The sequence below is a fragment of the Micropterus salmoides genome, unplaced genomic scaffold (genome assembly GCF_014851395.1).
Source record: "Micropterus salmoides isolate LMB-PRFRI ecotype aquatic unplaced genomic scaffold, ASM1485139v1 Ms_hic_scaffold_15, whole genome shotgun sequence".
In the NCBI taxonomy this organism is placed as follows: domain Eukaryota; kingdom Metazoa; phylum Chordata; class Actinopteri; order Centrarchiformes; family Centrarchidae; genus Micropterus; species Micropterus salmoides.
In genome coordinates this window covers 15,933,579-16,206,472 of record NW_024040596.1, presented here as the reverse complement: position 1 = coordinate 16,206,472, position 272,894 = coordinate 15,933,579, and the positions used below count along the sequence as shown (strand labels likewise).

The following is a 272,894-nucleotide window of genomic DNA, read 5'->3' as shown; positions in this document are numbered from 1 at the left end:
GCCATTACCGAGTGATGGTTTTATTTAGCAAAAGCTATTTCTTCTTCTTTTGATGTTGAGTTTGTTGTCTGTTGAGCGTGCCTGAGCGCGAGTAGGTGTGCATGCTTAGTTGTTTTTGGTGAGCTGAGCGAGGTTTTGTTCTGGGTGCAGCTCATCTGAGAACAGCCTCATTATCTGGAAACACATTCGCGTTGAAAGCATGTCACAACCCTTCCAAAGGTGGAATGGTGCTAGAACGACCACTTTATATAGCAATAGCTGACATACCCCACTGGTCAGTAAAAAAATATGATCAACAGTAGCCTATACATCTCACTTTTCAGCTTGTATGTAACAGCAAATGAATAAAGTGATACTACCTAAAGGAATTTTTCTCAAATTTGATATCAAGAGATTGTCAATATTTCCAGTCGCCTTTATCTTTCCAAATCATACATTTGTACACTCAATGCATTATGATAAGGATGAGCAATTTCATTTAACATGTACAATTTAACAAGAACTACAATATGGCCAAAACATGTACAGTACTTTTGTGCACCTTTAGTTTGGGGCTGCATCCCCTATATGCTCTAGATCCAGTTGAGGGACATCTTAACACTGCATACAATAATATTTAAGACAATAGTGTGCCTCCAACATTCTGCCAGGGACTTCCTGTTTCAATATGGCATCACCACTGAGCAGAAAGTAAAATCCATAAAGACATGGTTTTCAAAATTTGGTGTGGAAAAACTGACCTCAGTGGCTAAAAAGTTGGTGGACAACCTCACTAATGCTCTTGTGGCTGGATAGGCGCAAATCTCTGCAGCCATGTTCCAAAATCCTGTGGAAATTCTTCCCAGGAGAGCAGAGGGTGTTACGTTAACATTACATTACATTACTTCAGTTACACACAGGAAATATATAAACAGATATTCCTATATATATATAGGATATATATATATATATATTCATATAAACACATGTTCTTAAGCTGGATATAATACAACGTCATCACGATTTGTAGCCAAAAATTTCGACCACACCTCTGAGTCCATACTCCTTTGTCACATTTGACTATACTGCATTGGATTGCAACACTCCTGTTTTGTTGTGTTTGTATGGTGTTGGCACAGGTATTTGTCAATTGTTAAGTCAATATCCCAATTTATTTTTTAAACGTGATAGCTGAATAGTCTGTATAAACACCATTTAAGTAGTAATACTGAAAAGAAATCTGTTAATCTTCACGAAGGATCTGGTTAAGTTTCCACCAAAAATGTGTGCATGCCCATTCATTCTTTTTATGTTCTGTGCATCCTCTAACGGAGCTTATTAGATTTGATGGATTGAATTTTGTTCTCAAGTATAATTCTGTTTTTTGCACTTGTTTAAACATGTGGTTCTTGATGGAGGCACCTGCTGGTTTTCTCTGCTGTTGTGGAGACTACATATGATTAGTGAGAAACTCAGGGTATAACTGTTATACGACTAAGCATCTGGATAGAAGTGACTTGTTTGGGGCCTGTGCTCACAATTTATCTCTGTGACAGTTACTTTTAACTCCTCCATTTACTGTATATCTTAATGGGGCGTGGAGGAAAATGACAGCTTGTGTGTGTTTTTGTTTAGAACGATTCATTAGTCAGTCATACAGTCCACAGTGTGCTGTGGTTGAAGCACTAACAATAATCTGAAACAATAACGCTAACAATAGCAGTAATGATCTGAAACAATGTGAAAAGCCCACAGAGACACATTGAACGGGAAAAGGCTGCAGTAAACAACAAAGGTAGGTGGGCAATTTTACAACTAACGGAGAGAACCACTGTGACATATTGTATTTGTATATAGTATCCATCATATAATACAGAATTATTCAGTCTAAGGTAAGAACAAATTCAGTTACTGTTTCTTTATTGTGTTTCTGTGAAGGTCCCAATTCACACCTGGGTCCATGAAAATGTTTGTAGTTTTTGCGAGCAGTGACAAACCCACAGAAAATGATCCCCCGACTTTACCTCCATCAGCTTTAAGGAGCATTTTAGCATTTTTTAGCTCATTGTTTTGATGTTGTTTCCAGCAGCAGCAGGCAGCTGTTTAGAGCAAAAAACACCAAACAGCAGACAAATTAGTTAGTAACTAGCTGATGAGCATTGTGGCACATTTTGCATCTCAGGACTTGGCGAAGACCCAAAACAGAGCTAAAATGAAAGTGAATATTGGACTAGGATATTGATCAGATGGACACAAACATGAATCCAAATGAGGTCAATGTTGCTCCATATCCACTGGATGTGTAAGTAGGCAAGTGTTTGCCAAGACATTAGCCATATCAACATTGTATGGTGACAATATATCAGTATTTGTGTTGCTCTGTCCCAAATTGCCAAAAACAACAAATCCAAACTCAACTCTCCTATCATGGTTGAAGAACAGAGCAGAAAAGCTGTCTTACTCTTATCTTCATCAAAATATGAAAAGGACAGGCTGTCAGTTAGCTTAGCTTAACGCAAAGGCTGGAAACAGCAAAGTGGAGTGGAAACCATTGAGTATGGTTCATTAAACAGTTTGATAAACAGTTTTGTCTTCTTCTTCTTTTGTCTTCAGCTCAATTTAAAGTCACACCTTACATGGGCTGAGGTGGTCATATATTCAACGTGGGCAATTCTCTTTGGATTATATTAAACCAGGTGAAATGGCTGTGGTGATAGATGGATTATAATACTGCAATACAGCATTAGTTTGAACAAGGACCTGGAGGAGTTTATGTGAATTTATAATGGGTAAATTGTTGTTTATGTGAGAAAGGTTATTAAGCCGATGATTGTTTTCATAGTGGTGTGCAAATCCCACCATTTGTTGTAGCTTAATTCACAAATCACATTTAATTATATTGTTTGGTGATCGACAATACATGAATGAATGTGAATGTTTTTTCTGTGATAGATGTTCTGTTCATTATGACCTGTCAGAGATTAAAGATGGGTGGATGTCTGAGTTTCATATAAGCAGTGCTGTACAGTTAAAAATTATAATAACACAGAGAACAGAATTTGATTTCTAATAAAAAAAAAATACATTCTGATACATGAGCTCAAGGTCACATTCACAGGAAGACTTTATGCTGCATCCCAGGCTCTGAATTCAAGCTACATTTTACATGAAACTTTTATTTAATTGTTTTTGGTTCACAGTGAAAGCAACCAACTGTCAGAGTCATCAAGTGTTGACATGATGCTGATAGAAAATCACAATAGCATTTTCATGATTAATGTTATATGATTGTGTCCAGTATAGCTATTTCCATGAAAGTTACTGGCATATTATTCACAGCCTCAAACAGATTCAGCAAGGGAGTGAAGGAAGCAAGCAGCAAACGGAAAATGTATGATAGAAAAAAAATCTGTTGCAGGGAAAGATATTTCAAATTTACTGTTGGCCCACAGACACAATTCCATATTTAATGGGATTGTAAATGCATTCAGTTTCAAGGGATGCCTTTGCATTTTAAGTTCTCTAATCACTCTAGTCCATAATGTGCCTGAAGAAATGCCATGATAGTCTGCATTTGTGGAAGGCTCTTAACTTTGCATTCTTTTACAAAGATTAGAAATCAGAGGCAAATTATACTGTGGTGGAGCTCAGCGCAAGTGAATATCGCGCTGGTGGGATATCGCTTGCCTTAAAGAACCCAATATTCCATGTCTTTGAGACGCCAGACTCTCTCCTTTCTATCTTTATGTCTGTCTGTCTCTCACTCACTCGCACTCCAACTCTTTTATGTCAGTTATTCTGGCCATGTTCAGCTTGAAATATGACATTTGAGTTTAAGTGAGCCTTCTGACACATCAGCAAAGTACAGACTTGTATTATGTGTACTTAAATTTTATGTCACAGTTTGATCGAGTGTACTTTCTGCTCAGGAGGAATTGTTACACTTTGTCATTTTGGGAAATGTGTTTATTTCCTCTCTTGTCGAGAGGTAGATGAGAAGATTGATACCACTGTCATATTTGTATGCTAAATATGAAGCTACCACCAGCAGCTGGTTAGCTTAGCTTAGCACAAAGACGAGAGGAAACAGCTGCTCTGGCTCTGTCCAAAGGTAACAAAATCTGCTCAACAGCACCTCTAAAGCTAAATAATGAACACACTTTTGTACGAATTAAACAAACAAGATATAAAATGTTAATTAGTGAGCTTTAGAGGTTCCAATAGGTGGATTTTCTTACATTTGGACAGACCCAGGCTACCTGTGTCCCCCTGTTTCCAGTCTTTGGGCTAAGCTAACTGGCTGCAGTCGCTAGCTTCATATTTCCCCTATAGATCTGTGAGTTGTATTTATTTATTTTTTGTATAATTAATGGCAAGAAAGAGAGTATGTGTATTTCCCAAAATGTCAAACAATTCCTTTAACATTAAATAGTCAAGACATTTCACAGTTAAATTTACTATTTCTGCAGTAGATATAATAATAAGAACAAAGCCAGAGTATTGATGGCTTCTGTATTCGTGAAGCTGTTATTTAGAGTTGGGGCTGAAAGGATTTCTTCGACCTCTAAGATAGCATGGTAATGGGGTCACAGTACTTTCCCCTTTAGCTGTGTCCTTTGTCTTCCATTGGTATCTACATATGTTGACCTGGTCCGCATAATTGCCCCATTATATTGCCCTGTAAATGACACACTTCACAGGGGTTTAACCTTCACATGAAAGCTGTGTTTAAACATACTATGCAGTGAGGTTATTTTCACACTTTGAAGTAAATTTTACTCACCAAGTGATATACGAATATCAGGATATTAAAAATCTGTGGGCATATGAGGTGAAAAAAAATTGGCAGAGTTTTGTAGACCAGATTTAAGAGGCACTATGGATCGTCTTAGCTTATTATGGGCTGTTGAAATGCATTCTTCAAAACATGCTTTTAAATACAGGCTGTGAAATCTCAGATGGCCACAGATCCCACAGGCAACATCAGATCTTTTTGTTCTGAAGATGCTCTCCGCTGATTAATTCAAACATCAAAATAAAACTCTGGTGTTTTCATATGCGAGAGTTAAGCCTCCAAGGTCACATGGGGGTTTCAAACCCCATCGGAAGTCTTAAACTCAGAAAGAAGCCAGCGTTATGTTTTATTGATTCTTCTCCTGGAGTTTGGAGACAATCAGACGGGTGAATATTTCGTTTCTCTCTTTATGCTTGGACTGAGAGCTGTGTCCCAGTGTTCAAGGTGTCTCTCCAGACATGTCCCACAGCAGACATAAACAAAGTTATTGGATGAGCAAGACAAGATTCAGAGGGATATTCAGTGCTGGGAGCTTTGGAAGAGCCCTCTGACAGTACGTTCTGGTAATTCAGACTGTCATGCTTCATTGTTCTTTGGGGAAGATGGGTGTTGTTTGACTGTGAATGTTACCATAGAGCTTATAGACTCACCGGTGGTGAGTCTCGTTTTGCAATATTGGGCATGTAAATGAGAATTTATGCTTTGGAATGTGTTGTACACAGTGGGTTTTGCATATTGAGGGTAGATCAACTCAAATATGTACAGTAAGTGCAAAGCATTGTAGAAATTTAGGTCATCTTTCTCAGGCAGTGAAATATTCTCTCTTTGTGTGTATGTTTAATAAAAGGCGGTGTTATGTGTGTATGTGTGCACATATGGTGGGTTGGGGGGTCATATCTTTAATGCAGCGAGACCACCGTGCCTCATACAATGCAGATGGAGGAGGCGGCTTCAACATTTAGTGTTTTCTTGCCACAAGCGTTAATATGGCTGCTTCTCCTCATGCTGTTTTGCTGTGAGCAACATGGTGTTTGAGGCATGTGCTTCACAGGACTGACTGAGGTATAATTATGTAAATTGCATTCAAAGGAATCAGCAATAGCTCATGTGGAATGGATGTGTCAACAAGGTGTCCACATTCACTGCGAGAATTTGCTAATTAAACATGACACCGTTTTTCACATGGGCACAGAGAAACGCTGTGGGATTTAAAAATAATATTGTGGTGTATATTGTATTGCTGGCTGAAAAATAATCCTTTTAAAAAATAGGCTTTCATTTTCCTACTGGAAGTGTAAAATATTTGCCCCTGAGTTCAGAACAGGACCATTAAACTTTGTACATGTTGTTGACATGTGTGTAATGAAAGTGCCTAAACTTCAAGCAGCCTATCAACATAGCAGCCTCTGTGATTCCCTACTACATAAAAACGGATGATTTATTACACTGGTTATTTGTCTAGCCCACTAAATGCTTGATTTCTATTTGACAGCAACGTAGATAAAATACTGTGCCTGAATGTCTGAAAACCACTGTACCTGAAAAGCAAAGATTAATTCAGTCCATCAGGAAACGTAAACACATTTTTTCCCTTTTTGTGTGATGTCTTTCCCTTGATGGAACCTTCTGTGCAGACTGTTCCTTATCTATTGTGAACTTAGCAACACGGAGAACAAGACAGGGGAATAGCCGAGTTACGATATCCTCAGCTTCGGTTGTAGTCAAGGCACGTGACGTGGGCGAAGCAATGAGACAATTAATGAAGGAGAGACAAATGTGCTTAGGGAGCTTGTGAATGACACTTGAGCACTGGCAAGGAGGGGGAAAAAAAGAGTTTTGAAGTTTTTCTTTTACTCCCCCCCCTTTTGCGTTTGCCCAAGATGAATTGGCTTTTCAGATTTAAGAAAGTGCATGGCTGAAATACAAAGAGAGGCTCATCTATCAGCCCCTGAATAGTGAGAGAAAATCCTATGGCTGTGTGGAGGGAGGGGGGGAGTGGGGAGGGGTGTGTTGTTGGTCTCTGATTAGACCTTGGGCCAGTTCTACTCAGGGGCTTGCAGCGCAAACATCAATCCTCTCTTCTTCCACTTTAAATCCTTTGAACCACTTGAGACAATTTCTTCACTGTAAGCCTCCTTTTACAGAATTGCTTTATCAAATGCACCAGCATATGTGTCAATGAACACTTATTGCTTCTTGGTTGTTTATTATTTAAAATTCTAACTTGACAAACGCAAGCTCTGGGCATCAGTAATGGGAGTTAAAAAACAACATCCAGTCTGCACTTCCATCATTCAAATCCAGTGTGTGGCAGTAGGAAGAAAACACTAGAAATGGCTCAACAATATGTGGGGCGATGTCAGTCTAAAGACAGAATAGAGAAACACACTCAAAAAGAGCACCACCAGTTAGACACAGAGTTGCATTATAGAAAGCTTTTTTAATGTTTCCAGCGCGTCAAGATCTTAATTTTTGATGCCGCTTTATGTGCATCCAGAGCATAAATTGGCCTTCCCAGTTTTCTGAAGTGATAAGAGGTAAACACCAAAAACCAATAACTGTCAGCCGAACATTAAATCAAACTGACATGTCTCTTAAAAGGTACAGCCATGAAAAATTAACTGGCTGATTTTTGAGGAGACTTAAAATGTGGAGTATGTTTTTTCATCTATGTCAGCTGGTGTGATCTACATTTTTTTGCAGACTGTGACTGATTAACTCTGAGCTCGAATACAAACAATTTGGATGACAAAGCTTCATTCAATAGCAGCTCGAACAAGTGAATTCAAAAACTCTTTATTTCAGACAAGACATTAGGTTCATTTCTTTGTTATTTACTACATGGGAGTTGGATATTACCTCATGTCTTGTTTTCATATTCTGCAGAGGCAAGTCAGAGGAGATTCACTTGACATGAATAGACTGACTCAGGTCAAGATAGTCACCTTGACTTCCTGTTGTACAGCCCCTGAACATCCGGTCTCTGCACAGCTGATTCTGTGAACTGTGAGTAGAGACTTTAAAGATTTTATGGGCTCAGTCAGTCTCAGCCATGGCCTGGGTCCAGGAAAATTGAGAGAGAGTCAAGTCAAACCCCAACAGAGTACGAGTGACATTAAATCCTTAATAGTTATTGGTAAAATATTAAGGGATTACAGCACCATGGGAATGGAAAACTATCTGTCAAATATCCTCTCTCAGATTACCATGTTACATGCTGATGTGTCTAACAGCCATTCTGTGTGTACCATAAATCTCATCAAAATGTGCGTATATGGCAGTTCTGGAAATGCAGACTAAAATTAGAGAAGGGAGAACTTCATTGCCCTGACACATGTAGGTCTTGAGTCACTTGGCTTTGCATGGTTTCCTGAGAGCATCACACAAAGATTGAGCAAAGGTACAGCAAACTTAAACATGTCAGCCAATTTCAGATGTGTGAAGCAACAGAGTGCTTCAGTGGCGCTAGTGGCTCATGGCCTTGGGCCTTGGGCTGTCTGATTCTGAAATTCACAGTTCAGAGCACACCCGGAGATGGAGCAATAGAAATCCTTGATGCCCTGCACAATGAGGCCATTTCATAGCAGATCACGGTAGTCTCTTGCTGGTGTTGAAGGGAGAGGAAAAGCATTTTGACAGGCCAATGAAGAATTTATTTGAAATGTCTTGTGGTGTTGAGAAGATTTGTGTGCTCTTCAGAAAGCGACAAGAGAAAAGATTGGTGGGCAAACAGATAAGAGTTTATACAACCATTCCTCCAGCCTGGTTATAGTGCCTTATCAACACCTACACCAGCTAGTATTGAAGGTGATCAGTCCTTTATCCACAAAATCTTGGGGGTGTTTTTTGTATGTCTGAATTGTCAGTTTGATTCAACACATCACACTTGACAGTGTGTCCACAGAGCCTAAGCAAACCACACAGATTACATGGTATCTAGCTGTGCACAGCAGTTTTATGAAACCGTGCAACCGAGAGAGAGAGAGAGAGAGAGAGAGAGAGAGAGAGAGAGAGAGAGAGACCACATGAGGGAGCATCAGAGAAAGTGATTTGGGCTGACAAGAGATTTCTCTGCTTGATTTTTGTGGTGACAGGCTGTGACAGTGCTCAGAGTGTACAGGTAGGAATCAACAGTGGAGAAATTTGCTTAGAGTATTTGTACAAAGTAGACTTGTCGCTAAACAGAAACTGAAAGGCACTTTAAAGGGTTGGTTCACTCAAATTATGAATTAAAATGTTTTTCTCACTTACAGAATAAGGCTGGTGATTTTTTGTTATTGTCAACAAATCACATGAAAAGACCAAAACCAACAGTGGAACACAGTCTCTCAACTGTGTCTGTAGCTCTCATCCCCAGGCCCATTGGTTCCCAATAAAGACAAAAATCAGGACAAAATAATAATGTCCTAAAACAGCTGGGAACTATAGTTTTTAGCTAACTTTGTTAAAACTACAGTAAACAGTGGATCTATTGGTTAATATTTTCATCAGTTTCTTTGGTGCACTACCAAACATTTATGGCACCAGGATGGTTTATTTAGGACTGACTGACAATTTGTGTTCATGTTCATTGTAATAAGGACACGTGTCATCCAATACAAGGGTGTAGCTCACTGATGTGTTTTTAATAGTGTTTGGACATAAATAGAGGAATATAGCACAGATGAATGAGCTACAGCCCCCAACACTACACCTCCATCCTACTCACTTAATGGGATCAACATTAGCTAGCTAGCTTAATGTTGCCTTTTTTTAATTCTTATTATTCTTTGGTGTTTTATAGCGGTTGGCATTACTGCCACCTACTTAATTAAACAGTACAAAATATTTACAGTGTCCACCCAAACTGATTTTACATTTGTGCTCACAGCACTGACAAAAGTGACAAAAAGTGACATCTAAAAGTGTCTATGTTAATCTGGACAGTCAATACACGCATCTAAATTAAACCTAAAATGTATCTGCATGATAAAAATTTGCTAAATACACTGAATTTGAATTTGTTAGGAGGCTGTGAGCAACATATAGCAACAATTTGAAATCAGTTAAAAAGCTGAACAGGTCTGTATCTCTGAGTATTTTGTGGAGGCATGTCATGAAAGTGTTGTTAATATGTTACAAATGTAAAGCACTGCTTGGCTGATTGTTCGGTTGCTTGTGTAGTGATTTGTGAAGACCAGAGCTGTGCTGGGTGAATATCTGTGAAACAGACAGTATGTACAAGCCGGCGGGCATGTGAAATAATTTACTTTTATTCTGTACTCCTGTCTAACTGTCACTGCCTTTTATTTCCAGTCAAACACAGACTATTATCTGCTAGATTGTTTTTTAGCACTGTCGGTTTTTAATATTTCAGGACTAGTTCTTCTCTTGGATTTCCTGGTGGCAGACTGTGGGTGCACTGGGGACAGTTCCCATTTAGGTGTGGCACATGGCATTTACTCCGGAGAAGTGTTTGGTGGTGAATTTGGGTCACAGTGGATGAGTGTTTTTATTCATTGTGGTAAATCTCCTGTCAGTGTCTGTCTTCTCTTCTCCCTCGTCCTGCAGAACCTACAGATTTATCCTTTTCATCTAATCAATAAAACTGCTTGTAACATCACTTCAATTGGCCATTTAATTGCTGTATTCATTTATAAATGAATGTAGTAGATTAGAGGGTATTAAGCCCAGGCTACTGGTGTTTAAATCACTCCTCCTCTACCTCGGTTGACTCAATTGTTTTTAACTAAATGTTCCTCATGTGGGGTTAAGTCTAACATTTTGTAGCAGCAGCCTTGTGTACTGGCACATGTCCCTGGTTTGGTCCTCAGTCTTCTCGCCACTCCTACTCCATACACACAGACGCTGACACACAAAGGTTAATTAGGCACAGGTGTGCTTCTGTTGACCTGGATCGCTCGTGGCTCTTTCCGAAGCTTGGTGTGTGCCCTGCTGGCCATACAGCTTTAAACAGAGACTCCAGCTCCCAGCAAAGATTGAGGCAGCCAATGAAATCACTCTCTGCAAACATCAGATTTCCCCTAGAAATACAAACCAAGTCTTCCACCACAGCACTAGAGAATGAATTGTGCTCCAAAACATATGGTATACATTTATTCTTTTACTGGAGTAAAATCTACACTGTTCTGTTGCAGCGAAACTAGAAGAAAGGAATATTATACTATCATACAAGCATTTTATTTCAAGTCTGGATAATTGAAACAAAATTTCAATGCATTATGTATGGAAGTTGATAGTCTCTCTCATCTGCGCTTTATAATTCTGTGCAATTGATTGTCATATCATCATACCGTTCAACCTAGTGGGCACCATTGCTCTGTTAACACGAGGAGTACAAAGAGGAATTGACAAGTCGCACTGAGTGGTATACTGAAATCTCCAGACTGTAGAAAAGACAGTTTAAATATTAAACTAGAGTTCCGCCTGTACTCAAAACATAAAACAGATCTCCCTCTGTTCACTGTCTCTGTGTTGTTGAATATATTCATATGGGCTGACTGACTGTGCCGATAGCAGGTGCATTAAAATCTCAAGTTTATAAATGATAGATTGAAGAGCAGGGAACTGCTCAGATTTCCCTTTGCTAAGGTGAGGAGAATCAGCTTGTGCTCCGATTATTGTTCTCTCTCTTGAACTAATATCTTCAGGGCTCAGCTTATAACATTCTGAGATAGTCTATTCTTTGGCTTGAATTAAATATTTATTCTGTTTTGTGTGGAGGGTCATTTCAATTTTGGTCCTGCAGGCTCCTCTAGTCGTTCTATTACATAACTCACAATGGAAACGCTAACAATAGTTCATTTCCTGCTCCTGAAGCAGCCAAAATGTACTCCGCAACATGAAAGTTGATCTCATTCTTGCAGACTGACTGACCCCTGCACTTTGTCTACACTCTCTACTTCACTCCATACTAACTCCTATAACTCATACCCCAAAGGACGACAAGAGGCTTACATTACACATTCAGCTTCGGTATGGCAACGAAACTGATTGTGTGGATGGGGAAAATATTTGATGTTGCTGAAATGTACTGGACATTTCTATTGCCCTTATGCAGCAATGGTTTGCATTTCATATGTAAACATGTCCAACGCTTCAAATACATTTCAAAAAACAAATCATGAATGCACCTACATTTCCAGATTTGTTAAACAGTGTGTTTTTGGCTCAGGATTCAACATACTAATTAGCCCCTAGGAGATCCATCTAACAGTTTGTGATTTTTTTCCTGATTTTTAATCAGTCTAATTTCTCTCTCCAACACACAGGCACGTTCGGCGCCATACACACAAAGGCTCTGTTTGCATAATGTGCTCACTGTCTGCTCCTCTGAGACTAAGCACTGTTTGTGCATCCCTGCATCTATGTGTATCTAATGTGTGTGTGTGTGTGTGTGTGTCTGTGTGTGTGTGTGCAAGCATGAGATTGTTCAAGTTCATTTGTATGTGTTTTGGTAAAGAGGGCTCAACCCCCACTCCTTTTAGTGTGCTGCCCTGGTTGTGGCTCGATCATGATTGCTCTGACAATTCAACAGAAAAAAAAACACCTTCTGCCAGACTGTTTTTCCTGTTCTGTTATGGAAATTAGATTTTCCATCTCACTTCATCTTCTGTACTTAAATACATCTTTGCTTAGAATAGGACTGTCTAGCCTGTTAACACATTTCGCCCCATATAAGTGCTCTGTTGTTCTGCAGAGCTTAGTTGAATTTTAGCTGCATAAAGAAATTAGATTTTCTACAAATTGTGTGAAATGTGAACTGTCCTATTAGGCGTATGTTTATTGCTCTCTAAATCATACTTAGTGTACGTTGTCTTGATGGCAGACTGCTGAATCTCCTGTTTGTATTATTCCCAAAAGTCGCGTCTTATTGTCGTCTTCATTCACTTTTCTACTCAGACATGCCTACATTGTGAGTTGAATTGTGATTCATGGTAAATATTTTCAATACCAAAAGCACATTATGTAATTGTAGCTTCTATAATGCCCTTTTATTTATAGTGCACTCTTCAAATTGCATTTTAAAGTGCTTTACCAGATAAATGAGAAAGATAAAAAGACAAGAGCGAACATGAAAAAATGGGCAAACACAAATTAATAAAGGGGTAAAAGCAATAAAAGATTAGAAAGTCTGATGTATCATGTCTCTGTGCCATAGTCCAGCGGTTCAGTGGTTCTAACCCTCAGATGGTTAGTATAGAGGACATCAGGTACACTGTCATAAATCTGCAGGACCATCACACAAGCAGCAGCATTCACCAGCCTCCTAATCTAAAAGATTTACAGCTGAGTGTTTGAGTAGAGGTATGTCAGTGCCGTTATCAAGTAGGTGCCCCCCTTTACTGATGTTTTGTTGAGTTTGGCTCACAGCAGTGCTTTCCAGCATCCTAAAACCAAACATGACCATGTCCAATGACATTGCCAAACCTAATGTGTATGTGTGCATGTTTGTGTTATAGGGAACATGAATCCCTTTTAGGATTCATCGTAAGTTATCAACAAAGCTATTAATTGAGCTACTACAAGGCATAAAAAGAACAAATGCATAGCGTAACTCGTGAAAAATAAAAAATACCGGCGTAGCCATTAGCTAAAACAAAAGAAAGGCTAAAAAGCATGTTTAGCAATGTCTAGGTTTAATTAATAAGCAGAGGCTGATAACATACTGGCCATTTTGTGCAAGCATATGTCATTGGCTCACAATATGAAATTAGTTTAATACTACTTAAAAAATCAATTAAGTTAATCTGCCCTTTACAACAAACAAGGCAGACATGGGAAACATTGCTGTGAAGCTGGAAACAGAATTTCTTAATCTCAGATAATTAATAACTAGGCCCACGTAAAACACTCATTTGGTTTTTCTCTGGAGAATGTGGAATCTACACCAACACTATTCTTTATCAGGCCTTGTTCTGTAAAAGCAGGAGCCCAAATTCATTTTTACAAGAGCTTACAGTATTCTATTCATAGAGCCCTTTGGAAATAGCAAGCATTCATAATGGAGCTGGGATCTGATTAACCTCGTCGCTTGCCGGCACAATGGCAGGCTACCCTGAGACTCAGCCCCGTAATGGAGTCCGCTATCACCAAGCACACTCCAAACATTCTTCGCACCGCAGGACTCCACGACCAGATTGGAATCCCTTAACTCCCCTCTGCACTCGGCACACAGAGGGGAAACAAAACATCCTCTAAGCTTATACCCCTCAACATTAATCTATCTCTCTGCTCCACTCATGCACTTGTGCACACACACACAAACTATACACCATAGGCATCCTCTTCAGTGCCTTTGTTGCAATTTTGCATTCCTAATTGTAAACTCTTTTGAACAAAAGTAGAAAAATAAGGTAGTGTCATCTCTATTCTGCATCTTTTACCATTTTTGTTCTAAGAAGCTTTTGTCTATAAACATGTACCTTTATATACAGTAAACACAGCATGTGTTCTCCCATCATTAAATATAATGCAATTAAATGTAATAGCCTGCAACAGACTTCATTCTTTATTTGTGAAGATTATAAAGTGTCATGTTTACCTAATGTCTTTAATTTTGGAGTTGTATATGTGGTGTTATTGTATCACATTTTCTATTATATTGTCATTCCTGATATTTTCTTCTACTTGTGAACAAAATAACATCTGATACAATATAATAGAGAACCATTATTTGGAAATACTACATCTATTTTGTTTGGATTGGACTGGGTTATTTCAAATGTTTTTTTAATAAATTGTCCTGACTCTTTAATCGTTTACTCTCATATGATATGTGTGATGGTAAGTGTTTCAAATGTGTATCTCCCACCTCAATGTTGCCATCTCCTGGCCTAACAGGATTAAGCAAGACTCTCACACGCCTTTCTGTGGAGCAAATGGATAGCTTGTGCCAAATATGTCAGAGGGAGTGATTACACCCCTCAGTGGCCAGTTGGCCCAACAGTCCGCCCCCAGTGGCCAGCCCTGTGGGGGCTGTCAGGACCAGACAGACTGGAGCTTGGTAAGGAGCCAGTCTCACGTTCAACAGCCAGCTCCTGCCCAGCCCAAGTGTCATCTGCACCTGCCAATGGGAAGCAGTTCTCACCCATCAGATAATGGCTGAGAGGAAATTGCTTCGAGGAGGCGACATTCTAGGATGGCAATATGGAGATGTGAAATATATTCAAGGCAGAGGTGGAGAGGGACTTGGTCCTTGAAAAGGCACAAATTAGCATTGATATACACATACACACACATACACACACACACACACGGAGCTCATGCACACAATTTTTTACATGTGCACACACAAGCAAGGAGGCCATACTTAATCTTCCCTGCTTTGAATAACATAACCATCCAAGAGAGAATCAAATTTAATCACTGCCTGGGCTACCAAGCAAATTCCTATTTACCTCACCTGACATAGTAACAGCCGACACGCCATGGAAATATGGATTGCAAGTGTGTACATCATCGCTGCAGATGCACTGAAACAAGGACATTTTTTAACGCTGTAGTATCTACAATGACCAGTTCAACAGTGATGTGGAAAATGAAAATCAAAGTGAAAGTTGGATAAGGATGTGTCAAGTCAAATATGTGCCTGCAATCATCACACACAAAATATCACTAGAGGTTAATATGCAGGCCTGCTGATCTTTTGGGGCCCTCATCCATGTAGCTTAAGGCAGTGAAATTCAATATGAACCATGAAATGCGAAGTAGTCATCATAATTGGATTGGAACCCACAGTGGATCCTTTACCACCACAAAGTAAAAAGCCCACACCAAGCCCACACTTCACATTTAGGGGAGGGGGGCTGATTTCAAGTAGAATCCAATTGTTTGGTATACTACTTTGAGGTTGCTAGTCTCTGCTCTAATTAGCCTGTTCCATCCTCTGTCAGGACTGCATGTTCCCTCAAAAAGGTGTCATTGACTTATAATTTATTAGTGAGAGAGTTAATGATCTGTGTCTGTGTAAAAAAGTAGTTTGTGTGAAAGCGCTTATGCTTTCAGGATTTGTTATTGCTTGCAAGTCAATTGATGTGAAAATGGTAATGTTTCAACCTGTAGATGGCACTCTCATCCCTGGTTTTAATCCAAACCTTTAGGGTCGACTCCCCATTTTAAAATGACTGGTCTCAATTCCAAAAACCTGTTTTGCTTTGTTTGTCATTATGATTCTTTAGCAGGTATTTTGTTAACAGTGTTGAGACAGGATTTTGGATTTTTCACTCAGCGCTTAAATTATAATGACAAATATGCTTGTGTGCAACAACAGTCTACCTGTTTGTACATATGGTCAAAGCTTATTCAAAAATGCTTATGCATAATGAAGTGCAACTAGCAACTGTTGTTCCAATCATTCTGAGGCAGCAAGCATTAGTTACACAGTGGGGAATGGTTGGAGTTGAGTGGGGGTAGAGGAACCTCAGCCAAACATGGTTTGTCTCTGAATACTAATGCCTCTTTTGATCTGCCTCGGCTTTTAGGAGATTTAAACAACAAAATCTGTCTCTCCAAATTTCTTAATAGAGTCAGCCTTTTGTGGCCAACATGAAAAAATCCTAGAAACATGTTTACACGGCATCCATATTAATGTTCTGGATTTGTTTAAAACATGTATAGTCCACTGAGATCTTATTATAGGAAAACCCTGTATTATTCATGTTTGGCCCTAATAGACTAATTAATTTATCATAAAATAGTATGGCATTTTTATGACTTTCTTATGTTATGCATTTATTTCCATAATTGATCTTTGTTTTACAAATACTTCTTTTTAAGTTGCACCTCACATGTCCTAAATTCAGTAGCTGTGCAAAAGAGATTTCATCCCTCCTGAAATGATCTGAATGCATTAGTTACAGAGCTGAGGCAAAAAAGGAAACAGGAAGAAAAAACAATTAGACCTAATAACATCAAGGCTACAAGTACCTGTGTGATTTATATGGTCCTAAAAGCTGTTTAGGAGCATATTGTGACAGAATGTTAAGTGTGATTAGGGACAGTATGTTAAACATTTGGCCAGTGGTAATCAGTTGGAGAGCTGTGAGGATGAGCTGTGGTTGGGGGGTTATCTTTGCCTGTAACGCTGCAGGAGGTGCCAAAAGCAACAGGGACCACTAGCCAGTCTGAGTATTTGGCACCTCCACAGCTGCTGCTCACATGCTTCCATCCTCTCGTCTCACCAAGGGCCAATACCAAGCACAGGATAATCTTGTTTTATCTGCCTTTCAGACAGCCCAAATGGCCGAGATTAAACCCTCCACATGACCCTCATGGCCAGAGCAGTGACACGTATACCCCCAGTTTATTAGAGCACCCAAGGTTAAAGTGAGATGAGGAAACTGATAAGGGGCCAGCCTGAAAGTGGCTGGTGCCACTTTTTGCTGGCAGCCTTCTGTGCCTGTCTAAATGTAATAAACGCTGTGTCATGAAAACAAATCTACCTAGGCAACACCTATGGTCACAACTCTCATTTAAGTAGTTTGTGTAACATCTAACCAGGGGATTAGGGGCCTGCACACTCTTCAGAGATACTGGAATGAATGGTCGTGGATGTGGGTAGGGCTCCATTGAGAATGCCTATGTACAAGGTCCAGAATTTTGTGCCACGCCAAGCCTGTTTGTGCTTTATGCTCATTTTCTATTTTGTGTTTGGTCTACGTACACACTTGTATGGACTGTGTGTGGCTCAACCCTGCATCTGTGTACTCTGTATCTTTTGTGTAAATATTTGCATGTATATGATTTATATAGTTTTGTGACAGAATAAACTCAAAACAGAAAGACAGAACAAAATGATGTTCCCAGGTCACCTGTTGATCACTGTAGCTCAGTAAAAATTTTTAAAATTTTCCCCACAGTGTAACCTCGGTAAGACTGACAAAATTAGACTGGAAAGATACAAAATAGACAATAAACATATAAAAAATAGCATTCTCATAAAGCCTGTTTAGCATTTTACCATGTCTCAAAGAATTTTAATGAGAACTGGGAACCTGGAAACCATGAAAATGAAAAAAAAAAGAAAACCTGGCAGACAATTTTAAAGCACTGGGTGACATGGTGGCTGTTATCCAAAAGGTGGGCCTTTGAGACATTTGTTCCCAGTGGCATATGCCAGGATTACTGCTCCCAGTGTCACCAAATGCTTTTCCTGCCTTCCTACCTGGTGCCATGTGAGTTGGAGAAGACACAATCTTCAAATGGCCTTCAAATGTCAACGGCTGGATGAAATCAGACTAATTTCTGACCGTCATTGTGATTACTGTGATGTTGACTGCCAAGGCTAGATTAACAATATTCTTACCATTAATTAAAATCACCTCAGTGAGAGAACAGATGGCCAAACCCATTAATCTGCTGTAATGCTCTTACTGTCACCACACACGTCTTAATCAAGCCGTGATCTGCATTAATCACCTGACTTAAGTGACAAACAAGTATCACTCCTGTGTTAGCCAGGCTTTGTTGGTGGTCAGACCTCTGGTGACCTTGTAGTGATGTATTGATCAGAAAGAAAAAAAAAACACTTAAGATGTGAGTTGGTGATGTTTTTTACATTGAGGCTTATATCAGACACAACATAGGATACATAAAGAATATCACACATTAACAAGACATCAGTAACTGTGCAGCTGCTGTTTAAATCATTGTGTCTGTGTTTTCATTTTGGACTGAAATTTTTTCATCTACAGCTGTTCAGTTGTTACATTAAAACCATTGCAACACAAAGTGGTAAGTGCGCGAGACATTTGATAAGATTAAAGCGTAATCCTCTTAGTGGCAAACAACTAATTTGGCTAATAATTCTGCATTACCTTCTGACTCCTCACGGCCATAAAATCCTGGATTTCAACACCCAGCCAGCATGGGACTATTGTGCTGAAGGCGTTGTGTGTCTGGTAATGGCAGAAAAGTATCTACTTATGTTTGATCCCCCTCTGGCTCAGTGTTTATATGTTCAGTAGGATCTTGTTTTTAACAAAGGATGAAAATAGAGATAGAGCAAATAAAAATACTCAAGAAAGGAGTAGGTTATGAGAGAGAGAGGCAACATTTCATGTTTGCTCTCAACTCAACATCAGAATATTTATTATTTTAATAAGTGATGTTGCAATGCTGTTGCACTTCTAAGATTGACGATTTAAGTTAATTTCAGTTGATTTAATGACTTGTGGCATAATACAAGCTTCAGCATTTGGGAAAACCACTTGCTAGTTTGGTGCCTTGTGGATTTGAGAACGAATTCTTAACATCCACTTCTACTGTAATGTGATCCGACTGAAGCACCTTCCAAGTTCAATATGTAAATTCTGCAGCTTTCAATAGAATTCATTATAAATTGGCCTACTCTGCTAGAATGTGTTCTAACAGTTATTGTTTTTGGTTAACGCTGCCTTGTATGCTTACCAAGAATAGCAGGCAACATTATTTGAGTAAGAAAATTAGTTTTCACATTTAGTCTATGTGAAAATAGATTTTTACATATACTAAACATGGCCTGCCTGATCTGAAACTGAGTGTTGCTCTGTCATTGGACTTCTGTGCTAGTCATGGATTGGCCAAAACAAACACCATGTTTGAGCATAGGGTCAGTCATATGTGTACTTGGTACTGGAACATCTTAGGCCAAACACTGATGATCGACTTGGAGGTTGAGTTTGAATCTGGTCTCAGTGGGTCATATTCAAAGCCTACAGTTTTGGAGGTGGCAGCTTGGAGTTGTGGTCAGAAGGTCTTTGGTACCCGTTGTGGTGGCAACTGAAGAAGCTGGAGGCCTTTTGGTCTCGGTTGGCCTAGGGGCTTTGCTGAAGTAGCAGACAGGTAGAAAGAAGCCACAAGGGCTGTGGCTTTGGTGGTCGGTGACAGAAAAACCCAGGTTTGGCTGGCGGCATTTTGGAGTGCTGGAAAGAGAACTTTGAGTGACTCCTGAACCCACATAATCTGTGGAGGAGGCCGAGTTTGAAGACTCGGGGGAAGCCTGAGACATATCCCTGGCAGAGATCTCTGAGGTAGATAAGAAGCTTCTGGACAGCAAGGCACCAGGTGCAGATAAGATTTGAGATGCTGAAGACTCTGGACCTTGTTGGGCTATCTTGGCTGACACTTTGACACCTCTTCACTGGTCACCCAAATGCTCCCTCCTGGTTGGGAGTTGCTATCTTATCTGGCTTGTGAACAGCTCGGGATCCCCCAGGAGGAGCTGGAAAACACTGCTGGGGAGAGGGACATGTGGACTACCTTGCTTAGTCCAGACTGTGACACGGGCCAGGATAAGTGGCAGAAAATGGAAGGATGGATGGACATTTAGTACATAAGCAAAGTTGGGCTTATAACACTTTGAATGTGGCAGCACAGAGCTCCTTATCACCTCTCGCTGACACAGTATCACAAGTATCCCTGGTCTCTGTGGCTGTTTATTGCGCGCTTTTTAACACCTTCCTGTATGTGCCCTCTTGGGGGCTCAGACAGATTTAACCCAAACTTTTGTGAGGTGTCAAGAGCCCTTTGAAGAGCCATACGCACGTTTTAATCAGCAGAAGCTAATCACCCATATGGTTGACAAAGGTCTGGTTAACTCACACTCTTTTGTTATCACTATGGGAGCTGTTGCTGGTGTGTGTGTGTGTGTATGTATGTGTGTGTATTTGAGGTGGGAAGGGGATCAGACAAAGTAGTTTATTGTCCTGACTTCTTCATTTTCTGACTTCCAATGATCTTGTTTTAAAACTATTGATAAAAAGGGTTAATTAAGTGCATTTGAATGTTTATTAAAATACAGATTGTCTTGATTATACAGTCAGTTTTCTTTCCTCTAACACGGCTGTACACTGATATTCAATGTGTAATTAACATTGTGGGTGTCCAAAACACAACAGTAATCAAATGACACTTTTCTGGTTTGTGATTTTTTTAACACATTATATTGAAATTCCTCCTCCGCTATTTGAAAAGGCCATGTATACGGCTGCACAGCAGAAAGAGAGGTTTCTGCTTTTCCTTAATTATGCAGATTAATTATGGGCAATGTTTACAGGGATAGATATGATTGAGAGAAAAAAAGAGTATTAAAATAAATATGTATGGATTCAAAGTTTGGGTTTTATTAAGCCTAAATGTCAGGGTAAGGATTTTGATGAAACCTTGTGATTGTAAAACATAGGTGTATATGAATAACAATGAAAGTCATCAGGTTCTGGGATTCTCCTTTATTAGATGTTTTCTCCAGTTTCCTATTTGGCATTTCCTACTGCTTTTACCCAATGGTGGAAAGTAAATGTTTAATTAAACGCTGTGCTGAAGTATATTTTTATGTACTAGAACTTTACTTAAGTATTTTCTATTGTATGTCATGGGCTAATAGATGATAGACTTAAAATATGATGCATTTTTATAAAATTTAGACAAAGCAAAATATAACCTAGCTACACATTGTTCAGCTAAATTTCAATTCTGCTTACAGGTTAGTGCATCAATAAAAACAATTCAGTAATACAATATACATAATAGAGTGATTTGAAAGTGTTCATTTTGCATTGTATAGTGCTTTTACTATGATACTGTAATTAAATTTTGCTGATAGTAGGCCTACTACATTTTGTACTTTAACATGTTGATGATTCAACTTAAAGAGAAGATTCTCAGAAATTAGGTAAACCTTACATTGTGATAAAAACAAACAAACAGAAGTACAGCAAAGTAAATAGGATACCAATGGTGCTCATGCTAGTTTCTGATGTTCTGATGTTGTGAGCCCATGTTTATATTTGTAGCAATTATAATTTCATTGTGGGTTTTTCTCTTCATCTCTTTCCACCCTATAGCTTCTGCATAATGTCCTGTTACTGTCTGACCAAAACAACCAATCGTTCAGGCTTTCAACAGTTAGACTTCATCTTCCTCTGATGGCATGTCATCCTGTTAAATACAGTCTCTAAGTGATTTAGTTAGGTAATTAATTGCCATGTGCAGATTTATTGAATTAACACTGTTATCAGGCTGATTAAAGCTCCACAATCAGTTTATCTAATAACCATTTGCACCCACAAATGCGAACAGCAGTTTGCTGCAGAGACAAATGTCTCCCTGTTGGTGGACCACTGGAAGGCCATTGGTCGATGGGTCAGGCCATTTGCATAGACCGGGGCTTATAGTCCCACAGCAAAGTCAGAGTTTGACACAGTTGTGATTTGTCCTGACTTAGCACGAGCTGTGGATTGTTTGCATAATTTATGACTTTCTTGAGCCGCATTTTGTAACCCTTCAACATGGGATTTTGCAAGACTGCACGCATTGGACTGTGCATGGTGCTTGCTTTATTTGTATACACTATCCAGTGTACAACCACACGGTATTTAACCTACGAAGAGGATGCGCCCGGGACGGAGATAGGAAATTTGTCCCAAGATTTAAAGATTGATCCAGCTGATGACCCTGACACATCTTTCCGCTTCATGCAAGAAAACAATTCTTCTGTGATTCAAATGAGGGAGAGTGACGGACTTTTGAGTGTTGCAGAAATAATTGATCGAGAGCAGCTCTGCCCCAGGTCTCCGCGTTGCTTCATCACCTTCGACACTGTGGCCTTCTCCAGAGAAAAGTTTCAACTTATCCATGTGGAGATCGAGGTAAAAGACATCAACGACCACTCTCCCCACTTTCCGCGCAACGAGACCGTCATTGAGATAGTGGAGAATGTTCCCCTGGACTCGAGATTCCCACTGCAGATTGCTCTCGACCAGGACGTGGGTGAAAACTACATTCAGAGCTACAACATTTCTCCCTCTAGTCATTTTGCCATTGAAGTGCGCGATCGGGAGGATGGAGTGAAGTTTGCTGAACTGGTTCTGGTGAGGGCGCTCGACAGGGAGGTGGAGGACTCCTACACAATCGAAGTCACTGCAACTGACGGAGGAGTGCTTGCAAAGTCCGGATCAATGATTGTAAATATCAAAGTGCTGGATTTTAATGACAACACCCCGACGTTTGAACACAGCTCACTAAAGGTTGAGCTGAATGAAGACTCCCCGGTAGGTCACCGAGTTCTCAAAGTGCACGCTTTTGACCCCGACGACGGTATTAACGGCGAGGTGACGTACTCGTTTGCTGACGGGTTATCACCAGAAGCTGGGCGCATTTTCCACATCGACCCTTTTTCAGGGGACGTGACCTTGAAAGCGCTGGTTGATTTCGAGAAAAGGAGGTCATACGAGCTGAACATCAAAGCTTCTGATTCTGGCGCGAACTCTGTCCCATCCAGCTGCAAAGTTGTGATAGACATTGTGGACGTGAATGACAATGCACCTGAAATCAGCATTAAACCGATGACCTCCAGCAGCGACGGAGTCGCTTACATTACAGAAGCTGCAGCTGCGGAGAGTTTCGTGGCTCTGATCCGCACCTCGGACAGAGACTCTGGCTCCAACGGGTACGTGCGCATCAGCCTGCTCGGGCACGAGCATTTCACCCTCCAGCAGGCATATGGGGACTCTTTCATGATTATTACCAGCACTACATTAGACAGAGAGAAGATCCCAGAGTATAACCTGACTGTGGTTGCAGAAGACCTGGGAAGCCCACCATTCAAAACTGTCAGACAGTATACCATCCGTGTAACAGATGAGAATGACAACGCCCCTCTTTTCAGTAAGTCACTTTATGAAGTTTCAGTCCTGGAAAATAATATTCCAGGTTCGTATGTTACCACTGTTGTTGCCCGTGATCCAGATGTGGGAAAGAATGCCAAAGTGTCTTACAAACTCATAGATTCAGAGGTGCCAGGAGGATCTCCAGTGTCCACTTATGTGTCTGTGGATTCACTCTCAGGGTCTTTGTATACTTTGAGGTCTTTTGATCACGAGATTCTTCAGCAGATTGAGTTGGTCATCCAAGCTGAAGACAGAGGTTCCCCCTCACTTTCAAGCACATCAACAATCAGAATTAAAGTTGTGGATCAGAATGACAACTATCCATACTTCACCTACCCTGTACTTCTGAATGACTCTGCTGATATTCCTCTCCCTTTTAATGCACCCACTGGCTATCTTGCCCTTCGCGTCTCAGCTGAAGATGAGGACGAGGGAGTGAATGGCAAGCTCTGCTACCAAATTGTACAAGGTGACCCAAAGCATTTCACAATGAACAAAGACACAGGAGAGATTGCTTTAAAACAATGGCTGACAGCTGAAATTGGAGAAGTGCTGGAAGTGAAAATCGCCGTGAGTGACAATGGCAGGTCCCCGCTCTCTAGCAGTGCCACTATTAGGTTTGTCATCTCAGACACAGAGCCCTCTGAAGACCAAGTTGTCATTGTGTTGCGGTCAAGTGATGGAGAAGGCACCAACTTGGATGGCTCACTAATTGTCATTATTATGCTCAGTGGGGGTTGTGCACTATTGCTGATTGCAATAGTGGTTGTTGTTGTCACATGCAAACACAGCTGTGGGGGCAGAAACCACGGCCCCAAGAGAGAAGTATGTCACAGCCTGTTTGACAGCAGGCACATGCCCATGCTCGGCTCAACAGAACCGAACATATACACCGGCCAGCAAGGCTTCTTCCATGAGAGAACCTCTTCGTCTCTGGATGATTCCTGCCTGTACGAGGAGAGGAGTGGGGACTCAGAGACAAAGGTGAGTCAACTACAAGAGTATTTCCCCCATCTTTTATTTTCACATGCATATGATGTTCCCAAGTGCTGCCTTGATCTTGGTGCCAAAAATGGAAACTAAGCTCTCTGCTGTCATTTTGTTTGTTCTCTTAGATGTTCCTGCCCTCCAAGCATTTCCAAGCAACATCTGTGTGGCAAGGTGACAAATACTGCTTGCAAGTGAGGTAAGACAACTAAATGTAATTTATTTCCTCAGATATGCTTTTTTTCACAGTCAAATCTCACTGAATACAGAGGGTACTTAACATGCACCATGCGCACATTTTGTTGCTTGTGGCATTCCTTTGGAATGAGGTTAGATGGGTTAGATAGAGACAGGCCTTGGATGTGAAAAAAAATACATCAATAATCAAGCTAATGTTGTGCAGTGGTGGCTCATACTGTATCTGTTGATTTTATTTGCAGTGGCATTGGCAACACTGACCAGCTGAGCGTGAAGGACAGTGGCAAAGGGGACAGTGACTTTAACGACAGTGACTCTGATATCAGTGGTGACGGAGGCAAGAAGAACTTCAGTACCTTCCAGCCAAGGCTAAAAAGTGAGTTTTCCACTCTTATGTTTTGAAGTTTTAGACATCACACACTACTGAATTAAACATAAATATTCACCAGAGTGATATAAATGATAAATGATGGTAATGTAATATCTGCATCAACAATTTCTCATCCTTATTTTTTATTACTTTTATTCAGGTTCATCCAGTGCTGCTAACAGCTTGTCTGGAGATTGCCAAGGCACCTACTGTGCAATTCCACCACAGAACTTCAGAGCCCTCAGAGACAATGCATACACAATAGGCTTCTCCCCAGCACCAGTCTTCAACAATCCTCATGGCTATCACCACTCTTGGAAGGACTCTGGTTATGGCACAAATCGGCCAAAATCAAGGAACAGCATGCAGACCTTCTCCAGGACCGGGACCCTCCCATCTTACTTCCCTCAGCAACAACGTGAGGCTGATGTTGGAGCTGCTGAAATCCACAAGCAGAGTCCAAATATTGTAACTGTGGCTACTGCACTAGAGGTCGCAACTATCTTTTAAAAACTGTGTTGATAAGCTAATTGAGATGTATATGGTTAACAAGTGTACATATTTGGTTTCGTTCAAATTATTTATTGTAAGATATTTTATGTTTATTAATCTTACATTATTTGATTTTCAATATCCTGTATTATATGATGCACACTGGTGTTTCTTTTTCCAATAAAGTGTGATTAAAATAATGAAAAAAGTATTTTATTTAACACTTTTCACAAATTATATTATTAGTCCAGTTAGATCAGACAATAAATCAATTAAATGGAGAAATATTGTATTTTGAAGATGACATAGTATTCCCTTGGAAAATCAAGTCTGAATTTGTAAACATGTAGAGCTCTTCCCCCAGTTTGAATCTGCATGATCAAGACTCCAGTCAGTGATGATCAGATGTAAAATCTCAAGCTACTCCCTTACCTGAGAGACTGGCTTTGAAGACTCCTAGGCTGCTTGGTTGAGTTTCTTGCATGCAAATGAGAGAGTGGAGCTGGTACGCAAGTGGAAAATAAAGTATAAACCATTATTCCTACAAAATCAGGCTGGGTGCTGTCACACCGGCTTCAGCTCTTCTAAATAATTGACATCACTGTACACAACACAGTACAACAACTATTAGGCTGCTTGACAAATTTCTGCCTGTCATTTGTTGCTATGAGGGGCAAATTTTTAGCTCTTGTATAGAAACTTGGCTATCTTGGACAAAATATACTGGGGATGAAATACAGTTTCCTCATTTAACTGCTCCTTTGAATACTCTGACAGTGATAAAGCACTTGGTTGTCTGGCTTTACTGTCATATTTGCAGAGCTTGTCTCTATTATTAAGTTTAATTCAACCATGAACATATAGGGCAAGTGCAAACTGTTTCTGGTCCCGAATGATTTATTGATGAGACACTGATGAGGTTAAAAACCATAACCAACACTAACAAACATCACCCTACATACTGGTTTTCAGTTGTTGAGCTTGTATATATAGCTGGAACACATACATTCTACAACATTTGCATTATGTTCCCAATCTCTCAAAATAGAACAGCAACATATTTTTATGAAAGTAAATCCAGTACGAATCCAAATGCAAAGTCTGTAACTGAATTATGCAAGATAAAATCAATTAAATGCATCTCTCAATCAGGGGGAGATATCCATGGGGAAGTGGATGGGTTTTCATCAACAACTTAAAATGTAAAGGCCTGTTCTAATATGACTTTTCATCAACATTTTAGAATCCGATCTCAAGTTGAGTAACTTAAATGCTAACTGAAGATATGCATTTTCAACAATACGAAATACTTATTGGCTTTCATCCGCACATGCACACAAGTTTGTCTCAGTGTTCTGTCCTCATTATTTTTAAGGTCACTCCAAATGAGTCTGTGATGTATGAAAGCAAATGAGGCAAGAGTAAAGGGTTTTTTACAAACTACATAATAGCCATCTAAGGGCTAGTCCTGAAGAGAAAATAAATAGTTTCCAAAACTGCTGCCAAGGAAGAGCTATCAGTGGAAGCTGATGGCAGACTGAGCCATTATTTTTTTTCTGTTCATCTGCAGGAAAGGGGGGCTAGGAGCGGAGCTCATTTGCATAAACATAAATACCTGCTTTTTTACTTTTTGATAGCTGTGATAAAAGCTGGGATAGAGTGGATTAGATACCTTTTTACATAACTGTGAAACATTAAACAGAGTTCTCACACATTACCACAATATGCCTCTTGAATAGAGGATAATGGTCAAAAAATACATATTCCCTATTTAAGTTGTCCTGATCGCCATTTTTATTTAATACTTCTAGTCTGCAAAGTCACTACAGCTTGTAAATTGTAAGGTTATTAACTTTATTTTGGCATAGGGTCCACTGAGGATTCAAGGCCATGTAGTACAAAAGGCAAGCAATAAGAAAGAAGGTCATACTTATGCCCCCAGTGATATGCACTGGTCTGACAGATAGCCAATTGTACAGAGGGAAAATGCATTTATCAATCAATACAATATGATTCCCTTCATTATTGCTTTATGTGCTCCTTGTAGGTCAAATAGTTGTGCATTGACCTGACAATTTGTGCCACAAGGTAAATTCATCTGCACAGTTTGGTATAAAATGTGTATCTGTTTGAAAAGCCATTGCTGGCAGACACTGTGTTCATTCAAATCCAAATGGGCTTCACATTAATGTCCTGCAGCAGCTCTCACAGCACATTTGAAATCTCCCCAGGTAATAGAAAATGAGTGTTTTAGAGCTGGTTTTCAGCTCATCAGTAGTCCACTGACAAATGAGTCAGATCTGCACACGTCATTTCTAGCCTCCGCACCTGTTGGTGTTAGGTCTATGTTTGACAAATGGTTAACTGTATGTATGTGATTATGTTGTTATGGCCTCTTAGCAATTCAACTTTAAGATGCAAGTCCCCACCAACTGTGTAAAGATGAAGACTTTCTGAATCAATGCCATTTGTGAGCTTCAGGCCCATCCCACAATGCAATGTTTTGTACTACTGCACCTCATCTTCATCTTTGTCTCAAATGCCAAGTGTGGATATTGACTTTTGGATGCTTTGAATTGTGAGGCTGTTGTGTGAAAAAATAACATCATTTGTTTTCCACTTGACAGTTTGTCTGGAAGAAGAAGTTGTGTCTTAGGTTCACTTACCATTAAGATGTTGTCTGCTTCATTTATTAGGTTTTATCAAACCGAGTTCGTTCCCACTTCAATTTAGGATACTTTAGGATAGTTAAAACATGAGACAGTTTCTACTAAATGATGGTATGTTATCACTGGGGCTTTGTGCCATCCCTCTGTGATTACTGCCTAGACATATAGTATGTCGTACTTTAGTCTTTTGTGATCTCAACATATACATGTATTGAGAAAGAAAACTTACAAAAATTAAGTTAAGTTAAATGTTGGGTTCTATTTGATTACTGACAGACAGAAACCTTACCTTAATTGATAATTTTTCAGGCCAGTAGAGATGCTATTATTGTCATTCTCAATTGTATTGTTTTATCTGTACAATAGCAATAGCTACCATGTCACACATGTACTTTGGTATGTTAAAGACATGCTGTTGTAGATTATATTATTAGATTACAGTGGACCTTTACTTTAACTACTAAGTAAGACAGGATATTAAGACATATAGGCTACTCATATGGAGGCCAAATAAATTGCTGAAAACAATTCAAGACACCTAAACCTAAAACACAAACAACTGTAGTTCTATATCTTCTTGTTGGAATCCACTAATAGTAGTCCTCTGAGCATACAAAGATGTGAAAAATGATAAAGATTTTAGATAAAGATTTTTTTAAAGAACAATTAGGTGCTGTGTGACATCTTCTCTATTAGGAATTTGATTTGATTGATTTGATATATGTACTGCATATGATGTGCTTTTATTTGTATCTCAAAAGGCAGATAATGACAAAGAGAGAGAAGTAAAAATCAGTATTCAAGGTGATATAAAGGAAACCTGGTGATGTTGGAATAGCATATACGTTGTGCAACTATAATATCTAGCCTAAAATCAATTATTATTTGTTAGGTTTTGTTTCTATGCAGGATATTTTGTGAGGCAAACATAGATTCTTACAGGTAAAGTAAAGTTACATAGATCATAGATTGTTATTTAAGAAAATATAACTGCCTGATTAATGTAGCCTACAAAGCAGCATTAAACAACATTACCAGTGTCTGTGTTCTATTTTAGTTCTCATACCACTAGGGGGAAACATCAAGCTATGCAACCTCAAAAATTACAGGCTACCCAAACATCATTTATACTTTCGGGACAGTTGTAAAAAAAAAGCAGCCTGGCTAACATGTGAAAAGAACCATACGATTTAACAAGCTCAAAAGAATATTTGAGTAATATTGTTACTGCTATTGTTTATTGCTACTTGGAAATCTTTCTCTGCTGAAGCAGGGAAGTGTAATTCACAAGCTCTAACACTTTCCCCGCCAGACTATAATTTTTAAGTTGCATGCCACCACCAGTATTTTTGAGCCTATTCACTAATCTCTCAGAACATTTTGAAATTTTTGTTCTATGTACCATATGTATATGTAAGCAATAAATATGTACATTTTTATACACAAAAAATGTGTTATTCTAGCTGCATTCTGTGATTTTCATCAATACTTCAAAAACAACAACATTTCGGACAAAAAGCTAAGAAAACTGCATTTTTGTAACAACAGACTTAACAACAGACATGTAACTTGTTGCTTTTTTGTTTTTTCTTCTTCAGCTGTCTACAAAAATAAATAATAATATTCTGTTGAGTAGTAGTGCAACATTCCCCAAAACGTTAGGGGATACCACAACCTTTACAATACCGAGACATCTCCCTAAGCAAAGGCTTTCAAACAAACTTACAAAAATGTCAGTTTTTAATGGAGTTCTACTCGGTGTCACAGGAAGCCTGTGATCAACAGTAACATCACGTAACATAGCAATGATGTGCCAGTACTTTCTCACTGCTACTTCAGATGTGTTCTTTCATTATATGGCCTGTGCTTTCAGTGACAAGTTCACGAGACAGTAGTATTGTCCTCTTCCATAATTTCATTAAGGGCTATTTCTCATTTCACTTTCAGTCCAGGGTGGCATCATCTGGAGGGTCGAGGATATGTTGCATTCAAGTCTGGTGAACAAACAAAGGGTGAGTACACTTCGAGGGGCTTGGCAATCAGACCACTGAGTGCTCATTTTCAGCTGAGGCACATCTGCGAGTCATGAATAGCATATATTTTAATCTGTATCTTAAACAGAACTAAGAACCAAACCCACACACGGTATGGAAACTAATTATTATTCTAGATTTTGCCTTCACTGTAAAGCATATTCGTGATTCCATAGAAACACTGGGGATAACTAATTCACATTCCTATCGAGCATATTTACAATACTGTACAACAAAAGCCCAATCCCATTTGGGCTTGTATTTAGATGAGCTGTTATTATGTATCTATATAAATAATAAATGCCATTGCAAGCATGACTGAACAGAGGATTTTGAATGTTACCTCGGTGACAGAAGATGCAACAAAAAAATAACAATAAACATAAATGATCTCCCTTTGAGGTTCTTTGTTATATGGCATCTAAATAAACCAATTCAAAAACGAATTGCTTCATCTCATCAGGCTGACAACCATATGAATATTAATTTAGTTTATCACTGCATAAATGTACACACAGAGTGACTGCTGCTTTCGCACCTCAGTAACAGACTGGTTGACCTCTGTCTTAAGCAGGGATGGCAGTGCCTGCAGTTCTCTATCTGCAGAGTGTGTCAGCTCACACATAGAGCTTTGGTCCTGAGCTGATGATGATAAATCTGTGCCAGTTGTTCACCAGTTGATTGTGGTTTACTGCTGAGCCGGGAGAGTGTCTCATTGTGTCAGCGTGGGCCGTCATGGAGACAGCTGCCAAAGGAAATACAGCTTTTATGCTATTCTCTAGTATATGGAAGAGAAAATTAGGGAGAGACAGAGAGAAAGAGAGAGAGAGAGAGAGAGAGAAAGAATGACAGAAAGAAAGAAAGGGAGCAGAGAATAATATGTTGCATCAATCAGTCTAAATGACTTGCTTATGTAATTAGCTAACAATGTTTTGTTTCTCTGGTTCCCTGAAGTTATTAGCGGTTCACAGTTAACCTTGAAGTAATTGGAAAGGCTGTGTTGATGTTCCCCTATCTGTATGGGACTGACAGTTTATTTTTCTTATGTGGATGGCTTCCCTCCTCTTTCATGTTGCTACAGTATTTATGAATTAGTTTCCTGTCACTTTACAGTACAGCCTAATACTAATTGGTGGTGAGATATATGGGTTATTCACATCCCACTAGGTGGCACGCTATCTTCCTTCCTTCCCGACATTAACATGACTGAGGATTGTCAAAACTAATAACATGGTGTTGCTCTGGTAATACTGCTGCACAAATTACACCTTCCCTGAAAATGGCATAATCTCTAACATAAATTTAAACACTGACTCTGCAGCAACTGCTTCTCCAACTAGTCCCTGACATTTTAATTTGATGCTTCATCTGCAATTAGACATGCACTGCATGGCCATTGGCTTATTTTTATTTAGTAAGAATCAAACATTCACTTTGGACTCCTCTTAATTTGAAAGGAGACAGACTCAGTGCAGGGGTTTTACCCTCAGTTCTAATTAAGAATGAATAAGTTGGACAGTGTTTCACTGCAAAATGACTACCGTATCAGTGGCATGCTATAGGACACAATCACCAAACTGCCGGTTAGGTTGTCAATAGAAAGACTGAATGTGTTGTCAGAATGAGCACTGATTGTGAGAAAAGTCTGTTCCTCATTGTTTGAATATGTGAAAAGAAAAACATTCAAAGACAAAAAAAGCAATCTGTTAGGGAACATCTTGGAATGTTTGTGTAGCTGATGCTTTGCTCAGTTTTGTTCCATTTCTGTTTCACACAGAAAAATGTTATGTCCTTTTTAATTTTCTGATAGTCCCTTGCCTCTGCGGGCCACTTTGCTGGATAGATATCTGCCCGAGAAGTTAATTTAAATGACTTTTTTTCAGGATCGCGATTGATCCATTGCATACTAAATAACTTTCCCCGACTGAGATAAAGTGCCACTGCAGAAAGAATAAGGAAATGTCATGAGCTCTCCTAAATCACACTGCTATTGTATCTGTCTGTTATCACTGTTTCCATCTAATTATGCAAGAGCTGTTCGCTCCATGGCTCTCACCTTCTAGTAATCCCACACAGAATACAGGAATTTAGTCATTGTCAACATCACACGTCTAATAATGAAATTATCGCACTGTTGTACACTTAGTTTGATTATTTAATATCCTTAAATTTTAAAGGCATTCTTCAAGGCTATTCGACTCACGTCTAATCTTTAAAATACATAAAAACAAAAAGCACTTTGTTTATTGTTTTCTTTGGGATTGTCAAGGATCGTGGAGGCTGAGGCAGGTTTACTTTTGTTTACCCAGGAAGATCACAGCCTGGGTCATATTAGAGATGTTTACTCCTCCTGTCAAAGGATAAGTTGTAAATTTTAGCTCACAGGAAATGAAAGATGTAGTGGCACGCTGAGTATAGACACCAAAGTAATGTCACCTTGAGTGAGCGTTTCTCTTGTCTGGACTGGCAGGTGATATCAGAGGATAAACTCCATTTTGACCTTGTGTTCACTCATCACAACAAAAACACAAGAGAAGAACAGCTCACACACACACACACCCACAAAAAAAACAACCGTCACATTTCAAATATTATTGCTTCAGTCAGCTGATATCACCCGGCATGGCTGCAGATAACTGCACTTCATTCTGTCTGCAGCAATGGATGGCTAGGTTTGATGTTAACACTGTTATTAAAAATGCAAGGGAAAAAAAACAACTAAACATATCTTCATTAACATTCAGAGCCATGGAGGTGTGATTGATTCCATCATCAACCAAGTCATTTTCGTGGCTAGCATAGGAACATCAAACACCATGACCTCCATTATTTCCCCTTTGAAACTGCATTCACTTTACTCGCCTCTCTGGCTCTCCAATACCTTGAATCATTTCTCCTGGGAGGTGTTTTTCCTCTAACCTGCTGCTTCTCTGCCAGTCCTAAGAGCAGTGTAACCAGCAATTCTCTCACACTGTATGTGGGACACTTGAGCTAAGAGTGAGACAAGGCATCTGGCAAAACCTTCATGAGACTGTGCACTAGATTCAGCTCAGTGAAATTTAGACAGAGCCCACCGAAATAAACTGGCACACATATTATATTTATCTTGATAATATATGGATCTTTCGTGGCACAAATCAGACTCAGTGTTCGATACTGTGCAGAGTTTGAGAAAACAGATAAAAATTGATTTAAACATTTATATGTCTTGGTTAAGCTTATTCTGAAGTTGTGTGCTCCCAAAGTGCCATTAAATAAATACACAGGCTTTTCACTGCTTTATTTGATTCTTAAAGAAATAGTTTAACATTTTGGGAAGTGCATCAGTGGGTATAACAACACAGGATGAGCGCCAGAGCTTGCTGGTTAGCATGCTAACTTCAGGGGATATCTCTGCAACGCAATACATCCTTGTTCATTTTCAAGTCTGGCCAAATCTTACACATTGTACCTTTATAGTATCAAACATTAAAGTACTGTTTGGGCATAATGGTTGCTTTCAGAGTGAGATAATATCATATATGACATATATAATTATTATTATTATTATTATTACTGAAACAAAACCAGCATTGTACTGTTACAGCTGGTGGAGGAGGGGCCTACTTTATATGCAGTTGGATAGTTTAATCTGTAAAATAAGATATAAATTGATCATATGTTTTGTTTAGAAACTATTAATATGAAACTAACTAGTAACTCCAGATGTCAGATAAATGTAGAGAAGTAAATAAAGTAAAGCATTTCCTTCTGTAATGTAGTGAAGTAGAAGTATAAAGTAACAGAAAACAGAAATACTCAAGTAAAGAGTATTACCAGAAAATTGTACCATATTACAGTACTTGAGTAAATGTACTTAGTTATTTTCCACCCTTGGTTGCACAGTACTGCAGTCTAACAAGTAAGGACATGAGGTAATTACTGAAATGAATAATCAATGTATTTCTGGGAGGGTGATTCTTCCTGATGAATGCAATACTGAATTCTTTCCAGCTGAGGCTATTTACAATTAAGTGACTAATTTGTAATACAAAACCAGATTCCATATTCTTCATTAAATGGTAAATAGTATGGATTGGCAAAAATATTTGCAATGCATTTGTGTTTTATCGCTGTTACAATATTTTGATCATCTGCCATTTCCAACTTATCCAGACACTAATATTTGAGTGTAATTGATTGCATTTTTGTACTGATTAACAAAACCAGCAACCAAGACTAACAGACGCTTTGCAGCCTTACGATGATGTTTGACCTACTGACGTTTGTCTTGTTAGAAAACAATTTGAAACTTCCTTCTTGTAACTCTGACCTCTGAACATCGCTGTATGTAAGTCTGCCTTTCATTTATTGTCAATGCAGAAACTCAGTGGATTGCCTGTTAATTCGTTGCAGGTTATTGTGTTTGTTTTCCCATTTCCCATAATTATATTCATGATTCCAGTCTCAAATGTTTGATGTGAATTGAATGTGAATTCTTTTCCAGAAAGTACCCACTAGTTTTGCAATCCTAATGTGTTTGGATCACAGCAGTGTATTACACGCTTGTTTTCCAGACTGATTGATGAGCAGGTAATTTGAGAGTTTTTAGGTGCATATTTGCATAAACCCTTTAAAAGGCACATTCTCAACAGACAGTCACACTCTTAGCTCCTTCCTTCCCAAACGCAGATTAGGTTCAGAATTTATTAAACCTATCTTACCGACCACCAACCGAGACTCCACTGGAGGCTATAAAGAATCCAAAACGCTTTCAAGTCGGACTTTCAGTTTTGAGCCCCAGAGAGTTTCTCTAAAAATCTAATGCAAAAACATCAACTCTTGAACCCACACACTCTGGAGAGCAAGGCTTGACTCCTGAGTTTTGATTCAGAATTGAATTGTTGGAGAATTGGCACATTGACCCTTGAGGACTTGCATTCATGCAAATCCTCAAGGGTCAATGTGCCAATTCTGCTGGTCTGTCACAAAAATAACTTATACATGTATCATGATCACAGGACTTGTGAGATGAGGGATGCTCTTTTGAGTGAGGCCAGCAGACCCACATGACAAGTGTCAACGTACAGAAATGCAGGAATAATGGCCACTAGTGGAAGGCCGTGGTGGTCATACTATGTAAAGAAAACCAATGATGACAACAACAATGAAAAACACATATCTCTATCTTATGTATGCATATATATATATATATATATATATATATATATATATTTACAGTACAGACACCAACAAAATTTGGGGAGAAAGCAAGGTGAATGACAAGCAACAAAGGTCTCCAGCTCGTATCAAATGAGGGGTCATGTGATAAATTGTTATGCATCTTAGACCGCATCTTAGGCTATAGTGATGACCCAGCATATGAACAAGTGAAAACATTCTGCCAGTTGAGTGTGATTAGAACTTTTTACTACATGTCTGTACAGGTATTTTAAAAATGCCATTATGACAAATAAGAAATTCAAATTCGTCCAACAAGTTAGGATGTAAACTTAAACATATGTTAATAATAGTTTATGTTTTTGTTTCTTATTTTTATTATTATTTTATTAATTCTATCATTATTGATTGTTTAGCACAGCCTCAAGAGTATGCCACTTTGGATGTTACTGCATGTATTACATAAATGTGTAAAAAATAAAAATGTAAAGGTTTACTTAAAATACAGCTAAATATGTTGCTAAAACAGCTGGGTACTACAGTTTTTAGTGAACGTTATTCAAACAAGAGTAAACGGGACATTTGTTGGAGAATTTTTCTAGCTGAAAATGAATCCAGATTTGATACTCTGGTGATTTATCGCATCAGCATTGTGGGATTGAATGAAAATAAACACCCATGTTCATGTTAATGAAGGAACATGCCACAAAGTACGAGAGTGTCAATCTATGCCTCTCGTTTATACTAATTGGCGACAGCAAATTTATTTTGAAGGAAACATAATGCCAGCCTAGATTATGTTTTCTATTAACCTAATGAGTAAATGTTGTTAATTAACAGTATCTTGCAACTTGCAAAAAATGTTAATGCAGAATGTATCAGTAAAATGTTACTGGCAACAGATTGAATTTGTTTTCCTTCAAAATGTCCGATCTTGCAATATTCTATCCGCCAGTGACTACACCTAGGCTATATTAAACCTTTTTATGATTGTGTCCTCACTGCAGTCTTGGTTAGGGTTAAAAGAGCTGTATGAGACATTCACTGCCACTAAATGTGGCACTAGAGCACAGTGTCTCAGACCAAAACAAGACTACACCTTGCAGATCATCATAAAGCACACTTCATTCAAACTGTCAAAAGTTTTTTCCACAATCACCAACTCTGGTTTGGACAAAATGAATCCTTAATTCACCAAGTTAATTGAACAAAGAAACAGCTGTTGCATTGCTCTCCTCCCATATGAACAGTTCCATACCTAGGAACTCGCATGCATGCGCAGCCATGCTGGCTGTATATGAGACACAACATCTTTATTAACATTTAACAGAAACCATGATCTTTCCCATAACTTTAACCAAAGAGCTTTTCTTGCTTGAACCTAACCACAGATGTGAACCTGGTCTCTGGTATCACAGGTGTTCAAACGTAGCATATCTTTGTCACCGAGTGTAACTGTGAGAACAACATTGTACTATAAAAATGTTATTTCTCCTGGACAGGGTTTACATCTTGGCTCATTCACAAATTTTTAGTAGTTTATGGTCAGTAAATAGAGATGGCTCAGAGAAATAAGCTATTTCAATCTTTGATGATACAGGCCATACTTGTTAGTAGGATGTCTTCATTGTTGCTTTTCTCTTATTGTGGAATTTGTTGCCAAGAAAAAAATAGAATTTCACCACACATATTCTTTAATTTAAGAAACACACAGTTTGCACCACTAACAGTGACTAAATGAAAATAAGATATTGCTGGACACCTCACTACCAGAAATGGTCAGTTTACAATGTATACATTTTTCCCACTTGCCCCTAGTCATATTCAGCAATGCAGATAGTGTCAGTTTTATCTGTTGCACTTCCAAGATGTCCCATTCTGCTGCCACCCTGAAAGAATGGAAGAGAATTTATTTTGTTTTAGGTGTTCAGAGCAATGGTAAATTACATGCAACAGCAAAATGTATTTCTGGTAACAATATCCCAGTCATTCAACTGAATTACTTTCTAGGAAATACTCCCCATGAAAAGTATGGACAGAATGTTCTTCTGATTGTCTAAAGTAACAGGGAAACTGTGTCTCAGAAACACTGAATTTTTCATATATATTTTTCTTCAGTTTTCCATTTATATCCACTGTATTGGGCTGTGCTGCAGAGGTTTTAGAGGTGGATCTCTCAAACCTTTAACACATATGTGAACTGACCCTTTAAATTGGGTACTCTGTTGAGGAGTCATGACACATGGATTATGCAGGGATATGGCACATTATTTCAAAGTACATGATACTGGGCTATAACAAACTCTATAGAAATCTTTGTCAAATTAGTGTGGTAATGGTGGTGATAATACTAGTAGTTTTTAGTATATTTAATTAACTAACTTGTTTTTGTGTTTACTTTGACAATCCTAGGGAAGTTATGTTGTTGTTTAATCACTTTATTTTCTTCTCTGTGACTGAATAAGAGAACATTCTTAAAATCCTGTTTAACTATTTAAAAACCTTGCTGTAGATGTTTTTTCATGTGTAAAATTAACATGTTTACACATTGTCTCATGCAGAAATTTATTCCAAACAGAACTTGTTCTCTCATTTTATCATCATTCCCACTCACCACGATCAGTATTCCAGTGTGTTGCTTAAGGTGTGGTACAACCAGCAACGGGCTAAAAACAGAATGATAAACAACTTAATCTCACCTCTAATCATGCTTGTGCACGGTGGTAAGTGAGTCACATGAAAGAGATTCAAAGATATTGTGCATATTCTTAAATAAGTATAGCTACTCTTTTGTCATTTCAACCTCTGTGGAATTACAACAGGTGTGATTTTACACCAACAGAATAATGTGCTTTCAAGTAAAAATCAATTCGTCATGACACAACAGATGCATCCGTGTTTTTTATTTTATTGCCAACAAAGCAGCAGAGATTGCGGTTCATTCAATGGCAGGTGCAGGGGTCTCATTAGAGAAAGTTATCCATGACAAAGTCATCAGCTTCTGCAAAAACAAGGCAGTCATATATTAGGATGTGGCCTATTTATTATGGATATGAACCACCCTCTCATTCAGAGTTCAGATCATATTAAATGGTATGACTGTGACAATACAGACACAATTGTCAATAGCAGTCCTTTCCTGAGGTTTAACATAGACTGAATGATAATTAGTTTCCCTTTGTTGTCCTTATCTCTTACCTGCAGAAATGGCCAATTTATGCAGGCTGCACCCTGGCCAGGCAAAGTTGATGCTCCCTAGAGGAGGAAAGCAGCCATGTTTCAGACAAATGAAATGAACTCAGGGACAACTCAAGGTTGATTTAGATCCTGGGCAACATGGAATTAAATGAGGAACCAGGCCACACTGATCTTGCCCTAATGTTGACACAGCTTCCTCTCAGAATTACTGGTACCTGCATCGCCACTAAGGCCCATGCGTCACTGAGATGTGGTCAAGTGAGAATAAAAATGCAAATGTCATATTGTTGAAATGCTGAGTGAACTAAATGTCAGTCCATCTTTTCAAAATGAGATATGAGATTGATGCGGATAGGCTATTGAAGGCAAGTGTGATAGCTGCAGAAGGCAGGTTATACCAACAGCTGTGATATTTGAGCTGTGAAATAAGCCTTGTTTTTTCAGAAGCATAAGTAATTCTCTCATGTCCTTTACAGAGATTATCCTGAAAACACCCACAGTCTGTCTTTTATTTTATCTTGTGGCTAGATTTTTCTCCAAAGTAATGACTGTATGGTACAATACAGGAGACAAGTGGTATTGTTTTCAATTATTGATACGAATCTTTAATTCTGAATATCCAAAGAGCTTCACTGTTACTGAGAACATGCCACTCCGAGGGGAAGAAACACATTTCATCTTTAAACATTTTGTCATCTTTAATTTGACATTTTTCACACCAGGATGCCCATCTGATCCACTTTTCCGTAAAATGACCACTTGTCAAGTCTTTACTGCTTCTACTACATCCCAGCCAAACACATTTCATCGATCAATTCATAATCCCTAGTTCACATCCACATGTATTAAGGGCAACATCCACCAGCACGTTCTCCCTGTGATGCTGCTGCTCTGTGCGCGCACATCAGTAAATGAATCACGTAGCACTAGAACAGCCCTTCTTCATGCGATCTTGCCAGACCTATTGGAGAAACCCCCCCAAGGCAAGATCTGTCACTGTTCACTCATTTGCTGGAAGACGATCAGAAACTATGTTAAATGCACCAAGAATTACACTGGAGTCTGTTATAAAGGCGTCGAGAGGATTCCGGTCAGATCTCACTGCGAAGGGAGCAGGTTTCAACAGTTGACGCGGAGAGAACTGAGCGCAGGAAAAGCGATTAATTTTGATTATCTGAAATCTTCCAGCACCCTTTTTTCGCGTTTTTTCTGGCAACGCTCAGCGGGGCAGTGCAGATGAGCATTGTCCGAATGAAGGATGCAAGAGCACTGGGTCCAATTGGACTGGATTATGGGATTACTGGACTGATTATAGGACAATCATCGGACAAAAGTCGCAGCTGTAGCTATAGATGCTCTTGAATGACGGGAACACAAAAGGTTTGGACAGGATAAACAGCTCTACATCCTGCTTTTATAGTAGGCTACTTTCTGGCATGGGCAGGCTGTATATGCCACACGAGCAGAACCCATATGCAACAGTGTGCCGCACAGGAGAAAAAGTAAATGCATTGTGAATGGTTAACATCGGACAATGCTGCATTTTGAACGGGCATGTCAGTATTTGCTGTAGCCTAGGTGTAGATGTCGCATGAGGGCAATGCGCTTTTGTAAGCTACGGTCTAACCTTCACCACAGAGATTCAAACGCTTTAACCTTGGATGCAGTAGGGAATATTAATACTTTATAGTCATCGATTATTCATTAAGTCCCTCCCGTGAGGAAAAACAAAGCATTTCCTGTACAATGTTGAATTTGATCTTTAATTCATGCATTAGGTGTCGTCGGGCGGTCATCTTTGTTTACAGAAAGAGTTCATCATAGCCGAACGTCATGTAAAAGAGGTTAAAATACACATTAAAAGGCAATAACCATTCACAAATCGATTTGATACCCAATTAGTGTGGGATCGGCGTCAACCACATGCCTGGTTTCGGTTTAGTCCTCTAGGTTTGCCGTAATCAACAGGTTGAAAGTCAACGAGGATTTTTTTCTTTCTGCCACTACCGCATATCCAGTTGAAGGGATGCGTCTCTCTGTACCCATTTTCTTTCTGCTGTGGGTTAAAGCCCTGACACTGAAAAATCTCAATTATTCTGTCCCCGAGGAGCAAGGACCTGGCACGGTTATAGGTAATATAGCAAAAGATGCCGGATATGGGACCATGGAGAGAGGGAAAAAATCTAACTTCAGAGTACTGGAGAATTCTGCACCACATCTGGTGGATGTTGACCCGGAGAGTGGACTAATCTTCACCAAACAAAGGATTGACAGGGAAACGTTATGTAGGCGCAACCCAAAGTGCCAGCTCTCTATGGAGGTGTTTGCCAATGACAAGGAAATATGCATGGTCAAGATTGATATACAGGACATAAATGACAACTCGCCCAGTTTTCCTTCAGATCATGTCAATATTGATATTTCAGAAAACGCAGCTGCTGGAACACGCTTCCCTCTCACTATTGCGCATGACTCAGATTCTGGAGAAAATGGGATAAAGACCTATCAGGTCACAAGAGATGATTACAATACCTTTTCTTTGGATTTAAAAGTCAGGGGTGATGGGACTATATATCCAGAGCTGGTGGTTCAGAGACCTCTGGATAGGGAGGATCAGAGTCATCACACCCTTCTCCTCACAGCAATTGATGGTGGGGAGTATCCGAGATCAGGCTCCATGCAAATCAATGTCAGGGTGACTGATTCAAATGACAATAGCCCGGTCTTTGAAAAATCCTCCTATGTGATTGAGATCCCAGAGAATTCACCTCCTGGAAAAGTACTCATAGATTTAAATGCCACTGACCAAGATGAGGGAAGCAACGGGCAGGTTGTCTATTCCTTCACTGGATATGCATCTGAGAGAATCCAAGATTTGTTCTCCATTGACCCCAATAGTGGCGTCATCAAGGTCCAGGGAGAAATTGACTATGAAGAGAATCCAATCATAGAGTTTGATGTACAGGCAAAGGATCTTGGGCCCAACCCGATACCAGGCCACTGTAAAATTACTGTCAAAGTGCTTGACAAAAATGACAACTCGCCAATAATAAGTTTTGTTTCTGTCCGGCAGGGAGCCATCAGCGAAGCAGCACCTCCAGAATCTGTCATAGCGCTGGTGAGAGTGACAGATAAAGATTCTGGTCGAAACGGTCAACTTCAGTGCAGGGTGCTGGGAAATGTACCTTTCAGACTGCAGGAAAACAATGATAATTTTTATACGCTGCTCACAGACAGACCTCTGGACAGGGAAATGAAAGATGAATACAATGTAACAATAGTGGCGAGAGACAATGGGATCCCTTCATTGAACTACACTAAGTCGTTTACTGTGAAAATTTTGGATGAGAATGACAATGCACCACGCTTTACAAAGACAGTGTATGTGCTACAGGTGCCTGAGAACAACATCCCAGGTGAGTATTTGGGATCCGTTCTTGCCCACGACCCAGATGTAGGTCGAAATGGAACAGTGTCATACTCCATTCTGCCGTCACATATAGGAGATGTTTCCGTGTACACCTATGTGTCTGTTAATCCCACCAATGGAGCCATATATGCCTCACGGTCTTTCAATTATGAGCAAACAAAGTCCTTTGAGTTCAAAGTCCAAGCTAAAGATGGAGGATCCCCTCACATGGAGAGCACTTCTACAGTCAGGGTCAATGTCCTTGACGTCAACGACAATCTCCCAGTTATTATTTTACCCCTTCTGCTAAATGATACAGCTGAAATCCCAGTACCTAGAAATGTTGGTATTGGATACATCGTGGCCACAGTGAAAGCAGTGGACCATGACCACGGAGAAAGTGGACATTTGACCTATGAGATCACGGAGGGAAACGACGACCACCTGTTTGAGATGGATCCGGTGGGAGGAGAGGTCAGAACTGCCCATGCTCTTTGGGAAGAGGTTGCCCCAGTGGTTGAGCTGGTGGTGAAGGTAACTGACCATGGCAAGCCCCCCTTATCTGCCGTGGCTAAGCTGATCATTAAGGCGAACACAGAAACGGCAGCGGGAGGGGGTTCCAGCGCGAGTGGGGAACAGCAGCACTGGGATGTATCCCTGCCCCTCATAGTTACCCTCTGCATTATCTCTGTCATGCTCTTAGCAGTCATGACCGCCATCGCTGTCAAGTCCAAGCATCAAGATAAGGAGACTGGGAATTATAACTGCCGCATGGCTGAGTACTCCAATCCTCCAGTGGGGAAAGGCAAAAAGAAAAGGATCAACAAGAGTGACATCATGCTGGTGCAGAGTGAGATGGAGGAGAGAGATTCTGCGAGCCGGATGAATGTGGTGAGCAGCCCTTCTCTCATCACTTCACCAATATGTTTTGACTACCAGAGCCCTCTGCCACTCACACTGCCCAGGTCAGAGGTCATGTACCTGAAAACCACCCCAAACAGCCTGACAGTTCCCAGGGCAGGCTGCCACTCCAGCTTTGCCGGGCTTAGCACAGACACTCCAGCGAATAGGATGTCAGTGATACAGGTAAGGAGGATGCTGCACTGTATTCTTTATCTGCCCTTTCTTCTTGCTTATCTGTGCCCGCTGCTTTACCATACAAATCTGACAAAAGAAAAGTAATGGACTGAAAAAAGGAAACTGTCACTGTGAACAGACATCATTATTATCACTTTTTCTTTTGCTGTTATGACACTATGATATATTCTCTGCATGATATGGCCACTTAGTGTTGGTATGTATTCATGTGTTGTAAATGGCATTTCACTCAAGATCAAGAACTTTTTTCTATGCGTTTGTGGAGTCAGAATCATTTTAGAAACTGCTCCATTGTAAGTCTTCTCTTGCAAAATGGTACAGGTGGTGTGCATAATCAGAAAGTCCTCCCAGTTAGACATGCAAACAGTGTGAGTCTTGAACAAGGCTGCTGTGACCCTGCCAGATCCACTGCTATAGAGTGAAAACAAAACCCTGCCTGAAATGTGGGATTGGACAGGTGTTTGAGCAGATTGTCTGATCACATTACTGAACCAATGTGCACCAGACAGCTAGATGCACACAGCATAACCTTACAATCACATTTTTCGCTCCCCACAAATGTGGGCCAGATCCACCCATCCGCATCCAAAGTTGGCATGATAAGGCCATTAATAGGGTCCGGCCTTGCCTTGCAGAGATGGCGGGGTTGTATACATGAGCCAGCTAACATGCTAATTTGACAGCATGGGCTTGTAGTGCTGTTTAGCACAGCACAATTATCTGTTGTAAACGATGTAAATATCTAGGACAGTCTCACCGACAGTCTCATTTGGAGATGATAACACAGATGACAAGGCCTGGCACTGTCACCAGTCACTAGGGTATGTGGGTGTGATCAACACAAACACATTATTCTCAAGATAGGAGGAAAAGGATGCTGATGACAGTAGCTAATGCTTTACTCCTTTGCCTTGCCAAGGAGGCACATATGGTCACAATGGAGATTTGTCTTATCATGCCGTCATTACTGGCAAGTGCTCTATGGCTTTCATTGACATTGTTCAGGTGTTATAATGAAAATATAAGAATCTGACAACCAGACGAGAATATTCTCAATCTCATGTTACTCTATTACGCTATTGTTGAAAATTGCATGAAATTTTAACATGTCCAATGCAAAATATTATTTTCCTTTCATTTCAAGACGGAAAATTTCCCCTCAGAGCCCAATTATGCTGGCAGCAGGCAGCCATTTGTTCAAAGGTAAGAGCTCTATCCAAAAGCTTCCTGACCAGTGCATTTAGCTTCTTCATCTTTGTATCTAGCCTGACTATGGCTGAAATTGGAGCGCTCACGCAGAGGTAATGGCAAGTTATGTTTTTTTCTCTCTTTCTATTCTGCTGCAGCTCAACATTTAAGGATGCAGAACGAGCAAGCCTCCGAGACAGTGGCCATGGTGATAGTGACCAGGCTGATAGTGACCAGGATACTAATAAAGGCTCACACTGCGACACGTCTGCTAGGGAGGTCCTCAAGATGAAAGCAACAGCAGTTAATGGCCAGCCTTTTGAGCAGGGTGAGTGGATACACTCTGTTCCTGACATCTTGAAGATGCCTAACTGACTCTTCTACCAGACATTGTTTATACTCAATGCCCCGAGAACATACATTCAGCCCGCTGGTGTTTGCTGTTAGTGGAGGTCCACCAGCCTCTGGGTAAACCAATGCAAACAAATATTCAACAATATTCAAGAGGTAAATCCACACTGTTATTACATGCGGGTAATGCTACTTTGTACCGCTTTACATTGTAGACAGCCTGTGCTGTGCTCCAAAGATGACATGAAGGCACCAGGGTGGAAGGTAGATGGTAGTTTAAAAGGATAAAAGAGCCCATTGGCTGAAGGTAGAATGTTCAAACATCTCCTGTCTTATTTTGACATCAAACAAACTCATATGCATGGCAAAGTGTATCTCCGTCGGTGTCTCTTTTGATCACGTCATTATTTGAACACAGATTCGCTGCATGCATGTCTTCAATAACACGACAGAGACAAGAGAGCATGATAGACACTTGCAGCGCAAAATGACAGGTATTTCTGGTGCAACTTGACGGAGTGTTTCCACCTTTTGCTTGGAAAGATTTTCTCAGTTATTATCAGTTTTGCTGTGGTTACACAGTTTTGAGAGGAGCTTTGCTTAACAACTGAAAATAGAAATGTTAAATTTCATTTCAAAAATCTGAAACGATATGCACTGCCAGGAGTATAATCATAGATGATTGTCAATCTGTTGCAACCTGGCTGACCTGATAGCGACTGATATATTTAGCTATTGTGGATATAAACTGAAAATATGAAAGCAACTCTCACTGGTAAGATAAAATATATTGGGGGGCTTGACTGAGATGGCAATGTTTCTCATTTCCTTGTGTGAGCCTTGGAAGAGAATGGCTCTGGTCATCGGGTCCCTATGCAGTACTTTCCACACCATTTACATTGCTATGAACTGTTTGTTTGTGGCATGCTCAGGAGGGCAGAGATGGAAACACTCTTGCGGCTGCCAGAAGGATGTGTGAATCTCTCTCAATCTATCTATCTCACTTTTATGTGTATGTGTGTGTGTTTGTGTTTGCGTGTGCGTGTGTGTGTGTGTGTGTGTGTGTGTGTGTGTGTGTGTGTGTGTGCTATGAGGAATTATGGCAGACCAAACTTGACTCTGTGGGAGGTGTAAATTCAATCACTTTTTTTTTTTTTTGCAGCACATTTCTGAATCTGATTCAGAGTTCTAAGGCCAATCAAATGGACAGATATTGAAAGAGATGTTTTGTACATGCAAGACTGAATATTAACATGTGCAGTGGTGACGTTTGCTAGGCAGGAATGTCAGTCAATTTATAGACCAGCATTTCTAAGATAAGAGAAATACCAAAAAAAGCGGGGCAATGCATTTAATATTAATACGTTGTGCTAATGCATTTCCTGTTTCAATGTAAAAAAACTGTAGTTAAAAAGCAAAGCTAATGGTTGGATTAAATTGTGATCTCTCTTGAGGTTGGTCAGTTGAACATTAAATGGTGTCACTGTCTGCTGACTACAAAATGGAAGATCTACATTATGCACTGTGCCTTAGACCTGATCACACAAAAACATCACCCTCCAACCCACACACTCCTTCTGTCTCTCACTTACACACACACACACACACACACACACATACACACAAACACATACAGGTACATTTATTGAACAACAAAGCCACTGTTTTGCAGATTCTGACAAGATAGCGCTATTATCCAAAATGGAGACACCACAGAATTTTTGTTCCAAATGCACCAACACAAAAGCTTGTGGGTTAAGTAGTATTGCTTTTATGTCTTTACCTTTACCATCCCTCTAGTCTCCTGGCTGCTTTGATACAGGTAATATATGCACCTGTGCAGCTTCCACTATCATGCACTCTGAATATTTATTCACTCTCACAGCAACCAGATGCACAGTGGGTATGTTGCTCGGCTTTCTCTGATTCTATTTATAATGGGCAGGCGGTTTCTTTGTTTTTGAGAACATGTTATCGAGCCATTCACAGTCCCCTATAAGATCACAGCTACTTTGTCATGATTCTATTATGTGACTATGTAAATGCAGTGGACTATATAAAGCCATTGTATAACTCTGTAATTTTAGAGCTATTATTTAACAAATTTATATTCAGTGATGGAATGAAAAATGGAAATGGAAAGCCAATGACAGGCACAATAGATGAAAGCACCCTTACTTCCTCACCCTCTTCCCTCTGCATTTTTAAAAAATAATATAAATTATAAAGCAACTAACTGTACAGTGATCTTTTTCCCCCCCAAATTGTTATATGTACTTAATAGAATTTTTATACATTGTGTTATACAAAAGCTATAGCGTGCGATCATTAATGTGTGATTATGACAGTCTTCATCTCTTGTAAGCATTAAGAATTAAATGTTATGTAAACATGCAGACATGATCCTTAATTTGCTTCTGGTTATATAGGGAGCCAAATAGCACAATGGCAGAAAAAAAACGTACTGCATTTTTGCTGAACCTTCTAAGCACATACATCCCTTTGCATCAGCATCATCTGCTAGCTCCTCTGCAGTGGTGATAGGTACCATGGAAATGAATTCAGCATATCCCTGCTTCTCCTTGCTTATGCTTATTGTTCTGGCCTCGTGTATCTGTGCCTAAAAAATACTTTTTTCTACGGTGCCAGAAGAAAGACAGAGAAACACAAATGCACGGGGCACGCAACTGTAATCTGAGGTGTACATGCTTCAAAGCGTAGCACTTATAACATGCAGGATCTGTGTTGCGGTTTTGCCAAATCAAAGCCATCATTTAGTTCTTCCTTTTGATGTAAAATGCATTTTGAATTGAAATGCGTATTTTCTCTTGATCTTAGTCTTGACAAAGATAGCACCAGAATGGGTTATGCTGAGAGTGCGACAATGAAAGTTCACATAATAAGTAGAAAAAAAGTCACAGTATGCAGCCAAGAAATGAAATTTGTTTCAGAAATCTCTGAGTAAATATGGCTTGTCCAAACTTGTAGTTGTTTGTAAATAGGCACAGTTGTGGTTTTGCTGCACCACAAACAATGCATTATTAAAAATAGACTTTACTACTGCTTTCCTGCAGACTTTACTTTACATGCATGCTTCTCTGTGGGTTAGCTAGCACATGACCTGCTCAATTTAATTTATTAAAAAGCACAATATATGTAAATATGTATATTTATTGTGATTTAATTTTGTTTGTCACCCTTTAACCAACTTAATTTATACCACATACAAGACATTCTCACATTTATTTCATTTCAATCGCCTACATTTAACCAGTTTTTCAAGAGAGACCCGGCCAAGAAGGCAACATAAAAACATTGTTACAACAATAAACACAACATATAGCTGCAATGATCAGGGTCCAAACTGACTGGGAGCATTCGGGTGCTTGCTTTTTATTTATTGACAAGAAGCAGAACTCTTGATTTTCTTTAAAAATATATATCATGGTCTTCACAATATGCTGATGCTCTGTTGAGGTATATAAATCTACTTTTAGAAACATTCGATGTAGCTTACAACCTTCAGTGAAGATGTGTTTCATACAAAATTGATTGGCTTGTATAACTGAAACGGACTGACATATCGACATTTCTTTAACAACTTAAGATCAGTGACATCTGTAGATGATTCTGGCTTGGGACAATTGGCCCAGTGGCTTCTGACTAGGTGTTGGAAATAGGATGTTGAGAATATTTTTATAGTAGAAGATCAGATAAAGGTGACTTGAGACCTTAAAATAATGAAAGAATTTTGACTCTAGGTCAAACTGTTTTCGAGATAATTGTGAAAATGTAATCTTGATTATTACATCGTCACCTTGAGGTCAGTGAGTGTCATTATATGTGCCTGAGGAGTGGTTGGAATTTGCAGCCTACCATAGATCTGTGTTTCTAGGTCTTACATTTTCTGCTGCACAAACACTTTCAACTGAGTAAAATAATAATAAGAAGAAATAATCACGTGGTCCAAGCACAATATGCAATCTTCGACCTCATAACCTCAATGACCACTTGAAAACACACCACATGCATGAATTGCCACATTTTTGGCAATAAGACTCAGCCGCCTGGGGATTTCAACCATGGACCTTTGTATCCCCAGAGAAGGTGACTTACTGACTGCCCCACTGGGGAGATGTGGTTTCCACACACTTTCTCACAAACTGAGGCAATGATATCGCACGTGCAAAACAGGGGTCTTTTTGTCTGTTTAAACTTAAAATGCTTACAACAGTCGAAATGTTGGTGATAAAATTATGAAATAGAAAATGTTGTGCATGCATTACTTATTACAGTAAGACATTTAATGTCACTGCGGACTCATTGTTTGAGATATCTGAACACCGTTTGAAACATGTGATATCACGTATCCAACGAATGCCTGTGTCAATTTTTGTATCCTTTGATTCATTTTCATATTTTGAAAAAATATAGAGTGATGGACTCAGGAACTGGCCATCCGTTGCAGTGAGCAAACTTCTGTCACACATCAGTGGATGTGCTGAAAAAATGTCAGCTCTGTAGGACGTAAGGGTGATTTATTTTGATTTATTGAAGTCTGGAATGTGAAATGTCTAGAAAAACTTTGTTGTAATAAGCCATGCCCACTTTAGTCAATTTTATACATCAACTGAGTCATGACCCTAGATCATTCAAATCAAATTTCGTACAAATCCATGCAGCCGTTTTTGAGATAGAAACTTTTTTCCATTTGTGTCGCCCCCTAGAGGTGAAGTGCAATGCAATTCAAAATGTAAGCATTCATGAGTTATTGCAAATTTTATATATAGCCTATTTTGGTAAAAATTGACTTGCTAGTATAATTCAAATGGATTGACATATTGAAATTTATTTAACAATTTAAGATCATAGATTAGTCCGCAGATGTCCCCGATTAAGCTTAGAAAAAACTGTCCCAGCGGTTTTTGACTAGATGTCAAAAGAAGGATGTTAAGAAAATTGAGAAAATGTTGCATAATCTGATATAGTTTGAGCAAAGATACAATTACCTTGAAAGATTAAAAGGTTGGAAGAATTTTGACTCTAGGCCAAGCCATTTTTGAGATAATTGTAAAAATGTAAACTTGATTACTACAGCTCCACCTTTAGGTCAGTGATTGTCATTTTATGTGCGTTTCATGAGTAGTGGGTGGAATTTGCAACCATGCACCTGCCAATGTTTTGGTGTTTCTAGGTCTTATGGTTGTTGCTGCACTTACACTTTTAGCGGAGAAAAATAATGATAAGAAGAATGAGAACAAAAACAATAGGGCTCCAGCAGCGATGCTTCAGCAACAAAGACTAAGACTGTCACGCATTACAAAAGAGTATACACAAAGTATACGCAATATCCAGTCATGATACAGTAAAAGAGTATAGATTATATCCAGTTAAGATGTGTAAACAGATATGATTTTCCCAAACAATCTAAACTAACGTTAAAACTGTAAATACAGATTATTATTTCCAGATCCTTGAAATTGATTGAAATTTACTCAAATTCACCAATAGTAATATTAAGATTACTGAATGAATTGTTTATCTGTTTCATGTCATTGACATTTTGCCACTTTTATTTGAATAAATAAGCACAATTCATATATCATTTCTTTTTTTATTTAAAGACACTAAAAAAGGCTGGTCCGAGGTTTAGAACGGTATGTCAAATTAGTATCTGTTGTGTTATTGGTCACTGAGGGTGAAACCTTTGTGAACATTCTTTATGCATACCAAAAAAGGTGGATAGTGTGCACAGCGAACCAAAGTACGGTACAGGTGCAGAACAAAAATCAGCATACAAAGGAAAAAGAGAGGTTTTCCACACAAATTAGCAGTCTCTCCAAAATAATTATCAATGCAACTTTTAGACCGAAAAGATGAGAACTGTGAGAACGCTTTCTCAGGCAAACACCATCCACAAAAAATGATAGCTAGCTGTAATTAGTTCACATGAGAAAATGGTCAAAATGGTCAAATGACAACCATTAACCTAAAACAATTTACTACGCACATAAAAACACATAATGTACTAAAGAAATTACTGTAGCCAATAAAAGACAAAGGATACTTTTACAGATTTTTGCAAAAAAATTAATAAATTAGAAAACGCCTTTTCCTTTAACAATGCTAATGTATGCATTCTTTATTAAATCTCTAAAAAAGCTACGGTGTAAAATTAACAGCCCCATTTAACACGTAAAATCTCCATCTAGTCATAGCAGAATTAACAGTTCCATTTTGTTCTATGGCTGCAAATGTGTGCATGTGTGTGGGTGTGGGTGTTCATGGACTTGAGCAGCAGGATGCGATGGTGGTGGCATGTACTTTGCAAATGAGCTTGTGCTGCTTGTATGGCACATGGTGATGCTTTTCACATCTCTTTGAGGTTGTGGAGCAGGTATCTTTTTTTTGTGTGTGCTTGTTTGAACTTCCCCCTCGCATTTGTGCATCCTCCAGCAACCTGGCCGAGGCTGGTGTGCGAGGAAGGTACTGTTGCCTTTGAACAATAGGATCTCCCCACCTTTTCCACTGTAGGAAGAGCCTCGTCATGTGGTGCTTCCCCCTTGTTCTAGGCTGATATTCTCCTCACCAGGACCAGGACTAAAAATGAAATCAAGTTCCTTATTCACAGTTAGTCACTTGCTCATTGTCTTTGATATCACCAAATGGCATGTGAGCAAGCTAGAGAAGCCTTATTTATAGACCAAAGTTATGAGAGCTGATCAGTGTAGTGTCAGGCCATCTTGTGATTGGATGAAATATTAATAAAAAACAGGTTTCATGCTTTGGTTGAAACCTTTGGTTCCCTTGGGAGGAGAAGACAGATTTTTGAGATGCTAAGTGTTAATATGTGACTGTATCCAGACTTGATGCGACGTGTTAATGTGTGACTGTATCCAGATGTGAGAATGTTTTATAAAAGGAACATATGGTTTCTGTGAAGAGGGGGAGATTTTGCAGATGCAGTGCGAGTTGTCTGTATGTATTTGTCTTTGTGTGTTTGGCTGGCTCATTCATTAATTTCTTTCAGTCTGAGATCTTTGACAGAAAACACAATTTACAAAACCTAAATAAATAACCAAATTCTGATTGACTGTCTGATCTTTATTTTAATTTGATTGGATATCTGGCATGAAGGATGTCATTACAACATCATGGCGATTGCAGCAAAGAAATCACATTCATTAGAGTAAAGTTAAGTCAGTCATCACACCAACAGGAAGATTAAATTTACACTTTTACAAATTGTTGTTTCATTTTCATGTATAACAAATGAAAGAAAACTGTCAATTACTACCAATTTACAAAGATATGTTTGACATTTCGCTGTATGCCTCTACGTGCAAAATACCTCGATGCATCATTGTCAAATTTATTTGGATAGGGTAGTGTAATGGCTAAAGAAAAATGACACACACCATGAAAATTGTCTCATTCTATGATTCACTCTTGGTGCATATTTCATGTCTACCTGGGTTAGATGTGTTGTGAAATGTAAAAGACTTGAGTTGCGACACAAAGACAGAGTCTTACCCATAGATCCACCTTTTTACTACTACTACACTGGCCCTAGCTTCAGCTAATGCAGCTGCACCTATTACAGTCATGGAATAATCAGGGGACCACTTCACCAACATGAATGCATCAACATGCATCAAGTGACGACCACATTTCAATTTGAAATTCTACTGTTACTGCCACTGAGGTATACTTACAATGTAAACTATATTTAAAGATCATTGTTTTTCAGTGTTGCCAATTTTCACCAAAACTTATCCAGATTTTTAAAGAAGCATCATCTTAATTTTCACTTTCTCCACACAAAAAGAGTTGTGACCACCATTACCTATTGTGGCAAGGGCAGGTCATAATATGCATCCACTAATAACAAGTGAAATGAAAAATGGGAGGGAAATGCAAATGAGCTGCTGAGAGCACACCAGTCTCTCAAGGTAATTAGAAAAATTACTAAAGGTCAAACTAATGAGTGTTTGTGCTACAAATAGTATTTCCAAAATCCAATTTCGCCTTGGTTTTTAATTTTAGATATTGAACTGATTTTCACCCACTTTTTGAACATCCAAAATGAATATTGACTAAATTCCCATCTATAAATAGTTTTTTTTGGAAAAGCACAAAAATTAAAATAATGAGCCATAACAGTATTAAAACTAACAGTATTCAAACTACAGACTTTCTCACCACTTTCTGATCAGAAATGGCTACTATCACTGCTTATGCAAATTCCACAGTTGTTTTTCTGTTTAGTCCACACAAGCAGATTAAGATGGAAATGAAAAACACATCACTTCCTCTGCACCAGATGATATTTTCCTGGAAACACCCACATAGGTTGTTGAGAATAGCAGAAGGAAAAGGTTTTATGGATTAGCTGAATCACTATTTTGCAACATTAACCATCAAAAGAAAAACGGCAAAATTAACTTTTTGGGGTGGGTATGACATTGTTATTTTATGGATGAAGTGTGGGTGATTACTAGAATAGAAAACGCTGTACTAACATTGCTAAATTTGAACTAGTGTTGCAACAGGCGGCTGGTTCTTATTTTATTCTGGAAAAATCTAGTGATGCATACTAAATAACGTATCAGGCAAAGATACTATACTTAGTAAGAATAGTATTGGAATTTGTGTTTGTTGGAGTGTTTTATTGTTGCTGCTCATACTTCAGAATGTCATCTACATTTTCTTCTAGGTTGTTTTTTCTTACTCCAGCAGGGTCCAATAACAAATGTTTAACTGTTTTTGCAGAGCAAGACAAATCAGTCCACTGCACCGATGAATGTCGTGCACTGGGACATTCTGACAGATGCTGGATGCCAAAGTTACGGGTAGGAAGCCAAGCAGACAGCGCCGATAATCGCACCAACCTTTTCATCCCTGTGGGAATAGATGCCATGGTAGAGACAGAGATTTATGGCACCATCAGCTGCAGCAGCAGAAAAACCCTCAGCACGTTTGGAAAGGAACAGCGGGACAGTACAATCCTTGTGGCCAATGTCAAACCTTACTTCAAATCGCAGCATGCACTAAGCCCACCGCTACAGGAGAGTCCATCTGCGTCCAGTAGTCCCACCAAAAGTAGTATGCCCCTGGACTTGGCCAACCAAGAGTCCAAAGAAGAGAGAGAGGGGGGTTCAGACAGCAGTGCCTACGGCCCTCCAGATGGCCAGTGCTCCCCACTGCACACTGAATTGGAGGAGCCCTCCTACCTGACCTGCGAGCTCAGGTCTAAGTCCCTGTCAAGCAGTCTCATTCACAGCTCTGTCATCAGCCAGGAGTGTGGGGGATCAGATTGTGCTCTCGACCCGCGGGACTCTGGTAACTGACAGGTCAGATGATCCCACTTGCTCTCACCTGCCAGGGGTGTGATGATGATATCACAGATTAATGACCAAGAGGTGATTTATTTTGACCCACAGAGGTGTCCAGACACGCATTGTATAACCAAAAACCATCTGCTTTGTATGTTTTTTGAGTTTGTGACTTGTTGTGTTTAGGTGAAATATGTGTCCTTGACTGCTGTGAAGGTTTGGGGGGGGGATCAGCACTTACCTGACTTCAAGTGTTTTCATGGTGTACTGTACCTGTCAATTTAGATGTCTGTATTTTACACATTTCAAGCTCCAATTTTGTGAGGCTGTTGAGCAAATTGCTACTGTTAAGCTATTGAGTCCTGTCTGCTTTTGTACAGTGAAGCTTTCTGTCTCCATTTAGTGTATAAGGAACATCTCTTTGAATATTACAGGAAACTGAAATACATATCAGTGATAAAATACAAAAGTGAAGTGTCTTATGAACTGTTAATGGTGGTGCAACAGGGATCGTCCCTTTTCATAAAACCATTTGAGGTTCCTATAACAGTTTTTTAAGAATGTATTTGTAATTTTATTGTTGTCTTCTCTGCAGTTTATGTGAAAATAAGCTGAGCTTACACGTGAATGTGGGCCACTGTACTTGTTGTGTATTTTATTAAATTTGTATACACTGTGTGCATGGAAGGCAATTATTTTCGACTGGTGACACATTCTGAAGCTGTCGTGTTTTTATGTGAGAGAAGTGCATTTATGTCTACATGGTGCTTAATATGTGTTAATGACTAAAAAGCACTAGCGACTCTGCAAATGTGCCAAATTCAGCTATACACTGTATACCAGCACATGTTATCTAGCAGTAGTCTAGATCCTAGTAAGGACAGCTTCAAAAGAAAATCACAATCAACATTTTACACAGCTATTTACATTTAAAATCTCCAATAAAAACATGCACTGTGTATTAGTGCACCCAACAGAAGATGAGTTGACTTCCTATGCTCAATGCTTATATTAAAAGTATGCATCATAAGGTGGTGATGAAAACCCTGCTCATGTTTTTGTGCTCATACTCAAATTCAAAGTCATCAGAGCTGTTGTCAGTTAAAGTCTTCTTGTTATTATTGTTTTATTTATGAATGTGTCTGGCAAATGACGAGACATGAATCTAACAAAAATGTTAAGTTAACATTCAGCTGGAACTGGCAGTTACAAGAAACGAATTCTTTGATTAGATCAAAATAAATTTTTAATGATCCCTGTGGGGGAAAGTGGGTCATTGCATTAGCAAAGGATTGAACAAACAGTTCATTAAAGGTTAAGTAAAAAGTATACATATACAGCATCATCACTGAAGATATTTCAAGGTTAGGAGACATTGGAGTGGAGTTTAATATCTAAATTTTCAAAGTCTTTTCACTGAGAGCACAAAATGTCCATCCTTTTGTCTCCTCCTTTCACAAAAGAGTTACAAAAGCCTGTGCACAAATTTGCTGTTTATATGCATTGTGCGCTATTTACTATTCAGTGAAATGCAGATAGGGTAGGTGTAGTGACAGAAGGCCACGGTCCACAGACATATTAGAACAGCCTCAACCACTGCAATCCATCCATTTGCTCATTTCTTTCCAAACACAACCTGTTTTTTTAAACGTGGCTGCTCCTTATTCATTCAAGCAGAAGACAGTGACATAAATGCCACCGTGACCAGAGTAATACTATTTAGAAAACCTGGAGCATATCAACTACATCTGCTTGACATAGTCTGTATAGAAAGTATGGATGTATGTTTACCAAGATAGATCACTGAACTTAAGAATCCTGGAAATATAGAAATGTTTTCCATTCTTCATCTGCAAAACAATCACACAAAAGCCTCCTTTTTCTTTTTACTTAGTTTAGTTCAGTTTCTCCATCTGGAGACACTGACTTTTGTACCTCGGCTTGGTGAGCGGTTTGAGAATGCCTTGTTTTCCGTGAGCTCTGGATAACAGAATCCTGTCATCTACTGAGAGCTTACTATAAGTACGACTCAGTTTCTCCTCAGGGAAAACACATTAATTTGGATTTTGATTTGCATTTGTTTTGGTGCTGGTATTGACACAATTCCAGACCTAGATGTCTCATCTCAGCAGGCAGCTCTGATGAGCTCATCTGCATAAGTTGAAATACTCTTTGAGAGGAAGATTGCGTGGGTCACAGCAACTCATCCCATTGAAATACAGACAGAAACATCACATCATTTTATCTGTATCAGTCCCAGGGTTTCAGAACACGAGGGATGAAGACAGGTGAGCAGAATGTCAAGTAGAAAAGGGTTGAACCATTTGCTGCGACACTTACTCCTCAATTTTTAAAAAACTATATAATTGTTTTACATCGTAAGGATGTAAAACAGGTTAAACTTCCACTTTTACTGTAATTATGCAATATTAGCTCAGAAGCAAACCCTTTCTTAATTAACACTGTACTACACTACAGCTGTGTGACAAAAAAGTGCTATGTTTCTGAGGGGAACTGAATGCAGATTAAGGACTAGCATGCAGTGTTGGATGAATATGACTTGTCTCTCAGAATGATTACAGTCACAGTGAAAGGGAATTACAGACAATGAAACTGATCTGTGTAATACCTCCATTCTTCTACATTTTACATACACAAATGATCTATTCAGATGAAAATGGAATGAGCAGTGTACCATTCAGTTGTGAAAAATTGACATGCTCACCCTGAGTACTTAAGCTTTTAATTCAATAATTCAATAACACAGCCGATTAAGAGCTTGTCTACCACCTCCACCAAATGCTATGGGAGATGGTTCCACTTGGCTAAGAACTGTTGGTGGGGAAACAACAGTGAACACAACACATAAACAATATTGAGAGAGTAGTTTTCATTTTAACTGAGAGATGCCACTGAACACAGAGAGCATGCCTTGAGGGCAAAATTATTAAAATGCTGCTGCTCCTAGGTTTATTTGCATATTTGTTTTAAACGTACAAAACAAACTTCCATATAAATAGAGAACTGTACCCAATTAGATCATGTAAATGTGACGCCTCTGAATTTAATGCTAAGGAGGTGTTACTTTGAGAATCACTTTGTATAATACACACTAAATTCATTCATTCAGTAATTCATTAAGGCATGAATTCATTTTTAATGAATGAATGTAATGTGCGCTACAAACACTCACTGGTGTAAACGTTTGTCGCATTCCTCTTTCACCAAAATTGTCAAAATGCTTTGCTATAACATGATGCAAAAGATGAGACTACTATGTTTTATACGTATCAGTTTTTTGTCATTTTCATTTAAATTGGGATCAAATAAACTAAATTGTTCAAATATGCTTTTTCTTTTTCTTCCCAGGAGTCAGATGAGAAGATTGATACCACTCTTATATGAAGCTATAGCCACCAACTGGTTAGCTTAGCTCAGCATAAAGACTGGAAACATGGGAAAACAGCCGGTCTCCACCTTCCAGCAACTCTAAAATTTATAAAAACAGAGGTGTAAAAAAGTGGCTGTGATTTCACCAGTCTATGTGTAGACAGAGTCAGGCTAGCTGTTTCCTGTTTTTCTTTATGCTATTCCAAGCTAATCAGCCAGGCGTAACATCATGTGCACAGACATGAAAGTATCAATCTTCTCACACCTAAAAAACAGTTTTCCCAAAATATCAAACTATTCTTTTTGATATTAGACCCAGACCACAGTGCACAGAGTCACAACATTTATCAACAGATTTCATTAAGCGAATTGTGAGCTCAAACCTTATTAGATCACCATCAAAATTCCAGAGAAATATTGAGGATCATGTTGCTCTGTGATACTGAAATATAGCCTATGGACAGTCTGTTTAAGCTTCAGATCCTTGTGCATTGGTGGAAGCTTAGAAAAGCTTTCTTTAGAAAGAAAGAGATAGAGCTGTTACAATGACTAAACTAAGTGTACACCGGTCAAAGCAGGTGATTGTGAAAACCTCAGTAGTTAACCAAATTGATTAATGTGTTGATAAATTTTTACCGAGCATAGTGATATGGAAATAAATGTAAATGCCAGCTTTCACTATTCAGTAATGATTTCCTTCATTTGGATTCAAAGTAACACTGTAAAATATGCATGTGTGGAAGCAACTACACTTTCACAATTCATTTTCCCTTTGTGACTCTAGACAGACTTGACAGGGCAGTCTGGGAGGCTTTTGCAAAACACTGTCCTTTAAACATTGTTCTGCTCCCGTTCTTAGAGGAGTATGACACTGTTGACTGCATTTAGCTTTCATTCAGACCCACAGGAATTAACACCCCTTTTATTGACCCCGTCTGACAGAAAATTCCAGACTACACAGCCGTTTCATTTTTAGTGCTTCCTACAAAGGTGTTACTTATGGCATTCTCCTCTGGGAGGAGTTCAAATGCACGCCAATATGTCAATCATGATTAATGTTTAACGACAAGAAAGGATATAGCATGAGGGAGTGATCCGGCAGGACTTCATACAGGTTTCACTATGTGTTACTGGGTCATGACACACTTTCCTCACTTTGAATTGGGCAAAAATAGTCCTCTACACGCCTTTTAGTGACAAAGTGGGCCAATATCTGCATAAAGTGGAAAATCTAATGCGCTCTGTCATGTGCTCAAAAGTCCCGAGTCTAAAAAGCTTCACCCTTTAAGTGCTTTGTCTGCCATCACAAATAAGATGGAAATTTTAAAGGTGAGACCGAGAGAGAAAGGGCACACTATACAGACAGAGACACAGTATAGAAACATTCCCAGCCTTTTAGAATCGATAGACAGTTTATTGAATCAATACACAGTTTGATGTAGTGCGAAACCTGTCTGTCTGACAAAAATGGTAGATGTTGAATAGAATGGCCCAATTAAGTGTCATGCAGGCACCATACTTGAGGTTTTCAGGGACAGCAGGCCTGTACATTGTTTAGCTATTTGACTCTTAGAGGGTAATTGTAAAGGTGACCATGTTACAAATCTTCTGTATAGAGCTCATTGAATGATAAGTTTTACATTTTCTATAGCCTTCATAGCTGTTAAAGAGCAGAGTGCTAATAACATTTACTGTGAGTTAGCTCTGCAGTTAATGCAGCCACCTTGGTTAGAAGTTGTTAGTATGGCTTTTTTTAAGTTTGCATTCATAAGGACATTAACTACATAAGTATTTAGGTTCTAATTCCTATAGGTGAGCTGCACAGTGGTGCAGTGATTAGCACTGTTGCCTCACAGCAAGAAGGTCGTTCAAACCCCGGTTGCCCCGGCCTTTCTGTGTGGAGTTTGCATGTTCTCCCTGTGTCCGCGTGGGTTCTCTCCGGGTGCTCCGGCTTCCTCCCACCATCCAAGGACATGCAGGCTAGGTTAATTGGTGTCTCTAAATTGTCCTTAGGTGTGAATGTGAGTGTGAGTGGTTGTTTGTCTATGTGTGGCTCTGCAGTGTACCCCGCCTTTCGCCCAATGTCAGCTGGGATTGGCTCCAGCCCCCCGCAACCCTTCACGCAGGATAAGCGGTTGACAATGGATGGATGGATTCCTATAGGCAGCCAGTGATTTCTATCCATTTCAATGCATTTTCCATATCAACTTGCAGAGAGCTTTGACATAAGTGATATATAGTGTCACAATGCCCATTTATTTACTTTTTTGTCAGTTACTCATCATTGTGCTGTCCTGCTGTTGTGACTGTATAACGCCTCTTCAAAAACATTTATTGATAAGAGCCACCTCTCAAAAACATTGCATTTGTGATCAAACTCATAGGACAAAAAAATAAGCAAACATGGATGTTGTGAAAAGGATAATGTAAAGTTGTTTTTTCTTGCCGTTAAAAGGCTGCTGTTGTGCAGCAGTTCCACTGACATTAAAGCCCTGCATGGTCCACCCAGGTGTTTTTTTTCCCTTGATTTGGCTGACTAAACCTAGCCTGAGGACTGTGTGGGTGTGTAAAGATGAGTGCTCAACCAACATCTCCCTCACTCTACTGTGTTTAATTGCACCTGTTAGGGTCAGTGAATTTACACTTTTATGATTATTAGTACACAGAGTTTGGGGACCTCACATAATTCCCAGCAGAAGTCTGCCTGTACAGAGCCTTTAAGTCTGGTATGTCAGAGAAACATGTATATATTTATATATGTATGTTTTGTATGTATATACACACACAAAAACATACAGCATTTAAGTATAAGTAAAGTATAAGTTCACTTGAATGGATTATATGTCTCAGACAAGCTTCATATTTTATACAAAATATAGGCAAATTGTAGATGTGTCAGTACTGTTATGGGTAAATGAACAAACACTAATAATTTTTCATTTCAATAAATGTTTTGATATTAGGTTTTCAACCCCTCAAATAGCACTGAAATTCAAATTATTCCTGAGTTGCCTTTTCTTCCTTTGTCCTTTAGATTCTGCCCTGTAACACACAGGTTTCTGCAGTGCAGTGTTTGCAGTAACTGGCTATTTTGATTTGTTTATAGTCACTCTGTTTAAACATGCTACACATGGATTTTTTGTGGTGCATTATAATTCTTTAGGAGGAATGTTTATGTTGGATGAGTAAGCCACAGTTTCATCATTACACTACAGCTCAGTCAATAAAGCATTAAACATGTCACACTGTGACTAAAAGGAAGTTTTGTGGATCATCTGTTGGTTGCAAATTAGCAGTTTCTAACAGCAATAGACGTTGAAGGTTCAATGGCTGCAGCATCTAATAGACAGGGAAATCCCAAATGTAGTGACGGGGATCTCTCACACACCAGCACATTTTTGCACACAGATAATCTGGCTATTAGCCACACCCTGGTTAGGGTGCGTAGGTTAAGCTGTTTTCATGAAACTTTGATACCCCCCTCAAATGAGAAGCACTGTCATCATTACTAAAGAGCATATTTAAGAGAATATCCTTATCCACCTATCACCCAAAGATAGATCAGTCCGTTGGCATAAAAGTATGAAAAGCAGCTGCCAGCTACCCCCTCCCTCTTTGAATAAGCAAGTAGGTTAACCATAAGGCTGTGGAAGTTGGGTAAATATCACAGCAAGCCAAGCCTCTTAACCTCATAATGAGAGCATTTATCTATATGAATTATTATGGGCCAGTTATAGCAGCTCCATGCATTAAAAGTCTTGAGGAACGAGAATCAAGTGCATGTGGCCTCTGACACAACTCATGTACTGGTTTATCAACAGAGGCTAACACATGATAAGCATCTGTGTCATTGGAGAGGATGTGGTGTCCACGATTATGTGACCTGTTTAGTCATGACACACACTACACATTTGAATCAACTACAATGCAATTCTGAGACCCCCAGACTTGACCTGGGTTTCCTATGATGCTGTTGTTCCACAAACCCAGTGCATTAATAGATGTGTAATGGATTCATAATAAATGCCCAGTTAAGGTAAATTGGCACCCAAAGCAGTATTTTAAGAAGTAAGGCCAACTCTATTAATTTTGGCAGCTGCAGAAATGAATGTAAATAGTGTGACCTTACACCAGGATAAAAATATGATTTGTTTAAAGAAGTGCATGACAAGGTGCCATGGTACTTGAGTGGATTAGTACAACCCCCTGGGAAATCATCCATTTTCAGCTCTTGCATGGGTCTGAATCTAATTGCATGCTATGGTGTTATATCTCTCTTCTCAATCCTGTTCATCGTCACTATACCTTCAGGAAAGCAAACCAAAATGTTGAAGACACATAAGTTTTCTGTAAAGGCCTGTATTCCCTTGGAAGTATATAGTAATGGATAGTAAATACTCTTTCATCAAGGGTTTCTGCTGTATTGATTCTGCAATATCCTTTTCTTACGACTTTAAACCATGCAGACTGTCCAGTGAATGTAGATAACCGTGTGGTGTCCGAACGATAATGCTGCGATGATGTGTTGAGAAGAAATCCGCTTGACACTGTTCTTGATTATAAAAGTTTATTACATCAAAGAATTCAGCATCAATTACAAGCTCTGCAGCAGCTTGGAGAGTGACCCAGCCCGATAACCACTCTGTCTCTCTGTACATTGAACACAGCTTATATAAGACATGTTTAGGTCTCTGCTAAATACCATATAAGGGCACAGTGCTGTAGACTAAGTGTAACCATCTGTTAGACACCACTTCCCCTAACACTGGGTCCACTGTTCCTCTCACCAGCTGCAGAGCATTATATTAAACTGTAATGTCACAAGCATATGTTATACACCACAACCGTAAGATGTGGGTTTGAAAGATGGATTCCCCTTCATGCCTCTCTCTCTTCCTATATGCCGCTCGAACCTCATGAAGAACATTAGTCTAAGTTGAGAACAAAAAAAATAATTGTAAGGGTCAATTTGTAAAAGATTCAGTGACCTCTGTGTTCATCCCACAATGATAATAATAGTCCACAATAAAAGTCAGAAACCTCAGTGGTTGCATGCTGATTAGACGTTTAAAAGGTCTCAACGTTAACCTGAATCTTAAATCCGTGTCAGCAGGGGCACTGTATAAAAGCAATAAAACACAGTCAATGAACTAGATGACAGACAACCATGTGAAGTGCTAAGTCATCAATCATTTACCACATCTTTTAACAGCCTTCACACTGCGCAGGGCGAAGGCCTACTTTGTCTTTTCAGGCAACAACTTGAAGTGAATTTGGATAAGTAAATGTTTGGATCAGTGGGAGCACAAGGATCAAAACTGTTTGTGTTGGAGCCGAACCACTATTTGCTATATTGACCCTGGAGCTGTGACTACAGTGAGATCCAGCTCTGACAGTTCAGCTTCTTGTCCATCTGGCTGCTCTACTCTCAGAATTTGTCACTGTAAAATGCAGCATTCTTCAAATACGTTTTGCAAATAGTCCTACTGCAAAATAATTTCTCTGTCAAATGTCCAAAATCAGATTGTGTGAGGTCTGTTTACTGTTTACCTGAACAAAGCGGAAAACAGAGGCAGCTCAACTGACATGAACTGCATACTCATTTCAAACCTGAACACTTTAACTGGCACCGACTGTAGACTCCACATTAGACTGTGATGCAATACTTCCTGTCTAAATCCACTCTCATTTCAATTCTCATTGCGGCCTGTCTGCAACAAGGACACAGCATCTAAACCAGGGGGAAAAAAGGAAAAATACTACTCTAAAGATCTATTGTAACCTTGGTAATTAGACAACAACGTCCTCAAGGTCACTTATTATACTGCTGATAAAAAATTTTTAATGGCATCCACCAAAAGCTTCACTGACAGAATTTGTCTCTTCAAGCCCTGAGCATTTATCACCAAATCCTGTGCAGGATTTCATGCAATTTGTGAAGGCAAATGTGTTCTTTTCACTATCCTCTTTCCTGAAAACTCCACGTGTGGATGAAAATGGCGGCCAAAGTGAAGTTTCATTCTGGCTCAGATGAGGTGAGGGAGCATTTACATTCCCTTGATCCCTTATTTTTTCTCCCTTTAGTGAGGGATACAAAACATAACCATCCACCGTGACGTTCAAACCCCGCGATCCAGCAGCTCTATGAACCTTCCTGCTGATCTAAACAAATAAGTTATGTCACTGATTAAACTCACATTATTGAATTAATATACATGTAATACATGTGTTAATGTAAAATTTATGTAGATTAAATTAAATTGGAAAGCCTGTCCAAGGATTGGAAATTATGACAGCCATGGCAGAAGAAGAGAACCTTCTTTCCAGGTTATTTGATTGGCAGACATGCTACCACAGCGCTCCACTGGATATGCACCGAAGGGACAATACATGAGAAACTGAACACATTTTGAGCTGCCTTGAACAAATTGAATGTTTATGAGGAGTTTCCTTTGGGGATTTAGTTCTTGCACCAGAGGGTGGGGTGGTTGCGTGGGCTCTCGTCATCTTATTTTCCTATCCGTTATAAAGACTCTTCCGTCATATGTGATCCTTTTCCTCCGTCATCTTGAAAAAGCAGATTAGAGCTGGTTCTGAAAACTCTAAAGTGCTGTGTTGTTGTTGTTTTGTTTCTTTTCATAACCATTTCTCTTTGCCCTTGAAGGAAACAAACATGTCACGAGGTCAAGAAAATGTGGGGCAGAGAAACTGTAAGTTGGGAAGAAACAATCACAGTGTGGAAATAATCCAGCTAAAAGAAAACTTGGCATATAATGAAGTGACAATGGTTGGAACTGACTCCTGAATTGAGTGTCATCTTTAAATTATTGCTGGAGAAAGGACGTGGGGATGGCAATATCCTCTTCCTTTCAGGACAGTGCTGTTTTTTTCAGGCTGACAGAAAGGAGCACTGAAAAACCTTAAATAGGAGTTTTTCTATTGACTTCAGTGCAGCATCTGACAGCCACTTTAAGAACTTTATCTTAAGGCAGCTTTGCATAGAGTGCAGAAGTCTCACCCTTTTTCCAAGCTGGCCTTTGTTCTACTGGTCTCAGCTACACAGTACATTTTCTCACACAGTGTTTTTTATAGCCTTTCTGAAAAGCTGTAATATGATAACTGGGATTTTTTCTTTCCAGTATGCTAAACTAAATTTAGTATTGTAACTTGCAACTAAGACTTGCTCACCTCATCTCTCCAGCACTAAAATAAAACAGCAGTTATTTTGCCAGCAACTACTACTCCCATGAGGCTTTGATAGCACACTGATCCCTGAAACTTGATGATGTCCTCACCCTCCCCAGGCCAAAAACTGATAGGAGGCAGCAGCACCACAGTGCAGAGGGTAATTTGCCATTTCAGTGGAAGAAAATAACAACGTTGCATCTTCTGATAAACGAATAGTGCAAAACTGTGGATAATTCAAAAGCTAAGAAATTATTATCAAAAGTGGAAGTTTATTATAGCTTACAGCTACAAATTACCTTATAGTATAATATCTTTTTTTACGTCCAGCTTTTTATTATCTCTTTAGTATTTTTGTCATGTGTGTGCGCGTTTGTACGCAGCTAATCTCGCATACTACTGGATCCATCCGCCTTATATTTTTTGTAACATTTATGACTGTTTGCTCATGATCTCTCATGGTTGCGGTTCATCTTTTCAGCAGTATTTGCTTTTCAGCAGTAAATAATACGAAGGCTTACCTGGAGGCCACAGTTTGGCCTTTGTCGTGGCTCAGAAACTGAAATCCATAGAAAAGTTTGGTCTCATCTTGGAGTGGAGCATCTGCAGATTAATTACATTGCCGACATGTTCTACTCAAGGCAGGCACAATACAAGATAAATAAATCCCTGTTGTTGCTATCTTCACTGCCATCTTGACTGTAAAGGAGCTGGGAGGGACATTTGAGTGAAATTCATGTACTATGTTTGGGAGGGGAGAGGGAGGTGGGGAGGGGAGAGGGAGGTGGGGAGGGGTTTATTTTGTATGGTGTGTAACAAAAAATATTAGCAACAACATTTTTATATTCAGAAGTTTGGACAGTTAGGTGAACCCAAGATGCTCGGTTACAATACAAAACACTTTTCTGTGCATCCTAAAGGAAACTAAGACACTTCTACTATCAGAGACGGTGCATACACATATACATAAGAAAACGTACTCTATACTATACTATACCAAAAAAACAATCACCCCTTCATTCCATTATTCCCATGCACACAGTCTGTCTTGTACTCCCTGTTCCCCACCCACATGCACCCAGACACATCTGGCAGACATCTGCACACTACTGAGCGCACTCTTCTGGTTAGCTTTCCTTTCTATTCACACAGAATGGCACAAACACTGAAAGATAAAAAATGCAAAACAATATGCAAAACACCTTCTCCCACATCCAATTCACCCTCTCATCCACCCACAGCACCCAACTCATCCCTCTTGTCGTAAGGAACTTTAACGTCACGATTATACACACACAAGCAGTAAAAGTGTATAATTAACATACAATATACACATACTGATATTTCTGTCTGATAATGTTTTGTATTGTTGTGTGATGAATTAGCCCACACTTCACACATGTTTGCATTTCCTACCCCTTGCGGAGAGGAAGAAAAACAAGGAAACAAAAGGAGAATAAATTATCTGTTGTTTGAGACAACTTCTAACTGAATACCATTTTATTTATCTGTCATGCTTCGCGTGGGAATTTTGGAGATCCCCCCAGTCGATTCAAAGGAGGACAACATCCAGAGGAAAGTGTTTTACAGGAATGAAACACAGCATTACTGTCAGAGGCAGAGAGAGTAACTTATCATCAGAAAAATTGTTATGACCGTGAAAATCATGGCGACAAATTCTCAAGTGAAATAGATTAATTGTCTCCAGGCTGATGCTATGGAGGAGGTGTGTAATGTTTTGAAAAGTGTTTCAGTGCAGCCCTTATATATGTCAAAGTTATTGTGTTTGATAGTAGTTAATGGGCCAATGTACCGTATCAGTCAGGTTTTGTTTCCTGGACAACTTTATGCGCACTGGAAATTATTATGTATGGTCAAAATAATTAAAGGTTCAGGTTTGTACGGTGTGTGTGCAACTGCTGTCTGTCAATTGCCAAAATTATGCTTTAGCGAGTATACGCTATTGTTACTCAAAAAGTCAAGAAGTTAATGAGTGAAATCAAGACCAAATTTCATGTGGGTGACCTTGGTCTGTCAGATCAACCGTTGCTGACAAACCTGATACGACATTATGAGTGTCTTGGGTTATTCTGTGCATGAGAGTTCAATCATCACATCATTAATGGGTTTGGAGTGTGGCCAGTCATTCATGACACTGTGCTTTATAGCTTTGCCAGAAATCTCCGTGCCGTTATGAGAAGGTTGTAGATATTTTCTATGGAGCTATTTCCTGGCCAGAGGGCCCCTTTGATTAATGGCTTTTTCCGTGCAAAGCCATTTAGGTAATCCAAAAGAATAATCTGCCCATGTCTTTGAAACCTGTAACTGAGCAGGTTGACAAGGGCTGACCGTCCCCTCCTGGTCAATTACTAGGCTAATTAGTATTTATGGTTTTTGTCATCAAAGAAGTTTGAAGTCATTCTCTTTGTCTTTTTGCTCTTCATTTGTGTGCGAATTCGTTTCGTACATGAGTTTATCCCTGCTACTGCAACAATGGCCACATATATGAATAGATAACCAATAGCGCTAGAGAGGCTATTTTGCATGATTATATTTATTCATTTCCAGTGGAGCCTTATCCAACAAAAGCAATTTACAGGCATATTGATCATCGGCTCTGTTTTATTAGTCAACAAATTCAGTTTTTATCAGCTAAGGGTTCCTTTTGCTGAACCCCAGTGTTGACTGATCCTGATTTGTGTGTACTCAAGTTATTGTTTTCTGTTTTTATTTCTTCTGAACTTCACACCTCCCATCACTCTCCAGACTGTTGTAAGGCTTTATAAAAAATCCCCCCAAAATCCATCTCAGTAAGTAAATATAACTGCTTCCCTTCAAAGCCTGTTGAGTGCTTCTCTTGACTCGCATTGACTGGGCATTGCCTAGGAGACTCAGCCTGTGCTCTACACCACAAGTGTTAACGCCAATTAAACTCCTGGCACCACCCTGTCATTCTCCACATTCTGTGACATATGAGTGATAACACAGACCCTTACCTTCGGCTCTCATCTGACGCACATTAAATGGCTCTAGACCCTAGCGTTTCCTGACATTTTGCAGAAATCGATTGCAATTTAATCAGTGCGAGCATGCTGCTATCAGCCACGCTTGCACCAGCTGTTTTTTTGTGTTACCTGGGCTGAGCACTCCATGCTGGAAAAAAAAGATTTACAGCTATTTCAAAACTCTACGAAAAACAATATGAAAAAAACAAGGCATGCTCACAGCATCAAAGCTGATAATAATAATCACAGATTTGATGTTCCTGTGAAAGCATATTTCCATTCAATTTGCACACTATTAGATTTATTGTCTATTTTGAACACTCATTTCTCCCTCCCTCCCGCTCACTCTCTGTCTTTCTCAGTGTGTGTCTCCCTCTCTCCCTTTCTCTTTCCCTCTGGTGGTAAGTGCAGTAATTATCCCATTATTCTTTGAAGTCTTCGGCAAAATCCAAGGCCCCAAAACAATCCCCAAACATGTGAATACATGGTCCTTTTAAGTATTTAGGGTCCTACGAGGTAGCCCACAGCTGGAATATTCTCTCTTTGAAATTCCAACAGGTCAAAACGAAACCCCCAAAAGAACACTGTTTTAAGGAAAGCGTGGAGGCGTGGAGCGTGTCATTTCCAGGAGCTTAAACGATACACAAAGCTTTTCTTTGAGCAAAGGTGTACTGAGGCCAAAATTCAACTTCCAAAGATTATCTCAGAACTCATAGCACTGTGTGCCTTTTGAATCATCATAATAACGCCATTGCTCACTGAAGGGTTTTAAGAGGCGCACAAACACACACAGATGCCTCAAGGTAACCATAAATAAAGTCTATAGAGCTCAGTACTGATGAACAGACTGAGCTTTCAAGAGAGTGCTCTGTACCAATTTCCAAATGACTTAATAGGGTGATAATGTGTTAAACTGAAAATGTGTCGCTATTTTAAGAAGAGGTTGAGTTGTATTGCCGGCTGCAGATTCTCACACATTCACACATGTGCAAGCACACACTGAGGCAAGTTATTATCCCCTCAGCCTTTGAATTTGTAATTAAGTATGCAATGCAGACTGTCATCTTATACATAGAATTCAGGCAAAATGAATATTCCGACATACGCTCCTATTTCTATGCATAACCAGATAAAATATTGATTATGAATGGCAGCAAGAAACCTGGGCTATTAGGTGGAATAACATTTCACAAACATGCACTCTCACCTTAATTGAGTAGAGACATTAATACGTCAGTGATGTACAACTATCTGAGCCCTGCCTGCCACTAGGTATTACTCTGGGCTACTGCCTAAGGCTGTACAAATATGAGCTGAAAATGAAAGCAACTCCGTAACTGTTTGGATGGTGAATGGTCTGATGAACGTGATGGAAATACTCAAGCTGTTTATGTCATCTCGGCCAGTGCTCTTCCCTGCTTCATAAATAAATCCACATGGGGGCAGGGAGAAAGGTGATGGTCAGCTGAATGATCATCGCTGGTGCAGAACAGGAACATGACACCAAGCAACAGCAACACATGTTGATACATGCATGCAAACATGCACAAACTCTCAAGCACAGAGCGACACACTGTCAGACAACATGACAAAACATGCATGCAAACATGCACGCAGTGCACTAATTATCATGTGTAGACAAATGAATGACACAGTATGTTTCTCATTATGAAAATGCGTACTAAATAAGTAAAACATACATGCCACTCAATAACTTATTGATTACAGAGAATCAGTGTAGTGCAAGGTGGATACTATCATGGCTGCAAATGATGTGAGCAGAGGCTGTCATTAAAGGCACAATGTGTGTTACCGTGGCAACATCATAGAGGCCTCCATTTTTTTAATGCTGTGGTTGTGAACAATCAACATTGCACCCAATCCCCCTGTGAATTAAAGGCACATAGCTAAATAAAGCTCAAGTACCCTGCTGCCACACTTCTACAATCCACTGTTTGTCTCTTCTCTGTAGGGAATTCTGTAACAACCTGTTTCTGTGGGGAAAAGTAGGCAAAGCATCAGCACTCGACAATCAAAGTAGCTCCGTGTTAGCCAGAATTTAATTTTAAAACAATTACTTCAAAGACAAAATGACAAAACTGTCAAATTATGATTGTCACACATGTAGGTCACAGTAATTGAACAACAACACAACACTGCTGTGTCTCTGTTCACTCCTTTACTGATTTAACACCATCACACAGCTGCCTTATTCTTGCAATTTCATTTAGTGTCCTTGCTCCAGTTTGGTTAAATGTAACTAAGTTCAACTCCACCCCCCCCCCCCCCACCCCCAACAGTAACTTTTCCATTATGTTCCACGACGACCTCTGACCAAGGTAATTACCTCGGCTCTTGAGTCATCGGAGTCAAAGATAAAGCCCACAGAGATCTTTCTGAATCAGATTAGCAGTGTGAATTTTGCAGTCCTCTGAGAGCTACAGCACAGTTGTTCACTGCCGACTTGCATGGTGCTTTTTGCTTGTTTGTTTATTCATTAGCATTTGATCTGTCAGCCAAAGAAAAGGTGTCTTTAGTTTGCAGGAGAGTCTTGTCAGCATGAGGAACTGAGATAAGGTGAATGTAGTATTTAATTAAGAGGGTAGGGAGCCCTCCAGGTATCTGGGTACATACAGACACCACACAGCAATTGACCTTAGTGAACATGTCAGGACTTTATCTTGCTCCCATCAGCCCTGGGCAGGAGTTGTGAAGACAGTAAATAACTGTGCTTTCAGACAGCTCTCTGATTTCCACAGCCAGAACTTGTAGCATTTTGGAGTGGTGGTTTACATTTTCTATTTTTCAGCCAAGTGAGGCAACATTATTTTATGCTTCCTGACATGTTGTTTCTAAAATACTTAAACGCTAATTAACAAGTGTCGTGTTTTTTTTCTTCACAATCAAATTAACCTTTTGCTGTGTTTTACTTCAAAATATGTGTGACAGAATTAAATGAAATTAAATGAAATGCAGTGAATTTATTTAAAAAAATTGAGAAAGTTTCCCCCAAGCTGTGCGGCTAGTATGTGACAGACTTAAAGGGAGAACACAATCTAAACAGTTTACAATGTGCTGCTTTTGAACAATAATGGCATTAACTTCAAATAAAAACTGTCACCCTGAGCTGCAAATGAGAGCATCAAGATTTGCATTAAAAACTTTATCACGTGACAGTTTTTGGAGCAGGTCTACTGAATTAATTAATTTAGTTTGAAGGAATCTTTCAGTTTTTGTTTGACATATTCAGTCCAAATTAGTTGTATATTTATTCCAGCTGTGAATCACTGAATGTCCTCATATCACAGGATAAAAAAGGAAGAACAAAGGAAGAAAGAAATACAGAAGCTAAACTACCAAGATTCGTTCCTAAGTCAGCAGTGACACCCTGAGGTTTTAGATAAAATTACAAGTCATTGTCTGGATTGGTTGGTTTGGTTCAGGTATTGCCCAAACATGAGAGTAAGAAAGAGTAAAAAAAAAATAAGAATAAGACCAAAATATAAACATAAGAAAAGGAAAGACACAAACAAATAACAATAGACATGCATCTGATCAGTGGTGGAAAAAGTACTCAGATCTTTTACCTAACTAAAAGTAGCAATACTACAGTGTAAAAACACTATAAGCACAAGTCCTGCATTCAAAATCTAATTTAAGTAAAAGTACAAAAGTAAAGCATCATAATATACTTAAAATACCAAAAGTAAAAGTACTCATTACGCAGACTGACCCTTTCCATGTGTATCTGACAAGTAACTAAAGCCATCAGATAAATGTAGTAGAGTAAAAAGTGCATTTCCTTCTGAGATGTAGAGGAGAAGAAGTACAAACTAGCATGAAATGGAAATACTCAAGTAAGGGACAAGTATCTTACAAGTGCAGTAGTAGTTACATGCCACCACTGCATTTGATACATGTATTTTCTGTTGAAATACATTTTTTGAAATAACAAAAATGTTCTTCTGAGAGATAATACACTTGAAGTTATTGACAAGATGGTTGTTCTTGTCAGAGATCAAACTGAAGCAAATGGGAATAACTGGAGTGAAATAGCTTGCAGTTACATTTGCTCCAGTTTTATCTCTTACTGTGTCATAGAAATAAAACTCAAGGATGCCAGTAGCTTTTCCATTTTAACCATGACTTCTGGTAATAATTTTTTCCTAGCTCTTGTTGACCCTAGTACTTCAGATGTATACTCACCTCTTCTACAGGCAGTTCTTTTGTATGCTTTAGGTCACACTCCAACTATTACCATTACCGTTAAAGGAAATACATTTTTTCTGTTGTGTGTTTCTAATCTTCCAAACACATGAAGTGCAATTTCATTTGGCCTGACCTGTGATGAAAATAATAATTATTTAAAATGTTTTTTTTCTTCACTTTCTAACCAATTGTGCAGAGATACAGCACCAGTATAGGCTGACTTTTCATTGCAAATAGCCATATCGTTACCTATATGGATCACCTATAACTTATATAATACTTTGTATTTAGGGATCAAAATGTGATTTTTTTTTTTACATGTATGCCCCCCCTATAGTGTACAAAACTGTTTCTTTATAGCAGAGAAGGTAATGAGACAAACGGTGTCTACCAGTTTTATTCTGCGCATATGTATTGATACAATGTTAGGATCATCAATCACCAGTTACTCTCTGTTAAAATCCTCACTTTGTGTCACGACTTCATTCAGTTCAGTATATTCAGTCTGTTGTCTACTGGTTTCCCATCACCTGACCTTCCCTGCATACCTGTTCCTTATTTCCCTCATTAGTCTTGCTATACTGGCTACCAGCCCTTTGTCCACCTACTTTGCCAGACTCTCTAGTTTGCATCTGCCCTAGCTTTCCAGCCTTTGTTTTCCTGTGTTTGACCCTTTGCCTGCCTTTTGACTCTGTAAACGTGAACTTTTACTGTAGACTGCCTTTGTGTTGTGCATTTAGGTTCATGTGTGCTGTTTGTCTGAGCCATTACACTTTGTCTGTTATCTCTCCTTCTCCTTTTGTATTACCTAGATTTTACCAACAGGTGGTGCCATAGCAGCTGACAAAAAACAACAACAACAACAACAAACAAAGGCTCTGTTTCTTGTCATGAGCAATCATGGGTTCATGGACCACCAAGGCCCTTGAAGCATTTCCAGGAGGTCTCAGACAAAATGTGGGCGAGCTGTTATTTTCCCTTGACTGGAAAGAATGAAGGACTTCAAATACAGCACTGCCACTCCCTTCGTAAATAAATAGAATAACACAAAACTTCTTCTAGGCATAAATGGGCATCCACAGTTTGTATAGTAATGGGCCCTTCATATAAAAGTGTTATGATCTTGAGTGTGAAATGTGAAATTATTGCTGCTATGAAATAAGAAGAACTTATGAACACAAAAAAACAAAACTGAGAAATATTATAGTTATATATATAACAAAAATAACAAAACAGTGCTATAATATAACAAATAAAGCGAACAAGAAGCTGAATCAAGTGGCACTTGCCCGTTGTCATCAAGTTTATTTGTATTTAAATTGGCTTTATAGACTCAGCAACAATTCCTGACTCATGAGGTAAAAGAGTGTGCAGTTTGGTGGACTTGGGTGGCTAGTAGGTGAAGAGGGGTGCAGGTGTGGTTTAAAAGATGAAGAAGCCTGATACATTTCCAAACAACCAAGATGAAAAGAGCAGCTATCTTGGTTATAGAAAACAAAATAAGTAACAAAATTAAATTTCAAGGAATTTAGTGTCATACATACATTATATGCACAATATAAAGTCATACGATCACACAGTGTCACATGCGGTGTGCACTAAATAAATGGTAAATATGTTCTAGATTACATAAAGAAACAATATGAAATTATTAGAATTTACATGTAAATTTGCATTCGAAGGAGTAAACTGTAGCATTTACATTTGAGCACATAGTGTTGGATGATAATAAGGGTGGATACTCATATTAATAGCACTGAAACCGCTATTATGTAAAAAGACGTCTTATTGTCTGAAGATTCTTATGGTCTGCTGAGAACAGAGGACATTGCAGAGCCTTGTGGCAGCAGAGATGGAAAAAAAACATGCTGTAGTGTGTCTTTATTTATTGAGCTGCTTGCCAAAGAAGGACCTGCTCTGGGCGTTTAGGGATCCATGCAGGGGGTGAGAGGTGTCTTCTCTGATGGCTGATAATGTGGCCATCAACTTTTTTTCCCCACCTCCTCGAGGGAGACCCCAGGAGGCATGTTTTCAGACCGCCTGCTGTTAGATTTCTTGTATCCAAAGAATTTTTTCATGCCACAACAAACTTGCTTACATTCTTCTGCTGCAGTCTGTCCTCATTCTTCAGTTCTTCCGTAACAGTTTTTCCATACCTGATCTTCCTCTCCTGCTTCTTCTGTACCCACTGCAGTTCCCCTTTGTCCCTGACATAAAATACTTCTTTTTGTCATTCAGTAGAGGTTTCATCATGGAGGACCCAGGAGAAACATTGCACCTCCCTGATGGACACATTGTTTGATTAGATTATGCATGACACAGTGTGTCAGGCTGTCTGCAATGTCCTCCCCTTGCTGTCATCTATTCCCAGTCCCTTTCTTTGAAGCGGCCTCTTAAAGCCTCTTCTGACCATCTCTTCACTGTCACAGAATTGTTCAGGACCAGAGACTTCTACACAGGCCTGCAAATACAGTTTCAATTGTAAAAGTACAGGGAATGGTGAATAAAGGCATATTTTCTTCTTTCTTTTTCCATATTATACCAATTTATAAGTAGACCACTTGCAAATATTCATAGGGCCAAAAGCGTTAGAGCTTTGGAAATAGAGTACAAAATAAGTTCCTTGCATATTGTGTTGACATAATTATCTTAAAAAGCTCTGTGTTGTGTAGTTGTTTACCGTGTAACATCAACTCTGATGCAACAAAGGCTTGTGAGAGGCCTGACAGTAATGTTCCTGCCAGACATCAGCACACCAGTTCACTGCGATGCCGAGTGTTCTTGTCCTCTTCTCCAGCTGGACACAGTTGACAAAATGCGACGCACCATCTGTAAGGAACATATATCAGAAGCACTACCCATCATCAGCGGTGGCATAGCTCCAACTCCATTTGTGTATTTCTGACCTTGGAGCCCATAATTGTTAGTCATCATCATTTCTTTCCAGTCATTTGTAATGCTGATTCTTTTTGTGTGCATGCATGTGTGTGTGCGCGTGTGTGTGGGTGTGAACTGAATTGAAATAAAGGTCTTGAATTGAATTGTGTGTGCGCGGAGAGAGTGCCGTCTTCTGCTCCCAGTTGATGAAGATTATGTTCAGTGTCATGGAAGACTTGCAGATATATTCACTGAAGCCCGTATCATGCATCGGCTGTGTGTGCCTCGTGTTCCCCCCGCACAATTTGACCATAGATAAAGATGAATTATCATACTGCAGAGAGATGCAAACATGTGGGTGAAGAGGCAAAGACATTCACAAAACAAAATTTGGAAGATTTCATTAAAATGAAACCCAATTTCTCTCATTCAGATGTTTGTGATGACATATTTTAGTGCAATAAGATATGGTTATCGTATTGCAACAAACATGAATGCTAATATATGCAGAAATGGTGGTGTAATGATGGAGTTTAACTAATGTTAATGGTCTAGCCCAATATGCAGCGCAAATCTCTAAAGGCAGAGGAAACAGAAGCACAAATGAATTGCATGCAGGATGAATACAGCCTTCATACTCTTTAATATGAGCCACAGGCAGTGTCCCTGATGTGCCTGCTCTCCTCCCATGTGAGCAAGAGCCAAGTGGGGAGGATGATGGATATAGCTCTACGAGGACACAGCGATATACAATGATACCTGACATGTTTCCACGTGAGTGCTACCGCATCAGGTTCAGAAGGGAATGACAGGTCTTTTTTCTTTACCTTTTGCCCCGTCACTAAACGTACATGACAATTTGTATGCAACATGTGCCACCAGTTCAGATGGTGCCTCTGATAAATTAAAATGAGGGAAGTGAATAATTCACTCTAATTATACCTCTGTGAGAACTCATGCCAAAACTGTTTGATTTTCATTAAGATCAGGTGAGTCATACTCTGTGTGACTCATAGGTTTCATTTACACTGGGGACGCAGGGGACATGTACCCACCACTTTTTGAAATAGCTGATTTTGTCCCCACCACTTTTTTAGAGCATACTTTGTTAAAAAACGTTCTGAAATATAGCTTGCAGTTTAATAACAAATTGCCTTTAGAAAGGTTTATTTGCACATGTAAAACATGTAAAACCTTAAAATTAAATTAAATTAATTAAAATATAGAAGAAACAAATGTGCATTGTTCATAAAAGTAACTTAAGCTAAAAAAACAACTTTAACAACTTCTTGACACTTCTTGTTTCTTTTTGGCCAAGTTTTCCTTTCTCTCCCTTTGAACATGACAAAAGAGGAGGGAAGACTACATCACGCCTGCATATGTGTTGCCTCAGCAGGGATTATATTACAGAAAGGTTGATCTACAGGAGAAACAGATCTGAAAGCAATAAGAATGCCTGAGAGCTGCACTATATTCTATTATTTTTATATATTTTGAAATGTCACCTGCCACCTGAATTTTGTGTTTCCTTTTACATAGATAAAGTGCTTCCCTACTCAGGTCCCCCAGGAACCCCCACTCATATATCTTGGCATTGATGATATATTTAAAACACTGTTTAAGGATCTTTTGGTCTCATTCTCATGAACCTAATATCGCCTATTGTGATGTCTCGCGAGCTAAGTGTCTCTTCACACCACTAATCTGAGCCCCTAACCCTCCACCACTTTTCAACACAAAGTGATGCCCTTTGTGTGACTCATAGTTTACTATTTAATTCTAATAAAGCAAGGGGCAAAAACTGCACCATTTCAAGCTTTCTGCTGTTGATCAACAGGCCAACACATCCTACTAAGTCCTAGTGTGTTCATGCGTTATGCAGTGGATGACAAGATTGTTAAAGCTGTTCTGCGTACGCCATATAAGTACTTTATTACTGTTTTGATTAGTTGAAATAGCACCAGTGTGGCAGTTCATTCAAGGGTTTACTAGATCTTGAAAATATTTCTGACTGAACCATAAACCACTGAAGCTCAAAGTCATTTAAAAGCCTGATTAGCCTACTTGCAGGGTACCTTATGCAATGTGACTGGATCAACAGCGTTTTTTTTTTTCTTCAGGTGAAATGTCCAAAAATTGCAACTGGGATGTGGATAAATTACACTGACAGTGTGATGTTGGAAAGATGAATCAATCCTTGTCAGGTGAAAAATAAAGACTCACTGTGACCAATATTTTAGGATACCCCCCCTTCTCCCCAGCTACCTAACATTACAGGATTGACAGATTAAAAGCTGATGTAATTTAGCATTCCAGTGAAGGTCTTGTTCTCAGGATGAATAACGCGATAAGCGGTTTAACAACCCGTTAGCGCGCAGGAGCACGCCAGGCCGGGTGAATTATTGATTTTTTTGTGGATTTTTTTGTTTGTTTTGGGGACATCTTTTCTGTAGGTAGGTCAACATCTTTTGGGGGGATGTATCTCGGTATGATGCTCCAGTGAGCTGATTCTTTGTGCATGAAATGACTTGACATCCTCTCGACCGCCGAGCGTGCGTGCGTGAGCATCCACTGAGAGAGAGAGAGAGAGAGAGAGAGAGAGAGAGAAAGAGAGAATAAGCAACTTTGTTACCAGGCATAGCTGTGTCTCCTCCGGCACAGCGTGGTAAAAGAGAAGCATTTGGCAGTTATGGTTGATCAGCGTTTCTTTCATCCTCTCCGCTGCATTAGAGACGACGAACGTGCACGCATTGAATAGATCCTGTTTCCTATTTCGTTTTGGCGGATTAAAAATAAAAGATGCGCTGAAATACCTAACGAGCCTACATCTTCATCAATGTGCGTGAGGTAGGCTGTGTGTTTCTACCGGGAGTTTAGACAGAAATTATGCAGGACGTCTTATATCTGACAAGGCATGCAACTGTGATGCAGAATCTCAAGCTAAACCGTCGGTAATTTCTACAGCTTTTTATTCAAACCAGTATTTAATTGCATTTCCCATGTCTTAACAAGCAAATGCGAGATGGCTTCCCCTCGCGGCGGGTTTTAGACCATTGTTTTGTGCTTATATCTTGCTTTGACCTTGCTTTTTGTTATTTACATAGCTTGAAGGAGTTGCTTTCTACCCTGCTTTTGTTTGAGCCATTTTAAATCAGCAACCACACAGCCAGAAGTTACATCTGGGTAACAGCAAATGAAGCTTTGACTCAGGCAGGCTACATCTTTGTTGTGTGGAAGTTGCTTTCATTGCCATCTGCCCTGTTTTACATCACCATGTATGTCTTTTTATTTCTAGATGACAGTGAGGATATCTTAGCAGGACTGTGAGCTGGGCCATCATTTGCAGGAAAATGCATCTTTGGATTTCATTTTTTTTGCTAAGTGCAACGTCAGTGTGCACTGGTGAGATGTATGGCAGTTATGGAGAAATATGTCAAAGACTGTGTGCCTGTGAGGAGAGAGAGGGGATACTTACAGTGAGCTGTGAAAACAGAGGAATTGTAAGTCTCTCAGACATAAGCCCAGTGTACTTCTCCCAGTATCATCTGCTGCTTACAGGGAATCTTTTGAAAAAGCTGTCTGCCAATGATTTTGTTGAGTACAAAGGACTCATAATATTACATTTGGGAAATAATGACATATCTGAGGTTGAAGCAGGAGCTTTTAATGGACTTCAGGGATTAAAACGATTACATCTTAACAATAACAAAATTGATGCCTTGAAGGAAGAGTTTTTCTTTGGCCTTGAAAGTCTGGAGTATCTACAAATTGATTATAATTATATCACTCATGTGGCTCCAAATGCCTTCAGCAGGCTTCGACATCTGGAGGTCCTGATTCTAAATGACAACTTAATATCTACGCTGCCCGTGAACATTTTCCAGCATGTACCATTGACTCATTTGGACTTAAGGGGTAATCAGCTTAAAGTGCTTCCCTACTCAGGTCTGCTGGAGCACATGAACAGTGTTGTGGAGTTACAGCTGGAGGAGAATCCGTGGAACTGTTCCTGTGAGTTGATTGCTCTTAAAACCTGGCTCGAGAGCATTTCATACACGGCTTTAGTCGGCGATGTTGTTTGTGAGTTCCCTTTTCGGCTTCATGGGAGAGATCTTGATGAGGTTTCAAAACAAGAGTTGTGCCCGAGGAGAGCCATCGCTGAATACGAGATGCCCCCCCTGCCACATCTGAGCACCGATGCATACTATAGGACCACGCCAGCTCTAGTCACAGCCTTCAGCTCATCTGGGATTGCACGGTCCTCATCAAGACCCACTAAGGGACCTCGCCAGTCAGGCAAATTAAAATCAAGACCCACTGCTCGCGTCCCATCTAATAAACCACAGAATTATGGCCAAATTATTTCATATCAAACCAAATCCCCCGTGCCTTTAGATTGCCCAACTGCCTGTACCTGCAATCTTCAGATTTCAGACCTTGGCCTGAATGTGAACTGCCAGGAGCGAAAGATTGAGCATATCTCTGACTTAAATCCCAAACCTTACAATCCCAAAAAGATGTATCTAACAGGGAACTACATCCCTGTGGTGCGTCGATCAGATTTTATTGAGGCGACCGGATTAGATTTGCTTCATCTTGGTAACAATCGAATAGCTCGCATACATGACAGAGCTTTTGCCGATTTGATGAATCTAAGAAGACTATACCTTAACGGGAATTTGATAGACCATCTTGCATCTGATATGTTTTATGGATTGGAGAGCTTACAGTTCTTATATTTAGAATACAACGTAATTAAAGAAGTTGCTTCTGACACCTTTCTGCATGTACCCAGACTCCAGCTTCTTTTTCTGAACAATAATCTCTTGAAAACTTTACCAGTGGGAACATTTATCGGCCTGACATTAGCCAGACTAAATCTCCGCAACAACCATCTGCGATATCTGCCGGTTAGTGGTGTGCTAGATCAGCTTACAGCACTGGTGCAAGTCGATTTGTTTGAGAATCCCTGGGATTGCTCTTGTAGCATACTGGAGTTGAAGATGTGGCTGGAGCAGCTTAGCACAGGCACAGTTGTAAACAATGTCATCTGTGGCTCGCCTAAGAGGCTAGCTGGAGAGGATATGAGATACATTAAGACAACAAATTTCTGCCCTAATAACTCTGATATACTTGCCTCCATGATCCCACCCTCTGAGGAATCCTTTCCTGGCAGCACTATCACGATAGAGACATCACTGGACTCTGACACACAATACAGCGCCATTCCTTTATCTGTGATGATTCTTGCCCTTCTCCTCATGTTCATTGTGTCTGTGTTTGTGGCTGCAGGATTGTTTGTGGCAATGAAAAAGAGACGTCAAAAGAGTCAAAACGAGCAAAATAGCTCTATGAATGCTTGCATTAGCTCTCTCAACATGGAATATGGCCTTTACAAAAAGGGATCCATTCCCAAAGTCAGAACATCTGCAGGACATGTATATGAGTACATCCCACCTCCCACAGAGTCCTCATGCAGAACCACTGCCCACACCCCCACGGACAGCAAATCAGTGGATGGATTTAGAGACTTTGATGAGCTGAGTGGCGCTTTTCTGGGTAACTCAGATGAAGAGGCAGCGAGTAATGTAATAAGCTCAGAATACAGTGCCACCACTCCAGAGCCTCTTAACAAGCCCTCCACCCCTCACCAAGATGATCTGTGTTACTACAGAGATGTACTTGAGCGTGACAAGCACACGCGTTACAGCAATACGTTACCATGCAAGCATACAGCGCATTCATCAAGTCAGTATACCTCAGACTTGGATGCAAGGCATCAATATGTGCACCCAGAGAGAATACAACAGACAATACTCTATTGCACAGCACCAAGTACTGTTTATGTGGAGCCCAACCGGAGTGAGTACTGGGAACTAAAAGCAAAGCTTCACATTGATCCTGATTACCTTGAGGTTCTTGAAAAACGAACAACATTTACACAGTTTTAAGAGACTTGGACCGTGGTGGACATTCAGAGTGGATGCACTGATGCGATGTATCCATTTTAATCAGGAATCAGGCCATGTTAAAAAAGCAGGCATTACACTTTTATCACCTTTATTAGGACAATGCATTGTGAGCCACAGTATGCATTTCTGGGAATCATGTTTTACAGGACTGAATAATAAAGGGGAACATTTTACTTAACCCTTTATCCCTGTGGTGTTTGGTTTAAATGGGTAAATATGAACAAGCAATTAGATATTCAGGGCTCTTATGACTCATCCCATCATAAAATACATCCTGGAGCTGTCTCATTGACAATAATGTGAGCCTGAGCTTTTACTCTCAGATTAGCTGCATTTCATGAGTGTTAATGAACCGTGCAGATAATATTTTCTTATCCCAAAATAAACCAGGTTTTTGTTAGTTATATGTATGGCTCCCAGTTATGTCTTTTCAAATTTACTCAAAACTTAACTCATACATGAGACTAAATCCAATTTATTCTACAAATAAATGTATCTTTGACCGTGAATTTGGCCTGTGTGTAGTTGTGGAAAAAAGTCACACAGGCTACACATCTGTTAGGAAATTGTACTCCTGTGAAAAATGGAGTCAGATACATTTAGCTAGGTAGTTTGTCCTCCAGCATGTACAGCTCTGGGATGATAATATTAAATGCATGAGATCATAAAACAAATTCCAATGTAATATTTCAAATTAAAGATTATAAGGCCAGTAAATCTGCTCTCTTGTATGCAGATTTGGGAGAGAATAATTAATGTATCCTAAAAATATACTGAACTGACCTAGTGCATATGCTGTATCTGTGGTGTTCCTTCAGCACCTCCCCATCTCCAAACCAAATGCACTTGTGGATTACGGACACAAGTTGCGCTTGTATTCAGTTAAATATAAATGTGTTGTAACTGTACTCAGAAATGTTGTAACTAAAAGAGTATAATCACAACTGTAATCAGATGTATTGTAACTGAAAGAAAATGAGCTTTAACTGCAGGTCAATCAAATGTCACAAATATGTACAAATGTATTTTCTTGCATTTTACACAAACATACAGTTTGAAAACACACTAGTTGCAATTTGATGAATTGTAATAAGTGTCTTTATTTAGTTGCACCAGATCCAAAGCACTTCACAAAAAATCTGCTCATAATATATGCAAATTCTGACACTCAGAGGGGCACATCAAAGCACAATCCTGTGTTTTATTGCACCCTTACAACCTTTTTTTTCTTTATTATATGTCTGAATACCTACAAAAATTGTCTTCCAGTTGCAATACATTTGACTAGATCTGCAATACAATAAGAGTCCAGTGTATCTCTAAATACTTTTATTTGAAAGTCAGCTGAAAATCTTTGACATGTTTTAACTGACTATTTTTATACAAATAAATATTTATTTTGTTTCTTTTACAAAAAAAAAAAAACTGCACTATTGACTTCTCCAGGTCAGCAATGATGTCACTTTCTGAAATGCACAATATGGTAACATGAGCATATAGCCATAGAAGTAGGTTTGATAACTCCATAAGTAACATGTTTGAAGATCTTGCACTATGCATAGATATAGACTACTTAGACAATCTGTACTACATGCCTACAGCTCATCCCCTCAGTTACCAACTAACACTCACAAACATGATATTTAATAATATCATCACATAAATCCCATAAATGCTTATTAGAAATGTAATACACATCAATATTCAGAGGTACTTTTGTACCACTTTTTGGACAATTAAATTTTTTCTAAAACTTCATATATCTTTAATTATGTGTTTTTAGGGGAAAACAGTGTGGATGAAGAACATCTTTTTATTTCACATTGTTTAATTCATCTGTTGTGCGGGATCAAATGAAATCTGGCAATCTGACTGCTATTAGCAGTCGCTGTTTCTGTCTTTTTAACTTGGTATTGGTGGGTAGTGTAAAAAATGTATAAAGGTCTGCAAGAGCTTTAGCTAGTAGATTGAAAAGCACAACAAATGAATGCAGTAGTTGAATGGACACAGTCGTCTTTATGCATAAAAGTGTTCTATGCTCTAAAGCAAACTGAGAACATCATCCAGTTTTAAAGCAGTCTAACCAATTTCTGGGTCAATAGTATAAGCCCATGAATCTAACTTTCCCTGAGAGTTTAATACACAGAGTAATTTCACATCATATGCAGTATTATGCACTGAACATGTCATCTTAACTCAGCTAATTAGAGGACATGGTGTTTGCAGACCCTGTCTGCATGTCACCATGTGTTACACCGCAGCATTAGTCACGCTGTTTATCAAGTGTACAGTCTTGGTGTGTTGCCTTTCACATTTTATGATTATTTTGTCACTGTGTAAATGCTATTGGAAATTCATCTGAACAAATGAAATGGAATCTACACATTGAAGCATGATGTAAACCTGCACAGGTTTGTACTTTGTTACATGTAGATTTTTTATCTTGCTGTGAACTTATTGGAGAAAAACACTGTAAACATGCAAACATGCACAGACAGATACAGAAAATATTTTATTGTGAACAGTGGTCGACATCTAGTTAACTGGTCTAGTTCTGAAATGAACAATTCTTTTTTTATGTATGGTTTTGTACAATCAAACGAATGCAACAGATGAGAAAATAGCACATCATTAAAGAGGCAAATCATTTAGTTTGCCAGTGTATTTGGAAGAAAATCTGATACTTTTACCATTTTATTTGTCATTACATTTTTTTCAATTTGTAAGTATCTTGCAAAGGCAACTGTGTAATGGAACAGCATTGACTGTATATTACTGAAACTTGTAAGGTTGTTCTCTTTCAGCTTTTTGTAATCAATGACCAAATTCAGATTTTTGTCACATGTGAGACTACAAATACTGATAATCCAAAAATATGTTAAATTTAAATGTGACGGTCCTCTGTATATGTGCAAATGTTTAATTTGCAAAGAAAAATAGGTCCATTCAGTGTCTTATTCCTCCGTTTGCTTTTGTTTGTTTTGTTTGGGTTTCATATGATTTTCGGTGGTTTTCTATGTCAACCTCTGATTTGTAAATAGAACACTTCATCAGTGTTTCCATGCAAACTTGCACCGGCTCTGAAAAGCAAAGAACTGGTCTCTTATTGCAAAAATACAGTACAACTAGGAATATGTGGGGTAAATATATCTAAAATGTGCTGTTTCTTTAGTTGTTAGCTGATGAATAAAACATATGCATTCATTTCGTATACCCTTGTTTCTGTGTTCCCTCCACCCCTTAAAGCATGGTGTTTGCAGTGAATGTCATGATGCACAGGGAGGGCAGATATAAAAATGTTGCACAAAATGAAAATTTAAAATTACAATATCCAGTTCAAATGTTCAGATTAAGCCTTTGTCATGTTTCAGTTAGGCAAATGGGAAATAACAGGCTGTGTTGCATAATCAACATTGATATGGCATAATTTATGATGTCTTAATTTTACTCAGTATCACCCAAAGACATTTTGACTAAGAGCTTAAATGATCGATTCTCTCATGTATGAATATCTGATGCCCAAAGTGTTAAAACAGCTGCGCAGTAGCAGAACAGGCCTATAGGGCAGTTTTACAAAATGTACTTGAGTTTCTTGTACACGTTTGAATTCAAAATGTTTGCTCTTAAGCTTCTCATAGCAACAAAGGATGCTTTTGGTGTATCAACTGTGATGTGCATAAAGCTGGAATAAGGATATCTGACCTTACTGTAACTGTGCAATACGAACACATCTGCATGCACATGCTAGCAGACACTTGCAGAGAAACTTTATTCTTAGCAGGCATAGCTTTGTGGAAGCTCAGTATCCATGGAAACATCCAATTACCTGACACAGAAAAACAATTCTAAAGCAAGCAGAACTACACTGACACAAAAGTGTGAACTAATTTGTAATGCTGCTTTTTGACATTTATGTGATTACTGCATGTTATTGTACACATTTTATATGAAAGACTTAAAGACGACTTGCATAGAATACACCTCCCTGCATTGATTTTAGGCCTGACTGATAAACACAGGATCTGTGTCTGAAAATAATAATAATTTACTTTAATAAGTCAACTAACCACTTTGGATCACCTTTGACTCATCTGTTCGTCGGATTGATGGTGTTATGTTGCTTAGCTGCTTGAAGACCCCAGTTTTGCTAGGCAGAGGGAAATTAGGGCAGATCTACATTATGTAAGCTTCAAGAGATGTGTCAGGCAGTGTGAAGACAGCATATGAGTGTCTGAGTGTAAGCATTCACCAAAGGAAAAACCTTTACTATCTGCTTGCGTCAGGCAAGCAAACACAGTAGAAATACCACTGACTCAAACCTCCTTGATACATCTCTCTTTCTTTTATAGTGGACAGCAGAATAGCATCTCACATCTGGCGACATATGTATGGCTTCCAGTTGTTAGTCTCAGACTTTGTTTCTGTCTCTGAAGCTTTTTCAGTCTTCTGTTTGCCTGTGCAGCAATGCTCCGTTTTTCTCTTTCTCACTTTGTATGTGTGTGTGCGTTTGAATGTGTGTGTGTCTGGGCGCATAAATTATTGACTCAGAGTGTATTCATGCTTGCCTCAAGGACTTCAGCCAACCAGTGTAGCAATACCTTTATCATTTCTTTTTCGTCTTTCAATGCTTTTTTTGCTTCTAAAACCTTAACACAATTCACCAGCAAAGTCAAGGGTTTAGTAATAATTGATGCAGTACACTTTGAACATAAACTGCCATTTATCTGTGTCCAGTGTGCTTGTAAATGGTGTAGGTCAGCGTACTGTCCATTGTTTTAGTTTAATGTGAAGAGAAATTACATGCTGCTGGGGTAGAGTGGCATTTACAAACCCAGGGAGGGGGATTTGGATTCAGGATGTGCTAAACTTTGCCAGTATATTTGCAACAACTGAAAACAGTATGTGTGAGACACACTAATATTTATGACGGCTTATCCAGGCTTATGACTGCCAACCTGAGAAAAGTGACAAAATCCTTCTTCATCCTCCCATTTATAGTACTCTGTACTAAACATGAGAATGATATTTTTTTACATCAAGAAAAGAGAAAAGCTCTGGCAAAAGGCAAAATAAAATGTTGTGTTGTGAATCGATGTTTATAAGAGGCTTTCATAGTTCTTGAGTGCTCTGTATTACAATGCCAGAATGTTGGCTGTATGTATATCATTCTCAAAAATTTCCTGCCAGTATGCAGGCATATTAATAAAATCTCCCAATTCAAAATTATCCACTCTAAATATCATGTTTTCCCTCCTTCAGTCACTAGCATACTGTGCAGTTCTAATGCTAACCTCTATATTAACCTCTGTCCATGCCCGATTTCCACCCGCTTTTTATCATTCCCTTTTCCTCATGGCTCTTCAGCACATCAAGGGCATGTCTTTCTCTGTATCCTGGCCTTTAGTGTCACTATAACTGCTATAACATACTGGCATGCTTTGGCCTGTAATTTATAGCGACAACAAACAGGCCTCGATGGATAACATCCCCCATTTGTTTACATGTTGTAAAATTTCAATGTATGACGAAACATTAAATCTGTTTTTTGTCTCATGGTAGATTTATTTATAAATGCGGCACACCAGTGGTGCCTCTTCCTGATTTGAAAAAGATGTGACCTGAAAGGGCCCTGTTTGTGTTTCCTCATTCAGTTGAGAGATGGGAGAGACACAAACCTCACAATGAAAAAGCAGCCCTGCCTGAACAACAAAGGTATACTCAAGGCCAGAGACAGTTAGAAAGGGCATGATTTTCGACAGAAGTAAGTGGCAGCTGAAATCATAGGGCAACATTATACATTCAAGTTTAAAGTCTAGGATTACTTCAACACCATCCCAGTGTGATGAAGAAAACACATATTTTCACATCTACAGTAAAACAATGTATAGTCGTTTTTTTGCATAATTTCATACAACCTGTTCTTGTGTCATAATTTCATACAGCGAGATAAACCTGACTTTGCTGTGAAGCTTCCGAATCAAGTGCTGTGATGTGTGAGTGGGCTATTACAGATTGCCCATGTACTGTGGCAGCCTGAATTTAAATGCAGCCCCTGCCGCACTGTTGCACATTTCCTTCTTCTCTTTCCTGACCATCTCATAAAACCAAACTGACAGCTGGAGGAAGGTGGCTAACCACTTGCCTTTGTTCAAATGTTCTTTCGTTTTTTCTGACAAGTAGCAGTTAATCTCATCAAACCTTTCTATAGTGGGAGAGACTAATTATAATAATTATTCCCCAACATATTTCTGATACAAATTGTACTAAAAAGCCTATATGTATTAATGTAACATTACTTCAGTCCTGCATTCCATTAATAAGCTTACATCCAATGCATAATTATAAGTGGACCTTTCTATCAGTGAAAAGTACAGGTAGATGGAACACCTGCTAGACGTTGCTGCCGGTTGCACCTCCTCCTGTGCCCACGGGTCAGCTGCAGGGTCATCAGCCAGGAACCACCATTCACCAACGTTTCACTCCTTTAATCCTGGTACGTCTCCTGGTGGCGGAGCAGTGACAGGGACGTCTCCCTGTCACCCCCTGCAGCTGATAGGTATTACCCTCTGCGGCTGTTGTAGGGGTTAGTTGTTCTTTCCCCAGCTCTTGTCTTTCCTCCTCAGCCAGAGCCAAAAGCTCCCCTTCTCTGCCTCCTCCACTAGCTGATTAATGGTCAGTGAAAGTAATAAAAGTTAAGCATAGACAAAGGTGTAGATTGTGTAACCGTACACTAATCCAGAATTTCAAGAAATTGTTCCATTTGATGATTTTTGAGCCATTTTTCACTAGTTCAAGGTTGTCAAGATAGACATTTAATTCAATTTCTAAATCATTCTTTGTTGGACATTGTCATTACTGAAGTTCCTGTGGACACATTAGAAAATACCTGGGTGCTGTGCATTCGTATAGACTGTATAGATCTGAACAGACTGTATAGATCTGAATACAAAATCGTAACACTCTAAATGGAGTTGAAGCACATTGCAGCAAAATTCCAGGTGGCACCAAGGCTTCTTATTTCACTATTGTGCTCAGTACATGTAGTGTAGATGTGTGTTCAAAAGTGAAACAGATTTTTGAGTGTGGTGCACCTTTGCTGTGAGAGACTGAATTCCCTTTATGTCACCTTAATTTTGTGTCAATGTGTCCCTTTAAGGTTTGGGGCAAAATGTAGAATTTCTTGATTTCTTAACGGAGTCTTGTCGCATTTGAATATAACCAAAACACATTTCGGCAATGTGAGGGAAAACCACATAAATGTTAATCTTTTTTGGGGACGGCAATATTTTTGCCCTGGCACAGTGTCAGATAAATGATGCAACACCTTCTTAGCTGATAAGGATTTGGTAACTGCTCAAGGACACTGCAGTAGAATAGACACTTGGGGTGACAGGGGAACCTATGTGACCCTCATCACCACACATGCTTTCGGCATTGGCTTCAAAAAACTTCACAGCACAGGACATGGTTTATAAAACTGCAACATAAAGCATGACATGTCAGACACAGGCGACTGTCCACTTAAATCATTGTTATCTTTAAGCTGTCTCAAAAAAAATGTAAATACCTTCTAGTTGTCCTTCGGTTTGTGTATTTTTCATATCTTTTTTCTTATTGCTGTGTGGCCTTCCAATGACCATCATTACTTACAACTTTAGTTGTAGTTTCTGGGTATAATAGTAGGACTGTAAAATTTAAGTGCGAATGCAGTTTCGTAGGTCATCCTTTGTTTATTCCACGTTTCAGTGCATCTCAGAAAGGTATATTTATGTACACAGCATTGTCTACAAACAATTCCTCTGTGTTCAGTTAGTGGCAACTCAGTCACTATTATATTTAAACTTGATGATAACCTTTTGAGCAGTGTAGAGTTCAAGGCATAGCAAGACTTTCATGTCATACTCAACTCTCGTGACAGGCTAAGGGTGTGCTGTGTTTCCTAAAAGCACTTTTCCATGTTTCTGTCTCTCTTCACTGGGAGTATCCTTGCGGGATTTACAACAAGCTACAATGGATCCAGACAGATGGCAAGGTGGGGGTGTTGGGCAACCATCTTCTGAACCCCAGGGAGCACTGTCATATACAAGCTGTCAAACACATGTCTTCACCCAGAGTTTTACTTATTGTACTATAATGAGATCCTGACTTCATTTTCACAATTGTTCAGACGTCCAAAAGAAAATTGTGAATCCAGTGTTAATGCCAAATCTTTAGTTCTTGTTAAGAAGTGTATGCACACACTCCCTTATTAATTATATTGTTGTTGTACCAAGAGCATCTTCATATCCTCTATGAATGCATCAAGGCAACAACGCCATCAGGAATTTACATAAAGTGCAGTAGCAAATAGGTCATGAATATCATTAATATTCAAAAAGCAGCACTTCAAAGAGTGGTAACTCAATGCCTCAGCATTAACTACATTTGACCATTCATATCTTTCCTCATTAACTACACTGGGAAGCATTATTTGCTGAAGGCTGTGTACTGCGGGCTGGTGGCAAGTGCATCAAAACAGTTCTTTCAAGTTCCTCCTTGTGCTAAGTATTGCGCAGCTACACAACTCCTAACAAGCCAAAGGAGTGTGACGACCCTCTGCCAGTGTGTGTCAGCTCTGGTAATGCTGATGAAGCTCATAGCAATTTATGTAAGACACTACTTCAGTTGTTCACTGTTGACTGGATAATTGACAGGCTTTTGTTGGTGGACTGCCAAGATTTCCCAGATTTCCCAGAAGACATGTCAAATTTGTCCAGCCAACCACTTAAAGACTTCACCGATTTTGACAAGGATTGTTTCATCTTTCTATAAACAAAAACATATACCTTTTGAATAATTTGAAAGATGCCATAATAACATAAGAAAACCAACAAATAGCATCTTGTAAGTCTGCCAAGTTCTTTAAATTTCACTACCCTCTTGCAGTATATGCCTAACCTTAACCTTATCTTAGTAGTCTACCAACAGTCACATGATTGTGAATCTTGCATGACTACTTGAAAATCTATTTACATATGCCTGACCTAAACTAATTATTAGTTTAATATGTGATAACCGTCAGGTGAAAACATCTACCAGATAATCTGTTGATAAACATACAGTAGTTTAGACAGGTAATACACTTTAATATCTACTAATACCCCATTGAAATTCAACCTTTCTACACTGTCATGTTCCCTATTACATTCAAGGGTAAAGCAAAATACAGTATATTTAAATAATAGTGATTTTAATTTGAAGACTTCCAAGACAGTTAACAAATAAAATTTTTAGTCATGCTAGTTTTGTGGCTCTGTGGATGGCAGTATATGTCTGTTGGTCCACCACTTTGGTCTAACAGCTACTGGAAAGATTGCACATGACATTTTGTATAAATTACTGGCTTTGGTAATCCCTTGCCTTTACTTGGTGCGCCATCAGCTGGTCAAACTTTTCACTTATCCAGTGAACTATCTGTACATCTACTTGATTGATTGACACAATATCTTATACGGACCTTGATTGTCCACAGGCTAATGAATGATTTTTCCTCTAGCACAAACATAAGGTTGACACTTGTGGTTTGTGGATGAAATGGCCATTAGACATTCATGTTGCCTCGCAGCAAAAATTATAATCACTTTTGTGATCCATTAACTTTTGCACACTAGCAAATGTTAATATGATAAAACACTAAACTCAGATGGTGAAAATGATAAATGTACCTGCTAAACATCTGCATGTTAGCATTGTAATATTGTTGCCATGCTACCATTATTTAGCTTAAACCCAGCTGTGCCCAAGTACATCCTCACAAAGCCTCTAGCATGGCAGTAGACTCTTAGTCTTGTTCTAACATTCATTCCTCAAAGAACATGAATGCTTAATGATACTATTACCTGTGATCCAACAGACATTGTGTCATTGACATGCTAGAACACAGCAACACAAATGCAAACATGTGTGATTGTATTCAAATCTATTTCAATGATGTATCTCAAAAAATCAAATGCAAATATATTAAATAAACACAAAAACAGAAAAACAAGCAAAAAACAGTACTGTGCATTTACCAAACACAAAACCTTTCCCAAATAGCTGAGGTTAGCACTAAAATGGTTCAGAACACATCCAAAAAGAACACTGCCAATCCCTGATGAATCTTGAACACAGCTGCATCTGCTGCTACTGCAACATCAGCTACCGATTGTAGGCCATAGTCCATACATATCATTTAAGAAAGAATTCAGCCATGGCAACTTAAATAAAATCTATTTTATGTGTAGGCTAGCTGACACATTATTGCTGTGATAGCCTTAATTGATAGGTCAAATAAAAAATTAAACCCAAAGCCAGCTACTGACTTAACTGTGTGCATTATTCCTTTGTAATGACCTCCAAGCTGGTTCTGATTGCGTGTCTGTATTTCTGTTTATTGTGACAAGAATGTGAGCTTAACACCACAGGCAAAGACATGCTGCTCTACAAGAACCCTTGAAAATACAGTACATTCTTGCAGTGACACACTCAGGTGTAAACGAAGTGATCACCCTTCTGGAAAGCATGAAAAAAGATATTTACATCTACCTTGTAACACCAGAGGCACCTGCTGCAGCTGATCTCTCTGAGTGTGTGAAGAACCTCCTCAGAGCTGATCGGATGATGCTAAGTGCAGCTCCCCTGCTTAGCAAACTAATTAAAAGGTAATGGATTTAAAGTGATGTTAAAATGAATCAACAATGTGTGACAACAAATCAATCTCCACAGTGGTTTACAACATGAAACTCATAAGAATGTAAGATTAATTATTCAAAGACACTATTTTAGATTTCACAATGTCTGTTAATAATTCATCATATACCTGCATATTTGAACATACCTGAGTTTGTCTGGAGCTTTACATGCATATTTATAGTATCTTTTAAAATTCAGAAATTCAGAATTGAACACAGCATTCCTTTAAAAACAAAAGCCCAAGTTTAAAAAAACTACATTTCCTTTTATGTCAGAGTCCTTTTAAAAGTCATGCAATGAAATACTTTTACAAAGATGGCAGTTGATTCCTAGAAGATGAGGAACTCATATGAACAGATATCAACAGATTCCCTCCCCTTTAATCTAAGTGCTGATTGTGATCTTGATGGGTTCTTTTTCCCACAGGGATAATTCTCCCACTGGTTATAACACAGTTAAACTCCTCACCTAGCCACTGGCTACCAGATCAAAGCGACATCCACTCACAGGAAAAGAGTCAAGCTGGGAAAATGTTGGTTGCTATAGCAACATCTTGTATGGTCTTACGCTACAATTTTATTATTAGGACAGGAGCATATCAACTACATTAATCAACTTAAGCACTTGTTCATACAACAGCAACACTTTCTGTGACGACTGCAGATGGCAGCAGAAGGTTTTGTTACAGTGAACTGTATTAGTTATAAAAATATTTGTTTCATATTATAGCAAAAGATTTTTCATTAGACTGTATATGGTTCAGTTCAGATTATCAGTTTTTGAACAGGCGATTTTTTTCATGTACATATGTATAGATCACAAATACACTGCATATATGTCCCTCCCAGATAGCATTTCTATGGAATAGGAGGATGGCAACATCAAATATTCACTTGTGAATTTACGACCCTGGAATAAGAGTGTCCTTGTAAAGCTGACATCCCCTGTATAATTAAGTTGTCCGGATTAAAGCAGGAATGCAGCCTAATCAGCAGCAGGATACGTTGATAAGCATTAAGCCACGAAGACAGAAATTATTAAAGTTGATCAGAAAGTCCCATAATGCATCAATCCTCAAAAATGAGGTCAACCACTTTGGGTTTCCATACAGTCAAATCCATTAAAATGGGGGCTTTTGACAGCTGTAGAAATCTGCATTGGCTTAGAATGGTGTATATGAAGTATAGTCATGAAGAAACAATACAAAATGTCCTTCATTCCTACTGTGTTATTGTTATTGTTATTACTGTGATTTTAGTTTGGTATTTCTGGGAATGTAAAAAAATATGCCTGTGTAATTCAAGACAGCTTTGGAACTGCAGTATCTTCAAGACTTGATATTTCTGGATAACTTATAATAGCTCCTATTTTTCAATCTCTCTATTGAATGTGAAGCTTCTTTACTATGTTTTTGTTGTTGTGCCTTGACATTTGTCCTTTCCCTTTTGGTAGACCCTTTTATTTACTGTCCACTTTGGCCTTTAGATACCCGACTACCCATTTTAAATGTCCGTTTTAGTCTGATGGCAGCACTTTGGCACATAATGTAGAGCAGAAAAATGTCCTTGTTGTCCATCATTTCTATCAAAATGTCCATTAATCATTCTTTTTACACCCTATTTTAAGGTGGGCATGACTCACACAGGCAGTATTTCTGTTACATTTAACTTAGTCTACTCTTTTAATGAATACCACAGATGTCCCAATATGCCATCACTATTTCCATCTTCTTTTTTTCCAATTGCCACAGTCATGAAATGAAAATGTTCTACAATTCTGTGCAGCAGAGCACAATGTTTTGCAATGTCAAGGCAATGTGAATGTATTGTAAAATTCATAATTTATTTATAAAAGGAAGTTGGAACATTGGAAAGATTTTAAATTTCTCCAGCTCTTTCATCAACTGTCTTCCCCAGCATGCTGCCTGATGATGTAATATAGTAACGGCAGAATAAATTTACAAAGAGCACTGGGTATAGTGTTTTCAGACATGTGGGTGTATGTATGTCTGTCTCTGTATTTATCCTCCTTGCACATCTCAATAACCAATCCCTGAGTGCTCGAGATAATATAATTAATCATTACACAATCATTAACACATCACTTTAAATTTGTCTACTATAGTATTTAAATACAGACTTACATATGAATTACCATTAATCAGAAGATGTTTTCCGTTTGTTTAAAAGCATGGGATGTCAACCAGATTAATTTAGACCCAGGGGTTGACTGTGCAAAGGAAAATGCACTTATTCATTTTGTAACACAAAATTCTGTTTATACTCTTGCAGTATTTTGTAATTATATCTGGCAGTAAATGCAACTTTGAGAACAAAAAGCAGAAGCTCATTATATTTATAAGAAAGTGATATTACATCAGAGGCCTTTCATGGTTGGATGTTTCTTCCATTTTCTGATGTTGCAATTGCTGAATAACCTCTCTGTGGCATTTCTACTTCTAGTTCTGATAGCACTAAAAATTACACTCATATATAACATAAACCATATAACATAAATACACTATAAATTTGTCAAACAGACGAACTGCATGTCCTAAAGTCTATTTCAAATTAAATATAGTGACATACTGATATTAACCTGGAGGCTAAATGTCTGTGTGCTTGACGAGCTTCTAGTGTGGAAGACAGGCAGGGAGAAGAGCCTTTCAGGATATTTCATTTTCTACTGTGGGGACCCGTTATAATTTTCACCTTTAGTATTTTAGGACAGCACAAATCAGTGCAGAAATTCCCACAGCCAATTGACATTAAATTTCTTTGGCATACTGTATATTTGTTTTACAGCAGTTTATAATGTCAGCAATAGTGGTAAATTAGTTGGAGAGATGGTGCATTTGTGAATCTTCTACATGTCAAAATTGTATGAATCACTTTCAAATAACTGATTAAATGAAATTAAACATGAGGGTGAGGCCAAAATAATATTGCTCTTTATTTTACTATCCTCTTTAGAGTAGCGTACTAGTCAGATATCCACAAATTATCCACAAATTACAACATGAAATGTGAAACTTACAGGATGGTGGTTCATGAGGCATCTAACTAAAAGTTCTCTTGTGGATATTGTTTTTGATATAGGTATTATTTTGCCATGGTAACCTGATGATCCTTGCCAGCACATACAGCATTATTAATACATTGTCAAACAGTGTACTGTTTAATTAGGTCCTGAACACAACTTCAAGGACCATCATGCCAGGTGATGGTACCCTTCAAGTGCTCTGTTATATCAGCATCCGTGCACTGAATGACCAAAATAATGACATCATTGATCCATGCCAAAATTGCAACTCCTGGTCCGTCCGTTGCAGCTGTTTCTCATCTTCGCCCATGCTGCAGAGTAAGCATCCTGAATCCTAATAGGTGTCAGATTGAAGATTCAATGCAGTGACTCAGCTGTTGTTGAAAGTTTTTAACTCCCAGTAACTGAAAGAGAATATGTGAACCCATTAATATTCATGTAAAGAATAAATCAATCTATCCATCAGAAGCTCTCAAAATAAGCTTGCATGGCAAGGCAAGTTTATTTGTATATATATGGGGTATTTGAATTGTATGTCCTTTTTTTCTTTTTTGTATTTTAGCAGTGTAACTTCAATTCCAGCGTAGACTACAGAAACGTGCCCCCACTTGAACGATAAAGTTGCTCTGTATTGCTGGATGTGTAAATAAGCAACTGTTTGCTAACTTATTTGCCTACTCAACTTTAGAAAATTATTTTATATAATTGTTACAGCTTGTTGCACTTCCTTCAATTGGCCAAAAAAATAAATTAAAGTGATAGGAAGTGTAATCCAGTACAATTTTTTGTTAAAATTTAGTGAATATTTCCTCATTTTAACAGTTTTCTTATACAGCCCTGGCTATGTAAATGGAAAACAAAGAAAGTGGTGTGGACATTGCCACACAACATTGTTCCAGCCAATCAACAACAGCTAGTGCTATGTACACCGGCACATTCAAACGTGCTGGACTCCAGGCACTGTGAAGAAGGAGAGATGGCCGAGAAACAGCCAAAGATGAAGACAGAGAAGAAAGTAATGACTATGCAAGGGTGAAGGCGTTTCAACGCTGAAGAAGCCTCAGAGATTTGAAATTTGGGGGGCGAAGCATCTGACAGAGCTGAAGTTGAGTTCAAATATCAACAATGCTTCTGCAGAATCACTCACTCTCCCTTTAATGTAGGTTTAAAATTATAATTTTTAAGATTTCAGTCCTGGAGATTATTTATACAAGGTGCAACGGTATGGTTTGAAAAGACACATGCATCAACCACTGGGGGCAGCAAACACCTCGAGTGGCAACTCTGCCAGAAACGCAATGGAAGTTGCTTATTTTGTATACAGTGCAACTGTGGGCTGCTCCTCGCTGATTAAATAAACAAGACAATTAACAGTGTTGCGCGACACTAGTGTTTGTCTTCCACACCATGTAAAATGTATCTATCATTTCCTGTGAATCCTGTGCGCAAGGGTAGCAAATTTGAATCCAGCAGCGAGGCAGACTCCACCTGTAACAATGAAACTGCAATACAGAGAGGCAATTACAATGCTAAGATACACAAACAAATAAACAAAACTGCTTTTATTTTTTTTTAAATGGCAGCCATAAACAGTATAAAAAAATGGATTTGACAAACTAAAATATTATAACTTTAAGCTGTTGCAATAAACCAAAACTGACCTTGCAACGCCTTCCAATATGCCAGCCAAAATTTACATGATGATGGAGTTTTATAATGGCATGACCCCTCCGCAAATGCCATGGTGGAACTGTATTACTGTGACTCTGCTGTACACGTCCACTCTGTTTAGTGGGCTTACATCAATCCTGCTTTGAGCTGCAATGATCTGTGTGACCAAATGATGAGTGTAGTACAGGGACAGCAATGCGGTTATGCAACACAATGCTGCTTGCACTAGTGTCACCATGAACTTATCTCACACAGGGATGGTGACACATGATGATAATTAGCTTGAAAACACAGAACTGCTGCCCCCCCCCCCCCCCCCCCCAATACCTTCATCTTTCACAAGCTTACTGAAAATAGTCCCTGCAGTATGATCAAGGGGATCTTTTTAATTACAACAGCATATGCTTTAATTATTGAAATGTCTCCTTCGCAAATGTTTATTTCTGTTAAACTTTTGGACTGAGTAAGCTGCATGTAATGATTATTACTGTTGTTTGTGTTCAACCTTCTATCTTTAATGTGCCTTCTGGTCATGATGGATCTTTCCATGAGGCCAATTGCTGTGTGTTTCTATGAATAGCATGAATTAACTAAATCCATCATGAGAAGCAAGATTTGTACACAAATGGAAATCTTTAGCGTCCCACTGTTATGCCATGTCAAATGCTTCAACAGAATATCAGTGCCCCTGGTTATAGTAGTCAGATCATATATTTCTCTATCCATGGGAGACTATAGCTTGAGTAATACTGCATGACATTTTTCCAAAGCATTTAACAAGGACAAAAATGCAATACTATTAATCCAAATCCAGCCAAACCTGCTGTGGTCTTGGGTGAAAAGGCTTATCCCCTAATAAATGAGGAACCAAGCAGCAAATCTCGAACTTGGTTAAGTTAATAAAGATCTATCAATAGCAGCAAAGACAAGTGCTGAATGCAAACACTCCCTTTCAGTCGCATCCCTGCAGCAGTTGGTTTAGCAGAGTGTGTGTGTTTGGAATCTTAAAGGCAAGGATCCAGACACATTACTGAATGCCACCAGAGGGGTCAGAAAGGAAGTTGCACTCAGAGGGAGTGACACAGAAACATTCAAGTAAACTGCCAGTATTCGTGCCATCATCGTGCAAAACAGGGTAAATCATTTGTATCTTGGTTAATCTGCACCTGTTTCCCTAACTTGAGAAAATCAAAAGGATCCCACTCACTGAAAGTCGATTTTTTTCTGTGAAGTCAGTGGCAGTACGGGTGTTGCGTCAATGCTTGAAAAATATGTGACATTAGGATTTGTCTGTTTCATACAATAAGCTAAATTGTAGCAGACAGACAGTAGTATTTCTATGTTTACATAACTTAAGAAACGTTGATGTAAGTTTAGCCTACATTCAGACTGCGCTGGATTAGCTTCCAGGCTGAGAAAAGCAAAAGAATTGAAATGCAAATAAGACGGGGATTACTGAAAGAGCATTCACTCTACCAGAGCCTCCTCCATTAACGGGTGAAATACTGGTCACACTTGAAAATAGTGTCTACACCTAATGATTACCCTCTATTTACTTACTGTTGTTTATAGTAAGTTAATAACTCAACAAATGTCGTGTCTTCAGTGAGACATTAACAAATGAGAGAATGTTTGGCATTGCTTGGCAGATCACTCAGAACACAAATACAACCACAGTATAATGATCCAATCTAAGCTGATAATCATTCCCATTACTCCACACACTCTATAAAAGTAGTGCACTGTGGCAGGCAGTCCCTATTCCCTAAACATGTTTGCCCTTGTTAGCATCAACCAGACAGCATAATAGAGCTGACACAACATCAGTGGGAGAGGTAATGTTTTCTCTCTACGTGGATAAGGGATCTAGCTGGCTATCCAATGAGTTGCATTTTCAATCCAAAGAAAATGGTACTAAATGAGAAACTGAATCATCTCAACTTCAAAGCATGCTTCCTGCACACCCAGAAGTGTGAAATTCGTAGCTGCAGGGATGGCACTGACTTGAAAGTGCCCAAATCCACAATGAATTATTTTTTTTTCAGATCAGTGAAGAATAGGAGAGGCATTTACTCACTATTCTCTACTTTATTAAAATGTCCTTACTGGTCAAGAATGTGTTTCTGCCTCCTTTGTCTTGTCTGCAAATGAATTATATTATTGGAAACTTTACTACACTAACAAAATGTAGCATTACAAAATAAGTTATTCTAAGCTTTAAACTGTTTCCCGCTGTTTATCTGAAGGCAGTGATGCACACCTTGCATTAGATTAATGCCAGTTATATAAAATATCACATACAAAAACATCAAGGAGTCATGGGACTGATGATTTCATCATTGTCAGAAAGACATTATGTGCAGTTTCCTAAGTAGAGAGTGCCCTCTGCAGGCAAACTGCAAGCATAGCACAACATTCATTCTCTTCTCATTCATCCTGATCAGGGCGCAATGGCAACCAAAATATCCCTTTTCCCAGCAGCTTCCTCCAGCTCCTCCTTGGGGGTCATCAAGAGCTCCCACGCTTAGTGTTAATTGAATTTGTCTTTCCTGCTGCTCATTTCCTTTCCTCCCTTTATGCCACTCGTCTCCCATCGGGAAGTGACTTAAAGGAAGTGAGGGAAGGAGACAGAAGTGAAGAGAATTATAAGAGAGTTCTTTACTGATATTATCAAAAGTCCATGTCCATTACTGAAATAGTCCTGATGTAAATGTTCAGTCCAATAATCAATTATAAAATCAGCATGTTTTCTACTTACTGAGTCAACAAAGAGATATTAAGTGCATGAAGCATATAGTATATAGGCCGTACAATTGGCCATCTTTAGCCTTTAGGCTACGGGATTTTCTCTGTAATTCTCTAAGTGGCGAAATTCAGATGATCATATCAGATACTCAGCTTTTAAGAATGCTAGTTATGTCTTGGCATTAATGGGCATGCCATTAAAAGGCTCCCTATGGGCTATCTTTGCCTTTCCTTCAGACAATGTCTCCTAGTAGGAGACCTTGAAGTCTCCTACAGTATTAGGACAGATGGCATGGTGGAAGCACTAACATCAATTTCTGGGTCACAAAGGAAGGGGGGGATGCACAACACACCTGTAGTCTCATCCCAGCTTTTTCTTCAGGGAGTAACAAGGATATCCTGCTTACGGATGTTCCCAAACCTGGATATGTCAGCAAAACAAAACACTTCCATATACCATTTTCCAGCCAAATTTGTGTTCATTGTTATGCATTTGAAAGCCTAGAATAAAACTAAACTAAACATTTTTATATTACTTGTAGTTTGTACATTTCAGGCAACCACTGATTTTCTTTCATGTCAATACACCATGAAAATCAACTTCAATCAGAAATCAACTTGCAAAACTTGCAAGCTGGACATTTCATCACATTGAATACTATCTACTTTTAATTTTTGTCAAAGTTACTTTAACCTTGTGTGTATGTGGTAATGCATTTGAAATGGCCGGCTCCTTTGAAAAAATTGACTTATGGTGAGTTTTGATGTGAGGTATGTCAGACCTTGGGCTGTCAAACTGCAGTGCATTCATAAGTTATGTTGTTGGGAAAAAAACGTACAATAAACAAACATGATGTGAATTTTTTTTATTTATTTATCCTTTATTTAACCAGGAAAAAACCCATTGAGATTAAAAATCTCTTTTGCAAGGGAGACCTGGCCAAGATAGGCAGCAAAATTACATCACATCATTACATACGTACAAAGACACACAAATGAAAGCCAATTATGCACTTACAATGAAATCTCAATAAAAACATTGACATGTGAGGGAGTCCAACTCAAAGCATGTCATTCTCAACTTTGACAGCAAATTTGACAACACTTTAAAATAAAAACCCACCCACTTTTGTTGTTATACACTACTTCATGTTTATACAAGGTGAACAATGTCCTAACAATAACGTGTCAAAAAGTCTCACAATTTCAGACAAAAATACAGTGACATCTGTGAACAGCCCTAATCCTGCTGCAGGGGCTGGAATGAGGGTCATCTTATAACGGCGTGGAAGAGTCAAACAGAGAACATCCCAGGGTGAAAGGATTAATTTCCCAGAGTCAGCGGGGCTGTGACCAGTCTGTCACTACTTATGCTCGGACAAGTTTCAGAAGTGGTGTTTTTCATGATGTGCTATATAAATCATGTTTTGCATTAAGGGTTGTCACAAAAAGTGACAGTGGGATGTTTTTATTTTTGTGAAGAACGTGCAATCAATATCTTTTTAGCCTTTCAGGGAGGTGTTAACACCCAGGGTTTTCAAAGTGGGAGGTGGGCCTCCCCAGGGGGCCTCCAAACTCTTTCAAAGGAAGGCTCAGTGAATGGAAGTGAAAAAATATTACGTTAGTTATTACATTAGTTATCAGGAGATCACATAGAATAGCATACATATGCGTGATTTGGTTGAAGAGAAAGTTCAAAGACCCAGTAGTTTACGGTCTTTTCCACTTTCCCAGAGTCAGAAATTAATAAAGTTTTTATGCATTTGGTGTAGAAGATATGTCTAACAGCAATATTAGGCTATCTCAGCTCAGTTGTTGAGTGTTTATAGGATCAAATAACATAATGATGATCCAAAAGCTATTCAGGAATTGACTAAGCAAGTAAACCAAGTGTATGTGTGTGCTGGGGGGGGGTTCAGACTTTGAAAACCCCTGGTTAAAACACAAAACTAAAGTAATTTTGGGTTTGAATTTAGTGGTGGTAGTATTGGGTTTTATACTGAAAGAATATTTTGTCCACTCCAACCTTAAATTATCGAGAATACCGCTTTGATTATCCTTATTACATGTAGTAATAAAAACATATTTTAAAAAGTGGTAGCCTAATAAAGGCTACCACAGACAAAGTCACCAATTACAGCTCTCACAGGGCTTTGAAATAGGTCCAGCATAAAAAAAATAAAAAAATAAATAAAACACATATAATGGGAGCCATAATTGTTGAATTTTTTTCATGTGTTTGTAGTTAGAACATGAAAAGAATTCCTCAATACCTTGTTTCAGAAACACTATTGGAACAAACGAAAGAAAAAAAATCAACATAAAAAATACATTGTGGAACAAAATGTATTCGCCTCAACTGGGGAACTTAGCTCCAATCAAGTCTGCAAGAATAAAGCAGTTGGGTCTGCCCGAGCTTGGTAATAGACTAAATTTGTATTGGGTGCAGATGAAATTGTGACCATTTACTCTGCTGTCAATTATTTTTGCTCCCCTTTGGTATTAAATTGTGACGGATTTTAATCCTTTCTTCAAATTACATAACAGATTCTACTGTTCAGCAGCAGCTAAAAACAACATAGGAATCTGTATCATTCAACATCCTCATCAGTTATCAGGCTGACCTTGCAAAGTGCGCAGCAATCTAATAACAATGAAAATTAGAAAACGCATTGACCTCTGAGAAAACCATCATGCATGAGTGGATGTGATTAAATATGGTGCAAAATTTTTTTCTCTCTTTACTTTTCTCTCTTTACTTTTCTACAGATCCTGGAAGGCATAAGCAAATTCTTGCAGGAAGATTCAAATTTACGTAAATTTAGAAAAGAAAATACATTCAAAATATCTACTGTATGTTATGATATCACACCGCAACCTTGACCGGGACAGTGAGTATTTGAATACTGTTACATTATTTTCACAAGAAATGTCTTGAAATAACTCACATTTTTACAAAAAACCTTCATATTATGAATTACGTATTTTGAATTAAACATGTGGAAAATGTAAATGGTGGGTAGGGATAAGAAAACATCTGTCTATCTCATTACCAGACCTTTTTCTGTGTTTGGACATACTATTAATAAACTTGTTTGTATTGCAGTCTGAGTTTGCTGTGATTTATTTTGGCTCCTTGACATCTGAGAATCATTACAGCCCGCTGTAGACTTTGCAGTGCAGGTATGCCAGCTTCTCAGCCCTGCTTTTCCTTAGCATGGGAAACCACTCCTGATGGCTAATCTCCACAACCCTGTAGCCTGCCAACTTCAACTGCCTCCTCTTCATGGCATGCAGGCCCAACAATTGCTGTGACTGGTAGCAGTAGTGGTTCCTGCTGGAGACCTGGAGAGCAAGTTTGACTGTGTCTTTGGAATCCTGAAGATCTGAACCTAGACTACTGGGTTTGGTAAGAGCTTCAGTAAGGTCACTGGTCAGTTCCAGCCCTGGGTCAAACAGTCTCCCACCTTCATCAGGCTCTACTCTGTGAAGAGATGCAGGCTTAACTGCAGAAGATGGGGTTAAAGGTTCTGTAGTGTTTTTGGTATTTATTATCTGTGCTAAAAGTTCCTCAGTTATAGTTACTCCTATATTCATTCTCCCCCAACCCTGATGAGACGGAAATTTGGATGAAGTGCTCTCTGGAGATGATCTTGCTGTGTGGGATTCTGGGTTCACCGGTATAGGCTGTCCAGTGGAGTCAAGATGCACTTCTAGGTCGATGGAGCGAGTGTGGGGCAGAATCATTCTCTTGCACACAAATGTCTCTCCTCCAAGCAAGTCTTGCAGAGCAGATTCTGCCTCCTGAACCTCTGGCTTCTGGCACACATCTGATTGAGCAAACTTCCACAGCATTTCTGCTACCTCCTCCCTCAGTTCACAGCTTAGCCGCGGGCCAGTCCACTGAGGCAGCTCCAGAGCCACTGCTCCATCTAAAGTGAACAGGTCTTTTCTCAGCTCAAGCTGTGTGTATTTCAGTGCTAAGTTGACAAATTCTGGACTCAAAGCTAATGCAATTAGGTCCTCTGGGAACTGAGAGATAAAGGCCAGACCTAAAAGGCCAGTAAGCAGATGCTCTGGGTATCGCTGGAATTCAGCTTTCCTCTGTCTCAGAGCTTCTATAAGGCTCGGATAGTAGCTTGGGCTCTGAACTGGGAGAAATCCTAATGTGCCAAAGGCCCACAGCAGTTTGCATGAGTCTTTACTCCTGCAGTGCGGCACCAGCGAGGGAACTCTCTCAGCAATTGCCATTAGGATGTTATCATTGCGGTAATGCAGCGCTGAACAGGCAAGTGCCACATGCATCAGCCCCTTAACACCCATCCTGTGGGCCCTTTGAGGAACTTCCCGTGCCATTGCCTCCAGCCATGCACTGTGATACAGGTAGCTGAAGCGCAGGAATTTCAGCACATTCACCATGGCAAAGTCACTCATGTCCTCCACAAGAGAGTGTGCCTTGTCAACAATATGCGTCACTGCACGCTGAGATATTGAAGTCTGGGATTTAAAGAGCCCCAAACATACAGCACCAACCTCCTCGGGGTACAGTATATGTAAATTACGCACGAGAAGCTGCTCTACAAGATGGATCAAGTCTTTTGGGCACTGCCTACCCTCTCCCATTATATACAACAGCTGCACCAGCTCAGGGACCCCCATCACTCCCTGATACAGATGGACTGAATCATAGAGGTGCTGTAAGAACTGGGGGACCTGCCTCCCAATACAGCGCCACAAGTCAGCAACTAACAGCAACTGGTGTAAGCTCATCTGGTTGGCCCGGCAGCACAGCTCGGACTCGTACAGCCCGAGCACAGTGTGGGCTGAGGGCATGTCCAGCCACACAAACGACTGCAGCACCTCCAGCAGCTGAAGTTGAGTAAAGAGGCGAATGTGTTCCACAGAATATCGGAGGAGCATTATGAAGCGTTGGTCAGTCTTCACTAGAGACATCTTGTCTGGGTGCAAGCGGCTGAGCCCCACAAGAAACTGAGACACATCAGATGGTTTCATGCTGCCCTTTAAAACAGCCACTTTTTGGAGCAGCGGCAAGGCCTCCTCCCATTCGATTGGGCGAGGCCTCTGGGTGAGGTCAAGGGTCATGGAGGCATACCCTGGCCGGCATTTGTGGAAGGCACGTGTATCTACTTCTACATCTGGTAATATGGGTTTTCTGTGGTACTGCGACACTGATGGCATTTCGGGTTCAGGGCCTTTGTTGAAAGCTAAGTCAAGAAGTGTGTTTTTTGAGCTGGAGAGATGCCGCGAGCAACTGACACTGTAGCGATTGCTCTGTTGCCAGAAAGAAGGTGCAAGAGTGGGGAGACACTGTTCATCTTCATCATTATCTGTTTGGCACCGGGAGGAGTTCCACACAGAGTGATGATATGAGGAAGGGTTGTAATACAGCCTGTATTCTCCTTGGAGAGAGGCATCCTGGTGCTGCAATATTCCTTTCTTCCCCTCCTGATCATCAGTCTCATCCCCTTGTTTGAGACGCATGTGCTGAGCTTTGGTAAACTCCTTTCTCAAGCCTGGAAGGTAGCGTAGCCTGGGCAACCGTCGACAAAGCACACAGGCAGCCATCAACCTCCAAGACTAAACAGACAAAGGCATCATTTTAAAAGACAGCTAACAAACAGGAAAATAAAAGTGCTAAGTCAACCAAACACGCAATTCCTAATATGCTGTAATTTACTACAAAAGGATATATGTTTTGGGGGGAATGTCAGACGCCAAGAAAACAGTGCTTCTAAAAAGAGGATGAGTCCAGTTTTAAGCCTCTCAATTTTGATTTCAACAACAAAATAAATAGTGTATGTTTAAAATGTGTAAACCTGTATTGAATATGTTTATGTTTAGAGTGTGTGTAGGCATACACCATGTAAATGCAAATAACTTGGTGGTTGTACATTTTAGGTGACATCCGTGGAACATTACAGTCTAAAACCTTTAAACCAAAAGATGATAATTGTCACAAATACTTATTTAATTGTAAATTTCTCATGGAAAGCCATTTGCTCAGTATTTACTGAGTGTAAAACGCATTTCTTGTCAAGCACAGTATAAACTAAAAGTTAATCCTTCATTTCCCTTAATAAAAACCATGATTTAAAGACACTAAACATTAAGTTCAGCTTGCTACTTAGCCTATATAAATGTATATAACTCTGCTTGAACAACTAATGAATATCTGTTGTTTGAGTGGATGAAAACTTAAATACACACAAAATATTTACTAAATAATTTAACCAGGTTAAACGGGTAAAGAACATAACACCATTCACTGTTATCATTTTGCCTCTTCAATCTAGACCACGAACTATGATTTTTAAGCTCCTTACACTAATTGTTCAGTGTTTTGTTCTAACATGCAAGCTATAACACACAGGTGTAAGTTTGAAAGACACGAGGGGACAGCCACATTTTAGAATGGGAATGTCAGACAGCAGGTAGCGTTAACTTTAACGGTAATTTCGGCTTAAATTGCTAGGTGCCCGCACAATTCTCAAATAAATCACATTAAGTGTCCTTTAAGTATATCGTTCAACTCACCTGTAACTCTCCAGCATCAACGCGAATTTGTTATTAACAGTCTGAACATGTAAAAAAATAAAACTGATGGACTTATGGAGAGGAAGCGTTAACTCAACTGATATGCTACCATAGACATGCTGCAATTACTCCGGAACCCAAGTATTTCAAACTTCAAAATAAAACACCTAGATTGTTGCATCCATAGATGTACAACAAACAAATTAAGACATTGTGCTGTGATATACAGATTGTAATAATGTATGGGAGTACTCATTGTCACCATTCGATTCTATAATAAATTACTGTAAAGTATCGTGTCGGACTTGTAGTGTTACATTATTGTGGCAGGTTGGTGTGGCTTCCGTGGAGAGCAGCCATAACTGCTGAACATACTGTGACCTACGGCAACTGGGTAGGTTCAAACATAAGGACAATGAAACGCGATTTTAAATCGCGACCACATTAACAAAGTCAGAATAACACCAGTAATGTACCTTAATAAATTGATCCGCCTTATTATCGTGGCTAAATCTTTTTTTTTTCTTGTCAAGATACAGGTCACTGAAAAGGGTTATATGCTATATTGTTTTCCATAGCCTGAAAAGCACATAGAGAGTTGTTGTTGAGAGTTGAGATTCTTTTAATTAACAGGTAGGCCTTTTAAGACTAGGCCTCTACCAAAAACTTGTGAAAGAACTTAAATATATCATAACTTTATCATTTAAATTGTTTAATACATAATTATAACAACAAACCAGTACTGTTACATGCTACTTCATTAACAGCATGATTATTGGTTAAGTATTGTAATACACATTCTGTAATGGAGACATTTTTGACTTTTTTTGTTCTTTATTCCTTAGGTAGGCCAATCAACTGAAGCTGAAAAATAAACATAATATTGGAACATTTCAATTGAAGAAATTCCTTAAAGTTCATCCAACTGTGAAGCATATTTAAATGACTGTTTGTACAAAAATTTCTTTAAAATGTAAAGCTGAGTTATTACTTAAGATACTTAAGAGAAGGCATATGCATTTATTGTACTTATAATGTAAAAGTATGTCCTAACAATTAAATCAATAGGCCTGCACCTGAGATTCACTACCAGCTCTAACTGGATCAAGCTTAGGTGTAAATATTACAGTTAATAATGGCTGGATTCCATTTAGTTGCTTCAGTTTCTGTCCTGGTATTGTGCAGAACTACTCTCATAGTTTGCAGGAACACTTGTGACTTTGGCAATATATATTTATCAGTGAGCATTAATGAGCACATAATTGTTTTAATCCTCTCAACAAAAAACAAAAACATAATACACTTTCTTTAGTGTGTGTGCTGATACAATAAAATTTACAAACAGCATTGGGAAGCCATGGCCGAGGTTGGCCTGCACTGTTTTAAACATAAGTCTGTATCTGTTTGTACCGTTTGGAAATATTCACTTTGATGTTAAATTGAGCTATGTTTTACTTAAAAATCTTGCCAAATAATTGTTTCTGAATTCATAATTTCTCATCTGATATAATTTACCCTGCATTGCATTTTATAATTTTAAATGATGATGATAGGTCAGACAAGAGGACATTAAATACCTTTTGTTTAATTATATTGAGTATTACATCATCGCCACCTCTTCAGTATACCACTGTACTCAAACTAAAGTGAAGCAAAAGCATATGTCACAAAAATGCATCACAGTTGATTTAGGAAGTTCACTTCTTTGAAATAATGTGTTAAATCTTATATCCATATCTATTTACTGTTTCTTTTAATTTTGTAGTCACTTCACTTTGACTTTACACATGACTGAATCTAGAGGTGAAAGGTGAACTAGACAATTCCCAACATTTCTGCTTTAAGGAGGAGAACTCCTTATTCCCTTTCAGTGGGAGGAGCTTTAGCAACAGACACTTTAAACCATGTTGGTGGCAGTTACATTCATTTTTATTTATTTTAATAAGTCTTTGCTAACATCAATGAGATTTCCTTACTATGTGTATCAAGATGCTAACCGGAATAAGTTTCATACTGATGCTAACACAACTGCATATTGTTTGATGGCCATAAGACAAATTATGTGGCCTTGAGTTAGACAGTAATTTGTGGTTTCAATGTAACACAAAAGCTGGCCACAAACACCTTCCATTGGCTTTGTTACTCTATTTGATATTATTATACTGTAGAATAACTTTTATTGTGAAATGTTGATACAGATTACAATAATGATGATTCAAAACCACATTTTAATAAAGGAATATGTGTTTAAAGAGGATGTGGCAAATTGTTGGTGTGTGTTATTAATCTCATATTGTATACAATATAGGCAATTGATTTGCTGTAATGAACAGAGTATATGTATGGCAATTAATCAGTAATCAAATAACTTTATTGAAATATTGTCATAGTAACTTGTATTATCTTAAAATTTAATAATTTCAGTTGGCTGTCTGGACCAACAAACATTAATTACAGATAAGAGATATATGTTCACGATTTGTTTTTCTTTTGTAGGAAAGTTAGTGTTCGAGAAAATTTAATTTGGGTAAAGTAACATTTTTATTTGTTCCTATTATTAGTAGCCTATTATTTATTATGCTAGTGTTAGTATGTTTAGTTAGTTATAACCTAATGTTGTCCACAATACCAATTGTATTTTTTGTTTTCTATAAAAGTCTAACTAAATGCTATGATTATACCGCAGTAAATCATTTTGACTCAGCCACATCAAGCCAACAATTGTTTTATTTATGATCTCACCAAAAATACTCAAAATGTTGGAAATCAATTAGACAAATTGCATTTAGACAATATGACAATACAAAATGCTTGATGTGCAGCTTTACAATACATACATTCCTGCATACTTTGGGCGTGCATGTGCGAGAATGCACAGACACACAAGCACATATAGGCCACATTTATACACACCTCTTATGTTGTGTTGTTGTATTGTTAAATGTTTCTGGTCTCTGTTTTATATTGATCTCCACTTCCTGTTACGCCTGTATCTTATTGCATGTTCTTGATGCATTTAAATGGTTGTAATACTTTAAACTCAACATTGTAATTTATGTTTTAACTTTAAAAGCCAAACTAGGGACAGGGGTTGCAAATTAGTTGTGGCGAAAAAACTGTATGCATGGCATCTATTTTGTATACTCTATGAAGTAATGTCTTATTCATTTATCCCTGTCAAATAAACAAGAAATATAAAATAAATAAGCTACACTCAAACAAAATGTAATTAAAGAGAATTTTGCAGGATTAATGTTTTACATAGTAAACAGAATTATGTGCCAGAGAGGTGCCATAATGTTGGTAAGCTACATCACAAATAGATTTGAGTAGCCTACATGATTTTTCGTTAGAATAGTAGAGTTTATTTATTTCTAGCGTTTAACCATACTCATAATACATTTGTATCTTAGCATTACGTAGGAAAACATCAACAAAATCAGGTTATAAAACTTTATGGGCGTCGACTTCTGAAACACTTCTATTGATGTTATCTGTTATATTAGCCTATTTATTGTCTTGGTTTTTGTTTGTTGATTATTTTTCCTAATGAGGAATACGTTCGTAATGTATATATTGCATTACCTCTGCATGTTTATCAACAGTTCAAATCAAGTGGTGAAACCTGAGAGTCGCGCCTGGAGAGGAAGTAGTTGATTTATGCTAATGAAGGAGTTGGGGTTTAGCTACGCTGGCTGGGAGCCGCCCTTCATTCACCACATGGTTGATCCAAGACTCTACTCGCGCCACTTTCGCAATCTTACTACGATTCCCAAACTCCTTGCAAATCATAATAGTAGCACATGGTAGCCCTTTTTTGGATTATACCTCGTAGGTGCAACTCAATTTGACGAGTGTTTTTTATTTTCTCAGTTTTGCAGATACGGCTGAAACAGTGTGAGTAAACGGTAAGTCTGTACAAGTGAGTGAAGATGGTGGATTTTTAGGAGCTAACGTTAGTGTGTTATTATGCGCATGTTACTGGCAAGAAACCTGTTGTTAGCCTTGTCGGGAGATGCGGGAAACGTAAGGAAAGTGAAATGCTCGATACTGTACGCGACACTGGAGCCACACTTTGACGTTTACCTGAGAGAACAACGTTTTAATCGTCAGTTTCCGCATTTGAAAACAATGTTGTAAGGGGCGCATGGCAACCTCTCTCCTCCATAGTTGGAGAATGAGGGATTTTTGAAAAGCATGTGTTGCTGCTGCACCTCAAGTCCTCGGAAGTGATACTCAGTCGTGAAAATTTTGCGTTACACACTTAAGTAGTTGCTGCACGTTATAGCCTCATGTACTCCTGTTGTCGGCCCCATGTTGATAGGATTTTAGGTTTTCAGCCGATTTTTGCATCCGTGGTGTACACTTAAAAGTGCCTCCAGAACAAAGCAGCAGCAGCACATGGGAGTGCAGCAGGCCGCGCGCATTTGCTATCCCGCGACCTGCTGAGTTAGCTAAGAGCTAGCTGCTAACGCTAACATTCGGGCGAGAAGGTCTCGTAAAGTTACATTATTGGCGTTGGCTTGAATGGCCACGTTATGTGCACTTAAGTGGAAATGGTAGTGTTTACAAACAGCCGGGAACATGCACTCATATTTAACTGTTGATAGCCTGTATGAGTAAGGTGTACGACAGCGGCTAAGTTGGCTAGGATAAAGCAATGCTCTGAAGTGTATGGAGGATGTTAGCCAACCGTAGCCTGCTTACTTAGTGCATCTTGTAAGCTATTTGCCGAGATGCCATGTTTTAATACAACCGATATGTGGCATTAAACCTTCGTAGGAGAACAATCTTTGTGAAAGCTACACGTAGTCGCAGGTTAAAAGCGTGTTTGGCTCGCACATGCTGGCGTTGGACTGTTATGATGGAGCCCTCGGGTAGCCTAGCGTTACTACTAGCGTGTTGTGTGCTGTGTTCTGACTAGGCTATAAGTTTGCAGTAGCTCGCATCATACGCTTGGAGCGCACACTTTACATGCACCTGATTTCAGGGTTAAGTGCACATCAATTTAACGTCGTCAACTTAGTTAAATGTGTGTGGTGTTATGTAGTCGGTGGAAGTAGATTTATTAAACGCTGAAAATGCGGACTCCTGGGCGCCATGTTAGCGCGTGGGGGAGGGGTACAGCAATGTGACTGGAGCGCAAGTGTTGCTATCATTTCACACTCTGGTTTCCCATTGAACTTTTGTTGTTGAAGACATTTCGACATGTGGTCCTGAATGCGCCATTGTTTGACAATACACGTTTTTTTGGGTTCTCATATAGAACCCTACGCGCATCAAAATACATTAATAGGTCATTAAGCGTGTTGGAAGATACCTTAATCCTCGGAATATTAGGGCATTGTGCAAAGATTAATTTGCAAAGGATCTTTAATAAGTCGTGTCATCTAAATGTTGCAAATGTAATGTTCCAAATTTAGTGAAGACATTGAACGTTAAGATGTCAGAAAATGGCATATGGATGGATAAATAAGGCAAGAAAGTTATGTGTCTTGGTTGAGGGAACTATTAAATCATATGATGCACTCAATTTGAAATAGTGTTAAAATGACTGACTAGTTTAACAGATGACCGATCAACAATAATTTTCATGAATTTAATAATCTTTTATCAAACAAAATGCATGAATGCTCTGGTTCCCATCTGTCAAATTTGAGCATTTGTTGCTTGTCCCTGTTTTATGAGATTGTATGTATGGCCTTTTTTTATTATTCATTCAGTATCTTTCACTATTTCTTGACATTTTGTAAACCATACAACACATGATTTATCATATGTAATGTATTTTAGCCCTAAATTGAAGTTGCTGAGACACTCATGATGCTATGTCTAATTTATATTTGCAGACCCCTGTGGGCATCTGTATTGGAAAAGCCCCTCCTTCTGGATTTACAGGCATCCTAATTCATTCTGTGAATGAAAACTCTGCTTGAAGTCACTGTAGTGTCAAAGTGCTTACAGTGCAGGTAGTTTTATAAAAATCTACTGCAGTGAAGGCACTTTCAGCACTATTCTGATAATGGTAACGAAAGGAGCTGGCTTTGTCAAAGACGTCTTGTTTGTGTCCGTCCAGGATAGACTGAATCAACATACACATGTGAATACACATCTGGCAGGACATCACCATACTGCTGTGAGGTCCGGTGTCCTGCTTTTCCTGAACAAAGCAACTGTCTGGTGTGAGACCCCTCTTATTAAACATGCTTGATATTTGTGAGGCATCATGTATCCTGCCACTGTTAATGACATTTCATAATATTAGTTTGTCTTTTACAGACAAAATAATGAAGTCAATCTTGTTTTGTGAATGTTTTATGACAAATCATTGTTAAATGGGTATTCAGCATAGCTTCACGTTCACTTGCGTGCCTTCCACTAGTGCTTATGCTAAGGTGCATCTAGTGCAGATAGTGAAGTAGACTAGCACCTACTGCCCTAAGTGCTCCTTCTGGCATAAGGGACTAGGACTCTCTTCTTGTGTATATGCTGTGTGTGCGCGCGCATGTGTACACTTTAAATTGTGGCAGTTCTCTGTTAGTTTTGCGTAGTTGCGCTGCAAGAAGAAATAAGTTGTGCAAATCTATGCAAAACTGATGGTGGCCTGTGTTTCCATCTGACTCCCCTTTTTGAATATTGTCTTCCTCCATGGTGGTCAGTCAGGTTTCAGTAGTATTAAAGTGCTTATAGTGCAGGTAGTTTCTTGAAATTCTACTGCAGTGTGAGCACTTAAAGTACTCCTAGATGCATGTTTCTTCTTGGAAAACTGCAGCGGTAGCGTATGCACATGGGTCTCTGGTTAGTTTTGCTGGTTTGCTTTCAGCTTTTAACTGTATTGCTGTGCAAATCCATGCAAAACTGATCATAGAACTGAAAATAATCTATCAGAAGTGATCCCTTTCTGTGCAGGTTGGGAGAGGTAGCAATGCTCTGTATTTGTGTGGTATTGCACTTGTCCCGGCCTGTTGAGGATATGGGGAATTACACTGCACGAAGTAATGGCCCAAAAAGGCATCTAGGATACATTTGTATCAGACTATCCCGTCTCAATCTAGTCTGATGTGGTATTTTATTTGCATCAGAGTGAAGCCATCTCATATCTGACAATCAAATACAATGTAGACATCTAAGGAAATTTTGTCACGAAGTGTGTAAATACTGTAATGACACTGTTTGTGATGAGTATTAATTTTTGAAAATAAAATATTTCCATTGTCACACTGAAATAGTTGTTGCTTTTTGACCAGATATATAACCCATTGATCACCTGATTGAAAATCTGAGAGCAGATTTCAAGAACAAAGGATGCTCAACTGTAAATGGCAATGCATTTTTCCCATGGTAAATGGTGTTACTGGCATCAGATGTTAAGTTTACCAATTTACTTACCTTGCTGTCTTTTGTTGTTGTTGGTTGGTTTTTCCCTTAATATTCTCAGTATCTGCTGGGCACGTTGGCTGAATAAAATTATGGAAATGCATGCCAGTATATCTTTTGTCATACACTTTCAAAAATTGGAATATATTTTCATTTTTTAAAGGAGAGTCTTTATGGGATGACTTCAACAGATATGCCCAGGTAATAAGTATTTGTCAATGTTAGAAACATTGAACACTAAAGATAAACGCTATTTGCTGTAAAACAAAAGTATTGAAACTGATCTCAAGAACTGCCTGTGCATTGCAGCAGGGATTTTCCACATTGTGTACAACTGTAAAACCTTTAATAGCGCCAGGAGACAGTTTATGTAGCTGTTGGTGTGGTGGCACACTTCAATCCTCTGTTAGTGAGGATAGTCTTTTGTTTGGATTGTTCCTTTAAATTTTATTTCTGCTTGAGGAGTGCAGATACGCCTTCCTCCAGCAGAGGGAGGCATAGGTCTACTTAAACTAATGTCAAGGTAAGCGGTCAATGTATTGTATAAGGAATTATACTAAAGCAATATGAATAAAGCAGCGTGCAGCTTTTAATACGAAATCGGATACTTTTTTGTGCTTTGAGCACGTATTTGGTAAATAAGGGCAAAAACTGCGATGAACTGTAGGCTACCACCAAATGTTTACCTTAGTTTTTACAGAATCATGACTTGGTGGGTTTTTTGTCTTATTATTCTTAGTAGCATTGCTTCTGTGTTTTGAATTGTGTAAGAACTGGCAGAATGTTTTCTGTCGGTTTTTACCTATATTCTATTATCATAAATATGTGTTATAGATGAAACAAGATGAATGCTCCACCCATCCTACCCACACAGACACTTCAATGTAACACCCAGCCAACTCTGGCCAATGAACAGAGTTTTCAATTTTCTGTGTTGTGTGATAGGCTGGCAGAGAGATCCATTCAGTGGAGTGTTCACCTTTCATTATCATGTCCTCTTTACTTGACAGCCAAGATAAATGGGGAGCATCCAGAGAGGACATAAACTCAAAGATGCATTTCTGCTTGTCAGCCCATGACGATTGCTCTAGCAAGCTCTATTTACTTTGATATCTTGAAAATTGTAGGCTATGCCTTTATTAGACATAGAATGCGGCATTCTTCCATGTATGACACAAAATATTTAAACAAACAACTTTGGGGGAAGCTCATGGTAGACAAACTTAACCCATTTTCAGAGAAGGTGACCAAATTTCTGAAATGAAAATCGGGGACATTTTTGGTTTGGTGGTGAGTAGGCCTATATCATTAAAAAATATATTATGTATTATATATGAAATTAGAAAGGAGGGACAATTTCAGTTTTATAATGTGTCAAATATTATTCTTCAGAATCTACCTTTCAGTCAATAAGTAGAAGCTGCAATCACTTTCTGAAAAGTGTGCATTACATGGGCTGTATTAGCCATTTAAAGGTATTTCAACAAGTAGAAAAAGGACTGGATTGGTTGGAACACAGCAAGTTAAATAATGTAGAGTCATAAGGATAATTGCCCGGGCGATACATCTTTAACATGCTGCGTGAGCTCCCAAGGACGGCTATCACTTTTCGGCACCACACCTGTATGCTCTACTGTCCAGGCTTTCTGGCCACGTAAAATCTGATTTTAGGTCTGTTAATACCTTATATGATTAATACACAGTTAAAAACGGGGACATTTCTGGGGACAGCTCCAGACGGGGAAAGGCAACCAAAACCGGTGACTGTCCCTGGAAAACAGGGACATCATGGTCACCTTATTTTCAGAGTGCACATTAAAACTCTTTATGCTAGCAGCACAGGAATGATAATGTCTCAACAATTACAAAATGGATTGCATGAAACAGATATTCATGGTTCCCAGAGGATGAATCCTAATGATGTGGATCTCCTGACTTTTCCTATAGTGCTACTGTGAAGTTGATACTTGTGAGTTTGAATGAAATGGCATGAAATTTAGGATGTCTGTGAAGGTTCTCAGACATCCAGGTCATAGTCATCCAAGGAAGGTTAAAATCAAGGGCAACTGGACTTGTTTGAAGATAATTCGGAGACATTTCGCCCTTCACCCGGAGGCTTCTTTAGTTCTGAAACTCAGGATGAATTGTAATCACTTTGGACTCCCTGACATCTAACACCATCATCAGGTCATCAATCTAATTTGTCCAATATTTCACCAATATCTACAAAGCTGACATTCCCACTCAGCTCTAGGCTACTTTGTGTTTACTGATGAATAGCAAATGTTGGTAGGCTATGCTACATACTAAATAAGAAGGTGAATTTTGTAGGCTAACTGCTTAACATCAGCAGGTTAGCGTTGTCATTGTGAGAATGTTGATGTTAGCATTTAGCTCAAAGCACAACTTAGGCTTATATACAGCATAGTCTCAGCTGCTATAGCTGTAGACAGTCTTGTGTTATCAATACTATTGGTTTTCAATTTCAATAAATATTGCCTACAGTATAGTAAAATAAAATGATTTTTAGTAGTAATAATAATAGTCTCACTTGATTACCAAGATAGAAATCAAATGATTACTCAGCAAAGCACAACATCTGATGGCATGCTGAGGTTATTTAATATTTCAATATGTTGTTTCGATATTATGAGGTATTAGTTGTAGCCATGGAAAATTAATACCTGTCTCGTGGCAGATGCCAGTTGTCTGACGTTATTCAAAGGCAGACTCTAATGAAGACACAATCCTCTCAGCACAAAAGTGCTCTTTGCTAGATGTGTTGCCTTTCTGCTTGATTGTGTAGTTCATCTCCTGAACATTCCTCCATAATCTGTATTCAGAGTTCAGTCTCTCTTACTCTCTCTCTCTCTCCAACTCACTCACTCTCTAGCTCTCTCTCTTCAACCATGGTTGAAATTATAGACATTTTTACTAGACCCTTAACCCATGACTGATATTTTTCAGCTCAGGCAGGCTTATGCAAAACTGACCTTTTATTGTGAACAGTTCTTTCTCCCACTCTACCTCGATCAGAGGAGACGATATAAGACACAACGGCCAAATTAACCATACTGTTCATTCATTGACTGGATGCAATACTCCTCTGAGTAACAGCTTAAATCTAATATTAAAAAAAAGAAAATCAATATGCTGTGATTCCTTGATGATCAAACAGGTAGGTAAATTTGTTGTGCTCCCCTTTGCCCTTATTGTTGTGACTTTGTGAAGGTGTACAAAGAAAGAGAATGAATGAGTTTAAGTCATTCTTCATGGAGGTTTGGCTGTTGTAGGTTTTATCAGCATTGAATAGCCTCCAAAGTTGTGAACACAGACTCTTAGGGTGATAGTAATCACCCAACCATAACTGTGTCTGCTTACATCTACTGAGTAATATGTGGCTCTCATGAGGGTCACAATTAACACCTATCAAAATGTGGGTTTTTTTCTGCTTGAAGAGTCTTTTGCCTAGAGAGCTCTATACAAGTACTTTCATGGTTATCAGGGTGTGACTGATTTTAGAGAAACCTAGTTAGCTCCTCTTAGTACTTGTAGGGCTAATTGAATATTCAGAAGGGACCTTGTGTGTGTTGATGTTATGTCTCAGGGGATTGTTTAATTCTGCTAACAGACACAAAAAAGCCTGTGTCAGCCATGCTGCTGAGGCTGCAATTCACTGCTGGCATTCACTCTGACAGTGGTCTGTTCCTTCAGCTGACCTCTGTGAGTTAACCGTGGCTCTATCTCTATCGGTCGTGACCGACCGGGGAATGAACTCCAATTTTACGCATGCATATGGCATGCCGCAGCTGTCAATTTATGCTAATGCACTTTTGAATTAGCCATGAAAAACAATTAATTTTCTGAGCAGGTTGATGAGGAGTTTTCACAAGGAGCTTAATCACAATCTTTTGTGCTAGAACACTTGCTGACTGTGTGGCTTGCAAAGCAAAGCATGGACAGAATTCAAAGAATGTCCATTCAAGATTAAGAAACAATCTCTTGCCTGCTTAATATACTGTACACACACTTGATCTTTTGTGATGTCAAGTTGGACCCTCGTGATTTATTTGACTTAGTAATAATTCTATCAGTAATTCTAAGTAGCTAATTTGTGCTAGTAATCCGCATCTTCCAAAATAAAGCATCTCTCACTAGTTGCAATACACAGGTTTGAGAATATTTAACAGCAGTAACACATATTACACATATTAAAGAATCTAAAATGCTTTTAGACCTTGAAAGCTTATGTAAAATGCATGGTATAATATTTCCGTAAAACAGAGATATCAGACACAAATGTTGTCAAATGATTCCACCGATTTGGTTTTACCGACACTATTGTAAAATACTGCTTTAAAGATATTTTTACCATAAAAGAAGATATATGTAATTACTCCTGTATAATAGAGCGTGAATGTATGATTTGGGAAATGAACAATGGTTACAAGTTATATATGGATCATGATGAATAACTCTCAAAAAATGTCCTTGTGAGAAATAGGCCAGTTGATCATTGTGAAAAGCTGCAGTCTCAAGTAGGGCCCCAAAGGCAGTGTGTGCAAGAAAGAGCACTGCTGTGGTTATATACTGGGCTGCTAAATCACAAAATTTCTTCAACCACACTATTTCAGAGCTACCAATCTGTGTCCTATTTTTCACTCAACCCTACTGTCACCTGTCTTTCATTTCCTTTCCTTGGGGAGTCAAAGTTCCCTTTGGCTTGAAAACCTCTCCAATCTTTTTTTCATCTGCTCAGCTAATTTCCAGTAGGCCAGGGTGTAAGGTGGTACTAGCAGAAGTTTCAGCACTGCAGATGCTGAAGCACCAACTGCTCCACAATTTTCTGGCCCTACAGTCTGAGAGAAAATTTCAGGCTCATTTCTGTGGGGACGTTGGTATAGTCTGTACAAATACAGTATTTTATATTATTTGTGATTCTGTACTTTTATCAACCACATCATATTATGCTGTTCAAGATATACCTGTAATGTAGAAGATGTCTCCTTTTAGCTTTTTCTGTACAAATTGCAGTATGGAGGAATGGATTTAGAGCTTAGAAGCTGGATGGCAATGAAATTGGCTGCTATCTCTTGCGTTTGGGATGTCCAAAGACCAAACAGGGCAAATGGTGGTGAAACATCTGTGTGTATTCCATCAGTATTATACGGTGGGAACTATCCAAAATATACCATCTGGGCTTTTGGTCCCACTCATGAACAGTGGCACTAAAACACTATCTTGCGCTATTCCTAAGTTTGTGTTTTTCTGGTGTGCAATTATCTTTATCAGTCGAGTCTCAATTTCAGGTGTGTTATGTATATAAGAAATAACCTAATTATACATTAACATGTTGCTAACATACAGTATAGGCTGTAGTTTAGTATAAAGTGCAGTAGGTTTATTAAAACTTTTCAGTGAAAACAGCTGCCTGCTGCTGCTGGAGAAAGGTTGATGAGTGCAATGAGACTGAACCAAAACAGTAAAGTTGGCTGTAAAACTAAAACAGCAGTGAGCTGTAAGATGCTAAAATGCCCCATAGAGCTGAGGGGAACTGTAGAGTCAGGTGATAAATCTCTGTGCACAAAATCAAGTCACTTTTTCTTAACCTTAAACATGATATTTTCCTTAATTTAAGCAAGTAGTGTGTGGCTAACCTGAGCCAAAAGTTATCTATGGTAATAAGACAGAAAACAGTCATATGTGTTGTTTTAGAACAGTGGTTCCCAACCTGGGGTTCACACCCCCCTAAGGGGGAAACTGAAACTTAACGTTAGTGAGTGACATCTGCAGTGGTGCGTTCACTGTCGCTCTGTAATGTAACATTTCCTGCTTGTCCATTAACGTAATACCAGATGACCTCTTCCTCACCGTTTCTCTGCAAAATGCTAAAGTGGTTTACTAAATATAGGTGCAACTATACCTGTCCGGCCGCCCAAGTAAAGTATATGTTGAAAGCACTTAAGTTAGTGCAAGCTGTAGGCCTATATTTTGTAAATATTACACCTTATAACCCCCTTTTCTTGGTATTAAACAATACCAAGAAACAAAACACCAGGAGACTGTTGGTGAAGGCCAACCAAGAGCTGGCATTGATTTACACAGAGCCCTGGAGGTGTCATTTGACTCAATTTGTTTGCTATTAGTAAGTAATTAATTAATATTTTTCTGTGTGTCTGTTTTGTCGGCTCAGCTTTTCTTAGATAAAAGTTGGGGGGGCGCCAAGGAAAAAAGGTTTGGAACCACTGTTTTAGAAGGCAGTAACAAACACTGTAGCCTATTATGCCATTTAGTTTGGAGGACCTGTTGGATATATCTACATTGAGTGGGTAGAAGTTACCTAAATAGTGAATTTAAGTAGTCTTATAAGTTGATTTTTCACTCCATGACAAAGCAATAACACGAAGCACAGCTGGTGGTTCGAAAGTCACAAATCACTGTGAAATTCAGCTATACCTCACTACACAGTAAATTGCTTTATTAAACTCTTTTTAGTAGCCGTAACCTTGCAATGCATAGTATTTTAACCACAAGAAAATGGCCTTCACACACATAATTTGCCTTGTATTGTGTCACCAGACTGTTTTTTTGTGAGGGGAATCTGGTGGATTACTGTTTAACACTGAACAGGAACAAATACAGCAAATGTTTTCAGAAGGTTTCTGACTGGCAGATGGTGGATCAAGTGCAAGTCAATACAGAAATCCTTTCAATCAATGTTCAGTTTTGTCCTTAGAAAACAAGACGGGAAAAAGGGCAAATTACATTTGAGAGACTACTGCTGTGATAAAAATGAAGGCTACCATCTACTTCAAGTGAGTTGTGAAGCCAGGTTGCCGGAGGTAACATGCACTGACTGGTCTGATGATGGTTTTGTCATTGCATTGTCAATATAGGCTGCTCCTGATAGTCTGCCTTAGTGCACAGTAACAGATTTTGCACTGTGCAGGGTTGAGTCTGAGAAGACCTCAGTGATATTTAAAACCACTGTGCACATTTGTCAGCTTATAATTAAGCAACATTCTGATAATGGAACAATTCTCAGACTATTTCAGTCTTTAATGTAGTGATCAGAACTGATCTAAATATACATCTCTGCTCTGCATCTAAACATCCAGGCAATTATTGCCAGGCCAAGGAAATAATTGACAATTATGTAACTGTATTTAATCTTAAAATAACCAAACTTAAAATCTTAAAATAACTAAACTGTGCAATTTTACATATAAATGCATATTGCTGAAGATAGGTATGATCATTTGCAGAACATTTCCACCTCACTCACCATGAAAAGATACATTTAAAGTTCCACTGTGGCCAAAGAATCTTATAATTTGTCATCATAGTGTAATTCCCCTCTGAGCAACTATTACTTTGTCTCCTAATTACTCAGTCTGAATTACCATAATATTTCAGCCCCATCCTCTGAAAGTTTACAAAGGAAAGCTGCTAGCTATTATCTGTCACCATCTTCAGTCTGGAGAATTGATGGTTTGACCCCACTTGTCTGAAAATCACACTTGACACTCGTACTCCTGCAGGCAATGTCAAATGAGACAGCTGGGGCCAGCTCTGGATGACACACATCACTGACTGCTGCTAAAGATGTACCATTTGTGAGAAATAAACTTGTATTTCCTTTCAGCAACAGCTCTCTGTTCCGCTACATTTCATAATTGCTGTAAGGCAGTTCCGAATGTATGCTAGATTGGAGAGATCTCCTGTGGCACACACACAAGTTTGGTACTGGTATGCCCCTTTTCCTAGATGTGTGAAACAAGTCTTTCTGTGATCCAAAGAACGCTTATTGAGTCTGGTCGAGAATTGCTGTTCGTAGACAGTTTTGACAGGGAACCTGGCAATGTTGCCAAAGTGACTTGCCGGCCTGAGAGACAGGTATCACAGTGCATTGGGCCAGACATTGTGAAGACTACAGTAAAGTTTATCATGGCCTGCCTCGCTGGCACAATCCTGCACTCTTTTCACAACAGTCCAGAAGATATACTACACAGTAGACCACAAATGGCATGTAAATGTAGAGATTTGTACTTTATCCATGCAGTTCATTGTAAAAGAACAGAGGAAATCAAAGAAGAATAACATCCACTGAAATGCGTGGGATTACATGAGAACAGTAGGCTGAGGAGCTTATTGATGAATTAGTGGGTGGATTGTATTCAAGGCATATCTAAACTGCATGAGTGCATATATGATGTTTTATTTCACGGTGAGTGTGTTTTTCATTAGAACAAAAAGATTTCATTACATTAAAGGAGATTTCCACCACATGTAATAGCTGCTCATCAAAGAGAGAATCATTCATACATTCACCTATATGAATTGCACACAATAATGGAATCTACCATATGTACAGTATAGCATGGCATCTCTTACAAGGAATATCTGTTGTTCTGCAAATGAAGAACCTCCATCAACCCAGTGCAAGTAATACCGGCTTTGAATTAATGAGCTGTAACCTCCAAGGCAGCACCCCCTTAGTAATGGAGCGTGGACTGAGCAAGTTCACATCATCTCACTGTAACTGAGCAAAAAGCCCAGAGAAACAAGGTAAGGTTGTAAATGAAGACAAATAAAAAGCAAATGTTTTGGTAAGCCAGACTATATAACCAGACTTGTTACGTGAGCTTTTAAATCTTTTCTGGGATAGCAGGTTATTTAGATTGTGGTCTCAGTGGGGTATTGGTAACAATGAACATAGACCTGACTTTAACTTCATAGACAAATCTTTATTTTCAAAAGTAGTTTTCTAGTACACTTGTGGGGGTCTAGGTTTGTGAATAATAATATAATAATAATAATAATCTTTATTTGTAGAGCACTTTTCAAAAACAAGTTACAAAGTGCTTTAACAAGTGTAAAGACAATAATACCCAAGAGACAATAATACAAAAACAATACAAGATAAAAGCAAGAAAAACATCGAAAAGACTAAAATACACATTTAAGATCAATATAAAATTAGTAAAATACAATAAAATAAAAGGGATAAAATAAAGTCAAATAAGATCGGGAAAGGCTCTCCTATAAAAGTATGTTTTAAGAAGGGACTTAAAAGAGTTCACTGACTCAGCCGACCTGATTTCCTTGGGCAGGCCGTTCCAGAGCCTCGTGTATAGTTCTAAAACAGACATAACGCAGACATAAAACAAACACTGCATTAACAATAAAACTTGCTGTAACCGCCACATTACCAAACTCAAAGCAGGCTGAAAAGTTGAATGTAGTATATAGACACAAAGTATTGATAATATTACTGTACAATTTAATTACTAAATAGGTAATTTAAGACATTTGAAAAATGCCTCCAGTGTAATTCAGCTCTATTACCTTACTTCTCGTCTTCTTCTTCTTCCCTTGTACCTATATACTGTATAAGTCTCAGCATAGGTACCAAATACTGAATCCTACACAGCGAGTCAACAAATTAGTACTGGCCAGTTGTAGCTTTCATAAAAAGCACAAATAATCTCACAAAACCTATAAAATCCAGATGGAACTTGTGGTTACCTGAGGCTAGGAGAAGTGAAAGCCGGAAGACATCCACACACTAGTGCACTGACACCTAAATAACACACATACTCAAACACAGAGCAAACCAATGGGAGGCAAATGTGCACTCAATTACCAGGGAGGAAGAAAAACAAACAAATTTAAAAGGCACTCAGTAACATCCGCTAACAACACCCTATAATGAAAATTGCTATAAAAAAAGACTGCTCCTGGAGGTTGGTCGACACAGCTCTGAATGTTCTGTGAATTTTCATGTGGTTCAGAAGAGATAAATGTCACTTTGTGTGTCCACTATGTGGCTCTAGAGAACACCAACAAATTATACATTGTGTTTCAGTATATCAAGCATTTGCTGACTGCATCTGATGTGGATTTGGTTACTAGGCGTCATTTGTAAGAGTATCAGGTAAAGCTTCCTGTAGCCAGTAGGTGGCGCTATGACTGTGATTCATAATGGCCTGTAAACGTCTTTAGGCCAACATTCTTATCAACCATATGAAATCTGGAAAAGATCTAACAATGTGGAGTTACAACAGTTGCTTTTATCATGTCAAATCTGCCACGTCACCAACTGACTATGACTGAATGTATTCAGACCGGGATTATTATAAAACATGTGAAATTTGGGACAGATGTGACAGATGTACAGTCCAGTTACCATCTACTTCCTGTTTTATATAAATTTGAGGCCACACGACAACTCACATTTTTAACAACTGCAAAGTAAATTCAAAATGTCTGACTTCCTATTGGGTTTAGGGTAGCCTACTATGTTTCCACAAGGCTTTTTTTTAGGACAGAAATGGAATCTCCTTCCCAAACATTGTATATCTAGGTGAAACATAAAGCAAGGTCTAACTTATAGATATATGGTGGGGGAGTGATATCAAGCAATTTTGCTACACCCAAGATCCATAATGTAAATGTTCACTTCTTCTGATGCGTGTGCAATTACTTTTTTGTGAAAATATACTTGTCAATAAACTGAATTCTGATTCTGAAGATTCATGAGTTTTTGATCACCTTTAGCCCCTCAAGAATGGAATTAATTTGGATACGGAATAATAAATAAAATAATAATAATAATAAAGATACCAGTCATTTGTCATATCCAAATTGTTAGAGCTGCTTAAATAGGCAGAAATGTCACTAAAAGCTGAATTTGAATCATTTTGACTTGAATTTGAATTTCTCAACTTGAATAACTGCATTGAGAAACTGAATCTGAATAGCATCATTTGAAACTTAATTTATAAGTTTGGAACTGAATTCCAATGAACTTGAAACTGAATATTATGAAATTGAATATTCACTTGTGGTATTTGAATCTTCACTGAAAATTCAACTTTCTATATACCTTATCTTTCACATTCAATTCTCACAATTTAAATTCACATCGGGTTGTGGAAGAAGAGCAATCCAGTGCAGATTTGCAGTCTTTTTTGGCTAATCAGAACTTTATAAATTCCTAATAATTCCTTCTCTCCCGGAAAACTGTGTGTGCCCTAATCAATGACTTCAGACTGCTTTCTCAAAGAGGAGCAGTAACATTACAAACCAAGATTTTCAAGGATGGGTCAATACTGAGTTCATAGCTTTTCCTGTAGCTTACTAAATGCCAGAGCCGTTAAGCCGATCAGAAATTAATATTTGTTGTTTTCAGGAAATTTCGTGATCCCACTGCAAGCACGTTGTTGCTACAAAACATGGATGCGCGTGCACACATGGAGCGGAAGTTGGAAGCGCAAGACCCAAGTAACTGTAGGGTTGTTTTCTTTTAGCATTTTGATTTTACAATTCCTGGACTAAATCACTTGCCTGTGATCAAAGTTAGTGAGAGCAGCTGATGTTGGGGAGTACAGCCAAATGCATGCTAAAATATAGCCGCGAGCAGCAATGATTGGGATCCAAGCGAGTCCGCAGCATTTGACATTTTCAGAGGAGAAGAACAGACGCAGATGACAGATAGACAGATAGATAGATAGATAGATAGATAGATAGATAGATAGATAGATAGATAGATAGATAGATTTTACAGCATCACTTTGAGATCAGAGAGTGTCATTATATGTACCTGACTACTGGGTGAAATGTTCAACCCACCTGCAACATTTTGTTTTCCAAGATTTAAAGTTTAAGCTGCACGGGATCCAAATAAAATAGAGAACATAGACCCACTATGATCTGAACACCTCCATTGTCAGCAAGTCTGTCTCAGTCACCAGGAGGTTTGAACCCTGCATCTGCAGAGCTTTAGAGCAGGTGTCTTACTGACTGAGCTACTGGTGAGAGGCTGTTTCCACACACTTTCTCACAACTTGAGGTAGTGATGTCACATGTGCCAGACCTGGATATTTTTGTCAATTTAAACTTAAAATGCTTACAACTGTCAAGATGTTGGTGAGAAAATTCAGAAAAAAATCACGCATCATTCTGCCGGTTTTGGGTGTGTTGTGAATTATTTTGGTGCCATTTGATCCAAAACTGAGTTAAAAAGAAAATGTTGTGCATACTGTACAAGTTACAGCAAGATACTGAATATCACTGCAGACTCACCGTTTCACCAATCTGAAACACTTGATATTGGCCATCTGGAGAACGACTCTGTCGAGTTTGACTTGTGGAGATATAGATGTTAATTGAATTAGCGTATTCTGAAAAATATAGAGTGACTGACTTCTGAATTGACCATAGGTTGCAGTGTTAGTGCAAAGTTAGTCACATTTCAGTGGATGTGCTGAAAACTCTCTAGGACATACGGATTATTTTCCTTGAAGTTAGGAATGAGAAATGTCTAGAAATTTACATTTCTTGTAATAAGCCACGCCCACTTTGTGCAATCATTACCAATTTTTATACATCAACTGAGTAGTGACCCGAGATCGTACAAACCGAATTTCGTACGAATCCATCCAGCGAATTATGAGGTATAAACTTTTTTCAAGTGTAGCGCCCCCTAGTGGAAGAATATGCCAGGACTGCTCAGCAAAGCTCGGGCCGAGCATCTGAACAGACGCGTCAAGTTTGGTTACAATAGCTTAAGTCAATTTTGGAGAGGACTAGAGATGTTTTTCTATACAGGTGCTGGTCATATAATTAGAATATCATCAAAAAGTTGATTTATTTCAGTAATTACATTCAAAAAGTTAAACTTGTATAATGTATACATTCATTACACACAGACTGATATATTTCAAATGTTTATTTCATTTAATTGTGATGATTAAAACTGACAACTAATGAAAATCCCAAATTCAGTATCTCCGAAAATTAGAATATTAAAAGGATTTTTAGAAATGTTGGATAACTGAAAAGTATGAACATGAAAAGTATGAGCATGTATAGCACTCAATACTTAGTTAGGGCTCCTTTTGCCTGAATTACTGCAGCAATGCGGCGTGGCATGGAGTCGATCAGTCTGTGGCACTGCTCAGGTGCCCAGGTTGCTCTGATAGTGGCCTTCAGCTCTTCTGCATTGTTGGGTCTGGCGTATCGCATCTTCCTCTTCACAATACCCCATAGATTTTCTATAGGGTTAAGGTCAGGCGAGTTTCCTGGCCAATTAAGAACAGGGATACCATGGTCCTTAAACCAGGTACTGGTAGCTTTGGCACTGTGTGCAGGTGCCAAGTCCTGTTGGAAAATGAAATCTGCATCTCCATAAAGTTGGTCAGTAGCAGGAAGCATGAAGTGCTCTAAAACTTCCTGGTAGACGGCTGTGTTGACCTTGGACCACTCAGCAGCAGTCCAGTCCTTTTTGTCTTTAGCCCAGGCGAGACACTTCTGACGCTGTGTCTTGTTCAAGAGTGGCTTGACACAAGGAATGCGACAGCTGAAACCCATGTCTTGCATACGTCTCTGCGTGGTGGTTCTTGAAGCACTGACTCCAGCTGCAGTCCACTCTTTGTGAATCTCCTCCACATTTTTGAATGGGTTTTGTTTCACAATCCTCTCCAGGGTGCGGTTATCCCTATTGCTTGTACACTTTTTTCTACCACATCTTTTCCTTCCCTTCGCCTATTCCCTTCCCTTCCCTTCTATTAATGTGCTTGGACACAGAGCTCTGTGAACAGCCAGCCTCTTTAGTAATGACCTTTTGTGTCTTGCCCTCCTTGTGCAAGGTGTCAATGGTCATCTTTTGGACAGCTGTCAAGTCAGCAGTCTTCCCCATGATTGTGTAGCCTACAGAACTAGACTGAGATACTATTTAAAGGCCTTTGCAGGTGTTTTAAGTTAATTAGCTGATTAGAGTGTGGCACCAGGTGTCTTCAATATTGAACCTTTTCACAATATTTCAAAATATTACAAAATATTATAATTTTCTGAGGTACTGAATTTGGGGTTTTCATTAGTTGTCAGTTATAATCATCAAAATTAAAAGGAATGAACACTTGAAATATATCAGTCTGTGTGTAATGAATGTATACATTATACAAGTTTCACTTTTTGAATGGAATTACTGAAATAAATCAACTTTTTGATGATATTCTAATTATATGACCAGCACCTGTATTTTGGCTCTGGACGGAAAGCTATTATCCATCAAAATGGTGAAAATGGCTGGCCTTGAGCCACAGTGCTTTAAGTGGGAGCCCCTACCCCTGTCATCAAGGCATTAAAAGGTGCAACAAACAATTACAACACAAAAAACCATTCATAAGCTAAAATGTGTATCCTACTCTCACACACATCTTGGCATACATGCATAGGGCAAGATCTGCAATCTTACTGTAGGCCATAAACAATACAATAAACATTGAGCACTGCTGTTCAGTGGGCTCGTTTGGGGTCAAATTTCTTTTTATTTTTGATACATTTGTATTTTTGAAATTAAGTATATATATTTAAGTAGTCTTTAGTCAGATTTACCTATTGTTATAATTTCTATTTGTTCGGGTCAATTACCAACTACAGGTAAAACTGCTAGTAAAAATTTGAGAGAATTGGCTGGGGCCGAGGGTCAGTTCCAGTGTAAAATACATATAGGAATACTGTCAACAACCTTAAGCACATGTAGCCTTGCACGGCATTACAAACAACATTGACTCTCACTTGGAAAAGTTAACTTTTTTCTCTTCTCTTTTTCACTGGAAACATTTGGCATGTCACAACATAAGTTACGATCAAAGTCAAATGTTCTGTGTATCTACCTATTAAATCTATTTATTGAATCTAATGTTATCAATCTTTTTGTTCTTCACTTTTTGTAGTTGTTGCCATAATTACACATTTGAGATGACCAGACTGACCCATCACAGTGACAAACCATATGGACAGCAGAGGACCCCGATTGCTCTTCCTCAGCGACCCGATGTGTATCTCATCAAACTGAATTTGAATTGTTAAAACTGAATGTGAAAGTAGATAGTTGAATTTTCAGTATGGATCAAATACATTTTCAGAGCAACTGAATTAATTTTCATAATATTACATTCAGTTTCACATTAATTGGAATTCAGTTCAAAACTAATACATTCAATTTCAAATTGTGCTATTCAGATTCAGTCTTTCAATGTAATTACTCAAGTTGAGCAACTGAAATACAAATCTTCATTATTACAATTCACTGTGGCCAATGTCTGCTCTATTATATTCCCATCAATAGGCAGAACCATTACAGGTAAGGCACCACAGGGAGTAAGGAGAATGCAGCGCTGAGTGCAAGACCTTTCAGGACTAAGGTTTTATGCTTCAAGATGAAACATATATCGTTTATATGTGATCATTTATCTGACCAACCTGCCATCACAGCCTCAAGTTAAGGATGTGATATATAAGGTTATTCCTGCCTCATAGCACAAAATGACCTTAATAGGTGGCTTCAAAACTCACTTTCCAAAATGGCCATGTGTGATATTGTTGATGTACATGGCTTCCTCAATAGATCTCTGATCCACTGATACTCTTCTTTAATTACCTGGCTCACTGGCTGGCTTATTTATTTTAATTACATCCCACTGTAAACTCCTAGTAATATGTCCAATGCTGATTTCTTGAATTTCTTGGCTACAGATAGAAGTCGATTAATGTCCCATTTGCTTTTTAATTCCATTATCGTCTTGCCCTTGAGTTATAGCATTTTTTTTTGTCTTTGACTGCTCCATCATTGATTTGATCTACAGTATAGAGTGATCCCGACCCTTTCTGCTGCCACTTATGTTTATTTACATCTAATTTGCAATAGCAGTGGTTTCATATGAATGTCAGATAAAGTCACCTTTGACTTTTTTAAATATTTAACAAAAACCTGCTTATGATTGGCTAAACACAACACAACATCATACCTACAGTATGTCCACCTGTAGGGCAAACGAAACATTTACTCTTAAATATAAATGTCATGTTTGACAACTTGCTGAAACTTGCACTTAGATGTAACAGGATTTAGCCAAAGGAATTTACGTCATTTGAAAGAGTACCACAGAACACGATGACCAGCAATACTTTTCAGCTCAATCTCACCTTTTATTTTAATGCTTAAATGAACAATCTGACTATTAACTTTTTACTTTTTCTCAAAAGCTTGAATAAGTTTGTGACTTTCATATAAAACATCATCTAATTAAAATTTTGGACCATATATATGCCCAGAACATTGAGGCTGATAGTGTTTCAAACTCATCAAGTATAACAAGGATTCCTTAAGGTTTTCCCCCCACATCCAACTTTCATTCATTCAAAGGGTTCTTCATTTTTGTTTCAAGCAGTTTGATGTTTGGAATTGAATGTATTCTTGATGAGGGAAACTGGGAATTGGCTGGCTGTCAGATCAGCACTATTATCTGCCTTTTAGGTTTGAAGCAAATTAGACTTGGGGTCCCCAAGGTGCCTGGACCCTTGCACACTGGCGGTGTTGAATTCTCAGAGCGTGTCACTTCCTTGATGGAAATTCACTTTAATCAGAAGAAGATTCACAGCCCCTCTGGACCTGTTCACAGCTTTTTGATTTGTTTTCAGGGCATGTCAGATAGCACATGTTTCACCAGAAACTAAGAAATGTTCAAATGTATCAATTCAATACCCTTTGACATTTTTGATGAGTTATTAATCATCAACAAATCTGGTTATTATTTTCAATCAAGTATTCAGTGGTGGCTTTTATCGGGGTACAGAAAGGCAGACAACCAGGGCTGGTTTTAGCCCGCTAAACTAGGTAGAAATAATAAGTGGGCAATTTGGGTAATGGGTAGCCCAGAGGTTAAGAACTGGCAAAATGACAGCTGTCAACTGCAAGCTCCTGCCATTGTGCCCTCAGGCCTCTCCAGCTTGTGTTTGAGTTCAGATGGGTTAAATGTAGAAGATTCATTCCCCCATTTCCTCTCTTTTACAAATATCTTCAGCAGCTTGTCATATTGCACATATGTACTGCAGGGGATGGTGGTAATGCACAAATTCTGCATTTCTCTGAAAAAAAAAAAAAGCTGGTGATTCAGAGAAATAGACAACAATATTTATTCTGACAAGTCTCGCAAAGGGAAAGCTGTTGTCTGAGACAATACACTGTGGATATCCCTGTTGAGATGTCTTTGAAAATGTAAATATATCTTAGGAACTAAATTTTAATACTAAAGCAAATGCAGTAACTTGACTTAAAAATTTGCCTGTTGAGCTAACTCTGGTTCATTTACAGTTACTTTACTGTTCATTAATGAGCACTGTGCCTATCAAATAAACAAATAAATGATATGAAAATCAAATCAAATAAAAATAAAAAAACACAACATTGTGAAGCTGTGGAAAGTGTTTGTTTACATCATTTTTGTTGATCATTCAGAAAGATTCAGGAATCCGTTGCCATTAACAGAGAGCAGCAAATTTGTGATATGTGTCCTTGATTGTTGCTTTTGTGTAAAAAGCATGATTTTTAAATGCAGTGAAGAGATTTTTGCTTTGTTATGTGCCTCCTGGACCCCATGAACCCTAACCCCCTAAACACACACAAGCACACATGCTCACACAATAACATGCTCACATGCTATTTTCCACTTCTCCCCTACCTCTGCTTTTTTTTTAAAAATACCTGTGCACACAACAACAGAAGTGAAAAGACATGCCATCAGTGCGTTAACTTGGACATTTCAGTAACAGCATGGTTTGGATCTCAGTGCTCCTTCTCTGTTCCCATCCATCTTGTCTTATCTGTGTTTATAAGCCATCAGGTGTGTTGTGTCTAGCTGATTCCCACAGGTAATTTGACTTGCAATATATTTTCAGAATATCTTCCAGGTGCCCAGAATAGTCCAAATCATTATGGTTTCTGGCAGATGGAGCTAGCGAAGGATTAAACCAGAGAGGATCCGAGGAGTGTCAGGATTTGGTTTGTTTGTCTCAGCTGTGTTGTTTACAAACCCCTGTGCTATAGTCTGCTCTGGCCCAGCACAACAGGCGTCGGACTCCAGGAGCTTTGTCAAGCCTATCTCCCCTCACACTTATTTGCAGGCTCCGTGTGTCTGCCGTTGGGGAGTGATTGACCACAGGCATAAGATTGAAATTGATTGCATACGGGCTGTAACAATGAAAGACTGTTGATATTCTGGCAGCAGCAGTGGAGGAGAGTCAAAGGATGGGGTACTGCTGTCACTAGAACAACTGGGTTCTATATTAACGTATTGTCTAGTAGTCAGATTCCTAAGCTCAGAGTGGGCTTTTGATCCCAGAGATACTGTGTTTCTAATTGGGTTGTATTGATCCATCCTGCTCCTGTTCATGGCAGTACAGTCAAGATGAATGTCAGTCTGCTGTGCTGAATGAAAAACCAAAGTAACCAGCCAAATGTTGCCTCGAGTTCAGTTAGGTTGTCTGGGTGACTTTTGGAAAAGAATGAAACTTAAGAGGCAGAAAAGACATAATTTCCAGTCTGCTATTAATTTTTGCATCACTGTTGTTGGAAGATTTTAAACCATCTCAGGGTCAAGTATCAATTTGTTATTACTTTATTACTACCCTAATGAGAAAATAAATGTTTTTCATCATTAAAAAAAAAATAAGAAGAAGAAAACACAGTTAAATTAAATTAAAGAGTAAATATTTTGATGACTGCATTATCATGAGAAATGAGATTGCATCATACTTAACTGCTTACGGGCATACTGCACTGGATTTGAGCCAAAGTTTAGTGTTACAAAGGATAGGGCACATATAAACAAACTAATGCCACAAAAGACATACTGGGAAACTATTCCTCATCAATTTCCCACATCTATTGTATTGATCTGCCACTTTATCTGAAACATACAATTATCTGACAAAAGCAAACAAATTTTCTTATCACGTCAGTCAATATTTTGTAATAATATATGGTATTGAAACAAAAAGGTAGCATGGTTTGCTGGTCTGACAGAGTTTTTCAATTTACTGTAAAATATGAATATTTGGGGCCTAATAATGCCTAATAAAATATGAAATTGTTCTGTAAACAATGGGATAACCAAAACTTAGTCTAGATTGAGTGTATTTTTCCTTAAAGGGGCTAAATGTAGTTTTTCAATGAAATCACTTATCTAATAAATCAAATGTTTACTTCCTTTTTTGTCAATAGGCTCAAACCTCAATTAGAAATGCAGCACACTATGTTTTCTCTGTTGCCTGCATTAGCCACTATTCTGCTTCTTATGTGAGGACACTTTGTTGGGATCTAGCCCTGTGCGCGCTCCCAAGCCTCTCCCACTACAGCGGCAACACCACAGCTAATGAAATGCAGTCCACTAACACTATAAAACAACCGGCTCCCAGCACAACAGACTCCAACATAAACTCCACATAAGGTTACCAATCAACAATAAAGGTTTATGTGCTGGAGCCCATCAGACCAAACAAGATTCAGAGGTTGTCAAGTGAAAACAGTGAACATCAGAAAGGCTGTGTTACGGAGAGAGTCATGTTAGCTCGCTGGCTAACATTGAGCAGTTGCTAACGTTATATGGTGCAAAGTTGTATCGCTTTCCACATTGCTTCACCAACTAACGCGACCCAAATTGCTATCCTGTGTTATGTCGAGTGTTGACTTAGCATGCAAGAAAGATGTAACGTTAAAAAGCAAATGTGGAGCGATTGGTTCACTAGACTATTCAAGGCAGGGCAGCCAGCTAACACTACATTAGCTCGGACCTGCCGCTGTTCAGTTTAGATTTATTGACATTTTACACAGGTACACAGCTTCTCCACTTTCATTCGCTGTAACTTATGTGGCCCACATAATATACAATACTGCAACAAAACGGCAACAAAAACACAGAGGAAGTACAGTAACGTTACAGTAACGTTCCTTACTGCAGTCTAACTGTTTAAGAAAGTATAGCAACAATTTAATTTATAATATTCAGTCTAGCTAACCGTTTTGTTATCATCCAATACATTCAGCTTTGTTGAAAATATTAAAATAACTCACATATCTGTTATTGACATTATACTTCACAAGGTTTTAAATGCTTTTTAATATATAAATGTGGTAACGTTAATGTTATTTTGCAACACTAAAGTTAGATTTTGTTGAGACCAACGTTAACAGTTAACTTAACGATAACGTTAACTATGAATCAGTTATTAATTACCTTAAGTTTACTTAACATTACAGCTCAAACAAACAATTTCAAGCAAATCAATTTACATACCGTTGGTTACGAGCGGTTACGAATTTGGACATCACCTCAGTATGTTACTTGTAATAAACGTAATAAGCTAGCGGTAGAGTCCTCAGTTACATGATGGAAGCTGTATATCTTGTAAAACGTTAGCCATGGCTGCTATCACGTTAATTAATTCCCCACACCGCTATATTAAGTAACGCTGCTGCTGTCGGCAGGGCTGTGTGGGATTATTGTCTGGAATAGGACACTTGAGGGAGAAAGGTACTTTTTATATTTGTCACAAGATTGTTGTTGAGGTTCTGGTGCCTCCACATCTGCTACTCAAAGCTTAAACTTTGAGTCTAAAATAACGTTGCTAGTCTTGGCTACTGGACATTTGACAGCTGATATAAAATTGTCTGTCTTAAAAGGACAACACAAAAACATTTAAAGAGTCCGCCTTGTTCCATTTTCTCCCACTTATGTGACATAATAGTGCTGTCAACATTAAAACACTGAGGCATCTTTTAGAAGACCATCTCAAAAAATTTGAATACTGAGGAAAAGTTCATTGTGAGCATCCCAACCAGACTAAGAGAGTTAATTAGCTGATCAGAGAGCTCTTCTCCAGTGATTTCTGTATAATTTATAATACAGAAATGTATTTTTGAGATAGTGGAGTTTTTATTTCCATGAGCTGTAAACCGTAATCATCAAGATGAAAGCAAAAAGGGTTTGAAATGCTTCACATTGTGTAACAAATCTAGAATATATCAAAGATTCACTTTTTGAATTAAATTACATTAGAAAATTAACTTCACCACAATATTCTATTTATTAAAGAATCATCTGTATTTACTTTATATTTTTTATCACCTGAACAATTTATTACACATTTTCCTCCCAGAGTCAAACTGTGGATCAGATGTCCCACCTGGTGCCAGAGAGCTGCAGAGACCTGGAAGCCTTGTTATTGTCGTGGAAGTCTGTATCTGTTGGCGTGGACAGACGTGGAAAGGCGTTCTCTCCTTCTGTTTACTTTGAGTTTTAAATATTGTCCATATTTGTATCACAGATCCATTTAAAAAAAGACTAAAACTGAACTGGAAAAAGAAAATACTCCCAAGATGTTTCACATGAAATCATGAAAAGTAATTATGCAGTGTATTTCTGTGTGTGCAGGAGTATTTTTACTTTCTACCTTATACTTTAAGATAAATAAGGAGCCATACACCCAGTACCCATATACTGTATTACAGAGCCTGAAGTTTCTGAAGAGTGCCTTCTTTGCTGCTCTGATATAAGTCTAGTTTAAACACAGAAACAAAGAATGATCTGCAGAGTAATTAGGAATCCCACTAGGTTGACCTTGCAAACTGAGGTCTCAGAGCTGACCGAATGCACATGTAGTAAATAGGTGAGTCTATACAATGTAAACCACACAAGAGCTTCTCAGAGGTCGCAATAAATGACACCTACAGGGCTTCAAAACTATTCAGTGTGCAGATAATTCTTTGTTTTTCACTACAGAGTAACTTCTCAGTCAATGTCACATTTGTCTCTTAAAGAAATGTCAAAATAAAACAGTATATAACATCAACCTTTAATTTTTTTACTTTCTACTAAGATATATGCAAAATGTTAGCCTATAAATAACATCTTAATATTTTCATTTACAGCTGTTAACTATAATATTAAGTTTACATCAGACTATTTAAAATTAAAATATGAAACTGATGATGAATGAAGAATGATTTTATTATGTATAATTAGTCTGATACACTTTATAACAAAGTATTCCTAATACACAAGCAATAGTTTAATAAATTAAACTCTTGTCTTGCATTCATGAAAACATCAATATTAAAAGATTACAAATGTAAAAGTAGTTTTGTATGACTTGAAATGTGTTGAGAGTTATTCTAATGATAGAATCTGTTGATAAGAACCCAGTGTCATAATTTTACGTCAGTAGTGTTCAGGTGTTGTGAGTAAAAAGAAAAGCAGGAGCTGAAGAGCTGGAAGCTGGAACTGTTCTCTCCTGAAGAGCTGGACACAGCTAATCACATCTGGAGGGTTCTGCAATCAGCTCCTCTGGCACCTGTAAAGACAACAATGGGTAGACAGTTGAGCAGCTTCTTCCAAAGAGCCATAAAGCTACTGAACTCTGAGATCGCCTCAGCATGAAAACCTCTCTCGCATGTGACAGTAATTAGGGGTGGCAATGTGAAATACACCGTTTCCTAATATGTGCAATATACGGTTTTCTGCTGGACACTGTGCAACAATAACTACTCAAGTCAGATCTTATTGAACGTTTATTGTAAGGATCTTATTTTATATTTCTTATTGAACTGTACTGGCAAATTCTAACCCACCAAACAAACTCAGAGGTGGCTCACACACACCTAATTTCTCGCCTTAACTAAACCATCGCCCTAGTTACAGCCCAGCTACCTGTCTGCAGGCATAACACGCATTATATGCTGGTGAAAAAGGTGGATGCAAATCTCTGCAAGTAGCCTACAACAGCTGTTCTGACGAATTATGCATCCACTTCTTAAGCTCCTTATCAGAAACGTCGCTGATCAAACGCAGTTATCACCTCAGATTGTTTGCTGAATCTCAAGGAATGCTACATCTACTGAGTGTATTAACTTACTGATGACTCTAAACTGCCTTTAATATGTACTTCGAATCAATCATCCCCACTGATGAACCCCACAAAGAATAGTATAACGTTATCGTTTTTAAACAGTAACGTTACACTTGGAGGTGCACGGTGCTCCTCGGGAGAGACAGCTAGCTCAAATAGTGGCATCAGTGTTCCTCGGTGTGACAGTTTCAGGCAGAACTCTGCAGCAGCTGGCTCTCTGCCTTTAAGCCCTTCTTGTCCATCGGATCAGGTACAGCCACTTATAATAGTATCTGACTAGTATCTAACTGAACAGTGATTCCGTTACAGGACGCAGCGAAATGTCACATCGCCCGTTCGTAAAAGTTACCGTTAACATAACGTCAGCTAACTGAGAGCTGAGCCTTTACTTACACCTTCACACAGACGCTTTTTCTTCAAAGCATTATCACCCTAATGTCAAACACTAAAGTTAATCTAATGCATTTTGGCTTCTCCCTTCTTGCTTACTTGTCTTTGACTCATTAAAAGCTGCCAGAGGCTGCCGCTTGATCTGCCTCTGAGCCGGGAACATTGAAGTAACAGAGCCTGAACATGTCTAGAGAAAAGCCACAGTCGGTGTGCCAGTATTTCTGCGTTTATTGCGGGATCTCTGTATGAAAGAGGTTGTGTTTCGGATTATGCTCGCTCATGAGTTCAAGCAAGCACGTGAACGAGCACACACCTGATTGCAATCTTATAGAGGTGGTATTATGCTTTTTGGCTTTTCCCCTCTCCTTTATTGAGTTATATCTCTTTTTTGTGCATGTAACAGGTTTACAAAGTGAAAAAGCCCAAAGTCCAGCCCAAAGGGAGTTCCCATCTCCCACAGAAAGCTCTGCTCTGAACCGCTTGAAAACAGCTAGTTTGTAGTCCAGCCCTTCACTTCCTTTACTTGTGACATCACAATGAAAACACGTCATAAAGCTTGCCAAGCGGCTAGCAGGGGTCAGGCACGCCCTCAAACCAAGCTAGTCTGAGCGGAGGCCCTTTGGCTCGACTTGCCTTTGTTTGGTTTTCCATTGTAGAAATGTTGTACCTGTACCTGCTTCCAGGTACTTTTTTCATATCACCTTACCTTATCGAGGTTCCAAGCGAGCTGAGGGATACTAAATTGTAATGTGAAAACACGACAGACTGCTGATTGGTCAGAGAGAATCGTCACTATTCATTGCATCATCATTGCGTGCACCAGACAGAGGCCAGCAACATAATGTTTTATATTTTACAGTTTTCGTATGGAATTTCATCACTAAATCTACATCTGAGAAGTTTTGGGGTGAGAAATCAGCTGTGTAGATTTCGAATATTGACAGTTTTACGAAAAGTGATGGCGGAACAAAAATGTGCTTGAATATTTTTGGAGTTGAGGTGCTCCGCAAGTGGCTGCGGGGGAAGCCTGTACCAACCCGCGGGAGGAGTGTGTGAGGCCGGCCAGCCGCCCGCTCACAGAGCCCTCTGCTCCCGCCGTCACACAGACCGCTGCAGCAACAACGGCAGAGGAAAACACAGCTGGAAGGTTTTCATACCGCTTATCTGTCTTTACATTCTGAGGAATGTTGAAACGTTTTAACGGTAGACAGTATATATTTTAAAAGCTGTGTGGGTCGCTGGTGTGTGGCGTCGCTATTACGACAAGCTACGTACTATCCCTGGGTACTATCTGCAATGGAAAATGGAGCAGGGCTGAGTAGAGTCGAGTCTATCTATTTGCGCTATGGTAGCATTTTTGGGCAAGGCAGCATAGATCAGAACACCGGCAACAGTTCAACGTTTAGTCCTGATGGTAAGATGTGGAACAATGATGTTGTGTGGTTGTGGACTTGAGAGTAACTTATACCATCTGCTAGTTTGCGGTCGCAGTCTGAAGCGGCTTTGATTTGGATCACACTACCTTGTTTCTTACGACCCGCCCTTCTCTGCTTCTGACTGGCTAGTAGTCCTTACCTGGGAACTGCGTATGTGCAACTCCCAACAAAGATTTTGTACAAGTAAGATGCATCACTCTCTGGCTCAAGAGCGGAGCGTACAACACACATAGGGTGAAAAGAGGAGCTGCAGCAATGTGCAGTATGAGAAAAATATGGTGTTTTTTCAAAATTAAACCATGAAACCTGTTCTGGTACAACAACCAATTAAGATTTTGAACCTGAAAATGAGCATAATACTACCTCTTTAACACTGCACCGCTAGTGGCCGCTGAAAACTACATAATGCCCCTTTAAAATAGACACTCAGTGCTTTTCTGTTCCTCAGAATAACAATATAAGGGCAATTATGACCAGAAGAATACATGTAAAGTAGAACTCCTATTTTTTCTCCTAATTCTAAATGACTATAGAGTTATTATTTGTTGAAATGCTGCGTGGCATTTATTTAAGTTGCTCTGAGCAATTGACATTAATTAAGTAATTAGTCAGCACAGTGCATGTCTTAGAACATTTAGAACACAAACCACAGCAGTATACAAATGCACATGTTTGGATAGTTTCATAGATCCATACCATTGACATTGACACAGGCTTCATCTAAGAGTATCTGCCAGTGATTCATTATGCTACATTAGATGCCCTGGGAGGACCGAGGTGGCAAAGCTTGAAGGATTGCACAGCATATTAAATCTGTCTTGCTGAACATCAGTAGAATGAAGAAATCCCATGAAGATCCAAATGCAGATATGAAATATCAAGTCGCAGGTTGAAAATGAATTACTTTTAACTCACACGAAGTCCCAGCATATAAAGGGTAGTATAAATTGCAGGCAGTGATATAAAAGATATAAAAGATTTAAAAAAGCAAGTTGATGCAATACCACTTACTTTATGGATGGATTGTTTTATTGAGGAATATTTTTTGCTTTGTTGCCAGCAATGTTTTAAAATACCCGCCCATGTCCCTCTGCGGTGGTTAGTGTTCTGCATGTGAAAATAATTAGTAGTAGTAATTAGCAGTAATTGCAGCAACTCATATTTACTCATTATTAAATTAAATTGTGAACACATGTTTAATGTTCTAATAATTGCAAAATCTACAGCAACATAATGAAAAGTTCTTTGTTATGACCAGCTAAGTGTTTGTACTCACCACGGCCTTTAAACACCACTTCCATAAAAGAGCCCAGACTAGACTGGGGCAGCCAAGGCCATCAGACTAAAGATAAATCATTGAAATGGTCAGGTCTAATGACAGCACACTTATCTTTATGTGCTAATCTACCCATTTTATTGCTTTATCCTCGATGTTTGCTAATGTTTGCAGCTTCTGTCAGGTGGAATTCCTCTCCGCATGACAGTCCACATTCATATTAGACTGCAATCCAGTGTTACGAGAATTCAAATTCATTTTTAAGTCAGCAGTTCCCAGGAGACGATGGAGTTTGGGCTTTGCTGTGTACAAGATCAGAAAGGATAATGATTTAAAGTTGTGAATTCTATAAATGAATTAATTTCAAATGTTTCTTACAGACAGGATTTATCATGGAGAAAATGTGTTTTGCTGTATTTGCATACTGTAACTGTTGATCGTTCTTCATTATTTAATGGATTCATTTTTCACAGTCAGCCCAAGACATGCCCCAAAGACATGTTTGTTTCTAATACAATGAACAATTGCTGAGCTGATGAAGAATGAGCAATGAAAATACATTTAGAGTCTTCCCTTGCCTTGGGCTTCTAGAGAATGTGTGGGACCTCTTTGTCCATACTTTACAGAAGCTTCATTGGTGAACCATATCGGGAGAGGAGTGCTGTCGCTGTCAGCGATGCACACTATTATCACACGTCTTAATTTTCCTACTTTTGTATGTACCTGTAAGTGCTTAAGAAGTGTTATGTGTATTACAATGAGGAACAAGACTAAGATCTTGTACAGGATTTTCATCCCAGCCATAAAGGTAATAAAATATTTAGAAAAGATTGATAAATCTGCATTACTATAGACCTTAATTAAATATCTTTGCCAGGTTATTAGCTAATACTGCTGCAGATGCCTCTTTAATTTAGCACTGGTAAAGGCTTGAATGACGATAGCGTAACCCCTTACACCTTTCATTAATGATGGTGTAATGTGATTTTACCTTTCACATTAATAAGCAGTGAGGAGAAATAACCCCACTGCACAATGTTAAAACTATCATGCTTTAGAGTACTGTGATCTTGATATGCTGTGCTGTTTTTGTCATTTTTTAAGATAATGGATTTTAGAAGACTGTACATAGACTACGTAATTTTAACAAGACTAAAGTTTCACATTACAGCAATGCCCAAAAAAAGTAAGAGTACTATACATGACTTGACTTGACATAGTGTATTTGTAAGGTTTGTAGGTATTTTTAAGGTTCAGCCTGGTGTTTCAGCCTTGTACAACCGTCCATCATGGAGGAACAGCCTGAAACAATCATGGGTCTTGTGATCAGATTTCATCCGATTAACTGGGGTTATCATTTCTTTCCAGAGTATAATTAAGGTATGTAAATTAACTTAATTTCTTTGTTCTAATCTGAACCTTTTGGAAACACCACAATGTTAATGCATGACAATAACAGCTTATTACTCTTTCTTGAGTCTGCACAGTAAAATATGCAAATAGGAAGCCCTCAATGAAATTATTGCTCAGACTGATTTAATTAGAATCACTTGACTTGATTTCAGGTGATGGCAATTAGCTTTGTGTCTGTTATTGAATGTGATTGGTTTATTCTAAACATAATTCCTGCAATAATCTGCAGTTAAAAAACTGTGTATAAATGAGATGTTTTAATGAATCATGTCATCCCTACAGGAATACTGTTAAAACTGATATTGCAGTATAATATAACATCCCATTAAGATACCTTGCTATTGCAAGTCACCACTTAGAATTGAGAATCATGAGACATATATACATTTAAAAAGAAGCTGGAAAAGTTATAGATTATCGGGAATTTATAAGGGGACAGTGAAGATAATTCTGCTTAGTCTGGTATTCATTTTGTGGATGTCATTATGTGTTCAGTATAAGCTCCAGTGAACCTCCTCAGCTTCACAATACATTCAACTGTCTCATTAACTTAGACTTTAAATTAAATTTTAAATTGCACATTTTAATCACTCTGCCTCTTCAACTGCTTTCAACTCTTATGTGTCAAGTGACACTTGAACTGCTTTCAACTTTTGCTCTTCAAACAACACGTCAGCTGCTTTCAGTGGTTACACATCAACTGACATTTCAATTGCTTTCATCTCTTACTTTCAGATGCTTTCAGGACTTCACTTAGCCAGGGGCGTAGCACAAAATTTTGAACCCTGTACTAGACATTGTAGGTAGCCTCTCGCAGCATCAACGACCACCACATCTCTGTGCTCACATGAGGACCCCTGTGTACTCTGACCCCTACCCCCCACCCCCAAAGTCATACGCCCTTAAAATTAAAATTGATACTTCAACTATATGTACTGCTTACACTTTACTGAACTTGTTTAAGACGTCCATTTCAACTGCTGTTTCGGCTTCATTTAATATTTGTATTTTGACTGCAGTTTTATCTGTTTCAAATTTTTCCACAGCATAAGCACATGTAAGTTTTCTTCAGAAAATGCAAGCTGGTCAAGTTCTTCTGAGAAAAACATAATGTGCTATGTGTTATTGTGAATAATGAAGATGTTAAATACTTCATTTGCATGTATTTTTTTGTGTTTCAGACAAATGGGTGGATTAGAATAAGAATAAAATAGTTGGTTAAACAGATTTTATTTGTGTGGCATGTTCTATGTGAAATTGCAGACTTGTGTAATAATGGTGTAGGGGTTTGTGAGCCCCTTGTTTTGAGCCTCATGCTCCCAGTAAAGACAAGGGGCGAAGTGGTCGCAGCTGTAGGTCTAAGAAATAGCAAGTCAAGAAGCTCTACAAGTGATTTAATTAAACCGAGTGAACCTCACCTGAGTGAAAACACTGGTGCTCACTGCTGGTGCAGGCTTGGGATCGGTGTACACAGTCAGGGGTGTGGTTACTAAGTAAGCCCTTAGGCTCAAGAACTGTCTTATTATTTTGATTACTAATTTAGCATCGGTGAAGCCAGTGTTTGTTTATAATTCTCAGTGGGTCCTCTGCCTCCCTGCTCTGCTAAAACACAGAAGCTTTCACTGGGAGTGGGTTAAGAGTCCCTGTCCTGTGAGCATCTGTTGAGTGCAGCAGGAGATGTTATGCCTCCCCACAGCTCCAGAATACTCATTCAAAAGGCTTTTTTTGCATCTCAGAGAAACATAAATGGGGAGACAGTTGCCAAACATAAAGACTGATGCAGGTTATTTCTCTCAGGAAGCATTTAAATTTTTCAATGCCAGAAAATTCTAAAAAAAAAACTAAAATAGACATCAAATAAGATTTTTTTCAGGGACAAACACTAAAACTGTTTCATATGCACTTATTTACCCAGTTTGTAGATGTTCAGAGTCCCGCAGTGAGGAGTATGTTGGTTTGGAAGGTTTAGAGTTACTGTTGACTGCATAAAATAGTTGTAAGTGGATTTATAACTGACTGTTCAGAGTCTCTTAGTTTGAGGTAAGTTTGTGGTATGTTTCTTTCACTTGAAGTGCTTCAGAGTGAGAAAATAAAATAGATTTTTATTTTTAAAAGTATTTTTATTAAATATGTGCTGTTTATTATTCTCCAGAGATTATGTTTATGATGTTTGTGAAGTTATGCAATATTTAATAAATGTTGGTTGGAGATTATTCATGTATCATGGCTACAGTTATTTGGTGCTCTGATCTCCCATCTCCCGGTCTCTTTAAAAAATCATGTATGAATTCTCTCAAATAGGGCTGGGAATCTAATAATTGTTAATCAACAATAGGGAGGTGGTTGTATGGGGAGAGTTGTAGCAACACCAAAATCACCAATTAGAGAGGAGTTATGTGATCACATCAGTAATCACCTACTCCCTCCCCGAGGCATGGTGGTTGTCAAGGCTGGAAACAGGCACATTCAGAAGTGTACAGGCAGCTTGTGAGAAGTGCCGGTGCACAAGAAATGGTCCCATACAAAATGTAAAATGTAGAAGTGCTGGCACTGCGTACCGGTGAGTACTGGCCCACTTCCTGCACTGACTGTGACTCTGATTAAGAATATACACACATTGACACACACAGACACACACCTCCATTTTGTCAGACCTAAGGATGTACAAAGATGTTCTTTAATTAAGTACATTGTAGTAGTATTTATTAAGTATACTAATAAGTAAGATTATTATAGGCTGTTTAATATAGGCTATATAAATTTACATAAACATACATGTACAGTGAGAGAGAAACATTGTTCTTTTATATCACTACCTGTTTTTGAAGCATATCATACAGTGTGGCATCTATTTTTGCTTCTTTTGTCTTATTGTTACAACCTACCTTACTTAACTTTACTTAAAATTTTGAGAACTCTAGCAAAAAAATTCAGCAGTTATAGTTGCTGAAGCAAAACATGTTAGAACCAGAACTGGTATCCTCTACATTACTTTCACAATATTTTGTTTGCAATAAAGATTGATTTCGAAAGTGGTATTTGAATGCCTAATACAACAGCAGTTCTAAAAGAGGTTGATCATGAAGAATCTTTGATACCATAAGTCTCAAACACACCTATAGGGACATGCACAGATATTTTGATTGGCATTGGCTCAGTTACAGTCCTTAGTAGCCATCTGTCTCCTTAACATAAAGATATATTAACTCAGCTAACCACAGAAACAAGGTTAGTATTAAAGTGTTGTTATCAGTACCAAGCTATCTAAACAGTAATCACATACAATGAAAAATTCCTGCTTGCTTCCCACATAGTGTAGGCCTACATGACATCACATCCATATAGGCATGTGTGTTACCCTCTTCCATTCACGGACAATTTCAAACAAAAACAGGAGTTTTTAGTCTGGGTGGATTCACACCAACCTTGTTTAGTCTGGTAGAACCGAACCCTAGAGTGTTTACCACCTCGGTCAGCACCTTTTAATATATTACATATGGATTCTGTTTTCATGATCTTTACTAGTCATTTGCATAGGCCAGTTTATTGTGCATGTTGCTATTGTGGCCCAGTTACTACACTGGTCCACTTTGTATGACAAATACAAATAAGTCATGGTATGATCTATGATGAGACCTACAGATGTACGAGTTCTTCATTGAAATGCCTGCATTATTAAAATATTTAATACCCGTCTTATGAGACAGTCATATGTGACACAAGACGTTCATATGTGTGACGCTCTAAAGTCTGCTGATATGTGCTCCAGACCAACATGAACCTGACAGTATTCAATAGATAGAAGATATCCAGGTAGAAAATTTGGATATATAAATCTACACATAAACACAAACAGGATTTAATTATTTATAATTTAATAATTTAAATTATTTTTTATTCTTTCCAAGGGGACATTTGTCTTGCAGCCAGGTAAAACACCATGCACACACATGAATATAAAATACATCAAACATATCACAAAGGTATGTAAAACCCCAGTACACACTCACATAAAACAATCTGCATCCGCAGATAACCTGGTTTAAATCTGACCATTGTCATCCCAATCATTCATCAGTGGTTAAAACAGATCACCACCCATCAATATCACGTGGAAGATTGATCATCAGCTGACTCATCCTGCGCATTTAATAGTGGAGTCTCAACTGTAATGATTCATGCTGCATCATGTGTAGACAGCTTTATTTAATGTATTATCAAGGTTATGTCCCCACAGGCTTTGACCAAAAGACCAAAAGAATAATGCTGCAAATACAAGTAGCCAAACCAAATACAGTATTAGTTGGTGCTAGATGAGGTGATTCAGGTACCTGGAGGATGTGGCGCTCTCCAAGGTGCTCATGAAGCAGCTGCCAGTTGCACAGGAACTCTCCTGGGAACCTCTATGAACTTACTCCTGGGTCCTTGCCAGTGCTGGGTGTAATGGTAACTGCCAGGAGGAAGTTGCCAGACAATGACTGAAATCATTGAACTGTTAAATCTTCCTATTTATGTGATTACATGAGTTATAAGTCTTCAGTAACTATTCCTGGTGTGCCTTCACCTGATAATGTGTTCTTCACAGGCTAAAGTGTAACAGTTTGGAGTATAATTTTATCCTGTTTGTTGCTTCCTGCACTGCCAAGTGATAGCCAACATCATAATTTTGTAGCCTTGGTGGCTGCTGTATTTTGCCATGTTGTGTGTTTTTTTTTGCCAAGACAATAAAACTAATTTTTTTTGCATCCTCAGTCTCCTGCCTTTCAACTGCACTTGAGTTTGTAATTTACTTTTTTCACACTTTCCTTTGGAGGAGAACGGGGTATGACCAGCTGGGAGGAAATCCCAAGATAAACTAAGATCACACGGGGGTGACTACATCTCTACTGCAGCTGGTGAGGGAGTGGGAATCCTAAAAAAAGGGTTGGAGTAAGTTGCTGGAGAGAGACATGTTTTGGCAACCCAATATCTGAAATAGAAAATACATACATTATCACAAATGGCATGCCCAGCCAGCACTGAAGGCAGCCTATATGCCTGCACATACACATAGATACCCTTACTGCACTGCTTTACTGTCTATTGAGGCAACTTGACAGCTATCTTAGCTGAGAATTTCCCATGAAATAAATTTTTCATTGTATTAAAAATTTTCATTTGGATGAAAGTGTCCCCTGAGTTTCAAAGTTGGATACATTAATTTACTGTGACATGTCCAGGTCAAAAGTCTCACTATAAAAGTAGAGCAGAGAATTCATGAAGGGAGCTGGAAGGATGGCTCAGACTCACATGCTGACAGCAGTGAGTCTAAGCCATCCTACATTTGTACCTTAGATTACGTGAAAACATAGTATTCAACTAGCATATTTTTAGTATTTGCAAGGATACCATACACATGACCACATAGCCTACACGCCAATTATCTGAAAGACGCACCGGAGTCTAAATTTGGTTTAGGAATTGTGTGTTTACTGGTTTACTTTGTAAGTGCTGAAGACCAGTGGTTTCTGAATTTGTGACTAAAAAGTTTACAATGCCAAAAATGTTCTTGGCTCAGAGATACAAAACTGCTCCTGTTGCTCCTTTTGCACCTTCAACCATCTTGGAGATACATAAAGTCTTTAAAAAACATTTTTACAAAAATGACTGGCATTCCAAAAAGCAATGCAATATGACCTCATTAAGGGTGGGGTTAGCTATTCAAATTCAATACATGTCTTCCCTTCCACCCAACACTATTCTGGTGTGCTGGCTATGGGATCATCTTATCCTCTCTGCATTTTGGCATCACAGCAGGAACTGTAACGGCAGTTCACTAACCCACAATTTAGCTAATGTTAGTTAACTACTTGCTGTATTGTTGTTTGCTCCCTGTCATGGTATTTTTCATGGTGTTACTCCCCAACCCCCCAAACTTACACCTGTGGATTGTCACCCTTTCAAACAAGTCATTGTCACTTTAAAGTAGGCTTACCTTTTAAAATGTGGTATCCCATACCAATAGGAATCCTTTGCACATTGATGGGAGTCATGTTAATCCACTGTTGATCTACCCTAAGATCAAGCTGTTCCAAAATCAATAAAGCCATGAAAGCTTGCCTTCTGGTCCTCATCACATCCTTTACATCCTCTAGTTAATGCAGTTAGATACCGTGCTACTGGTGTTTCACTTTGCTGTCAGATGAATGCAATTCAGTAAAATCCCTGTCACTGGGCCATAACCAATATAGAGCAAGTAAACGATTATTAAGATTAAGTGTTTCGAAAAAGAAAAATAGAAGGCAAATACACCACATTTTACATTTCAAAAATATTCAAATGTGTTATTAAAAACACTCAAATATTATAAACAACTAAAATATACTTATAAGGATTTACAACAGTGATTAGTAGGCCTAGTGTCTAATTACCTTATTAAATCACTAATACTCCCAAATATTCACTCTAAAAAATAAAACATTGGATCAACAAAAAAAAAATATGTTAACGTTTTCCACTAGAATTTTTTATTTAAGACTGCTGGCAGAATTACATTAATTCAAATCAATGTTTTGAGTATGGTGAATTACCTTTTAGTCCACAATAAAACGCATTTCTAAGTAACATGAACTTAATAATTGTCAACATGAATGCAAGTATTTAAGTTGATCCAACATAATGTTTTAAGTTAGGTGAAGAAGCTTTTTGGCCACAATAAAACAGATTTCTAAGTACCATGAACTTAATTAATTAAGTTGATCTCTGCAAGTGGCTAACTGGCTCACATAGCTACTTGTAGTTTATAAACTTAGCTAGCCTACATGCTAACCGGAGCGGTGGCTAATGGGTAATCCCATATTAGCTTGTTAGCCTCATATTAGCATGTTAGCTTGCCAAGACGTTTTCCCTGGCTACCTAGCCACCTAATACTCCCGCATTTAAGCCTACTCAATCAGTGACAGGCTACAGCTACTAGCTAACTTTACCTCGGCACACAGACTGTACTATCAACACTGCTCAAATTTCAGAGTAAGGACTTCCAGATTTCGGTATTCGGTTACAGTACACTGTAAACCCGAATAAATAAGGAAAATTAAGGCAATCAGTTAAAGTCAAAAAAACAACATTTGAAAGAAAGAAAAACATCTAATTAAAAAGAAAAAACATACAAAAACAAATTAGCAATTGCAAAGACACACTTTGGGCCATCTTTTAACCTGCTATAAACCCGAATGCTCAGTAATTCTCAAAAATACAAGTACAACTCCATTATTACAAGTCAAGTTTTCTTTATTGAACAATCATTATCAAAACTTGTAACATCTCCTGCCATTTCTATATTTCACAGAAAAAAAACGTTTATGTACATGAGTACATTCAAACTTCTTTCAACAAGTACTTTTAGGTACAGCTTCAGTGGTTTGCTATCATCAAGACATTATTATTTTCTGATAAAAAGGTTAATGTGAAAATTAGTTTATTTGGATAGTCACTCACTCAACAGAAACGCTCTCAGGGTTGAAGTGGACCGCAGCAGGAGCGTCGTCAGTGACCACAGTGAGGACAGCCACAGGCGTGTCAGCAATATCTGGTTCATCTTTGCACTGCAAAATACAAATAATCCAATTATGAGGATAATTTTAAAAGACAGGTTGCAAGTCATGCACTGCTTCATCGGTGCCCCCCACAAACTGAAAGCACCAATAACTCTTTTATTGTACAAATCACATTTTAGCATTTTATTGAGATAGACTAAAAGGAAAAAATATCTATGAATTAGGGTTCGAGGTGATGACTGACAGACATCACGATGTTGTGCCGGCATCGTGATTGTAATCTTAGTCTTAATTTTTCACATTATACTACCCTGTGAAAGCAGTTTTTAACCCCCACAAATATATTATAATTTTTTAATATGCATGCTTTGCACCTACCTTGGACTTCTCCTCTCCCCACATTCACACACACCTACACCTCTGGTCTCTCACTGCAAACACACTGGCTTGTCCCGCCTCTCTCTGTCTCTCTCCCCCCGTCTACTCCACTTTCTCCATCAGCAGTATGTTTGATAAAGTTGCCTAAATGACACAGAACTTGTCTTTTTTCCGTATTTTTACACCCACGATCTGTTCTCACCGCAGCAGGTGAGCTGCGTGCCAGCTTGTTAATGACATAACCTTTCAAAATAACTGAAACCAACATCTGCACCCTGTGTGTTGACTGCTGCTTTACCTGGTCTTACCTAAAATTACTTAAAATACCTAAAATATCCACGGCGATTTGTATTGTAATAGGCTACCAAGTTTTTTACGGAGTGAAGTCTGTCAAATGCTGGAAGAGGCATTAAAGTTGGTTTGCCATAGTACATTTCATTGATATTGACATTGTGTGTGAGTATACTGAGGACTTACATTGCAGGTCTTGAAGAAATCAGTTATCCTCTTGCAGGTCCACTGGGAGGGCAGAATGCGTCTCACGTGTACATCATGTTGTTCCTAGATTGATAATCAAAATAATTATCATTATACAAATGTTTTTTCAGTACATTAAGGCATATAGTGTAACAGTTATACCAATGTAATTCTAAAAGAATAATAATACTATTATTAGCAACAACAGCAATAACAATAATAAATCAATCCAGCTGCAACTACCTATAAGACAAGACTTACAACATGACAAAAGATATTTGGAAGCCAGTGCAGTAAGGCTGGACCCCAGTATTCTAGTTCTAGTAGGTTTTTGGTTTTAGATTTGGTGATTTTGATATTCGCACAAGCACCCACACTTCAACCCTCAACCCTCAACCCTGCACACACACAACAGCTCACACCACCTCTTTCTGATTTTTTCTTGCTGTATCATACAGGGACTAAGACTTACGCATGGTTTGTCAGTAGTAAGTTTTATAGCCAAGAAAACACTGCCTGCGTTTGGAACCTCTTTAGCCCAGATTCCATGTTAACAACTTTTGGATGGATCTGCGTGTGGAGGAGGCCTACACTACATCTCTTTCTGTCTATTCCTCTGCACCTGTCTGTAGACCCTACAGGGATCAATCATCGATGGCATTGGTCTCTTGGACAAGTAAAAAATAAAGTGAGGATTCTCTGTTTTGTATTATGTGTTCAGTGCAGCCTAAGAATAGCCATTTAAAATAGGCTTGTAATAACTTTTAAAGTGATCATGTACTGGAAAATAAAGCAAAAAAAAAATGACACAACTGTGAAACATTGAAAGTAGATGTCATCATAATCATCACAAATTCAGAATAACTGTATTGCAGAGACATCCTAATCTGTAATGACGTGACATTATGTGATCTACATTGTGGCTATGGCAAAATTAATCTTACACTCACCTGGAGGTCATAAATCCTAGGATCTCCGCAGAGCCTCTGCTGTCTTGCCCATCTGTGAGGCCCTCCACCTGCACAGGACAATCAGCTCTGGTGTCAAGCTCAATTGAATTGGCTCTTTAGGTTCAACATTAGTCATGATGACAATGGAACTCAGCAAACACCTGCAGACATTCAAACACAAACACATAAATGTATGTATATTAATGTTGTTACCACTAAGGGAATTTTTGTTGAATAAGGAAGCATCCTGGTAAGTTCAAATGATACTGGTATGTTCCTTTAAATACCTTAACTCAAGTCTTTCAAATCTATGCAGTATAAAATGCATCTAGTCTACATAATCTTGAATAATTGAAACGAAACTCTTATGCAGAGATGTGCAAATTGAAAACATACCTTGGATAGCTGTAGTGTCACTCAATACTTAATCCTGCAGGAGCAGATAAAACAGGAAGAATTCCCATTAGTCCAGTTAACAAGAACATCATCAATTTCTGATTTTTTAAAATAATATATTTTATTATTATTTTATCATTTCACTTACTCACCAATACAAGAGCTGCTTTCGCAAGTCAGGTGATTATGGACATGATGAAATCCCTTCAGCAGCACTCTCTATAGTCCTTAATGGGCACACAATATATGAACACCAACTTTTTATTAGTTTACAAAATAATGGCCATGTAAACACTTCTCACAAACATGTGATACTGGAATAGTTTAATGTTGTGAGAAATGTATTTAGTCTGTAAGAGTAAGTTACCAGTTCAACAGTTACATCTAGCTAAAAAGTAATGCAGTAATACAACATTCTTGCCATAAATCCTCCATAACAATGATAATGTTCAGTTTTGGATGAAACTGTTTCGGGGGAGTTGTTGATTCGACTGTATAATCATTTTGGAAACTGCAGTTGTGCTGCTGGTAATTTGTAAAGTTATCACATGGACAGGTGCTTCTGTTACTTTGAACATCCCATTAATATCTGAGACGATGCTAAATAACACACTCTTTTGTGTAATAATGTCAACGTAATGTTACCACAAACATCTTCCAAAATGAACAAATGATAAAATAGTTTCAATGAAAACTGAGCATTCTTCACCAGTTAAAAGGTTTCATTACCACAGTGGAAAAATACCTCCTTTACAAATACATATTAACGTTACAGCTACTTCAGACGAGGCAACTAGTCTCTGCAACAGAAGGGCTGAGGAGAATCATTAGGTTTACAGCTAATAAAATTAAACTTTTAGCCATGCATCAACACTATTTCTGGAACAGCTTATAAACAAACGCAGAGGTTGACTGTCTCCACAATATAACGTTAACTAACGTGAGTTAACTGACAGTAACAGCAGTTCACAACAGTGCAAAGTTAACCTTAAGTTACCTCAATGTGAGCTAGCTTACTTCTAGCGTTAGCCTTTGTTGCGTTTTTTCAGATTTTGAGAAAGGAGAGGCTGGATCCGATGAAAATTAACAAGAAAATTTAATAAAAAATAGGTGAATAAAAGATGGCATTACAGAACAAACATGAAACAAAAACACTGCAGTGGACTGGAAAGTTGTTCCTCTTTTCAGATTTACAGCTTACAGTCCTGATTCTCACAAAATGAATTGTTAATATCCTCCAGGTATGTGGGCGGGTCTTTTCCTCCAAATGGCTCAGGACCATAGCCATTGGTCGTTTGGTTACTTATTCGTCACCCAATTAGGAAGGGTGTACCTTACTGCTCTATGTTACTTTTGGTCCAACAAAAGAGCGCCGATTCCCAGACGTGAAACCCCCTTCAATCTACAGGAATAAACAGTCTTTTGCTGTAAACTAATCATGGAGAACAACAGGGCTTGTCTACAAAATGGTTGACACCCTATCTTAGGTGTCAATGAAACAGTCAAAACAAAACTGTCCTTCTGGCACTAAACAAAGCGGTGTCAGTTTTCTTCACATTACAAAGAGGATACAAACAATGGTTTAATCAACATTCTGATGCAACCGTTTGGCCTAAAACCAGCAGGTTTACATTTGAAGAAAAACACTGAAACACTGGAGTACATTAAGTTTGTTGTAACTTTTTAGAACTCAACACCTTTCTGTAAACGTAACTGCGCCTGACAGCAGAGCCGAAATGTGATAAACTTTTTTACTCACCGGGCCAAAGTGCATTCTCTGCCGAATGTCAGGCGAAGGCTTCAGTCACAACGTCATGTTACTTAGGAGCTAATGTCCGTTAACGTTAGCATAAAAGTAACGCGCCAAACTGCTTCTAACGTTACATCCTGAAGCGGTCATTCCAGAGCAAACACGGTGGTAAAATAGAAGTTAAAGAACACAAAAACGTTTCTTTCACAGCGCTGCAAATAAACACTGGTTCTCTCGACTTTTGTTAAAAAGGTTATTAACAGTTTTGCTCCGTTACTTTCAAATTGTCTCCCTCGCATCGGGTAGCCATCTTGAATTGCACATAAAGGAGAGGGAAACTGTGGGCCGTTTACACTTCATCAAATTGTATTTTACATTAACAGAACTTAAAATTTTTTGATTAACTGAAAATGTTAAACTCTGAGAAGTCATGATAGTATATTGGATCAATAGGCATAATTTGTGTGTCATCCAAGCTCAATAAAATAACAACTAAAAGTAAAAAGTCTAACAGTATCTCAGAACTTGATTTTTTATTTCGCAACAATATATATATTTAAGTAATGACTAAAGGTCTCCTGAATTAGTTTTTAGAGTGTGCGTTCTTTCTTATTTATTTATTTCTGCTGCATCTCTGTTGATAGGTGTCGACCTGCAGCCCCCATTAAAATGGATGAGGCTGGAATCCACTCCATATTTTGTGTCCCGCTTTGCCTTGCCAGTATATCTGATCTGAGCACGGAGCGCTTCTCTCCACACAGCATTTCCACTTCAATGCAGCGACCAGCGGTTTCGCCTGCTGAGCGAAGTTGAGTGAACACGCCGGGAGACGCGCTGCCTGGATTCATGTGGCACCTCCATACTCGCGGTCCTCTTTTCTGCGGCGCCGGGGGACTTTTAATCATTGTCGGTTGCGATAGAAACCCGTTCTGCTTTGGGGAATGCATTTGTAGACACTAATAGTTGAGTTGCAACCATTAAACGCCCAGCTATTAAGTACCTGCGGATCCACTGCAGGGTTTGTTTTTTTTTTACCAGCAAGCGGGATACCGCAAGGATCTTTACAGAAGTGAACAATGCTTACACTAGAGACTATCATTTGCACTTTTTCTGTGCTGTCTGTTGCAGCAAGAGCAGATTTTAAGACACGGAATTGCAGCGAGGTGAGGGAGGCATGTGTCGGGAAAGGCTTCAGCTTCGCACACGTTCCTCTTCAGGAGATCCCAGGTAAGGTTGGGCTGATTGAGACTCGTCAATTAGGGTCACGACTTGCCAAACAGAACATTATAAATAGCCTCGGGAATAAACACGGCCTATATTTAATGTTAAGCTCTGGATGGAAAAGTTTTAAATATCCCCATCGCATTGATGCAAAGTCACTCCTTTTACTGTCGGCGTTTTAACGCGGGTTGTGCTGCAGGGGTATCCTGTGACTGCATCAGACTAATCGGTCAAACAGCACCTCAACCACCTGTCACTCACCAAGTTGCTGCAAGTGTAACTGGCGCAAAGTTTTATCCCGCACACAGAGGATAGCCAGCTAAACTACCAAAATAGTCCTAATTGATCTGACTGGATGAGCAGCCTCCTGCATCCCACAGCAGAAGTCAGTTAAGTGGCATGCCTGCTTTAAACAGGAAACCCCCTCATTTAAAACGCCTGAACACGCACCCGTCGGTTTATGTGAGCTGGTTTACTGATTTCATGCTGCGATAACATCCAGATCAGCCAGCATCCATAGGCTACTGAATGTGATAATAAAGACCGCCCATGCAGCTGTGGTCAGATCTGTCTGCGTGTAGGCTATCCAGCATAGGTCTCCCACTGCGCTAACCAAGCAGAGATAATGAAAAGTAAAGTCTACAGATTAACTCCTGTCCTGAGAAAATTAAGTGATAAGGTGTAGTAGAGCTGCTGACTCTTGCAGTGCTTCAGTAGCAGTCCATAAGCATGAGTCACTAATTCTACATGTCAAGCCATTATCCTTTTCAGCAGTTATTTCAAATAGCCTACCTTTTGGCCTGTTTGCATTTGGGTTCCTGTGATACTAAAGCCTATCAGTTTTTAAATACAAATATATGCTGTAAGTGGATATAAATAATACATTCCAGAACATCAAAAAACCAATGTTTTACTGCTATCATGTAAGTAGTACAGAATTTTTATTAAATGAAATTGATTTGTCACTTGCATCGGATAGTGTGATATGTGTGTGTATATGTGTGTGTGTGTGTGTGTATGTATATATATATATATATATATATATATGATTACCCCAGATGAGTTGTCTTTCCAGGTCGCCATTGTTATACTTCAGGGCCAATGACTCTCGCCATAAAGCAGGAAATCTGGCACAAGTAAAAGGCTGCATATTTGATAACAGGCACACCTGTTCAGAGACGAGTTGAATAACTAACTGATTAAATCCTTTGGATCTGTGTCCCTGACATCACAACTAATCTCCCAAATGAGGGAAAAATTCAGTCTCTCATCTCCAAATGATGTCACCCCGAATAAACATCTTTTGATCTGGTCTTTGAATGAGTCATAACCTTCCATGTCAGCTGGTGAGACAGCGCATTATCAACACCTCAGCAAATTCACACAGTGATAGGCTTAACATCTTCTGTTCCCCCCAAAAAAGTACCCACTGAAAATTGTTTCAAGTAGCCGATCTAAAGCAGAAATACATCTTTACAGTTTAAACTTTGGAGATTAATATAATTTTTAGCTGTGTTTAAATGTCATCTTGACTTTGGTGTACTGTTTCCACTGAAAATAGAGTAGTTGTGTTGGTTAGTAGTTAACTTTTTGGATACATTTAAATTATCATTGAAGTATGCGGTTTCTCTGGTCAAAATTCACATGTGTAAAAAATCAAAGTATAATTACTGTGTAGTTAATCTATGAAGGACAAACAGATGTTTTTGGGATTTGTATATTTTACTGATTATTACACAACATGAACACTGCACACACACATTTGTGTAGCCTTTAATATTAATTATTTCCAAGTTCATAGTGCCCATTTGGCAGACGGGGAGCATATTCAATGATGACATTACTTTGTAGTAAGAGATTCCAATAGTTTTTAGTTGGTCTTTGTGGGAATCTGTGTAGAGTGGCTCTTAAAGCGTTCTGTATAGCTTATTGTTTCTGTCAGCTTTACAGCTGCCATCGCACTCAATTATCTCACTGATGATATGAAAACGTCAACCTTCATGTTTCTTGTCCACCTCTGCAAATAATGCTTTCACTGCCTCTACATACTGTACATTTAAATTACTGCTCTTGGCCTTTCGATTTCTTGAAATCTCTGTCACTGCGAACATCAAATTGTAGTGACAGCACTTTTGATGTATGATGCCATTAGAGACCATGTTAGACATCAAATTAGACATAAAATACTAGATTTCTCTTATCAAGTTAGTCAACCTTTTTTTTTTACATTATCAGTTTAAAGTTAATCCCATTAGACTATACTGTTAAATTCTTAAACACATGTTAATGAATAATCTTTGTTTTCATTAAGAGCTATTTGCCTTGTTCAGATTGTATTCTTATTCAAATTAGTTGTTGACATTCAATATGAAGCCCTCATTACAACCATCACAAGTATAATGGCGAAATAAGGGCAGTGTGTTATTGCAGGAGTATTCTGCTCACCTCCACTTGTTGGAATGCCCAACCACTGCTACAGTATTTTTTTTTTTTTCATGGAGCTAATAATGAAAAGCCTAGAATCACATATTTTTGCTGTTGTGTCTGGTCAAAGTGAAGAAACCAGGTCAGGTGGAATGACAGCTGTGGAGTCAGTTTTATTGACAGAATTGTTGTTATGATCCAAAGCCTAAAAGCTCAGTTTGTACAGTAATTCCACAAGACTTAGGCAACGCTTCTGCCTGCTAACCAGGCCAGGCTGAAGGCAGTCAACAGCTATTTGGTGAAGGCATTTTAAAACACGGGAGCACAAACTTGTGGATTGGTCTAAAAGTTTTTGAGTGTTCACACTTTTAAAAACACCCAGAGCATTGTCTATTTAATTCAACTGTTAACAAATTCATAAAACTTCAGCCTCTTGGATTCACTTCTTCATTGCTCTGGTTAAGGATTAGTCCTGCACTCAGTTTTTCCCCTGCTGTCTTAGTTTCCTCTCAGTGAGTTACCCAACATCTGAGCAACATGGCAAGAAATGGAAAGTGAGTCATACAGCAGACTGCTGGATTCAATGGAACTTCTTTGCATGTCATATGTGCTATCATTTGACGTCCAGCTCTGTTTACTCCCAGCCAGGAGATGGAGATGGGACAGAAATAACGGTGCTGATATTTTATGTGATACTTGGCTGCCTGCACAACGAGGCAAATGATCTCTGCTGAAGCGTGTAATGTGCACAGGTTCTCTACTGTCATGTAATGAGATGGAGAGGATTAAAAAGGGCTAAATGGGAGTGCCTGCAAAGAGAACGGCCAGGTGACATTGTTAGCCCCCCACAGCATACGGCAGTATTGCTGTGATGTATTGTCAGATTATTGTGACCTTCCTGTCAGTCACACATGTGGAGATAGATCTGGGAGTAAAGTCCTGAGAGCTCTTGCTGAGTTTATGGTGTGTTTATGCTTTCACATTTCACTATGCAAAACATCAAACTATTTGTGATGAAATTGCAGATAATTGGACATTTGGGATTGGCAGTTAGTGTTTGAGTTTGGACACGGTGGCACCAGTATTTAAGGCTGCATTCCGCATTCACATTGCATACGTAATGCATTGTGAATGCGTCCTACTGAGAAGCAGAGGGGGGCGCTCTCAGGGGAGAAGAATCCAAACAATCATAATTTTCCCGCGGCAGAGGGGATTTCTCAAACACTGCCTCCATCTCAGCGTCATCAATCATGCTCATGAATGCCAAAATGGCCTCATGGTGGGCTCTCTCTGCAGGTGTTCCCTCACTGAGAGATGTAGGAAGCATTGTGTCTCGCAAGTTTTTTAGGGTTTCAGCAGAACAACAGAACACTCAAAGCAAATCAAAAAGCGTGAGGATAGGAATGTTTGATAGAGTCTATGAAGGACAAATTATAATGTGTATATATAAATCTGATCAAACCACACCCAGAAGGTCCTTATGAAGCATATTAATATTAACACATTATTTGAGTGCTAAATTCTAAATAATTGGGATTGTTTGCTTCCTTAACTTTAACGTACAGTATGCAGTCATGAATATAAATAATTGATAACTGGGAATTTCTGATTACTTAACTTTAACTTACAGTATGTAGTCATGAATATTTAATGTTACTGTAAAATCTGAAACCAAGTTATCAGGGGCTCTAAACCATATCACTATGAAGCTAATGTGCAGTTTTGTTGACCTTATGTCAGAGATGTGTCACATTGAGGCTGCATTGTACTCGACTTTTGTTGGTTGTTAAATGTTGGCTTTAATTCTGGCAATGTTCACAGTATTATATTATATTCATGTCTGTCACTGTCAGTTGTCCAACTTCCTGTTGCTCATACCCTGGGTTGCTGGAATGTTAATACAGTCTACACATTTTAAGTTATTAACAATACTCTTTGTTTTGCTAATTTATAGTGCATATGATATTTAAAATATTTTCAGTGGAATCTCATTAGTTTTAATATAGTAACAAATTTGTGTTTTTTTAGTATCATTCCTGAAAATTTAAGAATGGAAACAAAAACGCATGAACGAGATGCTGGGTTATTGAAGCTTGACCAAGTACTTTAAGCCTGACATGCGTTGCCTTGTTTATACTGCCGATCAGCAGCCATTGTCATATAGGTTACTGAAGGAATGATGCTGTGAACACAGCCATGAAGAATTAATGTTTGACAAACTCATTTGAGATAAATCGACTGTGGAAAACAAGGAAATGGATTGAAGTGGTTCTCCTGAGACTGCATGGCAATAGCTGTTTAATGGTTTAAGAATCATTTGAAATGTGAAAGAATGAGTGCTCCTGCTGTCAACAAGAGACTGAATAGATGTTGTTTTGATCCATTAGTTCCCGTCAACAGCTGTCCAATTAAATTATAACCTGGAGCCACTGAGAAAGAGCTTTTTAATTCTTCATTTAAGAAGCTGGCATAAACACATTTCCACTAGTCACTGATCCTATTTTTTTCCTTTCGTGCTTTAAAAAAAAAGCAAACAAAAAATATCTTTGACCAGTATACAATAGATGGTGAAACAGGAGTGGATTTTCACTCATGTCCCATCCCGCTCCGTCAAAAATACACCTGTCCTGTCCCAGTCCCATGACAGAGTAAAAAAGAAATCCTGTCCTGTCCCAATCCCTATAGAATGAACCCCATCATGTCCTGTTCCCAATGAAAAAATCATAAAACAGCATTCATTCATATTAGAACTGCATATTTACATATAAAAAGTGATCTATGATTCCTGTTCTGCCCGCTGACTTTTTGAAATTGACTCTCATCCCGCAGGAATCCCGTGAACCCACAGGATTCCCGACAAAATGTCAGGCTCTAGTATAGACTACACATTCTGCATGCTACATGCCTGGTTTGTTACAAAAATTACTCCTTCTGTTAGGTTACATCTTCTTATAGTCTCTTTTAACCAAATTTATTGATTGATTGATTTAATTTCACAATAAAAAGAAGTCTAGTATGTGTATTTCCATGGTGATCCTTGAAATTACATCCTAATATGTAAATCTGTAATATAACATTACAAAATTACAAAGACTACAGTCTAGATAAGATAACTTCTGTTATAAATTGGCACTATAGAAATTAAATTGAATTAAAATTTGAATTGATGGAAGGGGGGCAAAGATAGTCGCCTGCAAATGACAACTTTGACAGTTCACACATTTTAGTACACTAAATACAAAAGACACTTATATAACACAATAAAGGGAAAATTATATTAGGCAATAAATACTGCAAATGGGTGGATCCTGCCACAACACATCTCAGTAGTTAATGAGATAATAATTTAATCTAACCTGTCCCTACACCTCTTTTGTCTACAGTGGTTTTTAACCTGCTCACTTATCAATTTCCTTAATGACTTTGAGTAGCTTATTCTATACATCAGTATAAAAAATGTATAAAAAGGTTGTCTTGCCAGCAAGTGTTTTAAATCTATGGGGTACAAAGTCAGTCAAGCTCCTCCTGCTTCAGCTGAAGCAGTGGACATTGTTCTTTTCACATGCTACCGAGCTCAGAATGGACTTGTTCATTTCCTCAAATTGAAGTGGAAGGTAGTTGAGAGGTGTTACCTTGGATAAATTGTAATATTCAGTTTCATATTCTTTCTTGCCCGCAAATCCCAAATCATAAAACGCCACCAGAGCAATGCTCTGTATGCGTATTATCAGATGACTGGCTTAACTGGGTGGATGGCTTAACTGTTCAGACATTTTTGGCACATATCTTTCACTTGAGATCTGACTACCTTGTCTGATTTTATTTATTTATTTAGAATTATTTACACATTTTGCAGTAGTTGACAACATTTCACTGTTTCTTTTCAAGCCATCCACGGATCATCACTGACTTTCTGAAAACAATCCTCAGGATCAATGTGCATTTCTTCACTGACATGAGGATAAAATTTTGGCTTGTGGCTGTGATGTATAGCTGGTACTTTTCCCGACACCTCATCTGACTGTCAAAACCAAGCCATCGTGAAACAAAGCCTCCTCAAATGCCTGGTAGCTGTCGTTGGATCTATCTTTAGCCACACGTCTGCCACTCCTGTCTTGTTGACAACGTCTGACTAGACATGATGTGCAACTGGAGAGGATGTTCAGTGTGGTGTGTTTCAGCAAGCCGCCGTGGGGAGCTCTGTGTTATGTCCTCTCCCTCTCGGTTAAGCAGTCACTTGCACTGTAACAAGGTATCAGGGCTGTTAATGGCCAGTGTCTGTAAACTAAGCTGTAAATGCTGAGTGAAAGGTAATGATCACTGCAGGTCTCAAAGCCCTCCAGGTCTCCAAACAGCCACCAGCTGCTACCTGTAGTGCAGTCCTCTGCCATGCTCCACTTAGCAACTTGACGCAGGAGAGAGAGGCTTGCCTGCTCTTGTCTCATTCTCAGGGGCTTCTGGTCGTGCTGCCCATGTGGATCAAATATCCACACCGGCCTTCTCATGCCTCCACTAGGCTTTTTTTATTACATGCTCCTAAATAAATATCAAAGCCAGACATAGTGCTATGTATGCTGATTATGCGGTGCTTGTCGTTCCTAAATGTGCTGCACATGGTGTTAGGAAATCCATACATTAATCATAGCTGTAATGATATTAGTACACCTCGCAGAAGGGTACTGTATAGCACATGAATATTCCACTGCTATTACCCCCAAGGTCAAACATAATGCACTTTTTGCTTGTATATTTATCTTCTCAGGCAAGGGTGTATGTTTGGTCTGAACATTGGTAGGGACACAATACAATCTTTTTTGAATTAAATTTCTGTTTGTGATGCACAATCTGACCTGGGCTTTGGGTATCGGCCAATGCTGAGTATCAATCCAATACTAGTGTGAAATGTATAAGCTGTATTCCTCACTGTAAACATTGCTTCCTAACTTTGTACAACAAAATGTTTTGTTAGCTGTCCTAGTAAAATGGATCTGTGGGCGGCACGGTGGTCCAGTGGATAGCACTGTGGCCTCTCAGCAAGAAGTTTGTGGGTTCAAACCTGCCTTTCTGTGTGGAGTTTGCATGTTCTCCCCGTGTCTGAGTGGGTTACCTCTGGGTGCTCTGGTTTCCCCCACCATCAAAAACATGTTCTCCAGTCAGTGCTATTGACCAGACACTGGTAAAGATCTGGAGTTGGTTCCCAGGTGCTGCACATCAGCTGCCCACTGCTCCCTTGAGGGATGGGTTAAATGCAGAGAATGAATTTCGCTATGTGAAAGTATCTTCTTCTTCTTCTACCTGCTGACGCACTGCGTAGTACGCGCAGAATTGAATTGAATAGATAGAATAGGTATTGGTGACAAGGGGACAATCTACTTGAGAGAGAGGCTGATATCCAATATCAATATCAGGACTGTAATAAGCACGGCCAACCATTTCCTTCTGACCGAATGGCCTACCTACCTGCCCACCTGCCCACCTGCCTACCTGCATGCACTCTGCCAGTGCGCTCACTGCTCATGAAAATGTGTCAGGTGAGAAGTTTTTCAGTCAGATACTCTCAAAATCTATCTGTCTCTTGCTAGTTTCAGCAACTTTGAATACCCTAGCTTTAATGTTTGACCAATATACAAATAATCAATGAATCTGCTGATCATTTTCCTCAATTAATTGTTTTATCTTTTAAATGTCAGAAAAAAATGCATTTCACACTTTCCCAGAGCGAAAGCTCACATATTCATCTGACCAACAGTCCAAGTTTTTTCTATCATATATGACTGTAAGGAAAAAAGCAAATCCTGTGAAAAGCTGGAGGCAGAAAATGTTTGGCTGAATAAACAATTAAATATCAAAGTAATTACCCATTCATTTGGGGTAGATGGAATAAATGATTCATCTAAAAATGTGTTTAGATCTGGTGGAATTCAGTCACTTTTAACTTGTATGGGTGTCTCCGGTCTCCTCTGTACTATACCCAAGATTTCCGTCTTTAAACCCGAAGGAGCAGGCATTCACAGACAGTTTTGTTTTGAAATGTCACAGCGAAGCCCAGTTTTGGGAGTGATCAGCTTGAAAGGAAAATATATTGTCTAGAAAACCTATTTTTCTACAACAATTTCTTCAAAGCCTCCTTAAAATGTGTCTTCTGCAGTGACGGGGGGCAGTTATGCATTTATATTTCTCTCCTCAAAGAGATTTTTTTATTGTACATTTAAAAATATTTCAATATGAAACACCATACTGTTGAGTGAACACTTGGCTGTTTTATCATGCAGACAGCCTTGCACATGGCATGTTGCAGTGGAACATCTTGACATATTCAAAAAAGAAATACTAACACATTTGCTACGAGTATGAAACTGTTCTCCAACATCTTTATTCTTGTCCTTTTTCCCTTCACGCTGACTCTCCTGAGGATGAAGAATACCATCATACCATTGTACTATGCTGCTTTTATTGTAGACTGTTTTATGTCAGTGAGAATTCATTTCCTCTTGAACCTGTCCTCATTCACCCAAGGACATATACTCCTCAGTATCAGCATCCCCCAGTTATTTAAAACACGAGCATTCTTTTCATTATGACTTCTGACATGACCCAAAATGTGATAGGAATAATGTCATTCGATTTTGATTGATGTGAGTTCTAATTTGAGCGAGGAACTTGGCTATTCTGTACACAAAACCCTCTAGAGACTTTATTAAAAGTAAAAAGTAAAGAGTGTGGAAAACACGGACTTACAGATCCATGCTAGTGTTCATATGCATTGAATTGCCTCATCCTCATTTACTGTAGTTCCTGAGGATATGATCTTGTTTCTACATGTAGTTTTCTTGTCAAAGTCTGATTAGGCATCAGTCAGAGGGCATGATTCAGGATGCTATAGAGTGAGGGGTGAATGGTGAATGTCTAGTACATTCAAACAATGTACAATAATTGCCTTGGATACATATGCTTGGATAGAACAGTGATTTACAGCAACCTCTGGCTAACCTCTTGATTTATTTTCAACAAGGAGGTGAAACGAGTGAGGGATCTTGGTCTATTTCGGGTCAGATTATAATGAGATCCTCACAGTGTATCATTTCAAGATGTGATGCTCATGAAGCCAGAAAATAACTTGCATATTAATTTATTCATACAATATATCCACTCACATACTTTCTTGCAGTTAGACTAATTAATTAGGTCACGCATTTGTTCACGCTCTCAAAGTTAGTCTGTCGATGCATATGTCTCGAGACACCACTGTTGGCCAGCAGCATTAATTTGCTTCCTCTCTGCGATAGTGTTTAAAAGTGTGTGCTGCTTTGTATTTGCCTCCATGCTGTGGATTCAATCATTTGCTGTGGCTACAATAAACCTTTTCTTCAAACAACTGACTCTCTTTCCTAAAAAAGGTGACTATTATCAAGATGATTTGATGACAAAAATGCATTGAATTATATAAATCACATGTAAGGGTAATTAATTTTCATGTCACTTGGAGCACAAATTAAGCAGTGAATAGAAAGATCCTCAGAGCTTGGCTAACATGATGGGAGATAAAATGCATGATGGCAACAATAGGGTGTGTTAGGAAGAAATGGGCAGATACTTTACTTTTCTTTAAATATTCTGGAAAGTGAGGGTGTGTTGTTGTGTAAGGAGACAAGCAATTACTAATCGACTAAAAGTTTTTTTGGCTAATGTATTGATAGACGAAGTTTTTGTGGACTACAAATTGACCAAAATTATGAAGGAATTGTGTAGGACTATATCTTTAAAAAGGCTATAAAAATTCAATTGACTTTGCAGTTCATGGTGATGAAATAAAGTGTTAAGGAAGAAGAACTTGCACTGACATTATGAATGTTGATCTCATTAGGACTAAGTGCGGCTTCAAGTTTGAATCCATAAAAAAGTTTGTCAGGAGGGAACTATGGGACACAGCAGATGGCAGAGCACATATGCTGTGGGTCTCTTTGGCCAGGTACACTGATGAATACTTCTGAGAGTTGGCCTACCTTTGCTAGTATGTGCCCAGGAACTCAGACACTTAATCTTCAAGCTGACTAAGTTGAATTTGTAGTGAGATGTACCTGCCATAATGTCTTCACATAAACTGACAAAACAAGTGTGCTTGACAGAGCAAGTATTTCTAAATGTTATAAATAAGTTTACTGAAAGGGACATGAAAGTGTTAACTAATGGTGATTGCATCCTCCCTATAGTAGCCCTCCTCTTAAATATGTCACATTTCAGTTGCTTTACCTGTGCGTTTCTGCAAGAATACAATAGAATAAACTTAATCATCTAGCCGAGGAAGGAAAATTGTCCTTTGTCTCACCCACAAAAATTTAAACACATACATTTCCTCAAGATTAAAACATCCGTTTAGCAGGACAAAGACCTCTCAATTGTATAACAGTAAGTGCATTCATTCCTGTGGTGTTCAGCCTACAACCAGTGATGGAGACACAGGAGACATATAGCATAGATAGAATAGATAGAATAGCAATGATGTCAAGAAAAGTAAAAGTGAAAATTCTTGCATCCAAAGTTGACTTTGTCACTTTTTCTAAGGCTGACTCTTAGAGGACTAGGCTTAGGTGCAAGGCTGCAAGATTTTAAAGAAGGTAAATGGGAACAATTATGTGTAATATATTACAATATAATTCTGAAATGGTAATTTTTCCTATACCACTTATTCGTGGACGGGGGAGCACTGAAAACTTTGGAGTTTGGGTATGAACAACGAATGAGACAACTCTTTCTCTGTGACACAGAACTTACATGAGTGTGACTGGAGCAATTACCAAAATAGAGGGTTTTAAAAGGCACTGTTGGAGGTGTTCATTAAATGTTCTGAATAGTTAACAATGACAACAGATGCATGAAATACATCACTGGCTTCTTCAGAATGAATAAGTAAATGGACATAAAACGTAAAAGCAAGAGTATATCTGAGACATAGAAACTACTTCAACTCTATTATGTAGAATTATTACACACACAAATTCCCTCAGCTTGCCTCCAGCAGGCGAACATCGAGAAGCTTCCCATGTGAAAACTACTTAACCCTGGTGAAAAGGCTACCGATGCTTTCAACTAAAGAAATCCTATTAAACAATGCTCAAATACTACTATTAATTGGCAGGTATTGTAAAATGTGAGCACATCTCAGCAGGAAGAAGGTAGAATTTAAATATCTTTGCAGGACTTCATCAGCATTGATAATAAGGTGGCTGATCTGACTGACACTCCATTTGATTACAGACATAGGAGTGACATGAAGTAATTGCGACTTATGAAGACAGCTTTGTGTTGATGAATCGCTGAATGCATGCATAAGCCTCTCTCATTAACACTCTACATTTTCCACAGTGTCTGTGACATAACATTAGTATGTATTGAATCGGCTTCTTATGTTGTTATTAATGTTAATGCGAGTAGGATCTGCTGCTCTGTATGCAAGTTAAGCATGATCAGGTGCCGTGGCTCGATGCAAACTGAAGCTATGCATCCTCCTGTTAGCCCTGGACAAATAAAGGACAGGGAATAGCTTAGTACAGTGAGGTTAGGCTGGGACAAGTCTCATTGTTTTCTGAATTACTCGCCAAAGGCCAGCTTTGATACAAGGCTATTAGTGTGAAATTATTCCCCCCCTCAGTTGCTAAATTACTTGCTCAGTGTCATAGACAGCTTCAGGTGGAAATCATTCTTGGTAACATACCAGCAAAATAACAAACAAAAACCCCATCTGCATGAGACTTGGCTTTAAGAAACAAGACATTTACCTGAAGAGCATTTTTGTTTTCACAAGTGTTTCCGCAAACTCTTTGCAACTCTCATGGGTCACACTCACATCGTTCTATTTTTAGGCTTGAAAGGTGGGACATTGGGCGGTGGGAAAGCTGATAAAATCTTACAGCTTTAGTAAACTTCATCATAGAAAAAACATTTTACTGGAAATCTATGCAGAGTACTGTGAAGTTACAAAAAATGTCATCATCACAGAAGGATCGAGAGACAAAGAGAGAGAGGTTATAAAAGTAGATGTGTTTATGTTTCGAATTTGTACAGTACATTTAAATGGTAGAAAATATAGGACTGTATCAGAGCTAGTGTTCACAAGTGTTACCTTTGACTTATTATGGCTTCATTTTTGATTGTTAAGAACATACTGGGAATACGGATGGCGGGGAAGTACTTTGACGCAGGACTGGTTTGAGAAATTTCTGTTATTTACTTCGATTCTTTTGGTGAAACTAATATGTGAATACAGTGAGAAGCAAATGACATTTCAGTCACTCCAGAAATGTTGCACGAAAACAGCATTTCAAACTAGAGGAGACATTTTCTAAAGAAAATGTGGTGTTATCGCTTGGAGATCAACTGCTGGAGGAGCTGGCAAATAAACTGCATTGCTGGAAAAGGTGTGAGTGAAGAAGCTGAAGGAGTATTAACTAGGAAGGAAAGGAGTGGAATATGAGTGTTAGGAGTGTTATGTGTACTTTGAAATAAAGAAAAGGATGGAAGGATTAAAGAAAGGAATAGAACGTTATCAAATCAATTGATTGAAAAATAGAAATGAGCTGAAAGTGTAAGTACTGGAATGAGTGTAACAACGCTTACAACAACATGTATGTGAAAGTGTAATTAGTGAAAGCTGTTGCTGAATGCTGAATGCTGAATGCTGAATGTAAGCAGTTTTTGGTGAAATTTAAGGGGCAGTTTACTTAAAGAAGTCTGTGTCCATCAAATTGCATTAGCTGAGAGAGGTAGGTAGGCAGTATTAGACGTGTACTATAAATAGTTGATGAATTTTGAATGCTATATATTACTTTAATACAGAACATATGTGGTACAGTTTAGTATCTTATAAAATACCTTGAAATGCTTTACTACTTAACATACCACATTCTAGCATGCCACTTCTAATATCACTTTAAACAGAATAAACTGAACAGAGAGGCAAAATATTCATAAAACACTCACATCAGGAGACTGATGTTACTGACCTTAACTATTACTTTACTGCAGAGAAGCTAGAGGCTATCCAAGGCAATAATCCACACAGTAATCAACATCACTTTAGTATCAAGGAGTGCACACCACAGATCGGACTTGAGCAATTAACAATATTTTAAAATTAGCAAGAAAAATACCAATCTGACGAGTAAAAGCAGTCCCATCCTTTACAGCCACAAATCCACCACACTAAACTACTTTCTCTGTTGTCAAATATTTTATTATTTGCTCTGTGTGTTTCTTGAACATGTGGGCTGGTTCAACTCTGAGATAATGAATTACTCAGTTATTCAGTTAACAAAACAAACTAAATACAAGTTAGTATATCCACTATTAGATGTAAATCCTTCTCTTATTCATACCTGCTACTGACTCAGAATAAAGTACAACTTGTTACCAAGTCCACTGAAAGAGCAGAGCAAAGCAAAGGTCAGAGGCGCCGTTCAAGGAGCACCAGACAGACAGCACTGTAGGAATACCACAATGACACCAGACTAGAGAGGTAAACACAGCAGATGCACAGCCCACTGGTTTCCAAAGCCATTCAACCATCCGACAATGAGCATTAGAAATGTTCCATTTTGTCTAAGCAGGGTGGAGGGGCTTGTTGGTGTCTGTGTTTGATGACAGCAGCCTTGGCTCTGGTCCGAACACTTGTAGGAGAACTTGAGACAAAGTAAACAAACTTGCGTGACATCTGCTGACAGTGTTTATACAATAATGCTATATTAATACAATATAATTATGCTAGGTGTTTGTGTTGTTGTTAAATTGAGTCTATAGGTTCCACTGTAATTACCAAGTAACATATATATCTCTGTGATGATTATAGGGACATCACTTGGATTGAAAGACAGGGGGGCTTAGCCACCAGGGTATGCGGAACTTGTGCTTGCAAAATCTTTGCAATCACATCTTTTGTTACTGTATTAGAATTACAATTATGTCAACATAAAAGTGAAGAAGTCACGCCACCTTTCTGTATGGTCTGTTCTGCACATGCACATACTTATTACCACCCAATTTGTAACACGCATTTGTGAACATTGTAGTTGACAGAAGCCTGTGATTAAAAAAAAAAAAAGACTGAAAGAAGACTGAAATTAAAATTAAAGTCTCTTGCTTAATTTGCTCTTGTTTCCACAAACTAAATGTTAAAGTGATCTGGGAAAGTTTAATAAGCAATTCAGACATAGCCTCCTACTATAGACATGAAAAAAATATTATTATTGCAAATTTAATACTAAAAAAATGTCACACTGTCACAAAGGTCTTGAAACATTTTTAAACTTAAACTCTGATCTTGGTATGCATGTTTTCCACACCAGTGGAAGCTCATATTAAAGGCTAGCAGTATCAACAGTTAACAGTCCCATTGCATGTTGTCATAGTAAGCAGGCACACAGAAAACCAAAAACAATAATCCAACCAACATGATTGGTACATCTGTTTATTGAGGATGTCAACAAATGTTGCATATAAAATTAATAAAACAAAATAAAATACTACAACACAATAAAATGCTTATTTTTAAAGATTATAAAATTATTTTGATTAACAATGTTAAACAGCTGCAATGAATACTTTTATTTAAATAAATAGTGTGTTTTTGGTAAAAGTGCACGTTGTTTATTGTTGACAAGGTTTACAAACAGAACGGAAAAGGGCTGGTGGATAGTGCTTAAATCAAAGAACCAAATATAACTTAAAGATGTCTCTCCAACTGAGAGATAGCCACTTGCTACTCCGAAATCAAACAAAACTCTGACCTGCCCAGTAAGAAACAAAATGCAAAATGAGCAGCACCCTAGTGTATCTAACAAACTTAACTGCAGGTGTCTGGTCGATATCAGTAATCCCCCACTAACATACTTGCCCTGCTTCCTTAACACAATTCACAGTAAAGGTAGCACTCAGACACTAAGAACTAATACTTATCACTAGAACTAACGCTTCTACAGCAGTTAACACAATTACTACTGTAAAGCACAATACGAACGAGGCAAGTTGATCAAGGGAAAATCACAAGTTCACACAGGTAGGCAGCTATTTAAACAGGGGATGATCTGGAAGGCAGTAGATGACTGGAGGAGGTTGCAAGGCGCTGCACCAATCAGACCACTGGCCGGAACCAGGATGTAGGCAGGTCTCACGCCAGCCAATCCTCGGCAAGGGTTCGCACATCCTGCTTAACATAACACACAGCTGCACAACACAGATATATATACACAGATAACGGTGGAGGCCGTAACATACTTATGTGTCCAATAAGTTCAACTTTTGCTGCTCTGATTGCCTATGTGCTGCTTCTGCTGCGGCATTACTTGTCATTGTCTTCTTCTTCTTCAAATCCCACCTTCTTGTTTGATGAACTTTGACCTAGTTCCTCGCTCATGCCCCGCAACCTGCGCTACAGTCCGCAAAAGCGATAGACACATTCTCTTCTTCCATTTCTCCTCTGTTGAACAAAAGTAACTGTAATGTTATTTTTTAGACACATCAAAGCTGCATGGGTTGATTTACTTAGGCCAGACTGTGCTCCTGCTGAGTTCTTCTGTAGGCTATGACTTAAATGCTATCTGTCTACTCATGTAAATGGGTGATAATGTAATACAACCCAGACCCTAACCCTATTGTTGGGAAGAAAAAAAAGAAAACAGCCCTCATTTTGTCCCACATCTCTTCCCTTCCCAAAGCTGAGCTTTGACTAACAAAGTCTTTTCATTTTTGTCTGTCTCAGTGAACAAAGTAAACACAGGGTCTATTAATATTTATATGTAAATGTTACCCGCCTCCGCTAGCGTAATCTTTCAATGAAAAAAAAAATACATATAGGGGTACCTCATTTTAACATGAATTTCAGTCCTTTACACAAACTGAATTAAAAGACACACATTTAAACTTTTGGGTGGATGGTTAGCTGACTAGCTAGCTAGTTAATTCACTGAAACTGACAAGCCGGCATCATGATGGATGGCCACTGTTTAACGTAATGTGGCCGCACAGGAGCTATACATCAGATGATGTCTGGAGATGAATGGCATTGAACTACAAGCAGCCCACTAGTAAACATATCTAGAAAAACACTGTTGAGGTTTTGTAGTTGCCACAAGATCACACACTTGATGTTTAATCAGTTTGTTGTTGCTATGGGTTTGTAATAAATATGCAAAGTATCACTAAATAATATCAATCAAATAAGTTGATTTCCTATCAAATCTTTATATGATAGTACAATACATTCTGTCGGTTTTCCTTTGCTGAAAAGACCTGTCTGGTCCACACTTCATCCTGACTCTTGCTAATGTGAGGTCTGTGTTCCAGTAGATAGACTATCTGTGAGGCCATGCTGCTGTTTTAACCTTGGCAAGGAAGGTCGTGGCACTTTGCTGAGTGGTGAAGTCCCTTGAAAGCTCCTTCCCATATGTTGATGTACGACAGGCTTGTGATGTTTAGCTCTGTTGAGACTGCTGCAGCACACAGTAGGTTTGTCATGTCAAGATGGATTTTTTTTTTCTTGACATATCTGATAAAAAGGCTGCACTCAGAATGTGTATGCCAACGGGACCTGCCAGTAGACATCGTGTGATATTAATAAAGTTGCTAAAACCATGTTTTTTATAGCTTTATTTTGAAATAAATGTTTGATTTAAAATACACATTTCACCTGATTTTCAGTCAGTGTAGGTCTGATCAGTGGAGGAAGTGTATTAAGAGTGGGCCTATGATGCTGGAATTCTGAGCTTCATGGAGGTATAAGACTTATTCATCAAAACATCTGCAATGGGAGGTCCACCTGCATGCTCCAATGATATATTTATCGTCTAAGATCAAAGCCTTATTTGTGGAGGTGCTCGATTATACTGTGTATAAATTAAGGGTGTGAATCTTTGTGTATCTCACGATTCGTTTTAATTTTGATTCTTGGGGTCACGCTTAATAATGATTTTGTACTCAAAATTGATTCTCGGTTCAGTACATGGGGTGCTAGTTTTTGGATCTACTCCAGTCCGCTGTGTGCTAAAATAGGCAGTGTGGAAAATTATGGCATGAAAGTAGATCTGGGTGATGCCGTGTGCATTTGTAGTTTTCCCAAAGTACTTGATTTTTATTTTGCTTGAGGGGCAAAGTTACTGGGGGTATCAACTCTTTTTATAAATTCTCATGTAAAAACATTTCAGAGTTCCAGCTTGACAAATATGAAGATTTGCTGCTTTTCTTTTTAATCTTTTTAATTTATTGTTAATAATTTTGGGTTTGGCATCTTTCTGCATTGAGTACTTTTACTTTTAATACTTTATGTAAATTTTCCTGATAATACTGACAACGTTTTACTTAAGTAACATTTCCAATGCAGGACTTTTACTTATAACAAGATTATGTTTAGTATTTTTAGTAAGTAAACGATCTGAGTACTTCCTCCACCACTGCCCTCTCTGTCTATCAACGTGAATAAAAACTTTGTTATTTTTGAACCCGCTGAACCTCCCCCTTCAAGGAACGTAGCCTTTTGGGTAACCTGTGTGTATGGGACATAAACTAGCAGGTTATTTGTGTTATTTGTGTGTGTGAGAGAAGTACTAGCACATTGCCAAGTCACAGAAAGTGTATGTTTAGTTAAGTTACTTTAGTCAGCCGTAACATGGCTATTTAAGCATAACAGTTACTGAAAGTATTGTGTTTGCTGTCTCAGAAGATAAACAAAATATCCCTCTTCATACAATGTTACTATAGCGTCATCTGCATTCTGCATAGTGGAGTGCAACTTGGATAAATTACCAGCAGAAACACTGGGCTTGAGTGTGTATGACAAGTGTTATCAGAATTAAACTTTTTTTTACCACCTTCTCTTTCATTCTGTGCCCAACACAAAGAAATATGTTCCCTTGCTACAAGCCATTTTTAATCTGTCTGTTGAACAGTAAAATTTATTTTCAGTTTATGGAGAGAAAACTGCGCATTAACTGCACTGTTTTTATTTTACAGCCTGTGTTGATGTAGCCAACAACTAAAGCTCACACATGCATACAAACTTTGCTATACTTACTGAACATCTTTTAAATTAGCAGCATTGCACACAGTGTTTCTATTATGTTTTGTCATCAAATATTAAGATAAATAAAAGAAGCAAGTTCTTTTACTTGACATGCTTTGTCCACGGAAAGCTAGTGACTATGGAAAAGTGTTGGAACTTTTTCATCTCTCCATCTCTGTGTTTGGAAGGATGCTGGCTGGTGTAAACATGGCTGTGCTGGTTGCAGTTTGCTTATGACATATTACATAAATTCAGTAAAAAAAAAAAGGTTACCTCACGTCACCATTGTACTTGTATCACATTGTTGCTCACTTGTTATGGTACTCACTAAGTCTCTGGAGTCTCTGTTAACAGTGACAGAGAAATAGATCTGTGTTGTATCCTTATTGTGCTGCATTATTATCAGCTGAAATGGTCTTGGGTCACATATCTATCTCGTCCACGCAATGTCTCTCCCTCTTCATCTCCTTGCATTTCTCATGCAGTAGTTCCATGTTGACTGTGTAGTTGCTGTGACTACTTTGACTGTGTTGGTGTTCAGGATTGCTGTCTGCTGAGGTGTAAAATGTTCTCAAATTGTTGTAAATTAATTTTAACAACTATTAAATATAAGTTATCCTGGATATTCAAATTAATACAAAAACACAAACATCACACACCATTTAGAATGATGTCATAAAATAGACTGACCTTCTCTCAGCAACCGCAACTGTGTCTGACTTCCAGCGCCCCTGTGTTCTGCTGCTGTGCAATCTATCTGTTGCTGTGTGCGGGGGTAAATTTACCTGCCATCTGCTCACAGAGGTCTTCCCAGTTAGAGTTTATGTGGATTTTTTTGCCACTTTTTCTGACCTCTGGATGCTCGTTTGCCAGCATAAGTTCTGTGTAGAGGACTGTTTTAGGAAGCATGTGTAAGGCATTCATATTACATGCCTGTCCATCTTAGTTGGTGTTTGATGATGGTGATGGAAATACTGTCGATGTTTGCTTCCTCAAGAATACTGAAGTCAGTGCACTTCCTTTCCAGCTGATATGCAAGATATTTCACTGGCATCTCTGGTGGTAGGCCTCCAGGACTCTTGGATGCCTAGTGTAGGTAGTCCAGGTCTCTGCACCATATCAAAGTGTGGGCAACTGCCTTGTAGACCAGAGCTTGGTCAAACAAGTGGTTGCCAAAAAGTGGCTCGCAAATCTGAAGTAGAACATTCAAAACAATTATGATAGAATCTTTTTTCAAGTTAATCTTTTTTTCAGTCCCTTTTCCTCAACAAAATCAATATCCTACTAGAAAAATAGTGCTAATTCATTCGTGATTCAAATTAATTAAATCAAACATTTATTGACAATATATTGAACTTTTGTTATATTGTTATTGAGGAAAATTGTATTGTGATAATTATCATTATTGTTTTATTGCCCAGACCTATGCCCTATTGACACCAGAAGCCCCACAAAATATGATGTGCTATATATTACAGTTACATAAACCATGGTCATTTCTAAAAATCCGTAGGTAAGCTACATTATCTGTTGACTGGTCGTTCAGTCGTAGGTTGGATAGTGGTCTGGAAAAATGCAGCAGAGTAATCTGAAAATATATGGACATCTGTCCACATTTGCAGGATGCATGGCGAATCATCTCCTTCATCTGGTAATAGTGAAGCTGTGCTAACATAGCTGCTGGAGGTTTCCTTGGAAGCGGTTTGGCTGCGAGGGTGCGGAGTGCTCTGTCTATAACGAGCATGCATATTTAAAGCTGTTGCATGGAATTTAGCCATAATCTCCGCCTGGAGTGATTTCACCTCGGCATCCCCAATGTTTAGCTCTGCCATTTCACCTGTTAGGCCAGCTATAGAGTTGTCAATCAGTTTTGTTGACTTGCTGCTTCCCTCGTGGTGCTTATTCTTTCTTGAGACAGTGAGAATTATTTGGTGGTCGTGTACTGCAACAGTGTGTACTGTTTGGTAAATCCAGCTGCTATATTAATATATGTAGTGGAGTTTAGTGGAGAAGCGTTGGAGCACATTCTTACTCGGCCATAAAAAAAATTTAAACTTCAAATTCTGGGTGTTTTTAAAAGGTTATCTCATGTCACAATTTATTGATGCCAATGTGCAAAATGATCTTGTGGTCATATCACATTGTTGCTCACTCATTATGGTTCCCACAAAATGAAATCCATTCACTGATTCTGATGCTGTGCAATCTGTTGCTACATGCAGGGAACATTTTACAGCTGCCATCTGCTCACAGCTGCTTGTCTGTTTGGAAGCTCAGGCTCATTGTACACGATGCACATTACATGGTTTTCCCTACCATTATAACACATAGGCGTAACACCTAAGTGTTTTTTCACAGCACCTTACCGAAAAAAAAAAGAACAAATTATGCTAAGAATTCTCTACCACATACACACACAACAACAGTAACTGGGGAGCGGGGGCGAAGCTTAGTAAACCATCATTTTAAATGCACTGCTGTTAATTAAGACCTGGTATTGGGATTTTGGAACTGCAATCCTGCACAACTTTCTCGTAATATGTAGACAACGACAGTATATGAGAGAACATAGAAGTTAAATACTCTTATCAGTCGACATGATTATGTGTCAAAAATGAGCACTGTTGCTTTAGTTTTATTTTATGCACACTACCTGCTGGAGTGAGTGCGCTGGATTTTAGTTTAACTGAATTTGTTTTATTTTATTTTTAATCAAATTTAACCTAAAATAAGGAAGACTGTGTGTGTGTGTGTGTGTGTGTGTGTGTGTGTGTGTGTGTGTGTGTGTGTGTGTGTTTGAAGAATTTCAAAAGTTTATTTTAATTACTCTTATTAAGATTGTTATAGTCAGTGTCACTTTTGGTATGGATACAAAAACACTGTCCTCTGTCTATTTTGCAGGTGAACATCTTCGTGTATGTCCTCAGGGAAACACATGCTGCACCCAGGAAATGGAGGACAAATTTGGCCAACAGAGTAAACAGGACTTTGAGAATCTGGCTGATGAAATGAGTCATGAATTGAGAAGTACCTTTGTTTCCAGACATAAAAGATTTGATGGTAAGTCTTTTTTCCCCTAATGTTGATTAATTTTCCAGTTTTGTTTTTCCGACAGTTTTAATGGTCAGTCACAGTAGAACAAAATGCTGCTAAAAGGAAAATCAAAGGATTTAGACTGCATGTGTTAATTTGAAAAGGTTCACTGTTTGTTGTTCTGTAGCTGTCCTCCCTCAAGAGGAGACAAGATGTGAAAATCTCATTAATATTCCTTGGAGTGTAGAACCCTCTTGTTGGATTAGACAAACATGGTTTCTTGCACATCAGATTGACAGCTTGAACAGTAGTACAGAGCCAAACTCTGCATTATTAAAGTTGTTTGGTGGTCTTGTGCTGTGTGTTATTTTGTCTTAGTCCCATGGTGACTGTCCTGACCACCACATGATATGGGGGGTACTCATTACTGAACCAAGCCTCATTCTACCTCTCCACCTCTTTCTCTTGGTATCCTTCTATATGGAGTCAGCTCCTTCAGCTTACAGAGTCTGATTAATGAGAAATAATAATCCTTCCACCTCCCTGCATTATACTGTGTGGGAAGCAACAGCTTATCACTGTGGACAGTGGTGAAGGGTGGTAGAGGTGAAAATTGTCAAGCATTGCCAAGTCAGCATTGTCAAACAATTTATTAGGAATGCAGCATAAAACCTTTTAATGACTTGGAAACCTATCTGAATTCTCTTTCTCTCCAACTGAATGGCAGGACACAACTTTACTCTCCTTAATAAAAATGCCCTAATGGTTCCTTGTTTTAAATCCCAGAATATTTGATCATAATACTCAGTAACTAACAGCAAAAATTTACTATCCAGTATTATTAGTAGTACTTAACCAATTGATATATGTTTAGTTTAATAATGTCTAATCATAATGAGGAAGAAATGGCAAAGTTGCCCGTAACCATCAAAATCTGGCGACCTTGACTCAAACAACGGCTAATTCATCAGTAACAGTATTATCAAACTCTGTTTGTTTTTTTATAACACTCTCCAATAGATTGCTTTACAGGAGAAAGAAAAAAAGAAACGTGGACACCTCAAAATATAAAGTTATAAAATCTATAAAGGTCAAATGAAACAAGAGAATTTAAAGTTTAAATATGTTTTTTAAAGTGTGCTGAGACCATTTTGGAGGCTATTCTACAGTCAAGGCGCAGCAACAGAAAAATCTAAATACCCTGATTAAAATTGTATTAAATGCCTAAAATGATGCCACCTACAAAAACTTTAGTGTTGCATTTGATAGATGTTTACATTTGATATTAAACTGCAGCTCATTGATTCTACAGTATATAGATCACGTTAGTATGATTAATACATTACTTATTCTCCTGTGGCATGATTTGCATGTGCAGTTGCATAGAAACAAGCTCCCTGCTTTCATGTAGGAACATGCACACATAAACAACCTAAACTGATGTAACCTTTAAGTGTTATAAGCAAATTAAGCATTGTAACTTGTAACTTGTAACTGTGCTTCTGCAGACTTTTTTCTGCTTTTTATTTGAAGTCTGTTTGCTCACCTGTCATCATTGGAATTTAAAATACAATGATGACAGGTGATAATGGAGGGGAGACAAGGGGCCATGAATCTTGAAATACCTCTGTATTCAAAATAGTAATTGTACTACCAGTGCACAGCTGAGACTACTGAACTTTTTGTACACAGCATCAATCAGACTAGTAACAAAAAATGTACGTTAATGACACAATACAACACAACAAATGTGGTCCTTGTCTGTTATTTGAATTAAGAGTTATCTTCCCCTGTTATTTGAATTAAGAGTTATCTTCCCCTAAGTATATCTTCTACGATATATAGGTCCACAATATACATCTGTTACATAATGCACACTCAGGTGACTTGGCCTGAGCCAAATGTGTCAGCACCTTTTTTTTGTAGGATCTGTTAACATACTGTTGATATGCATAAATTTCACAAGAAATGTTATGTCAACATCTCTGCTTAGATCTCAGGATTAAACAGCAACAATCCCAAAGATTCAAGTAATCCCGTTGTAATTCAAATCGTTGTCCAAAAGTAGGAGGTTGATGCATAGATTTACATATTGGGCTATCTAAATATATCCAATATCAACAACTGAATAATGATTGAGTGATTAATAGCGCAATTTAATACTCACCAGTCAATGTTTTGTCTTTCTATAACCATTCTTTTTAAACTATTCAACATATTATATGAAAGAAATGCTATTCAGTTACACCATGCAGCTCTCAGATGATTCCACACTGCCCAGAAACTCAATGTCACAATGCCTGAGTGATTTTTTAGTCTGTCTGTTTTTTCCAGGAATATACGCTTCTTTAGCTCACATGTGATTCCTGGAAGTGTGCATAAATAAATAAGTGTTATTTTGATCACCCGCTGTCAGGATAGTGAATGTCATAAGGAGGACTCCAGTGAGGGAGGAAATGGGGTTTGTCCAGCAGCACTTAGATGCATGACTTCAGGCACCCCTGTTCCTCTTGGGGTTTGCTGCCACTCTCCATAATTTCATCAGCGTCAAAGCAGATGCCATATGCTGGCTTCAGCTCTGTAGCCCTCTGCTGTCTGGAGACTCTGTGTCTGCTGAGGGTCTCAACTGACCACCCGCTCAGGAAATCTGAGATATTGATTGCTAGATTTGACTTTCACTCTTATCTTTATGTCATTAATTGAATCTGTTGTGCGTGTGAAAATTATGTGGCTATTAGTAGTCATGTATTTAAAGTATAATTTGTTTATTATAATATTCTGCATTTCTTTGACTCCATGTTCCTTAAACAGCATTTTTTCTTCATAAAGCTGGCCTTGATATTAAGTCCCAGTACATAGTAAAAGACCCAAACAATACAGAGCTGTAAGTTCATTTAGATGCTCTTTACCATCTATTTAGCACCTGGCTCTGGAGTCCCACCTACACACAGTGAGTGTATGTGTATATTTTCTTCTCCTTATGCAGAGTTTGTGATGGGTGTTACTGTAGCTGACAGTAGCTGGCCAGCCCACGCATACCTGACACCATAGCCTATGTGTCACAGCACAGTCTCGACTATGCCAAGACCATCCAAGCAGGAATACAGAAATATCCACAACAACCCATGTTACACAGTACAGCTGTGTGAAGAGAGAAAGCATTATCTGATACGTTTCACCTGTTTGCTAATATGCCAAAAGCCATGTCTGAATATTCTCATTGTTTTCATCGTAATACAAATCCTAAGACCCCAGGAAGAAACTGCTCAAAGAAATTGGACAAATGGCTGGCACAGAGAATTCTTTTCCACTTGCTCATTAAAGACCAAGTCAAGGGTTTTAATTGCTAATCAATTCTTGGCCCTCCTCTGTCCATGAACACCATGGGGCTGGGTAGTCACACAGAATATTAATGTGGTCCACCTCCACAACTGATCTTCTTTGGAGCTACTGACTCACATGCTGTTATCACTGGTCTATTAAGATATTTTTTTTATTGCTGTTGGGTTACTACATAAACTAAAATATGGTATGGTTGTGAACTGTTATAATCTACTCTTTTTAAAATTATATGTGATTGTTAATAATATGTGAATCCTTTTAAGTTTGAATGTCATTTGCGCACTGATACTTCAGAGTAAAAATTTTTTAATTTGGGGAAATAATCCAACATAAAAAATAAATAGCTAGTAATGGGTCAAAACAACCAGTACTGGGTAAAGTTAACCTCCTGTAGTATTACATTGGTGCTAAATTGTTGCAGTGATTTTTAGTGTGTTCAAGAGTTTAAAAAGTGAAAAAGAAATCTCTCTCTTCCTTCAGCAGCTATTGTCGAAGTGCCCTTCAGCAAATCACTTAACTTGAAATTACTCTTAAAAGCTGCCAACCATAGAAGGCCATATTGTGCTGGCCAGCTACCAGGTGTGGATGTGTATGATGTGACTAGATGAATGTGATGCTGGGCGGTGCTGAAAAGGGCATGCTTGCTCAGCAAAACCCTTCCTCTGTTAGGAAGTCCTATTGGACTTTCCAGTTAGACATTGGAAGAGTAAGTAGGATTCAAGTAGAAATGCCACAGCATCTCTGTACACTTGAGGGTTAATGTTTTGCTTTTGCTTAATTTTATTCAAATTCTATCTTTTGTTGTTGAATTATCCCAGGACAGTATGTCAAATCCCAGATAACATTTATGAACCAGCTTTTTTTTTGCATTTTTTTGTATGCCTCCGCGATGGCGAAATGTAAGGAGAGAACGAAAGCAAATTTTGTAAACCTATACTCTATAATGATCCATTTTTACATAGTAATCAAATTGTTGTGTACTTGTGCTGTGAGATAACTGTTGTTGTGATTTGGCGCTATATAAATAAAATTGAATTGAAAATTTAATTGAATTGTTTATACATTATGTCCATGATAATCCTTCATTAACAGTTTTTAACTGCAATTTCACGTATGTACAGTATCATAAATATAGTGATAACTTACATTTAGCCGAATACATTTTATACCTTTTTTCAATTCTCTGTCCAATTATTCCCTACATATATTATAGGAGTCAGGACAGAAATGGATGTAAACTGCAACTTAACTGGTTGGCGGAGGCATCCAACTACATTACTGGGGTAGTTCTAGTTCAGTCCTCATGTTCCTCATGTTACAGAGTTGGATATGGTAACTTTAAAATAGTAAACTCAATCTCATTAAAGCTAACACACACACACACACACACACACACACACACACACACACACACACGGTTTCTTGTCTTGACTCGCCAGCATACCATTTACTTTTATATTTAGCAGCTGTGATTTTATATTAAATGCCTCTGCTTTTAACTGCCACTGTGTGACTCACAATTGGCAGCCCACAGGAATTAACACAAGAAAATGGAGACATCAAAGGTCAGCCTGTCATGTACTCTACAGTAGCATAGCACTCAGAGCAGCCGTCTATAGACCGGCACTTCCTGTCAGACCAATCAATGACCCAACTTATGACTGACATGTAGAATTGTCAAGTGCTCATTTTTTTGCAAAATTGCTAGTTTCATGTTCAGGCATGAGAGCTCAAGGAAGTTGTATTCCAAGTCATGTTTATTATATTAGCCAGTTTCAACAATCAGTGAGAGTGAGTGAGAGATGGGCTCCCTCTTTGATTGGCTGTAGACCTATAGAAGTGGCTCTGCTGGCAATAACATGTTTACTTTGCTGCTCCAGGACCAAACAAATAATTTTTGAGGGTAGCTTCACTAATTAGTTACAGATAGTTTTGACAAGGTGTTGCTTGCAGGGTTGTGTTGATTGTACATAGACGACGTCTGAAAAATGATCTGTTCTATGAGTGCATTATTGGTTTGTGGCCTTTGAATATCAAATGCTACACTCAATTAAAAATTGTCAATTTATGCAGATTCAACCAGTTTGACAAACTGCATTACAAAGTTTGCATTACTGCAGAATGTGGTTAAATTGGAAATAAAACGCTTACAAAAGCATAAAATGATCCAGTTATGTGCCAATTTTACAGGTCCAGGTCAAATGCCATCCTGGAAATCAACAAAACAACTATCTTGCAGATCAGCTTTTGTGTCCACGTTTGCCCCAAAGTTGTTTTCTCAGGCACAGCTTACACCCAAGGTGCGGATTGATCCCAACAAAACCCCCCACCATCTCTGCAACATCTCCTCCATTTAACACATAATTCATTTTAAAAAGTGCAGCAAACTGTATCACATATTTATCAGAAGCCACTGCATATGTATTAATTTCTGCTGGAAATGATTACAAAAATATCCGTTGGAACAGATTGGTAAGGGTTTTACTGAGGCCTCAGCCTGCGGTTGAACAAATCCTCATAGTATCAAATCTTATCATAGTAGGATGTGTTCCTGAGATTTTGCACTAATAGCATTGCATTGATTCTTTTATATTGCACTGTACTCTGAGCACCTGTTTATACATATAGCTATTTGTGTCCAAATACTGTGTATTTGGATTTTGTCTGACACAGCGTAACGTACATTTTGAGATATCCATCACAGGTCCATCGCGAAAACCATCCAGCCAATTCTGATCAACTGCTCAAGACGTAAGAGTGAAATTTAACTGCGTTGCTATATGAACATTTCTGTAGGGTTTTAAAAAGTATTAAGCCATGATCTGTGATATGTATTTGTGTTTTAGGTGGTGATTGCAACCTGATGTATGCTTTTAATTACTTTGTTTGTGCACACATATGTGGATTTGTGCTTGCACAGATATAGAATGTGGTGCAGTGAGAATGTTGTCCAGGAAGCTAATGCCACAGTTTCCTGACCACAGTGTTTTTTTATCGTAGATTGTAATTACTCAAGAGAAGGAGAGAGTGAATTGTGGTAGAAAACCAACCTTTTTTATCCTCCTCTGTTATTGCTGGTCACAGTTCAAGATACTTTGCAGTAATTAATTCTGCAGGCCACATCCCACGAGTGTACTCACTGTAGATATCATCCCCTCCATGGCTGCCTCCTTTGGTTATGTGCTTACAACCAAAAAGTTGACTCTGTGGTTTAGATTGTCTTCAAAACTTGTGGTATGCTTAAAACATGAAGAGCATACAACTTGCCTTTTAACATCATCTAGCTCTAAGATTTAAAATAGGAACAATCTGTTTCAAAATTGCTGAAACGGACTACTGACATCTAGGAGAGCATCCATCAATCGGTTTCTGCGAGACCAAGCAGCTGTGGAAGCACAGAAACACATGCTTTCTCTTTCTCATAGAGAGCATAGCTCTGTGTAACCTCTGCACAGCTCTGTGTGCACAGTGAGGAATTGGAACCAAACTAAGCTTTATCAGCGAAATGTAATGAACTCTCTGCACATCGGGAGTATTAGAATCGCCCCTGTCCAGCATTTCAGCATCATTATCCTCAGTTTGAAGCTCTTACAGCCATTCCTTTGGTCAGACCTCTTAATTACTAGGATGTGTTAAGGATTTATGTAAGCTTTCCAGATCATTTTAGTTTCTGGCATTTCACTAAATTTGCTGTTGTAAAATATGATCCCGCTCATGAATTTTCACTAATTAGATTAAGTTGTCTTTGTCTTCTACATATTTAATCACTGAATTATACTGAGGTGATTCATAATGTAATTATTCATCAAAATCATTCCAAAACAGAGCTAAGAATTATATCAAATATGTTGTCCACATTAACAGTAAATTCTGCCTTAATTATGTTGGATTTATTCAATTAATACTTCAACTGACACATGTTTTTTTGTAGAATGCACATTTTTAACGTGATATTAGTTGTGAATTTGCCATTAATCAGTGTGCATATCGTCAGCACCACTATTATATTATTATTATTACACTATTTTCATTACCAAAAACAAGCCGATGAAGCACAAATCATGCTGGAGCTTTGCATACAAATAACTACGGTAGTCTTTCATTTACTATAGTCTCAAGAATAATAAAATAACCATACTTTTGCCAACATCACAAGTCTTGCATACTGTGAAGATAGCAGTAGATAGTGTATAGTAAAGCTAATTTTATCAGATCCCCAGAGGATGTGAGTTAACATTTGCTGGTACATGATAAGAAATGCTAATAAACAATAATTACTTGTGATAAGAATACAAAAAAGCAAGTCTTTATAATGCATGTCATAAATAAGAAGCAGTTGTAGACTGAATAGATGTATGCAGGATTAGAACCTAGCATTTCTGATATGGCAAATTTGACCTTTACCCTCCAAACTAACATCAAGTGATTTATGATAGCTGCTGGTTGCAGCAAAAAATACATTTATCTCAATCAGGCACTAACACTGTGAAATAACATCCTGTATGTTCTACTAACTTGCAGGTGAGGCTTTCATATTTTACTTTCTGTTGGTATGCAACACGGGCGGCTCATGATATAACTAATCGGATGTGATTTAGTCTGGCATCATGGAGAGTCAATGCATTTTGTTTCTCTGCTGCTGTAATCTTTAATTTAACCTGCAATGCTGAGCACTAATGACCACTTCAAATCCATTACACTTTTGTCAAAACCCACCACCACAATAAAATAAAACAATGTTTAAAAACATAGGATAAAAAAACAACAGATGAGCAGCTAACAAGTACCCTTCTGTCTTGTGTTAACATACTTCTATCACATGTGCGAAAAGGAGTAGGAAGAAGTAAAACTTATGTACTCCTACCCCTTTAATTCTTTCATTCCTTCAATTTACAATATTTATATTATTATTATTATTATGTTGCTATACATACATACATACATACATATATGTGTATGTGCATACACATGCATGTACATACACATATACATACATACATATATATACACATACACACATATTTTTTTATATACACAGTATTAAAGTGACCACTGACAAGTATTTATTTATCTAACCTCGATTATGTACAACAAAAAAAAAACAAAAAAACAAAAAAAAAAGACAAAAAAAAAAGACATAAACAAAGGAGCACTCCTACTTTTACTACAGTAAATTTTTTTGAAAAGGAATATGTTTATTTTCCCTTCCCCTTAAATCATACCCTCCCTCCCTCTCAGAGAACATCTTCTATTCCCAGGTAATAGGCTATTTCTTGCTTTGAACATGAATACTGCAGTTTGATATTCAATTAGATTGTGGTATTTTAGCAATTTAGACTGTAGAAATAATGAATTTGTATGATCCCGAAATCTGACGTTGTGAATGATTCTCATGGCACTTTTTTGCATTATGACTAGTGGATGTAGTGAATGTTAAGTGCTTCCCCAAACCTCTACACAGTAATTCAAATAAGGTAACAATAGTGAGCAGTACAAGATGTGAAGTGATTTAAGATCCAGAATGTACTTACCTCTTGCTAGGACTTCAATACTTCTGGTCAGTTTGGTTTTGATTTGTTTTATGTGAGGCTTCTAGCAAATCTTGTCATCTGTGATCACTCCAAGGAATTTATTTTCATGTACTCTTTCTATGTTAACACCCTCTATCTGTATCTGTGCTTGATGATTTGAATTACAGTGTCCGAATACCATGAATGTAGATTTACTCAAATTTATTGTTAACCTGTTTATGTCAAACCATTCTTTTATTTTCTTGAATTCTGAAGTGATTAATTCCAAGAGTTGCTGTAAGCTGTCCCCTGAACCAAATATGCTTGTATCATCTGCAAATAAATATTCTGATCAGTGACTGTAATGTGCATGGCTTAGATGGGATTGGTGGATCTGTTATTGGATATGTGGTCATGTCGTGTGACCTAACTACTGTGAATTGTTTTACAGATGCTAATTCAGAACATACTGATTGGGAGATGTACAAGGGTGGCAGTTACTGTAAAATGCACTGCTCTTTCCACCAGACCATACCACTATGAAACTAGAGAAATTGAAGCTGTATTTATCAACATTTTTTATGAACAATGGCTCAAATGTGTAACTCGTGTGTAAAGGTGTTGCTCATAGTGACAAACCCACAGAGAATTATCACCCGATTCTGTAATACAGTCTGCTCTCAACAGCACTGTTCCAGATACAGCAGGTAGCTGTTGTCAGTGACAAATCCTTGATAAACCCCTACACTACCTGCCCAGCACCAAACAGCAGACAGATAAAGGTATCGACTACATGGCGAACATAGTGCAGCATTTAACACTATATTTCTATCATGGGGGTTGACAAAGACCAAAACAGAATATTGGACTTGAATTTGTATGCTCCAAAGAAATGCTTGTCTACCTGGTGGATATGTAGGAAGTGTATTTGTGTTCCCAGGGTCCCATGTTCCCCAGATTTATATGGCACATAATGGGAATAACCCTGAAACTGGGGAACATAGGGCCCTGGGAACATGTGAATGACCCCAATGTGCAAATAGGCCGCTGTTTGCTGACATGTTCACCATATCAGCTTTATGAGGTAATAATATATCACTATTGTTTTTACAGCTCTTTCCGCTGCTTCCAAGTAGCCCAAAAAAATCTATTAATGCTGCCTCAAAGCTTTGGATTGGACATAATGTCCTATAAATGACAATAACTGAGGTATATAAAATACTTTCTGCAATCTCCACTACCCTTTATGGGACTGGAGTCTTCTCTGACTAGTCTTGAACTATTTCACTTTGCAGTTAAATGTGCAGTTTTGATGGGGTCCTGGGTCCTTGAAAGCAAGGACTATCATTATGGATAGCAGATGGTCAGAAAAATGATCATCTCATCCTAATTTCTGGTGAATCATAGCGGTCATAAGGCAAACCAACAAGTGGTGCCTAAAAAAGGAAATGCGGAATGACCGCAAACCCTAAAGAAACATCATCATATTGAATGATAATGTATTACACTTCATCTGACAGTTTATGCTGGAATGTTTTTTTTGGGTGGAGTTACAGGTGAGATGCGGACAATACAGACCTTATACACTGCAAACACAGAACTTATTGCATTCCAGAGCTATATGAGGAGGGCTCCGATTGCAATGTCAAAAGTAGTTTACTGTAGCAAGTAGCAACAATCAAGCTGTGAAGTCTCTTTAAAATGAAATCAACATCAGAAGCCCTAATTGATTTGCTATTTTCGTATTTTTTGGTTGTCTGCATATTTGCTGTCGCTTCATAATCTAGCAGTCTTCCTTTTTAAGCTCCGTTCTATCTTGCAATCAGACTCATTTAATGTAATTTTTGCTGCATTTCTATTTCAGTCACACATTTAGGGAAGGTTCCCAGTGCACCTTATCAAGACATATCTATGTATGCCATGTACAGTGTATCAATCTAAATTAACATGAAAGAAAATCAGACAATAAGTAACACTTTTTCTTTTCTTCTTAACCCAGAATTCTTCCTGGAGCTACTGGAAAACACAGAGAGGTCTCTGAATGAGATGTTTGAGAAGACTTATGGCACGCCTTACATGCAGAACTCAGAGGTCTTTGCGAACCTGTTTGCCGAGCTGAAGCGCTATTACACAGGAGGAAATGTTAACCTGGAGGAAATGCTTAATGACTTTTGGTCGCGGCTGCTGGAGCGTATGTTCACACTGCTCAACTCCCAGTACGTCATCACTGAGGACTATCTGGAGTGTATCAGTAAGTACACCGACCAGCTCAAGCCCTTTGGAGACGTGCCTAGGAAACTCAAGGCTCAGGTTACCCGGGCATTCATCGCTGCACGCACATTTGTCCAAGGACTCTCTGTTGGCCGGGAGGTGGCCCAGAGAGTGTCTAAGGTAAAAGTGCTCATCACTTTAGTAACATTCAAATTTAACTGGATTATAAAACACCCAATTAACTGTCATTCACAAACCTTGAACATAACCACATTTCATTCAATTTCACTTTCTGAATCTGTTGGAAAATATTCAGCGTTTCACCTCAGCTGAATTAAAACTTGCTATGTATCCTACGCACATTTTAGGAAGCCCAAGGTCTTGTTTGGAGTTTCTGCAGCAAGCACACATTTCCCCCAGGTTTTTCACCCCAAACAAGGTCCTCCCATATACTTTTCTGACTAATATGTGCTCTCTCGGTGCATGTCTTCAGGAAGTATGGGGCTTGAGGCGGCTTGCTCGGGTGCTGTCTAGAAAACAGTGTTGAAGGGTACGTGGATTGCTCAGGAGAAATGCCCAGACAATGAAAAAGGAGAGAAAATAAATGTCTGCCATCACTGTTTATTGCTCTATTGCCTAATATTTGTTCACCTTGTATACAGAAGCCATTAATCATGCTGTAGCCTTAGTATTCTGTTTGATGCGATGTAATCTTAATGCAGCTTCTGCAGTATATCATGCTGCCCTGGGAGTGTGTGTAGTCTTACAAAGTAAGATTAAAGGGAAAAGCGAGAGGCTAAGGCCTGGATTTAGTCACACTCAACAACAACAGGACTGTTTCTACACGCCTTCTTATGGGTTGAGAGAAGCACTGATAAGCACTACACTGCAAATCACCAGCCACCCTGGTTCCTTTTCACTACTCTAGTGATATCAGTAAGATTGGATTATCAACACTATTATAAATATTTATAGACCTGCTGTACAGTATATAAACAGAGGGCAATGAAAATATAGTAACCCTCAAACATCAGACACAGAGAGGAATATACAAAGCAGAAGGCACTGCTGTTCTCCAAGAAATCCAACATTAAGTTTCTTATATTCTCACCATGGTGTACTCATTGAACTTGAAACATGCTCCCTGCGCTGTTTGTGTCAGTCTCCCCTCACCAGTAGTAGTGGTGAGGCTCATTTAGAAGTATATGTGTTGTTAGTATGCGTTTACTGAGTTACACTCTGAGTTTCTTACAAGCCAGCATGTCCCAGCTTCACCTCTTGACATTTCAGTGGGACCGGAGATCCAGGTCATGTGTCTGGGACTGCAGCCCTTTGATCCCCAGGGTATCAACTCATCATGAGGGATTGGGTGTAAGCATAATGGAATAAGACACCCTGCTAGAGGTGTCTGTTGCACAGCGCCTTAAAGATGTGACATCCATGCTTATTGCTGCTGGGATATATATTGAATTAAAGTAGATGATGTAGTACTTTATTTCTTTACGCAGCTTAAGAGACAAAACCCAGCGGAGCTTTAAGGAAGCAGAAACGCTTGCCTGGAGTCTCATAAACAAAGCTCATTCTCATCCGAGATCTATACTCAAACAGTGCATCTGCTTCTGTTTATTTGAAGTGATTAAAATCATATAATCATCTGCCTGGTTATTGATATTTGGAATATTTTAAATTTGCACGTGGGTAACTAAAAATAATATGTTTGTTACCTGAATGCGCTCTCTGTTGTAAGATGTCAATAAATAACAGCTGCAAAGTGTAAGCTGTGCTTACATTACAGCCAACTTTCAGTCCACTTTGTAAAAGTAAAATGTGATGATATTGCACAGCATGTTACTATTGTAGGAAGCATTCATTCAATCAGTCACTTAATTGCATTTCTATTTTCATACAATAGAATGAATGATTGTTGATTTGTGCATTCAGTTCTATTGTTACACTTGTCTGTAATTATTTTTTGGAAGATTTTCACAACTCAAAATATGAGGGAAGGTAACACACTACACAGTTTTTGTGTAGTGTGTGGAGCGATGAAAAATACAATTAATATTATTTAACATTTTAAAAAATGACTATCACTAATTAATTTTGATGATTCTAAATTAATTAAATCATTTATTGTTTTGTTTGAAATTTTAGATTAGAAAGATTCTCTTGACAATGTTTTCTACAAAAAAGAATGAAAGAGGAACTACTACTACTACTACTAATAATAATAATAATAATAATAATAATAATAATAATAATAATTGTAAAAACAATGATTATTTATCCTTGTGACCTTTAAATCTACTGAGAACAAATTCTTGTCTATTTTGTGGCCCTGCACCTGTGTCAGGTGTGATAGATGTTGGCAGCAGCATTTTTAGAATATTCAGCGTCAAGCTAGGATATGACCGTAGTCTGCAAAGTTATATGTCAAGGTTGTCTGTTAGTCAGGGCAGGTGCATTACAGACTTCCTTGGTGCCTGACTCTGTGGGGTGACAGAAATACCTCTACTCCTCTCTTTATACACTTAACACTGAGGTGAGAAAGAAGTTGGGGTCTAGGCACATCAAACATTAACACATATAACCAAGATCAGGTAATTTCTCTAATTTGCAGACCTGTAGAAGGTCATCTATGTTTTTATCTCCTCCAGCATTGACTACTGTACCTGACTTTATTCTGGTCTTAGCAGGCGACATATCCACCGACTACAGCTAAGAAAAAATGTTGCTGCCAGACTTCTATCACATTCCAACTGAACTGAACTGACTATAATAAACCAATCTTTGTTGCACCACACTTACCTGTCTGTTATAGAACTGATTTAAGATTGTGTTGCTTGTTTTAAAAAGCTTTGCTTGGTCAGGCTCCTTATGATTAGCTAAATCAGCTAATTCCTCACAAACCTGGTCGCTGAGATCTTTTGGCAAGACTCTTTTAGCCTTAGGTGGGTCTAAAATCTCAGTTTGTCACAAAGACTGGCTGGACCTTTGTTGTCCAGGCCCCTAAGGCAGGCTTTTTTTGTTGTTGTTGTTCTAGCAGTGTTTTTTGGGGGAATTGGAATTTTAAATGTCATCTCATTCTTATTTTAATTTTGTTTTTACCATCTGTTGTTGTATTTTCAGAGTTTTACTGCAAATCACTTTGTTTTTAAAATAAATTAATAGTTATAGTCAGATGCCACTCAAAAACTTTCAGCAAAGGGTACATTTTCTTCTCACTTAGACTTACGTTACATAGTTTAGAACAACTTGCATTACAACAATACAACCTTTGAGACAAATTTGTGATTCGTAATATTGGGCTATATAAATTTAAATTTACCTGTCTTGACAACAATATTGCTGTTTACTTCTAATTAGAAATGTGGCAGTACAGATATTATATATGATTTTCTTGCAGACTAATATATTATCTCCAACCAGCTACTTGTTTTGAGACACGTGTTGTTTACCCACAGCAACCGTATATATGGCTGTAACTAAATCATGTGAAGCTTATATGCAGCATAAAGGATGGGAATGGTGACACCGTGTCCCATACAAGAACCACAGCTTACTAAATAACATTTAATGTGGTTACTTTTTCTACGCTCTGATTAAGTAACTGACCAGAGCTGACCATCAACTGATTATATGGTTGCCTAGCAACAACAACACAACAATCATGCAGCTTGTTCTGCTATAATTGTATTAAAGTAACAAGAATGACAGACTTTCATCCCTGTGTGATCGGGGTCATAGGTTTCCACTGAAAGACTGAAATTACATTCCTCAACCTGCTGTGATAATACAGTTACATTCAGTTTTACTTTAATACTCTGCACTGAAGCCTGAAAGATGCTTAATAAGATGCTTGTTGGTGATTCATGGAACACATAAAAAAGTAAATTAGCTGCGACCCAGGGGTTTTTACTTCAAACATCTTGACAGGGCTCCAGAGTGCAAGCATTTAAGTGTTGAAGAATAAGAATGCTGAGTCAAACACGCTCTTTAGAATTCATCTAATAAAAACAGTTTTACTCGGTCATGCAGTCAAGTATGTATTTACTATCTGATATGTCACTGCTTACACATCGCGAAACAATCACTGATAAGATGCTGCACTTTGGTATGTACATAGTCTACATGTGTGGCCTGAATGTAATACTGCAGAGAACAGCTGATTCAGCCAACGGTCACCTGTTTCCTGGAGTTTTTTATGTGGGTATTCCGTCACTATCACATTACCTCCTGAATGCAGGCAAAAACAATTTTTTAGAGTTTGTGCAATCCCTGCTGTTCAACAAAGTGGCCTGCAGACTAAGTCAGTTATTTACAATAACACATTTGCGATTGAAGCCCAAGATGACCTTAAAATGTGCACAACATACAGCACTCCGTTCTCATCCATCAAAGCTTATGGCTGCAAAGTCTTCTAATTTCTAATTAATCTTCTCCCTAAAAAAACTGTATTTCTAGATCTGCACAGCTTTCTTATGGTCATCAGTCTGTCCAAAATGATAATATGTCTTGGAAAACCTTTGAAAAGCATCATGTTTAGCAGGTTGTGATATTAAGATCTTGTTTTTGGATTAACATAGCAACACTCTATGAAATTCACTCAGCACTTAATTAGTGCCACAATGGGTTGTTAAACTGACTCATTATGTTGTTGTTTTCCACCCTCTTCAAATACATTATGAATCTAATTTGTAATAAAAAAATATTTACTGAAAATTTACCCACTAAAATGATAATGTGGTTCTAAACACAACATTAGTAAGACATCTGTGTTAATATTGATCATATCCACAAATACACAATTTTAAAACTTAATCAGTTTTTTGTAACAGTGCATGCGTGAGTGATGGGTGATACATCTAAATCTAAGTTATAAGTTATTAAGAGAATCCTGTTTTAGAGGTGCTTTGAATATCTGTGATAGATGTTATGGCAAAAAACACGCTCAATTTAAGAGTTTGAGATATTGACACCAAAAGCTGTAAAAAGAGGAAGTAAACAGAACTGCCTGTTGTAGGGTTAGGGTCATTGCTGTGTGAGTGATTATCTTGGAAAACACAGAATGTTGTTTCCATGGAATTTATGCTTCTCCCGCAGTAGCATGTGCTGAGATTGGCTGGGGCTTTGTATGTCAGGATGTGTGTTTATTATTTATGCCTTAACGCCTTCGCCAAACTCCACCTGTCACACAACAATATCCTTCTTTTAAGTCAAAGAAATAAAAACTAAAAAGGGAACGATGAGTAATACAACATGTTTGACAGCTAATTCTGCCTGATGAGCAGGCAAATAAATATCTTTCATTATTAAATATTTGACATTAAAATGCAGGTCAAATTGTTTGACAATGATCACACACCATGTAGTTGACAGTGCTCACAAATGTTCAAAAGCCTTTGGTCAGCAGAACATCTCTTTTGTCTCTGCTCTTGTGGCATTTCTGAATGTGTACACTTTGAATCTGCAACTTTTCCCAATATAATAAACTGACAATAGTATTCTGAACTTCAAACTGTATTACACAAATATTTTCTTTCTGGACTGACTTTGCTAAGAATCCTCAATTGTGGTGCGTTCAGGCAAAGTAAGTTACATTAAAGCACAACCAACCTACTAACCTGCCTACCTGCACGCAGTCTAGCTGCGTTTCGACCAAAGGAACTATACCCCGGAACTAGGAACTCACTGCGTTCCCACCAGAGGGACCAGGGTCTAAATGTAGTTCTGGGGTCTTCATTTACCCACTAAAAAGACCCTGCTCGGGGGGTAGTACTTTCCGAAAGTACCGGGTACTTTGGGGGAGCAGGGCTTGCCTTGCAGTGAATTTCTGAATGGGCGAGTAGAGGCTACTGGCTGTAAATGGAGAATGTCAGCTGTTTGTCTACTACTGCTCCTCTCTTTTCCACCATTGTTTGCAAACCAATCAATCACAATCAGCAGTCAAATAGCACACGTCTCGCCACTGTCCCCCTGAGATCAATCGTCGGCATTAAATGTAAATAGCAGCCTGCCTGGGTGTGTTTACAGAAAACAGCTGATGGAGTAACTGTGTCCAGAGTTGTTGTTTTTAAGTTTTCATCAGTCAGGAAGTTTCTACACAGAGCAGAAGTCGGTCTCCTCCTCTTCAAAACCAGCTGAACAGCTGATTACAGCAGGTAATAAAGCTCGTTAAACTACCTCAAACGCTCAGGCGACACAGACTAGCTGATCTGCAGCTCTTGTCTCTGGAAATGTTTTAATAACCTTCAAAACTGTCGCGATTTTATTTTTGCGTTGTTTTATCTGGGCTGGCATTATTTTAAGAACTTGATGGTTTTATCCAGTTTGTTATCCACACATTTCTCGCGGATGTCCTCCTGAGATCGTATGTCGGCATTAAATTTATAGCTGGGAAACAGCAGCCAGCGTTCAGCAGTGTGTTTACAGCGAGCAGCTGATGGAGTTACGCTAAACACTGGGTCAGAAATTGTTGTTTTGAGTTTTCATCAGTCAGGAAGTTTCTACAAGGAGACGAAGTCGGTCTCCTCCTCTCCAAAACAAGCGAACCAGCTGGTAAAGCTCGTTAAACATCCCTTTCCTCCGAAGCAGGCAGACACAGACATGTGCTGCCAGCTGATCTGCAGCTGTTGTCGGCTGGAAATGTTGTAATAACCTTCCAAACTGTCGCGATTTTATTTTTGTGCTGCTTTCTCTGTGCTGGAGTTATTTGAAGAACTTTATGGCTTTATCCAGTTTGTTATTAAATGTGTAACAAACTTATCGTGCGTCTCCTCTCCCACACAAAATAGCTGTTTTAATAGTCAAGCTAAGCCTATAGTTTTTCATTATGTTCCAGTCAAATCTGATGTTCATTTATAAATGCTCCTCATGGATCGTGGTTACAAATAATGATGCCTGTGCATCGCTGTGTACAGCCAGGCCTACAGCCTACGTCAGCTGGTTAATTTGCCTAATCTTCGCAGGTCTTTAGACCATGGTGGAAACGCACACAACAGCGGGCTGAAGGAACCTTTTAGTTCCTTAAAAAGAGATCTGGGGACTTAAAAGTCCCGGGTACTTTTGGTCGAAAAGCGTCTCACTCTGTCTGTGCGTTTTGGGGATACTTTCAAAATCTAGCGGTCTCTTGCTAGTTTCTCCAACATTGCCTACCCTTTAAATCCTCAGGGAATTAATGTAATTATTAGACGACAGAATGTTTTTAAGGAGCTGTCCTGTTGCTAATGACTGCTGTCACACTCTGTGTACTCTTGCAGGTAAACAGCACCCCAGCCTGTATCCGAGCACTGACCAAGATGCTGTACTGCCCCTTTTGTCAGGGCATGCCAGCAGTTAAACCATGTAAAAACTACTGTCTGAATGTAATGAAGGGTTGTCTGGCCAATCAAGCTGATCTGGATCCAGAGTGGAACCAGTACATTGGTAAGTCTTTGAAGCATTACTCCACAGTTTTTCACCTGGGTCATGCTGTTCTGTTATCTCCTGTTATTGAATTTGTTGTTTTTATTTGATGTTTTATATATGTTGGACTTATTGATGTAGTGTGTGTGTGTGTGTGTGTGTGTGTGTGTGTGTGTGTGTGTGTGTGTGTGTGTGTGTGTACTATTTGTTGCTTTAGACAAGGTTGCATTTTAATGTGGAGGACTGCCAAAATCAAAAATAAATAAATAAATGACTCAATAAATTAATTAATATGCCATTAAATGCAACAAAAATATTAAAAACAAATGTAAGCATTAATTCATTTATAAAATGTGACATAAATTGATCTCTGTTTTAATTTACTGCAATATTCATTTACCTTTGTATTAATTACCCGATTTATTTACATTTTATTTTCCATTTGATTTATTGATTTATTTGAGTGGTGGTGCGAGCTGTACTGATGTAGTCTGTATCTTTAATATTATTTTGGTGCATTTAATTTTATATTCATTTATTTATTCAGTTATTTATTTATTTATTTGGCAGTTTCGATCCTCCATACCTGCACCACTGAATACTTTAAGTTAGAATTTATAGCGCTGAAACATTTTTTTACTTTAATAACCATTCATATGAATTACCGTGGTTTTGGTTTCACTTTTTCACAATTTCACAATTTCCAGGAGGTTAAATTCACAATTGGGGATAGAGTTGCTCATAGGATTCAAGTCATTATTGCCTTTCTTTGCTTCTGTTATCCTGAGTGTGACTTTTGGCCTAAGCAAACTGAATGTGTGTAACTCATTTTACAATGTTTTTGTTCAAAATAGACTGATATGTAAATAAAATGTAAAAAGATGACTCGGGTCAAATGTTTACCTTGTAAATCTGCTGGATTACGGAAATAGGTGTGTTGTGCTGTCAAGTTTGACTTTCTATTTTAAGAGAGGTTACAGCTGGTGCTGTGTTGTTATCATGTTTTGACATGACTTCCATTGACGCACAATGGGGCCTTGGATAAGAAGGTGCTTTATTTGTCACTCTTCTATCAACATTTCATGAAAAGATTTTATTCATGGGATTCTGCTCTCCTGCTGGGCTAAATGGGGAGTTGTAATAGGGCAGAAGTGCACTGCGGGGAGTGTCAAGTTTTGTGAAGAGAAGTTCACTGGGAACTCGTTCAGCTCGGAGACAAGAAGTACAAGCATGAATGTAATATTTATATATTTATTTAATATTTCATAGATTGCCTTGCACAGATGATTTCTGCTGTCATTTTAAAGGATTGAACTAAAGCAGTGACAGTGAAAACATGACTAGGCTGCTGTCAGAAACAGGAAAAGGAGCTCTGGTTTTGCCAGCCTGTGGTAAATAAAACACTGAAATCGCATCACTCAAAATTGAAAATTGCGTAGTTTGGGTGTTAGGCATAGTAAAATAAAGAAGATGCAAGTTCTGGTCCTATGTCCAAGGATTCATTTGTTTTATTATCTCTTGTCTTTTCTCTTCCTGTGAAACTTGGAAATACATTTACTCATCTTTTGCACAAATGTATCTAATCAAATTTATTTGATTGTAATAGCTAGCAGAGTTACATCATGGTCAAAGGTGTGTGTTTAGATAACAGTTAGCAAAGCATTTGTGTTTACATTTCCGAGCGAATGTGGTTGAAATCTAATGTATTAATTTCTTCCCATCACCCACCTCCTAATGGCTGATTGATCCCCAAAAATTAAAGCTCACAAGCCACGCTCACTCTATGAAAGGTTTGATCAAATCCCTTTCGAAATCATTGCCCATTCAACATACTCTGTTTCACTGGGAAATATGTCACAAAACAGAAGCTAAAGATATCAAACTGCAGTTCGCTACAACTTAGAGTGATATTTGACCACTTACATATACATTGAGCAGATTCAGAGCGCCTTACAAATGTACATCCAGTATTCACTCCCCTTGTTTAGTCCTCCATTTCCTAAGAAACCATTTGAGATTTTTTTTTTTGGTTTGCTTCATGTTCGGTACTCCTCACCAGTCCCTCGTTATCTTTGGCACTCTGCCATTTTACACCAGGCACATAGTGTACAACCAGTGTGTGTTTGCTTGTGACCTTGGAGCAGCTGCACAAAGTTTTTTGCCAGTCTTTGTGAGAGCCACTGGGGCTATATGGACCAGCGAACCAAAACAATGTGGGTGAAAGCTGGAAAGAGCTTCAGGGCCAAGATGTTGATTCTCAGTGCAATCAGCAGTAGCAACATTGTTACATTCAGTCATTTTATTAAGTGTTATTATCAAAAATATATCTTAATAGAGCTTTAAAGATATGCTTGATACACCAGGTACATGTAGACTTTGAGGACAAAGATGAGAAACAGCAATAACCACAACAGAATGTGTAATCTAAGAAATAATGTGATTTTTTTTTCCTTTATTTTGTCAGTGTATAACAGTGTAACAATTTGTCTATCAAAGTATACCAGTCTTCTTGTTTAAAGCTTAAAGAGGTGGTATTATGCTCATTTTCAGGTTCAAAATCTTATTTAGGGGTTGTACCGGAACAGGTTTACATGGTTTAATTTTCAAAAAACACCATATTTTTCTCATACTGCACATTGCAGCTCCTCTTTTCACCCTACATGTTGTACGCCTCACTCTTGAGCTACAGAGTGGTGCATCTTACTTGTACAAAATCTTTGTTGGGAGTTGCACATGCGCAGTTTCCAGGTAAGGACTACTAGCCAATCAAACAATTCAAACAATTTGAACGTTTGCTCAGTAGCTTTCACATCAGGTGTAACATTATTATTATAGCTATAACTTTAGCTGTGTTAGCCAATGTTTACAACAATTCCGCACTTGAACAGTCTGTGAAGTTACATTGCCGTGTTTATTTTAAATATAATTCACAACCAATAAAGCATACTTACAGGTTGTGATTGTGAATTTCCAGGCCCAAACAGAGTTGGAGTTGCATCATCTTTTAGGACTAAACGTTGAACTGTTGCCGGTGTTCTGACGATCTATGCTGCCTTGCCGAAAAATGCTACCATAGCGCAAATCGATAGAAGCGACTCTACTCGGCCCTGCTCCGTTTTCCTTTGCAGATAGTACCCACAGATAGTACATAGCTTGTCGTCATAGCAACGCCACACACAACTGCTGCAACGTAATGTTCAATGCGACACACACACCAGCGATCCACACAGCTTTCTCTTTTTTAAGTTAAAACGTTTCAACATTCCTCAGAATGTAAAGACAGATAAGCGGTATGAAAACCTTCCAGCTGTGTTTTCCTCTGCCGTTGTTGCTGCAGCGGTCTGTGTGACGGCGGGAGCAGAGGGCTCTGTGAGCGGGCGGCTGGCCGGCATCACACGCTCTTCCCACGGGTTGGTACAGGCTTCCCCCCGCAGCCACTTGCGGAGCTCCTCAACTCCGAAAATATTCAAGCACATTTTTGTTCCGCCATCACTTCTCGTAAAACTGTCAATATTCGAAATCTACACAGCTGATTTCTCACCTCAAAACTTCTCAGAAGTGGATTTAGTGATGAAATTCCATACGAAAACTGTAAAATATAAAACTTTCTGTTGCTGGCCTCTGTCTGGTGCAGCAATGATGATGCAGTGACTAGTGTATATTCTCTCTGACCAATCAGCAGTCTGTCCTGTTTTCACGTTACATTTTAGTATCCCTCAGCTCGCTTGGAACCTCGATGGAGGTGAGGTGATACGAAAAAAGTACCTGGAAGCAGGTACAGGTACAACATTTCAACAATGGACAAAGGCGAGTCGAGCCAAAGGGCCTCTGCTCAGACTAGCTTGGTTTGAGGGCGTGCCTGACCCCTGCTAGCCGCTTGGCAAGCTTTATGACGAGTTTTCATTGTGATGTCACAAGTAAAGGAAGTGAAGGGCTGGACTACAAACTAGCTGTTTTCAAGCGGTTCAGAGCAGAGTTTTCTGTGGGAGATGGGAGCTCCCTTTTGGCTGGACTTTGGGCTTTTTCACTTGCAAACCTGTTACATGCACAAAAAAGAGATATAACTCAATGAAGGAGAGGGGGAAAGCCAAAAAGCATAATACCACGTCTTTAATATTTTCAGTAACCAATTAGATCAGGGAAACAACCAGTTTTAAAAGAATACTGTGATGATTAAGTACAGTATTCCTACATCCATTGTGTCTACTTCTGTAACTATACATTGTGTGACAGGCAGAAAAGAAATCAAAATGTTTGGTGGATGTTTGCTGTGGATACATAGATGCACTAATATTGATATGGAAGCAGATATATTTCACAGATGAGCATTGTGGCCTCAATATCTCTGTGTTGAACAAGCACAGGGCAGAGCAGCTGCAGTGCGGCAGGAGAAAGGACAAGACTGACAGATGCTGGCATGTCTTATGTTGGGATACTTCCTCCTAGCAGGGGTGTAGTGGAGTGTATACACACATTACACATGACGTTTACCAACCACTCAAAACCTGAAATAGCGTATATGCAGGTTTCATTACTCTCAGTATGCTCTCTTGCACTTTTTCTTTTGTAAACTCTGGGGTCATTTTATCTTCCATTGGATCAAAAAACAAACTTCTCTGAGCTGAACACAGCAAAAGCATTGAGTGGTGCAGTTTCAAAGGAACACAGAAGACACATATTAGATGGAGCATCTTCTTGGCTTGTGATGTGTTAAAGTATTTCCCCTATACTGACAGAAACAGAATTCATGACCTTTAGTGATTCCAATGTCCAATCAACATTGTCAAATCCATTGTGATTGCTCTGCAATCACCTTACTTTAAAAATTATATTTCATTAATCCACAGTGCACACTTTATTAAACTAAGATTATATTTAACAAGCCAAGAGAAGCTGGCCAAGTTCACAGTAATGAATGCCAACTTGTAGAGTTGTAGAAGGAAAATGAGGGTGTGTCTGCTTTTCAAACCTTTGGCCTGTACCAGTGTTAGTGGGATAACAATACAGTTAAAGGTTCTGTATATGAGATTATGAACATTAATATAGCAGCAAAAAACTATTTGCTATCTAAAGATATAGTGGACTAATGGCGTTTTGAGAAGAGAATGACGCCACACCCCCTCTGTTTGTGTTGTCATCTGAGCTTCTCCGTTTCTTTGTTTTGGTAGCCCGTCTGGCTGCGTGTGCATGCGAGTCCCTCACTGTGAAGCTGTTGGCTGTGAGGAGAGCAACACAATGACTGTTTCTTTTCTCATTTATTGCTGTGAATTAGGGATTTATTTCGATCAAACCAGTGTTGGTGATTGTTCGAACAGTGGAAAGACTAACATGGTGGGCCGTAGCACCCATTTCTTTTAGTCTGGCAGTAAATGTCGCATACAGCTCTTTTAAAGATATGCTTTCAGTCCCCCTTCGCTGGTTGGACACAACACACTGATTAATAAGTGATACCAATGTTGATACAACTGGTTTACTAACTCTTCACGACCAGGCCCAGAATTAATATCACAAACATTGTGTGTGTTGTTATTCTAAACTCACATCCTTACCTGTGTACATATACAGTATTAAGTTTCCAATAACAAATGCAACACAACAGAAAAAGGAACTCCAATGCAATATCTCATTATGTCATATCATATGACTTAATATTAATAAATTACTAATATAAATCTGCAGTAATTTTTACCAGTTATTTAGCTGTACCACTGATAATATTACGTGCTAAAGACATGTTAAGCACAGAGCTGCAATGATTACTCAGTTGATCAAAATATTGATTAGTCAGTTAAGTAATGGGTACCAATTTTGATAATCAATTGTCACTATAGATTCATTTTAAGCACAAATGTCAAACATTCTGTGGTTCTTCTCATTTCTCTTCTTTAAAGTGAGTGTTAAGTGTTTTTCCCTGTTTTGTTTCTGGTAAACTGACTATCTTTGGGTTTTGAACTGTTAAGCAGACAAAACAAGATATTTGAAGACATCTCCTTGGACGGTGGGATATTGTGTGCATTTTTCACAATTTTCTGACATTTTATTGACTCAAGAAAATAATTAAGAATGCATTTTGAAAATGAAAAAAGATTCAAGGCTGAATTAACCTGTAATATAAAACTGTCCCGAAATAAACCACTGCAGTGTGCTATTACTGTTTCTTCTGTTGTTATTAAAGCCAACAGATGTACAATATTGGTTGCTAAGAAACACCTGTCGCAGCTCACATTCAACAAGCAATCAACAAAGTCAACAGGGCAGAAGCTGTAAAAGCATGTCTATTAATGACAGTTTCATCTGGCCAAACAGCATTATTCATCTTACCTGTCAGTCTGTTTTATAAGTTTGTCTGTGTGTATTATGTTAATATCCACCCATCTATTTAAAAACCACTTATCCTCTTCAAGGTCGTCAGGGTTGCCAGAGGGATGCCCCGGAGTACTTCAGTGAGATAACACATATAAACAGATATTCACACTCACATTCACACCTACAGACTTAAGAGTCACCATTTCACCTTAACTGCGTGAGAAAACCCACACAGAAACAGGGAGAAGATACAAACTCAAACACTCTCTGTCTCAACTAATGCATTACAATATTAATCCTGAACTAATGCTCATTCTGTCTTCATCACGATTCTTGTCAATTGGATTATTGTTCCTCGGTGTAGATTAAATGCCAGTTCTATATGTTTTGGCTCTGACATTTCATGCTCATTATAGGATGAAAGATTTTCAATTAGCTTAGGTCTAACCACAAAAAAGGTATTGACTTGTTGAATTGTCAGGAAGGCTCTTTCATGTTCAGCACAGACAGACAAATTAGTGTAATGTTTAATGCCATATGAGCAGTATACTAATATGAATCATTCTGTACAAATGTGTAAGTCTCATACAGTAAATGATTCTTACGAAGACATGGCAGTTAGTCCTCTTGCCTTTATTTAGATGGTGCGGTCAACTAAAAATGGGTTATATCTGCTCGCTGAAAAAGAATAAGAAGCTTTGGCTTGACGCTCAGAGAGAAACTGGGAGAAACACCCAGAGCCGGTACAGTCCGGACACAGAGCCGGTACAGATTTGAAGCTAAGATATTTATCTTGATTCCTGTGGCATCCATTCAGACTAACATCATATACCTGCTCCACTGACCAGAGAAGACAAGATATTGGGGAGACGAAAACTAATCCAACCAAAGAGTAAAAAATCCTTAAAACCTAGAGGCTGTGCCCCTGATAGCAACAATTTTTCCCTGCCTACTCACTGAACGATCCACATGCAGGAAATAACACCCTCTGATTAAATAAATTCCAACTTGTGACAGAGGTTGGACAAAAAAAACCTGCCACTTCACATTAACCAAGGCCTCACCTCACCGCCAGAGGCAAACTACAACGGATGTGTGTTCGAAGAGCTGCTGCACTCGGAAATGTCTCAGAATTTATATGGCAGTTTTTGTTTTCACGCGGAAGATAAATGTCATAAGCTCAAGTTTCTTGATATTTTTGTTGATGATTTGTTGCTAAGGCCAGTGCACAATAAATACATGGATACATTATGCATCTCGGTGAGGATATGTTTTAAGGATTCACTAACAGTCTTAGATCAGATGTCCTTGCGCATGTGCTTGTTTTGCTTGCCCCTAAGCAAGAGATTAATTAGACAAGCAAATAAAAAATGCGACCAAGAAATTTCATTTGAAACACATGCTGACTGCAGATTCTAAAAGGCCAATGTCAGTTTTAAATACACATGGTCTCACATTGTCATTTCAGATTAATTTGGAAAGGTGCTGTTCCTGGAACTAATATAGATTTGTTTTTCAGTGTGTCATCTCATAATTAATATTGACAAAAGGTAATCCCTTTTGTTCAGTAGTGTTACTAAATATTTGTTCATGCAGCAGCCAAAACAATATCTATAGTTTTAGGGAACATAAACTAAACAGATCTAGCATGTCTGTAATCTGTATTTCTTCTTTAACGTTACACTGAATAAATAATATCTGAATAAATCATACAGTAGATTAAGTAGGCTCTGCTGAGTAGCCAGTCTCTAATCCATTTGTTACTGCTGGAGGACAAATCCTTGCTGACCTCTCCCCATTCTGCCCCCTAAAGACAAGACTTACTTGGGAAATTAATTATGGAAACAGATGCTAATTGCAGTATGTTTTTTGAGCAGTATACTAAATACATTCTTGCAGTAAATTCATTGCAAATACCAGAATTTGATTTGAAATTAATTTATAATAAATGCTACTTATTTGCTTATCATTGTAAACATGCATTTAAAAAAGCAGCCCATGTGCCGTTTGGCGAGATTAATAGTGAGATTAGATTTTAATTATGTGTATTAGCAAAATCACGGAGCGACTGATGAACAGCTGTCAGTCCGTTTACCGCACCTGAGAACTCTACACTGAATATAATGAGGAGCCACACGCAGAGTCCTCTGGGATATATAGAGCATTACGCATTCTGCATAAATCACTGGATATTTGTTTTAAGATTATCACTTTGACAGTGTTTACTGGTCTTTGTGTGTTGTTTGAAAATTCCGGTTGGATTTTCTTTTTGTTGAAGAATGTTCTGAAGCAGGCTGTTTTTAACTGTTTTTGATGTTATTTATCAGGCTGTCTACACTAATATCTTCTTCCTTTTTGGTCATTGAAATATCAGTCATATGCTGGGGTGATGGATATTGTCCTCAGCAGTTTACACCCTGCGTGTCATTATCATTTTTTGTGTTGGCAGTTAGTTGACACCTGTAATGAAACTTTTCCTCTTGCACCTTCAAAATATTAACAGTGAGACTCGCAGTTGGTTTAAAGTGATTCTTAAGTGAACCGGTTGACTCTGCCACAGCTCTCTTTGCAATCTCGTTGCATTGGTGTTTACAGGCTGTTACTGTGCTCTCAGCGGAGACATGTCACCACATTGGAAGTGATCTGCATCGATTCTATCTGCTCATTTCTCTTTAATTAGGTGCTTTGTTTCACTTGGTAACTGGAGACAGCTGCAGCCTCACTGTTTATGAAAAATCAAGCTAGCAACACATCCTCTGCTTTGTGAAAAATTCCTCATGAATAAAATATTGAGTGGAAAAACCTTCCCTAATACACTGTGAGTGGACAGCCCATGGCTGAAAGTTAGACCACACAGACCAAAATATTTTCTGCTCACAGGGATGCTGGAGGGTTTTGTTCTTCTACCAGCATGGATTCATATATCTCGCACCTTGACACTATGCCATACTCAAGGCAAGCTAATACTACTTCCACACCTACACAGTGATGCAGGTTAAACATTCATTGGCAGCTAATCTGAATTGGTCAACACAAAGTGTGCAACCTGGCTTAGTAACCGTCCTGCTGGCAAGGGTTGCATGTGGTTCAGACAATGCTTTGCTCTAGTGAACAGGCTTTTCTATTAAGCATAAGAATTTAATTCAGTGTCATTAATGTTTAAAATAGATTCAACTCATTCTCCAACTGATCTGACAAAGGAAGAGAGAGACAGAGAGCACTTGAGTGGGCGAGTGAGGGAGCAAGTGCATTAAAAAAGCTAAAACTTATTTCTATTTGGTACTTATGTAATATAATTGCGTATGGAACTACCATTGCAAACTTGAGTCTCTGTGAACAGTGACAGGCTAACTTGGTTAACTTGTGAGAGCAATCTCCTACGAGATAATCAGTAGTGACGGAAATTTTAAGGTCTTTCACTTAAGTTAAAATACTATACCACACTGTAAAAATACTGCCTTACAAGTAAAAGTGCACTGAAAATTGTACTAAAGTAAAAGTATGTAAGTCTAATCAGGTACAGATCTGTAGTATTAAAAATAAAAGTGCTAAATGCAAAAAATGGCTGCTATTATATATTATATCATTGGATTATGTGTAAGCAGCATTTAAATGTTGTAGTTGGTTGAGATTATGCTAGTTTGAACAATTTGTATAGAATGACAATTATTTTCAGTACGGCTTTATCTGCTATTTTTTTTTATTCATCGATTGATCGTTTGGTGACGGAAATGCCATTACAATTATCTAGGGCCCAAAGTGATGCCTTCACAGTGCTTGTTTTGTCCAACCAACAGTCCAAACCTCCACATTATTTAAAAAATACATTTAAATCATTAAAATAAAGAGGTAGTTGCCAGTACATTTTCTGTCAATTAACTAATAAATTAATTGACTAATCATTTCAGCTCTATTTGTGTATTCTGTTGGGTAGTTTAACTAATAACAAAGCATCATATTTTATAAGCACTTACTATGTTTTGTATGCAACACTGTTCTTAGTTACATTCCACTACTGGGAATAATGGATTACGCTGAAAACATATTAAGACAAAGATACATGATGAGTTTGCTCTTACTTGAATATCATGACTCATTTCTGACTAGTTTCTTCCCAGCAATGCTGATTAATGTCTTAGTTTGTCATGAATTCTGTGTCACTGATTTCTATTTTTGCTCATCCTACATTATAAATCAACGATTTATTAGATGTCCTCCAAGAAAAAGGGAGACACAAAGCCACATTGCATCTGATTGTACAATCAGATGTGTTATTAGGCACACATCTGATTGTGCAATCAGAGCTACAGTGGAAATCAGAGTGCAGTAAAATTCAGCCACTGGTCTTTGTATTTAGCTGGCATTTCAGCTCCCCAACACCCAAAGCTAAAGGAATGATCTTCAATTGAATATGCAGACTTCTTATACAACTGGCCATCAGTGTCTGAACTTCTATCCAGAGGATAGATGCTTTTGAACAGCAGTGATTTAGAACAGTGGAGCCTAAAAGGCATTTCACTCACACCTCTGGAGTTAAATGGATTTATAATGGTTGTTTGCACTGTCTAATCTGTGTGGCTTGTTTCACCACCCATGGGCAAAAGGTTAGAAAGAAAATACAAAGCTCCACTGCAAAAATCTCCCACTACAAACCAAACTAGTAAAATTTGCTACCATCAAACAAAATATCTAGTAAAATCTCTGGTTATCTTGATATACGTACTATGAAATTCAAGATTCAGGTTCTTGAATCTAGATTATTGTTCTTTGTTCTTGTTTAGCACAATTTAACATACAATTAGAATTAGACATGGTATGTTAGGGTTTTTTTGGAAAAGGTTTTTATTTTTTCTTTATAAAAAGCGAAGAGAAGAAAGTAACAAAAATACACCTGATAATAATTCTGGACATATAGAAGAGGTCAACATAACCAAACTACACTTAAGCAACAGAAGAGAACTGTACAGTAGAAACTGATCCCAAAAACTGCAACATAGGGGAACATATAGTGGCTGATCAGGCCATTTAGACTAAGACATAACCATTAAACAAATTACAATAACCACAAAACATGTCATTATAGCACTATGAATTAACATCAAAAATGGTTGTCAAGAACAAAAATCTAACTAGAAAGCACTGCCCCTCCCCATTATGCAGGAGGAACATGGTGCAGTTCAGTTGGCAATAAACACCATTTAAGCAGGTCTGAGGCAGCGGGCGCTCCATTTGTTGGCAGGCCAGACAACTCCAAGAGCAACCTCAGGAACTGGTAACCCAAAGAAACATGAATTAACTTCATGTGGTGGCTCTATTGATGAACTTACAGAGGATACTCACCTAAATGGGCAGCTCTCCTCGACTTAACTGAGTTTCAGCTCATTGTTTTGCTGTCTGGGCCGCAAAGCATTGCTGTTGTGGTTTAATCTCCCTGCTCTGATAGCATCACCTTCAGACATCGCAGACTCCTCACTGGTTGCCCTGTACGGGTTAAACAAAGAAAATGTAACGTGTTGATATGTGAACATCAGAGGTGTGTCCAGTCATTGTGCTAAGCTAACTAGCTGCTCACAGCAGTCTTATTTTGACAGAGATGAGAGTGATATAGTTCTTGTTATCTAACTCACATAAGTGTTTTTCCAAAATGTCAAAATATTCCATTAGGCTACAGCAGTCTGAGTTTGTCAAAATAAGTGTGGATCTTTGTCCTGGCAGTTGGAACTAGACCGGATCCCTCAGCCACATCTCTGCAAAGAACACTGTTTAGAGAAAACAAAAAGTCCAGTAGAAATGTAAATGTATTCAATCCTTTTGTTTCAAGATTAACCAATAAGGCCTAATGCAGAAGATAGAGTATTTATCAAGGATGTGAGATGCAACAAGAAGCAGGCCGGTGTTAAACATGAAAGAAAGTGTGGTGACTGATGATGACCACTTGCTAGTTAAATCTGGCCTGACTCCCAAATAGAAAAAAGCTTACTTCCAATTCCACTATTTTATAACGATGCATTATCACAGTAACATGGTTTATATTAAGAGAAATTCAAAGGTGAAAGTGAGTGTCAATGTTTACAACTTTGATAAGAGGATAAAGAGGAAACTATCAATCTGGGCATGAGAAGAGAAAAAACTCCATGAGAGTGAATTGTGTGCACAGCAACATGCATTCATATGCGCATGCATGAAATTAAACTTGCGCATTCCAGCAACCTCTGTGAGGACCAGTCAATACATGGATGTGATGGCACTAGGCGCACATCATTTTAAAAGACAGTGATTATCTGTCTCTCAGTCAGGTTTAGTTACAACTCTGTTTATTAGCAGCGCAGACTGGGCAAAATGTATGCCTGAATATGTGATTCTTATTATTTCATGAGAGATACAGTATATTCAGTCAAGTCATAGTTTAAATAGTAATTTATATTTGAAAATGTATCAAGGAAAGACCTGGGGGAAGCAGTTTGAATGGGCCTGATGCAACTGATAACATTAATATCTAGCAAGTATTGTTATCTATAATTTACTGGCACTATGCCTAAATTTGTCAGTAGAGGAGACGCTGGATCATCAGCCAGTACCAGCACAGACTCCATCCTCAGCCAGTACTAGTACAGACCCAGTCTAGACGTCTTTAGCAAGTCACACACACACAGGTGAAACACAAGCAGCCTTAGCCAGTACGAGCACAGCCAAAGATGTACAGTCAGCATCAGATACAAGCTAATGGAACAGTTGCTTCTCCACCAAATGACCAAATGACCTGATCTTGACAGACTTTGTGAGGACTGAGTTAGTGTGCAGAGGTCCATTCAAACCAGCACTGGATTTTTCTAGAAGAGGTTTCCATTCAGGCTTCCTACAGAGACAGACTATTTTAAAGGAGGTGTGACTGTGCAGCAATGGTAAATTGTTTAGATGGCTCACGAGTCAGGTAGGACGGCCCCATTGCAGAATTTTGCTCAGGACCCAAGGGAGGTCAGGACTGGCTCTGGAAATATCAAGTAATTTCCAGAGCACAAGTAATTATCACAACACCATTGGTACCCATACTAAAACAGTAGGTTATCATCGGACATTATGAGAATGAGTCACTGCCCACAACAAACGATGATCCAGAGCTGGGGGGGGCAGTTTACATAAGCACTCACAAATGTAGCAATAACCCAACTAGCAACATGCCCGATAACATGCAGCCGCCGCCATATGCAGGAAGCAGTTTGTTGGGAGTGATGGTGGAGATTTGCCTTGTTGTAGTCTATACACAGTATCCCTGCCTCTGCTGAAGTATTTAAATTACTGGTCCCATAGTGATTTATACTGCTTCACCCATAAACCATATAAAATATCCATATTAAAATATTATTTTTCAAAGAGGGGCGACACGCTACGGATGACCCATCCAAAAGACAGCAGTTAAATTTTTTTAGAATGTGTCTTTATTTATTTACTGCTGTTGCACGTCTCCCGTCCAAATGGACCACTTTGTTTTACAAGGCCAAAATGAAACCACACTCATATATAACTTGCCTATACCAGTTAAATATTAGTAAATTTATTTTAATAAACACTTAAGAGAATAAAAGACAATAAAAGAGATGTTTTTATTGAGACTGCTGCAGTCCGCCTATTTCACAGCTGCCGGTGTTCGCGCTGTTGAGTTTTATTACATTGTTATTTTTATGAACAAAATAGCTATTGTTTGTTGGTGTTTACATCTGACATAAGACAAATATAGCCATAAGTGTTTTACAATAATTGTTCCACCTGGTGATGACATGCAAGCTCACAGAGACCAGTGTGGCTTGTGCGCTGGACCAGACAGCAGCCGGCAGCAGTTGGGCATCTGGCAGTCACACTGTTGAGATTTACTAGGTTACATTACAATTCATTATTTGTGAATATGATTTTAGACGTTGCTTACTGTTTATAGCCAGTAGCCTACTATTTCCAATATCAAGATCTAGTTTGTATTCACAAAATAGTTTGTCAAGCAGCTGCGCTGGAAAGCGAAGCGCTCTCCACCTTGACAGTGTACTTTCAAAGTTTTAGGCAGACAGGTCCTGCGAATAAAAAAGTGGAATACACACAAACACACACATACAGCAGAGCAGAGAGGCCGCTGGACACAACAAAATATGTATGAAAAATGTATAATATTGTATAACTAGTTGTAGTGTTAAAAAAGGGATTTTGAACTCTGTTGAAAAGCCCTAAATATAATGTAAGGTTTTAGTGATGTGTTTAAAAGTAGTTTGCAGTTTGTACATTATAATATATTATCTTATATGCTGCTACTGTATCAATCTATCTATCGCTTTACCGCCAGTTCATTGGTTAGGTTCGGTTAGGGGATGGAGATGCCACAGTGGATAAGAGACATGCCTTTGGTGTGGGAGATCTGGGTTAAAGCAATTGTAAGTTGTTTTGGACAACAGCTAAAATTACTATATGGACAATGTTGTCACACTCATGTACAATACAGTGATGATGAAATTTTTAAATTATCATTGGACCAACGAGATGTCAATATTATATTCTGGTTGTGTTGGATCATTATTTTACATGTTTTAGTCAATAACAGATTAGCATGAAAACAGAACATTAAATTGATTTAAGAGATTCTGCCTTATAAGAAGGAAAAGCAGAGCCCGCCCTCCTCTGCCCCTGACCACCACTTCACATAATCTGCCCTTTCCCATTTTCCATGCCTTTCAGATTTCAAGATTTGGTAATGGTTTATTTCAACCAGTTACTATATTTTATACGTTGAGCTCATACCTCTCAAAAATAGAGGAGGAGCAACGTCCTCTGCCTCTATGGACAATCCTCCTCTGAGACCCAGCCTGTACCACCCTCTTATATCATCTGCCTACAGAAGTCAAACAAATGTTGTAGAACATTGTGCTCCTTAACAAGGCAGCATTGGGTGAATATTGTGCTCTCACTCTGTTTTAAGCGCAAAGGCATACAGTATGTAGCAACAACATTAATTTCTATTTTGTTTTATAGTTCTTTGCATGCCTAATCACTTACAGGTACAGGTACATGAAGATGTGGTTGAGTGGATCTAATTACAGATTCACTTCCTGCCTGTGCAATAACTGCAGAAATCAGAAATCTGTGAAGAGAGAGAAATTATTCTCTCTGGTGTATTTATGAGCAGTGAGGCCTTTCATTGTATTTGCACAGAGATGCTCCGTTGTCTTTGCTGTCTAGATCTCCTTTGACTTTTGTGAGGCTGATGTGTTCTGTAACATGTTGCTTTTAGAAAGTGCATACAAGGATACTTTAACATATTTGTGGGCAAAATTGTTGAAACACTCTTTCACTCGTCAGCATTCATGACTGAAATTCCATGATATCTCAAACCCCATTAGTAACATGATCTGCTTGTGAATGCCTCATTATTGAATTATGTTGCTTAGTATCATTAGCAGTGCGGTACAGTATCAGTGCTGCTACAATATATGGCTTCTACATATGAGCCTTGCATGCTGTTTAGTGTGCTGTTATCACTCCATTGCAACTCAATACAGTATAGTATATAATAGCCTAATGAAAAAAGAATGATGATGAGTGTCATGCTTTATTTTCAAACCAGACTATGAGTTTAAATCCATGCTTGCGGCTCTCTGAGTATGGACTTAGGCACAACAATGCTTTGGGCTAAATGCTAATGTTGGCAGGTTTACAGTAAAAATGCTAACATGCTAATGTTTAGCAGTTAATGTTTAGTATGTTCACCATCCTAGTTTACGAGCCGGGGTTCTGGTCGCCCTAAGAAGCGATCGAGGAAAAGGGGCTGCAGAGCTGGCATTCAGGTCCAGCTGCGACGGCGCTCGTCGACGAACAGATAGGCAGCAAACCTCGGGTCCACTCAGTGCGATGTGGCCCAGATGTTTGCTGCTTATCTGACTCCACAACACGGGTGGTCACCCTCCAATGCTGCCTCACCACCTGTTCTGCCCGCCTATTGGTCGGGAATCTTTCCTGTCATAATTAAATTAGAGAAGGTTCTAATAGTTGGAGATTTTAATTTACATTTCGACAATGTCATATGTAACACAGCTGCGGATCTTTTATCCATCACTGATGCTTTTAACTTTATTCAACATGTCTCAGGGCCCACACATATTAAGGGCCACACCCTGGACGTAGTTTTCTCACTTGGCCTCCAGGTAGAAAATGTCTGTGTGGAGGACGTATATGTGAGTGACCACGGTTGTGTATTCTTTCATCTTAACTTCCCATTGGATCCGTTGCCCCCGAGATCCAGGGCCCAAAGACGTATCATAAATAAGGATGTCACCGAGGAGTTCACTCCTTTGTTTGAACCCGGTATGTTGTTGGGATGCCAGGATGTGGACGTTTTTATTGACTCTTCTATCCCTGAAGGTGCTGTATTTTGTAAAACTGACAGCAATGAGTTTCTGAATTTCTTTGTAAATAGGATTGCAGATATCAGGGCAAGTGTCTCACAAACTCCTTCCAATCCTGCTCTCAGTGACCCACCCCCCTCTCATGGTCCTCTTTTAACCCAGTGTCACTGCATGACATCAAATGCCTGCTGGAAAAACTGAGGCCTTCCTCCTGTTCTATGTATGTCCTCCCTACTCTGCTCTTTATAAAAGCTTTTGATTCATTTGGCTCTAGTATTGTGAACATGCTTAACATCTCACATCAAACTGGCATGGTCCCTATCTCCTTTAAGCATGCAATCATTGAACCAGGACTTAAAAAGTCTAACCTGGATCCATCAGACCCTAAGAACTATAGGCCCATTTCAAAATGCTCGTTCGTGTCAAAAATTCTTGAAAAAATAGTAGCAGTCCAACTGACTACCTTCCTTGAGACCCATGAATTATTTGACAAATTTCAGTCTGGGTTCCGCAAAAAACACTTTACCAAAACCTCTTTACTTAAAATCTCCAGTGATATTATGATGGTCGCTGATTCTGGAAAATGCACAGTCTTGGTCCTATTAGGCCTTTCCTCAGCTTTCGATACTATCGATCACAATATCATGCTAAAAAGACTTCACGAGCTGGCAGGTATGTCTGGAACTAAAATGGTTTTCATCTTATCTGTCTGACAGAAGTTTTAGTGTTCTTGCAAACAGGTTCATGTCGGATAAAGCAGTGTTGTCATATGGGGTACCCCAAGGGTCCATCCTTGGACCTATCTTATTTCTCCTGCACATTCTCCCTCTTGGACAAATTATCAGACAGTTCAGCGATATATCTTACCACCTTTATGCGGATGATATTCAGCTGTACCGCTCATTTAAGGCCACAAATCTCCATAAATTATCCGCCCTAGCAAACTGTTTGAGCAAGATCAAGCACTAGCTGAATGAGAACGCTTTGCAACTGAACACAGATAAGACAGAGACATTAATTACTGCACCTGATAGCATTACCCCTTTGATCAAGCAGTATTTGGGTGACCTGGGCTCGTCTGTGAAACCGAGCCTTAGGAGCAGTGGATAAGCCTATGCCTTTGGTGTGAAAGACCTGGGTTCAATCCCCCCCCCTGTGACCGATCCACCATTGTGTCCCTGAGCAAGACACGTAACCCCTAGTTGCTCCAGAGGCGTGTGATCTCTGACATGAATAGCAATTGTAAGTCACTTTGGATAAAAGCGTCAGCTAAATGAAAACTTTGTTATAATGGCTCTAGATGAAAACAGGGATCACCCAAGTTATTACTATTCTCCCTGTGGGGAACAAGAATGATTGTGCAAAATTTCATAGTAATATACTTCAGTCTGGACCAAAGTGGTAGACAGACAGAGCAGCATTGCCAGCCGTAGAGTTACGTTGTTACAGCAAAGAACCTTATAAAAGCAGGTCTTTGTAAAAGCCAACAAAAATTGCCTTCACCACATAAGATTGTATTTATAGTGATAAACTCTGATAAATTCTGTAGGCTCCTAGGCCAGACCTCTGCAAGAATCTCATCATTTCCCCGCAACTTGTGGGTGTTGTTGTGGTAAGGCAAAGCAGGATGTGTCAGGAAGCAAAGCAGAGGAGCTCGGTCAGGATGAGGCTGATTCCCCACGTTCAGCTGTGATCAAGCTGGCAGTAGTTGCTGTGCCAGGGTATATACAGGAATCCTGAAGTAAAATTCAATACCTTTTTAAGACCTTTTCAAGACTTTTTCAAGATATTTTAAGACTGTCACGCCACTTTGAGCAATAACCAATTAAATCAGCCACACACCTTTAAAAGAGACATTTTTGTATTTTTAAAAGGAATTTAAATATATTTATAACATATTTATTGCCTTTATGTCACCAGGTTGTAACGCCACCTAAAAATTGAGGCATTCACCAACTTTCTCAGCTGCCTATAACAGCCTGTATGGGCCAACTGTTTTCTATGTGAAGGACTGGTCAGATTTCCTGTCATATATAGGCTGTGACGTTTATGTATGCAACATTACAGCAAATCATGTGAAACAGTGTAATTTTGTGTTTTAGTTGGTTTAAACTAGATAATGTGAGCTTGCTTGCAATGATATGTGTGATAACTTTCATCGACCACTTGATCAATACAACAAAATTCAAATAGGTCAGGGGGAACAAAGATGAAGAGAATATACTGAGTGATGAATAATGTAAGTAGTGTACACGGTGTAGCACAGGCACAACCTGGAGGAGGAACTAGTCTAAATGACAGTATTAATATAATATTATAACATTAAATTAAAAGTATATTGTTAATTTAATAGTAAACCGTAAGTTTGATATTAATATATTCATTATGTTACTATATTCAATATAATTTCATATAATAGTATATAACTTACAATAATTAATTACAGCTGTTTCAGTTTGGGGTTGTTTTTTGTGCAAGAAAAATTCTCTAGGCTACATGATATTTTCCAACCTTGATTTTGGGCAGGCTACTAACTCGTCAATAATCATAACTGTTTATGCAGAACACTGAGTTCAACATTTATAAAGTTTGTTGCAGCACATCAAACTTTTTTTAAAATCCGGCTCCATCCAGGCTGTGATTGATCCATTCACAAAAAGTGACAATGACGAGAGCATCGGCTTTATGAAAAGTTAAATGTATTTCAATGAAAGGCACCGATTTAGCTAAATAGCACAGCTAACGTTCGCTAAACCCACACGCTCCTTGAACGTTCCCTGTTGTCTTCCGTCTTACCGATTCAGCTGCTGGCGGCGCATCTCACTCTTGGTTTTCAGGAATGGGGCTGTTCAAGTGGGCATAGAGCGACCGGCCAACTGGGTTAATCCCGTTATTCCTGATCGCCACTCTGACTATGTTTTGGACAATTATCATTGAGGGTCCGGCTGGGTGGGAAATTACGGTCGGTTGTACTCGTAAATCATTTTCCGGTTCGCACGGGTCTATATTTTGGAGCGTTTAAGAGTAAAATAGCGTTACAGAAACGAATCACACACTCACTGCCTGTCTAATATTTTTTCTATGCATTATAAATAAATACGTTCACCTACACTTTTAGCAAACAAACCTTTGAACAAACAGGATTTTCACATTGAAATATCTTCAAAATGTAATACCTTGTAAATGGCGATTAAGACTTACTTTTACTTTTTAATAGCCTTAATTTTCGCAAAATTGATTTATTACCTTTTAAGACTTTTTAAGACCGTGCAGACACCCTGTGTGCATACAAGACTTCAGATCTACATCACATTGTCTCCCAGAATTTAAGTGAAAAACACGTGTATCTTTCCTGTGGTGTCTACACTTTATATAGTCATGACATACTCTTTGTAAATCCTTCTATCAGCAGAAAATACTTTTAATATACATAATTGTCCTTTTCTGTGACTGTCCTAAACATGGCACTGGAGGTATTACCACCAGCTTGTCTGTGGTAGCCGTGGAGAAATTCAGTGTGTTAATGGGGTCTTATAAAACAAGACATTATCATTTGAAAAAGCTTTTAAGGGTTTGGTTGGAAAAATTAATTCTTGATGGTCTGAGTGTGAGAGTCTGTTTTATTGTTATTAATACTTTAAGAGTATAGTGTTTACTGTTTTTAACTGTGCCTTTGTGTGAATGTGTACACATGTATGTGTCTGTGCATACATGGATGTGTATTTTCAAGGTCTTTTTTATCAGGACAAAGTGTGACCACGGAATAACATGCATTTTTTTTCCTTTTCCATTTTTATACCATTTCATGTAGCACCATTAGTTGGTTGACTGGACCACAGATGAGCTATGCTTTACAGAATCCAAATTACACTGGAGCCATTTTTCATTCTGTGGAGCTCTTCACAGGCAAAGAGCCATAGATGGGCCTGTTCACTTTCCTTATTTGTCCTTGTCTGCTGGAGGTTGCCGCTGGCTGACATAGCCTGAATTTAAGTGGACATCCATCTCGATAAAGAGGCAGAGCCCGAAGTAATATCACCTCCTCGGATCTTTTTTTCCCTGTTTAGCAAGACAGCGCAAATAAGCATGTTTCACGTCACAAACTGAAACATTAACCTCCAATATGAAACAAAATATTGCAATCACACTGTGGTTTCACCGCATGGAGTCTTTTAATTTTACATGTCTATATCCAGTAAAGCAAGGTCTCAGTTGTTGTTTTTAACCCCCCTCCTCGCCTAGAATAGGACAAGATGTGTCTATTTGCATGGCTGTGTTGTGATGATAAAATGATTTCCTCTGGCTGGCCAGTGGCCTATCTTAGGGCTGCAAAAGTGATGCAGGGAAAATTTGGCTCAGAGTGGCAGCCATGCCACAGCGGACTGGACTTCATGCACTCCTCATAAATGAGAGTCATTAATTCTCCATGTAGGTTGACTTTTTCCACATGCAGTGCAGGAGCCCCTCTTCCTTTGGGATAAAGCCATACCCCGGCCTGACTCAACCCAATCAGCACCACTTCTCATTCTCCTGTTCTCTCTCTCTCTCTTTCTTTCTCTCTCTCTCTCTCTCTCTCTTTCTCTTTGTGTTTTTTCCTCGTCTGCTGTCCCTCAGCTGTGTATGAAGACAAACTTCCTGGCCCCTCTGTTTGTCAAGCCCATCTGATAAGTTGCAGATAAGTCACCATCGTCGGGAAAGATTGCCATCGTCTCTTATGCTAGAGGCACTCTTCTTTTCTCTTATTATGAAATATGAGTTGCTCCCGGTTGGCTCCCTTGACCTAAATTTTTAGAATTTGCACTTGACAGTCTTAAAACCTTTTTTTTATGTGTGTTTGTTATAAAGTAAGCAGACATACCTGAGGCAGTTGAATGAATTTACATCATAATCAGATTAAACAGGAAGCTATATGGCAATGCCAAACTCAGACTTTTTTTAAGAAATGCAACAACACAAAAAGAAAGTATTCTGCCTTAATTGCAGTATAATGTCAAGAAACACATGCTGATCAACATTCATGCTAATAGACAAGTTGTAACAAACCTTAATTATTTCATCTACACTTAGACCATTAACACAATTAAGCAATTGAAGTGCTACTGTAGAAAACCATTTCGCACTGTTGTAGTCTGTATATTAAAAATCTCTGCGAGCATCATAGGCAATTTGCAATCCACAGTGTAAACAAACAGAAGAGCTCTTCAAAGGCTCAGACTTTAATAGAATTGGAAAGGAAATGGAGCCAGAGCTGAGCTAATGTTTCTCAGCTCTTTTCCTGTGCCATTAGTGATCCCAGGTCCCAGAAGAATGAAAAGCTGGACAGGTCTTGCTATCAAAGAACTGGAGTGTAATTTAGGTTTTTTTTTTTTATGTACAGTATTTCTCTCCTATATCCCCTTTAAGTCTTTGGCTACCATTTACACAGAGTGTTTTCCATTTTTTTCATATATGTGGCTTTTACATAGTCACTGCTTTTTGGTCTGTTCTCTGGAATATTATCTGTGCCTCCACAGTTTGGGAATAAATTATACCATTCTCTTGTGATGGGTGGGTAAGTGGGAGCAGCAAGCCAAAATAAATATATAAGCTATTCTTCAAAAAGCAACATGCTGCTAACTGCATTTTAGTGCAGATTAAATAAACTCTTGAAGCAGTCACGCCTAAAAAGCCATTGTTTCTGTAGTCTCCAAATGACAGGATGACCCTATTTAGTAAGGAGGTAATTGAAGAGTCATTATGACAGCCTGCTGGTGAGGTCTTGTCCTGTGAGGTCTGTGGATGGAGATACCACTGCTGACACCATAAGTAATGTCTCCAGATATGGGATTTGCTCAGTTATGAGTTAGTGGTTTGGTGATGTCCAGCTCCCTGTGGCACACCATTCAAACACAAAACTGCCATTGCAGGGACTGTGGAACATTAGTCTATAAACCCTGTGGGGTTGAGAGCACTTCAGCACTGTTGAATGGCAATATCAATTAACTAATTTAGCCTCTAAAGTGCAGCAGCAGTTGCCTGACTAGTTTGAGCTAATGTGAAATCTGCACCATGAGTTACTGTTAGAATTTCTAACAGTAACTCGTGATAATTCTCTGCATCATAAAGTTGCAACTAAACCCTCCTCCCTGTCTCTGCTAGGCCTACAGTAGCATCCTTCCTCACAGCACTGGTACTAGGGGACCAGGGCTGTACAGCAACATCCTACTTAATGAACACAGTATAGGAAGTAAACACTGAAGCGAAATGTTTTCTCACTGACTGCTCCCAACATCTGAATACACATAATTTCAAACAAATAATAACAACAGCACGAAAGGCAATAGAATATATGCCTAGTAAAAACCATAAATAGTAGCAGCAGTAATAGTTGCAACAGTAACTGTGTGTGTGTGTGTGTGTGTGTGCGTGTGTGTACAAATAGATTTTTATATTTTTAAATCTTGATATACAATTATTTGGAAATTAAAACCAAGTATGCTATAGTCTAGCTAGTGTGCCCTGCGTGTGCATTTGTGTTTGTGGTGTAAAGGTATGTGTGAGTGTGATCTATCCTAATGAAATTAATTAGCAGTTAATTAGAGCCACAGAATTAAGAAACTGGCAGCATCTATGTCACGGTATGTGTCTCTGATATTGCGGTCTTCCAACCTCCAATGCACTCCGATCGATCGGACACCGATCGTAATCGGCCGATAATGGCTATAACTAGTTTGATCGGTGGTCTCTAAAAGCCGATCAGATGATGCAATACTCACTGGCAGCTAAAATGGTTTCACCACACGGTCTGAGCAGTTTTCAAAGCTAGCTAGCACCAAAGTCTTTTTAGACAGGAAGCGATTGAACGGTGAATCTGAAGATGTTTGTTTGAAAACGCTGCTGACCCTGTGGGCAAAAACTGAGGACTTTAATGCAAAAAAAAAACCTGGTGTGGTTATACGTCTGTATTACTTTCTTCTTTCGCCAAATTTTATCCAACTGATCAACTCTAATACGCAGCTATAACGCTGCTGTGGTTGGAGAAGATCATATTAGTTATAAAACTGTTATTTGTTGTAAAGCTGTTACCATAGTAGTGTGGATGTAGCTGGACTTTCTCTTATGATGTGTTTATGATGTGATTTTGACTGAATGTCCCAGTTTGAGTAATCTCCATAGGTAACCTCTGATCGGGTCGGTCGGCCCATCTTGGAGTTGGAGTTAAAACCAATATTCACTTCAAGGTGGTGCAAAGCTTCATCCCCTCCCAAAAATATTACCATAAAGTGTGGAATTTGCGACACAACGTAATAAACGATAGAGCATAATTTTTAAACAACAGACATTTTTCTATAGTCAAACGATGCATATAGTCATATCGCACAGCCCTATTTTGAATGCAACATCTTTCTTTTAAATGATCAGAGGTGTTAATGGAAAAGGGTTAACCACAAGTGACAAGTGGAGATGATAAGGTTAAGTGTCTCATGTTCAACAAGGCCTTCTGGCTTGTGTCCACACAAAGATATTAATGAGCCACTGACCTTATTCATTGCCCGCAGCAGATGTAAATAAATGCTTGGCTTTCAAAAGTTCTATTAAATCAATGACTCATCAGCACAATTTGTTGCATGCAGCATAATTAAATTTTGTTGACTTGACTGAGATGATCTGCATAAAAATCTAATTTGCCCAAAGAAGTATTCATGCTTTGTAAGTGTGTGTTGGTGGACTGTGGCAAGAAGGCGGAGGTGATTGACAATACTGTGTAGTAATCAAAAGGCAAGACAAAAACTATGAAACTATGAACTTCAATGAAACATAGCATAAGAAGTTAACAATTATTTTCAATTAAATCAGCAAATCCTCACATTTGAGAACCTGGAAACAATCTTGGTCATTTTGCATGAAAAAAGTATTTAAACAATTATCACAATAACTGTCCATAAATCTAAAATCTAATCTAAATTAATTGTTTTAGTACTAATTAGGTAGGTATAGTAAATATATACTGTATAATGTGTTTACATCGATGATACTTGATGCTTAAACATAGTCAAAGTTAATGGACTATATTTCCCACCAGATGTTAAGGGTTTTTTTGTGTTAAGATTGAGAATTATTATATGTGTACATGTTCTATGTGTATATAGCATGAAGGAGCTACAACTTACATTACACTGTGTACCCTGTGTTGTAAAACGACAAATAAATTTACTTGATTCCTTAATGAGGGTGGCGTGATGGTGCAGTGGTTAGCACTGTCGCCTCACAGCAAGAAGGTCGTGAGTTTGAATCCTGGTCGTCCTGGCCTTTCTGTGTGGAGGTTGCATGTTCTCCCCGTGTATGCGTGGGTTCTCTCCGGGTGCTCTGGCTTCCTCCCACCGTCCAAAAACATGTGGACTTGTTTATGTGTGGCCCTGTGGTGGACTGGCAACCTGTCCAGGGCGTACCCTGCCTTTTGCCCGATGTCAGCTGGGATTGGTTCCAGTGACCCTGTACACAGGATAAGTGGTTGATGATGGATGGATTCCTTTAACAAAATCAAACTGCCTTTTTTTACTTTCTGTGCAAACTGACAGACCCACATAAACAAAATGCAACACCAGAAATTATATTATTATTATTATAAGCAAATATAGGAAAACTGCAAATGCACACAACTGAAGTGAGCTGCAGCACAATAGAAATGTATCCAGGGACATGAGTGGAACCCTTTTTTCTTGTTTTTTTAAGATTGTGCTTTCAACATTTGCAGTGAAATTCTACATGTGTATTCAAATGTGTCCATATGTCTTAATTAAGTTGCAGTGCACTGGGCTCCAGGCTCAAGCGCTACTTATATTTGAACCTACCATATCAGACATTACAGGAATGTGTCTCTAAGCATGTGGACAGGACCACATAATACATCTCACTAAAAATATTGACTAAAAATAGAGATAGTCAGTCATACTCCAGTGCAATCATTCCACTGCATGCAGTGTTTAAATGAGACATATTATGCTCAGTCTGTCTTGTAGCTTGCTAGTTCAGCAAATAATGACCGCTTGGTGTTGTTAATAAAGTGCCATGTCTGGGTGGGCTGTGGTGGGGGCATGGCTGGGGGCGGTGACTGTATAGTCACAGCGTTACGAATTCCTGTCAGCTCGTTTTGATATTTTCACAGTATTTATATAGCATTGAAACCTACTTTATAATACAAAAACAAATACATGGATATCTCACTTTCTACAATGTGGGACCTTTGACATACTTGGCAAAAATTGCTATATTGATAGTAAAGCATTCACAATTTTGGATTGTACTTTACTATCACTTTGATACCAGTGAAAAGTGTTTCTTTAACTCAATGTGTGTTTGTTTGCACCTCTGCTCTTCCCCCCCCCCCATCTCCCCACCTTTTTTACCACTGTTATGACAGATGCCATGCTGCTGGTGGCACAGAGGCTTGAGGGACCTTTCAACATTGAATCTGTCATGGAGCCTATTGATGTCAAGATTTCAGAGGCCATCATGAATATGCAAGATAACAGTGCCCAAGTCTCCTACAGGGTATGTCAATTAGGTTTATTCCCCAGAGAACAAAAGTAACACCTCAGACAGGTAGCTGAATTCCAACTTTTCTCAAACTTAAGCAAAACTGCCTTTCCACCAGAAGTACCCAGGACTTTTTAGTCCCGAGATCTCTTTTCAAGAAACTAAAATTTCCTTCTGCCTACTGTTGTGTGCGTTTCCACCCTGGTCTAAAGTCCTGTGAAGATTAGGCAAATTAGCCAGCTGACATATAGGCTACGCCGTACAAAGCAATGACATCATTATTTAGTAACCACGATCCATGAGCAAAATGTACATCAGATTTGATTGGAATATAATAAAAACCTATAGGCCATGCTTGACCATTAAAAACAATGTTTTTTGTGGAGCCTAAGCTTTTTTGTGTGGGAGTATAATGAAGAGACACACAATAAAGTTTGTTACAAATTTAATAACAAACTGGATAAAGCCATCAAGTTCATAAAAGAACTACAGCACAGAGAAACAAACAAATATAAAATCGCCACAGTTTGGAAGGTTATTAAAACATTTCCAGCCAACAAGAGATGCAGATCAGCTGCAGCACTCAAGTCTGTGTCCACCTGAGCGTCAGAGGAACATGATTTTAACGTGCTGTATTACTTGTTGTAATCAGCTGTTCCACTTGTTTTGGAGAAGAGGAGGCCGACTTCGGCTCTGTACAGAAACCTCCTGACTGATGAAAACTTAAAACAACAACTCTGGACCCAGAATTGACCCTTTGCTATGCCACGCCCCGAATACACAGCTGGCCAATCACAGCGCAGTATAGGTCTCGCTCTAACTGGGGTCCGACACTTTCATGGATGCGCTCCATTGACTCTAATGCAAAAAGGGTCGTTTTCTAGCTTTTTTTGGATGTATTTTTCTAAGACAAGGTCAAATGCTGTTCCTGGGGCACTTGTAATAGTTATAGTCGCTACCCAGAGAGGTTGAAAGGAGAAGTACGATTTATTCTCTTTCTAAAACGTAAAATAAATCCAGAAAAATGGAGGCTGTGGACTGTTCCTAATGTAATGTTAGTTAGCTAACGCTAGCTTGTTGTCTTTTGTCTCAATCGTCGGGGGATGCAGTGGTTCACTTGTACTGTGAGAGCGGTAGGCTTTAGCTTCTTTCATATTTTTCACGTCAGTTTGAGTCGAGACGACAGCCTGAATATAACCTTCAAATGTATAATGCAACTGAAAAACTGTCTGCTTCTTTCTGAGATCACTTTTTCCAACAAATTTGACAATATTTCTCTGGGGAGTGCAATAGTAGACAGTGGCAGCGCCGACAGTTTGTCGGACTTAGCAACAGTAACCAAGGGGGGCATGGCTTACCAAAGGGTCAATTAGCTTAACTCCATCAGCTGTGATGTGATTTATTGGTTTGCAAACAATTGTGGAAAAGATCCCAATTATTAGTAACCAATAAAACAGATGACCGATTTTTGGAACCGATATCCGTTTGCTGTAAAATCTTAGTGTCAAAATTTAGAATAACACAAACTCCAACACAAAACTTTGTTAAAAATAACAACATTACAGTTCATTGTCATGTTTAATCTTTATAAATAGTAAATTAAATGAATTAGAGATCCATCCCAGAGATGAACTTGTTAACTATGATTGATAAATTATCATTATCTTTGTCTTTACCAGCTGCCATTTATATTGTATTTATTATTTTATATTGTTAGGATTTTATTGATACTATTTATTTGTTCTCTTTTTTATCTATACTCGTTATCTATACTAGTTTTTCATTACTAAATAATTACCTTTTAAAAAAATGTTATTTAAAACTTTATAAAATCAGTATCTTGTCTGATCTCGTCTTGTTTATGACAAACTAGCTATTAGCCAAGTCAGCACATGTGCTTGTGTAAAATAAAAACACAGCTGCGGTGGATGAGAGACAGAGCAGATTAAAACATTGCTTTGTACATGCAATACGCAATATTTTTTCCTGCTTATTGTAATGATACAGTATCTGCCTTTTACTAGTATCTCCATTCACTTTGCTGTGTGTCTGCATGCAGAGCTCGGCTGAAAGAGGAGGGGAGGGGCTGCAGTGTGGAGGCTCGCTCGTTCTACTGGCTACTTCCACACAATAGTCAGTGTTGATAGGCTATTACTTGTGACTTGTAACCAATCAGCTGGTACTGTGGGCGGGACATTGTATTCACCACTCTGGGGGCTCGAGAAGACAGAGGCGGCTGAATCAGAGCCAAAGGAGCGCATTTATTTATTAATTAATTATATCGGCTATCTGTTTTTAAAATGACAGATGCAGATTATTGGAAAAATGCTGAATATCGGCCACAACAATCGTCCAGACCAATTATTGGTCCACCTCTAGAGGAAACGCAGTGAGTTCCTCCAAAGGTTCCTAGTTCCTAGGTATAGTTCCTTTGGTGGAAACGCGGCTTGAGAGGAGAGTTTGCTTTCAGTCACACTGGGCAGTGTAAGGTGTGTAATACACTTTCTGTCCAAGTTTAGGTTTTGTATTTGAATTATATGTTTCAATTTGGTCAGATAATCTTAGTTCAACTAACAGTAGTTAATGTGTTTCCTGTGTTTTACTGCACTTTTCTTTGCCCACAAAATTGTATTCAGAAAGAAAAAAAGTGGTTGTTGTAGGTGGTTGTGAAGATTTTTTTCTGCCTACACAGTTTTGGATGCCAGTTCTCATTCAGAGCTAAATGCTCTGTTGGCTTTCTCATGCAACAGATGCAGTTTTGTTTATGGTTTAAGTATATGTGGTATTTTCCCAAAAGCCTGTAAAAACTTAACTCTGTCATCTTAAATAGCATTGGTCACAGCCCCTAGTTGAATCACCTATCAACGTGGTTACCTCAACTTCACAAAGAGTACTGTCATGCTGGTAATGTGGGGTGAATGCTTCAGAAGACCTTAACAAAACAGCATGTTTTCCCTATTTTCTGTATCCAAAGTAATTTAAAGCCCTGACAGTTGGGTGCCCATGTTTTTGTAATTGCAGGTTTTTCAAGGCTGTGGCCAGCCAAAACCCGCAGGAATGACTAGGTCTACCCGTGGTGTTTCGGATGTGTTCAACGCTCGCTTCAGGCCGTACAGCCCAGAGGAGCGGCCCACCACTGCAGCAGGCACAAGCCTAGACAGACTGGTAAGGTGACAGAGCCAATGCTGCTGTTTTCAGGGGAGACACTGCTTCTGTGTAAACATCATTTGTCTTTCTGACTTGACACTGTTGATTAAAGCTGGTGATTTGCCACCGTAAGCCCCTGGAGCCGGAAATTAATTCTTTGTACTTGTCCTCCATTCAGGCCCCTCTATCGATTTGTGTTTGTTAACGAATCAACAGCTTTACCCCACGAGGGCAGTGGAAGGTGTGGTGCAGCGCACGTTCGGTGCCCTTCTTGTCTCTGTGTACTTGGCAAACAGAAAAGAAAGGCATGAAAGAGGAGATGAATAGATTTTGTGAGGCTGACCACATCAATTGTTTGCTGTAAAGCACACCTTTATTTTCTATCAGATTAGCTTTATGTTTGTTGGATTGGATCTTGATACATGGATTTCCATCTCAAACAACCTTGAAACCTAAAATGCTGCATCAGGGTAAAGGTTAACATGGAGCTGACAGACCAATTCAGCTGAGAGACAGTTCTCATCATGGATTACTTTTGCATCCACAGTGCCCTTCTTTTCTCCCCTCTAGCCTTTTTCAAAGTGACAAAGTTCAAATTGTATTTCAGTTATGTTGGTGTTTTGACATATTTTTATCAGAAACCGAAAAAATCTTTTTTGCAATATTGACTCTGTACCAAATATATTAAATCACTTTAGTGAAACAGCAGTCTCACCCACAGTGTTTTAAATTTGCTTAATGAGTTAAGTTAATAATAGGTTATTTTGTTAATGAATACATCATTTTAATTTAAATTTTTTGCTGGCTCTTAGAATCGCACAACAATAAATGAGTTATTTGTATTATTGAATAATAAACATGTTTTTTGGCACAATCTAATTAATTCTCCACACATTTTGATGTCTTCCATACAGCAGTTGCCTTTTTAGCTTTGCGTGTCCAGCAACAATTTCTTCCACCTACACTGAATTAATTAAGACTTTCTGTTTCCCTGCCTTTGTGCTGCAAACCAGAGGATTGTTTGGAATACGATGCAACACAGTGTAAGGTTCAAAATTTTATACTCATTTCCATCGTTTATGCTGACACTGTTGTCTGCAATTGTTTTGTGCATTATAACAAAATTATGTTTTAATATTGTGTGATTGGGAATACATTGTGTTCTGTACGTTAGGGATTTGCAGTAAACAAGCACAGTGACCTGTAAAGCCCAGTGGAATGCAGCACTTAGTGTGCTAAGTGTCATTCTCATTTTCATCTCACATGGAAGTCAGTGTCACATAGTCTCATTGAATTTGCTCGATAATCGCCTCTGTGGTGTGTTATGGCATCATAGTATCAGCTGATAAACATGGTATTTAACACCACAGGGATTGAGATGGCATAGTGTCCTCACAGCTAGTGAGGATTCCTCTCTGGAGATCCAACATGAAACTTTGTCAACCACCATTTCTATTCTAGACACATCCCAGCCCAAGACCCTCATTGCTTTAGCTAATAAAGTCAAGTCCTCGAGAAAGCCAACCAATCAGCAGGTGAAGTGCTCCGACAGAGCTGCCAGAGGAGGGAGCTGTGAAGAGTTGGTGGAGGGAGTATTGCAGCCAGCATCTGCTCCAATGCGACAGTGAAGTGGGGGTTCCAGACTGCTCATGAATAACTGAGCAATTAGCCTGCTTGGAGAATCTCACAAGATGGAGCTCAATGACAGGAGCCTACTTCTGTCATACAATAACGAGACCGCTGTACCTGGGCATAAAATTCTGTTATCAACATCTGTGTGCCCAAGGAATCCATGCTGATCATAGTGACCACAGGAAGCAGCAAATCGTGACATTTCTGTGGTTCATGGAAAGAAAAAGAAAATGCTTGGTTTGTCTTTTGGCTCGGTCTCGCTCACATTCATCATTTCAGTCACGCAATCAGGTGTGAGCAGAAAATTAAAACTCTGTGCGTAGAATTAGGAATTTCAATAAGTGTTTGAATGCTTTTTGGAATATAACATTTCAAAGAAACTAGCAACAACATGCATATTAAGCTGTATTAACTCAGAGCCAAATACATTATACCTGCATTAGGGGCCGTTCAGATGTGATGATGTAGAAAACGACAGCTGTGCCGCTTTCATCCTTTTATCCAAGGTGCTTGGGAGGTTGCACTACTGTTGCACCTGCTGTTACTCAGCAACCAAAACTGCTGCGGGTTGGGTTGATTTAAGTTATCACGACACAAAATGCAACAATTGGTAACATAACAACAGCGCATCATCAGGCTCACCAATTTCTGAGCTGATATATGTCCAGGCGCTGTTCCTTCTGTTGGTGTAAAAGTAAGAACTTGACAGCTTGTACAGCTCTGGGTATCCCCGAACGAGTATAATCAGGTGCTCTTCCATCTTAAGTTTGGCTGACCTTTCAACTGGATGTTGTGAAGTTGATTAATTCTCCTCACATGACTTGCTGCATTTGAAAAAGTTGAGATTTTTCCATCTCGGTGCGCTACAGAGAACATAACAAATGCGCAGATAAGACGCAATATCTGCACAGCCCCGTAACTGATTTTCCTTTGGCCATTTGAGGGAACCAAAACAAGCTGTAAACTCAACACTGATGTTTTAAGTAATACAGCAAAGTTGCTAGCAAAAAGTCAAATAGTCTCTTAGCTTTTAGCATTGTTTTTGGTCTCTACTCATTTCTGAGGGAAATATCTAGCTTTTTTAACTACATGCTCCACTATGTTCGCCACTAGTCGTTATCTTTATCTTGCTGCTGTTTGATGCTGAATAGGTAGTGTCTGGTGGGTCTAAACAGCAAAAAAAAAGAAGTGTTGCAGTATGAGAGTCCTACCAGAAGAGAGGCTATCAAGTCATATGAGAACCACATACAACATTATTTATCAAATTGGTTCAGAAATTTTGTTGGCGTTTGGCCAACAATTTTCATTCAGTGCATCCCTACTGAAAACAGCAGCCTGCTGCATCTTTCTCAGCGGTGAGAGTGAATCAAAACAAGTTGTCAGCCTTAAACCAAAACAATGAGCTGAAACATAAAGCTCAGCAGACCTGCAGAATCATGTGATAATTCTTTGGTTCATCAATACAAACAACCCCTTTTACATACAAGTCAATAAAAATATTGATTATTGTTACTTTTATATACTGTGTAAAGTTGTATTAATATGTATAAATATGGTGCCGTTCTATTGTGACTAGATGCTGGCTCAAAGAATACTGAGACTGTAAAGTCTGTTATAAAACCTCCAACTTCTCACCAGAAGTATTAAGAAATAATAAAAAATCTTCAATATTATTTAAACGAATATAAAAACAACTAACAACAGCTTTGTTTTCTTTGGTGACAAGTTTGTAGTCCATCTGGATTAGTTTTCCGATAATGAGCTGTGAAAATAAGCGTTAAATACTGCATATAGTGCCAAAACAAAGCAGTGCAGCATCTGACCAAACCTCACTGACCTGGGACTACTTGTTGAAATAATTAGCTCAGGGGCATCCTGCTGGTGGAGTGGTTAAGAAGCAACCGCTATGTTCCGTGTTCAATTTAAGGTCGGGAACCTTTGTTGCATGTTATCACCCCCTCTCATCACCTGCTCCGTCTCCTTGTTTCCTGTCTCTCTATTCCCTCGTATTATCAAACAAAGGCAAAAATGCAATAAAGATAAGTGTGACAAAAAGAGAGAAAACAGGCTGTCCTCCTCATGCATTATATCAGATGGGCTTTATAGTCCAAGCCTCCACATGTCAGTCACAACAGATGCTCAGAAACTTATGAGGATGTTACATGAGTACTTGAGTACTTACTTTAGTGTTCTCAACTAAAGATGGTACAGGGGTAATTTTTAATAAAATTACTTATTAATACATCAAATTTTCATTGCCTTATTGTCAATAGGCTCAAACCCCATTACAAATGAAGCACACACCTTGTTTTCTCTGCTGCTTGTAAAAGCCACTGCCATTCTGTTTTTAATGTGAGGACACCGGGTCGAATGCAACTCTGTGCGCACTCCCGAGCCTCTCAGACTACAGCGACAATACCGCAGTTAACAACATGCAGTCCACTAACACCATAAAGCATCCAACTCCCAGCAAAATACAGACTACACATAAGGATAAAAACAACAATAAAGTTTTATGTGCTGAAGCCCATCAGACCAAACAGATTTAGAAGATGGTGAGTAAAAACACAGTGAACATCAGAAAGGCTGGAGAAAACACGGAGAGAGTCACGTTAGCTCGCCGGCTAACGCTGTGCAGTTGCTAATGTTATCCTGTGTAAAGTTATAATGCTCACATTACTTCACCAACAAATGCGACCCATATTACTATCCTGTGTACCTGCAAGAAAGGATGTAACCGTAAAAAAACAAATGTGGAGCGATTTGTTTACTAGCCTGTGAGGTAAGGCAGGGCAGCCAGCTAATGCTGCATTAGCTCTGACCCGCCGCTGTTTGCTTTGTAACGTTCAGTTTAGATTTAGAACGTTGAGGTAACAGAGCCTGAACATGTCTGTGTGAAAAGCCGCAGCCGGCATGCCGGTGTTTCTGCGTTTATTGCAGGATCTCTGTATGAAAGTGGTTCTGTTTCGGATAATGCTCGCTCATGAGTTCAAGCGAGCACGCGTACGAGCACACACGTGGTTGCAATCTTACTACATAATGCCCCTTTAAACATCACCTTCATTTTTGTTGAAAATTAACCTACTTTAATAGTTGCAGTGGTTTGTTCAATTTACATTGAATTATGTTGGTTGAGGTCATGTTTTAAGTACCACATACCCCTGCTGTGAAGTCACTCCATCAGCTTGCAGTATAACATTGGTAGTTACATAAGCAAGTGAAGGCATAGTTATAGCTTTACATTTATACATGTCTAACTTTTGATGTAGTTCTATTGAGGTCCTGCAGTTGACATGCAGTAAATGCATCACCACCTACTGCTGAGGTAGCTTGTTCACATGAGATAATCTTGTCAAAGGAAATTTCCATACCAGACACATTGTTAAAAAAACTAAACGAATGGAAGAAAAAACATTGCAATAATGATTGAAAAATAGAGGCTTTTCGGTTTCAAAAGTTAACTGCAGTCATAAAAAGAAAAATAAATAATATTATTTTATTTTATTTGTTACAGAAGGTGTACTATAATTAAAGAAAGAAACACAGGCTACTGAACTAAATAGAATCAGTCAAGGTTTTTTGAACACAAGATGGTCGGCATCACTGAATCAGCGTGACTATGCCAAAATCCGTGTTTTCGTTTTCTTGGTCACTTAAGTCATGCTATTTGTCAAATGAAGCCTGAAACAAGGTGGAATCTGCATTATGATTGCATAAAAAATAGAGGTGGTGTGGAAACATCACTATCTACTCTTTATATTTATGATTTTACATTTATTCTATTTACCTCTGCAGTGTCAGGAGAATGGTTTAACTGGTTGCTAGATCCAAATATTTTCTGTTGGTTTGGCTGAGGTTGTATAAGGACATATGCTATTATGTGTTTGGAATATAAACTGAGTAGTAGCACTAGGCATCACATGCATTTCCCCTCACTTAACATTAGATCCCTTTAGAGCTACAGTGAGACAGTTGGTCAGTAGGTGGCTTTTATGAATTATTTATAGTATTGAACAGATATTTTGTTGAAGATAGATATCTGTCTGCAGATGTTGTTGTTAGAAGATTTGCTATGGTTCTCAGTTCTGTTTTTATGTCCAGCATTAACAAAATACAGAAGGTCAAATGCAGGTTTTGACCAATAGCAGCTCTTCGAAGGCCTGGTACACCTGAGAAATATCACAAAATACGATAAAGGATTGTGACTTTTGTTTTTACTGGAAGCATTCTTTTATTGTGCATGTCATAATTGAAACTGCTGCCTCTATGCTGTATGCTATAGGAAAAAGTATAAAGGTGTCATTAGTGTGGCAACATTTATGTGTTTATCTTGCAGAAGGGACCTGACTAGGTTCCCCGTGAGAGGATCTTTGTTTTCCCACACATCCTGGCACAAGATAATTACCCATGACAGTGACACTGCTCAGCCTTGTGAAAGTTGACAATACTTTAAAAGTGTCCTTTGATAAGAACTTCTTGTCTGAATTTACCGCTAAAGTTGTGAGTCAAAGAATGTGCAAGGAATGGTTGGGAGTGCTTGCGTTCATTTCTTCTGTTGCCTATAGAGAAGCCTAGAGTAGCGGGCCCACCTCCAGCTCAATGAGCCATGACTGTTTAATTGCCTGACATTCTGTCAGAGCACACACCCTCAAAGCTCTGAGAGAAATGGAGATTTAAAGTCCAAACAGGGGATAAAGGCACAACAGACTGTCAGGCTCGGAGGCACATTATAGATAAGAGGTGGCACTTTTAATTTGACATTTGTAACAAGTTTGGTGCAGTTCAATTTGGTGTAGTTTTTTTGGTCCTTTTTGTCTCCCTTGTGTAATACACGGTTCACATTTTATCAGTGCGGCCCTGTGAACAATAGGAGCAAGACACAAACAAGACTAGACTGTAGAAAGAGCTTGTAGGGAACAATATTTGTCAAAAATGAATCCTTTGATCTACAACTTATAGTCCATAAGTAATATTGGACCCTCTTTTTGCCTAGCGTTCAAAAGACACGTCTTGAAAGACAGTTAACTGATGGAGACATCACTGGTGACTACAAGATTATTCATTTACATGCTCTTACCTGGTTATTAATAAATTAAATCCGACTCATCAATAGCCAGCATCCAACATTCTTGATGAATTGAGAAAGTTCTTTGTTAACACTAGGTCAGTTATTCTGCATGTGCAGAATTTCCCTGAAAAATACCTGTAATTTCTGGAGTTTTTAAAAGGATTCTATTGATTTAGACTGTTATTGCCACTTTCAATGTGTTTGTGTTTACTGCTACAAGATGACACTGTTCTCAATTCACACAGAACAAAGTTTTCTTGCAACGGTGCTACCAGAGACAAAACAGGAGAAAATACAATTGAGCTTCTGATTATTAAAGTCCCTTTTTCGCTTACAAATGTTATAGTAAATGTATTTTTTTTTTTACAAAATCTGATATTCACCTAAATGTTTTCATTTTCTTAAATTCAATTTTCACCTGTTTCTTAATATCTAAATTATTTTTTTCTGTGCACACAAATATAATGATCCAGAATACACATCAAATGGAAAAGCTATAATTGTAAACAAATCCCCTTTCATCTGTGCAGGTATAATTTTCTCCTGCTGTTCTCCTTTCTCCATCTCTCTGCCTGTCTCACCCTGTCACACAATCTTTTGTGCTGCTGGATAAAGTAAACATTTTTGAAAACCAAAAACAACAATGAACAGTGGCTATCCAGCATGCATTCAGACATACACCCCAAGGTTAGTCTACACTTGCCACAGAAATTCCCAACTCCTGCTTGAAACAGAAACACACTTAACAAAATATAGTAGAAAATACTCTTAGTGGAAACTACAAGATACTCAGTGGTTTCCAGCCTGGGTGAGTAAATATGAAGGGTCACATGATGATAAACAACATAAACAGAAAAATGTGTTTATTTTTCGAGATTTTGTCTAGTCTTGGCTTTTTTTTCTTGTGAAATACTGCTTCATTGTACTTTTCCAGGCCTCTAGTTTAACTGCTCACTCCTTTATGAAACTGAAATTTGATTTGCCAAGACAGAAGGGGAGAGGGAGAGATTCAAGTTCCACATAGATTTAAAATAATGACAGCAATAATAACAGGACTAATAATAATAATTGCAGTGTCAAGCTGGAAACATGGGGGCAGTTGGTGGTGACAGAAGGGGAAGAGAGAGACGGAAAAGTGTAGAACTACAGGAGAGGGAAGAGGTTGAGTTAGTTACATGTATTAATTGGATAAGAATGCATATGAAGGGGGAGAAGATGAGAGAGGAGCTTGGTGCATCATGGGGAGTCTCCCGGCAGTCTAGGCCTGTAGCGGCATAAGTAAGGGATGGTTCAGGGCTCACCTGAGCCAGCCCTAACTATAAGCTTTATCAAAGAGGAAAGTCTTAAGCCTGTTCTTAAATGCGAAGATAGTGTCTGCTTCCTGAATCCAAACTGGGACTTGATTCCGCAGGAGAGATCAAGAACTGTTTATGGGTGTTATATTCTCACGCTATTTGCTTCATTGTGCCAATGAGCATTTGAGGAGTCAGAAAGAGACAGTCGCTCTTGCCTTCTTGGGTAGCCCTCTCATTAACAATAATTTGCACTCGAATCTTAGTTTTCCTGTTTGCTCTTTTTCTTTAGGTACTCCAGTTTTCCACAACATACCATGCAGGTCAATAAACTGCTGTTAGGTGGAATGCGTGACTGTCTATATTTGTTAGCATTGCGAGAGACCAGTGATCTGCTCTCTCCTTGCTTTTAGCTAGTACGGTCTATATGTGATCCTGCCATCCATGACTGTGATTCAGAGTAAGTGTGTGAAGAGTACAATTGAATGGATAAAAGGTGCAAAAATGTAGTTCTGATCTGATCCAGAACAGTTTATCAGCTTTTTATATGTGGTGTGTGGTGGAAACTGAAATCACTGTAATACACAGGTAATACATGGGTAACTTGTAATGGTATAACATTGAGTAAAACTGAATATTCGTGCACATAATCTTTTTTTACCTCTCATTCTTTGCCATGCTCAGTAGGAGACACTAAGTAAAACATCCGTGTGTGGTTTGTGAAGTCAGTTGACAGGAAAAAAGCACAACCACTCCTTTCCCCAAAATCTTGACCCTGGCATTATATTTCCGCAGTCTAGGAACATGTCAAGCCACTGAAACATTCTTGCTTTGGATACAGCTTAATGGAAGTAAAGTGGGCCTATCCACAGCTCCACTCTCTCTGAGTTGTTGTATCTACTGACTCTTGCCCAAACCATGCAATTATGTAGATTCCACAGATTCTAACATAACTCATACTTTTTCTAAGACCACACAAAAATAAATAGTCTAGAAGTGCATATGTGGCATGATAGTTTAGGGCATTGTTTGACTATAAATTAAACAATTCCGTTTGTAAAGGGGTGGCACGCGAGCATAAATATTCAACTGCAGTAAAATTAAAACTTGACGAATTCCACATATACCTTTAAATGTGAATCATCAAACCCCTTCAGCACCAAAACATGTTTTGTCTGGCTAGTTGTGTAGACACATTTTGATGATTTATTACCGGAGAAATGTGGACAACAAGCATGAGTTGAAAATGTTCAATAGTGGCTGTATGATGGGTATTATGGAAGGCCAATAACCTTTCTTACATTTAAAATCATAATCAGTTCCTTTTTAAAGCTAACCACCTGTGCAGTACACACTAATCATGCTTCTATACTAGTTAGTGGTCTTTTAAATTTATTTTAAACATGAAAGACAAAAACATAAATAGCTTACCAGAGCAAACATCATGTCAAGGCACATTTTGTTTCTCAAACAGCTGTGTTTACTGTTGGTGAAGTGAGAGAGAAAGTGACATCTATTTCTAAGCATGATACTCTGGTCTGACACACCACATGCAGATCGTCTACATTTCACGATAGGCAAGTTTGTTCCCACACTGCAGTGATAGTACTGTATGTTCTCTTTATCAAACGTTCATATTAGTGTCTCAGAAGAGCCAACATGCAGAACCACTATCTACTGACTCAGGTCTTTTAAAGGACATTTTGAAGCTTGATGTTAGGTTTACTGCTTGTGGCCTGGGAAACAGGGGAGGTCGGGTGGACCTGATGTGGGAGAGGGTTGAATGCCAGGAATTGAGATCCTGGGACTTCCTGAGAGTTCTACAGGTGCTGGTCATATAATTAGGATATCACAAAAAATTGATTTATTTCAGTAATTTCATTGAAAAAGTGAAACTTGTATAATGTATACATTCATTCCACACAGACTGATATATTTCAAGTGTTCATTCCTTTTAATTTTGATGATTATAACTGACAACTAATGAAAACTCCAGAATCAGTATCTCAGAAAATTAGAATATTGTGAAAAGGTTCAATATTGAAGACACCTGGTGCCACACTCTAATCAGCTAATTAACTCAAAACACCTGCAAAGGACTTTAAATGGTCTCTCAGTCTAGTTCTGTAGGCTACACAATCATGGGGAAGACTGCTGACTTGACAGCTGTCCAAAAGACGACCACCGACACCTTGCACAATTAGGGCAAGACACAAAAGGTCATTGCAGAAGAGGCTGGCTGTTCACAGAGCTCTGTGTGCAAGCACATTAATAGAGAGGCGAAGGAAAGTAAAAGATTTGTGTGCAAAAAAAAGTGTACACGCAATAGGGATAGCCACACCCTGGAGAGGATTGTGAAACAAAACCCATTCAAAAATGTGGAGGAGATTCACAAAGAGTGGACTGCAGCTGGAGTCAGTGCTTCAAGAACCACCACACACAGACGTATGCAAGACATGGGTTTCAGCTGTCGCATTCCTTGTGTCAAGCCACTCTTGAACAAGACAGCGTCAGAAGCGTCTCGCCTGGGCTAAAGACAAAAAGGACTGGACTGCTGCTGAGTGGTCCAAAGTTATGTTCTCTGCTGAAAGTAAATTTTGCATTTCCTTTGGAAATCAAGGTCCCAGAGTCTGGAGGAAGAGAGGAGAGGCACAGAATCCACGTTGCTTGAAGTCCAGTGTAAAGTTTCCACAGTCAGTGATGGTTTGGGGTGCCATGTCATCTGCTGGTGTTGGTCCACTGTGTTTTCTGAGGTCCAAGGTCAATGCAGCCGTCTACCAGGAAGTTTTAGAGCACTTCATGCTTCCTGCTGCTGACCAACTTTATGGAGATGCAGATTTCATTTTCCAACAGGACTTGGCACCTGCACACAGTGCCAAAGCTACCAGTACCTGGTTTAAGGACCACGGTATCCCTGTTCTTAATTGGCCAGTAACCTTGCCTGACCTTAACCCTATAGAAAATCTATGGGGTATTGTGAATAGGAAGATGTGATACGCCAGACCCATCAATGCAGAAGAGCTGAAGGCCACTATCAGAGCAACCTGGGCTCTCATAACACCTGAGCAGTGCCACAGACTGATCGACTCCATGCCACGCCGCATTGCTGCAATAATTCAGTCAAAAGGAGCCCCAACTAAGTATTGAGTGCTGTACATGCTCATACTTTTCATGTTCATACTTTTCAGTTGGCCAACATTTCTAAAAATCCTTTTTTTTGTATTGGTCTTAAGTAATATTCTAATTTTCGGAGATACTGAATTTGGGATTTTCATTAGTTGTCAGTTGTAATCATCACAATTAAATGAAATAAACATTTGAAATATATCAGTCTGTGTTTGTATATAATATCCAAGTTTCACTTTTTGAATGGAATTACTGAAATAAATAAACTTTTTGATGATATTCTAATTATATGACCAGCACCTGTAGTTAATATCTGCTACTGTTTCCAGGGATAAATACCACCGGGAACCCTGGTATTTTAGCATTTAGCTAAGTACATGCCACAGATTTGTTAACTTAAATCATTCGACACAGTGACAGAATCAGTCAGGATCTAACTTAGCAGACAAATCAGACAATCAAATATGAGATCAATGTGTTTTCTTTCATCTCTAAGACAGTCTACTTTTAAAACAAATTGCTGCTACCACATAAAATAATAAATAATGAAGAAAAACATCATTAAATAAAATATTTTTTGCAGCTCCGTTGTTAAAATCAATTTAAATTATGGCAAGAAATCCTGGGAAAACAGTGATATATATTCCCAGAAAGTAAGGATTTAAACATTTCAGGAAATCCTTCAATCTTAAAGTGGAATCATAGACATAAATAAGAACGGTGGTGATGGGGCAGTGGATAAGACTATGCTTTTGGTGTGAGAGACCTGGGTTCAATCCCCCACTGTGACCCATCCACTAATGTGTCCCTTAGCAAGACACTTAACCCCTAGTTGCTCCAGAGGCATGCAACCTCTGACATGTATAGCAATTGTAAGTTGCTTTGAAAAGTGATGCCAATGTGGAAGTGCCTCAAACCTGCATTCTTTCTAATAGCCAGCAGGGGTCGACTCCACTGGTCACAAGTCCAATTGTGTCGAAGTCTATGACAAAATTACCCTCTCACTTGATATTACATTACCTCATTACCTCAGTAAAGATTTTCCTGATGAGTTTGTGGTCTCAATTGCTAGTTTCAAGTCTTCTTCAATGCAGCATGATGTTCATTTTGTAAATTATCCACAAACCAATGGGTGATTTCATGGTGGTTTCATCCACTTTTTATATAGTCTATGAGTGGGATGAACAAGTGGTAGCTAAAGTGGCTGAGAACGACTGAAACATTTATGAAAATACAGCAAACACTCTTCAAGTGTATCTTTTTAATTGACTTATTTTAACACATTAGACTAAGTTATGTTATTTGTTGAGATTAGCTTCTTGTGGGGGAAAAATATTTCAGATAGTGGGACACCCAGTAACTCCCAGGAACTGCAATTTAAACTACTATAGCCTTATATTCAGCCTTCAGTCTGCTAATCATAAACTTGCACAAGTAAACAGATCTTTAACAGAGGAGTTTAGACTATATTCTCTGAATGCTAATTAGAGACAGAAGAGACGTAAGTAGTTTAGGTCCCCCCTCAGAGGAAGATCCTGCATTATGTATGGTATCTGTTAATGAATGATCTGAATTCAGATTAATGTTTAGTCTGTACATGTCAGGTATGTCAGTACAACTACCTTTACTATTACTGTCAAACATCTGCAATATTCCTGTTCTAAACGTATCATTATACCAGACTAGTAGTCCACTACATTTCTGAAGGAAATATTGCACTTTTTACTTCATTAAATGTATTATAACTATATTGGTAATTAAAATTTAAATTGCATCAATATTTATATTAAATAATAGAATATTGATTATTATTGCTATTATTTAATAATTAATAATAGAGTTTAACTTGTGTTAAATTCATCTTCGGGCACCACTCTTGAAGTAGAGAAAGTGAACCAATTAATTCATTTAGTCTCAGAAAATATACTAAACTCTGATTAATAATTAAATACTATATACGAAATGACCATCAGTAGCTAGTAGGTTGAAGGATTTGGAGTTCTACATCGAGGTTGGCGATATATTTACTCTTATGCAACATTAAATAAATGTATATCCATAAACATTTAAGATAAGCAAAAGCTAAGAGATGAAACATAATTAAAATGCACTAAAGAACAAAAGGTATGTGTGTGTGTGTGTGTGTGTGTGTGTGTGTGTGTGTGTGTGTGTGTGTGAGTGTGTGTGTGCGTGTGTGCATGTGTGTGTGTGTGTGTGTGTGCGTGTGCGTGCACACGTGCATGTTGAGTGCATGCCAAAATGAATGTGCGTCTGTTTCTTTGATCTGCACCATATGTTCAGCATGCACAAGCAGGGATACACGTGTTGCAAACAAAGGAAAGTACAGTTAAGTGTGAATTTTGTTTTCTCTCCACGTGTGCGTTTGAGGCCAAATCAGAGTTGTATGTGTGTGATCTGTGTCAGATAATGGTGTGAAGTAAAAAGGCATTAGTTAGCATGCAAAGAATGTGTCTGTGGAGCATAACATTACCTACATCAGTTTTAACCATGAAAACGATCATAACAATAAACCTCAGTACATGTACATTTATCAAAGCTAAAAAGTCCTGTACTTAGTACACTGTTAAGCTATGTGAAGGTATATAATTCCCTGGTATGCTACTTGTTAGCTGGCAGTACAGCTAACAGCAGCGCACGCTAGGAGTGGCTACAGTGAAGATGGGTCCCAGAGAAAAGAGAGAGAATGGAAGGGCAGCTGGCCCTTTTATTGACCTGATGATGTCACAGGTCATAGGTCCAACTGACCAATTGTTGGGAAAGCTGGGTCCATGGATGCAATTCAAATCTAGAGGTCAATTCCTTAAGGATTGTGAGAGACTAAGGCCCCATCCACACTACATTCATTTTTGTTTAAAAACGGAGTTTTAAAACAAATACGGTCTCCGTCCACAGCTGCTTTTTAGCTGTGTATCAGAGTTGATCTACATCTAGATTAAAATGACTGAAAAAGGCCCATCTAGTGGCTGTTCACGTACACTGGCCATGCGCGTGCCGGTGCAAACATGAAGCAGATGGGCTATTACGTAGTTACAGAAGATTTGAAAGAATAAAGTAATGCAGATGAAGAATCACACCAGATTTTATTATGCATGCACCAAAAACGAGATGGAACTGTTACTGACTGTAACACAGGGTGACTGTGGCAGAGGAAAACAGACAAAGTAAACGGCTACATGCAGAGTACAAGTGTAGATTATAAGTCTTATTTGCACAGTACAAAATATTTTAACAAAAATACCAAATCAAAAACTCTAAGACCCAATCAGAGAGCCAAACCTGAGTGTCTGCGTCATCGTTTCTGAAGTCCTCCGTTTTTGCCCGTCTTCACTAAAATGGAGTTTTAAAGCGAAAAACAGGGTTGGCAGCATTCGCCGTTTTAGTCTGGACGGGAGGTTCAAACGTAGCAAAATGTTTCAGTTTTTAAACGAAAACGCAGTAATGTGGATGGGGCATGAGTGCAATGGCTCAAAGGTTTAGGTCACACAAATGAACAAATTCATCTGTAAAGTCCCCTTGGTCCCAACAATTATATTTCTACTATTACAGTTATAGTTACAAATGACTTTGCACATAATGATTTTACTGACAAAATATATGTAATAAATCAGTTTACATTTTATGCTATTCATAAATTGTGGTTTTACTGCTTTTGTAAAAGTAAAGGATCTGAATAATTCATCCAAAACTGACTAGACCTATCTGCATGGTCACACACCCACCCAGGTTTATTAAGTGTGGATTCTTTAATTCATCATATAAAAATGCAATATTGTATTATTTGTCTTGCTGCCACTGTTTTACATTCAGCGAATTGGGTATCTGTAATGCAGAGGAATATGTGCATGTCAAATTTGGATGTGGAGAACTGATACCCGTTAACAGCTCCCGCTCTCAAAAACAGCACCATTGCAGGTTTATGTCAAAATATGCAAAAATGCACATGTCAGCCATCAGTTTGATCCCTAGACTGGCATTAGGAACAGAGAGCACTGAAAGGTGACATACATCTCCTACCCTGTTAACTCAGTATCACTGATGGCTCCTATAACCCCCAGCTGCTCCTGTGGAGCTGCTCAGTGGCCAACAGATCAGACTGTCTTTGAACTGAACAACTTCCACTTGTCAGCGTAAGTGATAGTGTGAGTGTGGAGCAGGGCATTCCTTGAAATAAGCTTCATTGAATCTGAAGTTTTTTTTTAAAAAAAGGGCCTGTTTGTGTGGGTGTGTGACCATGCAGATGAGTCACTCTTCTTGCACACCACATATCATGTTGTTGCTCAGTCAAGACTGCACACTCTGTTTTGAATGGACCTCTGGGATCTGTACTATATCAAAACCCACTTAAGGTGACGAGTAACCACAGTAACCACAAATCCGCTCATCCACCAAAGCAAAAGATGAATTCCAGGATAAGCACTTCAGGATTTGTATTACACATTATAACAAAAAGCAGACACAGTTGTGGCTGTGAGAGGGGTTCTCTGATTGAGTGAGTTAAAAGTCTCACCCTTAGAGAGAGAGAAAGGAGCTGGGTATGTCGATGAATAAAAAGCAGAACCCTCCCACATGACTACTCAGTCATCATAAAAAATAATAAAGGGATATAATTATATAATGCATCTGAGGAAGATGCAAGGGGACGTATCCCTTGCTGACACATCTCAATCAGGTTATCAGAGAACGGTTGTAATAGCCATACAGTACTTTCTGACCTTGGTGCTGTCGTGAGATGAAGACATTACACATGCTGTATTAAGCCAAAAGGTGCAGCCACAATAAAATATTTATCATCCATAGTTCATTGTTGTCATTCACACGGCAATATCAGTAATGTCAAGGAGACCAGCAGAATTAGAACGCTGTGAACTTACACGTTTCTGTTGAATATAAAAATATATATATACTGTAGTAGAAAACCCAGGCATCACATACTGTACATACAGTTTAATGGCAGCAACATGTTAAATGTTTTTATTTTATCATGATGTTATTTCAAACTTTTTTCACAACACTTTCACTAACGTTAGGTTGGAGACCTAACTTAGCTGTTGGGCGACAATAGAAAGCTCAAGTTTACTCAAAACCTGTCTGATTGGCTCGATGTTGGGTAGATTTGGTTTATCAAAGATGCTAGCAAAGCAACACAGTAACACACAACAGAAATGTCAGATTGCTCAGACCATGTTTAATAGTTACAGTTACGGCTGAAAATGACTATAGAAATAAACAAATTTGCCAATTTTACATATCTCCCCAATTCAAATCAGCTGTCAGAACAACCCATGAATTTAACAATTCATCCTCCTTAAAATCAGATCCCATGTCAACCAGCAGTTATAATGCCAAGAGACTAAAATCTTTCTCAAAATTTTAATTAAAATCATTCCATGCATTGACCCTTCTTTCTTAGCGACTAATGCTGGTGCCATAAAAGCTCTGCTACTTTTCATATCTGTCAATACATTAATGAGGCACATTGGCCCCATTACACTCTAGGCAGCCTGCCTCTCTGGGGAACAAGGGCAGCAGGGAGAGAGCAGGCCTGCTGATGATTGCTCTGTTTTCCACAGAGCATAGCTTCCCTTTAATCATCTCGCTTTTTCAAACTTCACTGTCGTAGCCTTGGGCAACTCATAAGCGCAAACCCACCAGTATTTCATCAATATTCTGTCATATTTTTCTTACTGTGGGATCATTGTGTGATAAATTCTGCTCACCACGTACCATACTCCATAGTGCCTAACTGTGTAGATGCCATGGGACAGAGAAAATGGTTTGTAGCGGTTTTAAGTAAAATGGGCTACATTGGGTTTGTTGTGTGAAATATGGAGCAATACAATTTTCAAGAGGCCAGTTAGGGTTAGGTTCTATCAACACCTGTGCACTGACTCATGACTAATGAAGCATTACTTTAATCATGGTGTTACAAATGTCCGTAAAATCACAAGGGAGAGTTGAAAAAAGTTAAAATTTTTTAATTAATATATGTTTTGAGATTATTACTCAGTAGAGTGATCAAACCTGATCAAATTAGCCTAAAGAGACCAAAGTTGTTAGTTTGTAATTGTGCGACTCTTGTAATAACACAGCTTCTGCTATTTTTGGAACCAGCATTATTTCCTTTTTGTGTTTTTCAAGGTACACAGACTCACCGTCACATTAAATTAAAGGCAAGATGAATTATTTCTCTTACAACAGCTATGAAGACTGCTGAAAGTTGAAAATAAAGTTATGTCTCCGGGGTATCACAGAACTGTGCGGTTAGATTCAGTATTCAGCTTTCTCTTACTGAAGTATGGAATAAAACTAAAATTTGACACTGTAGTCAGACAGTGTGGCAGCAAATCCAATATAATGTACTTGTGCAATTACATCAGCAAACTGTATACAATTTTATACAGTTTTTATGTATAACACTGATATGTGATAAATATTCATTACTTTTGTTTATTGCTTCAATAGTATCTGTATCCTTCCCTCAGTTTCTGTCAAATGAACGATTAAGATTGATCTCACAGCATTTCCGCTATTGTTCAAAACCGTGGCTGAAAAATCAAAACAAATACAAAATAATTGCTAGTTTTGAATAACAATAGGATTTCACTTTATGTCAAGTATCCATTCTCAGGAAGCAGCATCTCACAGTGCTGTCACCAGGAGATATAAGAAAGATACATGCACTGCTCTGGCTGAGGCTTTGTCGAGATCCATGTTAAATCATGTTGTAGTATTCTGTTGTGGCAGATTTATGCTGGGACATAATCAGTTGTAATCAAGGGAAACAAGGAGGGCGGCTCCAGCTGAGAGTTGAAAAAAGTGCATTGGCCCCACGGAATGATGCTAAAAATGGTTTTATCTTGAACACATGGTGTGTCGCCCGGCAGCGGAGAAGAGAAACCACTGCTGCACTGTCATATCAAACCGCTTTTTAGTTTGCAAGTGGTTGTGCTGTTTTCTAACCATCATTTGCTTTGGTGTACCATTCCCATCTGTGTGAGTACTGCTAGACAAACAGCTGGGCAGTGTCTTTCTAGTCTCATCTATTGTGGAGTCACAGAGGGGAAACAGATTTGCTTTGGTCCTCTGTTGATGGATATTGATTGGATGAAAACTGCCCATCTAAACGCACTCTGGTAGTTACCTGCTCTAAGCAACACCAGCAGTCACCTTTGAGGTGAATGTTTCCAGACAAGGACAAAAGAGACCTGACAAAGGGGTGACAACCGCTACTAAAAACATTATCACAGAGGTCATTTACTTGGTTTGCTTTGGGCTAGCCAAGATTATTTCTACTCTACTGATTTTTTTAATGTGCTAACATGCTTTAGAGCCAGATGGCAGGTCTTGGTTGAGAGAATTTGCTGTTTATGGGTAGCCCTGAACCAATGAGGAGGGCTTTATAACGTGTTAGACACCGGATTAAATAGCCCTGTCCAGGGACATACACCCATAGGGCCTCAGCACCCTGATACTTGACACTGTGGCAGTTGATCGTTTGGCTACATTACCACATAGTGCACCCAGACTTAGAGAGCAGCATGTATTAGTTTTTAGGATTGGCTCTGTCAACAATATAACTTGATCAAGAATGTGATGAAGAGGCAGAGTTATTCTTACTGCAGCCTTCCTCCTTGTGAGAAACTATTCAGTCTGTCCTCAAAGTGGTCACTGGTCAGGGAGAGACTTATGGCATGGCCAAGGTCTTGGTATGAGCAGAACCGACTCCCTGACCCCTGTAATTGAGATGCAGGAAGAAAACTGCATTCGTATCAAATGAAAAACTATTTTAACGCAGACAGGAGGAGCAGTTGCCAGGGAAAATAAGTTGATCGAGGAGTTGTCTGTCCCTTGTGGTTAAGTGGCGAGACCTGCTGCCGAGTCTATGATTAGATTGAACATGCACTAATTTAGCTCAGACTTGCTCCAGAGGGATGTTCTCTGTGTCAAGCGGCGACGACATCCCCAGATAGATGCTTGAAAAAGGACTAGCTGTTAATTTAACAAGATAGAGGTGTTTTAACTAGCATGAAACAGAATGCCCGACAAGCTGCTTGTTTGTGAGCGAGAGAAAGGGATATTTACTAGCTGAATGAACAGCCAGGGGAGACACTGAGCACTGTAGGTCAGCTTTGACAGCGCTGTGAGCATGATGTGTTTTGAGAGTAAAAGTTAGAGAGATAGTCTGGCCACACATATCTTTTTTTTTCTTTTTTTATTGAAAGGCAGATAGCACGTCCGGGCATCGTCCCATGGCCAGATAAGAGCTTAGCCCCCTGTCATTGTGTTGTTGCCAGGACTGCAGCTTCAAAGCCAATGACACGTCAGCTTTTGATCTGAGAATAGGCAAGGGCATCTGAAAACTGCTGGTCAAAGTACAGTTCACTCACATTTCTGTGCTGAACTGAAAGGTGGCACACAGCTGACACCCTGTTGACGCACAAACAGAAAAACTCATGACCTGCCCGTGTGCGCACTGAGCTGCACACACACAAAACCAAGCCTGATGATAAATATTGTAAGAGACACTTGGAGTATGTGTAAACAGAGAATTTAGGCCTACTAACACCATTATCTCGCTGACTCATGCTGTTGTTTTTGGAAATAATTATTCTCTGTAAACATTTTCTCATGTTTGTCCATTCAAGCTAGCCAATTACCTTTTACAGTGAGTAAACGTACTGTACATCCAGTATGTTTGGGTGGATTTTATCTGTGGTGAAAAAAATCACTTATAAATGTGTGGTTATGTTTGGATAATGGCACGCTAAGCTGTGGCTACTTTTCAGTGCTGTTTACGGCTAAATGGATCTTCTGTATTAGTTTAGCTGTTTGGTAAACTTCCTGTTTTCCTGTTCCTGAGATACAGAGAGAAGAGAGGAAGAGAGAGAGAAGAAAATTATAGATATTGATTACATTTATGATTTAATTGATTATTAAATTATTAACAGATGAATCATTAAGTGGCAGAAAAATTAAGATCAATTACAATCATGCTCTGCTGCCCATTTCCGCAGTGGTACTCGAGATATTTCAAATGAAAACATGGAGAAAAGGTGGAAGAGGACAAATGCTATACAGCCCAGAGAGGACTGAGCATGCACTATTATATCACAGTTGAGAGAGAGACCAGGGGCTTTATTCACAAAGCTCCTCAGGATAGGAGTCTGGCCTAAGATCACGGGTCAGCTAGCCGTGAAACCTTCACTTTCACTTAGGACTGTAGTAACAGAGAGAAAGAAGAAATGGAAAAGAGACCACAGCCATAGTAAGGGGGGCAGAGAGAGAAACACAATGTGTATAATATATGGTTCATGACAGGTATGCAGACAGAGGGCAAATGAGAAATAATGTCTGAGAAGGAGCAAAACTACACCTTGCTGCAGCTTTACATCCTCATGGTTTGAATTGATGCTTAATCATAAATTATTGCTCTCCTTGTTTTAGCTAAACACAAGCACTTCTAAAGGATGCAACACGTCAACAATGTTCCTTCATTACCATAAGCACACACAGTGCCCTGAAGCCGTAAATACTCACGAAAGAAGCAAATGTGTATTAATCCACTGCTGAAAATAGTTCCCCACAGAAACAAATTGTACTTCTGTTTGAGTAAGATTTGCTAAAAAACTACTGTGCCCAGCTGTTTAAGGAAGTGTTTTATGACAATGAAACTTGTAAACCATTTGTAAAGATTTACATCTTCAATATAAACCAATGAGCTTAGAGTTCCACAGATAGGGTTAGGAAGTCAGAAAGTATTAGAAGAGAGACTAAAGTGTGAGTTTGGTGTTTTGATGGGGTTTGTTGACTACACCAGGTTTCAAAGGTTTGTTCAGTAAATTTTCCAAAGCGTAAGTTGAAACAACTTTACATTTTCTTACATTTGCATTGTTTTTAATCCCTAATGTGAATATCTAACAGTACCACTGTAATGTAAATTATAGGAATAAAAATTTAATACAGCTGTTAATTCTAAAATTGTAAATCCAATTACCTTTGACTTTCTCAATAGCCTGATAGAAAACCTTCATAGTCCTCAATGTGAAGCAGAAAATTCTATTACAGTTCTTTCCTAAAACACATGCATTTTCACAAAATTGTTGGGAACATTATACATCATGCCTTAAAGAAGCATAGAATATAGATGTGATGCACAAAACAAAAAGAGAGCTAGGCTACATACAGCCCTGTAGGATGTATCTGCCTCAGAAAAACCTTGGCAAAGCAGAAAAATATTCAATTCTTCTGTTCTTTGTTTTAGTGCAAAACAGTATCAGATAAATACTGAAACAACATTAAACTGTGACTTCACAGTCAATAATACAATTACAATATAATTACAACATTTTGCAAATAGATGAAAAGAAAGAAAGAATTGACAATAAAATACGGTTAATTTAAAACAAAAATAGGTGTTTGTCTATTTTCAGCTATGAAATATGGCAGTATGTTTAGAGGGAGATGCTAATTAAATATCTGTATTACATGAGTATGCCATTGTCTGTTTAATTCACAGTTTTTACATGCCTGGATTTTCTAGCACATTACAGTGTGAGGTTTAGTCAAACATTGCCAGTCAATCTCTTGCATTGATGGGCAGCCTTGACCCTCTGGTCAAATGAAAACTTCTCCGAAAAACATGTAAATTTCTCGGCAACAGTTTACCTTAATTCCCCCCTTTTAGCATTTATGGGCCTCATATAAACATTTAATAAATGGTTTATAACACACTGTAGTTAAGTTATAAAGCAGATGTAAGTGTTTTTTAATACATTTGTCAACAGCTATAACTTGGGCACCCGTAAGTGTAGGCTGGTGTATCAACCGATAATGAATGAATATAGTAAAATACCATTGTAATAATATAATCAATACTGTCCATTTAAAATGTCCTTATAGCTGCATTATAATATGTTATGAACAATTTATTATATGTTTATATACTGCTCATAAATGCTTATAAAGTGTTACAGATTTTTCAGATTGTCTAATGGGCTTTTAAAAGGTCTATTTAGCTTAAGATAATTTTTATCAATCTATAAAGGAACACTAAATCCTTCCGTTTATCTTAAAAAAATCTAAATCACCAGATTTAGTGATAGATGGTTTTTATTGGATGAGAAGCACGTTCAAGTGCTAAATGTAAGTGGCAATTATTCTGTGTGTGGGAGTAAAAGAAAGCAAAGTCCTTCATTGATCTATTATTTAAAACATTCTCTGTCAGTTAAGAGAAACATTTGTGCAGTTAATGCATATAGAAGGTGTGTGTCTTTTCCATGATAATAAAAATGATCATAGCTTGCACACAAAGTGAACAAATGCTTTTGTCAAATGCCTTGTCAGCCTTTATTACACTTCCATATCACACACTAATAACACCTTTAATGCCAACAGGAATTGAAATAGCTATCACACATCGTGATTATAGTGATCTGTTAGGATGTCAGTGAAAACAAACACAATGTAATATCCTGATGGGAGGCAAGGGGGAGGTTTTTTGTCTGTGATTTTTAATGAGAATATCAACCCTGTCAGTAATAGGCAGCTGATTATAATGAGGTTCTCTGCTCTACGCACACTTCTCCTTTCCTCCCTCACATACCATCATCATCCCTAAATATAATGTGGACACCATTTTCCTGTTTATACTGTAGATTTTGTGTGCAATTTGTGTGCCTCCTCTGTTTCCATGGCAAGTACAGGCTCTATGTTAGACCACATGGAGATACAAGTGAGCATGAAGTTGAATGTGAAAGAAACATCATTGGGAAACATAATTGGTTTCAATTTGAAATGTATTTTCTCACTTTCATTTCCTCTCTGTATTTTCTTTCTGGTGGCTTTCATGTCCCTATAGCTCAAAGACATAGTGCCATCTAGTGTGCGCTGCGGACGGTTGCATGCCAGGGGCTGCTTGTTGCAGTGGTGTTACTTATTCATGGGCAATGCGCAATGAAGTGAGAGCCAGACTTTCCTCAGAGGCATGTTTAAAAAGGCTCAACCTTTCCTCTTCTATTTCTCCTTTAAGCATCAGACATTTGAGGTATTTTAAGTTCATCCTCAATGTACTGTGATTTTGTTCCCAGTTGATTCCTTTTAGTTACAGTATCTTTCTCAATAGCAAGCTTTATGTAACTGCTCAACTGTATTTGCAGTGGTTTGTTGAAATAGGAAACATTGCACATTCACTCTCTATAATGGACATATGGCTGAGTACAGTTTTGTGCAAGAATACTGCACATGTATTGAGAAATAATTAGGATCATCTCAGCCTATTGAAAAAGTTGGATTTTTTTTCAGCTACATGAAACATGGCAGTACCATGTTTAGTGGAGGCGCTAATTAAATATTTAGATCACATTCCCAGTTTAATTCCCAGTTTTTACAGGCCTGTTTTTGCCAGCAGATGCTAAGAAAAACTGTGATTCTCTCACTTGTTAAACTAAACTTAATGTGTGAGGTTTAGTCAAACATTGCCAGTCAATCTCTTTGCATTGAGTGCAGCCTTGACCCTCTGGGCAGTATCAGAGCTGCTGAAGTGCTTTGGCATCAGTGTGACAGGATTAACACATCAAAAGCAGAGTCGGGGCCTACAGCAGCGTCACACAGTCAGTACAGCACCTTTCATGTTCTGCTCAGGTTCACTACAATTTCACATAAGCCAACAGCAAGTCAGACGGAAAAAGATAATGGGGCCAACCTGCTGCTATCAGGCTTTCCCTCAGCTTCAGTGAAATATGTCAAATTCTGTGTTTGATGAAAGATTGGAGTTCAACAGGCTCAAGTCAGGAAACGATATCTGACTGTGTCACATGGTTGGGATGCAAAGGAGCATTTAAGTCTGACATTGAAGCTGAAATTATTGCTGCAAGCCTCCATGGTCTTACTTTTCATGATGCAAACATTCGATAGTCAACATAGAAGGAAAATTAAACCGAAATAATTTTTTGGGAGTCAGAGAGTTAAAGTGTCTCAGGGTTAAATCCCAAAATGTATAATCGCTTTGACAAGATGTGGTAATAAGTGCATCCAGAGTTTAGAAAAAGACTAAAACTCAGTTAGGACACAAAATAGTTAACCTTTTTTCATATATTTCAGAAGCTTCAAGGAGATCTTTCAGTGTCTGTATTTTTTCTCAGATGCTTTTACAAGGCCATATGTTAATTAGTAATATTGTTGTAAGGCTTTAAGGGGTACAGCTTAAATAAAGAAATCGGGCTGTGTGGGAGGGTTGTCATCAACATATAAAAGAAAAGGCATTGGTCACACTCTACTGTCTTTTTTATTTAATTTTCTTGCTCGGGAGGGATTCCAAATTGGATATATATATATATATATATATATATATATATATATATATATATATATATACAGTACATATATATACACACAGTATATTTTTACTCGGCTGTAACTCTAAGGCTGCAACTCCTATATTGGAACACAGACTTGATTTGTTTGCAGACGTTTTTTCCCCCCCATCTAACGACCCCTGTCTTTGCTTAGGTGGTTGACATAAAAGAGAAACTGAAGCTGTCAAAGAAATTTTGGTCCAACCTGCCTGAGGCAATGTGCGTGGAGGACAGAGTGACCGCTGGAAATGCCAGCGATGAGGAGTGCTGGAATGGACACACCAAGGGCAGGTAAGTGCGCCAGAGTCCTGGGCTAATGCAGGCTAATACAAAAGGTTACTTATAAGTCCAAAGTCCATTCAGCTCGACTAATGTTAATCAGTCTGATCCCAGAATTAAGGACCAGATTTAATACTTTCCCTGACTCAAACTCAAACTGTGCGAGACCTCGGCATATTTTGACTGTGATTGGTCAACTAAACAAACGGAAAGTGTTTTTTTAAATACTCAAGAGTTGATCGTTCTGGTATGGATTCACCCTTTACTAGGCAAGGCAAGGCAACTTTATTTGTATAGCATATATTATACACTGAGGCAATTGTTTGAAGAAAAAAATACAATAAAGGTAAAACAATTTAGATTAAAGTTCACAATTAAGTGGAAAAGTACAGACAGGATACACAAATTTAAAATATAAATTGCAGAGTGAATTACAAAAAATCACAAGTATGTTAAAAACACTTTTACAAGAAAACAAGAAATCTGAATAAATATATGTATTGTTTACTTGTTTTAAGCCTGATTTAAAGGATGTAATGTGGATGCAGAATTTCTGGAAATTTATTCCAGGCATGAGGGGCATAAAAGTAAAAGCTGCTTCTCTATACTTTGTTCTGACCCTGAGTAACAGTAAGCAGACCATCACCTGAATAACTGAGAGGTCTGGCAGGTTCATAACATTGCAGGAGATCACACATGTATTTTGTTCTTAACCCATAAAGTTTTTTTTAAACATGCAACAGAATTTAAAACTCACTTCTGTGCCACCCTGGCAGCCAAAACAGATCTCAGCACTGGTGTGACACGGTCCATTTTCTTAGTCCTGGTTAAAACCCCAGCAGCAGCATTCTTGATTAGCTGCAGTTGTCTAATAGCTTTAGTAGAGAGACCTGGAAAGACATTATTACATTAGTCAAGCCCAATGCTTTGGACATGAATTCTTTAATTATTGAGATATTTTTATGGTGATAGGCAGATTTAGTACTTGCCTTGATGTGTTTGTTTAGGTTTGGGTCAGATTCCATAAGGTTTCAAGGCGAACAGTCACTTCACCTCTTTAGCACCAAAAACAATGATATTTATTGCAATTTCAGTGTAATCTTTTTAATTGGTTTTGATGCTTTTTGCATATTTTTATTTTATGGAGTTGTGTTTTCATTCATTCTTAAACATGTGCAACCAGCATGGGTTCTCCCTGTTAATCTTATTTCATTTTCAAGGGAAATAGTTGCACGATCGCTCCAAATCCCCACAGCCAGGGCTGAGGTAAATTGATTGATTGTGCTGTTTTAATTCATAACATCAAATGTATGATCAAAAGATGTTCAGCATTCATATTTTAAATTATCTGAATAACTCTTATAATTTAATCCTGGACGTGGAAGCTGCTGCTATTCACTGTGTGACCAAAAAGAAATTACAAGTGAAATCAGTCAAGGGAGCCAGATGTTAGTGAATGGGCTCATGGGAAACAACCACTGTTGTGTGAGGAGATTTGTGGTATGCCCTCACATGATGGCCTGCTGCAGCAAGAATGCAGGCAGATAACGTTTTCCCTGGAGAAATAGCTCACAAGCACAATATGTCAGAAGGCTACCCAACATGATTAGGTCACATTTGACCAACACTGTTATAACCTCAAAGAGCTACTCTCAGCATGACACTTCATTTCACCCTTAGCCTTGCTCTGGCATTGCTCATTGACACAGGACTCGTGAAAATTCTTTGTCTAGGGTCACAAATATTCTTTTTCTATTCACTAATAAGCACTCACTGGATTCCTTGTCAAGCATCTTGTCAAAAATAATACATCAAGTTTATTTTATTTGTTGTATTCTTCAACCTAAAAGGTACTTCCCTGAAGTTCAAAAGGACGGATTGACCAACCAGGTTAATAACCCTGAGGTGGGTGTGGACATCACTCGCCCAGACACCTTCATCCGCCAGCAGATCATGGCTCTGAGGGTGATGACCAACAAGTTGAAAAATGCCTACAACGGCAACGACATCTACTTTCAGGACTCAAGTAAGCAATTGGCTGCTTTTCCCATGCACACACATGACAACATGCAACTGTTTTTTTAAGCCAGGAAATGTATTTTTACATTGTCTTGCCCTCCACGCCCTGGTTGGTCGAGCGCATGCTCCAACTTGTCAACTCATCTTGTTAAGATGTCTACTTTGAAACACTATCTAAACTTGAGACACAAAAGACAGCGAAGGAGCAAATAACTACTGCCTGTGTTACTATATATGTTTTATTAATTCTATTGTACATTTTATTTACCACTTTTATAGTTTGTCCAGGCTTTTGAAAGGACAGTTTTCAAGTTAAATTTCATGGGTGGATGTTCACATTTGGGCTGTATGCAATTTTCAGGGCTTTATTTATTTTTGGCCTAATATCTTATTTTATATATTATTATTTAATGGAACTAGCTTGATGAGCAGGAACAGCTAAATGTCAGTCTGTTTTGTTATGGTTTTGCAGGCGATGAAGGCAGTGGCTCAGGCAGTGGCAGCGGCTGCACAGAGGTTTGCCCCACAGAAATGGACGGTGCTGCCACTGAAGCCCCAGTGGTGGAAGCTGACCGGAGCGGGCCTGTGCATGACTCTGCCCAACTCTGTGCACCCTCTGTAGTCCTGCCAACCATGCTGGCCCTCTCAGCCCTGGCACTCCACCGACAATGGAGATAATGCTGGAGGAACCAGCTAAATATGGACAGCAGGGTTATTTTTTTCTTTTTTGCAGTTTTTGTATCCAGGCAGTTTGGAGCTACAGTCAAGCAGACAGTATTCAGGCTGCCATCCTCAAGGCTAGAGGAGTCTGCTCTGAAAAAGAGAGCGGTCATGCATCATGATTTCCCACTTTCCCAAAGATCATGCAGTGCCATCCTTAGACTTGATATTTTGTGGCATCACTTCACCATCTAACACTGATGCCGACCCAACAAACTCTGCTTCAGAGATTTCTTGCACATATGGCAGGTATTAATGTAGGTCTCCATGTGGACAAATATAACATGCGCTTTGATTGTTTTGATTTTTTTAATGCAAAAATTGTTTGTGTTGAAAAATGTTGAGAATGTGGTTATTTGACCTAAGAGAGGCACAATAAGTTAAATATATGTTTAACATTATATTTTGAAACAAATACAAAGGATAATGACCTATATGGCAAAAAATGTGGTTTCTACCTACAATTTTTATTAAATCCTTGTTCCATTGTCAGTCATGTATCACAAATAATTGATTTTTGATGAGAAGTGATTGTATTCATCACATCTGTCATAAATCCGTGTTTGTTTATAGATCAGATGCAGCCACTGAATTATGTTGCTTCATCTAATGTTTATCAATAATTTCAGCATTTGGCAACAGTGTAGGTTACGCTGGGTTGGTCCTGGATCTGTTCTGCTCTTAGCCCTCCACTGAAACTGTTCAACAGCCACCTTGTGCTAAATCTCACATTTTGTTAAAAGGGGTAAGACTGACCTTTTTATATACTCATTTGCCTTGCAACAAATGTATTATCTGCAAAATATTCTTATATTATGCTGGTTTCTCAGGCTTGGTTCCAGGAGTAGACAGTCTGGAGCAATTATGGACACACGGAGAAGGTGTACCAGTAATACCCCCATAGTTATGCTGGTTCTGTAGTGTTGTGGGGTGCATGTCCTGGTTTGTAATCAATTAATGAACGTCAGAGAGAGTTAAACAAATTTTAATCTTTACTAATATATAATGATTGATCAATAATTTATTTCAGTTTGTTTTTTTAATCAGTTGGGGTTTATTTTATCCATTAAGTGAGTTGTTGCCCAGTGTGTTTCCATCCAACCACTAGCGTAAGTAACCTCCTCGCAAAGCCAATTAAAGAGATGCACGCAACTATTTAAAAAAATATTTAAAACATTCTTTTGCATACTCTACTGCCATTATTATCTTGGTCTGTATATGTGTAAATGGACGTGCACATTGCAGCATGAAAGGCACACCCATTCATTACAGAATCACCATCACTGAAGGAAGTCTTGTGTAGCTGTAATATTTAGATTCATTTACAGTCAGTGGGACCGAGGAAGTTTTCTTGTGCATCCTCAGAAAAGTCAGCAAGTATTTCCACAAATATTAAACAGTTTTAGAAGTTCCATGAATTCTGGATTTGCATATACAGGAACAAAAAAGCTGTGTTTGCCACTTTTGCATATGTGATTGAATAGCCAAAGCTTATCCTGTAAGTGCTTTTACAGTGTGGATAGTCATTAAAATGTGTATTGTAGTGTCTAAAAAGCTACAGACTGGAAGACAGTATTAAAAAAGATCAAGTCAAATAGTGCTATTTCTGAACATTTATAACCACAGTTATGTAAAAGCTGAAGAAGTAGCAAACATCACACAGTGGTTACTGGAAATGCAAAGAAAGGGTCCCTAAATTTATCTGTAAAGGTTGAATGGTTATGTCTGCAGCACAGACAGGCTTGAAGCCGACCACAGTCACCTGTGAAATGAGAATCTGTGGAGACTGGACAGGGCTGAACGCTTCAGTGAAGCTCCTCAGTAGAGCGTACTTACAGAGAATGTGAGAGGCCTGGCACTGCTGAGGGGGGCGGACAAAACCAGCCTGTATGTACGTCCACTGTTCTCTGAGAGCCCGCCAGCTCCATAACCACCAGGCCAGCTAAGCATACATATCCAAGGAATTAGCCAGTGTTATGCCCTCAGCAGTATATCAATGAATATTTGTTAAGCTTTTCATTATTGCATTTACATCAGTGTTTGCAGCCACATTGCAGGAACAAAAAAAAAAATAAAGAAAATGTCATAAATGCATTCTTTATTATGAATATTGATGTTACAGGATGCCCTTTTTATGTTTTGTATCATTGAACTTTTAATGGTAATATTTTTGCAAAAAAATATTGAAAATGGATGTCTGGTCTGACGAATAATCTGAAAAATACAATTAGCAGTCAACATTTTTTACAATCAATGCATTGCTATATGACGTCAAATCCTAATGAGGTGAAGTTTATTTGGAGTTTGAATATAATTTCAAACTAAGAGGGGTGAAGAACTAGTTGAGCAAATATGCCTTATTTGTGTTTTGTTACTGTTCTTGAGAATAAATATTTATTAAAAAAAAAACATTCCCATTTGATTGGTATTTGTGGTGATCGTAAAAGAAACTGAGAGGGTACATAATAATAAAAGACAGCTATAGAAAGGGGGTTTTGCTTTTGTAAGCTCACTAAAAGAATGTTACCAACCCAGTTAAAGGATGTACATAAATTTTCTACAATTTTTTTCAGTGGATATTACATGATTGTTCTTATATGTTAATTTCATATCTAAAAAGTAAAAATGTAATTTGTTTAAAGGACTCATATTTTCCTCTTTCCTGAAAGTAGAGGTTACAAAACATTGGTGATTGGCTGCTCTGTCTCCATTAGATATGTGTAAGTGTGTTTCAGAATAACAGATGAAATCTAGGCTTCCTCTGTGTACTTCCTATTTGTAAAGTCTGCTTTTATCAGAGGTTCAAAGCCTCTGTTTCTCCGCTGACGCAGGTAGAGCACAAAGATTAGGAGAAGCACCAGGAGACCAATGAAGACTCCTCCCAGAGTGGAGCCCAGCACAAACACAGCCGGCCCTCCATCTGCATCTGCAAAGATGAAACACAGGTGGAGATATTCATAGACTATATGATTCTGTAATATTCAACTGTTAACTGATACTTCAAAACAAACTTTCTAGCCCAAAAAAACCCACATCCGTCATGGAAAAGCAAGATGATTACAGTATTTTGCACAATGATGTAATGTATTAGACTCTTTTTTAGACGTTTCTTTCTACTTTGTCAGCTTTCTCATGTATATTAAAAATTAGACTTTATTGTTTGTCAATTACAGGGTGCCATCACTTATCAGTCTGTGCCAGAGATTAGTGGAGCATCTCTTCAAATTTTTTGAGCTGCAACTGTAGTGTAGAAAGAGATAACTTCTAAAGCTAGGCCAGGTGGAAGTTCATAAATTTAAAAGAATAGTTTGACATTTTGTTCTACATATTAAAGCAAGGTGTTAATTAGTGGACTTTAGAGGTGCTAGAAGGCAGATTTTGCTACCTTCAGACGGACCAAAGTTAGTTGTTTCTTGTCTTTTTCTAAGCTAAGCTAATGGGCTGTAGCCTCATATTTACCGTACAAATATATCCAAGAGCGTCACTTTGTGTTGAAATGTGATGGGGACATAAGGGCTCAAATTAGGGGTGTGAAGAGACACTTAGCTCGCAAGACATCACAATACGCAATATTAGGTTCACGAGAACAAGACAAAAACATCCTTAAACAGTGCTTAAATTTTGGTCTTTAAACACTTAATTTCCTGCATTCTTGTGAATGTTTCTGCACCAATTTATGGTGTAAATATTTTTATTTATATAAAAGGAAATACAAAATTCCAGTAGCACTTGAGATTTTAAAATATAGGGGACCTAACCCTGACATGGGGAGAGTTGTAACAACACCAATTCCACCAATTACAGATAAGATAGGAGTTAGGTGATCGTTTCAGTATGTACCTGCTTCCTCCCCAATCTGGCATGGTGGTTATCAAGGCTGGAAACAGACACATTCAAAATATATAGAGAAAAAAATTATTTTGAGGTAATAAAGTAAATTTTTTGACCAAGATTATATTTTGTTTATTATCTATACTATTGCAGATAAAATAGTTTGACTTACATTAGAATGAAATTAGTGCTCGGCAACGATTAAAAGTTTTAATCGTGATTAATCACATTGTTATGTGCAAAACTGAATAATGAATTCTAAAGTAGTGTATTGTGCACTTTTAATTTAAATGTACTGCTATATACACAAAAGTGCAATAACATGTGATTTGTAAACACTTTAAACAAATAATGTGCTTTTTACCAGCAGTATTCCCTTTACACAGTAGCAATAAAATATTTCTTGTAAATCTCAACTTAAACATTAATGTAATCAAATCAAATATAAAACCAAAGTTATTTGCCACTGCCAGGGCATTACCTTTTATCTAGCTTGTTAAAACAAGTTACTATCAGAGTCCAGAGCCACAATCATAACATCATAACAGGTACTTTCTGAGCAACAGGTTAACATATATAAATCTCTTTTCTTGTTGTTGTTTTTTCTGAACAGGTATCAGCAGAAATTTTTTTCTTTTATCAGGGAGCAGCATAGACAGTCTATGTTCAGTAGCAAGTGTCCCTGTTAGAGTGAGGTGAAGTGCTCGCCTCATGCACATGCTGCTGACGTTTTTGTACGCAACGCGCTGCATAAATCATTGGAAGAGAGACTAATGCTCACTGTTTGTTCCAGAATCTATTACTGTGTACTAAATAGGACATCAACAGGAGGGAATTCGCATGGCAGAGCCGCAAAACTAGATGAAGGCCTATCAGGTAGAGTTATATAACCTATAATTTTAACTTTAAATAGACAACAGCTGTTTAGCGCACAGAAGCCATTGCCATGGTTACTATCCATAGAGCGCCTGCCGTTTACTCGCGGAGCGCTTGCCTCCTGTTCACCTGAGGAGCGCAGAGCAACCCCGTGGGGCCAAGCGACTACGTTGTGATTTTACTACTACTACTTCTCTACTTCTCCCACACGCTGCATCCAACATAGTCTGCTGAAGCCTCCCTCCGCTGCTTGTTTGGGTGGGTAATTTGCAGGCTGATCAACATCCCACCCCTCATGTGACCCATGGTTTGACTGTATGTGTATTCAGAGCCAGTGAGCAACGGACTTTCAAAGTAATACTAACAATAAAAACTGCGTTAACATGTTGATAAATTAATTGTCGGTGTTAATTAATTCATGCGTTGACACAACAATAATGCCCTAATTAAAATGTAGTTTCTTAAGCAACATGTGATGCATTTTTTTCCTTTCTAATTTCAAACCACTATACTAAAATAGCTAGCTAAACATTGGCTGACAGGGCTGGGGCGGGTTTTAACACTTCTTTAAAAAGTGCTACAAACATCCTCTATACATACAACTAGGGACTTGCTTGATTTTAATATTTTACAGAGGGCCCTTTGCAGTCTGGGCCCACCAAGCCTGCACTACATGTTTACCAGCATTCATTTGTCAGCACTGTGACCTGTACTTCACATTCCCATTTTGTTCACATGTTGGCATGTGTATCAGCACTCATCTTTTCCAAACTCCTTCTCCGCTGGTGGAGAGGGCAGAGAAGTGTACAGGCAGCTTGTGAGAAATTCCAGTGCGCAAGAAAAAGTCCCCGTACGCCAAAGAGTAAAATATAGAAGTGCTTGTACTGCATACCAGTGAGTACTGGCCCACTTCAAGCACTGACTGTGACTCTGATTAAGAATATACACACAGACACACACCTCTTTTTTGTTAGACCTAAGGATGAACAATGATGCTCTTTAACTGAGTACATTTTAGTAGTATTTATTAAGTATACTGTTAAGTAAGTTTATGAAACTTTTATGATCAAGAACAGTGTCAAGCGGATTTCTTCTCAACACATCATCGCTGCGTTATTGTTTGGACACCACAATATCATATAGTGTGGCATCTATTTTTGCTTCTTTTGTCTAATTTTACAACTTACCCTGGTACTGGGGCAGGTTGTAACAAGGGAACACAAGTCATTTGACATCAACTCACGAGGTCTGTGATATTCTTGTAGAGGATTGAATTGGTGCCATTTGTAGTGAACAAATGTGGGTATTTTGTATAAAAGTATGAGAACTCTAGTTAAAAAAATAAAGCAAGTTATATTTGCTGAAGCAAGAAGTGTTACAACCATACCCAGTCTCCCCTATAAATATAACAGAGTATAATGCAGTGCAGCTCTCAGGCATTCTGAGCTGATTTCAGATCTGTTTCTCCTGTAGATCAACCTTTCTGTAATATCATCCCTGCTGAGTCAACACATATGTACACATGTATGCATTTAGTCTTCCATATTCTTTTGTCATGTTCAAAGGGAGAGAACGGAAAACTTGGCGAAGAAGAAACTGTGTCAAAAAGTTGTCAAAGTTATTGATTGGTGCATGCATGTTTTTGGGTCATTTTATAATCAGTAGCTTGTTTTTTTAGTTTAAGTTACTTTTTTTGGACAATGCACATTTGTTTCTTCTATATTTTAATTGCATTGCATGTTTTCTTATTGTGCAAATAAACCTTTCTAAAGCTATATTTCAGAAAGTTTTTATTGCTTTAGAAAAGTGGTGGGGACATGTCCCCAGTGTCCCCAGTGTAAATTACACCTATGAATATATCGATCTTCTCATCTAACTCCCTTTAAGAATGCGAATTTCACAAAATGTCACACTAGACTAATTCTTTTAACACTTGCTCACCATCCAGGGCAACAGCATAGGAATATCCCAGCTGCTCAGATGGAACATAGATCTCCTCGTTAGTGATCGGAGGGAAGAAGGGAACCATGTTGTAATCCCTGTTGTGACCGATCGGGGCCATCTCATCTGGGAAGGTGGCGTTGGATGGGCCAAATTTTCTCATCCACTTGTCAAAAATGGCATCAGTGAAAGCATGGAGCACCTGCAAGACAGGCAGCCAGGAACACCGCACGATTTTAATGACAACATCTCTACCATGTCATTTCAGAGTAAACCTTAAAATCAAATTCTGACCAGAAAGATGGGGTCGTTGGCCGCAGAGTGAGACAAAGCGCTGGTTCCGTTGAGCAAGGAGTGGACGAGGTTATGAAGGTTATTGACTGATTCATCCAGTTCCCCATTTGGTTTTTCGTACCCTTCAAGAGCATTTCTGTTACAAAGCACAAAGTCAGTTAAACAGTATTTTTGCAATTCCTCTTAAAACTAAAGTTAAACTAGCATGTCAACAATTGCTGACCATATTAGCAGGTATACATTTAACACTATTATTATTACTAAACAGTGGAGTTGTACCTAAAACTAAAGGAGGAGTTAGTGAAGTACGGAGGGCTGTCAAAGTCTCTGATTCCAAGACAGCTTCTGACGTCGTTCATGGTGGGCAGAGACATGTTACCTCTCTCCATTATCCCCCTCTGAATGGATCCCTCACTGGTGCCATTGCAAAGAGTCACCAGGCGATTGTAGTCATCCAAACTGGAAGAAAAAATTAAAATATTAAAATGTTTCACTGATTTCTACCATTCAAAACACATATTAATCTGCCCCACAATGTTAATTTCATTCTAATAGCCCACCACTAACTATTTAGTCTTTTCGTTCCCCTCTCATCAAAGTTTTGTGTTCACCTGTTACATACCACCCCCCATCTGGAGAATCTGGACTGGTTACTGATGAGGGACGGGTTATCTGGGTTTCGCCCCCCCAGCAGAGAGTCGGTGCACACATCACACTCACTTTGCCCTGTAGCAAAGTTCCAGTAAGGGATCGCAAAATTCTCATTGCCGGTCAGTCTCTGCAGGGTACAAACACATTTTATTGATAGTTACTATTAAAAATGATTTTGGTCATCAACATGGCTTTTTGACATCAAATATATACATCCTGATTGCTACACTGTGACTGTGACTTCCTCAGTTTGGATCCTGTCTAGGATTTATATGTCCTCTATTTCTCTTCCCAGAGCTTTCCTCTTTTTGTTCCTGGACCAATTATCTGTGTCTTATAAATCTTCAACATTCATTCAAGAATTATAAATATCTTGTGTTTCATCCAGAAGTTAGTTCTTTGAAGGACGGCATGTGTGTTACAAATAAATTGTCTTTTGGGTAGGTTATCTGCTCCTTAACAATTCAGTGCAAGAGTCTCGGGTATGTGTTTGTACTTTTAAAAATGTATTCACCAAAATGTCATTGATTAAAAAAATGGATGGATACATTCAATAGGAAAAATAACTGTTTGTAGAAGGTTTCTATGTAGCTGTAGTCTGAAAAGCACCTCCAAGAAATCACACACTCATGTGCCAATTTACAATTTAACAATAGCCCCAAATCACTCACAAAAACAAATATTGTATGTAGGTTTCCACTGAATAAAGCCCTAGCTTGAGCTCCAACCACTCCCACTCCCTCCCACTCATCTGTATCCACATAAATAAATCCACAGGGCAACTCGTACAAAATGTAGCTGTTTACTTAGATACAACATATATGACACATTTAACATAACATTCCACAAATATTACCAATGTAATATAAATGCACTCTAAATTATCCACATGCATATTAAGTGCAAGGCATCAAAAAATAAACTTATTGCATTTCTGTAAATGTGAACTGTAAATACACCAGCCTATAAATATTCCTTCCAATTTCTTCTACATCATTGAACCATGTAAATTACTGGTTTAATCAAAAGTAAACCCTTATAATGTTACTGATTCAATCCGGTCATGACAAAGAAATTACTTTAATAACACGTTTTCAGAAGATACCTGTAGCTCTCTTTCCAAGCTGAGGATGTGATACCTGTGCCAGGTGATAAATGCTGGTCCTTTGTGTGAGAAATCAATGGCTTTGAATGGACGGCCAGGACCTTCAGGGAAACAAAGTGTTTAATGAGCTCATCTCTTTGATCACAAGGCATTAATGTCTACATCACACACTATTATATGTAATAATATTAATACTAATCCACATCTGAGTAAAACAAATTACTTTAGATTTCTCACCAAAAAAATGTATAATTAAATTATATAATTACAGTCCAGAATAAAACTAAACATAAAAACTAAAATAACTAAATTTATGGAGTTAATGTTTTCTAATGCATAAACACAGTAACACAGGCCTGTATTTTCAATTCTAATCAACTAAGATGCAGAGAATTTTTAGGTTACACTTTGTTATTATAACTGTAAATATACCTCAAATGTATGTGGTAAAAAAAATGTGGATTAGGACTATCATGTTACCTCCTATTATTTGAAAATCTCTGAAACAATTACCATTTTAATATTACATTACATTACAATTAGCTGACGCTTTTATCCAAAGCGATTTACAATTGCTATACATGTCAGAGGTCACATGCCTCTGGAGCAACTAGGGGTTAAGTGTCTTGCTTAATATATGGCGATGTTCCTATCAATAAGTAACAAGTTCCAGTATGTCAAGTTATCTGACACTGCTCACTTACCAAGAAGAGTGTCTCGGACAGAGTAGTAATGTTGCCAAACAAAGAAGTCGTAGATGGAGATGTTGGCGATCTGGGGCTCATTTCCATTTGGTCCAAGGAGTCCCAGCCAGTGCTGAGTGGCAATGACATAGTCTGGGTGGTCGGTGGTCTTCGCCAGTTCCAGCACATTGAGGAACTCCTGGAGCTCTTCAGGGGTCAGGGAGTGGATGTTCTTCCGTACAACGGGGACTTTCCTCTGGTCGCAGTTTAGTCCGGTCCAGCCAAATTTACACTGACCACAGTCATAACCTGCAAAGTTACCTGCAATACAGAGAACTAAAAGTGTCAAATCATGTTGATGATACATAGGGCTGAACAATTAATTGAATAATTATTGAAATTGCAATATAAAGCACAATGTCCAAATTGCAGGAGCTACAATTTTTATTATAGCCATTATTTAGCTGAATGTCCTTGCTCACCAAAACAGCATTTTAGTTGAACTGTACATGACTCACCAGTACATCTGCAAGTCTGATTGAAGAATTTCGTCGGCCACCTCTCTCTATCATCAACATTTCTCAGTCTGTACGGTCCTCCCCAGGGTTTGTTGTCGACTTGAACAGCCGAGCAACTTCCTCTCCCCGACAGAGAGCCACACACATTGGCAGGATCTGATCCCAAAACGGGGCAGCACTGCTTGGACAGGATCCCCTTGACTGTGCAGCACACACGGGGAAACTGAGCGTCTGCAGGCTCGGGCCAGAAGAGTAAACAAAGAAGAGCAAGACCCAGCGCGTTCATCATATTTCGTTTGTTTCAGTGGTGACAAATCAGTTTGTACATAAACTATCAGCAGTTATACGGTCAATTAGTTCCCCCAGGGGAGTGTGGAATCTCAGTCTGCTATGGTCCCCAGTTGTGTATCTTCAAATTAGATTCAGCAATAGTTTTAACATCTGCGGAAATAACACTTGAAGCCAAATAATGTTGTGTTCCAGCTTGTTTCATGCATATTAAGAAAGCCTCTAATTTCTGTTCTTGCTTTAGTAGAGCTGCGGAGGATTAAGCCAACGGTCTTGTGATGATCACCTGACAACAGAGCTGTGAACAGTATGCACACCAAGAAACTGCCTGAAGGGATTATGGAGTGTTGAATAGCCACTTTGTACAAAAAAAACTTGTGTCTGATTCACTACGTAGAGCAAATCTGAAAAAAGATAACGCAACAGGTTAATACTTCAGCAACCTGCATAGACATTTGTTCAAATACAAATAAATTATGTTTTGATGTGTGAACAAATACCATAAGGAATAGTTCTGATAACACGTTTTAAATAGAAACATTGTCTCAAAACAAATTAATTGATTTGTTGCATTCTCAGCTATCCTAATAAAAGACCTGAACTGAACTTAAATAACTGAAAATCTGTTTTCAAGTCATGATAGGTAGATCTACTGTGTAAATCTTAATGAGGGATTAATCCCTTTAATCCAACCACAAGTTACATTTTTCAGAATTGTTTGGAGCTATTGTTGCAGATTTATTCTCAGCTTTAAGTTCCATTAATCAAACTTTTCATTCCAGACCTGAGATGACACAACTGTGCATGTGAGGTGAGAAAAAAGCAACTGTAGGAATCACAGGACTTGATGGTTCTAGTTTCAAAACACATCATGGTCTAATCTTCACATACCCACACTGGTTATGCAGTGGTAAAGAGGAGCAGTTCATTTACTCATGTACTGTACTGAAGTACAATTTTGAGGAACTTGTACTTTACTTACCTAAAGTAAATATGTGTACTACTTACACATTACACATCGCTTAAAGTCATATATAATAATATATCAGTCAGAAGGTACATCAGAACCAATAATTTTACTTTGATACTTTAAGCATATTTTACTGATAATATTTCTGTACTTTTACTTAAGTAGGATTTAGAATGCAGGTCTTGTACTTGTTTGGAGTATTTTTAGGCTACATTTTTGTGTTGGTACTTTTACAAAAGTAAAATGATAATAGTATATACTATATAAATCAAGTCTAAAAAACAGAATTCTAAGAAATTATCAGAATATTGTAGCTTACTGTGACCAAATAGCCTTTGTTCCAAAGTACTGCAGTGCAGAGTCAGTCTGCACAGTCAGTAGGCCTATGTGTAGGCTATTTAGCTACTGTAAGCTTATGTATAACAGTGCATGCATAATGGAACTGTGACATGTTCAGGAATAATGTAAAGAATATAGCCGCAAGCGGGAATGATTGGGATCCAAGCTAGTCATGAAAAATGCATTTGACATTGACAAACATTTGACATTTTCAGAGGAGAAGAACAGATGCAGATTAAAGTGATGAAAGAATTTGGAATTTGAGATAATTGCCAAAACGCAAACTTGATTTTTACAGCATCACCTTGAGATAAGAGAGTGTCATTATATTATCTACCTGACTACTGGGTGAAATGTTCAACCCATCTGCAACATTTTGTTGTTTCAAAGTTTCAAAGTTTAAGCTGCAGAAACACTTTTTAGCAGAGAAAATATGAAAGAAAGTGCTAGGGATCCAAATAAAACGTTAAACTCTTTATGATCTGAATTCCCCCAATGTCAGTAAGTCTGACTTGTTCACGTGGGGATGTGAACCCTGGACCTGAAAATCTCCAAAGTAGGTGACTTACTGACGGAGCTACTGGTTAGAGACCAATTCCACACTTTTTTAACAACTTTATTTGAATGTGCAAATCTTACAATCGTATCTAGCATGTGCAGTGGTGCAGTTTTGTGCGTGGCTGGCAATCGCCTCACACAAAAACACACATAATTCAACTATCAGTCGACTATAGGCAGGATTTGGCGATTCTGATTCGACTATGTAAATCCTTAGTCAGGGACAGCCCTAGAAATCATATATGGTACTGTAGTAATGTCTCTTTGGAACAAAGCTCTTATAGATCTATTATTACAGGAATGACCGGAAAAAAACTATTTTACCAATAGAAGTGTCAGATGGGAATAACAAGGGCAATTGTTGTGCAATAACCCTTGTTTGAGATTTCAATAGCATACAGACTCCAGGGGGTATTGCACCAAAGAAGCTGTTTCCACATACCTTCTCACAACTTGAGGTAGTGACGTCACATGTGCCAGACCTGGATAGTTTTGTCAGTTTAAACTTAAAACACTTACAACAGTCAAGAACAGTCAAGTCAAAAAAAATTCTGAAAGAAATCACATATCATTCTGTTGGTTTTGGGTTTGTTGTCAGTTATTTTGTGGCACTTGATCCAACACTGAGCAAAAAGACAATGTTGTGCATACTGTTATTTAAGTTACTGTTAAGTTATAGCAAGATACAGAATATCATTGCAGATTCACCATTTGACCAATTGAAAAAAACCCTGAAACACTTGATGTCGGCCATCTAGAGAATGTCTGTGTCAATTTTGATAGTGTTTGAACAAAGACTTGTGGAGATATAGATGTTAATTGATTTAGCATATTCCGAAAAATATAGTGACTGACTTCTGAATTGACCATAGGTTGCAGTGAGGCAAACATTTGTCACATATAGATTTTTTTGAAGTTTGATATGAGAAATATATGTAAATTTACATTATTTGTAATAATGGTGAATGCATGTGCCATCCTCATATCACCTTCAATAATTTACCATTTAATCTCATATAACCTTCAATAATTTCAATAACAGCCGAACTATCCCTCAAAGCACAAATTGGTCAGTGGTTGGTCTTCCAAGAATCTGAACCACAAAAACGCCCTGAAGGCAGACTAGTCTGAAAAAGAGTTCTTGTGGATTGGGGTGTGTGATGCTGGGGATACAACACTGGATTCCATGTAAACAAGTGTCTCATTCAGGTTTGAAACTGTAGGCCTATTCAGGTTTGTGGACATGTGGGACACACGTTTTTTCTCTTTGTATTTCTTAGCCTATCTTTTTATTTTTAGGACGTTTTAGAACCTACTACCAAATGAATTTCCTTTTTAAGAATAAAGTCGAGCTTGACTTGAATTGGAGTAGCATATTCAAGAGGAGAAATCAATTAGGCTATAGCCTATCGTAAATTCTATCAATTGAAAACACACAAAGAAATTTAGTAACTCATCCTCATTCTCGTTTTTTTGTATGTTTTTCATTAACCATAAAGTTAAAATCCATAACTTCCCATCCATTCACACCTGTAGGGTGAATTTGGGTAATCTCTAATTTTGAATTGCATTGAACTGCAATTTATTTGGGTAGGACATTAGATTAGACCTTTCTGAAACCCCTTGGGTGTTTTCTAACTACACCTGAAGAAAGCATGTAGGTATCATACACAACACAGACATGCCACACCTATTACTGTTCTTTGTACCAAAAAAAGTCAGAATTTGATAATCTGGCACAGGTCACTTTGTAAACTGAAATAATTGTAAAAGGCTTTGTCAAAAAACACCTTACTTCATGCCTGTCAAACTCATTGTCACCATTTTTTAAAACACTATGAAAAAATTAAAGCTGCAAGCAGCGTTGGGCGGGCCCTCGCACTTATAGCGCGTCCGGGCGTGAGCCGGCCGCGTTGCATATTCTGGAGCTCTGCCGGTGCGGCTGTGAATTTGCTACGCGGTTCCGACGCCGCATGAAGGTGCTATATGTCACTTCCTGTGTCCCCTATGTGGAGCTACATAGCACTTGCCGCTATGAATATAAATCGGTATTGCCGTGTAGATGTCTGCGGGGTAGGAGAGTTATCAAGCACGTAAAGTTTGGTGCAGACGTGAGCATGTACACTGAAGTTACAACAACTTCCTGTGTCATGGCGAAGAGTTGATCTTTGACGCCACGCCACGGACACGCCCATTGACGAAAACTCACAGATAGCACAACTTTTCATCTTCACTGCCTTTAGAAGGCACTTTTTGTCTCTGTGTTCATAAGCATAGTGGGATATACTGCGTGGCACCTCCTTCTTCTTTTTGGGATTTGGCTTTGGCTTTGACCCTTTTCCCTTGTCCTTCCCCTGAACGTAGGTGAGATGTTCATCCCTTGTAGAGTTCATGGACGGTGGTTTTGATCTCTCCCGGATGGAACATTCCTTAGACAAAAAATTGAACCTGACTGACGCTCCCTGCCTCCACTAGTTCCTTGTACTAGACTATATTTTTATTTTATTTGAGAAAACATGTATATCTATATATATATACATATGTTTTATTTATTTATTTTACTCTCAATCTATTTTATGTCTTGATTGGTGGAACCTTGAGTACCTGCATCAGTCTCTAGCATGATGTTTTTTGTTTGTAGTATGTTTTTCATAGTTATGTGCATCATGTGTTGTCACAATGGATGTTATCTTCTTGCTGCAACACAAATCTCTCTTTGGGTATAAATAAGTAACCTAACCGAACCAAACCTATAGTTCCCTCCATTCTATTCTCCGTTGGTTGTGATTCTTACTACTTTTCTCATTTGCCTCTCTCTCCTCACTCTTTCTGTTGCCCACTCTTTTCCTGACGCTGTTGTGCCATTGTATTCTGTAATACATTTAACTGAGTTAATTAAAGGTCTTAGATGTTTTCATATTTTAGCTGACTAATACGAATACAAATATTGTTAATACAAATGTTTTAATCTTTTTTCCTTTGTGTTTTATTTTTCTGCCTTTGTGAAGCACTTTATAATATGGATTCTGAAAAGTTCTTTACAAATAAAGATTGTTATTATATTATAAATGCCACATTTTTACATGATAAACAACTACAACATATGTGTGTTACAACGATCATACCTGTAAAACGTCCAATAATAGCTAGGCATGTATTTATTTTAATTGTGTAGCACAGATTTATATAGAGAGGCTATTGTTTGAGACAGGTGCTTATGTTTAGGTGTTTATGTACCCTACGTATATTACCCTCATTAAATCATGTGATTTTAGTCTCAAGAGAGCCATGCTAAACCTATAGTAAATGTTCTGTTGACTAGATTTAGTTATATAAATAAACACACAGGAGCTTAGTTGTCCCAAATTACCCAAACTCACCGTACTTGTATACTTGTGGCTACAATCATGTTAATCATTTGCTCTGTGTTTTCATCAGAAGTTGTTTCATGTTGATTTTACCATATGGGCATGATTTGTTTGTTGCTGTCAGCTAAATGTGGTTTGAGTTTTATATATTCGAGCTTTGTTCAGAAAGTCATGATGACTCATTAAAAACCCCTGATGCTGAGATATGTCTCTTTAACCTAACCACTAACGCATCACAGTGGCCTAGCATGTGACAGCTGCTAGTGTAAATTGTAGTATTCAGAGTTAAGGGGAGTTTGTATTCCACCACACCAAAAAAAAGTTAGTGTTTTCCATGAAAGATATAAATTGATTAGCCATACTGCATGCATACCATAACTGAAGTAAACTTACAATCCCGCCCATAATCATTTCTGGAGTACTTTCATTACTGATAATGGTGTTCATTAGAGTAATACTACAGGCAAATAAAACCATTATTTTCCAAGTATTTCCATACTGTCTGTTTGCCTGCTTACATCCTTGTGACGGAAAGGCAAGAGCAGTCACCCCACCTGGATCCGAACCCAGGTCTACAGGGTACCAAAGATGACTTGACTGATTGTAACAGTCAGTCAAGTCAGAGCCAGGCTCATTGGTATGGCAGTCACAGCACTTACTCAACGGTGGTCAAAATCCTTTATATCAAAATATTACATTTCAGATATTCAGCATATGATTTCACTGTGGTAGATACAACAATCAAGCTTTGTATTAAAATCCTAAATCTAAACATAACAATACAAAATATTTGGAAAAATGTGTCTATAGAAATTATTTCACATTTATTTCACTCAACAAGTCTGCCAGCATGTAAAGTGAGAGGCAAATAAACATCAGGCCCAGATTGTTTGATACCAATGAATATTCCAGTGATTTCATTGTTGTTCATCACAGTCACGGCTTGTCATGTGAAGGAAAATTTGATGTTTTGCATCCAAATAGCAGAATCCATTATTACACAATAAATAAACATTACATCACATTAAAGACAAGATAAAATAAAAATTAAAAAATATACCTAAAAGGTTTAGCAAACTAATTTACTGAAATGATGATAGTAAATACAAGCAAATGTGCATAGACATAAATGAGCACCTTTAGTACAAACTCACACAGCTCAGTTTTTGAATTTAAGATTGCGGTGTTATCATGTTTAAAAAATACAAAAAATAAAACAGAACAGAAGCAGAATTGGGTAATTGTTTTAACCATTAAGATCTCATTAAGTTGTCATTTACAATGATGTTATACGTCATTGTAAATGACAACTCAAGAACCATCGCTCAATGATCTTTCTAGTTTACATTAAGGTAATAATAATTTACGATTCATCACAGTTTTTCAGTTTTGCAATTTAGTAAGTTATTCAAAATGGCAAGACTTAAAATAAAACTGAGTTGAATCTAATTGACCTTTATTGAAAATGCAGTGTGAACTGCTGAAAAGCAGCTGCATAAATGTAATGTTAAATTCTCTGAACAAAATTCCTCTTCTTCTTCATTCAGATATATTGTTTCCATTATTTTAACTGGCCAAGGGAAATTTCTTCTACCCAAAACGGACTCCTGAAAAATGTGTAAATAAACAGAATCCATTATTCCCACTGAAACACAGGATGGTGCCAGAGAGCCATGGAGAAACATGCCTCTTTACTGTGTACTATAATGGTATGCAATACAGGACTGTGTGAGTGAAAAATACTTTTAATAAAAGGATGGTGGGCTTTGATTTGAATTTTTAAAAATAATCTGCTGATTGGTTTAGGATAACATAGGAATACTTTCAACATATTTTTCTGATTACCTGTGGAGATTCTGAGGACATGTATTACACAAAACAAAGGAAAAGTGTCAGATTTTGAATTGCATAAAACTTAATTATATAACTTATTGCATCTATTCACTGTCCATTTGTCTTTTCCCTTTTCCCTTTTCAGGTTCAACATAAGGATGCAAAATAGTCCATAATGCATCTTTGAAGCAGGACAAATGAAACTATTCTGTTAATAGTCTTTCAAAGTGAATCACATATTGAGGTGATTATTCATTTGTGAAATGATCTACTTGTTACCATGTGGACGGAGAAATGCATCCATTTACTTGACAGCTTTGAGAATATTGCACTTAACACTTAACCCACTCTGCATATGTTTTATTGGATTATGTGTTGGCTAAATAATAGGAGACCTTTTACATTTTCAATGGAGGCCACTTCAGTTACATTTACACAGAACAGAGCCCAGTGTGCTAGAAACTGTTTAAAAGCAACCGATTCACATGTTTTTGCTTGTTTTTATTAAGTATTATTTCATTAATGATGTATAATGTGAGGAGACACTTGACAATCCCTGCTGGAGCTTTTGGGTTTCTTCTCCATATTCATGTAAGGTTTTTTTGTTGTTTTTGAAATGAGCACATATCAGATCTTAAGTAGTTTTACTCTTGGGAAAGTTTTTATTAAAGGGAGGAGAATGGAGTCAATGTTGTTGTGGTGCAAAGGAAATAAATTACTACAAAACGAACAGGTAAGATGAAACAAAAAATAATTTATATTAATTTTCAAAACTACCTGAAGTTCATTTTAAGTTTAAAAACAGGACAGACCATGTGATCACCGGTAAATTGCATAATGTCATGAAAGCTTTCTAACTAATTAATTCATTAATTAACAAAAATACCTCTTACTAACCAATGCTTGTAATTATTCCAATACTGAGATAAAAAAAAAAATCTTGCATTTTGAAACATTTTGGCATGCCAGTTCTTAAGAACCTCTTCAAATCCACATCCCTGAAAATTATTCTATTCTATTCAAAAACACAAAATCCACTTTGTCTGGTTAAAACCCCTTTTTAACATTGCATTACATTTGTAACATTTGTAGCACACTTTATATATACCCCAGTTTATTTTCCAAAACAACACTGTGTAAATCTCCCGCAGAAGTCTCATATTTATTTTATGGTGTTTCATTTATGTTTTTTTTCTGATATTATGTGTACATTTGTATTGTATTTTTAAGAATGACCATTTTTCCTTTTTGTGCATGCAACCACAAATGTCAAGAATCAGGTCTATATAAAAAGGTGATATGAAAATATAGTAGTTGTGGTAGCTGTAGCAGTATGCCTACTTTTATATCCACTATGACAGTATATTCTGGTGGAAGAGAAAGCGTGATATGGTTCAGACAGAAATGGGGATGCAGTATCTGTAGACAATAGCAGGGGGGCAGTGTTGCTGTTTCTGGTGGCCTTGGTTCACTGGAATGACTGGCCCTAACAGTTTGCATTTCCGTCAGGATGCTCCAAGAAATATGCCATGAAATAGTCTAGGATTGGACATCTTTGTACTTTAACTGTCACCATTTCAAATCTCAACCATGCCATGCAGTGAGTGACAGTATATACAGTGGGCTGGGTGGTATGCAGTCGTATGAAATGACTAGCCTGTATAGAGTTTTAATCCTCTTTAAGACTCCAATCTATCTCCAAATTAATATCTAGGGGCCACATATCCCTCTGCACTAGTTTGTTCTCTGTATAACCCACTTCTCTTGCAAACCGATCAAATTATTCACTGGAAAATAAGATTAATAGTTATGCTTCGAAACATGCTCGAGGTCAATTATTTGGGAGATTCCAATGATATAGTCATTACACTGTAAAGGCAATTCAAGGACAAGCAGCATGAAGAACTGTGTTGTAGATTAACTGCCATTAAAGGTCAACGTGCGTTCAAATTGATGAAGATGCTATCCATTTTCATCAGTATGAAGTGCACAGTATATGGGAAACCTATAATGCTCATTACACGCATTTAAATGAGTCTGTCCTAATTACTAATCAGTCTCTTGTACCATTAGAGATGGAAATTAGAAATACAAAACAGACCCCTGGGTGTCATTAACTCAGAATATATTAGAGTTTCCTTTTATACTTGTTGAAACTTTGTCAAATATTATAATATTTCAAAGGCAGGAGTCTCATTTTTTATTACTTACAAACTAAAATCCCAGGAAGTGTGTAACTCTAAATAACACTTGCTTGTGATTATAACAGAGTAGTGTGGTATATTTTTGTTTAACTGGCTTCTAAAAAACAAAACTATACTGTTTATTTTGCTTTGCCCCAATCAGAATATTGGCTAGACCCTTCAGTGATTCTTTCTTCAGTGATTCCCGCCCACCTCTCTGGCAGCTTACCGATTTACATTTGAGCATAATGCAAGCATTAGAGGAGGCACAAGGCAGCCCTGATAAGTTACAAAGTGCTCCAGGGGTAAACCTCGTAAGAGAGGGTTTGGAGTTATTTACAGCGTTCAAATCCTTCAAAAAATTCATGTCTGGAGGATGAGATTGGTTTTGCAGTTGATGCTTTGCACACAAAGCAAACACAATGCGTATGGAGGGTGTTTAGCTGTAAATGACCAGATGACATTAATTCTAATTGACTGATCTCATCCCATGCTTAGGACCAGTGTGTATGATACTGCTCAGGACACAAGGGTCCTGTCAAGGCATAATGTTATACACAAAGCAACAAAACAGAAACACTAAGATTGGCTTAAGAAACGTGGAACACAGAAGACTAAAAATGATTTTTAAATGCAATTTAATTTTCAATGAAGTAATACTTAAGTTGTATGGCATTTTCTATTCAAAGATATGTGTTGATTGTGCAGTTCTCATAATAAGAGTGCTCAAAATTTGCAAAGCCATTACAAAGGAGGTTAAAGGCAGGAATTCCTTCTTATCAGAAATGCTCTCTGTACAGTTGTTCCATTTGAAATGCATTTAATTGCAAATAGAAAAGAAGAGAGAGAAAGCCAACAATGCGAGGGTCTGAAGCATTTTTGTCGTCTGCTTTGAGTGAGCGTATTCAAATCTAAGCGGGCAGACAATGAAGGAAAGGAATCGTGCTCTGAATAGCCTCTCTCTCTCTCCTTTTCATTCCCAAGCCAATTCACAGCCTTCTTCTTCTCTGCTGTTAGGGGCGGGCTTTCCACAGCTCAAACTTCCTCGCCACTGTAAAACAACACATCCATCTGATAGCACGGCAGTATTCATCATGTCCTTGTGAGAGACCTGTGTGTGAGCCTGGGGTCCTCTGTGAATACTGTCTATGACAATCTTCATGACATATTTGGAGGCCATGTTAGGCTTTCTCAGAACTCTTCACCCACTTGTTTGACAAGGATGCCGCACCTCGCTTGCATCAGCCTTTGCCAGGCCTTTCGTCTATAGCCATGGCCAAGCCTTGACCCGGGATCCCTCTCCCCACTCGTTCCACTGAGGGGAGGAGTATCTGGGGATCATGGGGCACAAAGTGCTTGAAGCCTGTGCCTTTGTTGGGGCAAGCTGGGAGAGAACACCCCCAGCAGATATGCTGACAGTCTCATGGGAGCAGGAGAAGAAGTTGAAGCAAGAAAGTGCACCCTTCAAACTTTCCAGTGCAGTGCTAGGAATTCTATTTTTTCTCAACAAAGATTTATACATATTTATACAAGCCCAAATACTGATAGGAAGGTGGCAGAAAAAAAATCTTGGAATTGCAGAGGTAAACTATATGTAAATGCCATAAAGTAATAGACTTGTAGTGCAAATCACACCATTTTATCTTTAATTTTGCTTTCGTGCCCTCCCCACTCCCTCCCCCCCATCCTCTTTCCTCTGGCTTAAAGGTGCATCAGAGATATGCATTTAAGCATATTCAGAACACGGGGCGTGAAATTAAATGTGTGGCAGAGTGAGAAAAATATACAGACGCTGGAGATGCCTTAAAAATAGTCATTTATGCAGATGGAGAGGAGTGAAATCATTTGCAATGGGATGACCCTCTCTCCAAGCATTTCTCCCCTCACTGTTCTTCCCTAATCTTGCACTGTATCTTCATTTTTCATTGAACTCGCCAGTTTGCTGCTAAGCAGCCTTGTAGATAAGGCAAAGTGCTAAAAGGAGACGACAGAAGGAGCTCAGTGGGCCCGTTTCTATTGCACTTTCACCCAAGGCAATGGGCAGAATTTAACGGATTCCTTCCAACATATGTTTTTGCCAGATAAGTAAACAGTGTGTGTCGGAAATGAAAAAAAAGCATTTGCAATTTAATGACATTACAGCTCCCAGCTTAGCCCGCCGTGCTGCGAGGCGAGGAGCAGAGAAAGGGGAGAGCGGAAGAATGGAACCGGGTGTCATCAATGTTTTTTTTCTTCTTTTTCCTTGCAAGAAGCAGCACTGAATTCTTCTTATTCTTTTCAAACCCCTTCCCTTCTCCATCCCTTCCTGGTATTTTGTTCTCTTCCCATAGTTTCCTCGCCTTTGTCAGAATGAAATTATCTATTATTTTATTCAGAAAACTTGCCATCCCCTGCCATTCTACCCTCTCCAGCATCTGATTCTCTCAGATTTTCTGAGCTAAAAACACACACATGAGGGCCATGAGTGAGCGGGAGCTCTCTCTCCCTACATTCCCCTCACCCCCACCTTACCCTCCTTTGTCTGGCTTCATCAAAGTGCAATAGATGCTTGGCACAACGAAGAAGAGCAAGCCTCCATGTTGTCATAACGTTCAGACCTAATGTGAGGACCAGTAGAAGATGATGAGTTGGAGAGAGAAACACCTCAGTCTGTATTTCAGTGGCAGTAAATGATCCATCCATCCTATGTGAAACTCAGTGATTTTCCTCTTTTCTCCCTGCTGGCTGTCAGGCAGCGGCCTTATTATAGAAGGCTAATTGTGCAGGAAAGCAGATTATGAGAGGGGTAGGATGTACTCCTTGACCATGTGCTAATGTGATGACAAGTTTGGGGACCCTCTAAGCAAAAGGCGTCGCACGCCACAGCACTTTTGGCACTGGCTATAATCTGCCTTTGGTATTAACTCAGCAAACCGCCTTGTTTGAGTATGGATCAATCGCTCGCTCATTATTTTTACAAGAAAGCTTTATATTCAAGGCGCTTTCCTGGTGTTGATCTCTCATTAACCATGCTATGTAAATGCACTGGCAATCCCTGTGTAAGGGATACGTCACCCCAGGGCCTAGGCTTGCAGAAGCATGTTAAGGAAAAGAAGGGGCAGGAAATTTGGGTCAGTTGCCTTAGCCAAAACTTGAATTTCAGGTTTTGCTTAAAGCCCCCTGCTCAGCTTTTCTCTTTTAATGTGTTTTTGTTTGGTGATGTTATGTTTTAAATGTCAGCCCTGGAGCTGTCCAGCAATTTAGGAGGCACAAAAAGCCCTGTCTCAGTATCACTTCCAAGTGTTCATGTTACCTCTGTAATGCTGCTGGCTGCAACATTACACACACTCTATTCACCCATGGTCTTTTATCACCTCTGAGTGTATTGACTGTACAGGTAAAAGGTTAGATAGGGTCAGAATGGGGTGATAATATTACAGGACAAACAGAAATGCCTGATTCACCATGTTGAGTGGCGTTAAGGAGTTATTAGCCGTGTGCTACTAAACTAACTTATTTATCTGAGCAGAAAGGACCTGACATGTGACACTGGCTCTTGAATCTGCATGAACTGAATTAGCTGTCAAGATGCATTGTGCATCAAATTAAGAGGCGACTATTTCAACTTGTTTACTCATTTCTCAGATACACATACAAACATCCAACAATTGATGGCGCTCAGAAATCTGTTTGCCTGACAAGAGATCATGATGCACGTGGTATGAGAAATAGAGGATTCTGCCATATTTGGCTTCACTCTGCACCGGCATGGTGAATGACGCAACAGGAAAATTAACCTGACAGCACTAGGCAACGGCTTGGCATTTCTTTTGCGCCCTACATACATAAATCTCTTATTATTGCTCTGCGTTAGCTATGTATATTTTTACACCTGTCTGCACTAATATCAAAGTGTAGAGGTTTGCTTGTAGACATTCAAGTTCATTTGTGTCTCTTGTAACAGTTTGTTTGGGTGCCGTCTCTTTGAGGGGGGAAAAAATGCTGCTATTCCCAGGTTCATTCTATT

The 272,894-nt window shown here is 38.6% G+C and overlaps 6 protein-coding genes and 1 long non-coding RNA gene across 7 annotated transcripts; 4 read left to right on the top strand and 3 right to left on the bottom strand.

Annotated features, from left to right (window-relative positions):
• The first annotated feature begins 22,036 nt into the window (after nucleotides 1-22,036).
• Nucleotides 22,037-25,654, top strand: pcdh8 (protocadherin 8). The gene is made up of 4 exons (XM_038721386.1): nucleotides 22,037-24,405; nucleotides 24,537-24,607; nucleotides 24,849-24,982; nucleotides 25,137-25,654. The coding sequence occupies exons 1-4, from the start codon at nucleotides 22,042-22,044 to the stop codon at nucleotides 25,484-25,486; spliced, it is 2,919 nt and encodes a 972-aa protein (XP_038577314.1). The 5' UTR covers nucleotides 22,037-22,041; the 3' UTR covers nucleotides 25,487-25,654.
• Nucleotides 25,655-39,425: 13,771 nt separating this feature from the next.
• LOC119903387 (protocadherin-17-like) lies at nucleotides 39,426-54,587 on the top strand. The gene is made up of 4 exons (XM_038719519.1): nucleotides 39,426-43,023; nucleotides 44,180-44,238; nucleotides 44,382-44,551; nucleotides 53,347-54,587. The coding sequence occupies exons 1-4, from the start codon at nucleotides 40,555-40,557 to the stop codon at nucleotides 53,922-53,924; spliced, it is 3,276 nt and encodes a 1,091-aa protein (XP_038575447.1). The 5' UTR covers nucleotides 39,426-40,554; the 3' UTR covers nucleotides 53,925-54,587.
• A 23,289-nt stretch (nucleotides 54,588-77,876) lies between these two features.
• Nucleotides 77,877-83,743, top strand: slitrk5b (SLIT and NTRK-like family, member 5b). Its single transcript, XM_038719826.1, has one exon. The coding sequence runs from the start codon at nucleotides 77,926-77,928 to the stop codon at nucleotides 80,524-80,526; it is 2,601 nt and encodes an 866-aa protein (XP_038575754.1). The 5' UTR covers nucleotides 77,877-77,925; the 3' UTR covers nucleotides 80,527-83,743.
• A 17,726-nt stretch (nucleotides 83,744-101,469) lies between these two features.
• Nucleotides 101,470-105,426, bottom strand: LOC119904154 (FAST kinase domain-containing protein 5, mitochondrial). The gene is made up of 2 exons (XM_038720605.1): nucleotides 105,274-105,426; nucleotides 101,470-104,316 (listed from the first exon to the last, which is right to left on the bottom strand). The coding sequence occupies exon 2, from the start codon at nucleotides 104,302-104,304 to the stop codon at nucleotides 101,872-101,874; it is 2,433 nt and encodes an 810-aa protein (XP_038576533.1). The 5' UTR covers nucleotides 104,305-104,316; nucleotides 105,274-105,426; the 3' UTR covers nucleotides 101,470-101,871.
• A 41,739-nt stretch (nucleotides 105,427-147,165) lies between these two features.
• On the bottom strand, nucleotides 147,166-151,960 carry LOC119904152. Its single transcript, XR_005444657.1, has 6 exons — nucleotides 151,413-151,960; nucleotides 149,806-149,880; nucleotides 149,654-149,687; nucleotides 149,258-149,418; nucleotides 148,308-148,391; nucleotides 147,166-147,500 (listed from the first exon to the last, which is right to left on the bottom strand). It is a non-coding gene; the product is annotated as an uncharacterized LOC119904152 (long non-coding RNA).
• Nucleotides 151,961-152,164: 204 nt separating this feature from the next.
• gpc6b (glypican 6b) lies at nucleotides 152,165-249,941 on the top strand. Its single transcript, XM_038720602.1, has 9 exons — nucleotides 152,165-152,630; nucleotides 173,995-174,153; nucleotides 184,978-185,369; nucleotides 192,449-192,614; nucleotides 218,679-218,809; nucleotides 221,816-221,959; nucleotides 246,587-246,723; nucleotides 248,562-248,737; nucleotides 249,203-249,941. Exons 1-9 carry the CDS (start codon nucleotides 152,480-152,482, stop codon nucleotides 249,406-249,408), a joined length of 1,662 nt encoding a protein of 553 aa, XP_038576530.1. The 5' UTR covers nucleotides 152,165-152,479; the 3' UTR covers nucleotides 249,409-249,941.
• A 1,451-nt stretch (nucleotides 249,942-251,392) lies between these two features.
• Nucleotides 251,393-259,865, bottom strand: dct (dopachrome tautomerase). The gene is made up of 8 exons (XM_038720603.1): nucleotides 259,350-259,865; nucleotides 258,853-259,152; nucleotides 258,149-258,249; nucleotides 257,004-257,170; nucleotides 256,672-256,851; nucleotides 256,393-256,528; nucleotides 256,099-256,300; nucleotides 251,393-252,376 (listed from the first exon to the last, which is right to left on the bottom strand). Exons 1-8 carry the CDS (start codon nucleotides 259,636-259,638, stop codon nucleotides 252,201-252,203), a joined length of 1,551 nt encoding a protein of 516 aa, XP_038576531.1. The 5' UTR covers nucleotides 259,639-259,865; the 3' UTR covers nucleotides 251,393-252,200.
• Between the last annotated feature and the right edge of the window lie 13,029 nt (nucleotides 259,866-272,894).

Excerpts from the sequence above, each read along its gene's own strand:
- pcdh8 (XM_038721386.1), top strand. The coding sequence starts at position 22,042 with ATGGGATTTTGCAAGACTGCACGCATTGGACTGTGCATGGTGCTTGCT. Across the intron at positions 24,406-24,536 it reads GTGGGGACTCAGAGACAAAG|ATGTTCCTGCCCTCCAAGCA; the intron begins GTGAGTCAACTA and ends TTGTTCTCTTAG. Across the intron at positions 24,983-25,136 it reads CTTCCAGCCAAGGCTAAAAA|GTTCATCCAGTGCTGCTAAC; the intron begins GTGAGTTTTCCA and ends ACTTTTATTCAG.
- LOC119903387 (XM_038719519.1), top strand. The coding sequence starts at position 40,555 with ATGCGTCTCTCTGTACCCATTTTCTTTCTGCTGTGGGTTAAAGCCCTG. Across the intron at positions 43,024-44,179 it reads ATAGGATGTCAGTGATACAG|ACGGAAAATTTCCCCTCAGA; the intron begins GTAAGGAGGATG and ends TTTCATTTCAAG. Across the intron at positions 44,239-44,381 it reads AGGCAGCCATTTGTTCAAAG|CTCAACATTTAAGGATGCAG; the intron begins GTAAGAGCTCTA and ends ATTCTGCTGCAG.
- slitrk5b (XM_038719826.1), top strand. The coding sequence starts at position 77,926 with ATGCATCTTTGGATTTCATTTTTTTTGCTAAGTGCAACGTCAGTGTGC.
- LOC119904154 (XM_038720605.1), bottom strand. The coding sequence starts at position 104,304 with ATGGCTGCCTGTGTGCTTTGTCGACGGTTGCCCAGGCTACGCTACCTT.
- gpc6b (XM_038720602.1), top strand. The coding sequence starts at position 152,480 with ATGCTTACACTAGAGACTATCATTTGCACTTTTTCTGTGCTGTCTGTT. Across the intron at positions 152,631-173,994 it reads TCCTCTTCAGGAGATCCCAG|GTGAACATCTTCGTGTATGT; the intron begins GTAAGGTTGGGC and ends TCTATTTTGCAG. Across the intron at positions 185,370-192,448 it reads TGGCCCAGAGAGTGTCTAAG|GTAAACAGCACCCCAGCCTG; the intron begins GTAAAAGTGCTC and ends GTACTCTTGCAG.
- dct (XM_038720603.1), bottom strand. The coding sequence starts at position 259,638 with ATGATGAACGCGCTGGGTCTTGCTCTTCTTTGTTTACTCTTCTGGCCC. Across the intron at positions 259,153-259,349 it reads TCAGACTTGCAGATGTACTG|GTAACTTTGCAGGTTATGAC; the intron begins GTGAGTCATGTA and ends TCTGTATTGCAG. Across the intron at positions 252,377-256,098 it reads CTATGCTGTTGCCCTGGATG|ATGCAGATGGAGGGCCGGCT; the intron begins GTGAGCAAGTGT and ends TCATCTTTGCAG.